Consider the following 261,166-nt stretch of genomic DNA (forward strand, 5'->3'; position numbering starts at 1 on the left):
CCAACTATCTCGATGCGGTACCAGAGTTGGGATCGAGACGTTGATCAACCTTGCATTTGATACTATCTTTATCAATTTTTGTATTCCAGAAACCACACTATCGATACTTCGGAATACGCGTCATGTACGATTCTTACCATGCTGCGTTAATGGTGTCTCACTGTTACACTACAGTACATGAGTAACCATGACTGCGTCTTGGAGAAATCCCGCTCACCTCGTGTGCAACCAGCAGCCGGGCTACCTGGTTGACCAATGCGTTAGAGTTGAAAAGTCACTCACTCACTCATTCTTCTGCCAAGGCTACCAGGGCCCCTGTACAGTATACTGAAGCGTCCTCTGTGAAGCTCCGAGTCGATGGCAAATCTTAATTCAACATTCTTGGTGGGCCGAGCCGCAGACTGATCTCTTCACGTCGAAACAAAAGTCGTTTGTTGCCGCCGGAGCCTGCATGTGGCTGGGAATACACCCCAGCTCATCACAGCTTATGACAAGCTGATTGGACACATTCAAGTGAAGACCAGAAGCGCTTGCAGAAACATAGCCTATCAAAGCGGCAGATCAACGGCCAGGGTCCAAAGAGCGGCAGTACAATCCAGCCAATGGGATAACAAGGACGCCCTCTCTCCACGATCCACGCTTCAACTCCCAGCAGGCTTAACCGCCGGGCGACTTTTACTACCCAGTGATATCGCTCAATATGAGAAACGGACATGATGGACCTGTCAGGGTAACATGCAGAAATTGTCCCGGATGATTCCAGCCGGACATGGTCCCTTTTGGCTCACGAGTGCCACGCGAGCACTGAATACTACTGTACTGTACATACTCTACCTCTACAGTAACACTTCACATAACACCGCAGCCCTCCCAAATTCCTCTGTGAACCCCCTCTCTTTTGCAACTCAACTTGTCTATTCGTGATCACCTCTCTGAGGTTCAAAGATCTTCTAGCTACCTATCTCTGGTGTCACAATCCTCCAATACGGGACACAAAAGTTATCTGTTCATCCGCCTAGGTTGTGATCAAACCAAACCAGGCCAGCGGAGCTTGACCTACCATCCCATCAACCACTTGGGCGTCTAATTCCAAGGCGAGTCACTCAACGGGCGGTTGGCATCTACCTATCACAGGTGTTTCTGTATATCCGCCCATCTTTCTGGTAAGGCCATCTTGTGTTTCTATTTGCGGCACGCCCCTCACTCCAATGTCTTATCCTGTCCTTGGTGTCTTTTGATCTTGTCGAATGAGAGTTCTTGATCCTTCTGTTGCCGCCATCCTCAAAACTCGTTGCTTCCCACTCGAGTCCGTCTGGCCGGACCTCTCTCCCAATCTTTCGATAGCTGGTCTCTGTTATTCTGCAACTTCTCTTATTCTATTACGGGTGTGAGCTTGGACTGCGTCGAAGCTCTTATACCTGCTTCATCAACATCTTTGAGTTCTACTTCTCATTTAGCTGTTGATATTTTTGTTCACTTTCACATTTACTCGTTCTAAGAATGGCTGGTCCAGGTCCGTCTCCAAGGGAGCAAGCTTGTCATAGTAGAAAGGACTGTTTACTGACTGACTATCTTATAGAAGATAAGAGAAGGCCTGCCGCGCTCAACCTCGCTGCAGCTCGACCTGGAACCTCCGAATCATCATCCTCAGACGGCTCATTGAAGCCTCGAACTCCTCGATTCGCCGAAGCAACTTCAGTTCACTCACCCGTTGAGGCTCGATCACCATTTGCCGACCCCGACAAGTCTCACGTTGCTCAACCTCAGCCTGCTGACGTTGGCTTTGGCTACATCGCCCAGCGAGAATCAATTCCCGTCCCAATGACTCCCAAGACACCACTGAAGAGCGCCATGAAGGTGCCAGGAACACCTGCTCATCTCAAAAATCCTCTCAGCCCAACCTTTCGAGAAGAGGATATTCTTGAGAAGCAGGAACTGTCTACCGAAAAGGAGCAGGCTCGCGATGTGGTATGTATACCTAGCTCATGAGCCTTATTATGTGATCATCTCGACTTACACATCGCCAGAAAATCAAAGCCCGTGTTCGCCTGGCCAAATTCGCTCTCAGAGGTGTCAGCTTCAGTTGCTCTCTTATCATTCTTGCAATGCTTTCAGCCTCTTTTTCTATCTTCAACGCTACTCGAGCCCTCCCAAGTCAGAGCAAGATGCCCCCATGGGCCAAGAACACTAACCCATGGCAACAGAAGCTTGTTCTTGCTATGGCTTGTATTTCTCTTATTGCTAGTGTTTTTGTCTTCATTGCCTACTGCCGAGGCGGCCACCGACGTGCCGAGAAAGTAGGAGCCTACTACACCATATTCGCCATTAGTTGGGTAAGTCGAACATCTGGACACCTAATTCGTGAGTGGGACTGACTTGATATAGTTCATCTTCGCCCTCATCCTTTGGGTCATCACTGCTGCTCTCTTCCAAAGCTCAAGGAACAACGGCGACAATAAGGACATGTGGGGTTGGTCGTGTGTGAACAACCATCGAGCCGACCTCTTCAGCGACAAAGTTTCCTATTCACTCGTTTGCCGTCTGCAAAACTGGGCCATGATTTGCATGATCATCGAAATCGTTGTTGGAGTCCTCGCCATTCTCCTCTACAGCGTCGTCTTCTACCGCTACTACACTAAGCAGCGACTTTTCAAGTCCATGGACATGCGAGACCGCGCCCGCTCTGATCTTTACCTTGCTCAACTTCGCAGCCAGTCTGCTCCCAACACTCCTGGCTTCGGACCCAAGTCTCCCGCCCTCAGCGCTTACGCCATGTCACCCCGTCACCCTCCCGCTGCCTACCGAAACTTGTCCGACATCAGCGAGAACCCTAACCCCTTCACGCCTGGTACACAGTTCGCCGAGCCCAAGTCCCAGTTCGTTCCTCAAGACACTGGCTTCAAACTTCAGGCTCCCCCTATCAAGGCTCCTTCTGCTACCCCGAAGCTGAACCAGTCAGCTTTCACGCCTACTGAGACTTCAGCCCCATCGCTTCCTACCGTTCACGTTTCCGACCACGGTGCTGTGGACTCTCAAGAGCCCACGTATGAGGCTGTTCCCATTCCCGGTGCTTATACTGGACAATTCATCAAGAGCCCGCCACCCGCGCAGACATCTTTTGGCCAAAGCCACTACTAGAAGGTGTTGATGTTAAAAAGGGCGCAGCTTGTGTTTGAATTGGTTCTGCGGGTTTATCTTCTTGGTGGCTACTGAAGTCATATTTATCACGGGGCGGCGATACCACATATGGCGTTATAAGGACGGGTCCAAGACTTGACTCGACTGCATTTTTATCTTTGATTTCATTTGTTCTCAATCTCCTCACAGATATCAGGAGTAGTATATAGTGTAGCGTAATTTGGAAATGATTGTACAGTTAGCAATGTGCAGAGGATGATGAAGAGACGGATCAACGAGCTATACACAGCACTTTCATTTATACGAGAGCCTTGATGGACTATCTCTATATGACTTCTCATTCAATTGTGACATTGAACTCTTTTTCTCTTCCTCTTTTAACTTCAAACCCAAGGCTAAACTTCTCGAATGTTATAACTTATAAGCAATTATAACCTCTTCCAGTGAAGTCGAGTCTCAGTAAGTGAGATGTACAAATTGCATTAGCTACTGAATTCTAATGATAATGAACACGTATTAACAGCTGAGAAGCTGTACGCAAGGTGGACGTTTCCTTCAACTTTCAGCCAACCTGACAGACATTGGTGTCTATCGTTTTACTTTGCCGTGGATGAGAAGAGCCTCGACATTCACTCTATTACATAGTAAGAATAGACCGTTGTGGGTATATGCAGTTACATCGGTTTGATACTACGGGATGAGATTTTACAGCAGTAGTGGCAGGATAAATGATAACGGGATACCCCTTACCCATCTCCGGTGTATCTCCTTGAGCCCTCGGCTGTGCACATCCCGCACCTCTAACTGCCTAGCTAATCAGAAGCCTAATAGATGAAAACAGGTACGAGATTCCTCAAGATTTTGCTAAGAAGTCTAAGATTTATGATTACATGACGATAGAGGTGCGGGATGTACACAGCCGGGGGCTCAAGGAGATAACCCATTGAGTCGGCATAACAAAATCATTTCTTTACCAAGTGAGAGTTTCGAACGATCACGTTCACGTAATTGCAAGGATAAAAAAAGGTTTTTGAAAGATAAAAAAGAAAGCATTCATCATGATAACGACACCCTAAATAACAGAGACAAAAAGCAGGTCGAAAGAACCATTGCATTACTTTTTGGTAGCCCCCTATGCACCTCCCAAAGGTATTAAGGCGCAGAGGAATACCCCGAAGCCTTTTCTCATGTGGCCAAGTCAGATTGGGACCTCTTCTCCACATGTCGCCTTCCGGACTGGCGGCAGCGCAGCATGGTATGAAAGGCGTGCCGCCCTTCCAGGCGATACTCTAGAAACGAGATCTATCAACAACTGCCGCAAGAAATTTCTCCGTATAACCCTCCCAAAGATGCCAGGCTGCCCTGTGTCGTCTGGTCGTAAAAAGCTGGCGATGCAGCCAAAGAAACGGATTTTGGACGATCCGTGTTGCTTTTTTCACTATTTTTTTCTGGTTTGAGCTTAGATGAGGTCGGCAACGTTCATAGGCATCTCCTCGATCTGTGTAGAGTAGAACTGCTCGATCTCGCGCATCATTCTCACCTAGTAAGAGAGTTAGCACAGTTGTCTGACTTAGAATGCGATTGTAACTTACGTCGTCAGCAGTAACGAAGTTGATGGCGACACCCTTTCGGCCGAAACGACCACCACGACCAATTCGGTGGATGTAGTTCTCACGGTTGGCGGGGAGATCGTAGTTGATGACCAGGGAAACCTGCTGGACATCGATACCACGGGCCAGAAGGTCAGTGGCGATCAGGACACGAGAAGAGCCGGATCGGAACTCCTTCATGATCAGGTCACGCTGAGCCTGGTCCATGTCACCGTGCATGGCGGAGACGGTGAAGTCACGGGCAGTGAGCTTGTCGGTGAGCCAGTCGACCTTTCTGCGGGTGTTGCAGAAGATGACGGCCTGAGTGATGGTGACGGTCTCGTACAAGTCGGAAAGAGTGTCGAGCTTCCACTCCTCCTTCTCAACGGCAATGTAGAACTGCTTAATACCCTCAAGGGTAAGCTCGTCCTTCTTGACCAGAATGCGGACGGGGTCACGCATGAACTTGGTGGTGACCTCAAGAACGTCCTGGGGCATGGTGGCGGAGAGGAGGACGACCTGGGTGGACTGAGGAAGGAGCTGGAAGATGTCGTAGATCTGCTCGGTGAAACCGCGCTAAAAGGAAAGTTAGCGTCATGAATAGTAAAGTCAAGAACAAAGTCTTCTTACAGAAAGCATCTCATCAGCCTCGTCGAGGACGAACATCTTCATGCTGTCGGTCTTGAGGAAACGGCGCTGCATCATATCGTGGACACGGCCGGGGGTACCGACGACAACGTGGGGACCGTCCTGGAGGGCCTTCATGTCCTCACGGACGCTGGTACCACCAATGCAGGCGTGGCACTCAATGTTCATGAAGTCGCCAATAGCGACGACAACCTTCTGAATCTGCTGAGCAAGCTCACGGGTGGGGGCGAGGATGAGAGCCTGGCACTGCTTGACGCTGGTGTCGATCTTCTGGAGGACAGAGATGGAGAAGGTAGCGGTCTTTCCAGTACCGGACTGGGCCTGAGCAATGACATCGTGGCCCTTGATGACGGGCATGATAGCACGCTGCTGGATAGCAGAGGGGCGCTCGAAACCGTAGGCGTAAACTGAGCGATATTGTGAGCGACTTGTGGGATATATAGGGTACGGTGCGCAAGACACTTACCACCTCGGAGGAGCTCAGACTTGAGGCTCATGTCATCGAAAGAGTCGATCGTCTCATCGTAGTTAGACTCGATTTGTGCTGGTTTTGATTAGCATGATTGTTGACAGCTTGTAGTGCAGCTGGTTTGTGAGGTCTGTTGATGTCTTTCACCAAGCACCCGACGACACTCATTCTTATATTGAGTCGTGCGGGCAGAAAGGTAAAATAGACCAAGGCGTCGCAAACCAGAAGCAGAGCAAGAATGCTAAACTCACTCTCAGGGACATCCTCAAGACCCTTGTCAGCCATGATTGCGGTTGAGGCTTTTGAAAGTCTAGATCAAGCACAGCTCGACCTAGAAATGATAAATCGCGGGGTGACGGAAGCGAAGAAAATGGGCAGAACTTCTACTCGAGAAGACTGCGCCTGGTGATCGTTGGTTTGAAAAGAAAGCTGGTATCAACTAGATTCGAGATTCTCAAACAAAGAGAATCGACAAAGATCTAGGATGGAGTTTGCTATTTGTGTTGTTCCTGTTGGATGGAGTATGAAGGAGAAGAGGAAAAAAAGTCGAGTGAGGGGCGGTCCTGGAGGCAGTATTTTTTTTCATCGCTGCCCACCCGCTTACCTCAAGTCGGGCACTGACCAATGAGACAAGGTTTTAGCGGGGCAGCAATCGGATTAGGGTACATTTGGCCGACCTGTGGTGCTTCTTGATTTGCCTTTTGGCTCCAGTTGGCTTCCAAGTTTGAAGTCACAGGGCATTTACTCGCTCACAGTTTTTTTTCTGCCGCTGTGAGAAAGTTTTTTTTTCTCCCGGGTTTCCTACGTTTCTCCCCTCCACAGGCAACCATCCCACTTTGCCCCGCCATGAAGAAAAAAATGTGCCCCTCCATCCACTCACGGATCACCACCCGCCACCCACGACACTGGTTTGTTTGGTGTTTTAGTGACTGGCTCTGATTATGACTCTTGTTGTCGACATGATGTTACTTTCTATGAGAACTTACTGTTCTCTAGCCTTGTTAATTCTATAGTCCCACCAATGCTATGATACATATGACAGACTCAGTACTGATTTAAGTCATTCAGAAATAACGACAAACAGTAAGAGAAACTATATACAAACATGTAAAACTCTAAGCACTCATACAAGCACCGCTTTATGCAACATAGAGATTGAATACCAATTTCAGAAAGGAGATAACTATTAGGGACATGTCTACGCAGTCTCCCACTCAAGGAAAGAATTATCCTGTAGTGTAACTCTAGTCTCATCTTTGTCTTGTTACCGAACCCATTCCTCAGCCGATTTTTCTTCCGCCCTACGCACTAAAAACTCTACTTACAACAGTTGAAAGTGCATATCCATCTGACTGATCCATCTCAATATCTACTGTGAGGCTGTACTTGGCTTGCATCGTACCATTCCTACGATACAATACAGCTCATTTCTCCACATCCAGCCTTGTTTTTGCCTATACTGTCTTCCTGTCCTTTTTTTAAGTCTTCTCTTTCTCATATACAGTGGCCCTAGCTTCAACCACCAAAAATGCCCTCGGCCATTGCTGATAATAGCACTCGCCAACACAGTTCGCTGTGCGATAGGACGAATGACATGTCTGAGTCAACACTTCACAGTGACTCAATCCCTTCGCATCCTCTAGGACTCAAGCCTCTAGGCAACCAGTACCTCTTTACAGGCCGTAATGCCAGGCGGTCAATCGGAGCATGGAGACTTCTCCCAGACGAAGTCGTCTCCCTTGTTCTTGAACAGTTTGATGCCGAAACTCTGTTGAAGCTTAGTCATACTTGCAAGTTTTTCTATGCCTTTTGCCACTCCGATGAATTTTGGAAGCCAATATTCTTGCAGTAAGTTCACTTGACTCATGAAGTCAGATATGTATATCCTGAGGTGTCAATGAAACAGTAGCTAAACTCAATCAAGGTCACCACCAAAAGACAGCAAGGATATTCGATGGCGAGGTACATGGAGGTCGACCGTCCTAGGTTTCCCAAATGACTATCAACCCAAGATTGACTGCAGCAACGTCTTCTCAGATGTCCTCCATCGGCCATTCGCCTGCAGTCATGTCTTTCTTTCTCAGTTCACCTCAAAGATTCCCAAGGCAAACCAAATCCGCCGCCTTGAGAATATGACCTACGATCAATATGCTGAAAAATGGACTGAGCAGCCATTCATTCTTACCAAATGCATCCAGGAATGGCCAGTCTTTAACGAATGGACCATCGACACCTTACTGGAGAAGTATGCCCAGGTCGACTTTCGCGCCGAAGCTGTGGACTGGCCGTACGAAACTTACTATAGTTACATGAAGAACAACAAGGATGAAAGCCCTCTGTATTTGTTTGATCGTAAGTTTGCGGAGAAGATGGGCATCACACTGGCCGAGAAGGGGAATTCAGCATATTGGAAGCCTGAGTGCTTTGGGCCTGACCTGTTCGAGGTGCTTGGGGATGAACGACCCGCCCATCGTTGGCTAATTGTTGGTCCCGAGCGAAGTGGTTCAACCTTCCATAAGGACCCCAATGCAACAAGTGCATGGAATGCTGTGATTCAAGGAAGCAAGTATTGGATCATGTTCCCTCCTGCGACACAAGTGCCCGGAGTCTACGTCTCCGACGACAGCAGCGAGGTGACCAGTCCCCTCAGTATTGCTGAATGGCTCCTCACTTTCCATGAAGAGGCACGGCAACTTCCCGACTGCATTGAAGGCATATGCGAAGCGGGTGAGATCTTGCACGTTCCAAGCGGATGGTGGCATCTAGTGGTCAACCTTGAGAGCGGCATCGCTCTCACGCAAAACTTCGTGCCACAAAGCTTGAACCTGCTGTCAGAGGTCGTCTCCTTCCTGCGGGATAAGGCTGATCAAGTCAGTGGATTCGATGACAATGTCAAGGACCCATATGGACTCTTTATGGAGAGGATGCAAAGCAGCTATACGGAAGTCTTCGAGAAGGCGGTGGCTCTTGCGGATAAGAAGAGCGGAAAGAAGCGCAAATGGGATGCTGCTGTTGGCGCAGCAGACGATGAGCAGCAGGGCGGAGGCGGTTTCAGCTTCGGTTTTGGAGGCGACGACCTCGATGAGATACCCTAGACAAGAGATGCCCCTTTTCCGGCTTCATTGCTTTGGCTGCGGGTTACCAGCCAGTAGATAATTTGTACTTTTAGCGATATATAGACGAAGAGGCGAAATTGAAGAGAACATGCATCGGGACAGTAAGGTGCAACCGCGGTGATCCGACTACCACTACTCATCCCCATCGACTTGCCAAGACTAATACACATGGAACTTGATTTGAGACGTGTCAATCAGTCGAGTTTTAACAGACCATTCTTGATTGACATTGAACAATCGGACGAAGAAGCACCGAGTGCCATCTGGTAGCTGTCACGGGTTCCCGCTCTTCAGATAGCATACACCGTAGAGCACCTAGTCGGCAGATATCGTTGCACGCTTAGAGGAGTAAAGCTGAAGTATGAAAAGTTCTCGACAAACCATCAGCAACAAAAACGATGGTGTTGAACGTGCTGATTTCATTCGACATAGGGGTACATCCAATCAAAGCTCACTGAAGGAGGCAACCTAGGATTGGACTGTTGATTGCTTCGAAAACTGGCGACTAAATTTAGGTTTCTCTGTAAACAAGGCATTGGATTAGATTCATACATGGATACGATACATTAAGAATGTGTCACCTATTCGATGACGCTACTACATACGCCCAGGAGCTGAATCTCTTTTGCCTTTGTTGATGCGATTGGGCTCTAATTCAGCCAAGTCATTCGACTAGGGTTTTTGTGATACTCTTTGCTTTTCATCCCAAAAACCCTCATCCACTCCTAATAACGGATGTGAGTTTGTGGATATTCACTCAAAGTGCTTTGATTGTAATAAACAAGTCTTACGTACGCCAGTTGAGGGTTCTTTTTTGCTTGTCGGTGAATCACATCCATGTCACCTGGTTGTCATATACGCATATAAAGGCTGGGTGGGCTTACTTGGCTGAACTACAGTAGTTCCCAGCGCCACTGTAATGAATGAAAACATGCTAGACAGGAAGCTGGGTATGTTGAAGGTGACACCCACGTTCGAACGAATGTTAGCATCCGTACAGAGTACATAGTCCCTTAGAGACAGGGAGACGTTTGTGTCCAAAGTCAATGTTAGAATGTCACCGGGCCTTACTTTCAACCCGCTTTCAGCCCATGGACAATGATACAAAGTAAATGGATTATGCATGCAAGACCTAATAATTGCTATGTATGTACCGGCAAAGCTATCCGCTCCGTAGGTAGTCTCTGAATTTATGTAATTATGTAGGTATCTAAAAACAAAAACCAGACCATCTCTTGTTGTAACTCCGAAACACGTTTTGATTCAGTCCGCCCCTAATTAACGGATCAAGCTCAGCTAAGTTACCTGTCATCAGGACGCCTACGCCCCTAGACCTCCCCTGGACCAACCACTGCATCTGATTCACAACCTTCTAGAGCTTAGCACGTCCTCTCCCTGAACGAGCTGGAAGTCTCCCCGGGGCCCGTGTTGGTTGATCCCCACTCCGCTTCCCGTCCGGGCCCTCCACCTTTCCATTAATGGACCTGGGACTGCATCATCTCCCATCCACCTCCTCCTCCTTTTCACCGTCCGTTGTACTGTAATCTTTTTTGCTTGAATGCGCTTGCGCTTCACTTCTCTTTGCTTTCACTTTTGTTACCTCGACTCTGTCATTCTTGTTTTCCCATTATTCTTCTCCTTGGTTTCGCTTCTGTTGTCATATCTTTTAATCTGTAAGTACAAAGACTCCTTTGTCCGGGCTCTTTGTCCCATCCCCGTCTCTTCCTCCACTCTACCTATTACTACACCTACCTATCTGTCCCTTCTCCAGCTCCTCCACCTTACTTGTTATCACGTACCCGATTTGGGCTAACAGAAGACGATACAGCCTCTCGCCTTCTTGTTCTTCTTTTGCCAACATACAACTATACTCCCTCGAACCCCCAAACGAACAACGTTGCTCCTCGCATCAGATCCACACGAGCTTAGACCCCTGTTGCGCTATTGCGAGCCTCGTCTTCCTCCGCCTTAAGCTATCCCTAGCTTCACCTTCTCCGGCTCGAAACCTAGTACGATAACTCTGTAATCATGGTTTCCGACGAGCACTTCGAGATGTGCTTGCCTGTTTTGCAGGATGCCACATTAGAAGACGAGGATAAGACGGACAGGCTTGAGGATCTCTTCCGCAAGGAGACGAATCTCACAGGCACTTCCCTCGACAATGCAATATTGGACGCCCTCTGGCGCTATCGTGACGGCGGAGGCTCATCAGCCTCGCCGCCTCCAATAAGGCCGGCAATTCTACGACGTCCCTCTCCAGCCTCCTGGCGCGGTTCGCCAACGCCTATGTCGGGTTCCCCGAGGCTCGCCGTGAGCCCCCTCGCTCCACCAGGCTTTGTTCCATCGACCTTCGGCAGAACCATATCCTCGACAGTATCGCCCTTCTCTTCGCCTCGCGCTTCGCCTCGCATGGCTCTTGCGACACCCGTTATTCCTCATAGTCCAAACTTGAATGCCTACGAATTTGCCAGTGATCCAACTCCGGCTGCCGAAATCCTAGGAGAATACCAGACCGAAAATGTCGAGTGGCTAGTTAGTGATGATGCTGTCAGCGTAACCTCATCTGTCAGCACCCCAAGCGCCTTAAATGCTGCCGCCCCGGAATTCTCGTCCATGACTGCTCAGTCAGCTGATATGTCGCCGTACGACATGCTGCGTTCCATCCTCGGACAAACCAAGACTGACGATGAGATCGAGGCCGCTCTGGCACAGAACGGGTACGATCTCAGTGCAACTATTGTCTCCTTCATGGAAAGCCAGGCCATCGACAATCAACCCGGCGGCGTTTCTTTGGAGGAGCCCAAGAATGTCTTGATAGGAAAGTCGGTGGATCGTCCCTCTACACCCCTTGGTCAGCAGAAGTCTGGGGTCATCTGCAAGTTCTACATGTCAACTGGTCAATGCTTGCGTGCCGACTGCAGATTTAGCCACGACCTCAGCAATCACCTGTGCAAGTAAGTTACTATACGCTATTTCTATTTTAAAGACGATACTAACAAGTTATCCAAGATACTGGGTGATGGGGAATTGCTTGGCCGGAGAGACATGCATCTTTTCGCACGACCCTACCAAACTTATGAACAAGCTCGCACTTGATGGCGCCAGTACGCCACCATCGAAGCAGGGAGGTTTACAGCTAGGGGATCTTAACTCGTTCCCCTCACTCCGACCTGGCACCCCTGATCATCTGAGTGGTTTTGCTGGAAGCAACAGCTTCCCCGGTGTAGGCATAACACCACCGCCAGGCTTGAAACATCTCCAAGGAAGTTCCAGTCCTCGTGCTCGATCTCGTCCTGGTAGTCGTCATCAGACTAGAGAACCTGATATTTCGGCGCCTGCTTTGGATGACAACGATGCATTCCCTTCACTTGGCTCCGCTTCCATGAAACAGGGTAAGAAGCATCATGGCAAGCGCGGCGGCCACGGCCACGGCCATAAGGAGAACATGGCCCCCAATTCGCTAGCCGATATCGTCAAGATGTCACCCTCTCCCAGTCCTGCTCGTCCTGACCTCAAGAAACTGGGACGCAACGGGAGCTCAATAGCTACACGAAATGGAGAGAACAGTCCTGCTGCTCAAGCGATCCCTAGCCCCAAGCACATTCCTTGGTTGGAGACTGGTGAGCGTGCCAACAAGGCATATCTGAAGGCTCGCCAAGAAGCTCTCAAGCATGGCGGCCTTCGTAACAAGTTTCTGCAAAGGTATATTTTCTTGATGTGTGATACTGTTATGATATGGGAGCTGACATACAATTCTAGTGCTGCGCAGGCATGGAATCGAAACGATGCTAGGGCTGCCAAAGCTCTCAGTCTTCGAGGACAAAGCGAGAACGATCTTATGCGCAAAGCCCACCGCGAAGCTGCAAGGGAGTTGTATGAGGAACGTAACCAGGGTGGTTCCAACGGCCTTGAGCTATACGTCGACCTTCACGGTCTTCACCCTGAGGAGGCTGTCGAGTATCTCGAAAAGGTCCTGATGGAGAACGGCCGAGAATCGCAACCCATTTATGCCATCACAGGTTCTGGGCACCATAGTAAGAACGGCAAGGACAAAGTTGGCAGAGCGGTCCGTAACTTCCTCAACGAGTGGAGGTATGCGTATCGTGAGTTTTCGGTCCCTGGAGACCGCAACAATATGGGAGGTATCCTCGGAATCGACGCCCGCAGCTGGGACAAGTCTCTCGCAAAGGATGGAGAAGGCGATGATGATAAGGAAGAGGTAGACATTCTAAGTCAAGGTGTCGAAATCGGCGACGGCAAGGTCAGGCTCTTGGTGCGTGATCCGCCCAAGGGTCCTAGCGGTCGTCGATGACGATGCGAGACTAAAATAGAAGAAAGAAGTAAAATAAGACTCCGTTCTATAATAAGCTGCATAATTTCATGTGAACGTTTTCGAGTAGGAACGCTGTGGTATCACAAAAGTACGGCGAGTCTGACCACGGGCATGACGCTCACCGCCAGTCTTGACGACTCTGAAGAGGATAATTAAACTTGGCATTTTATGTTCAGTATCAATTGCTCTATCTCGGTTAAATTGATTGCGCAAACTCATCGAAGACCGGACAATCATTCGTTACTAGAAGGATATCAAAGTTGAGAGGTCTGTAATGCACTCTCTCTGTACTAAACAAAACAGGCATAGTGACATGCTCAGTGGGGCCGCTCCCGCATGGGATTGCTGACACTAGCAACGTCATGTAACCTCGAGTGCGACTCCAAAGACGACAGGTACAGCTTTAAACGACCCTCATAGTCAAAGAATCTCTCGTGGTATCATCGAATGCGATAAAAATCATTACCAAAGCCACATCCTGAGCTTCACGATCTGATCAACGTTACGACACCCACCATACGCCGTCTTTGCGCCCCTCAATCGGAGCGCTATAGCCTCATTTCCATCCGCGCGTTCCGAGTCTCACGTACACCAGAGCCAGAATCCAGACATGGCCGCATAGTTTATACCACCACAACATAACGTAACTATCGACGAACCCTCATTCTTATAGCAAATATGCCTGCGGATTACAACTCGGCCGCCCAGGCCCTTGCTCTCTCTCCAAACGGCAGCTCCTCTCCCTCGCCGACCCGGCCTCCCTGGTCTGCCACATCGTCCAGCCGCCGTCTATCGAATCCGCTCATCGGCCGTCGTCGCGCAAGCAGTAGCTATGCTGGCGGCGGGAAAGCTAGCTTTGTGCGTCGCATTTGGAGCTCGGTCAATTTGCTTGGTGAGCAAGTTCTGAAGGTGTATTTGCGCTTGTCGCCCCTCCAGAGAGTCCTTGCTCTTGCAGGTGTCGTAGCTGTGGGAATACTCGGCATTCTGGCGATAATATACTCGCATGTCTTCTTCAAGTGGCTCGAGCCAAAGGCTGAAGCATGGCGTGCCCTCCCGGGCGGTTGGATTTTAGCCTTCCTTCTCGTCTTTGTCACTTCTTTCCCGCCTATTGTTGGGTACTCGACTGCCAGCACCATTGCAGGCTTCGTGTATGGATTTCCCCTGGGCTGGCCCATTGTGGCATCGGGATGCACGGCTGGTGCTCTTTGTGCGTTCCTTGCTAGCAGGACTGTTCTGAGCGGCTATGTTGATCGCATGGTTGGTCAAGATCACCGTTTTGTTGCTTTGGGCCAAGTCTTGCGCCAGGAGGGACTTTGGTATCTTACCGGTATTCGTTTCTGTCCACTGCCATTCAGTCTGAGCAATGGTTTTCTCGCTACGATCCCTAGCATCACGCCGCTAGCGTTTACTATCTCTACAGCTCTGTCAAGGTACGTACATTAAGCGGAATTATGGTCCTTCATATTAACCAATCTATAGCCCCAAGTTGCTCGTTCACGTCTTTATTGGTAGCCGTCTCGCTCTCCTCGCCGAGAAAGGCGATAAGATGTCTGCCGGCAGCAAAGCTATCAACTACCTGAGCATGATACTTGGTGGCGCCGTTGGTCTTATTGTAGGCCTTGTTATTTACAGGCGCACTATGGCCAGAGCTGAAGAGCTTGCTCGACAAGAAGGTCTAGACCCTGCCGGCGCATCTGCGGAAGAAGGTGAAGCTGGCTACGCTGATTCTGACAACTCGCCTCTCATGGACCCTGAAGATGCAGCTGTTCTTATGTCGGATGACGACATCTCGCTGTGGGAGAGAGATGATACAGAGGGCAGGTATCATGACGAAGATGATGAAGATGAAGGTACAAATAAGAGAGGGAACCAAAGGGCTTAAGCTGGTATACTTGGGAAGGGACTTTACGCAGATCCATCAATGATGAGAAACATTGGGATACAGTTAGTTATCATGCGTTAGACGGCGTTCTGGATTTCAATACACGGATTCAAATCAATGATACAGTTGATGATGATAGTATAAAGCAATTGTTCGTGCTATAAGAGCCAAATTTGGATATCATGTCGCTATACTAGAATCAAAGTTTGCAATCAATCGTTACTTGCAACTCTTATGGCTGCTCAATACCATTCAAATTCAGGGGTGTCTACATCTGAGAACACCCATAACCCTATCGCTAAGTCCCAGTAAATCAAATACACCAACTCCGTCGCTTATGCTTGTAACAATGCGAAAATTGAAAATAGAAATAGTACTAAGGTCATTGGTAGAATCATTGATTCCCTCTGTATTGATTCATAAATTGGATGGCCTGGTCCATTGGATATCCAATGAAGACAGGTCCCGTGAAAATCATCTGGGGTCCGTTGTTGACCCCCTTTGTCATATCGGGGTTGATAAAAGCAGGTTGGGGTGGTGCCGCATGTTGACGGGGAGGCGGTGGTGGAGGGGGTCCGTTGTCTTCCTTGGTAGGCGAGAAAGATCGTGGATGTTCTGGTCCTTCGTGTGTTAGGTGTACCGATGATGCATCATGCTTGAAAGGTGCAGACATGCCCATGGCAGCCAACTTTGTGTGGTCGAATGGACACTTGCCAGGCGTCTTTTTGGTGGACTCTTGAGCGCTAGGTGCAGTTCGAGCCGAGACAGGCATACAGACTGGCGCCGGTGGTGGTGAAAGAGGTTGGTCGTCGCCCTGTCCCGAAAGCTCGTAGACCGGAATCGATATCCCCCATGGTCTACTGGGAGATTCTCCTACTCGCACTTCCTTGAGTGGCCGATCGAAGTGACTTTGCCGGTCTCCGTCCTCTTGAGTTGGCACCTGAGTATCGTCGGGGTCCGAGTTTACACTAACAGCCTGTGCCCAGTTCTCGACTCTTTCATTGGAAGGCTGGGCGACATCACTTGGTCGATTCGGATCATCCTCCGCTTCGGGCAACATAGGGGCATGAAGCTGACCCAGGCCCTCTATCATGCTCACAATGTCGCCGTATTTAGAATCTATCTTTTTGATCTGGTCTTCGTCACGCTGATATCGACGGAGGCAAACTTCATGGCTGCGAGGGAGTTCATGCTTATGCGTTTCAACATAGTGGGCAATCTCCTCTGCGGAATGTTTATCCATGTAGCGAATGGGACACTTGATAGCGGAGGAGACGTTTGTGCGAGCCTGCTGAGACGTAGATTCTTCGTACATGGCTGCGCAGATGGGGTCCGCCGAGTGGTGCGGAGTGAGATCCTGCGCATCATCGTCACGGGCCCCAGAGCCGCTGGCCGTGGCGGGTTTGGAGAACGGGCATTGAAGATGGCCCTTCTTTCCTTGGACCGTGAAGTCTTGTTCTAGCGCGGTCGACATGGAGGTGGCTACGTGGGAAGGTTGCGACTCAGTCTCTCGGCTAGAGGCAGTTGTTTTACTCGCTTCACCCAGCGAGGCAAGCTGATTAGCTACTCGGCGTCCGTCACGGATGACGAGGGCAAGCTGATGTTGGGAGCCGGAGCTGTACGTGCGTGGTAAAGGCAGAGGAACAGGTATTGAATTATCAAGAGGTGTATTTGGAGGTATCTGGAGCTTAGCCAGGGTATCGGCTATTTCTGGCGCTGCCGGAGCATATTTGTCAGCCAAATACTGGAACTGTTTTTGGTTTCGAGTTAGCGACGAATCCATGATGAGGTTTTCTTTCAGTGGGGAATGAAAAGAAGAAAGTTGTCAGGTATCAGAAAATAAAGGTTGTCAATCTCGGCATTCAGGTTCATTCAGCCTGATGCTCTTGATCTAGAGCTAATGATAATCATCATACTGACTTGGGGGAGAGGGCATTCTAGACAGCTCCGCTCCGGTATCGCCGAAGCGATGTTTGGAGCTTGCGCAGCCAGGGTAGGAGAGAAACAGGGAAAAGCCGGGTTGTGCTGTAGCATCGAAGGGCCACTAAGAAAATATGCAGTGTTGTTTCTTACCTGTTCATGAGCAAAGCGCAACTTGTGCTCCAAGACAGTCTTTCGATCTGTCAAGGTCTGAACTTCATCAGCAAGGGCGTTGAAAGCATCTGCCAACGTATGGGCAAGATGAAGATATGCCATGCCCTTGGCTGTGAGTTGTTAGTAAAAAAGAAAGAAGAAAGGAAAGAGAAAGTAAATAGAAAGAGGAAGGGGAAGCCAATATTTATTGGATGGGTGAAGAAAAGGAAGAGATTTGCGAGATCCAGAAGGGAAAGCTGTTGCTAGAGCGAGGCGAGATCAAAGTGGGGGCAAGACAGCGAGTGGTTGAGTATGATTGGTTCAATCGAGACTGGTCTGCTATGATGGATGCTTTAGTGGGTATGTTAGGTGGATATGCAACTAAAAGTTAGGGTCCGTTCAGAACCTAGAGACGGCGCTGCCCTGGTTTGGACGACCAGCCAGAGCCCGTCGACTGTTAGCTCCAAATCCTTGGACCTCAACTGAATAAAGCTTGTCAGTTGTACATGATTATGCAGCTCTGATACTGTTTCTTTACTATCCTGCAGTGCAGAGCTTGCATTCCGTTCTGACACATGCAGCTCCATCATGAGTCCAATGTCTCACAATTCATCATTGAAGGTTTGTTTTGCTGGGTTAGCGGTCGGATTGTGGAGTTGTTGTGGTGAGACCAAGCCGAGGCATGAGCTTACCCTGTAACATTGTTCTTGATTAACCGTAAAATATATGACCAAACGCCATGTCTTGAAGTCCATGGTGGTAAACACGAAGCTAGGATGAGGAGAAATTCAGTGTCTGTTCAATCATTGTTGTCTTTCAGTCAGCGATGGTTGTTCAGGAAGGGCATTAGGATGGTGTCATCTCAAACTGCTCAGTACTGAGGTGCTGGACTATGGACTGCCCAACCTCATTTTCGTCAGTTTCAAGTCTGTATATATTCGTATAAAAAAGAACCAGAAGTACCATTAAGAGACGATGATTCAATTATACTCAAGTTACGTATCAAAATTGTCCCACCTAAGTACCTACCTATGTTTGTTGGTCGCAACTGATAAGAATATTACCTACCTGCCTACCTAGTAGGTATATCGAAATCTCACTGTCAACCCCGCCATCACCAAGAGCCACTTCTGCCATCAACATCAACATCATATTCAGCGATCCAAAACTAATATCATGTCTACCCCCGAAATTCTGTCCATCCCACCCGCGGAGATCACAAGCAGCAAATCTCATATTCTGCCCGGGCAATTGCATGTTACAGAGTTCTTCTTCAACGTCCCTCTCGACTACAACAACATCGATGGCAGTTTAAGCATCAAGCTGTTTGCCCGTCGAGTCAAGAAACATGAGGTTCCTATCTTCCCTCCCGAAGATGATGAGAACAAGAACAATGCAAATTACAAATTTGAAGAGGCTCCCAAACCATACATGGTCTATCTCGAGGGCGGCCCTGGTTTTGGCAATCGTGAGCCGCAAGATCATCCCCTTACCCACCACGCTCTAGCAAGGGGATATCAGCTTCTTCTGCTCGATCACCGCGGCGTTGGACTGAGCTCACCAGTCAGCCATGAAGTTCTCAGCCAGTGCTCCGACAACGTTCAATACCGTGCTTCCTACCTCGGCCTCATGCGTCAAGACAACACAGTTCGTGACTGTGAGGCTGTCCGCAAGTGCCTTACCGCCTCATGGCCCGCCTCTAAGCAGACATGGTCTCTCTTCGGACAATCGTACGGAGGTTTTGTTTCTCTGTCCTACCTTTCTATGCACCCAGAGGGCTTACGAGAAGTCTTTCTCACTGGCGGTCTGGCCCCTGTGGGTAAGAAACCCGACACAGTGTACGAAGCTACTTTCCGCAGAGTCATGGAACGCAACGAGCAATATTACGAGAAGTTCCCCGAAGATGTGGAAAACGTCCGTCAAATTGCTAGTTACATCGAGAGTAAACAAGGCAAAATCCCTTTACCGTCGGGAGGCTTTCTCACAGTTCCCCGCCTCTTGACTATGGGCATCTCCTTTGGAGGTCACGGAGGCTTCGCTTCGGTCCACGCGGCCGTCTTGACTCTGAAAACATCTCTTGACATGTTCGGGTTCCTCACTAGAGCATCTCTAGTGCCACTCGAAGGCTGGACTCCATTTGACACTAATATCATCTACGCCATCCTCCACGAAGCAATCTATTGTGATGGTCCCGGCGTGCCATCTTGCTGGTCAGCAAACCGTGTGGGCAGATCTCTCAAGCCTTTTGCTTGGCTCAATAGCGACTTCTCCACGGCTACAACCAGTGGACCGCTCTACTTTTCAGGTGAAATGATCTTCCCTTTCCATTTCGAGACGCACCCAGAGCTCCAGATGCTTCGTGAGGAGGCTGAAATCTTAGCCAACCGCGATGACTGGCCTGCGTTATACGACCAAGACAAGCTTCGCAACAACAAAGTTCCTGTATATGCTGCATCATACGTCGAGGACATGTATGTTGATTACGACTTTGCCAGAGACACAGCCAAGCTAGTCAAGGGCACCAAAACCTTTGAAACGAACGTGATGTATCACTCAGCTTTGAGGGCAAAGTCAGAGGAGGTTCTACATCAGCTGTTTAGTCTGAGAGATGATGTTATTGATTAAATCCGGGGTGTTGTGTATGGCACATAGCTAGCGAGAGAATATTCCCAGGATGGATGAATCACGACTTGATAGACGCAGAACTTTTCCCTGTAAAAAAGCGTGGCCTCGATGTGCCCCCAATCATTATCCTTTAATCTCTGAAGACACCGCCCAGAACAGTTGAACCAAAAGCAGTGGTACCACTTTAAGACCTAGGGTTGCAACTTTGGTATATACCTGGCAGACTGACCAACAAGGACCTGACCAAAAGCTCATTCGACTTTGAAGTCCAAACGTATCTCCCCTAGTCGTAACGATTGGGTCGAATACGTACAGGTGGACGCCGCCCCAGATGCTGCCACTCATCGTCGTAGGCTGAAGTATGCGCAGCCTCCATAGGCGGTAGGTCTGCCGTTGGCTGAGAATGCCTCATAACCGTCTCTCTTAAGATAGTAGCTGCCAGCTCTGGATTACTCACCAGAAACTCACTGGTTTCCTCAGGATAGCGTTTCCATAGCAGTGGTTGTAGGAAGCCTATACGCGCCAGCACCATTTTGAGCAACTCATCTACCTCTGGAACGCTGCGATAAAGCTTTCTGCATAGATGCATCATTTCTGGCTGTGCGGCGTCCCAGCCTGCCGTTTCGAGCATGTCGACGCATGAGCGCATCACTGTGCCTTTAAAATCATCCATGAGAAAGCGGTTCGCACAGATGTAAACATCGAGGTTGAGTTCATATGCTAAAAACCATGTCCGTAAATCCTCGCCCGTGATGCGTTCGGGGAGTTCCGGCAGGGAAGGCATCGGAATTCCCGCAGTGGGAGGAAAGATGGCCCCTGGAGGTCGTACACCTCGCCTGGGCCCCCCTCGACCATATATTAAAGGTACGTGGGTGTTGACATCGCGAGACCGATTGGCACCACACTGCCAACACCTTTTGAAATCACGCCTTGCAAGGCAACGAGGGCAAGGGCATCCCGGGCGGTGATGGCCAGGCTGCTTTTCCTGACTCTCTTCAGTCTCGGCGGGTCTAGTTTGTCGAGCTCGACGACGTCGCCACGAGGAATTTGATGTTCCAGAGATGGATGTATCTGATGAGCTCGAATCCGAGGTTTCTGCTGGTTCTGGGTCGACTTCAATAGCTTTGCCTTTGTCGATTTCGGGCTCTACCGATGAATGAGCACCCAAACCTGCAAGTGAGGAAAGGAGTGCTTAACTCACCTAGCACACTCGCTGCTGGCCTGATAGGCTCGAAGCTACCTTCGTACAAAAAGGCAACTAGAAAATGGAAGATAGCGGGATCCTCCTCCGGCAAGTCAATAACTTGTTCGCTAGCTTCTCTGAAATTACCGCAAAGAGCTTTCTGAAACCACTCAGCCTGAAGAAGAATATCTCTATGAACCTAGACGAGTGTCAGCTCTGCGGCTCTTGACCTAGGTGTTTTCACCTACGTAGAAGGTTTGAATATTGTTTATGGGACCGACCCGTAATGGTACAGGTGGGCACGAATACCGTCCATCTGCCGAACTAACCCAGAGATCCTCCGTTGTGCTGGGAATCTTTTCTTCTGTTTCTTCTTGGTAGTGTGTCTGTATCACGATAGGTGGAGGGACACCCATAGCATCAGCCGGAACATGTGCTGTGACGGTCGAACCAGCAGGCTCGGCATCTTCTGCCATAACAACTTTATTGAAGTATCCGATCTATTGTCAGACAATGAGTGATTGCAAGTAGAATTAGAGGGATTGCGTGAGAGCGCGTGGGAAGCGCGAAACGAGGCTTTGGAAATGTTCCATCATTCGAATTGTAGTCGGAGCAGGAAACAGGCAGGCAGGTAGGCATAGCAGGGACTACACCACGCAGACCATCCATCCTATCTTGGCTAGAAACAGCCAACGGCATGTCAAACATGTGGGTGGACGATGGCTGCCAATTGCGAGCTGCAGCCACCCCAACCTTTTGGCTCCCTTCCGTGCAGAATAAGTAAGGCGCAGACCACCTGCAGCGGTACAAGCGCTTGGGTAGGATAAGACTGGCCACCTGGAAACCAACGATTGCTAATTTGATGTCTTCATCGAGCTTTTCGAACTTCAACGAGGTTTGATCGTACGGATTGTCCGATTGAGCGCTTTCTGAACAGTCCAAGGCCAGGATCATATACTGGTTAATCTCACGTAACACTCTGGGATGGAGGTGGCATATGCACTCGCCTTGTCAACGAGGCGGCCATGCAGGGATGTTGATCTGATTCTTGACCTCGACCTGTTCCCAAGCCCACAATTCATGTTTAGGCTAGCAGAACCTCAACTGGAAATGGTAATTGCAGCTAGATCTCGAACTTGAGATCAGCCCGTGGTATCTTGGCATCAGACATAGTAATGCTGATTTTAAGCTGTTGTCGATTCCCATCCCGACTTTAAAGGCACACGCCGTTTATTCCGATACTGAATCCCAGCTCATTCGCCATGCTCTATGCAGCCATCTGTCACACGCCTGCATTGGACCGGCTCAACCCATCGCCCCAGGCTTATTTTCTCAAGGTTGTATTCCATGTCAGAAGATCGCAAATGAACAGCTTCATTGTAGTCCAACTGTGCACTCTCCCGACTGAGGCTACTCCTCCTCCATTTCGGCCTGCATCTGCAGTTCTTTGAGGGCAAACGTTAGTTTCACCGAGCGATGAGGATAGATGGTTGACTCACTCCAAATCTTGCTCGCAGCGTCGGATATGACCTTTGCCTTGACGAGTAGTTTCTCTTCATACTTTTCATTATCCTTACCCTTCAGACGAATTTTGTTTGGTTGTGCCTGGGCGGATTAGCACCATTAAGCAGAGCAAAGTCGGAGACGTAGTAATTTTGAGATACTAACCTGCATCAGTACGGGGAGAAGCTCTGTCGGATCTGCATTTGCGATTGTCGCTACCGTACGAAAGCCATTCTCCCAAAAAACACGCCTGTGATATGTCAGCAGTATGTCTGTTACTGAAGCCAAGGTACACTTACGCCGTACGACTTTTGATGAATGGAATCTTTGCCAAAGCCAGCAGGTCAGCTCGTGCACCAGCCACCAGTCTATCAGAGAAATGGTCAAGGGCTGCAGCCATTACACTGTGGTCAAGTTAGTCACGCAACTCAAGAAACCGACGGCGACATACCCCCAACTCATTTGCTCACAAAACTTGATCATTCCAGCAGCGAAACCTTGACAAGTTTGTGATAGGTTCTGAACCATTCCACGGGGCACATCGTATTTACGTGCCACTATGTGAATGGGCACCTCGTTGCATAAGTCCCGTAACTGGAGGGCAAGATAGAAGCGTCGATGAATGCGAGCTATCTGCTTCTCCTCTTGGGTGGTCTCTCGAAGCGTGGCGCCTTGAGCTCTTTCCGATCGTTAGTATATATGCAGCTGATGTGAGGCAAACTTACAGCTTGAGGATTGTAGTAGGTTTGATACCTAAAAGGCGCAGGACCCGTAAACCACTCTCATCTAAACCCTCCATTTCATTTCGAAATACCTGCCAGTTCACCATGACGCCCGATTCCTGGACCGGTGTAAAGGCATACAATACGTGCATTTCGCCGTCCATGACAAAGGCCTGAAGAGCTCGACTAAGTTCATCGTGGACGAACACACCGTCATCCGGGTCGATGGCCGAGGCCACAATTGCTTTCCCTAACTGTGTCGCCGTGAACATCGACAGAGAGTCACGAGTAATAAAACCCAGAGATTCTATTTCTTCCAGGCTCGATGTAATGGATTTGTCAACAAAGGCAGCATCGTGAGTATGACTTAGTAGTGATTTCGAGAAGTAATCCGATATTGACTCATGGCTTGTCGCTAGCCGTATAGATATGACCTCGAGAAGTGCACTGTATTATGTTAGTTCAAGATAGAATACTAGTCTGGATGAGAACTCGCCGTTGGATACGTCGGTTCTCGGTGTTCAAACAACTCGCGACAGGAGGCAGTTCGGCATTCATGAGCTCTACAACCTGCTCGAGATCATTCTCTCGGCAGCAGAGGTATGTTTCGCCAATAGGTGCCTTGCCTTTCCTTCCTGCACGTCCTCGCATCTGCCTCAGCATACTGGGACCAACAAAGTCCCGACCCATGCGGCAGTTATGCAGAATCACTCTTCTTGCTGGCCTATTCCTGTTAGTAAGATCTCTATACTCGAACAGCCGTACCCACAGATTGATACCAGCCGCCAGACTACACGTGGCGACACAAACGAGCAATGTTCCAGCATCGTACGCCGCTGCGATGAGATCTCTCTCTTCGGTTGTTAAGCCCGCCTATATTGTCAGGATGGTTTACGAGTTCTATTGTTCGAGACAACTTACATCTATTGCAATTAGCATTGGGCTTCCGCAAGTAGAGAACTGTTCCACTTACGATGAAATGCAACGCCATAAAGTACAGTCTCTTCCAACACTGGATCAACTCCAGTGTTTAGACTCCGGAGTTCTCCCAGCAGATCCATTCTTCTGTCCACGGTATCAATCTTCAGGTCGTGCGGTCCGGGCATTGCTCGACTGATCCATCGTGCATCTGACTCGCACATACCACGGCTCCCAGCAAAGACAAGGGCCCCGAAGCCTGCAATAGCAGTTTCGCAAGCCAGTGTCACTACTGCGTTTAGTACAGGATCGCGAAGTTCCTTATGGGCGGAAGGCTCAATCCGTCGAATCGGTTTTACCTGTGCCTGTGTTTGTGTACTTCGACTATTTAGTTGTGCTGCTGTCTTGATAAGACTGCTTGTAGAGCCTGCGGGATAAATGTTCCCGTCATGCACGAGATGCTCCTCAATGGGAACCGGTCGATACCGAGTTTCGTAACAATGACCATCAAGCCACTTAGCCATCAAGTCCATGTTCTATTTTCATGTCAGAGAATGCAAAAAGGCTGACAAAGGCAAGGACAACATACTGGAAGAGTAGCACTCATACCGACGATTTGCACAGGTTGCTCAAGGCTGAGCAACTTGGTCGCCATAAGTTCCAGTAGATATCCTCGATGGTCATCATCAACCATGTGGAGCTCATCGAGCACAACTGCGCGGAGTTTGGAGATAGAACAGTCGTCGATGGCTGTATTAACGAGCGCATTTGCCTTGGATTTGTTAACGATGCACCCAAGGCGGTCATTTGCATGTCGAGAACTGACCTTTTCCAATGTACAAACACCAATATCAAAGTCAGCCCAAGTCGCTCGAACCTTACCGCCTCCAAAGAAACCCACAACGCGGACTGTATTTTCATCAGCCCGCCGACGCCAGATGCGCTTGTCATCGTCGATAGTTGTATCGGGAGCGAAGCGTAGGCCCTGTATCACACTACGAAGCCAGCGAACCTTTTCTTGCACCAATGCAACATATGGTAACACAAGGAGGGCCTTTGTCCCCTTTTCTTGCAAGATTCTCTTGAGCATAAGCACTGGAGGTGTCAGTCAAGCCCACATACTACTAATTTCACTCTCACCATCAGCCACAAGAGATTTGCCACCGCCAGTCGGCGCACAATACACAAGGTTTTTCTCGCCTGTCAAAAGGCCGGGTCCTTTCAGACACGACTTTTGCCATGGATATATCTGTTTTATACCGAGTGCAGCAAAATTATCAACCAGCTGCTGCGGCAGTTCATAGGTGGGATGGCTCAAATCAAGCTCAGGATCACTAGTGGACGTAGGAGTTGCAGCTATAGCCGCTCTTTGGGAATACTCGGAGGGTCCGACTCGCTCATCTAGACGAACAATGCGGCTCGCCGAAATCCTAGGAGGGGCCGAGGGAAGACTGACAGCTCGTTGAAACTGAACTGTGGTCCGAGATGCAGATGGACTCGGTCTATGTTCCTCTCCTGTAATAGACAAGCTCCTTTTTTGGCCAGTAAAAGAAGTCGTAGCGAATGTGGTCTTGTTCTCATTAGTTGTCTGTACACTAGTCGTGTGCATCAGACCTCGCATACTCTTCATGATCAAAAAGAGAGCCCGAATATGAAAGAAGGAAGCGAATGGTATCCGTACAAAAAAAAAAAAATTAACAAGAAAGACCACAAGAAGCCACCAAGTCCAACATTCTTTGTTGATTAAAGGTCATCATAAATTTAACGTGACTCGCGTGTCTTAACGTGTCGGAAAACCCTGGGGGACAGGCAGCAAACGCGATGTCACGTGTCACTTAGACGGTGATGTGGGGGGCTGAGGGTGTTCCTGACGATATGTGCCCCGCGACAAGATGAAGAATCGTGATTGGCTGCTGAACCCTGCACTGTTTCCCATCAACCGCCTATGGCAGGTGGCATAAACCTGACCTGCCAGCCTGTCTAGTTGGTGGCATCCGTAGTGGTAGGTGCTGTTGAGTACCTGCCCTGCTGGGCTTGCCTCTTCCGTCCACTAGCCACCCATTCAATGTTCCTACGTTAGTGCCCCTGTTTCCATTGATTGAGGGTTTTGGTCGCATGGCCCTTTAAATTATCTTCACGTAATTGGTTATTGCTTTCCAGTGTTTCCGTCGGCAATAGAAAGAGTCGGTTTCTCCTTCTCTTTTCTCCTATTTAAAAGACTCGACTCTGTTTCGAACAACGTGGTTTTATACACCGTAGACGCAGATTACAGCATGTATGGCAATTGCAGATGCAGTGTACATTTCCAGCCGGTCTACGACCTTGCATCCCATGTGCGCCACTCCCTCTTTTGGCAGACGTCGATTACCTACTAGGTATAGGGATATATCTACGTGTTCCAGCACTGTCTCCCTTATCTAGCGGCAAGCAGACCGAAGGTTTTGAGGAAGAAGGAAGAAAGAATCAATTTGTTACATTTCTATAATTGATTATATCGACCAAGAATATTCGCCTGTTATTTTTGTCTTACGTTCTTGTCAATAGGTTATCGTCCTGTTTCCGTGTCGCCTGCACCAAGTCTCAAGTGTCGTTGACCGTTCCCCTGCGGCCGGGTCGGGTGTTTAGCCCCACGACCCTTTAGCACCTGGCTAAAGCATGTACGGTAGGGTAGGTACGTTCTTTTTTTTTATTGAGGGGCCAGTTATTTGGCTTGGGGGGTGTGCCTCCTCCGATCCGTCCATGGAATCTTGATTCGACGACCACTTGACAACACCGTGCAGCAGCAGTCGAGAGAACATCATTCTCGCAGCCCCGGAGCCTTGGCAACCAAAACTCACTCGACTGTCATCTACTTCTTTCTTCTTTCTTTTGTTCTTTAATCTAACCAATCTGCACGATTAACACTCAACGTCTTTTCTGGCTTCCTCTCCGATAGCCAGATCGGCTCATTTCGCGCGACAGGTTGTGATTCAGACCAAACCATCGCCGAGACATGTCTGCCGTTTCAATTTCGGCGTGGCTGTTATTTGATTATGGGTCAAAGTCGTGATGGGCCTCCTAAGGCCATGCTGAAAGCATAGACTACCTAGGCTGCTACAGCGCAGCATTTCTTGGTCATTTTGTTCAAGACGCACATGAGAGCCTCACCCAGAATAAAATACGTACCTCAACTTGTGGCATACTTAGGTTTCGGTGAAACAAACAGCCACATATTTAGACGATCGGACAACCACTGGCATGTGTGGCCAAGACTAAATCTGATAAAAAGGTCACAGACTCAAGGTGACAGGTTCTATTTGAGATTGCTGTAATGATGCCAGCACTTGGGTAAATTGTAGCAACGAGGGAGTTGAGACATTCACGTCCGATATGGTAAGCTACTAAGCAAAATCGACATGGGCCAGACGGGAAAAAAAGCCAGTCGAGTCCCAAACAAGGGGGGTCTAGGTAAGCCCACCACCATCCATCATTGAAATCATTAATGTAATTAATCTGTTCTGGAGGGCAAACCAGGCCGTGCCTGAGAGAGAACTCGAACATCAGGATAGCAAAGAGCCAAAGACACAAGCACCTGTCTCTGAATCTGTCGTTCCAACCTAGAGCCAAATCCTGGTCAGAGATGCAGTACGTACCACGATGGATCCGCTGCAGGGCATCATCTCTGGGCAAGCAACCTTCTGTCCATCCAACCGGAGCCCCGGCCACGTTTGGTGGAGCTGAGAAGGTTCACTACACCAGCTCAATCTTTAGCCCTATTGCCGACTCCCTCTCGTCAGCTCCCCCCCGACCCCGAGGATCTCAACATCATCACCGCACATTCGTTTTTTTTTTCTCGCGCGAAATTGACGGGCCTAGATCTTGCTGGGATTGCCGATGGGTGAATTGTCTATTTGTACTAACTAGTAGTGTTACTCTACTCGCCAGGCTCCGCAGCAACTGATTGGACTCATTTTGTCGGCAGTGGACGGCATCAGCTTCGTCGTAACATTGACCAACTACTGTAGTACAGTACTGTACGGATACAGTCTTGACAATTCGGTTTGTCAGTGCACGCTGTTGATTGCCGCTGGTACGTTTGATCAAGACGTCATGGTGGTGGAGAGATAGGAAAAGAGCTAGTGATCTGAGTGAAGCAAGAAATTGTGGTGATTTCGGCCAAGGGGTTAACTACCTAGTGACGGTTTCCTTCGAGTTTTAATGTCTGCGTGCCAGAAGTGACGCGACACGGGCTACCCACCGTCTATTATGTGGCCGTTGAAGCTTATGGTGACCTGACGATAGACCTTGCGGCAGAGGTAAACCGTAGTCAGTGTATGGATGTCACATCTTGACGATTGGTACTAGTAGTTTTTACGCTAAATATTTACCACGTCCATTGCTTTTGGGGATGGTAATATGAGCACTCTCTCTGCAGCGCAAAACAGGCATGAGCATAGCATACCTGCGGTTATATCATCGTGAACCCTCAAGCAAGAACGCGAGGCCTTAATACCGGGCGACAAGTCTGTAAACATTCATTCGATGGGTTGAGAAGACGGGAGGGAGGGTACAAGGGTGTGGGAGATGCAACGGGAAATGCGATGACTTGGCGCCCCATGCTCTGCTCTAAGCTCCATGCTCTTCCCAAACTCACATTCATTTTTGCAACAAGCCTTCCATCCATTAAACATCGTCACTTTATGCTAATACGGTACAGAAATCGAAGCATACCTAACCTTCACACAACATCGACTCAGCCGACGCGTGTGCAGATATGTGAGTTTCTACAGTGGTACAGTGTAGTGTGGCTTTCGAGTCGTGGCAATGTACATACAAAGTCATTGTGAAGGTCGATCCGGTCCGTGGTGCATGACGGACCAGGCTGGGCATGGGATGACATTATATGGGAGAGTGAAAAGGGTTGCCAAGTCGAAATGAGATGTATAGTGAGAGAGGGCTATGGATTGCTTCGTTCCTATGTAGAAAATTTCTCGAAAAGCCTGCACCTTTATCTCCGGCGACTTGAAGGCAACGCGATAGATGGCACAGGCAAAGGACAGGTAAAAATGAGACAAGACAAGGTTCCATCATCCATTCATTCGTGCATATCCCATCTGGATCAATTTGCCGACTATTTAGCTACCAACCTGCCTGGTTTGCCTGCCTGTTTAATTTTCGATGCTTCCATCTTACACCGGTTCACGCTTGGCAAGGGGATATCGTGAAGGATGTCAGTACGTGGGTGGACTTGGTACGAAGATTCGTTTCATTGATATTTGCTTCTACAGTATTGTTCTTATTTCCAGTTCCAGTTTCAGTTCCACGTAGTCAGTCCTACTTTGCCGATTCCAGTTCCAACAGTCTCGCAGAACCCTAAGCTACTAAGGTATTATAGGTAGGTTGATTTTCCCACCAAAAGGTGACTTGACGTCTTGACCAAACCAAACCAATGCAATGCAATCGGTGGTGACCCTCGCTCCAGGTCCCCCCCAAGGCATGGTCTGCTCTTCTCATTGTGGGAGGACCCGTGGACCCATGGGACACGCCTCAGAGTTGGGTTGAGATCCGTCGGCTCGTCAGTGCTGCGAGACCCAGATGGACCCCCGTGGAGACTTGAGGTAACGCTGATGACCAGGATGCTGAAAGTAGAAATTGTGTCAACGTTTATCGTGCCTGGAGGTCTAAATGCATTTCCCTGGGCGCTCATCAGCCGCCACCTGATTAGTGGCTACCTGCTCGCTACCTGCTTCGCTCTAAACCAACCCCTGCCGTGCACTGTAATCAGAGTGGATGCATCGACCAGGCCAGGGCCGCCGCCTCGGGGTGCCAGTGCCAGGACGTTTCTTCTCCCGGCGCCTGGGAATCATGCCTCTTCCTCCTTCTTAACCTTACTCACTCCATCTTTCAGAGCAAATACTATCTATTTCGAGCTTCTAGCTCTGCCGACTTGCTTCTCACTCACCATATTGACACATTCGATCAACTTTCATCCCATCTCATCTTATCCATATTACACTGCACAGCAAAGCACAGCTAACAGCTAAACTTGCCTTATTTCATCCTCGCAGCTTCCGCCATCAAACCATCACCTCCGGGCATGCCTTCATACGCGATTCACCTCATCTCGTTCTTGCGCAAGTGATTCTCTGCTGGATGTCATGGCACAACAAAATGTGAGTCAAATTATTAATTCCTCTTACACAAACCTTCACTCGCTTTCTTCCCAGTATACTTTTTTTTTCTGTTTATACGACCTTGTCTTATCCCTCTCATTTCACCTGCAACTTGTGTGGTCTTGAGCGCGGTTGTCCCTGATTTCTAACACATCACTCAGGACTCCAAAGCCTCAGACCCGGATGCTCAATCTGTTTCCGACCCAATGATCGCTCAATCAGGTCTGGACAACGCGGCCAAGGATGCCAGCGTAGATGCAGCTGCTGGGTATGGCACTCGTTCCCGTAATAGGAACGGCACATCGCGTGTCAACTACGCTGAGGATAGAGATATTGATACCGACGTCTATGATTATTACCAGGACAAAAAAGACGGGGACTCCAAAAAGACGTCTCGTCAGTCCAGCGCTGCTGTGAACAGCGATGCGCCTCGTGCCAGTGCCAGCTCGCGTAAGGCTGGTACCGACGAGTCCAAAGCTACGCAATCTGCAAATGCTTCCAAGGAGCAACAATCAGGTGGCTCAAACAGTGCTTCCACGACGACGCAGTCGGCGGCTGTTTCGCAGCCTACACGGAAGCGCAAGGTCGCAGGCAACTCGGCTGGTTCCACTAACCAAGCGACATCGACTACAACCAGCAGTACGACAAAAAAAGCAACAAACCTTGGAACAGCGGCGGGCATTTCCTGGCCCGACACCAACATGTTGACTTTTGAAAAGTGCAAAGGACGTCCCGTTAATGGCCAGATGGTAGCCGACGATGGCACGGTCTTGGGGCCGAATGGTAACCTCCCTCTAAAAAAAAAAAGTCCAACAGAAATTCAGATCAAATGTGGCTAACCTGGCGATGCAGATCATGTGTACCTTGTCTGTGAGCCACCTGGAGAGCCCTATTATTTGGGCCGGATCATGGAATTTCTTCATGTCCAGAATGACAACAGCAGACCTGTGGAAGCAATCCGCATAAATTGGTACTACCGACCAAAAGATATTGGCCGAAAGTCCACAGACACACGCATGGTCTTTGCGACTATGCACTCAGACACCAGCCCATTGACAGCGCTTCGCGGTAAATGTCAGATTCATCACAAAGCCGAGATTCAGAACATGGACGTTTATCGCAAGACACCCGACAGCTTCTGGTACGATAAGCTGTATGATCGGTACATTCAGAAGAACTACGACCTAATTCCGACGCGTTCTATTGTCAACGTTCCAGCCAACGTGAAAAAGGTCCTTGACGAGCGCTGGAAGTACGTGCTAGTCGAACAGGGGCGTGGCAAGGAGCTCACTAGCGCCGTTAAGCTCTGCAAGAGATGCACAGGCTATTGCGCAAGGTACGTACCACACCCGACCACTTTGACTTACACTGCCCCACGTCCCCGTCCCTGTCCCACCCACGTTCAGTGGCTGACTTGATTGGCGCACTGCAGCAACGACTCAGTTGACTGCGCCGTATGCCAAAACACATATCATATGAATTGTGTGAATCCGCCTCTACTGAAAAAGCCTTCGAGAGGTTTCGCATGGTCATGTGCTGCTTGCAGTCGTGCGCAGGAGCGAAAGTTGGAGGCCCGCAACACTCCTAATGTGAATGATCCAACCCACGATGCTGACGATGACGATCCAATGGACGAAGAGGATGAGGAGATGCAGGGTGTTGATACTACCCGCACGAGTCCGGAAGAAGAGGACCATGCTCCTCATGAAGGCACCGCAGAGCAGATTTACCAGGCATCGCTCTGGCCTTACCGCTATTTGGGAATGCACTGCAAGCCTGAGGATGCACTTGATTACGACGATAGAATCCATCCTCGCGCGGCTACAAGGATTGGACCCAGGAACCAAGCGACAGTCTTGCCGTGGCCAGGACAGCCGGTAGAGTATGTTAAGCCACTCGAAATCAAGAAAAGTGGCAAGAAAGACACCAAGTCAAAGGAAGCTTTGGCCGCGATTGAAGCTGAGAAGATCTCGCGAGGCAAGCGACCGAAGTGGGTTCAGGATATGCCTCCTGGTTACACGGTTCGGGGCGAGGATTATGATGAAGACGATCCCAACTGTACTGCGAAGCCCATGTGGATACCCCCCTCAGAGGACGTCATCAAAGAGAAGGACATCAACGAATACATGGAGAAGGCTAAGGGAATGGCCCGGGATCTTGGACTACCAGAACGCTCGACAAACCTCCAGGATGTTGCTGCCGATACATTATACCATACTGGATTCGACACTAAACGCGCCCTCAAGGCTCTTACCCAGAAGGACAAGGCGGAATTCAAAGATCCCCAACTAACACCAGCAGAACAAAAGAAGTTTGAGGAAGCTGTCATAAAATATGGCTCTGAACTCTTCCTTGTGAAAAAACATGTGAAGTCCATGCACTACGGCATGGTGACTCGCTACTACTATGCCTGGAAAAAGTCAGAACGCGGTTTACAAGTTCTGGAGAACACGGCGGGTCGAAAAGGAAAGAAAGAGGCCAAACGCGCGGAAGCCGCCGCTAACAAGCTTGCTGACGACGTCGCGGACAACGAAGACGATTCCGCCTTCGATACTGAAAAGGCGAATCAGAAGAAACGAGGATTCGTGTGCCAGTTCTGCTCGACAACCTCATCACGGCAGTGGAGACGGGCCCCGAACCCCATACCCGGTGTCGTCAACGATAGTGGCTCCAAGAATTCGAACAAGGACAAAGGCCAAGACCGGGTTGTTGCGTTATGCCGCCGATGTGCCGAACTATGGCGACGGTATGCTATTCGATGGGAGGATATGGAAGAAGTGGCCAAGAAGGTGGCCCAGTCAGGTGGCCGAGCCTGGAAGCGCAAGCAAGATGAGGAACTTCTTAAAGAACTGCAGGCCGCCAAGGAAATGGGAATGATGACCCCAGAACGTGCGTCAACTCCTTCAGCAACGCCGGCAGCTGCAACTAGCACACAGGAACCGCCACGAAAGAAGCTTAAGGGTACGCCTCTAGATAAGGATGCCGACAATGGCCATTCCGATACCGCTAGCGCCGCCGGTTCTACCACGTCTAAGAAGAAGGACAAGAGCGTGGAAAGCGTTACAGTTCCCGAAATGCCAAAGCCTCGAGTCCTGCCTTGTGCCGTCTGTGGTGAACTAGAACCCCAAGGGGATCAGCACCTGTCATGTCGAGAGTGTCGCCTAACAGTACACCGCAACTGCTATGGTGTCATGGATCATCGGAATTCTGGGAAATGGACGTGCGATATGTGCGTCAACGACAAGAACCCCCAAGTCTCGATCCGTTACAAATGTGTTCTCTGTCCTCATGAGCATACGGAACATGATTTCGTGGAACAACCAAAATTGACACACCACAAAAAGAAGATGTCAGAAAAAGACCGCGAAAGGGAGCGCTTGGAAGTCCAACAAGCTCGAAGAGCTGCAGATTTTTACCGCAAAAAGCAAGAGGAAATGAACCGACCAGTCAACCCTCGAGAGCCACTCAAGAGAACCGCCGATAACAACTGGGTCCATGTTACTTGCGCTGTCTGGACTCCAGAAGTGAAGTTTGGCAACGCCAAGGCATTACAACCGTCAGAGGGCATCCCCTCAATTCCCAGAACCCGATACAACGAGGCCTGCCAAGTCTGCAACAAGACTGAAGGCGCATGTGTATCCTGTCACCAGTGTCGCACCCCCCGTAAGTTTATGTGGCAAAACGACGTGATTTATATATGCTGACTCGAATTTTAGTACATGTAGAATGTGCACGGCAACAGGGACATATTCTTGGGTTCGAAATTGCCCCTGTGAAGAGTTCTCGGAGAGACCAGGTCAATATTGTGACCGTCAATGGAGAGAGTGGTACCATGTCGGCAACCGTATGGTGCAAGGAGCATGCTCCCACCAAGACTACTGTTCATCATATGCACGACACTGTGGATGACTCGGGACTCAACGCATTGCAACTCTACGTACAGAACTTCAAACAAGCGGACCTCACCCTGACAGGCACCGCTCGCAAGGCCAACCTCATGGCAAACGCAGCGAAATTAACTAGTACTGCGACCCAGCCTGGCGGACGTAGATCTTCTACAACCACTCTTCCTACGAGCCAGCAGCGTAATGGCGAGACAGGAGAAACCGCCTCAGATCCCAGACAGCCAGGTGGGAAGGTTTGCATTACTTGTGGCATTGACGTCAGCCCGAGGTGGTACCCGATCGACAACTCACAAGAACGTGAACTTACCAATGGCCATTACGGCACTCTCGGAAGCGAGGCGCAGAAGTTCGTTGAACAGCGGCGATTTCAATGTCACAAATGCCGCAAAGCCCAGCCTGCTGCGAAGGCACATCCGCCACGACGCTCACCTGTTGTGACCGAGGCTCCAGTACCTCTCGCTCCCGAGGCAGTCATGCCAGCCACTGCGGCACCCCCTCTACGCAGCCCGCCACAGATGATTGCTCATCGTGAATCGCATCCTCCCTCTTATGCATGGCATACTCATGGTCATACCCAGCCGGGACCTCCACCTATGCAAGCGCCTGCGCTTGTCGCAGATCATGCCCTTGGAGCCCGGCCGCCAGCTCCTCACGCCTATGCGGCTCCGCCCCCTCATCGACCAGCATACAGCGATTGGGGACGGCCCGCAAGTCAGCAGGGCTCGCCCCCTCGCCATATAAATGGAGGACCTCCCCCTCCCCCTATGCATAACGCACCGCCGATGTCGAACTTGTCTTCCTTGCGGCCACCACCTGTTGTTGGACCTCCACCGCCTGCACCACCACCTGCAAACCATCACGGCGGTCATCCTCCACCCCCGTACACTAATGGGTTGCCTCCATCTCCCCGGCAACTCAACGGACCAGCACCTCCATCTAGATACGCTCACCCGTACCAACATCATGGGCGCCCTGGGCCCCCAGCACATCTACCTCCACCAACCTTGACCAACGGGGCACCACCGCCTCCTCCACCACCTAGAGGAGATGGTTATCCTCGCGAAATGCACTCGCAAAGACCTCCGTACACCGCTCCTCAAACGAGTCCGCCAAGCTCTCGAAATGGGCTTCCACCACCACAGAACCGCCCGGCGAGCGGAGCAAGTGCCAGCCCTTCACTGCGAAACCTCTTGTCGTAGATGAACGCACAAGGCAATATCAAGATCTGCCTATAACCGAGTTAGGTGAGGGTGGGGAATTGATAAGACAGGCACAAGGTCAATGGTTGAACATGGTTTTGCTTGGTTCAACGACCTGATCCGCGCAACCTATTCTAGTTATATACAACCCTGAGAGGGAATAGTTGTTTTTTCTTCTTTTCTTTTGGAAGTCGAGTGTGATGGGGGTTCATTGATTGTTGGGAGGCTCGATTGCATCTTCGGGCAGGGTTAGCGACTTGGGTATTTTCATGGGAAGTTACAGGTATACAGACAGAAGTGGTTTTGTTCGAGTATTGTTACAAAAAGGCACCGGAAGTATAGCGTTGAACCTTTAACTTATTATACCTAGATGAATCAAGAAACGCCAGATATGATGATTATATCCCTTTTTATTATTCATTTTTGTACATACTAGGCACTATGTGATCCTGTTCTCTGATCTTGGTTGTTGACTTTGATATTGCAGTCAAGAAAGGCAATTATCCACCTTTCAACGAGATATAGTTTCAGCCAATCAGAAGTAAGACCCACTCCATCCGAACGGTAGCGAGTCGAACTACCTGGAGCTAGACTAGTGGCTTCATTGACTCCACCAAGAACTTCAGTATCGACCTCTGAGTTTATCCTCTAACGATAATAAATTATGTTCCAAGTTAATAGTGAGTGTGTCATTGGCTAACGCTCTATCAGATGAACGTGTGATTTATCGAGGAGTAGTAAAGGTTTGTTTTGTACGAGGAAACAGAGTTCCAAGATCAAGACTACTTTGTACGATCATGAATGGTAGTGGAGGCAGCCTGCCCGCTGGTACCTTAGTAGCTAAATCAAGGCAGGTACGTACAGCAGTAAGTCGTGGCGTTCGTTTCAGGGCTAAGGTGGCTCAGACTCTGGGACCTCTCACCTCACCTCAGTTCAATCAACATCAGCTAGCACAATCTCGGCATTCCATCTTTCACCTCCCTTCTTTGACACTGTATCGTTCTTTACAAGCTACCCGCAGATTTGCTTTACCACATTGTGAAGGATACAGGACAATCCGATACCGCTACCACCACCAGTGTCGTCATCTAGCCAATTACGACCGCGATACCAACCAACGTCTCTAACCACACTTGTCCCTGCCGATCCATATCTTGACTACGGCACGAAACTCTTTCCCCATTCTTTCGCATACCGTTCTTTGATAGTTTGAAGAACTTGTTTCGCAGCCGGAAGGCGATCGAATACGATCCGAGGAGACCTTTAGTTCCACGAGCTATCACATCTGCCACTATTCATCATGGCGCAAGTCCTCCTTGACCTGTTTTACTCCTTCGGGAACTGCCTCAACTGCTTCCCTGGAAACCCAAATCTCAAGATCAATAATAGAAGCTTCAAGATCCTAAGGCTTCTCGGAGAGGTAACTTTATAACCCTTGGTCTTCCGAGTAATCCATTGCTGACGTGTGCCAGGGTGGTTTCTCTTACGTTTACCTAGTCGAAGACACCTCTACCCACGAACTCTTCGCCCTCAAGAAGATCCGATGTCCCTTTGGTGCCGAATCAGTCCAGCAGGCCATGCGCGAAGTCGACGCCTACCGCCTCTTCTCCCACGTTCCGACCATCATTTCTGCCATTGACCATTCTGTTGCGACTGAACGTGGTGCCGACGAGTCTACGAAAACAGTTTATGTGCTTCTACCGTACTACAAGCGCGGCAATCTCCAGGACATGATCAATGCGAACTTGGTCAACCACGATCGCTTCCCTGAGCGCCGCCTCATGCTACTTTTCCTCGGTGTGTGCAAGGCTCTTCGTGCCATGCACGACTACAAGCCTGCCGTGGAGCGCATGAATATGGGTCGAGAAGAAGACGAGCTGAACAATGGCGAGAGAAATAATACAAGAGGCAAGCGGACTGAGGAGGAGGAAGAAGGCGAACAAGAACGAGGTCTGCTGGAAGGCGAAAACCAAGTTAACGGTGGCAGGTCAATTCAGCACTATTCCCACCGAGATATCAAGCCAGGTAAGCTGATCATAATGTTTGATTATCGTTTCACATACTAACGCATTGCTAAAGGTAACATTATGATTGATGATTCTGGCTCAACTCCAATTCTTATGGATCTTGGTTCCGTCGCACCCTCACCCATACCTGTAACATCACAATCTCTTGCCCTTCAGATCCAAGACACGGCTGCTGAGCATTCAACAATGCCTTATCGTGCGCCTGAACTCTTCGATGTCCAGACTGGCATGGTGATCGACACAAAAGTTGACATCTGGTCATTGGGGTGCACACTCTACGCTTGCCTCGTTGGCAAGTCGCCCTTCGAGATGCGCTCTGATGAGACCGGTGGTACTCTGTCCCTGTGCGTCCTGGGTGGCGACTGGCGTTTCCCTGATGAGGGCCCTGCCGGTGTCAAGCGATCCAACAGCATGCGTCCACAGCAAGGACAGCAGCAACAACAAGCACCAACCGTCGAGATTAGTGAGCCTATTCGCGAAGTCGTGAGGAAGTGTCTGTGCGTCGAGCCTGCGGAGCGGCCTGACATTAACGAGCTTATCCAAATGGTCCAGACAGTTATTGAGGAGCTGCCTGATGATTCTCATTAGGTAGCACATGTGTGCGTGTGTGATTTCAAGGTTACTGTGCTACAGAGCGAAGAGTTATGGATACCAGGAAAGACATCTCCTTGCGGATCTTGTGGTGGTCGAGGATGTAATCATCTTGGCTTGAATATTTACTAGTATCAATTCACGTTGAGGAAGTGGCGTTTCAGGAAGTGCCATGATAGAGCCATTTATTGATAATCGACTAACGTCAAGTCCTTGTTTCGAATCATGCTATTCTCAGCTCCTTTGCCAACCGTGCCACTACCGATGCCCTTTTCGCATGGAATGTTCCGATTACCGCCCAAATCTCATTCTGTCAAGTAACGAAACGGACCGAAACTAACTGGTTCATTGGTCTTTCAAACAATAACCCAACGTGCGGGTTCTGGGTTTGTACAAACGCAGTCCTCCAACTCTGCGTCGCTCTACAGCTGGAGTTTGAAGGTAGCAACTTCAAAAGGTCGCAGCGTGATAGGGATTTTGCCATCTTCCATCTCGATCTTTTCCAGGTCGTCCTCTAGGATGTTTGTCTTGGTGACATGTTTGACGTCAAAGATTGTTTCGATGGTGCCACGGCTACGTCCACCCAAGGATTCGTACACACGGAGAATAATGCTTTGGCCCTTGTTCACGCGAAGACCCTCATTTCTGGTTACGTCTTCATCATCTTGACCTCGCTTGATGGTGTCGAGCACGAGGGATTGGGATTCATCAGTGTTAACAAGCTTGATCGGCGCACTCGAAACGCTTTCGAGGGCGGCCTTGGAAGCAGTCACAGGCTTCAAGGGGTTGTTGAAAGCATACGCAGCCTTGACCGTGGCTGAGGATAGGCTGCCTTTGTGGGGAAGGATCGCCCATCGAATCGTGTGACGTCCCATATCTGCATTGGCATCAGGGGCCTTTGGCGATCGAAGAAGTGACAGTCGCATCATCTTGCCTGCGGTCGCGAAGCCATATTTGCAGTCATTCAGGATGGAGACGCCGTAGTTATTCTCTGAGAGATCAGCGAATTTGTGGCAGCACACCTCGAATTTAGCCATATCCCAACTTGTGTTGTAGTGAGTTGGCCGCTTCGTAATGCTGAAAGCAGTTTCGTAAGAGGCCTCGGTGTTGACAACGTTGACAGGGAATTCAACCTTGAGGAACTTGGAATCCTCATGCCAGTTGACGTCAGCTCTGACATCAATTTGAGAAGGTTGGCCTTTGAGAGCTGCTGAGAGGGTGGTGTATGACTTGATCGAACTGTTCTCGCTGATCTTGATCTCGGTAACAAGGGTAACTCGATGAGCTTTCTGTTCGAAGATCTTGGTCTTGCCATATTCGACCTTTCTGCGTGCATCGAGATGGTATACTTCAACATCCCATGCCTGCCAGTAAAGCGGAATATCGTCAAATATGACAAACTTGTTGGCTTCCCCGCCCTTCTCAATAACTTCACGGTCGTTATCAACGTCGTAAATTGATGTGATGACACCGTTTTCGACGACAACACGAAGCTGATCGTTTTGCAAAACATAAACGTCCGTTGATTGCTCCATTACGGTCACGGCAGGCTTCTCTTCCTGTACCTTAAACGTACGGAGAGCCAGCAGTTGGCCATCGCCACAAGCGACACCTACTTCACTATCAGAAAGCTCTACAAGCTCCTTCCGGTGCCAGGGCAGAGTGTTGATGGCGACCGCTTCGTTGAGACAGGACGAAAACTGGCTAGCAACATTGAGTGAGTCGTACAACTCGTTCATAAGACGTTTGCCGGTTTCGAAAACTTCAGCGTAGACCTAAAACACGGTTAATCAGGTTCCTGGGTGGTTATGCAGATACAAACCTTATCAGAGTCATCGTAGCACATCTCGATGCTACTTCCTGGTAGACAGTCATGGAATTGGCAGAGGAGGACGGCTTCCCACATATCATCTAGGTCCTTGGTTGGGTACTTATACTTCTTGTTCTTGATCGACGCGAAGGTAGCTAATTGCTCGATGTCTCGTAGCATCACCTCGGCCTTTCGGTTGTAGTACTTGTTGTTGGCCTGTGTGGTGTACGTTCCTCTGTGAAGTTCGAAGTACAGTTCACCATACCAGGTAGGAAACTCGGTGGCCTTCTGGTTGAGGCGATCAAAATAGTCATCGACAGTCAAGCCCATCTTGACCTTTGGAATACCACCGATAGTGTTGCTGATTCCAGCACATCGACGGAGCTTTTCGAAGTGTTGCCAGGTTGGGCCACCGCCACCGTCACCCTTTCCAAAGACAAGGAGAGACGTGCTGTCAACTCGCATTGTCTTGTGCTTTTCAATGCTTCTCTTTAGGTCACCAAAGTCGGCATTCGCTGTGTATGTCTCGGAAGGAGGCATGTGGCAAATCACCTGGCTTCCATCTGGACTCACCCACATGAATGTCGTGTGAGGAAAGTTATTGATATTGTTCCAGCTCAGCTTCTGGGTTAGGAAACGATCCATGTCGGCCAGCCGGCATAGCTGAGGGAGTTGGCTCGAATAACCAAAAGTGTCAGGAAGCCAGAATGTGCGGCATCGAGAACCGAACTCGGTCTCAAAGAACCGCTGGCCATAGAAGAACTGTCGCACAAGCGATTCACCACTGGGCAGATTTGTGTCATGTTCAACCCAGCTGCCACCAATAGGATGGAATTGACCCTCCTTTACCTTCTGCTTGACACGCTTGTACGCAGCGGGATAGTATGTCTTGAGCCATTTATACTGTTGAGCTTGGGAGCAAGCAAAGTTGGCTTCCGGGTAGCGATCCATGAGGTCACACTGGTTCGTCCAAGATCGGACAACCTTGCGCTTTGTCTCAGCCCAGGGCCAGAGCCAGCAACTGTCAATGTGACAATGACCAATTCCGAATACGACAGGGTCCTTTCCTACTTCATACACCTTATGAGAGTCAACATCGGGACCGAGAATTTCACGAGCAATCTCTCGACACTTGAGGATGGAATCCTGGTTATCGACCTCGAAAGTGTTGATGATCTTCATAGCCACAGCTAGAGCATGGTTCTGCTCGGCGGAATTTTCAGGAAGCTCTCGGGCAGCATCGCCAATCTCCCAGATATCTATGTGAAGCTTGCGAGCTGGCACATTGACAGCCACGATATCGGCCTTGCTGAGGTTGAAACGTCTGTTAGGATCCGGTGGGGCAATGGTAGTCGTGCCATTGGGGGCGTTTCCGAACATGCCATTGCACGCCATTTCGATATAAATGGTATGTTCTTCACCATCGCGGAATGAGTCGGGGATAATCCATTCAATGCGCTCCCCACTACCAGTGAGGCCTTGAATAGGGACGCCATCCTCAGTCCAGATAGTGCCCTCATTGCTGGCATCCCAGTGTAGCTCGATGAGCTCCTCGTCCTTGATATTCTTGGGAATGCGCAGGACAACCTTGAACCAATGAGTGGACCAGGAAGGACCAAAAGAAGTTCCTGTATGAGTTTCTCTGAATTCGTGGCTGACAGCCTCTTCAAATGTCGGACGTGAAAGATCTGGTGCGTCCCAGACGAAGAGCTGCACATGAGGTTTGCCTGAGTATCTTGCATTGTACATGTTCCTTATAACAATTAGCAATAGCTTCACGTTCGAAGGACGGAGTGTCATACGCCTGCAGATTGACCTTATAGTACTGTCCTGACTTATAGAACGGTTCAATGCGACCCTTCAGAATGCTCGTTTTGGGAACGCCGACGGGCCGCTCGGCGAAAAGAGGGTAGGAAGAGTCATTTCCCTTTGGTTCGCTACCGCCACCCATAGTGAAGACGTCAGGATGTCCTGGGGCAGGAGGGGCTGATCGATTCGAGATACGTCGCAGCTTTCCGGATCGTGGGACTCGAAGCTGGTCTTCTGGAGAGGGAGAATGACGAGGACAAGCTGCAGAAGTCGACGACACGCGGTCGAACGTATTGTTGATACTACTGAAGTATAGTGAGCAGACGCTTGACAATAAAAGATGACGTCAAGCGGAGAGAAAACGATGATAGATGAAGATGGAGCACGTCACGGAAAGAAGAGGAGAATCAATTGTTATTGTATTGCTGAGTTCGCTGTTGATGGATGTAGTACGGCACGTATGTATGTGTGTGAAACGTAGGCGCGGAAAGCAAGCTCTGTGTTAAGCTCTGTGCTAGGTCAAGTGAGCTCGGACAAGCTCCAAAGAGTGGATGCTGTGACTGCCGATCGGAATGTTGATATTAATAAATGTGCACTGCGCTGCGTTGATGATGGGGAAGCCTTTCTGTCGAGGTGGATCAAGCGCCAAGCCAATGTGGAAGCGGGGGACTGCTACAAGGAGAAGCTCCATTCTCGTCGAGTCCCTTTACAGGGATTGACACACTTGCGGCACGGCAACCGGGGTAGAGGCCCGCTAGACTCGGAACGACCAATCCTCTAAGCCAAGCAAAGGATGGAATGGGCCCAGGTGATTCACTGATCGGGTATTGGGGTGCTTTTGTATGCGGGGGAGATGGAGCCGGCTTTCAAGAGGTTGAACATGTTGTTTCACAAATAATTCTAAGGTCACGTACCTCATCGTGCCAATATTTCGATTCCCGGCCGACAATATGCAGAAAGATCTCGATAGTGGTTTTGGACAAAGCAACGACCCAAAAAATGATCGGCAAGGCGATTGCGGATGGACATAAACAGACTGAGAGCGAGGATGGAATGTTAATGAAAGGTTGTTTGTTAGGTAGCGAAAACGAGAGGTATGGTCAGGTAGAAGAATGTCAAGGTTAAGGTACGAAGCATCAGAGACCTACCAGCTTCTGATGTAATAGATGAACACTTGCCTGCCTAGGTACCTACCTTGTTGGAAGCCACGGTTGACCTTGGTTGAAGACTGCTTTGATGGAAAGACCAAGCTCTTGCCATCTTATCGAAGCTCTGAGTTATGCAATGATGCCAGGCACGAGCCGTGAAAACCGGCCGAATCAAGAACAGGCAAGAATACCATTCTACCTTCCTACGATAAAAATATCCCATACTACCTAGGACAGTCTCGTGGCGAGGGGGATTTGGATTGATACTATTGTCAGTTTCCTTGACGACGGCTAATCGAGAGCCCAACTTTTATGTTACCCATGACTGCGAATTACCAGAGGTTTCATGACTTGAGTCCAAGTTACTAGAAGCAAACGGTCTGGTCAATAACGTATTGGGTTGGAATGTCAAGACAAATTAGGTGCTATTAGAGTTGTTTCACTAGCGAGTAATCAAGGTATTGGACTTCGGTGAAGAGACTGACGTACATATGTTCGGCCTTCAGAAGTTTACCAGAACATCATGCGAATAAATCGAAATTATTACAGATACTATAAGAAAGTCGAGCCGTGAAGTAAAAGCGAGACACTTGGACTAATGGCATTGTCACGAGGTAAAGAAGACCGTAGCCGGAGTAAGAGTTAATACTTAGGCAGTGAATGTTTTTCAGCCCCTACTAATGCTACAAATCCATGAAATAGAAGCCACCATAGCCGAAGAGAGCTGCGGAATCTCTCTCATGAGACTTCCCCGTCCTATCATTCGTCTGCAGCAAGGGCCTGGGTGTTCTGCTGGCATCAAGCCTCTCACCGGTTGACTCAGCATTTGCATCCCATCCAATGCCTAGCATCCAGTACCCAGCAGTCAGCCCTAAATAGCAAGTATCGAACCATTTCTCACCCATCATGACCTGTTCCGCTTCCGGCTACTCCGTACAGTACGCACAAGCGCCGTCCCAAGCAGTACGGCACAACGAAATGCTACGATAATTGCCTTTTACCATTCGATTTTTTCACCTGTTTGGTATCTCCCCCTCCTTTAGTTATCACCGCTTGCTCTGGACACTGTACCGTCTGTCTGTAAGGGCACTTGCGTTGCTAGGACCGTTCTCACGACCTGGTATAGCCCAAAGACTTTGTGCTTTTCACTCCAGATTGGATATCGCAAAAGTGTGGATAAACCGGCAGCTAAAAATAATAATCATATTTGCATTCACAAGGTCAAGGAGCGATTGAAAAAGCCAGTTGTGAATATCTTCGTTTATGTTGATCAGAATATTTACATACACCCACAACGTACGTTGTCCACCAAATTCACCGCCAGGTACACCTATAAAGTTGTGCGAGAAATATATCAATAAACCTAAATATCCCATGCCAGTAAAAGGTATCATCCAGGTGTAAATGCCGTAAAGTAATAAGAATGTGAGATGCCCTTAACTCCAGTGAAACTTGATGTGTGGACCGTTGTCCGCCTGCAGATTGCGCCGCTGCCTAAAGCAAAACCCGGTCCTGAACGTTTCCACCATTGTGGGTAATTTGCTGGCAATAGGTTGATGCTTTGTCTTTGTCTTTGTCGTTGTCATTAATGAGATGTCCCACCCGCCCCTCTGAGAGGGGGCTCGTTGTTGGGTCGTTGAGAGTAAGGCGGCTGGCTTATCATGAGGATTCACTGAGATTGTTGTTTCGGCTGCCTGAGCCAGTACCTGTGCCGTGATGAACAACCTCTGAGGCGCCATCTCCTGTATACTCAATTTCGTCCTCGTCGTCATATAGTTCGTCATCTTCCACTTCGTAATATTCGTCATCCTCGGCGGGGTCTTCTGCTTCATCCATTTCCTCGTACTGCTCTGGCTCGTCCAGGTCGCTCTCGCTTTCATTGTCGCTCTCATCAAAGTTGAGCACACCCATTATGGGTACTTCTATCTTCTTGTATTGGCTCTTTATAAGATTATCGGCCATCTCAAACAGCTTGGTGTCTTTATCTGGGTGTGTCTCGCGATCCATTGAGAACTCGGCTTCTTCTCGGTCGGCAAGCTGGGTGTCAATGGGGTTGTTGGGTGATTCTGGTCCATCGGGAATCTGCTTGACCCAGCGACGGACAACCTCAGTTCGAGCGATCTTATTCTGATCTGTCCTGCGTCTCAATCCAGACCGAAATTGGCGCTTCTCCCTTCTCCGCCTGCGCTGGATGCGATCTCTCACATACCAAGCCACCACTAGCATAGATGCCTGCATCATATCTTGACACTTCTGCCTATGCATGTTGGCCCAAGCCTGACATCGCTGTTGCTGGTAGTTTGCTACTGCCTGGCATCTTTGTTGATAATAGGCGGCAATACGAGAGACCATGGCGAGGTATTTGGGGTCGAGGTTTGCACCGGGGATGTTGGGAATCTCGGGTGTCGTCGCCTCGCTAGACTGGGGAGTGCTGCTAGAGCTTGGCCCTGAGCTAAGGCTTGGTGACGCGGACATCTTAGGTTGCGAAGTCGGGGGAGGAGGAGGTGCCATCATCGTGGGCGTGTTGAGACCTGCCAGGCCGCTGAAAGGGTCTTGTGAAGAGGCTTTGCGCTTGAGGTTGTTCTGTAACGGCCTTTGGGCAGGAAGTTTAGGAAAAGAGTGGCTCTCCGGCGGGGGGGTCACCGGTGTGAAGGGGTTGACAGACGACATCATAGCCGCCATAAGGCGTAGTTGTTTGGGTTGGGGCTTTGAGTATATATGTAGATAGTGTGCGATTTATCCAGGGCACTGTTCCGATGAGAAACCGTGTGCCAGGGTCGTTGGTTATTGAATGTAATCTGTAAAGGCAATGATGAAGTTGCTCTTTTTATCTTTGGAGCCAATTCGGAGATTTGAATCGCGTTGTTTGGCGGTTTGATCGTGCGGTTGATATCAGAGTAGTTGTAGATTTCGGTAGACACGGGCGTGTAAGTGAATAAGCGGGGGCTTGTATCAGAGCGGTTGTGCTTGTGCAAGTCACAGAACGAATAAATTGAGACTGAACTCGTTGGATATAATATAGTTAACACAGTAAAGTTGCGTGAAAGGTAGGGGCGTCTTTTTGGTCAGCAAAAGCGCACAAAGGGGATATATAGCTAGGTCACAATCGACAGATGTGGCCGAGGGTTTGGGCAGGGGGTCTGGCGACGTCGTGTGGCAGCGGATCCAAAATGGGCTGAGGCTCTCTCGAGAATCGGCCCACGCCGACCCCGCGAAGAAATATGCTTATGCCATCGTGTTGTTAGCAGTACAGACTGTACTGCGCCTGGCTCCGCTCACTCGCTGGGTATTCGGTATCTTCTTGTTAGCTGGAGACAAGCTGTCTCTGCTTCTGCATTGGCTATGGCTGGACTGGATTTCGAGTAATGCTGTCGCACCATGGAATGGGGAGCACAGCACAGTGCAGTACTGAACAGCTCAATTAAGTGCTGGCTGATGCAGCAAATTCTAGTTCAAGGTAGACTTCTAGGTCAACCTCAACCTCAGACAGCAAAAACTATGCTTTGACCCAGTTGGCCATCTCCGAGGCCGTCAAGGATGCTCCCTGGCATGGAGACAGCCGTTGGATCTGATGCTGACTCTGGATCTCATGCGTTGTCTTGTGTATGTACATAGTATGTTGTTGCTATGTGTGCGCTGTTTTGAGGTGTGTCGTGATGTATCTCGCATTAATGGTGTTGTTTTCACTCTGGTCGTTTCTTTTCCTGCTTTGATTCCATGCCATATCCCTTTGACCCTGTCTGGTATGATTGCTTAAACTGGAAGTGGTGCTGTCCTTTTGTGACAAAACTGGTATTTCGATGGCTCTTCTTGATCCCTTCCATGGTCGCCTTGCCTTTTCTGTGCCAGATGGAACCCTGGGAACATGGGAAGCGAGGATAGCGGACGATTCCATGCTACGTTGGCGATACTCGGTCATCTTTGGAGTCCATCAATGGCCCATGCTTTACCGCCTGCCCACCGATCAAATTGAGACACATGCATAATTGCGGTCGGTACATGCACAGGCTTCTCAGACTGACTGGAGTGTTTGAGATGTCTTCTCCAGCAGCTTGGGCAGATTTGCAGGGCCCATCTGGTGTTGAGGGATGATGATGACGCTAACATGGGACCACGAGCTGTGGTTTCCACCTGGAAGTGGAGGGGCGCTAACCCGCACTGTACCATCTATTGCTCCTGCTGCACCTAAAAGTTCCGTCCGTTAACACTCACTAGCCGCATCTTCATCTCCCGTCATGGTCCAGGAATGGACATGATAATGATGTTGCTTTAATGGCACCACAAGACACAAGCTTGACAAGCTCTCTCTCTATAGACGAGAACTCTATTTCTTACAATCGGGGCCGATGCTTTCAGAAGGCATCGGGACCTGTAGATCTCGAAAATGCTGTCCATCGATATTAATTGGCTCCTGTCATTCGAGACGGTTGATACCTGGGCTGTTTACTCACACGTTGTTCGCGAAGTCCCGGGACCAGCGCCTCCATGGGCAGATTTCTTCTTCATGTGCTGTCTTGTTAGTGGGCATTGGCGCTTTCCATCTCCGTGAAATCTCTGGAGTACCTGGCAACTATCCATCCTTCAGGATCGGGATCCGAGCACAGGGTCCCTACTATTACCGAGCCGAACGTTCTTTTTCCATATTTGTGAAGTCGGAGATGGAAGGGTCTTGCCTGACTGGGTAGACCTAGACTAAGACAGGTGTGGAGGTTAGGTACTACCTATATTTAATGGCTTGTAAACAGCCTCAAACTTGGTACCTACCTCGTATGTTTATGCTGACATATGCTACAATGTTGGTGATTGAATACCAAAATCTCTTTCGCAGAGTCTTCTATATCTGTAAATGTAGATCCAGATGCAATAGCTCCAGTATCAGATGAGACCGCTGCAACAGTAGAGTAGCTGCATAAACTCCACATCCCCTACTCAGACGAGTCTTTTCTTTTTTCTTCCTTCACCGATCGATACCCCATAACGCTCATATCCGTTTTTCTCCACAAGAAGCCACAAAGGACCAGAGAGGAGATCAGTTTGTCTTGTTGCAGAGACATGCTGTAACTCACCGAAAGTGTTATCATCAGATCTCTGCAAATCAACTACTAGGGGGGAGTTTCTATAAATTGCTGTGCTGTATCATGGAGCAAGCCCTTCTGAGTTTGAAGGGCTCAGCTGTGGGCCATGATCGATCAATCTTTTTTTGTTCTCGCCTAATCATATGTTCTTCACCACATCTCATTTAGTGACACCATATTAACGCACGCCAGATCTTGGTCCTGCTGTAAATGTAAAGAACTTACAGCATTGCATTGCATTAATTAATAAACCGACCTGACTTGATTTGGCTGGCGGTTAGTCAATTCGCCCGCTGTCCGAGCCTGTCGCTGTACTAAATTAGGAAGTCTCGAATCAGCACGCACCATCTTTCCTTGAAACACCAAACATGTTATCACCACCATCGCCACTATAGCATAACAGCCCATCTCAGATCCATGCTCCGACCGCATGGTGCCCCCAGTAATCGGCATCCGCCATCTGCGGCCCCTGGCATCATCATCTACCTCAACCTCGACAGCAGCCTCTAGGCCTGTTTCCACTTCTGCTTCGGTTGCTGCCCTGCATACTTCGCATCCATTGGCCAAAGCTGAGGATGCAGCTGAAGCTCAGGCCCAAGCTTTAGCTATAACTCATACAGCTATTGCTACTACCACTGCCTCAATTCCCCAAACACACCGTCATATTGGTCACCCACTACGTTATGGCTTCTCAATCCGTCCATTCCTACCGGTGCCATCTCCCCATCGTCCCCTCCAAACTAGGGGCAAAAAGACCACCACCACCTTTCAGCTGTCTGAATTGCCCCAGGGTCTAATTCAGCCGAAGCCCTTATCACCTCTTCCAACGTCATCAAAGGTTTCGTCTCCCCACGATGAGACCACAGAGCCTATGCCGCAGCCGCTCCCGCTGCCGTCTTTGCCCCAGGATCCTCCCGCCTACCCTACCGTGGTCCTTCAAGCCCGTCAGAACATGCTCAAGTTTGATAACTGTGTGTTACTAACAAGGGTGGGAGGTTTCTATGAGCTTTACTTCGAGCATGCGGAAGAATATGGGCCCTTGCTCAATATCAAGGTTGCTAGCAAGAAAACAAATGCCGGCTTGGTTTCCATGGTAAGTTCATTGCTACCCGCCATGCTATCGCTGTCATGGCTTGACATCTCACCATCATCGTCCGTCTTGTAGGCCGGATTTCCCTTCTTTCAACTCGATCGGTTTCTCAAAATTCTTGTCCAAGATCTCAACCGTCATGTTGCCATCGCTGAAGAGTTTCCAAACTCCCCTACGGCAAAAGTCAAGTCCGGTGGGCTGATGCATGATCGTCAAGTCACACGTATTGTTACTCCAGGCACTCTGATAGACGAGAACTTCATGGATCCATACGCAAATAACTATGTGATGGCGGTCCATATTGATCAAAGACTTGGAGCTACAGAAACAAATAATAACATCGGCCGAGTGCCGGCTCTTGATGCAGGGCCTGTGGACCACAAATCCGTATCCGAACCCGGATCAGCCCATACAGTACCGTCAGCTGTTGGTGTTGGCCGAGATGTCGGGCAGCCTCAGGGGTCTCAAGACGCCATGCCACTCGGCCTGGCATGGCTCGATCTTTCAACCGGCCATTTCTGTACCCAACAAGCCAATCTTGCATCCTTACCTGCGATCTTATCCCGACTATCTCCGCGCGAGCTTCTCTTGGACCAGGACTTGCAAGCGTTCCCAGATCACAACATATTTGCTCCTCTCGCTGAGGAACGTGGAATTATTTCCTACGCACCGCAGCTCCATGACTCTCCCTTACTAGACCCAATCAACTGGGCGCCCATGCTCGAGTCTGCCCTGTCAGAGAGTGAAGTGATTGCTTTCTCTTCTGCTGAGGTACACGCTGCCAGCTTCCTTCTGGGTTATGTCAAGGATCAGCTGCTAGGCATGAGTATAAAATTGCAACCCCCACAGAGAAATGAAAACGTGCAGGTCATGGCCATCGACAAGAACAGCCTACGTGGCCTTGAGATAAAGCAAACCATTCGTGATGGTGTGTTTCGGGGCAGTCTACTGCATGCCATTCGTCGTACCGTCACAAAGAGTGGTGCTCGCCTTCTCAATGAATGGTTGAGTGCGCCCTCGGCTTCCCTCGAGATTATCACTGGTAGACAAGACCTCGTCGCTCTGTTTATCGACGATGCAAACGTTTGTGACTCTGTAATTATATTGTTGCGGAGGAGTTATGACTCCCAGCGCCTTGTTCAGAAGTTCACTCTTGGTCGTGGTGACGCCGACGACCTTTTGGGCCTGGCCAGTACCATTGACGCAACTAGGGAGATTGTGGACCTGCTGAAGAAGGCCAATACACCATCTCGCAAAGTCAAGTCCCCTTGCTTGACTTCATTGCTCTCCCGAATCAGTATGACCAAGTCGTTGAAGCTTGCTCAACGTATCAGGGATGCTATTGACGAAGATGGAATTGAGTTGCAGCATGAAGTAGAGGACTCTGAAACCAGCCAGATGCTAGCTCTTGCCGAAGATGTCGTCAGTAATGAGGGATCACTGGATGATGCAGCTTCTCTTCCCAAAGGCAAGCGAAAACGGCCCGCCAGTATCCGCGACTATTACGCCGAAGACAACGAAGCTTGGATCATGAAACCTGCTGCTAGTCCGACATTGAAACGGCTTCATGCTGACCTAGCAACTCTAATAGAGGAAAAGATAGCCCTCAACGAAAGTCTGCGCGAATCCCTCAACGCCCCAAGTCTGTCCCTCAGATGGACACCCGGACTCGGTCATATTGCTCACATCAAGGGTAAAGATGCTCGGAATCTTGTTGATGTGCAAGCTCTTTCGTCTAGTCGTTCCACACGATCTTTCCACATCACTGCGTGGACGCATCTAGGGCAGCGACTGGATCAGGTTCGTGCACAGATTCGTGCCGAGGAACAGGCCGTTTTCCACTCTCTTCGAGAGCATGTCGTTAAGAACATTGTTAACTTACGCCGCAATGCCGCCGTCCTCGACGAACTCGATATCGCGACGTCCTTCGCCAAGCTCGCTCAAGAACAAAGCCTCGTGCGGCCCGTTATGAACAACACGACTAGTCACACCATCATGGGAGGGCGGCATCCCACTGTCGAAGGTGGTCTTTTCGAGCAGGGAAGAGGGTTTGTACGCAATGATTGTTTGGTTGGGTCGCCTAAAGATGGCCGTATTTGGCTTATCACAGGCCCCAACATGGCAGGTAAAAGCACGTTCCTACGCCAAAACGCTCTCATCACGATCTTGGCTCAGATCGGTTGCTACGTGCCTGCATCGTACGCAGAGCTGGGTATAGTAGACGCCATATTTAGCCGTGTGGGCTCGGCCGACAATTTGTATCAAGATCAGAGCACCTTCATGGTGGAGATGCTGGAGACGGCAGCTATTCTCAAGCAGGCAACATCCCGATCATTCGTCATCATGGATGAGATCGGTCGAGGTACGACGCCCGAGGATGGTACAGCCGTCGCCTTCGCATGTCTTCATCACTTGGCGACTGTCAATCAATGCCGCACTTTGTTCGCAACACACTTCCATTCTGTGGCAGACTTGGCCGCAGCCGAGGGATTGTGTTCAACAGAGGCGGGCATCGTTCAGACATATTGCACCGACGTAGTAGAGGATGGGCAAGGGAGTTTCTTCTACAATCACAAACTACAGAAAGGCATTAACAGACAAAGCCACGCATTGAAAGTTGCGAAACTGGCTGGACTGCCAGACAAAGCTATTGACATAGCAAGACAGGTATTACACAATGACGTTCCTGAGCCAAACGGATCAGGTGAAGCCAGAGCAGGTCAGGATTAGATGGTTTGGAAAGAGACACAACACAAGGCGAAAAATACAACATCTAGGATTAAGATATCTTAAAAAGTTCATAGAAACCTATAATCAATGGCTGTTAGCTTGATGATCGGAGAACAGCTTGCCAAAACATGTGATTGAAGATACATCCGTCATAGGGTGATAATGTGTGTGTCAACAGAAAATTCAGGGTTAAAAAGCTCTTGAACAGTTTATATAATCTTCCGGAAAGAATAGAGAGAAAAAGAGTTTAGCTTGACTAACCTTTTCAGATTGATAATTCGACGAGTAGAATTGTATTAGTCGTTCCGTTGATTTTTGTCACAGGCATGATGAGGCGTTCAGATATTTGTAACCGTCGCGACAGATTCAATTGTCCAGCAGACGATCTATGTACCCCATTTCTAAGATCCATAAGTCGTAAACCCAACCAAAGTCCTGGAAGGCGGTCGTACATCGTTAGGAAGTGGCTACATTTAGTCGCTGCATAATTGTTAGTTTTGTCAAGATCGCAGTGGAGTGGGTTCACATACAAAAGACCGCCGAAGCCCTCATCATCCTCCTCCTCCTCGGACTCATCCTTCTTCTCCTCCTCAGCAGGGGCAGCAGCACCGCCGGAAGCGGCAGCGGCGGGAGCAGCAGAGGCGTAAGCATCGGGGTTGGCGATGCGGTCCTTGAGCTGCTCAATCTCGGGCCAGCTGACCTCGGTCATGATGGCAACAGCAAGAACCTTCTTGTAGCTGTTGACAACAGAGTGGAGGACGGAAGGCAGGGTAGGGAAGTTGAGGGCCAGAGAGATAGTGGCAATGGTGGCGATAGCCTGAGACAGGGTCTTGAGGAGCTGGTCCTCACCAACGTCGAGAACGCTGGGGGGGAAGGTCTGGCCCTGGTCGTAGACCTGAGAGATACCCATACCGTAGGTGAAGGGAGAGATGTTGAGCATGTTGAGCAGGGTAGCCTCGGAGGGACCGACCTTGGAGCCGGCCTCAACGAGCTTGAGATCAGTGGTGATTTCAATGGTACCACGGGCAATCTTGGTGGGGACACCGAGAGCCTGGAAGAAAGAGGTCTTTCCGGGCTCCATGCCGGTGTTTCCAGCAGGGACCCAGACGTCGGCGGGAGCGAGAGCACCAGCACGAGCAGGAGCAGCGACCTTGTTGGCGAGGATAACGTCACGAACCTCCTTGAGGTCCTCGTTGGTGAAAACGAAACCGACGTTGCCCTTGACGTGGGGAAGGAGACGCTCGTACTCGGGGGAGTCGGCGACGAAGGTCTTCAGAGCACGGCGAACCTGAATTTCATCATGTTAGCAATTTTCCTATCAAGTTGGATCCTTTCTTAGAGGGGTCGAGAACACAGCAGAAGGACACAGATGGGAATCAGTAACATCTGGTGTAAACCATTCCGTTGTCTTCCTCGGCCTCGAGTGGCACGTACCATGGTGTTCTTGCCCATCAGGACAACACCCTTGCTGCGGAGAGCATGTCGGATCTCGTGCATCTGCTGAGAGCTGACATTGTCGATCTCAACGATGAAGATGGAGCTGTACTCCTCGAGCAAGCCCTTGAGCTTGTCGAAGTAAAGCGACTTGTTGGTCTTGGCCCCCATATCTTCTTATTGGAGTGAAGGCAGGTTGTTTAAGGCCAAGGGGTATCGTTATGGAATTTGGGGTAATGAAGTTGTTGATGGAAGCAAAAGCTCGATTTTGCGGGCAACTTTTGAGAAAATGTGTGCTTCCTGCCTTTTTCGCTTAGGGCTCTGTTGAACTAAGCCTGATTTGGATAGATGTGGGGTATATCTTATCGATAGGAAGATACATTGTAGATGTACCTTTTTTTCAAGGCGCATCGCATCAAGTGGAACTTAAAGAGTCTGTTGGAGATACGATTTGACATCATATCTTATACGTCTTGTTGGCAGACACTCAATTCGCTGACAGTGTGATCGCCTACCATGAAGATCCCATATAATGTTGTTCACGTCAGTGGGGACGTTCTTTATGCTGCTCGAGGCGGCAAGATTCACTCATTCAGCCTCCAAGACGGATCTCACCTTTCAACATGGAAGCATCCCGACGTCGACAAAGTAGATGCTGCAGTGAAGGCTATCTCAGGTGAAGTCTCAAGCGAGAAACTTGCGAGTCAAGATCCTGTTGATGCGGAGGGTGATGACAATGATGATGGTCCACCAGCCAAGCGACAGAAGACTGAAGAGCCAAAGGATGAGACAACGCCTGCCGATCCAAATGTTCAAGAGGATAAGAAAAACGCCGAGGAGGTGAAGGCTGAAGGCAAGAAGAAAGGGGGAAAGAAGAGCAAGGATAGGCGCAATCAGCAGCGACCGAAAGAGCACAATATCTCACGAGTTCCCGACCGCCCAGTCGTCACTCATCTGACCAGTACCCCTGATGGCTCTCATGTTCTAGCTATCACTGGACATGACAAGGCGATCTGGGTCTTTGAGTGTGATGAGAGGGGTTCTCTCAAGGAACTCAGCAAACGGTAAGCTCCTTTGAAGGAAAGCATGTCTCTTATACTGACCCTCGTTCAGAACCCTGCCAAAGCGTCCTAGTGATGTAGTCATCGGTCCAGATTCGCAAATCGTAGTTGCCGACAAATTTGGAGATGTCTACTCTCTCCCTCTGCTCTACGATCCTACCGCTGAGAATGTTATTCGATCTTCGACCGCCGCGCTAGCTAAGCCTGCGTATAAGCCATCTGCTAATACCACAACTGTTCACTCGAAGCGCAACTTGCGAGCTCTTCAAGAACAGCAACGCCATATGGAGCTTGCTACACGGGCCAAAAATGAGAACAGTTCCAAATCCGATGGCTCAGACTTCGAGATTACCCTTCTGCTTGGTCACGTCTCCATGCTCACTGCCGTTGCGATTGGTGAGAGCGAGGGGCGACATTATATCTTGACCGCTGACCGTGACGAGCATATTCGAGTGTCTAGATACATTCCCCAAGCTTATGTCATCGAGGGTTTCTGCTTTGGTCACACGGAGTTCATCAGCGCCATGACCATTCCCTCATCGCGTGGTAATGTCCTTGTGTCAGGCGGTGGTGATGAGGACGTGTTTGTCTGGGATTGGAAAGCGAATAAGCTTTTGTCACAGACCAGCATCTTGTCCTTGGCTCAAAAGATCTTGCCAGACACCACCAAGGTGGCTATCACTGGTCTCTACAACTTGGTGTACCCCCATGAAGGCTCTGATCTTATCTACATCCTCGCCATATGCCAAGAGTAAGTTTTGCGGTTTCGTCCATAAGAAATATACTAACTTCGCCCAGTATCCCGGCTATCTTCTCCTGGCAACTCACGGAGGATAACACCCTCCACCGTCCCGCCATCATTCAACTTCCTGGCAAGCCCCTTGGCATCTCTGTTAAACCAGCTGCCGGTGATGAGTCTCCTAAGATCATTACTGCTCTCGACCCCGATGATCCCACCCAAGCAAAGAGCTTGGCAATCTACTCACTCACTATGACTGACGAGAAGCTCGCCACAAGTACAACAGCTTTGGTAAACGACGACGAAATCGAGAATGCCGAGCTCGATGTCGATGAGAAGGTTGTGAGGAGTCTCCTGTACAACACTGAGAGTCTACGAAAACAACCGACAGAACGTGAAGAGGAAAGGGGCGAAGAGCAGGTGCCTGAAGATCAAGTGATGGGGGAGTCGGAGGTTGTTGAGGGGCAGTAAAACATATCAAAATCAAAGGCTAGGACAAAAAGTCGACGTGTAATGCATAAATACGCATCAACAAAAGCTATAATAAACATTGTTAAACAACCTTGCAGCAGACTTCATTTAAATCACAGGAAACACAAGCTCTTAGGGCCTTTTGGCACCACATACAGCGTAATACTAATATCGTACAATGTTTACTATCCCAACGCCAACTAGGTAGCTTCTGTCTGAAATACGTCAAGCAACTTGTGCAAGTTATCTACCATCACAGAAGTAATACGCGATTCGGAAGTAAAAGTAACAAACAAATCATCATGTTCATGGTCTACGTACGTCTGCTACTACCAAATTCATTTGAATCGTCTAATGACCTCGAAACGCCTCCCAATCCAGATCGAATGCTCCGTCACTGATTTCGACGTGTTTCATCAGTGTCTAGATGCCCACTCAACTGCACCTCTTCCTCTTGCACCACGCTTACAACTGCCAACAGAAAACCATATCCTCCGCTAATTTTGGTATCATTAAATGATTAGACGACTTTGCCGGCACCGGCGTACGTCTAGCCTCAGCTGCACATGCCCAGTCAGATCCGTAGACCTTGAGGATATCTAAACATACACGCAGCTGACGCCGTCATGGCATTGTATATTCTTCGTTGCACCCATGATGGGATCCCTCCACCGCTGGACGTTTACTGCGAAGCGCACTGCACGCGCTCACCGCCAGGGTGACCATCCTCATCATCCTCGTCCATCATACCATCAGAGCCACCGAAGACTCTGCTTTGGGCTGAGTTGTCCAGATCCTCGAGGCTAGCGGGCTCGGACATGGCATCTCCAGGAGGAATGTTCTGGACGGCAGGGGCGGGAAGGACCTTTCGGAGGGTCTCGAAAACCTCGGGATCTTCGGTCCAATTCTTCTCGGGGAACTTAATGTTGAACTTGATATACATGTTGCCGAAATCGTGGTGCCTGGGGGAGGGCATACCCTGGCCGCGAACCATCTTGACAGCGTCTGGAACAAGTCAGTCAGTGTAAAGTTGAATTATGCATGAGAGATACATACCTTGAGAAATAGCCTCACCAGGGAGGATGTCAATGGCGAGCCATCGGTCGTCGAGGTGCTCGATGTAGATGGTGCCACCAGCCAAAGCTGTCACAAGCTCAATATCGCAGTTGTAAAGGAGATCATCCTCTCGGCGGGTGAAGCGAGGATGGGGCTTCTGCTCGATTTCGAAAACGACGTCGCCGGCCTGAACACCAGGTGCTTGGTCACCCTCGCCTCGGAACTCGACCTTGGTGCCACTGCGGACACCCTTATCAACGTGGACGTGGAGGACCTTGCGGTCAACGGTGGTCTTCTTTCCGTTGCACTGCTTGCAGCGATCCTTCTCCTTGATGCTCTCACCCTCTCCGTTACAGTCGGGGCAGACAGTCTGGAAGCGCTGGATCATGGGGCCCATCTGGCGCATCATGGTCTTCATACCATGGCCATCACAGCCAGCGCATCGCTTGACAGCACCCTCCTTTCCACCGAGACCGTCGCACTTCGGGCAGATGATTGACCGTTGAAGAGCAAGCTTAGAGATCTTACCACGGTAGATGTCTTCAAGGGATACTTTGTGGGTGTGGTGAATGGTTCGGGCCTTAGGAGGGCCGCGGTTCATACCGCCGCCGCCAAACATACCTCCCATTCCACCGAAGCCACCACCTCCGAAGAATTGAGCAAACAAGTCCTCGGCGGCCATGCCACCACCACCAGCACCTCCCTCGAGACCGGCCTCACCATACTGATCGTAAACCTGTCGCTTCTGGGAGTCGGAGAGGATTTCGTAGGCATGAGAGATCTCCTTGAACTTTTCCTCGGCATCGGGGTTGTGTGCGTTCTTGTCTGCGTCGTGTTAGATACGGGAAAGCGAGGATAGATCATCGAGGCTGGGGAATAGGAACATACCAGGGTGGTACTTGAGGGCTCCAACCTTGTAAGCCTTCTTCAGCTCCTGCTCGGTAGCAGTAGGAGAGACCTGGATAAGTTGTTTAGCAAAATTCGAAAGATGCGACAGTCGGGAGGACATACACCTAGTGTGTCGTAGTACTTGGTTTCCTTGACCATTTTGGCGGTTTTTGGGTTGTTTTTCTATAATGTGATGTAGAAGATAAGGTGGGAGGTGAGGACTCTGTTTGGAGTATTAGTAAACCTTGGACAAAGCAAATAAGATGCAAATTTATTCGCGCGCGCACGGGTACAACGGCTGGATGAAAAGTATGCGATGATATATGACAACCTCGTATACCATATGAACCAGCGAAGGAGGAGAAGGATATTTTATATTCGTACCTTGTCCTGAAAAGCGTATCTCGAGTATCCGACGGCGGGGCTACGCTGCGGCGAATGCTCTCTAAAAATCGAATAAGTGGAGGGGATAAGGTCGCTCGGGGGGTTTTCGCAGACGGGAGAGAAGGAGGAAAAGAGTGTTCCCACACGATAAGAGGCGAAGAAGATTGAGAAGAAAAAATGTCTTAGAAACAAACAACTTCAAGTCAAGTCGAGTTTAGGCGTAGGGTATTTGTTTTTGAACAGACGGGTTTTTGAGAGAGAAAGGGAGGCTGCAGCACAAAGCCGAGTTAGTTGCGCCTCATGGAATTGTGTGGAAGAATGTCGATTCTGTGGCGGTGCTGATAATGCACGACCTGGCGTTTTAGTGCATGGGATTTGGTGCATGGGAGGAGTCAGGCTTCAGTTGAAAAGCCTGTGACGCAGCATGGGACCGGTTGAAACGGTCGGGAATTGTCTCTTCTTTTCCCTGTTTCTTTCTTTTCCACTGCTTCTCGACTCATTTAGCCTTTTCCAGGTGTTTCTACTCACATCACAGCTTATTCCAGAGCCTCAGTAAGCCCAACCGCTTACACCAAAGGCGTCATGACGAGGCTATGCATGTACCTCACTAACAGACTGAGGCCACTCCCTGTAAGGCAGCCGCAACACCCCCCGAAACGGGACCCCGAATAAATCCATCCCCCCCTCCAAATGGTCCCTGCGGCTGCGACAGTGGCCAAGGTCCGAGTGCCACCCTAGGCCTTCGATTTTTTTCTTCTCTCCAGCCGCAGGGTCCGATTTAGGACCCAATAAAACCCGATGCCGCTGCCCGGGTTTGTCTTTAACTGATTCGTTCACTTTTCGCCTCCTCAAAAAGATTGTCCCTTGTCCCCCATCAACCACTCAGAGCTGGCAGGTGGGTGACATAAGAATTGTCTTGTCTTCTAAGGCTTAGGCTACAATAATAAAGTAGCCTAAGTGCTGGTCTAAGATAGCATAAGGTGACTAGATTATTTCGTCTCTTAGGATTTCGGGGTCAATTCTTCTGATACACTGAGGGCTGGATATGACTCGAGTTGGTTACTGTACGTATTTTCAGTAATGAGATTATACTCTCTACCGAGTAACAGAAACGTTTCAAAACTCAAAGTGCCAAAAACAAAGTGTCTATAGTCCCAACTCGTCGTTCCACCAAGTTGATATCTCGCTAGGTCAACAAGATCTAGGGTATTCATTCTAACGGCTATCTTCAAGTTTCTAGTTAGGTACGACAACATGAAGACGGACGGGCAGTAAATGTGATAGCTGCTTCATATTCAGTCTTGGTTAAATTCACTCTCAAAATTGAAGACTCATTATATGCGTTCAGTGCTTAGCTCTTGTAGTTGATGACAATTTACGGTTCTTCGTATCTACTGTATCCTGGCTTACACTGAACCGATGAGAATCATCAGAACGTGATTGATCTGATTGGCTTAGAAACCAAAGTTCCTTGATTGCGGCGCAGTCTACAACAAACAACTGGGAGCTGGTTTGTCCAGTACACACAATCCTGGGAGCAATTGTTGAGAGATACCTCTATTCATCCACAATATCAAGATGATTTGTTAGCTCAAATACCCTTACTTTTACATTCTGCTTAAACTCTATTATCTCACGTAAAATAAACTCACTCTCTTTATGCCATCATTGGTCTGAATACACGCTTACATACCCTACCTATCTCATCTCCATGTCCAACCATACACCTGCTCATCATGAGTGAGATTGCCAAGATTAAGAAAGGGAAAGCGTCAGCCAAACGCAATAGCGAGGCACGTCGTGAACAAAATCGTCTCGCAAGCCGGAATTACCGTGTGTATATCTTTGCTGCTTTGCTTATGGTTGGTTGATGACCTTGATTGATTTTGCTGACGCCATCATGTTTCGGCTTATAGGAGAGAAGCGGAAGCAGAAATTAGCTCTATTGAATGAATTGCTTGAACCAAGCAATGTTGCTGCTGATATTACCGATGATGCTGAGACGAATCCCTTACAGGGACTGAACGGACCGAGTGAGTTGTATGCTACTCAGCTGCAAGAACAATCGTTATCAGGAGCATCTTTCCCTGGATCAACGTCTGTAAGCCAAGACGTGAGTGCCTTTGGAAGCGCTGGGCCATATTTGTGGGAGGACTCATCCCAAGCAACGATATCGACGACCTTCCTCCCACCTGTGCTTTCTAACACTCTTCCATTGGCCAACCTGGATGATGCTTTCAGTCTTACAAATCAGGATCCATGGGGAGACAGCATGTTCGGCTTATCAATAAATTCTCAGGATACACCAAAAATGGCTTACGTAGTAGACCCAAGGTCAATAGAAGAGGTTTTTGAAAGCAGTCCAGAGTCAGGACTCGGCTCCTTGGAAACAACATCCAGCAACGATGGCAACGATGGCAACGATGAGGCCCTCAACGATGTCTTGAGTGGTGTAGAGAATCTCACTTTAGAACAAAAACGTTGTCTTCTTCGACGACTACAACAAGACACCCAGCCTTCAACTCCAAAGCCTCATGTTCCTTGGCACCAGACAAACCCTCCAACTGCAGGTCAACTACGAGCCATTGAGTTTGCAAAAGCGTTGTACAAAACTGCCCATGCTAGACCAACGCTTCTGCCCACACAATACACGATGGAGACAGGTATCTTTGGGGCAATATTTGCCAATTGTTATGCGCTTGGCATGGCGGGTGTGGACGAGATTCTCGGTGAAGAGGGATGTAGTGTCTTCTCTGTTACGCAAGATGAAGGACATCATATGTCTCAATTGCCTCTTGTCAAATCCAAGTTTCGAGCCTTGTCTCCCGATCTGAGACCGATTGATAAACAACTAACTTTTGGACACCATCCTTATGTTGTAAGTTTGCATAGTGCTAATATATACCTGCTTACAATACTAACATACTTAGGATGTCATCCCATTCAAGAGTTTCCGGGAGAATCTCATCAAAGCCTTAGAAAATGGACCCTCTGTGATTGATGAAGGTATTCTGTGCCATGATATACTTGCCGGCGGCTTCACCTGCTGGGGCTCAGGGCGAAATCCACATGGCATGGGTGCAGGTGTACCTTGGGATTCGCGGAGCTGGGAACCTAGTGTCTGGTTTCTGATGAAGTATCGACAGCTAGCCGGTGACTGGGACGGAGAGCTGTGGACAAGTGCGAGGTGGTGGCATAACGCTCGCGGGGAGAGGATACAGACAGCAAAAGTCACAGAGATTGCAAACCCACTCGATGGGACAGCTAGACGATAGGAATATAGCATCACAAGCACTTTCATAAACGCCAGTCGAATCTTGTAATATACGAGTAAGGATTTGGTATCACTAAGAATGCCTAGCCAAACAACGCCCGGCATCCAAAAGAAGAACCTGACTGCCGGGCCAGCTCTGAAAAAAAATAGATTACAAGAAGACAAGGCACACACAACAGGGCGGTTTTCATCACGCCCGTTCTACACCAAGCATAGTTTCCTCTTTTGTCGTTCGTCAAGCTCAATGAAAAGGCCGTGTCGATGCTCGCTTCGCTTTCTCCAACAGGCTATGCATAATGAAAACAAATAATGCGCACGCATTCTAAATAGGACCCCTTAGAAGGCGTCCTCGAAAGGACAGTCGACGCTGTCGTGGCCGTCGCGTTCGCAAAGGGCACACCACTTCTCAGGGTCCATGACGCCGCTTTCCTTGCCAGCAACAGGGCCTGACTCCATAGGATTGGGAAGAATCTTGACGGCTGGTGAAGGAGGATCATCTTTCTTGATTCCCAAGGGTGCAAGAGGCGCAGGGGCATCATCGCCAGTTGGGGGCATGTAAGGCTTGAACCCATTGTTGATGTCCTTGATTGCTTTGCTCTCGCTGTTGCTCTTAGCGCCGTCAGGACCAAACATGTTGGTGCAGGTCAGGATATCATGACCGTTAGTCTCACAAATCTCACACCAGAGAGTGCTAGTCTCAGTAGCGTTGGAGTAATCGTCGCTTTCCGGCATGGTATCAAGAGTGCTGACTCGCTTGTGTGTGGGTGCACTAGATCGCTTGATGTTCTCAACCGGACGATTTTCAAATGCATGTGCCATGACAACAGTATCCCGCGAGTCTCTGAAAGATGATCTGTTGGCTGTTCCACCATTCTGACGGAAGGAGTCGAGCTCCTTCTCGAGCTCTTCTTCGCGGTTGTTCTTCTTATCGAGAATAGACTGAAGCTCAGCCACTTGTCGCTCAAGGTTATCGCGCGCAATCTTGTTGGCCACGACGTCTTCAGCGATCATGGAGCCAGGTCTCTGCTGTGGGGGCTTGGGCTCTCCAGGAATAGAGTCACGGCTTAGGGAATGAATAATAGCTTTGAGACCTCTAATCTCATCATCCTTCTGCTCGAGCTCCTTGGAGGAAACTGTGCTGTCGCCATTTGCAGGGGGGGTTGAAGCTTTCTCGCGCTCACGGCGCAGTTCCGTCCTTGTTCGTTCAACCTCTCCACGAAGGAACTCGACTTCGCCTCTGGCCTCTGCCTCGCCCCGGCGAGCATCCTCCAATCCTTCCTCGAGCTCCTGAACCAGCTCCTCTAGTTGCTTAAGCTGAGTGGCCACTGAGTCAACGTCCAGGTTGCGCGACTCAAGCTCTCGAACGTCGGCCATCAGCTCCTCTATCCTCTTCTCATATACTCGCTCCGTCTCGGTGCTGGCGAGCTCCAAGGTGTCAATAGTGCTCCGGAAGTCGGCCCGATGAGCGTCAAATTCTGCTGTGAGCATGGCGATCTTGTCGTTCTTCTCCCTCAGCAGCTGGCGCAACTGCGCCGTATCTTTGTTATCCCAACTGTTGCGCTGTGCTGCTGGCATATCTGCCGATTCCATAAGACTCTGTAGTTCTACCAAGCTGCTCTCCATATCGGCCAGGGCGGCGGACTGCTCCTTGAGTTGTCGGTCCCGATCCTCGATTTGCGATTTCAGATGTTCAATTTCCTCGTCGTTCATGTTGATACGTGACGCTGGTCGGACCTTCATGGCAAATGATGATACGGAGCCAGCGCTACCATTAGTGCCGGTACGCTGCAGTCCCATCGGCGGCACATCCTCATCTATTCCCGAGATCGAGCCCAAAGCTGAGGCGCTGCGTGGTGCAAGACTTGGCTTACGGTCCAGTCGATTGGGCCGCTTGCTTGGGTCCCCTGAGGTGCCGCGAACGCTTTGAGCGAAGCGCGACTGTGTCGGGCTTCCAAATCTGGAAGGGGTCCTGGCTGGTGTTGTCATGGAGGGCCGCGGTCCGGGTGTCATTTGCATACGACGGACAGGAGACTCGGGCCGCGGAAGAGAAGCTCTGGTTGCACGTTTGCCTTGCGGACTGGGAGCGCGGGCGCCAGGTCCAACAGAAGCGCTGAATTTGGGAAGACCTGGGGTCGGAGGAGTGTAGTTGAGTGAGTTCTGGTTGCCGGCTCTGAGACCACCGTATGTGCTTGCACTTGGTGTAATGGGAAAGGATGGGATCGGTTCGCCGCTACGGGGCAGAGCCTTGGCTGCAGGCAAGAAAATGCCAGCACCGGGGATGTCGGTAGCAAAGTATGATACACTTTCATGGTGTTAGTCCTGTAGATATGCTTAAACAACATTGAGTTCTTACCCGTCAACGTCGCCGTCGTTTTTTCCCCGACTGGCAAATTCCTCGTCGAGTTCAACGCCAGCAAAAACACCTTTCTTGCCTTGGACAGGGCCGACAAATCGCACAACGCCATGCATTCCACCTGGAACATCAACAATGTCACCGAGCGCAACATTAACGGCCTGCGAACGGCCAGGGGTCGTAGGAGGCATCATGTCTTCAGTTGGGTCGCTCAGGACAGTTTCAACGGCGTAACTCTCAGAAACATCGGGTATGCTGGCGAGAGAGCTCTGGGTGAGCTGAGCAAAGGAAGCTTTGCGCGGCAGAGGCGGTAGAGGCGGCGCTGCGCGCGAATGTGTAGCGTATGCGTTTTTGAGATTAGGAGTCGAGACGATGTTGTGGGATCTCCGTAGAGCGTGGGACGAGCTCTTGGGACGTAATTTTGGAGTGGTTGACCTGGAAGGAAAGGTAGATGTTGTTGTTGATGTAGCAGAAGGCATCTTGGGAGGCGGCGAAGCCCAGTCGGGGCCCTTATTTCGCTGTACTGGGGTTGGTAGCCAAAGTGGGCGTGTCAGGTCTCATTTGTTTACATGGACCCCACGCCGCATATGGTAAGGGGGCAACCGACCTAACCTTTTGTTCCCGGGGGAGCAACAAGGCACTGAACCTCAAGGTCGGGCAGTTAGTTACCGGCTTTTATTTTTTGCTGGGTTCTTTTTTAGTTCCCGCCCGTTCATGTGCCGTTGACTTTTTGTCTTTTTGGCTTTTGCTTTGGCCTTTTTGTTTTAGCGGCCTCAAAGCACGGTTATTGGGTAGGTATGGTATGGTATTGATCAAATGATGATCTGTCGTTCAGGGTGTAATACCCAATATCGATGAGGCGGGCGAGACCTGGAGGGCCTTTATCGGAGAAATTTGGTGACGGAAGAAATGAGATTGACGTTATGTCGGGTCGGGTCTTGTCGCAGGTTGCAGAGGGAGACTCCCGTTAGAATGAGGAGAGGAGACTGTGGGGATGAAAAGAGATGAGAGGGAGTTAACGAAAGGAAGAGACTAAGATGATGAATGAAAGAAGAGATGAGGAAGAAAGGGGAGTTGCTATGAATAGATGGAAGTGGATGAGCGTATATAAATCAAGTGCCGTACGTATCGTATCGTATCGTATGTAAACAATCGAAAACAGCTCGGCTATGCAGACTATGCAGCTCAGAGTGGAGTGAAGCTATTGATGCAGCTCCTTGCTTGCTTGCTTGTTATTCTGCAAGAGAGGATAGTGATGGTGATAAACTTGGTGATTTGTCCAACCTAGGAATAGAGTAAAGAGAAGTAAGACAAGTTCAAACAGAAGAGCAGCAATCGTTCTTTTTTCTTTCTTTCTTTTTATTTGTTTGACCCCCTTCTATAGCTGTTCAGTCCCAGTTTTGGTTCGTTGTCACCGCTTCGATGCACCTCTCTCCTCTCTAGACTGGTCTGAGGGGCTTGGCCAGGGAACGACGCAGGGGATGATATGATGACAGGGCAGGGCGACAGGAAACCGGGGAAGTATGAGCGCAACAAGGATTGATGTCTGGATTCTTCTGTGATTGTCATGAAACCTGATAATATGCCGTGTGATGAATGAGATGTGACAAGATTATCACTGCTGACTACCTAGGTAGAAAAAGACAAAGAAACATGAGCCATTGCAGAGGCCTAAGATAGTAGAAGAATGAGGAGTGAAAAGAAAAAGATCAGTTGAAAGAAATAAGCCCAAGGCAAAGAAAGTCAATTCTCTTCTTAAACGCAAGCCTCAACCCAAACACTATCATGACTTGCCACACGAGTCATCCCCTAATATTCAGATACAAAAAAGGCGTGGTCAACTCGGCACATATTAGTTTAGTTCTTTGCAGCTTTATTTCGCGCATCACCTTTCAGCTTTGCAAGCTCTACCTATCCTCATATTCCTACTCGGCCTTTTGACCTATTGTCATGATATCATTTGTTTACATGCAACCAAATCCTCTGTAACCACGGCATCGTCCCGCTACCATGCATAGGTTCGCGCTGCATCAAGCGTTGGCCTCTTTCTCACCGCCAATGGCAGACCATAAACCTGCGATACCATCTGCAGTATCCGCAATGGCAGGCGTCTTTAGCCCTCATGAGGCGTCCCATTCGCTCCCGCATGCAGCCATCACAGCCCAACCCCGCATGGGATTTCCTTATGGGATTGGATTATTTTGATATTGGGTTCTTATGTTGTCATGGACAATTGGAGTTTGAGATCAGCCATTCATTACTGTAGCCGCCCTCTCTCGAACCATATGAAGGGTCCTATTACTACCCGTCAGCCATTGTACAAATCGATATCGGTACATGTCCTGACTTTCCTCTTGCTCGGTATTCCTCGGTGGCCCTCTTGCACTCCACTGACATCCATGATGGCTTGCGGTTCTAGCCGCTTTCATATCCACACTCGTCTACCAAGCATGATATCGCAGAGATCTTGTTTCTTATTGCCTGTCGCAATTGATATACAAGCAGAGGATCGATATGTCACCATCTTTGCTGTACCGCCAGTTACGTAAAATAAGTGTCTTGGTTGGGTGTATTTTGATGAGAGGAGAGCGATATCCAAGATATAAGGCATACATAAATTGCACCCTCAAGTCCATCCGACATTAAAGTACATGCTTCAAGTATCCCTAGCGCACATAGAGAAAAAGCTTATATCCATGGAAGTCAACCACAATTTGTCCAAACCATGGGCCTTGGAGGAATGATCCATCTGAAAGGCTACGGCAAACCTCAAACAAGGAAAGCCGCAGCATATCCCCCAAAAATGTCACAAAATAAGAACATTGCAGATATCCCCATAGCCACGGGTTTCCTATAGCAGGTTTAATTAATCAACAGGAAAGCGCAAGATGCAAATTGCGACAATGCGGATGTGCTTCAACACCAGTAAGACATGCAAAGTTCTCCAATCAAGGACGCAAGTCCTCCTTCGTTCTTCGTCGTTCCCATATACCAGTAATAATAATTATAACAAAAAATGATGTGACGTATTTAATACAGTTCCTTCTCTTCCTCCCTCTCAACGACTGGTTCTGATGAGTCTGTAGAATCGATCCTACTGGGTTCCGTTCACCGGCACGTTGTCGGAGGGGCTAGGTGGCGCAGGCTGCTTTCGGAGTGTCAGGGGGAAAGGGTACTCGTCAGGGTCCTCCTCCTCACTGCAAATGTTGTTAGCAAGGTCCATATATAGATGTCACCCAGTTTTACTTACGGGAGCTTCCAGGCAACATAGTCCTCCGTGCTCAAACCCTCACGGCCTTCTTGCAGACTGGCAAAGTCGCCGGGTGTCATCATACCAGTGCGATCTCTTGGCGAGCCAGGAACAGAGAATGGTCGAGAAATCTTCTGCTCAACGCCAGGGATGAAATCCTCCTCTTCCTCGTCACCAACGAAAGAGTTGGGGTAAGCACGGCGAAGAGCCAGCTGGCGAGCCTTGACATACTCCATACCCATTCGCTTCCAGTCGAGGAGATCACTAAGACGCTCGGTTCGGTTTCGCTGGTTGATGCGCTGGCGGCGGCTCTTTCCACAAAAGTCGTACATGAACGAAGTGAGCTGGTTGACTGAGTCGTCAACACCCTTGGTTCGTCGATCCACAATGTAGATACCATAGTCGCTCGAGTTCTCAATAAGCTCCTCCATGTAGCATCCGAAACCAGAAAGGTTGGTGGTAATGCTGGGAACACCCATAACGGTGCACTCGGCGGGGGTATAACCCCAGGGCTCATAGTATGAAGAGAAGACTCCAAGATGACAACCTCGGACGAAGTCGTCGTAGTCGAGAGGAAGAACGGGGTTGGCTGAGTTGAGGAACTCGGGGTGGAAGATGACCTTGACGCGATCGGTGGGGTGGTTGAAGAGCTGCACACGGCGGATCTGATTCAGGACGGGGTCCTCGTGATCGTTGAGCATGTTATGGGTGACAATTGGGGGCAGTCCGTGGCGCTTCATGGCAAACAGGCGACGACGAAGCAGAACTCGGTCCTGGGCAGAGATAAGCTCCTTCTCATCAGGAAGAGGGTCACCCTCGTGCCACTTGAGGGAGCGCTCAAAGAGACGACGACCAATGCTCTGCTCAATAACGTGTGTGGTGTCTCGTAGAGACTTGATAACTGCCTGTCCCTTCAGCGCCTCAACAGTGAGCGAGGTGGTCTGAGCAGGCATGATGATAAATGCGACAACTGTGATCTTGCTGCCGGCAGCCTTGAGGCGATGGTTCAGTCGTGCCAAAGACTCGATGAACATGTCAACACCCTTGTTTCTGAACTCGTAACGGCCAGCAGTGAATAGATACAGTGTGTTATCCACATCGAAGTCGTAGTGGCCATAGAAATGTCCGCGAACAAAGTCGTGGATCTTCTCCTTTGCCTGCTGGTGCAGGTTCTGGAACTCGTGAACAGCAGAGAATTTTGTGACGTTGAGACCGTTGGGAAGGACACCATCGGGCTTTCGCTTCAGCAGATGCTCGGACTCGAACGCCGTGATGTGGGAAACGGTGGTGAAGACATCACAGGCATGTGCGGCAGCTCGCTCGATACAGTATCTGTGGTAAATACCACGCTTGCCAGCCTCGGCATCAACATCAAACCACTGCAGGTTGTTGTAAAAGTCTACGGAGCCGGCGCAAAGGTATCGGCCGAGAAGAGTGGCGTGTGTGGTAAAGATCGTCGTAACATCGATGCGGCGCTTCTTGCAGAGGGGCAGGGCAACGCCAGCAAGCCACTCGTGGAAGTGAGCAATAACAGCCCGCTTCTTCTCGTGGCAGACAAACTACGGAATTAAAGTTAGCAGATCTGATACGTAAGTGGAAAAGTCAAGGGGTTCTTACCTCGCCCAGGAACCAGGCAACAAGATAACCAAAAACGATGGCTTCGTTGGTCTCATCGTCGCCAGGTGGTGAGGGAATGCTGGCGGCTTCCCACAAATCGGACTTCCACTCATCCAAACGGCCATAGGCGGTCTTGGTGTCGATGAGAATAACTCTAGGAGCTCCCTCAATCAACCAGCGTCCATACACAATGTGGATTCCGCGGTCTCTCATAGACTGTAAAGTAGCAGCGATCTCTGGGCTAGTGGGCTCCATCTCTTCAACCTCGACAGCGGCCTACTGCGGTCAGCATATTCAAGTCACGGCAATTTGAGACCACGAGCGTACCGATTGGTGGTTGAGAGGACCGATCAGCGTATAGCGGTCGCCATATTCAGCTGTTGTCACAGGAGCTTTGGATTTGATGACAGAGTAGATACCACCGACTACATCGTGTTCAGGTCAGCATGTGAAGATTGGTACTGGACTGCGCAGCGACATTCGTCGCCAATTGACTGACCTCGATGAGCTACTTCAGTAGCAATCTCAAAGAGAAGGTGATTCTTGATGTCGCGAGTCTGCTCGCCTCCGGAACTCATCTTGACGTGAATGCCTCCAAAAAGAGGAGGACTTGACTGTTGAGGGGGGTTTCGGTGGGCGCGATGATCTGATGAGCGTCGACCAGGGGCTGGTCGCGTAGTAGACGAGAAGATCTAGCGCAGGTCTCAAGAGGACAGGAACTGGAGAGAGAAGCAGCAGCAGAGAGAAGTGGTATGGAGAAGAAAGAAGAAGCTGTAGCAATGGCCCGCGAAACCAATTGAGAAGTTTTCTCGGGAGTAGCGAGACGTGGCTGGGAGGGATCGGTAGAAGCGAAACGGATGGGATTAAATCGAGATGGTGGTGGTCTCGATGTTGCGTCACTGTGCCGCTGTTGAGCACGAACCTAACCTAAGAGATGGATCTACAGGCAATAGGTGAGCAGGGGGTCTTGCACAGGGAGGGAGGGCTCCATTCGGAGATGGATGGATACGCATGTACGTGCTATGTGCCCATGGGGAGCGGAGTAAAGCACTAACCTAGTAATGATAGCACGATGAATGGATCTCAGGTCCTGGCGGTGGTGATTTGCTAGGTTGGTGTTTTGAAGCGTTACACCGAGTGAAGGGGAGAGGATTGAGAGAAGGAGAAGGAGAAAAAGTAAAAATGGGTTCGAGAGGGAAAAGGTCTCAAGAAGAGGATGGGAAGAAGGCGACCAATGTTGAAGAGAAAATTGTGCACCAAGACGTTGAGTTAAAGGAAGATGGTGTATTGATGTACTCGGCAGGTACCTTGAGCACTGTCGGCCGTGATATGATCCAGTATTGATGCCCGCTGCGGTACAGCTTCAGCTCGTACTTTGGCGCACTAGCGACCCAAGCTTGGGTGGAGTCGGGGGGATGTCGGGGCCCCAAGCTCCTAGCAACGGCGCCTAAACAAAGCCAACCTAAAGGCCCGCCCGTGGGATCCATTACCAAGCCCAAACACCTGAGGAATCCAGGGCAATTCGCCCATCGGTTTTCTTGGCTTTTAGGACAGGGGACCAGGGTCAACGTTTTTAGAGAGACAACCTAGGTTAATGCTTGAAGCTACCGATTAAGTAGAGGATCAGTGCTCAACAACAAGTCCAACCTTGGGACGATGAACAAAGCGAAGATTCACGATATGACTGGTCAATTCGAACGAGTCCAGGTTGGTGAAAACTTTTACATCCCGTCCTGTTGAACCTCAAGCCGTTGGTCCCTCTCCGACTCCGACTCCAGCTGTCAGCATATCCTAAACTCAATCAAGATTAACCACGCAGAAACGGACCAGGCCACACGCCACGAACTTGAGATCAAAAGGAATAGCTCCTTGCAAACCAACGCCACTCCGGTCAAAGAGCCGAGGCCGGCCCATGATCAAGGTGTTTCACTGCCATTTCCAGGTCTCGATGTTACGCCATTATGAGATGGTATCGCTTTGTTGAGGAGCTTGGGGGTCTTTGGTCTTTTCTCCTTTCTCTTGACCTATCCCATTGTTTAGTTTAGTCTCTACGCCTCGACGTTTCTTCTCAACGGCATGCACAATCTCCCACCCACTGAGACTGGGCTAGACCATCAGCATGGCACAAACTTTTCACTACTGTAGGACCAAAAAGAGACATTCTCATCCTAAAAGTTGGCCTGCATTGTGTTTGGCCAGACGCAGGTCTGGCACTTCTTGGGGGTGTCGGGATGAGGTCATGGAATGCGGGGAAATGCCAGTGATCAACATCTTAATGAGCTTTTTGTACTTCTCCAAGCCCGGTTTCAACTCCTTTTACTGCTAATCTTATTGGAAAAAGGACATCATGTTGACATCGGTGCTTACTACTGTACTGATTCTTGTGTTGTAACCTGTTTCTCCATGTCAATGGCCCACAATGGCAAACTTTGGTCCTCATGTCCTCAAGTTCCCTGTGCCCTGCAGTTCGATACCCGGGTAAAGGGGCACTGCTTCGAATCTATCTACCTGTTTCCATGAAAGAATATTGACTCGACCACGAATTAGATGGGTGGCGGTGCCTAAAAGCCTGCGGCATATGTTCTACCGAGACCCCGAGCTGTGATATCAGTGTTTGGGCAACTCCCTTCATCATGTTGTCTCTCCTTCAAAAACAACAAGATGAGCTTCCACGTCTACGGAATTGCCAAGAATGCATTTTCTCCGCCAACACGCCTCCCCCAACTTCCTTCGAGACATCTGGGGTGGAAGCCTTATTACTCCAAGTTTCCAATGCATCAAATGCCATGGCAACATAAAGAGGATTGTCATTTCTGCCGAGCAACAAATTTCTGTAACACAATATATTGAGCTTCAAACAACAATAAGTTGAAAGCCTAGCGTCACCTATGTTTTTAACAAAGAAACAAGACACGGGACAGTTCCTTGATTTCTCTGGGTAATGAGACTGGATTCTAACTAACCGCACGGAAGCTATCTTTGGAATGACTTCGCTTCTGCAAACGAGATCCTGCCCCGATTTAGCTCCACCAGGGAGATCTTTGAGGGCGATCTTGACGGGGACTAATTACGACCTTTCTAGGGGTGCTCAGCTGGCACGTGTTTTGAGGATTTACTGAGATAACAGAATCGTCTACTATCTAATCACTAGGTAAGGTTTGACTAATAAGATATCTAACTATTATGTACTTTGTCTCCGTACCTACCTACCTAGGTAGTCTATTCCTTTAAGATCAGACCAGGGGACTGTAGGCGTTGCTCTCTCATTCTAGATTAAACTATCTACCGCAAATCAATCGTGGCTTGTATCAGAACTGAGGACTGAGCACTGCTCAAGAACGAGATCTACTATGTAAGCAGTTCTCATGGCCAAACAGTGCCAGACACCTGCACAGAGCCGAGCTACGGGTTACAGCCGAAAACCAAGGGGTGATTGCCAACAACAACAGTTACAAGCCCGGCTGGCGTAATGGCTAACGCGTCTGGCTGTAAGTTCTCTCGAACATGAGGTTCGAATCCATCTCAATGATCTTTAACTAACTCGTGATTCAGTCTAACCAGAAGATTGCCGGTTGTATGTACATCAAGCAACATCTCAATGATTCTGAAACTAACCAAATTTAGCGATCCCGGCGTCGGGCTTACACAAGCAAATACATCTTTTTTTGCTCTTTATTGTATTTCAATTGTTGTTTGTTATATATAGTCTTGATTTCCTCTGGTGTTGATGCTTTTGATATTGATGTTTGCGAGGTGTTGACCATTTCGCGATAAGTGGGTCTTTAGGCCCACAATCTCATGTCCAATAAGGTTAAGGTTAACAACTTCCTTCCTTTACAGTTGGTGAGTTTCTTCCTTCTTCTTACCATCACCATCAACAGAAGAAGAACAAGAAACAGCAGTAAAATAGCAAAGTGCCTGTCAAGAAGACAGCATTATCAGAAGATCACTATCAAGTATCAACAACGTCAACGAGTCTGATAGCAGCAGTAGCAACAAAAATAGTAAAATACTCTCAAGAAGGCTGAACTTTTTGTCCGCTGTTTGTCTATGGAGGAGGCTCAAAAGAGCTATCGGAGTCTATGAGAGAATCCACAGATGCATCTACTGAGCATGCTTAGGATAAGGAGAAGTGTAAGAAACAACAGAATAGCATGTAGAAAGGGTTGCCATTGACTTCCTGATTGTGCGCACAAGCATCATACTTGTAGCACAGCTTAGAGTATACAGTGTATATTTGATTAACTTCAAAACGGTATGTTTCGGGCAGAGTCGCATCATGGTAAAGTATACAATTGCTTGTCGTTATAGTTCCAGAGCCTCGCCCGCTTCCATTGGGTCTTCTGAACATCCGCTTCCCGCAGTGGGGCCGCTCCGATGCAAGGCTGCGAAAATTTCCAAAATTTTCTAGATTTCGCTAACAACTTTGCGCATCACTTCACTACTGACAAATTTACACTGTAAATCTAGTAGGATCTCCAAGGCTCAATCGGCCTCAAACTAGCAGTGGTTAATTGCCCCTGTCTTGTCACTTCTCCATTACCTACAAAACCAACAGGTATACCCTAACAGCTACGCAAATATGGGGGACGTCGCACAGGTCAAGGTGGTCTTCACCACCACCGAGCAAGACTTGGTGCTTCCAGAGTCCAAGCAACAACTGCTCGTTCCCGCAGGTTAGTCAAGCTTGATGAAGAAAAATACGGCGCAGGGACTGACATACTGACTTTCTGCAGACATTAAGCGATATGGCCTCTCCCGCATTCTCAACTCCGAGTCTATGCTCGACACATCCTCTCCCGTTCCCCTCGACTTCCTCGCCAATGGCACATTCCTTCGCACCTCTATCGAAGAGTACCTCGCTACCAACGGTCTTTCTTCTGAATCTACTCTGACTCTGCAGTACGTCCGAAGTCTGCTACCCCCAGTCTACGAGGCGAGCTTCGAGCACGACGACTGGGTCAGCGGCGTTGATGTTCTGTCGGCAACTTCAAGGGCAGGTCTTCTGGCTGGTGGCGCAAACATCCCTGAGCGAGTGGCTAGTGCTTCATACGATGGCCTGGTGAGAGTTTGGAACCCTTCTGGAGACGCAATCGCTGTGTCTCCAGCTGGTCGTGCTGGTGGTCACACTCAGCGAGCCAATTCTGTCAAGTGGATTTCGCAAAAGCAGCTTGCTTCGGCTGGTTTGGATCGCAAGGTTATCGTCTGGAACTACAGCGAGTCTGAGGATGGATTCTCTGGTAGTCTCAAGCCCAGTATGGAGCTCTGGGGCCACGAGAAGGATATCAACAGTCTTGACGTGAACGGCGCTACCAAGCGCATTCTTACAGCCTCTTCTGATGGCAAGATCGGTCTCTGGACATCATCAAAAAACACAGCTCCCCAGGCCGATCCCGAGAGTCTCCCCTCTGCGCATAGCACCAAGCGAGCCAAGTTGGCGACTGCTGCCAACACTGCCCAACGTGGTCCTCTTGCGATGATCCCAGTTCACGACGAGCCTGTTACTGCTGCCGTATTCCATCCCAACGATGCGACAGTCGCCTACTCTGCATCAAAAGACCACACTGTTCGAACCATCGATTTAACAACGCAGCGCGAAGTTAGCCGTCTCACAACAATGCACCCGCTCCTTTGCGCGACGGCACTTCCGGGATCGTCGCTCATCGCCGCTGGTTCGTCGGCCCGACATATCACTCTCCTCGACCCTCGCGAGTCAGCCACTACTACCTCGGCCATGACTTTGCGTGGTCACGTCAACATGGTTGTCTCCCTGTCCGCTTCGCCCGAGAACGACTACTCGCTTGTCTCCGGCTCACACGACAGCACTTGCCGTGTTTGGGATCTACGAAGCGTGAGGATGGGTACCTCAGAAGAGGGTGGCGGCAGTGTCAGCGAACCTGTGTACACCATCGGCAGAGAGTGGCTCAAGGGCAAGAAGCTCCCTCTCGCGGGTGATGGAGCCAAGGTTCTCAGTGTAGCCTGGGATAAGACTTGGGGTATTGTTAGCGGTGGCGAGGACAAGAAGGTCCAGATCAACCGTGGAAGGGACCTGTTCGGCTCAGGATCATAACGTATTGGGTAATATAGATGGGGATATTAAAAAGCGATTATTGATCTTATATTGAGAAATCATTGGTGCTGATCTTGACTGTAAGTGAATGCTTCGATCTTCATTCAACTACACAGTCACTCTTTGCTATATCAGCATAGAAGACGGAGGACAAGACCTTGGTAAATCCTTCAACTTGAATCCTCAACACAAGTCCTAATATAAAATCTCAATCAAAGCAGATACATTAAATTGCAACAATAAAGGTATCGAACACCTGGTCCCCAAGGTAGTAAAAAGCTCATCCACTAAAAGATTTGGAGGCGGAATAATTCGATCAGTTCTACATCTGATTGACAAACATTGGATTCATTTCTGCGTCCTAAGGTAGATATTCATCTTCTAAAATGCCCCGAGAGGGGGGTAAGGTTCTTCATTAAATTCGTTTCCAGTTCCAGCATCTAGGCGAACCATCAGTATTTGCCCGTATACAACCATGTATCCATAAGATCTAGACAGTCTATAGCTCTTCTTCCGACTCTTGGGCATCTTCTACTAGTGCTCGATACCTAACTCCTGACAGTGCCTGGGGAGCAAGGTGTGCCAGCACCTCATTCCTAAGCCTTGTCTTCTGGTATGGCAGCTTCTCGGCGATGATAACCTCAAGAATATAGCTCACAACCGTATTGGTCTTCAAAGGAGGGGTTCGCAGAAGAGCTGCGATAGACTCCGGTGTGAGACCTTCGTTGTTGTACCAGAGGAAATAAGTCCGCAGAGAACTGGTAGGAGCCCTCAAAACATGGACCTTGTTGCGGTATTGGGCCGTTTGGCTTTCAGCTGCGATAATACGAGGGTCTCTTGTGTCTTCGACTTTCTTTTCGGGGGGTTCTACTTCTGTAGTTCTTGATGCTGTAGGAGGTTGTGGAAGTTCATCATTTGACCCATCCAATTCGGCTTCAAAGTCAGAAATCACCTCGGAATCTCCAGACTCCGAACTAGCGTCACTTTCATCAACATCATCAGCCGTTAAAAACTTGATAGGCAAGTTCTTCTCGACAAACTCAGGCCGAGGTGGAGTTGGCTGCAGTTTCAAACGCTCCTGCTCCAGGACGTGGTATAGTTGTAGACCAACATAAGCATCCGAAGCAGAATCTGGATAGGGAGGTCAGCCGCTGCATATACCAGGCATCAAATTCGACTTACATGCTACTTGGCGTTCCGATAGACGCAGCATCCAGTTGCCAGAGCGTACATCGTCTCCTTTGAAAAGCGGGAGGCCTAGAACTTCTTGCGTTTGCGCAGCAAGATTCACCATGACCTTGTTGATTCGGTTTAGCTCCCCAGACTTTGAGTATTTGACAAGCTTGAAGAGATGAGAAAGCTCGAGAACTCCCTTGCTCTCGATGCCAAGATTATTTCTTAACCGTGTGCAGTCACCCTTGATCGAAACGCCCACCTTGGTCACGTTCTCATCTTCCATGATTTTTTTGAAGGTAGGAGCAACGAAGTCGTCCTTCGGGAAAAGAGCAATATGGAACAATCCAATGCGACTAGGGCTGGCGATTTGAATAAGGGAGACGTTTATCCGGGGATTATTGTTCTTTGGCCTGATCAACCATTCTAGATCGAAGCCGATGACCTTTTCGTCTGCAAAGTATCGCTGACAAACCCATTCCATAGTATGCTTGGAGGTGCAATAATGAACCCTGACTTTTTGCTCCTCCCCGTTTTCTTGGATATGGCGATACATCCTGTAAGACCAGAAGGACTCTTGGGAACCAGCTTGGCTCTTTCGAGCGGCTTCCCAATGGTCGACATCAATGGTGTAATCCAGGCTGGTCAAAGGAGGAGCAACAGTCTCTGTAGTGACAGTCTTGGTCGTAACAGTCTCTGTCGTAATGGTTTCTGTTGTAACAGACTCCTGCTTTGAAGGGTCGATTAAGTTTCCGTCTGTGTCTGTCGCAACTTGTGTCCCTTCAGAAATGGTTTCGGCAACTGGTAGCTCCAGTTGATCCTGCTGATCGAACCATTCCGTTGCGTGACGTTCAAACTCCTCATCGTCACTGAACTCATCAATCTCGACCGCTTCATTCCGCGCAGCCTCGGAGCTGGAGGCAGGCGTGTGAACAAAGCGAGTAATATCGAGGAAAGGATATGAAGGCTGATGTTCAGCTTTTGGGGAGAACCTGATACCGAATGCCGGATTCCAGAGACGGTTCTTGATAGTTGGAGACATATTGGAAATAAAATGAGTTCTTCATACGAGACCCTCTTGTTAGGGACATTCTTTAAATAAGAGACGATAGACATCTGACCTACCTAATACAGAGCAAGCGACGCGTTATTGTGATAGAAGGTCTTGATACACAGCGAGCTATAGATATAGACCCCTGTGAGGACAGTCTCATTGGAAGGTGAATTGATTGAAATCTAGCCAGCGTCGGAGAGCCATTGCGGCAAACGCCCATGACCCTGATACACTCACGCACGCTATGGAGACTTTGTTAGGCAACGGCGTTAATAAAGCGATCATTGATTATGGGCGTTTAGCGGGTGGCTTGGTGATGGATGGCCTGGTGGAGATGCGTGGGCAGCCTCTCAGCTCGAGCTCAAGTGCTGACTCACCTGCTCACCAAACGCGAGAGCACGTGGGGACGTACCACTTAGTGGAGCCTCTATATTCACACCTTAAGTTACCTTACCCTGGCACCGCCATAAATCCATCCCACTTTGCGATCAACTTGACGACTTCAGCCTAACTCCAGGAGAAGAGCTTGACTATTGGCTACCTCTATTTGGCATCATTTCTAAGTGTGTTTGAGTGACGGCCTTGGCAGACAGTGATTCTTTAACATCGGACTCTATCACATAAATCTTCACAATGGCTTCCCAACTGCTACCCCTCGGTGAGTACCATACAGCGAAAAACAGTTTATACTGTTTTCATGGACTGACATTATGCCATAGAGCTTATCGATAAGTGTGTCGGTTCCAGAATCTGGGTCATCATGAAGGGTGATAAGGGTGAGATGAGTGTTTGCTGTCAAAGGATGTTGTACTGATGAGCTGGCAGAATTCAGTGGAACACTTGTTGGCTTCGATGACTACGTCAGTGAGTATTTTCTACCAAATGTTGTTTAATTGGTACTGATATCTGTATAGACATGGTTCTGGAGGACGTAACTGAGTTGTACGAGCAATCCCTCAACTATCGCAATTCGAGCATTAACTAACTCAACAGTGACTACTCCGGCAACCACACCAAGCTCCCCAAGATTCTGCTGAACGGTAACAACATCTGCATGGTACGTCCTCTATAGCTGTTATCCAGGCTGAATGCTAATGTTTGTCAAGTTGATTCCCGGTGGTGAGGGCCCAGAAGGTGCTGCTTGAAGTTGTTGAAAAAGTCAAAGAAACACCGCATATATACTCAATCAACACTCACCGTGAGTATGATTCTCTGAACGGGGACCAAATTCGGCGCCGTCTACCTTGATATTGGTGCTGCAACATTGGCATCAAGAGGAAATTAGGACCGCAGTGTGCGGCTTAGGGGAATCTTAAAATATTGAGCTTATTCCAGTTTACGTCTGGCACAAAAGTAGTAATCTACAGCCCCCAAACGCCGACCGTCCATGATACCTGTTCGTTTTGATAGGCCTTAAAATATGACCGTGATGTTCAGAGACGGAACTTAGTGGCCGTTCTGCATGTTGCCCTGCTCGCCCGCTGTTGTGATTCGCCTCAGCTCCCACTCTCGTGTGAACTCCTGGTGCAACATCTCGAGTTGGTTAATAAGCTTCTCACATACTGAAGTGAAGACATCACGAGGGGTGATTGTCCCGTCCGTCTGCACCCGGATAAAAAGTTCCGGGACGTTAGGATGAGCAACTGTGATGCGGGTTAGCCAAATGTCGGACTGACAGAAATGAGGAACACGTACTCTTGTAGCCAGCCATGTAGACATTAGGGTGCATCTTGAGGTGCTCGGAGAGGAGGTTTCCGAGAGTGTGGTCTTCCTTCATGAGAACAAAGTCCGAGGTGTTGGACATGCCTGTGAGAAAATGTGAGCTTGCGAACTCCACGACCTTGCTGGAGAAACTAACCAGAGAACACCTTCTCCTCGATCTTCTTCTCACCCTCTCCGAGGAGGAAGAGCTCGAAACTATTAAGGATGTTAGCTGATGCGCACGTCGAGCAGCTCGAAATAACGTAACGGGTCGTCTTGGAGGTTAAAGTGCTTGGGGTTATTACCAGCCATAGTGAACTGTACAAACAGGAAAGGCGATGTTATTTTTGAAGGAGTGAAGGAAATGCATTGGGCTTGATGAGATATTGTTTGGGCACATCGTGTTGCTTTAGGGAGAACTGTCTGTCACTGCCACTGCCACTGGCACGGCAGTCGCAAAGGCAACAGCGACAAACCACGATGGGACTGGCATCTTATCAGACTACTGGCTAGTCTCCAGCTTTCAAGGTATGTCATGATGTGCAAATATAGACATAGACCTGAGCTTCAAATACCATTTGATAGACTGTATACAGCATAGCCCAAGTAAAGACAGGGGCTGGGCCATCAAAGACCCGGGAGTCCTTGTTTTTATATCGAATTTCGCACAAATAAGAAGTCACAGAAATCCATGAAACAAAAGCGAGAGGGACAACAAGGAAAAAGGTATAGTCTCACCGATCAGGGGCGTTCATCTTGGGTTGTTGTTCTTGATGTTAGGTAATTCGATATTTGGCGGTAAAGTGGCGATCCCAGCAAAAGGCCAAAATCGTGGACAGTCTGTCTTCTATATCAAAGATGTCGCAAGTTGAGGAGAGGAGGGAATAGCGAATATCCAAAGAGTACCGAGTTCCAAAATATTCAAAAACAGTGAAAAGTTGAATGACAACAATTTGAGAACAATGGAAACAGCGTGAAGCAGAGTTGTAACCTCCAGAGGCTCAAGCTTCAGAACGCGGAAAAGGCTAATACTCGGTTAAAGTCGCGGGCATTTACAGGGCTGATATCACTGTAGGCAGGTACCTGGTAGGTAAGCAGGCAGCCTAACAGTGAACCACCTCTCATCCGATCTCATTCATTTTCATTTTCATTTTCATTTTCTTTCTCCTCTTCCACTTCATGTCAACTGCATTCAAACTCAAAGTTGCAGGCTCAACGATGAATTTCTGTTCCAATGCCGCGCATTCAGCCGTCTTTGTTGCGGCGTGCTAATCGCCTCTCGCCGCACCTTGCAAGCCTCCTCCCGGCTTGCCGAGACCTAGCATCAGCCCAGAATGAACTACGGTGGATAAAGAGTCATGTAGATGAGACATGGTCACAGCGAAAACTGTGGCATTTGAATAATCTTTGTCGAAAAAGACGGCGCGGCGTGCCTCTTCAGTATATTCTGGGTTCTCAGCCATTTGGCGCACTCGACATCAAATGTAAACCGGGTGTTTTGATACCAAGACCAGAAACCGAAGCATATACTTTTCATCTGGCAAGCCTTGTCAAATCGGGAGAACTGCTAGGTCAACACGTAAGGAAAAGCAGACATGGAGTTAACTTGATCGACTTCTGCACAGGAACTGGCTGTATTCCTATTGGCTTCTTCTCGTCCCTTCAGCATTCAGTCGAGAACATGACTGTGAGAGGCGTCGACATCTCGCCTGTTGCTCTTCGACTCGCGCAGGAAAATATTGCACGAAATATCGAGCTTCAAACTTTGATCAAACCAACCAGAAATAAGAGGCTTGACATCACAACGGCCAATGTCTTCAGTGATAGCGACATGCAACAGCTCGCAGTGACACACTGGGACATCCTCGTATCTAACCCTCCGTATGTCTCAGAAGATGTCTGGCATCACGGACGTGGACAACTCGGATATTCAGTGCGAAAATATGAACCACGTCTCGCATTGGTACCAACTAAGGGCCTTCCTTGTCCAAGCGGATGCAACCAAGCGGATGTCTTTTATGCTCGGCTTTTGAACATCTCGGAACTCTTAAAGCCGAAGGTGGTACTGCTCGAAATTGGCGATGAGAGTCAGGCTCGTCGTGTACTGCAGCTGTACTTTGCTCATCCCATTTCACAAAGCTCGAGAGTTGAAGTTTGGCGTGACTGGCCTGATGTAGAAGGGACAGAGGATTCAGAACTGAGTGTTGAGGTTGGAGAGTCCAAGAGTGAGAGATGCCGAGTTCCAGTGAAAGGTGACGGTCGTATACGGTCTGTTTTAATTCGCCGATTGGACGAGGTTTGAGGGCAACTGCAGTCAAGACTATTTTCTGTTATTCTACTAGCTTGGGCGCCAGACATGAGTTCTATGATACATGCATTTCTTTCAGAGTCTGAACAGCATGAGGTCATGATACATCCAGTGCAAGTTGCCACAATGACTGAATTGTTTGAAAGCAATAGATATGTCCCATTTCTTATCTTACAAAGCTCAAGAAGGAAGATCAGAGAAATGGATTTTGCTATCATACAGGGTTTTGACGGAGTACCTATGAGTCGAACTCAATGGACCTCAACAGTACCCCTCCATTGACTCTACATAGATAGAATGAGACGGATGAGAAGTGTTGAATCTCAACTTGTAATATCAAACCCTCCAAGGTTTTATGATTCCCGGTAAAAACTCGATTGAATACTGGTTTACTAATATCAGATATCCAGAGGTACTGTAGGTGATAGATCCGAAAGGACCTAAGTACAGTAGGCACCCGTTCATGACGTGCCTGACTATCGTCCCTGAGGCGATTTAGCCCCGCCAGCCAATCCCCTCCCCTCATCATGTCCAGTGGACCCCGAAGTCTTGCTAACACGTGATCCTTCTTTTTTCGAGCTAAGCAACGCCTATAGACTCATCACCAGAAGCTTCCACTTGGTGGTGTCATCCAATATATCCAATTCCTTACATTGGCGCTGGACCCTTGAGTTCTCGCCGCATACGAGTGCATTTCAGTTCCAGAGTTTATTCGACAGCCTGAATTGGCTTGAGTCGTGCTACCTTATGAGATAGTACGGCGCTTCAACTACAAATATCTATTACACAACCCCGGCGGTTCCGCACTTGCGCCAGTCCTCATTACCCATCATGTCGAGACTTTTACGGCAATCGAGCCAGTTCGCACGAGTGACGAGATTGTCATCACAGCCTGCACTACGGTTATGCGCACGACCATCACTTATCACCCGATCGAATCCCGCAAAGACATCCGCCGCATTCGCCATCCGAGCCAGGACATATTCCTCGCAACCCCCACCTTCCGGCCAAGACCCCCGGTCAAATCCTGATAGAGACAACGAACATGGAAGCAAACCCCTAAATCAAAAGACAGGAAAGGATGGGATCGAGGAAGGCAAATCCGAGGCACCGAAGCCACCACCTCTGCCAGAGGGCTGGATTCACTTGAGCAAGGAGGAAATTGCCCATCTTGAAGAATTTACGGCTAGACTCCCAGAGGCTCAAAGGCCGGTGGCGAAGGACATTCTCCAGAAGCTTCAGATTGTTGGTGCTCCTACCGAAACCCGCGACCTCCTCCAAAAGCTGCGACAGAACGGCAATCTCTCAATTCTCGACAAGGGTCGATTGATGCGCTGTGTGTACCAGGTCACTGAACGCATTATTGACCTGGAGCAAAACCAAGGTCAGGATGGGCAATTCTCGTCTTTCCGTATGGATCAGGAACCCAAATCCCAGGATGGAAAGGACGGAGCCGACAAGTCAAAGCAGCAGCAGAAGGGTGGCAAGCCACCTAAGAATGAGCGCAGCGGCTGGCTCGAAGCTGTCCAGACTGGTATTGCCATTGGTGTCACTGTATGGATCGCGGAACTTTTCGCCAATCCATTCTCTGAGAAGGAGATTACTTGGCAGGAGTTCCGAAAGGCTTTCTTAGACAAGGGTTTGGTCCAGAAGCTGGTGGTCATCAATGGCTCTCAAGTCCGTGTTGAGCTTCACCCCTCTGCGACAGGAACTACTGGCGAGAACGGACAGCCTGCGAGAAAGAGCTATGTCTTTTCCATCGGATCTGTCGATTCCTTTGAGCGAAAGTTGGAGGGGGCTCAAGACCAGCTAGGTATCCCAACCTCTGAGAGAATACCTGTAAGCTACGAGGCTGGCGGCAGCACCTTCGGCAACCTCCTACTCGCTTTCGGTCCTACTCTCCTCTTCATTGGTCTGATCCTGTGGACTCAACGATCAATGGGAGGACGAGGGGGTGCTGGTGGAGGCATGTTCAACTTTGGCAAGAGCAAGGCAAAGAAATTCAACGCTGAGAGCGCCGTCAAGGTCAAGTTCGCAGACGTAGCTGGTCTCGAGGAGGCAAAGACCGAGATTATGGAGTTTGTAAGCTTCTTGAAGCAGCCCGAGAAATTTGAGAAGCTAGGTGCCAAGATTCCACGAGGCGCGATCTTGGCCGGACCTCCTGGTACTGGTAAAACGCTGCTTGCCAAGGCCACGGCTGGTGAGTCTGGAGTACCTTTCTTCAGCGTCAGCGGTTCCGAATTTGTTGAGATGTTCGTTGGTGTTGGACCTTCGCGTGTCCGAGATCTTTTCGCCGAGGGTCGCAAGAACGCTCCCTGCATCATCTTCATCGACGAGATTGATGCTATTGGCCGCGCGCGACAAGAGAGTGGAAAAGGCTTCGGTGGTAACGACGAGCGAGAAGCGACCCTAAACCAGATCCTTACTGAAATGGATGGATTCAACACTCGTGAGCAAGTGGTTGTTCTCGCCGGTACTAACCGAGCGGACATGCTCGACAAGGCCTTGATGCGACCTGGACGATTTGATCGACACATCTTCATTGATCGACCTACGATGAAGGGTCGTCAGGAAATCTTCAAGGTTTACTTGAAGAAGATTGTGACGAACGAAGACCATGAATACCTCGTCGGTCGTCTTGCAACTCTCACCCCTGGTTTCTCCGGTGCCGACATTGCCAACGTTGTCAATGAGGCTGCTCTTATTGGTAGGTTCCACAGGCTGTTTCTGATATTTCTTTTCTAACATATCCCAGCTGCCCGAGGCAATGCCGACGAGGTCAAGATGGACCATTTCGAGCGAGCTATTGAGCGAGTGATTGGAGGTCTGGAGCGCAAGTCTCTGGTACTCAAGCCCGAGGAGAAGAAGACTGTCGCTTACCACGAGGCCGGACACGCAATCTGTGGATGGTACTTGGAGCACGCTGACCCACTGCTTAAGGTGTCGATTATCCCTCGTGGACAAGGTGCTTTGGGTTATGCCCAATACTTGCCTCAAGATGCCTATCTAATGAACACTAACCAGCTCATGGACCGAATGGCCATGACAATGGGTGGTCGTGTGTCTGAAGAGCTTCACTTCCCCACTGTGACAACAGGCGCCAGTGATGACTTCAAAAAGGTCTCCCAGATGGCACGGAACATGGTAACCCAATGGGGTATGTCTGAGAAGGTGGGCCCTGTGCACTTCGAGAACGACCCCAACCGCATGCAGAAGCCTTTTGCCGAGTCCACAGCTCAGCAGATCGATTTGGAGGTTTCTCGAATCGTGGAGGAGGCCTATAAGCGCTGCAAGGACCTTTTGACAGCGAAGAAGGAGGAGGTTGGCCTCATTGCGCAGGAGCTGCTTAAGAAGGAGGTCCTCGTCCGAGACGACATGGTTCGCATCTTGGGCAAGCGACCGTTTGGTGATAACGAGGATTTCGAGAAGTACTTTGGTGGCTCTAAGCCAGAAAGCACGCCTCCCCCATTCCCTGAGGAGACCGACTCCCCCAAGGAGCCCCCTACCCCATCTCCGGCTTTCAAGAAGGTCGAGTAAGGTTGAGATAAAGCTATTCGGGCGCGCCATTGGAGAGAGCCGTTTGCGCAGCATGACCAGCAAGGGTTGGGTTTACATGTTGATGCCGGGGCTTGAAAGGAGAAGGAATGAATATCCGGGTACTTTGTGGCAGAGCGAGATTGGCCGTGGTTAGCAAAGCGACGCATTCGGATGATGCCTGGTCGCGGAAACCAGGATATTGGCTACGAAACAGTACGATAATCCGTGGAGACGGAAGGCAAGGAGAACGACGATACAGGCTCGAAGCAGCCACAGCGATGCGCGAAGAAAAAGCGGCACTCAACTCTACCAGACACTTGATCACTTCCTTTGGATTTGTTTTTTAATGTATTGTCAGCAAAAACCGTCACAACACATCTATCCGCATGAGACATCCACCCATCATTATTATCCTCATTATGTTGGTGGCCTGGAGGATAGAGGCTTGACCAACTGTGTAACATTGTACTTTAGGTGATAGAACTGTAAAAATACTTGATGACTGAATTGACGAAAACGCATTCTTTTTACTGAAAGTGATGTTTATTGATTGAAACTGGAAAAGCAAATAGAAAGGAAGGAGTGACAACCTCAAGTTGGATGCGTATGGTACAGTATGCTACTGCACTGTACTTGGGTTACCTCGCAGCTGCCAACTGTGATGATTAATGAACTGCTATTCTATTCTGCTGTGTTGATGTTGATGCTGATGCTGTAGAGATCTCGGGGAGCCGGGCTGGAGGTTGAAATCTCAACCGCTGATTGGTTTAGAAAGTTCCCAAATACGGGCCCAGAAAATTCGGGAACTTTGCTCCTGGAAATGCAGCGCAACACAACATGGTAGAAGTTACAGCAGAAAAGGGTAATAAGCTCTGTCCTTAAACAAGGATAGAAGGGCATGGACAGGGTCTAGGTCGATTGTCAAGTCCGATACCCCTGTCTACAGAGATCCGAGTCATGTTTAAACTTGCGGTCTTGATGAGATATCTGATGTTACTTGGTTACAGTGTAGTATTACTTTTACCGTTGAGTGGTGTTGTTCAATACTCTCTGTACTGTACTGCACCTAGTTACTAGACCCTGCAAACCCCCAGATTAACCAACTCTTTTATCTACTATTTGCTTTTTTATATACGATATGGTATCCGTGTACCCGGATATAAATATATCCATCGTCTGTGTATGCACATCATTTACTTGCTCATCTTTTGATTGGCCACTAGAGTGTCGGGATTGCATCACTTGGCTATGATAGGAAAACAAGAGGCTTGGAAGGGTCCTGCCGTTACATCACCCAAAGGGAAAGAAGGAAAGAAAAAAAAAGTACCTGACCTAAAGGAAAGAGCTACCTATAACAACAAAGTTACGAAGGAACGACTCGTATTCTAGCCTCTATTTTATCTCCTGGTAGAGGAATTTCTCGGGTACATACAAGCGGTATCTTTTCTTTCCTTCTTTCTTCTTCTTTGTACCTTGCGCGGAAAGATCAATGGAACTTTTTGTTTCTCTTATCAATCTTCAAAAAAAAAAAAAATCTTCTTTTCTTTTCTTCTGTGTAACACTCCTAATGCGTCTTCAATTACTCTTTATCGGCTCCTTTCAACACTGTACTGCAGTAGCAGTCACTCAATCTACAGATTGCTTCACGAATATTGGCTAAAGCAGTCGTTGACAGGGATATTGAGGTACTACAGTAGGTACAGTGCAGTACTGAATAGAGTGGAGTACAGTATCCTCCTCTCTGTGCTTTCTCCGGACCAACAAGCAGACTAAGAAAGAGACCCTTGCACCGCATCTCATCTCATCTCATCTGATTGCATCGCATCGGTGACGGTCTTGACCGATTTTATTTTATTCTGCCCTACTCTTCTTGTATACCTAACCTTGCCTTCTTTTGCCTTCTTTTCACTAAAACGCCGGCGACCCATATTAGTCCATCTCGAGTATAAGTCCCTAGACTAATTATCTAGTCTTATCAACCAACTTGTTTCAATATTTTTGTGACAAGCTATCATGGCTTCTGCCTCAGAAGGGCACGACAGAGACCGTCATCATGATATGGCTTCGTCTCAGCCAAAGAAAGGCTCTTGGTGGAAGATTCATCTCTTCCGAGGCATGATCAAAGATGTCCGCCGAAGACTACCTTACTACGTGAGTGACTGGACTGATGCCTGGGATTATCGAGTTGTCCCTGCTACTATCTACATGTACTTTGCCAAGTGAGTATCCCCATCAACCCTTCTTCCTCCTAGGGATTCCTAATATCAACGACGCATACATGACGTTTCCATGATCGCATAAACTGACCCGTCAATTCAAAGCATCTTGCCTGCGTTGGCATTCTCTCTCGACATGTTTCAAAAAACAGGCTCAAACTATGGCGTCAACGAAGTTCTTCTATCGTCTGTACTGGGGGCGGTTGTCTTTTCCCTATTTGCTGCCCAGCCGCTGGTTATTGTGGGTGTGACGGGTAATTTGACCTCTGTCCAACTGCAAAGGATCGACTGTCTAACTGCTCTATCACAGGCCCTATCACTGTCTTCAATTAGTAAGACCATCATATATACAAGAGTATGCTAAAAGGAAACTAACATGTTGTTTAAAGTACCGTCTATGATATCATGAAACCTACAGGTGTGAACTACATCGGTTTCATGTGCTGGATTGGCATGTAAGCAACTTATACACTGACTTGTTCTTCGCAATTAAGACTATATACTGACTCTATCAGATGGTCCCTCATCCTTCACTGGATCCTCGCCATAACAAACTCTTGTAACTGGCTTCGATGGGTTACGCGTTTCCCCTGCGACATCTTCGGTTTCTACGTCGCCTTCATTTACCTCCAGAAGGGAATACAAGTTCTCGAACACCTCGGTAGAGGCCAAGAGTTCTACCTTTCTATCGTCGCAGCTCTTCTTGTCTTCATGGTCGCATATATCTGTGGCGAACTAGGCGGCAGCAGCCTTTTTCGACATCCCCTACGCATCTTTTTGAAGGACTATGGCACACCGTTGACCATCATTTTCTTCACCGGTTTTGTTCATATCGGCCGTATGCAGGAGGTCGATCTTGAGGTTTTGCCAACTGGTATCGCTTTTGAGCCGACGAGTGGTCGAGATTGGCTTGTCAACTTCTGGGATCTAAGCGTAGGCGATATCTTCCTAGCGTTGCCTTTTGCAGTCCTCCTAACCATTCTCTTCTGGTTTGACCATAACGGTATGTTTAGCAACATCAACTTACTTACGATCACAGCTAACAAAAACAGTTTCTTCACTTATCGCCCAGGGTAGCGAATTTCCCTTACGCAAACCTGCTGGTTTTCACTGGGATGTTTTCCTTCTTGGATTGACAACCGGTGTTGCTGGCATTCTCGGTCTGCCATTTCCCAATGGTCTTATCCCTCAAGCTCCCTTCCACACTGAATCCCTCTGCGTCACTAAAGCCGTCAAGGAGGATGATTCAGACGGCAGCCCAGGAGATGGTGGCTACTCTTTTGAAGCTACACATGTCGTTGAGCAACGTGTTTCCAACATTGCTCAAGGTTTGTTAACACTAGGCACTATGACCGGTCCTCTTCTTGTGGTTCTTCACCTCATCCCTCACGGTGTGCTTGCAGGCTTGTTCTTTATCATGGGTGTCCAAGCTCTCGAGGGCAACGGTATAACCGCCAAGCTCGTTTTCCTCGCTAAAGACCGCGCCCTTACGCCTGCATCTAGCCCTTTGCTGCGGGTCCGTCGACGTGCAGCTATCTGGTACTTCGTCCTCATAGAGCTCATTAGCTTCGGCGCCACTTTCGCCATCACACAGACTGTTGCCGCTGTGGGCTTCCCAGTCTTTATCTTCGCTCTTATCCCGATACGTGCTCTTGTTCTCCCTAGAATCTTCTCTGCTGAAGAGCTCTCTCTTCTCGATGAGCCTACGGCCTCCGACTTCATCATGGAGGGTATCGGCGGTTCTTGGGGTGGCAAAGACGAGGAGAAACCCGTGTCGCAACAGGGAGTTCCTCATGGGCGATCCGAGAACCACGATAGTGTCCTCGCGCGTTCTGGAGCACAGAGCAAGAGCCAGGAGGATCTTGCGGAGCTGGGACAAGTGCAATCTGGACGAAGTACAGGAACCAGAAGAAGGAGCTTAGACAGGCGACCACAACGACACTCGGACGTATAGATTATCTTACGAACTTTCACGTATATAAAAGGCGAGTTAGCTGCATAAAAGTCGGAGAGAGCATAATAATGGATTTTCAATCGCACAAGCTGGGTAGCATCATACATTAGCGAGTAGCCAGACATCAGACAGAGATAGCATATTTGTTTACAATACTATTCTGATAGTCACGATAAGATCGCCTTGTTCTGTTAGTCTATTGATCTCTAGGAAAGTCCGATGGTATCGTTCATTAATCTATATAAACACATTCAATGCCGCATATGTTTTATCTGTAACACAAGCCACTCAAACGCCATTATCCTCTTATATGCTAACCACTATTCATCATCGCTATCCACGACAAATCCACCCCGGACTCGAGGTCTTCGGGTGACCACAGGTATTTCTTCATCCTCGTCATCTTGCCCCTTATTGTCCGTTCCACCCATTTCCTTATCTTCACCAGGTTGCGCTTTCTCCTCGCTGAGACGTCTTCTCTTTCGACTTTCTCCATCACTACCGTCTGGCAATGCATCGTCCATCTCTTCATCCTCCTCTTCCGGGAGAGTACCGTTCATTGCCCTGCGAATGAAGGATGTGGAATCGTCGTCATCGTCTGTACTAGCAGCTTCGTCTTCTTCATCACTTGATGAGCTGTCTGTGACTGTAGCTGCACGCTTTTTAGTAGTCTTTTTGGTGGTCTTTTTGGTAGCCTTTTTTGCTGCAGGCTCCTTGTCCGCAGCAAGACTTTCGGCAAGCAATCTGACCGGGGCACGTTTTGCTTGCTCACGCTCTCGAGCGAAAAAGGCTGCCTCGGCCTCGGAGTCACTTTCATCGTCTGACTTCGTGATATGTGCCCTTGATTTGGCTGCCCGGTTTTTCTTCTCTATGTGCGCTTTGCGCCTCCGTTCCCGCTTCTCTTCCTTTTCTTCTTCAGTAAGCTCTTTGCCGGGTTTCCTCTTCTTACTCGACTTCTTGGGTCCCTCATTGTCGTCGATAACTTTGCGCGCTGTAGGGCCGCTCATTGTGTAATCTCCGTGATCAGCAACATCATCCTCGTCGTCGTCGTCAAAGGCTGCTCTCTGGCGTGGAGCAGTTTTGCGCTTTAGCTGGTGCTCAGCGAGAACCCCCTCCTCGAATGTCGGTGGGTTGAACTCGGCTTGATTGATATAGTGGATGCCGTCTTTGAGAACGTCGGCCGATACCTCTGCAGGTATGGTCCAAAGAGATTCAGGGGTCTCATCTGAAGATGTGCCTAGAAGCTTGATACCTACAAGGTTCATTAGAAGTCGCATATGGGAGTTCTTGAACATGGCAGTCTGGCGGTCCTTGTCATCCGGACGAACAACTGAGATTTGTTAGTAAATGAAGCATCATGGGCTGTTCAGGTAGCTTACAGAAGGTAGGGGGCAACTTCGGACCAGACTCCGCCGGCTGTTCTTCTGAATCATCTTGCGGAGGTTCGATTGAGGCCCTTGCCTCCTCAGCTGCTGCAAAGGCTCGACGTTCAGTCTCGGCCTCAGCAAGAATCTTCTTGATCCAAGAAATATGATCTGCCTGGTTCTTGTCTAGCATCGCGCCCACCACGATGGCAATTTGACGATCCAACTCTTCAGTATTCTTAAATGTCAACTCAGGCGCAGGCTTGGTTCTGCTGGCTGCAGTGACCGTTTGTCTTTCAAAACCGTACTCGAGGAAGAAAGCAGTGCTTCCCGTCTTGCTGAAAAGCATCTCCACGAGAAGCTCGGGGCGCTGTTCAAGCTTTTTGAAGCATTTTCGGAGAATTTGCTTCACTAGCTCCTCCCACTCCTTGAACATGCTTGAGGATTTGTCAAGCGCAGACTGGCCCTTGATCATGTTGTAGAAAAGGTGAATGATGTCCACACGGAACAACATTACACTAGCTTCTGACTTGAAAGCTATACGATAGAAGTATCGGTGAGCACGCTTCAGTTGTGCATCGGTCAGATCCTGGTAGTATTTCGTAAAAGTAACGAATGTGTCAACTACAGGCTGAGGCGCGAAACGGTTGGCAAACCGACTGAAATCGAATTTGCGTTCTTTGTTGGTCTTCTCAGCAGATGCAGCATCGTCATCCGACCCGTCATTCTCGTCGTTATCATTTTCTACACCTGCAGCATTCTGCGCTGCCTTTTTCTTCCGCCGGGTACGCTGCTTCGAACGAATTTGCATGTCGATATTCTGTTTGGAGTAGGCTTCGAGGATACGAAGAAAGTGATGAACGAGTTCTGTTGCGGCGTCAAGATAGTCGAAGCCTTGGTCCTTGTAGTCCCTAATGATTTTGGCAATTGCGTCGTGAGTTTCTTCTTCGTAGAACAGACGGCTGAGCACGTTCTCGGCAATCTCTTCGTCGTCTTCATTACCCGACTGAGACATCTCCTGGACTGTGAGAAGGATCTGGGTGAAACAGCGCATGACGGCTGTTAATTCGTACCAGTCCTTCATCCCAATTGACTCATGCAGGGCTTTGGTAAGAGTAATGAACATTTCCTGGTTAAGAACGCCTGCGATAAGATTGAAACTGCTGACCTCCTCGCTCGTGTTCTTTCCTGACTGTTTCTTTGCCTTTCGTCTCATACGCTCAGCTTCTAGGAACCATGATACAAGGTAGAAGAACTGGCGGCGGTGAAATGGCATCACATGTGGCGCTTCTCTGTCGATTGTCTTGCGGACGTGTTGGAACAGGGGGTTGAAACCCGCGTCGAGAAATTCTTCCACAAATGTTCGCAGCTGATCATAGGCACGAGAATTGAGCTTGGCTGGTAATCCAAGATCTTTGTCGTCTTTGGCAGCTTTGCGTGGGCGGCGAGGAGGTCGATAGGTCTTTGAACTGTCCATCTTCTGATTTCGCAACGACGCATCGGCCAAAGCATCTTGCCCTGATAACGACGACATTTTACCATCGTCTCGCTTCACCCAGATCATGGTGCCAAATCGGTTATGACGAGTCGGCCCCTTGCGGTTGTATGCGTTCAGCATAGATTGTTCCTTGTTCATCATACTGGCTAGCTCTCCAGCCTTGGCCTTGCTCAGCTGATTCTCGTTCATGAAGAGCTTTTCCGAGTCCACTTGCTTTACAAGGTGGTATATAATCTCCATGACGGTCGTATCTTCGGTTCGGAAATCCTCTCCCATGTTGGAAGCCAGGGTCAAGAGCACGAGGAAGATATCTTGGTATGAGAAGGCGTCGATAGTAGCGGATCGCGATATTTGGGACTCGTCTCCTTCGTATTTGACATCGGGCGGAGGCTCTATCATGGCAACGTTACGGAGGAAGAACAAAACAAGCTTGATGATGCCTTGATCACGTTGTGTTCGATCGCCAATTGGGATTGCCATGGAAGGGAGTGCCACTCGTACAGCTGTATGAAGTATACGAGCTCCATCGTAGTTGATGATATCTCTCTTGTATCGGACCTGCGCCAACTGCAAGACGGGCATATGACGATGGTGGTTTACCGTCATGCGCTCCCTGTCTTTTTCCATGGGCCATGTAAGAGGGACCATCAGTTCGAAGCAAGCAAGAGCTATTCGAGCCTTGAATTTGCTGTCTGTAGCGTTCTCGGGCCATGTCGCAAGAATGGGGAGCAAGTCACCCTCGATCAGATTCGCTTCGTAGATGCATCGGGCAACATCCATGCGGTTCGTCTTTTCATCGTAGAATCGAATCCATCGTTTAAGATCACGCAGAACCTCGAGAGCGTCGTCTCCGAGTTGGTAGCGGCCATCGTCGTCGGCACTGACACCTCCAAGCTGTAATTGAGTGTAAGAAGGTTGACTTTCCAGACGTGGGACTTTAGGGGGAGACTTACAGCAGAGACAAGACTGGTGATGTGCGCTCGCACTTCAGGGTGCACAATATCTGTTGAGCCGTCTGCCAACTCCATAATTGCGTTTCGGTAACAGCAACAGACTAGGAATTGTCTGTCTCTATTCACATGTCATGTCGTGGGGTTGTGCTGCCTCGACAACAGAGAAAACACCAGTCCCACCATTACTTTACGACGCGCTTAGACGCGTCTCGTCGAGCGTGTTCAATTAACGCGGGTATGCGATAAGGGGTGATAAGATACGATAAGATAAGATCTATCTGTCGGTAATTGATGTTCGGGGCCGAGGTTACCCGCAATATGATGGCATGAGCCGTTCGGCGTCGGCGTCGGCGTATTCACTAACGTCCCCATGGGGAACTTATTAGAAGTAGCATCGATCGAATTCTGTTAACTCTAGATTCACAAATTCTTCCAAAAAGAAAAGGAGAAAATGGCTGCCTCAATTCTTCGAATGCGCTCCTTAGCAGCTTCGCGCCAAGTGCGCTGCTTCAGCTCTACACCTCGTCAATATGCTGCTACAGAGGTCAAGAAGCTTGGTGTCATCGGCGCTGGTCAGATGGTAAGTTGCATGTGAAAGACGTTGACCAAAGAAATTTAATTAACAAACCTCACAATAGGGTCTGGGTATTGCTCTCGTTGCCGCTCAAAGGGCGCAGGTTCCTGTCACCTTGATCGATACCACAGACAAGGCTTTGGAAAAGGGCATTGCATTTGCCGAGAAGCTCCTAGCAAAGGATGTCTCCAAGTCAAGAATCACTCAGGAGCAGGCTGATAAGGCACGCTCTCTCCTTACTACCAGCACCAAGATGGAGGATCTGTCTTCTGCGGACATTGTTATCGAGGCTGTTCCTGAGCTGCCCAACCTCAAGTTCGACATCTTCAGCAAGCTAGCTCAGATCTGCCCCAAGCATGCCGTTCTTGCTACAAACACTTCTTCCATCTCCATCACTCGTATTGCCGCTGCAACAACTACGGATCCTACCGACACTTCCGCCTCATCCCGTGTTGTATCTACTCACTTCATGAACCCTGTCCCTGTGCAAAAGGGTGTTGAGATTATCAGTGGTCTGCAGACCAGCCAGGACACTCTCGACACTGCCATTGAGTTCTGCAAGCGCATGGGCAAGATCACTTCCGTATCCGCCGACTCTCCTGGCTTCCTCGCCAACCGTATCCTTATGCCTTACATCAACGAGGCTGTCATCTGTCTGGAGACTGGCGTTGGAGACCGTGACTCGATCGATGCTATTATGAAGAATGGCACAAATGTTCCCATGGGTCCTCTTCAGCTTGCTGATTTTATTGGCCTGGACACATGTCTTTCCATCATGAAGGTTCTGTACGAGGAGACAGCTGATTCCAAGTACAGACCGAGTGTACTTTTGAAGAACATGGTCAACGCTGGATGGTATGGAAAGAAGAGTGGCAAAGGCTTCTACGACTATTAGATCCGGCATGTATGTATGTTCTATCGATACTGAGCAGTCGATTTGGTTATAAAATCGATATCAGAACTGATATACCCTACCCTACATAAAAGTCCAAGAAATCTAAAAATAAAAAACAATTCAGCAAACATTTAATCTAGCCGAAATGAAACTTTATTAGAAGCAATCTTGAAATTTAATAACTACGTGATTATTGTCGAAAGCTTATCGCGCGTCTTGGATTAAGTGATACTGTCGTAGATGATCCAAGGCTCTGGTTTCTTCACTGATGCCCACATCAATTTTATCACCACTCAGTCTAGCATCGGGCTCTAAAACATACTCAACTCTGAGTTAAGCCTTGAGGCGTGTTCGTTTATCTTCACCGCTTGTATTAGTTCCGTGGAACCCATGGCCCTTGCTGGAGAAGATACCTCGATCGACCAAGCTTTCCATGAAACTCGCACCAACAAGATGTTGCATCATCTGACCATCAATTGAAATGTCCGACACTGGATATAGATGGGAAATAATGCAAGGAGTATCTCTATTCCCTGTTGCTATGCAATCTAACCATGAACCTATGGTTCAAGAACTGTGAACTCCATCTAGAGAAGACTCAACGCACAATTCAGGTGCAGGTGCAGGTGCAGGTGAAGCTGAACGTACAATTCAGGTACAGGTGAATAGAATTATAGTAAAGCAAAGTAGTCTATGGTGTGAGAATACGACGGGAATAGCTTAGTACCAACCCGGTTCTTCTTTGCAGTCACCAGTGAGTCACCCTATCTTTGTTGGGACTAGATGTCATCCTTTACTTTCCTTGATGACAATAAGACCGACCTACTTTCTTCATCATAATCCTCACTATGCTGAAACGAGTAAAACAATCGCTGTGATGTGGAGGAAACAATCCAGGCTCCTGTTTTAGTATCAAATATTATTAGTTAGTTAATTAATTAACTACCCACAAGGAGAGGAGGCTAAAAGATCAAAGCTCGAAACAAGCACAACCAAAGTCCGAGTCACATCATTCAACCGCACCGACATTTTTCTTTAAGTCTGAAACCGTCCGTTCGTTTGTGCCCGGCTGATATTTCCACTCCTCACTCTGGATCGTTCCTGTTGTTTTGTTTCGTGTTGTATTTCTGTATATTGGCGGCTTCGTGACTGGACTGTGCGAAGCTAGGAGACTCTTAGTACCATCATATATCTTCGGATCGACCGAGAAGCGCAGACATTTCTTGTATTGGATGAAGCTATTTACTGATAGGGTTAGCAAATCGTCTAGAGCAAGGAGGAGGGTGGAAGAAGGAAGGATGTTTAGCAATATAGTATCCCCACAAGGCCAGAGGACGAGATGGGGGTTTTGGGTCGACAAGCCTGAGCCTCTTCCTTGACTCTATGTACTGTCTGTATGATAACCCAACCCTCAGCTCCAGGAACTCTCAAGTAATTCTGTTGATCTTTATGAGGTAAGAGGTAGTGTAACCAGGCTCAGTCGTCTGTTACCGAAGCGCCTACACAAGGAAAGCTTGCGAGTTGCGAAAAAAATTTGCAGCTCCAGATATTCATATCGATCCAATGAGGACATCTCTGTGTTAGTAGCAAAAGCAAGTTATGAGACAGAGGAGGTCCATATCGCCGTTGAGCTAATGGGCTACCGTATGTGTGTAGGAAGTTAGTCCCAAGATAGCTCCAGCAAGGACAGGCCCGATATGCATGTATATGTCGTTTTTTTTTCTTTTTCTTTCCGTTGTGGACGAGTTGACTTGCAGCAGCAGAAGGCTGATACAATGGCGTGTGGAGCGCTTGTTATGTTTTCTTTTTATTGCCTGCCGAGGCTCGGCTCTCATTGTGTGGCCATCATCGTGGATGAGGAATGCTCCATTGATTGTGGATGACTAGGCTTGAGAAGATGCACTGACTTGGTTCGAAAGAACGTGGTTGTGATCGATTGATTGCTGTGCTTTCTCGGGCTGGTAAGAGTAATCAATGGAAGCTTCGAACCTGTGTATAGTATAGAGGGCCATAAGAAACTCCATACATACCCAGTTCGCTTTGTTCTCAGAGGGATAGATATAGACGCATCTGATCCGGTTTGTATCTGCCAAAGCTCAGAATATCAGATCCTTTTGATTAGGTAGAGGGTGCATAGGAATTGTAGTATATGCTAGGAGAAACCAGGCCCGACGGACCGGACGGGCGGTTCTTGCAACCACGATGGCGACCGTTGTTCTGTTCCTCCCTGAGAGGGAGCGGTCAAATAGGAGTTGTGATGAAATGTGAATTCGTGTTTTCCATACTGGGCAGTCTCGATCTGTATACCAGCTCAAGGTTCATTCTTTTAAGTTTCATATCATGTCCCGTAGTCTGATAGTGCAGGGCAGGGATCACGGAATGCCCGTTGGCTAGATGTCACTGTACGATTCTTACAGAGTCTTGCTCCATATTAAACAGGCCACTATAGAGGCCCTGGTCAGTCAGATTCGCAACCTCAACATATCAAAAGCAAAACACATTTACATCCCCAAGCCTCGCAGCCTCGGTTGATAGCAACTCAGGTATATAGATCTGCTAATCGGATCCTGCTCCAATCTTGGAAGCAAAAACTGTCTATGGATACAGCCAGGCAATACCGCTCCTATCCTTCTTTTTTCTTGAAGAACTGACGTAGATATCTCATTGTTAGGGGTATGCTAGATATTGCGCATACAGGGCCCGGATAATAAGCAGAGAATTCAATAAGCTTCGGTAGTTTGATTGGGTTATATGGCCTCTTAATCTTAGCAACGGTAGCCGTAACTTTAATTTCTCCGCGAAGACTGCCGTCGTGTGACGAGGCTCGTGACAAAGTTGAGAGTTTACTGAATGGTGTTGCAACGTAATCGAGAAACTGTCAACTCAGCAATGAATGCGACTGGTTAAGAGAACGTCCAGGGTCTTGCATTGTCTGGGTTGCAGGATACGAGGGCGGCGACAAGATCCAGCATGGAGAAATAAGTATGATAATATCCCGTCTGCCAGGCTGTCACACGATACGGGAACCATGGCTAGTGGGCGATCGATATGGGGCGGTTAGTGGGCCAGAGTAACATTCTCAAATATGAGCTTTCGCGTATATGCCAGCTTTTCAGATCTGGTTAATATGGCGAGGTCGAACAACCAGGAATCGCGTCGATCTTGAAAACTGCCGAGTGCACAGAGATGCTAAAAAGATCAGAGATGTTTATGTGCTTCTCCAACCCTGCACCTTACTTAGATGCAGATGACTGCGGTCATATTCATGACGCCCGTGATGTTCTGAAATCTGCATGTGCTGCAAGAGTAATGAATGCACTGCAACTCAAGTGCGTACGTGAAAGATCCGATTCTTCCGGACAGAGTTGAGGAAACATAAGGCACCCCCTGACGGCTATTTGATTTGCAGGCTGCTTTGCTAAAGTGACCTTCAACAAGAAGGAGCTGTCAAATCTTAATACCAGAATAGGGAATTCAAACGAATAAGAACAAGGGCGCAAAACTATAACTGGGATAAAGTTCTGGAAGAAAAAGAATGTTTGGGCCCTGATTGATACACCAGTGAGACCCATGGCGAACGCGATGTGACAGGAACCCTATGACTGTTGATCGAACCAAGGTTTTGATGTTTGGCAATGCATCTGCGCCTTAACAGTTAGCTGGGGATCGAATCAAGGAAGAAACGCTCTGCTTATTATGGCTGTTAGTTGCAGCATTGTTTGCTATGGCATCAGTTAAGCAGTGGTGTTCCTGCTCTTCACCACTCTCGGCTTCAGCTTCAGCTGTACATGTATGAGGAGCTCCAAAGCTCGGCTTATCGAGGAAGACAAAACAGTGCTCACGATTGTTCATATCCTGCCAGATCGTGGATCCTCCATTCATCAAATTCTCAGACGATCGTCCTGGATTTCGAGAGTAGTCATCGACTGGAACCAGGAACCCGTGTTGGAGGGCCCCATTCGCTAGAAAGGCGGAGACAACAGTCCTGAAATCTGGGGACAGGAGGGGCGTGTTTGTAACAAGCATATCCTTGCATGCAGTACAGTACGTAGCTGTATGAATTGCCGATTCGAGATTGCAATCAGATCTGGGCTGACGTGAATACATACGAAAGAAAAGGACTGCAGACTACCGATCAGTATAGTGAACTTTTACAGTGAATCCTTCAAGCTATGACTCCTCCACTCCGAGATGATACTGCCCCTGTGAAACGGGATCTTCATAGCTTTGGAAGCCCACACTATGAACGCCTCTTACAAGCACATGTCTGACAGAGGGTTTATTGACGAGCCCGTTTCTTTAAACATGGTTTGACATACATGCAAGAAGCTGCATCGAACCGACTGGATACCGTGCGAGCGGGAATGACATTCGGACAAGACGATGCTTATTCGATGCCGAGCAACAGAAAAGGTCTTCAGCATTTGTGCTCGCCACTCAACCGTGATCATTCGCTGTTGACCAAGGTTGTATGTACTCTAGTTCGGTTACTGGCAGCCCACTGTGCCATTATGCGATCGAAATAGTGAGGTTGCAGGTATCATCCTCAGCAAGATCCCGTCGTATTGCGAGATGATAGTTTGTGTCATGGTTCCCCTGTCGGTTGGCTCGACAAGCGGCGTGACAATTCGGCATTCTCAATTCAAGAACGAAGGTTCATCACGTAGCTTCGTATGACGTATAGGCCGTACGTGAATTCGAATCCGGCTACTTTTTCTTGAGCTCACAACCGTGACTTTGAGCATATGCGCCTGTAATTGAAACCCGCTGCTCTATCAAAGGCTCCCGACTCCTAGCTCAAGATTGTTTTAGTCCAAAGATGAGACATATGACAGCATTGTGGGTTTTCCCGTGAATGTAGAGGGCGGCAGCTTGGGGTTGGGAGGGGCACATCCAATTAGATTAACCCAGTCGATCGAGTTGACGCTCAACAAGCATGTTTGAGTTGCAGTCTGAAGAGATCGAATCTTAGCAGTAATTGCAGTACCTAGTACCAGGCAAGAAAGGTGGATGCTGGAAACACCTCGGTCTCGAAGTATTCAGATTTTACGGTTGGCAGCGCCAAGGGGTCCGTCCCAGTCTCCTATCACCGCTTGTTTGCAATTGAAAAACTCGGTGTCCTCTGCTCTGAGACAATTAGCCATGAGAAGTCGAATTGATTTGAAGCTGCCTCGATGTCAGGGTGTCAGAAGAATTACCCACCGAAACCACAAGAGATGGAATAAGTTGGTCATCTTATGCTAGCTTAGAGTAGCACTTAGACTACTTTATTTTGGTAACCTAAGCCTTAGAGGACATTTCTTCTGTCACTCAACTGCTCGATCAAGCAGGCAAAAGCGCCAATTCATGATGGATCGATATGCTGAAGCTCGAGCCCAGTTGAAGGATGAAACGTCTAGAGTCGGGTTTACCAGGTTATGGTCAGGCCCTGGTCCTGGCTAGTACCGCCACCCGTTAGCAGTTTCGCATGAGATGAGGTACTATGGAGGAGAGCCCGTTATTCTGCGTGTTGTACTTTATGTGAGAACAGTTTGAAAAGAAGATGCAGTTGCTAGTTGGTGAACCGGATGCATACGGCGGCTACCTACTCAACATGAGGCTCTGCTGCAACTTCCAAAACAGAAATGAACGGTCTTCGTAAGGCAGGTAGTCTACACTTCAACCTGCTAAACTTAGATCGGGAAGGGGCGTTGGCTAACTTAACAGGTAGCGGGCAGGAACAGAACAGCCCGATGATCGGCAGTTGGCCGTTGCGACTTCCCCTTTCTAGGCAGGTAGAAAATCATGCTGGGCGGGCAGACGGGCAGCCCGCAGTAGGTGGGTAGGTGCCCGGTAGTAGGCTACTAAGCTACCTAAAGCTACCTACTAACCTAGGTATCCGTAGTACGGATACTTAGGTCCTGTTCCTGCAGAGCTGAACCTGCGCCACCAAATCTTCAACTGAGCACTGTCCACTAAAGATTCATCAATGCATCTCAACAAGCAACCAACTCCACGACAAAAAGGCACGAATCAACGCCATATGTTGATAATCTGAAACGCCACTCATTCTTTTTATAGAGATCGTCAATATGTAGATCCGGACAATTTTCAAGCTCTCGGCTTTTGATTGTAGGCTCAAGTCAGATGATATCGGCTTCATGTACTGATATCAAAGTAGGGGCTTAATCTATCCGATCTGTCACGAAACATTTCTCTCAACTAGCCAACTGCGCTACGCTGTTCCATGGACGGAGAATTAAGGCTGAAGCATCGCCGAAGTGGGAGTTGGTCACTCGCTTGTTCCGTCGTGCATTGACTTTTAACAGCAAGCACAGATGATCGTCTGTGACAGCCACAGCCACGACAAAACAACATGCCGGGTTTTGCTTCCGAGCCTCGGATGATCCCAAGGATTCCCTCATCGCCATCCTCCAGAAATAGAACTGGCTGTGAGCCTCTCGACAGGTATCCCATGGCTCAAAAAAGGTTGAGGTCTTAACCCGAGGCATCTCATGTCGTCCAGCTTAAAACACTTGACACACATTGGCAGCCCCCATTGATGCGTACTCTGTAGACTATCGGACTATGCAAATAATCTCTTTCCAGTGATCGGGCTGCCCCAAGTGCCGTTCAACAGGACCTATGTTGAATCCCAGTGTCTCCACAGTCTCGACCTTCACCTTGGAACAAGAATACAAGGGGTCAGACTTGGTCAAAAGGAGTCCGCACATGTCGGACCGGCCACCATTTATGACAGCCTCTAGCTGACTTCCGCATCATCTTGCGAATGCCCTCCTGCACGAAAAAATATGTCACGTTTAACAATGTCTTGTTCTGAGCTTCACCCAGTCTCTCTGGTTACCAGATAAGTACAGTATGTGTGGGTTTGATACGCTGTCTCGCCTCACATCGCTTCACACCACCCAAGGCCACCGAGCAGCCTTGTTACATATCTCACAGGGAAGAGGACGATCATCCCTACGATCTCCCCATACTCGTCCACTTTGTCAGTGTGCTGTACGATACGTACGTTACAAGCCTTCTGGGCCATCCCCTCATCTCGTCTTGACCATCTCCCCTTCCCGACCATTCATCAGATATCCCTGCATTTTACCCAAATATGCTTTCACCACGAGACCCTTACAATCTTGTAGGCCCAGTTAGATCCCCGACCAGATTTCACGCCCTGTTCACAGCGTTGCAGCACACCCCCTAATCCTTGCAAGAATCTTATTGGTTGTCCCCGCCCAAGCCGCGACAACGGTTATGCGCAACATGCGCTAAACCGCAACGTCGACACAAGTTCAAGATGACGAAGGATCAATGCAGTTTTTCACAGAGAAACAGGCCCGCGCTGTGCCCTTGGTTGATACTCTGTGGCTTTGTTGTCCTTTCTGATCTATCTAGTGTACTCATACTCAGCCTTGTTGATGGTGAGCAAAACCCTGTATTTAGTCTGACTCGTACATCTCTGGCTCTTCACTGTCCCACAGTACCTACTAGCAGGAAACAACAGCCATACCAAACAGGTGCCATCATCCATCTCTGAATGTTGATCAAGAGATGGATTGATAATTAGAAGCGTTATGAATCCGGTATCCCACTCTGTTCAGGATCACCACGGCACGGACATCTGACGGGGACCCTATTCGCTACCGACGTACGTACAGTAGTATGAGGAAATTGATGGATCAGCCCACAAGGATTCTTAGTGATTCTCTGTCTATACTGTAAAGTATACATAGACGCGTAGAAAAAGCATATAGTGGGTAAAGAATCTCCCATATGGGGCCTTTTGAAGCACCAACAAGCATAGACACGCAACGCTTCGCTCAGTTGTCCGCCAGGTTAGATATCCGCCCCCACCACTTGTTAGTCGTTGCGGTTTCCACTCCTTGTACAGGCCCCAGGGTGCGCCTGCACGAAGCAAGCACCTCTTTTTTACTTTGTTTTCCTACACCTTACAGGGCAGGGAAATACCTCCCAACATGACCTTGTTCAGGCCCCTGGGCAAGGATATGGCAGCTACGGCTTTTCGTTGACCCAAACCCCACCATGAGGCGTGTCCTTGCTTGTCATCTTGGACTCATATATTCATCCCAAGCCCGGCTTCAAAGTGAATGATTATGACTTGGATAGCATTCCTTCTGTCCTACGACATATCAACTGCATTTCTTGAGCTACATTTTATGTGCTTATCCCTTCATTTCAACATCCAGTCCATTCGTTCCAGAGATTCTTACGAACCATCGTTGCCATCTTAAACTCCAACCGATCTTTACCTCTCATGCTTGTTTATTAAGAGACCAGGCCTCACTCACATTCCTTTCCGCCTAATTTCCTAACATTGTATTCTGCTACCCGCTCATTACCACGCCCTTGCTCTTTACTCCGTTATCATCTCGGGAGCGGTTTCAAGCGTCCTGCAACATACCGACCCGTCCGTGAAAGCAGGGCAGAAACATTGGAACTACACTGTGTTGGTTGTACTTGCTCAGCTTACACTGGCTGGTCTCACTGCCATCTCTTCTTACTTAAACCTGCCTACTGCTATTCGATCTACGCCTCGTCCAAATGCTCGTTACAAGGCAATACGATACTGAACATAGCCGTTGGCCATTCAGCAGATACGACCCATCTCGTAACTCGACGAGCCCTCGCATGTCGAACCCTTACGATGTCAATGTCGAGCTGCCGGCACCTTCGAGCTGGCAAGGGCACAACTCCAGTTCTACCCAAGGAAGCAATGGGTTCTCCCAATCTTACACTCCACGAAATGGACCCTCGCAGCTTTCTCAGATGCACCAGCCAGCGGAAGAGAAAGGCAATTCTCTGGGAATTCATATGAGGTCCGGAACAACACCGCTATACTCGTCTCAACTCCAAACCGCAGATCACAGTGGGATCCTTTCAGCACCGAAGCACTCCATCTCGCACAATGATGTCTATGGGATGAAGCCCGGCAATTCAGTAGCGGATAATTCTGGCAGTATCTCCCAAGCCGCAGCAGCTGGTACCTTCGTGCCCCTTGGTCGTTCAGGATCTGAGGTTTCAACCGCCCAATCCAGCCATGGGGGAAGAGTCAACTCACCACCGGATGAAGAGGATGACGACCTTGATGAGGAAGACTCACTCGATGGCGACGAGAACTCGACTCAAACCCCTGCGGAACGGGCAGCTGCTCGCCGTAAGATGAAGCGGTTCAGGTTAGTACCCCTATGTCAAAAGCCGCAGACAATAGCTCACCATGTTAGACTTACCCATCAACAAACCCGATTCCTCATGAGTGAGTTTGCAAAGCAACCTCACCCCGATGCCGCGCACCGTGAGCGATTGTCCAGGGAAATCCCCGGGCTGAGCTCCCGCCAGGTCCAGGTCTGGTTCCAGAACAGGTACTTAACCCTTATAGACGATTGTACTGGCATAGCTAACCAAGAGCCAGACGCGCTAAGATCAAGAGACTTAATGCCGACGACCGCGATCGTATGATAAAGATGAGAGCAGTCCCCGAGGGTTTCGACAATGTCCAGGCACTCCACTCTCCTTATGGTGCAGTCCACGGCATGAACGCTCCTATGCACTCTCCGGGGCAGTTCAACACTCAGTCATACGCCCAACACATGATGAGACCCCTGATTGTCGATGCTCGAAGGAATGATGCCCACGAGCATTCTTCACCCACCAGTCTGACCCCGGGATTCGGTGGAATGACATACAGCCCTGCTGGTAGCATGACCAGCTCCAGCCTAGCATCACCACTTTCCCCAGCCCCAAGTGATCGCTACCCGTATGGTGGCCACTTCTCTGCTCCTCTCACAGGTAGTCCGAGAACATCGCACCCATTTGGGCAGCAGCACGGCCTTGGTAACCCTATTGAGATCCATCGCTCAAGCCCCCATCCTATCCCGCCGCCACTGCTTCGTGACTCCCTATCTCGAGCCAGGTCAGAGTCCTCGCAGTCGCCGCTACGACCCAGCATGTCATGGAAAGGGGATGTCGTTGAATACACATACCGAGCTGCGAGCAGCACGAGCCCGAACCTCCCTGACCGACAGCCACCCCTGTATCAGCCAACACCTATAAGCCACCCTTCTGGTGGCATTAACAGCTATGGCACAAACTCCATCCCCAACACGACGACACCGCCAGGCATCCCAGCTTCGAGAGCGGACATCTGAATGGTGTAGATCTTTCCACCCAATCGTTGCCGTGTCCCCGCCCAGGACTCATCGCCTACGTGGAGCTGGCTCTTTTCAACAGCCCAGTTCAAAGTACCATTAGGAGTGCATGAAGTCGCTTGAGGTCTTGGGTGTTACCCAGGTATACAGTACTTGTCACACCAGGACATGTTGGCATGATGCACTTCTCACTGCTCCCGCAAGACCTGGAAAGAGTCTTGTCAACTGCATTGTTGGGCTCGCCTCTACTTTCTCTTTGGCGAACACCGTGCTGCTGCCACCTTTGGTTATATTCTTTCTCTTGTCTTGGGGTCATGCTGTCGATTTCGGACCAGGCGCGCTGGGGAGGGTTGGACTGGGTATTTTGATAATGATCACGACCCTTTCTTTTGTTGTTTATGGGGGCAAGGTAATTATCATGATGATGAACATCTAAAGCTGGCATTTAGTGAGAAAAAACATACGGGGGGTTCAATGGGGTCAACAGGCGTAAATGTTCTTTCGGGGTTCTATTGCTGGGTTTGTTTTACGGGACGGACTGGTTCTTCCCTTCTTTATCCAAGTTGGACATTTTCGATTGGGGATATCAGAATACCAGTCGAGGTATGTAGTCTGCTAGATAGGCTCTGGCCCTGGTGGCAGCTTGCACACAGTTAGTATGACAATGAATGATATTAAGAAAAACCTCAAGTTCCAGATTAAAGTAGAAGTTGCAGTGATACTGATTGCTAGAAAGTGTGACTGGAGAATGTGATTTGAAACGAATGTAGATTTGATGATACTAGTTTGGAATATGGATCTTTGAACCCCTGAGCTCAAGATATTTCAGATACAGCTTTATCACGAGAAGCCTCCGTATTGTATTCGGTGATATATTATATATCATCCTATCTTTTTTATCAAGACGGGTCGGTCTGTGAACTGCTCGGAAGTATAGTCTATGTAACCAACGATTAGTGATTAGTCTTTGACCCTAACATCAAAGTTGATATCTGGGGCACATGCAAGCTCTTTGTAGTCAGACAAGCCAGTTCTCCTTCCGGCAGCCAAGCGGTTATCAGTGATGGAAAACATCAGGCCGAAAACACAGACCAGGCTGCTAGGCTTACCAGATGTTGGGTGTCATCACGATACAGTGCTAAGAGCATGGGCCAGACGAAGAGCTAAAGACTTACCATCTAACAATTTTCTTATTTCATGCAAGGCAATGGCTGGCTATACAGAAGCGATTCACGTCACGATACGACGCCCGAACGGGTTTTATGTCCTTTACGTCTCTTTTCCTCCCTCATCAGATCCAGGACAAAGAGCCCAAAAGGGTGAAGAAATGTCACTTGCATCAGGTCATCACCGCATCATGGTAGCCGCACGAGGGGCCCTCGTGATGATGGTTTTAGGCAAGGTTACTGAAGTGTGCTCTCGACCACAAATCCCGAAATGTTACAGCAGCGTAGGGTCGAGCAAGCTGACAATGGTTGAGGGATAGTGGTGGTCTTGTTTGTATGAGAAAAGAGAGGAATTTTTTTGGCGAGATATTTGCGATCTTATCAAAAAAGGAAAGGTCATGTGACACACTAGAGCCTCCACTTGCTGGGCGGGCTGCTAGGCGACGAACGACCCAGAGTGGGTTTTATGGTGCCTCAGGTGCTTAAAGGACGGAGTTGCCTTATTACTATTAGCCTCACATTGGATGGAACCTACAAACTGAACCCATGGGTCATCAGACAGACGCGTCAAAATTGCTGTTTCGGATATTACAAAGATGAAAAGAAAGATGCTTTTGTTATCAACACGCGACTACCATGTAGTGGTTTCTTTGTAACTTTACACAGGTACCTAGGGCTTGGGACAATGAGCTTTAATTTGGTTAATCTTCCAGCACAGTTCATCACTTGAGACGTGATTCGGTGATACCGTCTGCATTGAATTATGGGGCCGACAGCTCACTGCAACTGCGACTGCGGAGGGCGGGCTGATTAAAGGAATATGTACCTAAAAGAGAGCCCTTTGTTCTCCTGTTAAAAAAAAGACCAGCCACTCAGATTCACGGAACATGTTCCCGAAAACTGGTCAGTGAGCCGAAGGGCACTGAAAGAACCTCTGTTCTGCCAGTGAAAGGCCTGGAAATAACGGCTTGTCCGTGCTGGAACGTTCCTGGCTCCGAGCCATTGACTGGTTTCACAGACCACCCCATCTGAAATTGCCTCGCCTCTCAGGCTCAAACTCTGGCAAAAGATCAAAAGCTAATACCAATACGGATGATGCCAAGGCCCCATCCAAGTATCTTTCAGCGTAGCCAACACGCAAAAGTGACTTTCTTGTCGGATCAGGTAGACTTGGCGCCAGATTATGTAACAAAATACGTACCGCGTCTCTGCCTCTGCCTCTCCCTCATTCCAAACACTACGCTCAACTCCACACCTTTTGCCCCCGATTCAACCTCTGACAACCAAACCAACCATCGCCTTATTCGACGTCAACCCTCGCTCTACGCCAGCGACATTCGCCCATTTCCCTCGGATCCGTCGATTTTAGATACCCCGATCCTTCAGTAACACAGCAGCCGACTTTAAATTCGTCTGCGCCGCGCCCGCTCATCTCACCGAGTCCCGAGAAAAACCCAGTGCCAGTGCATGACGTTTGGCTGAAGAGAGAAGCGGAGCGCAGCGACTTTCGGTCGACGACCGGCGCGACTCTCGCACAACCCTCCCTCGCGGAGTCGTCCACGATGTCGTTCCATCCTCAGACTCCCCAGAGCCCATCGCAATTCTCCTCCGGGACCTCGGAGCCCGTGTTGAGCGTGGCCACCTCCATGACCACTACGACTACGCCAACAACTTTGCCGACTCCTGCCCACAGCGTCACCGGAAGCGCACATCACGACCTTGCAATGGCCGACGACTCACCTCAGAAGCGGAAACGCTCCATGGACGACAGCGGTGACCGCGAGCAGAAGAAGGTCCATGTCGAGGAAAGCAAACTGGGGATTGAGGACCTGCATCTTGATGTGGGGAAGAAATACCTGCTTTGCCAAACTCGTAAGACTCCCTTCACAGCCCTTTTCCCGCTCCCTGCAGCGCTCGGATTCTGGCTCTGAATGAGAGCTTTTTGCGGGCATTATATCATATCATTATGTGATTCCCGCCAGAGAATTGTTTGTTAACATCACTCTTTTCTAGCCCATCCCGAAACTTTGCCGCGCGTCTCGGAAGACTTGTATGATTTGTTCAACCTCAATGCACTCGCCGCCGAAGTAGCCCGAGAGAAACCCAACGGAGAAAAGAACGCACTACGTTCATCCTATACTGGCCATATGAAGCGCTTAGGTGTCGCTGGCCACTGGAAAGTGCAAAGGACGGATAAAGATTCCAACGAGAAACCCGACTTCTTTGACATCCTTCACATGCCCGATGAAGATTGGGACAACACGATTGTCAAGGGACAAAATATCAAACATGGACTATCACAAGCAAGTCTATCCGCTCTTGGACGAGCAGTCTCTATGGCTAAAGGTCCACTGAGCAAGAAAGACTGGGACACATCAGTATTGGGACTTCAGTCACCCGGCGGAGACTCGAAGCTACCATCATCGGCAAGGCCTACCGCTCCCAACACTCCCCTGAACGTTCCTGGTGCAGTAGGACGGCTAAAGGCTCAAGGGGCCTCAGCAAATGATCCGAACCGACCAAAGCGTAACGTCAAGAAGAGGACATATGGTGACAGCAGCTTCGAGGGTTATGGCGAAGGCTACCCCGATGATGACACAGCCATGGAAGGAGGGTATTCCACAGGAGAGGGAGAGGGTGGCCAAAAGCGACGCAAAAAGGTAAATGAATCTTGGTCATCTACCTCTAGGCTTGCCAACTGACTCAAGCTCGTATAGAACCCGGGCAGCGCTTCACCGTACCCAAGCGCGATGCGCCAGCAAAGCTACGGTCCTGGCATGGTTGGCGCTTGAGGCATTCCACGAATGTATCTCACTCTGGCTTGATCAGCCATCAAACATTCTCCTCTTGGAGTCAACTTCTCTCGAACCAATTATCAAACCTTACCGAAAGGAGGTTTGCAGTTTGATTGAGAGTAATCTCGTCACAGCACGAGGACGCTACCTGCCAAATCGCGTCCAAGTTTCACAAAAAAGACTTTTTATCAACTTTTTACGTTTTGTATACACGTCATGCTACGATTCCGCCAAAGGCAACGCCCTCCCGAAATGGAGATCACGCGAAACCAGAAGATGCGATCGTCCTAGGATTCGTATCGGCGACCAAAAAATCACAGTGCAATTTGCTTTGACAGCCCTGCGGGCTTTTATTTAATCTTGGTTTTTGACTTTCTTGCATTCTGAAGGGGCGGGCACACAACTTCGCCGTCCCAACGAGCACGGCGTTCGGACACTGGGGAGAGGGGACTTATGGTAACGGCCGGCCGGTATGTTAATGCGGTCACGAGGGGGTTTAGGATGGGCATCCGGGGGAGGTCAGAAGTCATAGTTCGGTCGCCGTAACTATACTATGATACAAAACTAGCGCTAAAATGCTCAAAACAAATAAAATCTAAATACTTGAAAAGGAGCCACTCTGTTTTCTCTTCTCTCTGAGTCCTGTATATCGTAGCGCATATCTCATTACATCCGCCCGCCCTTCTCTAAACCTCCAAAGCATGCTGTCAAACAACTTGTCAGACTAAATCGTCGTCCCTAAGGTTGATATTATACTTGATCCCCACCAAAATTACCATTCTCGACCGTTGGGTACGCGCCGGTGGTCATCTCAGCCCAGCTCCAATCCAATGTCATGGGCAAGGAGAAGAGATCTTGTGGGAGGAGTGGCTGTTGGAATGCTGATACCGGCATTTGCGGAGAGTTCATACTGCCTTCACCATAGTTCATCGTTGAATCAAAGTCGTTGGGTTGCGGTACCGGGAACTCTTGCGGCCAACCAGCTGACATTGCTGACGGAGAAGGATCATTCATCGGTGTGCTTATAGGAAATGATCCCATCGAATCACCGTTTGAGGGTGGTGACAGCTGGGCTTGGGAAGATCTTCTAGGCGTAGTGGAAGACACAGAAGCAGACCTTACCGACTCTTTTGCGGCATGTTGCCGGACACCGGCGTTGGTAGATGCTTTGCTTGCAGAGTCCTGGTTCTTACGCTTGCGCCTAGAAGACTGCTCCTTTTCAGCCTTGTCGATAACGGCCTTGGCTATACGTTCGAATTCGGCACAAATACCGAGCATTCGGTGCACACCACCCTGTTCAGCTTCTTGTCCGAGCATGGAGAGGAAGGTGACGACAATATTCATAAGTCGAGTATCTGACTTGGCGCGCGGGTCCAGAGGATTTTGGAGAATATTTCCAAACAATGTTACGAGTGCAGAGACAGGGAAGTAAAGAATCATCCTAATCATTTACGTTAGTAGTCTGTGGGGATGATCCCGACTCGAAAACTTACCAGACACAAGCAAAATCGCCCTGGGGCACATACTTCAGCAGCGAGACAGATGCTCGCGCTGCGGCCGTGCAAAGTGCTGCCGATGAAAAGACACGTGGGTTAAGAGGTCGAGCGTTTAGACCCTGAATAGCATAATTGGCCAGTCGGCTTGTCCAGTAACCGTGATGAACAGACATACGATGAATGGTCGTGAGGCAGTTGTAGTATGTGAGGTGCAACATGACAACATGGAGAATCAGAGGAGTGTGCGAGGCATTGATGTCATGCTCAGGGCGATAATCAATGGGAATGCTGTCCTTCCACTCTTCCAGCTTCTGGTCTAGCTCGCCAATGGTGTTGAGAAGTTCGCCATCGGATTGTTTGGTAGCCTGAACAGAGTATAACCTCTTGTAGACCTCGCTTTCAATAGTAGCGAATTCACACATAACACGGAAGAGGTTCATTTTGCCCTTGCCATCAGCTAGTGGAATGTTACCGATGTTGTCTGCTGGATCAGCATCTGGAAGCTCGACATTCATATCATCATCATCCTGAGCCGGTGGGCGGCCAGCGCGGAGACAGAGGTCTTTGTCGAGCATGTAAGCGATCCAAAAGACTCTCTTGCGTTGCTCGATTTCGATAGGATTGAGGTTAAATCCGGTACCGCGCTTATGAAGACCAATGCTCTGTGCGAGACGCATCGCAGCTGAAACCAGCAGAAACGTGGGCTGAGGGTTGGGTGTCCCTTGCAAAAACAGGGCCATACCGAGGAGAGCCTGGACACTTAACAAGTCGGTGTTTCGCATAGTCAGCTCTGGGAAAACACCGATGGCGTTCTTCAGATAGCCCCAGGCCTTCTCATCCTCATCTTGTGGGACGAGATTACTCATGACGCGCAGGCGGTGGGCGATAGCGAGCGCACAGTTGAGACTTGCCCACCATCCAGATCCCTGGTATGGCTCAGCCGAATACTGCATCTGTACCAGGTGCATGAAGGTTGGCTGATGAAACAGGGGGAAAATACAATTAAAGTTGTCGAAGTAATCCTGGAGCAGAGATAGAGCCTCGGGCTTGGGAGGCAGTGGGCGGAAGACAGGTCGCTGGAAGAGATCGCCAAAGACTTCAGGTTTCCAGTTAGTCCACTTGTGGTCGTCGACAGAAATGTCCGATATAGTTCGTTGGAAAGAGTCATCGCCAGTCTTTGAGTTCACCCACGATACTCCCTTGGGCGAGAAAATAGAGAAACCAGAAGATGAGCCTGTCACAGGTTAGTAAAGGGCAACTGATATGTTGCAGGTTGGTAGCTTACCAATATATCTAGTCTCTCCATAATTATTCGTTACTAGAGAGCACATCATCTCTGACAAAGCCTCGACTTCTTCCGGCTCTTCAGGCTGTGCTTCGTCTCCATTTGCATTTGGTGCTGGCGCTGTTGATGGGGCGGTCGAAGGAGCTGGTGTGGCTGACTTGCGCTTTTCATCCTTGGCAATAGAGTTGGGCGATGTCAATGAGCTCTGAGGGGTCATTACAGCGCCGTCTGCGGCCGAAGGAACAGATATAGAGTGAGATGGTGAGTTTGGTCCAGATCCAACGGCCATTGACGCTTGTCTCGACTTTTCCTGTCGTTCCATTAACCTCTTCTCCAAAGCGCCAAGGTCATCGTCATCCTCGTCGAGGAGGCCTGCATGGCATGTCAGTTTTCATTACAAATCAAGAGCTGTGTGAGTGCCTCACGTACCAGAGAGCCTCAAAAGGTGTTCCATGCGATTCAATCGGTTCTCAAGACCCTCAATATACTTTGCACTTTGAATTTGTAAGCAATGGCTATGGCAGCTTGGTAGACGTGAGTAGCATACCCTTTTGGAGGAGCGCGCTTTTTCTCGACTTGAGTAAAGACACACTCGGTCTTGTAATTGATGCAGTGCGTACAAGAAGGCATCTTGCCGTCACACTTGATTTTCTTCTTGCGACACATATCGCATGCCTGTGAAATTTCCCAATCAGCACTCTGAATCTTGAGCCTGCGTCCGTTTTCAAGGTTCATTCATACTCTGGCAATTCTCCTTCTCTTTGGATCGTTGGCATCTTCGAGCATCATAGCCGAGTCGTTGAACATTTGAGCAGCGATTTCAGGGGGCAATTGCGGTATGCCATCGTAACTACCAAAGACCTGCGGCGGCTGATTCATGATGGGAGGGGCCATGCCCGGGACCTGAAAGGCCATATGATCCATCTTGTTGGAGGTGACAGCGGAAGGAGTCGCTGATTAGAGTATAATAGAGTATGTTAGAGTCGAGTCGAGTAAAGTGGTTGTCGATCGAGGTTCGCAAAGCGGCGCGAGCGGCGTGCTCGTGGATCAATCTCCGGCAAGAAAGCGTCCGTCCGTCGACTTGCGACACGAGAGTATACAGGCGCTCGAGGCTCGAGGATTTGGTGTGAATTAATTATTTATAAGCAGATCATGAAGAGTGTGTATTTAAAGCGATGCGCAAAGAAAGTTTGTAGCTTTGTAGCTGTGCCGTGCTGTGCTGTGTGGAGAGAGCAGGCGAAGGAAGGTCGAGTTTGGGGTAAATCGCAGATCGGAGTCGACGGGATCGCTTAAAGTTATGATACAATACTGACTGTACAAGCGGCTGCGCTGCCGAGGACTAACCTGACGGTTAGGTTAGCTAAACGAACCGAGCCAGACAAGGAGACAAGGGCGACAGGAGACAGTAGTCTAGGATCAGGACCAGGCAGGCCAAGGACCAGGCGACTAATAAATGGCCTAGACTGGACCGCGATTCTATGACAGCCACTCAAGTTTCTTCACTCACTGTCAGACTCGGGGGCTCTTCTCTTCTCTTGACGGAGAATTGGGTGGGGTGGCGGAGTTTTGCTTTGGTGTGACAAGAGGGCTTCTTGGCGGACAAGTAGAGAGAGTACTAATAAGTACCGTTCGTTCTGCAGGCTTGTGCTCAGGTAGCGTTTACCTAGCGTAGTAGTGGAGCGTACTAGGTATAGGTGAGTATTTTATAGCGTGAGTACTGTATTAAAGAAAGTCGAAGATCAATGAAAGTGAGAAAGAAGGAAGGGAAAAAAAGGTCGCGATGTGCCGTCTTGGTGTTGAAGAAGAGAAAACAGATAAAGATTATTAGAAATCTTTCAAACAGAAAAAGGCATAAACCGGCAAGTCTTGTATCCGTCCGTACAAGTCTCTCTGCCAGGTAACAAACTCAGTCTCATGGTACCTTGCTTACCTCACTTTGGATCGGTGAGACGAGACAAGTCGCAGGGAAGCCCAGGACTTAATGCGCGGGTATTTGTTTCGAATCAGGGAAAGGCCAGAGAGAGAAAGTGAGTGCATCCCCTTAGAGGCAAGTGCCCGGCAGTCCAGTCTGGTCTAGGTACCTGCCTTAGGTACCTTGTGTTTATACCCGTAGGTATGGAGGTAAGGAAGGAATGCTTGGATACCTACCTGCCCAAGGCACCTAATCTTAAACGACATCAATATGTGTCAAACCTAGCAGCTAACTTTATCTTCTAGACATCAACCAATCGCAACATCTAGCGAACCGGACATCACTCATCAAGATATCCTCTTCAGCTGGTACTGTACCCTTATCGTGACTCGAAGCGACGGACGTTCAAACAAGGTCCAAATGTGAAATACATACGGACAGATGATCGTCAAAGGACCCCTGAATACCGGCATCCAGCCTGCATCATCCATCCTTATATACTACAGTACAAGGTCAAAACCCGGTATGTGCAGTAGGGGATGCCTCTAAACGTGCTTATCAAATTCTCCAACCCTGGTATGTACGCAGTACTGACTCGATCACTTCAGGGCGAAGATAGATCATCTTTTGTCAGTCATTATGTTAATACTCCACATCCTGTTACAAGATGATTTTTTTTTTCCTCACTGGCAGGGAGGATGCTGCAGGTTCTACGCATATTTCGAGTTCTGCAAGGACACATCCGTCACTAAATTAGCCCTTTCTTCAAATGGCCGCAAAGAGCATAGACTAGCCTCTGCCAGCGTGTGTATCCGAGGCTAAGGAGGCTGGGTCGACATGGCAGAGGAGAGCTTCCTGTTATATCCGTAGGCTTTCTCTTCAAGTCCGAGACCAGGTCTAGCCTCACCAATTCAACACAGGTCATCCATCACACAGACATTGACCACGTTGCGCGTCCCTGCAAGGCAAGACAAAAGATGTACAACTTCAAAGTCTGGAAAGAGAAAAGAATCATCATTTCCCCTGATGACGTGTCTCAGACTTAAAACACACAGACATTGACAAACCGTTGGAACCTCACTACTGGGAAAATTTAGTACCCGCAGCCAGCCGATCGACAAACCAACCAACCAACCAACCGTTCTGGCTTTCAATCTCTCTAAACGCCCAATGAAAGCCTTCTCTTCCGTAGCTAGGTACATACAGTACAATACTTGGCAGCCCCCGTCCCGAATACGTCGCTTCATCCGAACCTGAGGGGAGGGGGCTGTGCATCCTGAGACACTCAACACATGGCATCAAGCTGAGTGTAACTTGACCAACAGAACCAACAATACATAATTAACTAGTGCTGAAGAAAGTAAACGCCGCGGGGATGGATCCTGTAAGATCAGCAGCCGCCTGATTCTATTCTGGAGCTTCTTCTCAGCGTTCTAAACTCTGTCAGATTTATACCAAGTTTAGCGTGGTAATTAATCACTGCCCGTGGTCTAAAAAGAATAGGGGACTCAACCTGGCCTAAACTCTACAACTTTTATAACCTTATTCCTGTCCATATATCGAGCACAGATGGGGTTGAATAAGCAATTACCATCATATCCGCAGCGTTATAACAAATGGGATCCATAGAAATCGTAATTGCCGTGTTTCCTCCCTCATCTGTAGACTCTCGCTTATTCTTATTCTTTTTCAGGGTCCCTTGTTCCTTGTCTCTTGTTGTTTCGGATCCGCCTCGTGTAGTGTTTGATGGTCTTGTACCCGATCGCGCACCGAAAGCCTAATAAGACTCAAACATCTATATCAACTGATACGTCACAGGGAGGTTTCCGGGGTCATCATATTCAAAAGAACCTTCTAGGTCTTGGTATCTTGTTTGTTCTCGCTCCTGCACAAGCCGTGCGTGTGTGGCGAGCTTGCTATAATATGTACAGTAAACCAGACCTCTCATCCCCTGACTTGCTGCCTGCAAATCTCATCGAAAGGGCTGCCACCTTACCAGTCCTTAGGTAGCAAAAGACTTGGCCATCAGGAGTACAACGAACGAAAGCTCAGTCAGTCAATCGTAGTCGTGACTAGATATATCTTCCTAATCTTGCATCCCAACTATGAGACCAAGTCCCTCCGCTACCCCTTCCCCAGTATAGGTCGTAAAGTCGGAAGTGAATAATGTAAGAAGAAATAAACGCGCGTCTTTAATGATAGTCAAGAAGGGAATGGATCGTCAAGCGTCGCAGAGAAAAGTATGTGTTTCGAATCAATTAGCCCGGCTTCCTCCTTTTTGTGATAATAACCTCCCATCTTTATCCTTTTCACACCAATTCTAATGTCCCATATCTTCAGGTTTTTGTGCTTCCCAAGAGATCCCCCCAGTGATCTGATGACCACATTTGAACGCCGAACAAAATGCTTCTCGCGTCACTCCTATATGTGACGATCGAGAGAAATGAAAAGAAATGCAATGACCAACAGCAGTCATATATATAGCTGGTGAGTATAGCACCAGTGGCGGTACTACAAGAGCATGGTGAAATGGTCGTGACGAAACAATGAACAGAACGCTCAGGTATCTAGTAATGACAAAGCAAATCGAAAAAGCACGCGGGATCGATCAGATCCTTTCCTGGAATCTAGATGGAGAGCCAAATGACCCATCACGAGAAGCGACGGATCCTCCTCCCGTTGAACCTCCAAGGCCATCCCCATCGGGTTTCGGCCTTGGAGGATCAGTGAAGGGATTTGACTCTGTGACCGGTGTACGTGCCGGACCCGATCGGATGACGGGCACGCCACTTATAGGCCGCATCGGTGTTCCAAGAGCGAGGTGATGTGACTCTTGCTGGTTGGGATCCCATGCCATGGAGCCTCTCCAGTAGTCAGAGGTGCCGCTCATGACGCTTTCTCGATTTGCTCGACTGCTAGCGGGAGGAGGTCCAGTCCGAGGATCAGAGTAACCATCTCCGCCCACTTGAAGGACGGAGGGCAGCTTCTTTCCTGAAACGCGGTAGAATCCTCGCTCACTAACGGGTTCAGGTTCGGGTGTTTGTTGTTGCTTTCTGCCTATCAGCCCCGCAAGTACGGTGGACACAGCAGCAGATGCGCTGGAGCGCTCTGCCATTGATCCGCCGTCAGGACCAGACATGGGACCAGCGATTGATCGAGACCCAGATTGGTTTCCTCCGAGTATACCACCTCCAGGATGCTTCTTCTTGTACCTGAGAGCAAACAGGACAAAGAACGCCAAGAACGCCACACCCGCGACGCTGCCCACAACGCCACCAATCACTTGCTTTTGCTGAGGCGAAAGGGTGCCAGTATCGGTGTCGTTGGCACTCGACGAGTTCGTTGGTGCCGGGGGTTGGCCGTCCGCTGTTGCGCCGCCAGCTCCTCCAACTCCTCCTTCACTGTCGTCTTCTCCCCAGTACCCTGAGGACCAGGTTTCTTCTGCCGATATGCTCGAATAAACGGAATCCGAGTAGGTCTGTGTTGAGAGCGTGGGGTTGACGGAAGATGTGACAAAGGTGGATGATATCACTATGACAGTGGAAGAACTGCGAGCTCGTGTAGCTGTGTTTGTTGTAGTCGGTATTGTTGTGGTGGTTGGAGGATTGGATTCAGACTGGGTCGCATCCGTGGTGGCTTCAGCAGTTGCATCTGAAGTCTCTTCGGTGACCTGTGTGGCTTCCGATGTGAAGTCGGATGTGGTCTCTATTTGAGTAGGTTCATCGGTAGTCGTGGCGCTTAGGTCATCTAACATAAAGATGTCAGTCAGCACATGGTTACGAACTCAAACTATAAATAGGAGGGGCAAATATTCGTACCGGTGGTTACGAGAGTTTCTGACCCACTAACATCCGAAGCCGTTGTGTCGACAGCGGTAGTGGGCGCAGCTGGTGACGTTGTTTCTTGACTCGCAACGTCAGGGTCTGTAGTGGTCACGGGGTTGGTTGGGGGGACCGGGTCGGATGGCAGGTCGGCAGTCGGAAGCAACGTCGTGTCGTTGACAGGTTCTGGCACTGAATCGGAAACGGTTGCATCTGGAATTTGCACGGAGGGTAATGGATTGGTCAACCCGGGTGTTTCCACGGCGGTCGGAGCGGCAGCAGGAGGTGACGGGGCATTATAGCTTGCAGCTGGAGCTGGATCCGACGCCGCGGCCGCCACGGAAATCTTGGGTTCCGGGTCAGAAATGGCGGCGACGGTGACGCCCGTGGCAGAATCCACGACGACGGTAGCAGGTGGTGCGTAGTGGGTTTGGACTTCGATGGGTGAGCCGGCTGCGTCAACAACCTGAACAACCGACACAGTCTGGACAACCTGGGTGAAAAGGTCCTGCTCAGCGCGAGGTTTTAGGTCATTAGGATCGGCGTGCGAGTGAGCGTTGTCGGGCTGGGCAGCGCGCTGACGGAGGTTGGATGGCGAGAGGCTTCGGTGCAGACGCTGGTGCGAGTGATGGGAATGGTGGCCGGTCTTGTGGAGCTGGGAATGACTGTGGTCGGCTGGTTCGTCGCTGGTTTTTTCATCAACGGTTCCCAATCGATGCAAGTGAAGATGAGCACGATGAAGAATATTGTGAGTGATGGATTTTTCAGATTTGGTGGAACGAGAGTGGTGGTTGTGGTTATGATGATGCGAAGCTGAGCGAGAGTGATGACTTGATTGCAGCTCGGACAGATCCGAGGAGGAAAAGGAAGGTGAATTTGAGGGAGCCAGGGTTGATGTTGATGGCAATTGATCGACATGGACATCCCTATTTCTGTTGGATGAGGAGGAATCCTTATCCTGATCGATATCCAATGCCATATCCATATCCAGGGCCTGAACGAGTGAAGACCCGCTGGATGAGTAAGTCATTAATAGGATGCGTCGTGGCCTGGGCGGACGTGGCCCGTTTGGTCGGGATTGGGGATTGGGAATTGGGGGATGTGGCGATGATGGACTGATTTGCTCAACTATTGAGTGCTGTATTTTTAGTGGATGCTGCCCTGAAAGGCTTGCGTCAAGGTGGACGTTGCAGTACAGCCTAGCCAACTAACGCAAGGGACGTGCACCAGCCGGTTTCAGAAACGGGTACCCTAAAATAACAACACGAAGTGCACTGAGTGGTCCCCAGGTGTTGGTGTTCCTTCTCTGGGACAAGGAGAAAAGAGAAGATCCCGATGCGGCGATCGAGTTTGCTAGTGCAAGTGTTGGGTTGTTTTTTCGAGAAGAATGTCTTTGCCAATTGTGTGGATGTGTGCTAGTCTGTTCGTATTCTCGCTCCACTCCACTGCCTTTTGAGATGGATGTTTTCCAGAATGACGAGCACAGCAAGGGAAGAGAAAGGACTGTAATGATCAAGTTGGATGTCAATTGCTGCTGCTGTTGATTCAACAAAAGCACATGATCCATCAGATCCCAGGATAGAGAAAAATAGACTCAACGAAGAGGACAAAAAAAGCACTGATAACTGACCAACACTCACAAAACAGACAAAGAAATGGACTGCTGTGAGCGGAGACAGATAACAAAGGATGGATGGAACGGTGTCCAAAAATGGGTGTTTTTCGAGGATATTTCGCCCCTTGCACTTCTTTTCGGTCGTCTGTTCTTTGTTCAGTCCTGCAGGTCCTTTGGGATTGAGTTATTTCGCACGGCGGCAAAAGACAATTGTTTCCAATATCGGTTTGTCGACGTCAATCTCGGTTGGTTGATTGGTTTTGTTGCAAAGTCCAGGAATTAACGAGCGACAGGGCTATTGTGGTTGATGATTGCTGTATGTATTGCGTGGTGTTTCCTTGCATTCGTCCTCTTGTCCACTCTCTAATTTTCTGTTTGGTTCCTCGATTTGTTTCCTTCTCTTCTCTTCTTTTTCCTTTTCAGCTTTCCGTAATTACAATTATCGACGATAACACAAATAGGGAGCGCTAATTGATGTTTGTTGCTGTTTTTGCTGTTGTCGTCGTCAAAGTCGTGTAATTCTGTTCGTCCAAGGTCGTCTCAAAAAGGAAGGGAATGACAGAGAAACAAAAAGAAAATTGAAGCCGACAGAAAGTAAAGAGAGAATGAGTGATTAGAAGCAAAAGAATGAAATAAACAATCAAGTAAATGAGAGTATTAGGGTTGGTCTGGTCACGAACAGCACAGTAAAGAGAGGGAAAAGGCCAAGAAGCGGACGGAGCAAAAAGAAAGACAAGAGGCAGGAAACGAGAGACAAAGCGGGAGGCGCCTATACTATACCTGCTAAATGAACGTCTCTCCCCTATGCCTATAGTGGTGATGGTGACCCTTTCAGAGGTCGTGCATCCATACCTGGGTAGTAGGAGGTACCTATCTCCTGCTGTAATACCTGCTGTGCTGTAAGTTACTGGTTGCGCATGGATCAGCAAGGGTCCTGGTCTTGTCGTTCCTGAAGCTATGCCTATTCCTCACGAGCGTTTCCCTCTCTGTTCGGCGATCATGCCTGGGTTAAACTAGGTAGGTAGACGATGCGCGGTTATGGGATGGGACTAACGGTGATGGATCAGAGGGCCCGAGATGGAGATAATCTCGCTTGAGATGAGGTTTAATCAAGAGGCCAATCATAAGTGAACAAACGTACGACATAAGGACATGGGGGGTATCCATTCATTTCTTGGCCAGTCTCCACGGAATACGACAAGAAACATGATTCGGAGAGTATTAGTTGAGGCTGCTGCTGAAGACAGGTGTAGTGCAGTGCTGTTGAGCTATTCCGACCTCTGGTTGGTGTAATCCTAAATCTGTCCCTGACCAACGATCTCTCTCAGATCGATCATCCCTCTAGAGGGTTCTACAACTGTCGTGCTACGTAGGACCAGACTTGACTTGATTTGATTTGCTTTGTCTGTCAAAGTCGCGCTTAAACAACTGTCCTCTAAAAAAGCAATGCGCATCGTTACCAGGAAACATTCACCAAGCTATACGATACACACAGCACAGTACTTTTTCGTCCCACATGAGCCACAACTGCACATAAAGACCAGGGTCAGTGTACCTTGCAGCCTGCAGCTGCAGCTGCAACTGCCCATTTTCTTCCCCTCTCTTGATGATGGATCTTTTTTTTTTTTGCTTTTTCCATTCTCTTTTGGTCATGGTCGGCTGCGAACTCAAGGGCACAGCTCAGATCACGAGACTAACAGCCGCCCAAATATCTGTAATGTCCCCCCTTTCTAGCTGAGCTAGTCCTCAACACTATCATTATATTCATCCAATAGTCGATTACAACAAACAGAACAAAGGAATAAGCACTGGTAAAAGAATCCCCCATGTTCTCGGTCCTTTCACTTATAGTATAGTCTTAGTTGCTATTCTAATAAGCTGCCCTTTACGTGCTGCTATGACCGAAATAGCCGCTCACTAGTAGGGGAAAACGGTGGTCCATGCCAGCTCCAGTTCTAGCTATTACAGTACAGGTGAGGCTCCAGGGGTCATCCTTTTCGTATAGCATCCATTCATTCCCGTTGCCATTGTTACTGTGTACAGGAAAGTGGGTGAAGCAACGCAATCGGGGGAAATTACGCGCGTGTCACGGAAGACAGACAAGTCTTGACGACGAATCGGGGCTAATGTTTGAGATTCGATTCAAAGCTTGGCATTGCTTTCTTTACCTTAGTACTCTGCTATTATGTTGATGATAGTTCCCCTGATTATAGAGGTCACAATCACAATATGGAGTTTGCCGCCATGTCACAGTTGGACAGTAAAGGGGTCACGTACACTATGTATCTGTTCCTGATGGTCGTCTTCTCTTCAACAGCTGTCAATCTTGCATCAGTTGGATTTCAAGTCATTGATCAGCATCGATACTCTCCATGCCTGGTTAGACAGATCGTCATTAAAATACCCGACAATCAAACTCAAAGTAACATCAAAAACTTGCTGCCAGGCACAGAAAATGTTTTGGATTCGGAGAGCCTCATCTCACTCATTCTCTTTTTTGTCTCTCCTTTTCTTGGTTGTGCAGCATGTCACTGTGTCCAATTAAAGATGATCCAATTTCCAAGACAGCCCAGCCATTGAGAAAAGATGCCAAAAATACACATGAACTGAAGAGTCCAGGTCCCGGCCTAATCCTGGGCCTGGGTCTGGGCCTACTCGCTCCATAGGTAGGCATTCATTCCGTACCATGCCATGACATGACATGCCTGGTCCGTGACGACCTGAGCGCCCTGCGACAGCGGGTCATTGCTTATGCTTGTTCTCTTCCTTTATAACTACTCTGTACTCTTTATACCTGGAGCACACATAACCGACTACTCGGTTATCCATCGGGGCTATACATACGTATGTATGGGTACAGGTTAAGCTGCCGCTAACATCAAATCACGTACAGAGTACAGACTATTGCTTGTTAGTCAGTTTACTATAGACTTACCCATCTCGTTGAATGGGTAAGTGAGCTCCGTTTGCTTGTCGCAGATACAGATACAGCTACAGCCTGCGACGATGCACTCCCACATTCCGTTTCATGCCTTTGCAGGATGTCTCTAGACCTTGATCCAGAACATGGTTTTCAAGGTTCCCCCTCATGAGTGCAACTCGTCTGTGCCATTTGAAAGAATAGGGTCCTCTTTGCTATAAACATACACAATATCTGGAACACTGGCGATCCCTTGTCAATTAGCCTAACCTGTAGTGCTCCTAATGGATACCTGTTGGTTTTTGTCCAGGTTTGTCTACGATTGAGTTGTGACAAACATGTGAAACAGGCATTGGCAACACTTGTCTAGCTGATATAAATCGTAGGTAGAGAGGCAGAGAGGTTGCTCAAACACTTAGATAATCGAAGGCGCATTTTGGTAGTTATACTATACGCGTATAGATCAACATCCCACTTCAGATGCAGAAGAAAAAAAAGTTGGTACATCACAGCTAAAGTTGGCAGTACTAAAACAGAAAGGTGCCTGCTTCTATCAGATTACACGTTTCAGATACTCACTAATAAAAAATCCCATTTCTACCCAGTAAAATCAGTCGCAAGTTTCCAACCTAACAACGTAGAGGCACAGCCTCTCTTCAGGGTCCAAGAAGCTACCCCACGTTTTGTTCCTCACTATCACTCGCTATCAGATATCAGGCCTCCACTGCATCTTGTCACCTCATTCTACGTCAACGTCAACGTCAACATCAACATCAACATCAACATCAACATCACCATCAACGACTACATTCATTCGTTCATTCACTGACTGGCGTTTATTTTATCTCATCATTCTCTCCACCAGCCGCAGTCAGCCATGGGCTCATCACCTCCTTCGTCACCCCCGCCAGCCTACTCAGAAAGGCCTCCAATACCACCACGGAAGCCAATCAACTCTTCTGTTCCAGCTACATATCAATCCCCTCCTCAACCTTCACTCCCATCATCTTCTTCCTCTGGACCTTATATGCAAAGACCATCAGCTTCAGGACCATGGCTGGGCCCAGATCCAAGGTCTTCCTCTACTCAATCTCTTCTCCCAGATGACTCTCTAGACAACCACTACACACCCAATGGTGATTTTCTGGGTCGTCGAAAACTGCTTATCATTTATATTCATGGATTCCTGGGTAACGACCAGTCATTTCGATCATTCCCTGCCCATGTCCATGCCCTCCTGGCCAATCTTCTTGCCGACTCCCATGTCATTCATTCCAAGATTTATCCACGCTACAAGACTTATCGTTCTGTAGACGTTGCTCGAGATAACTTCAGTGAGTGGCTTCGTCCTCATGAGTCACCCACCACGGACGTCATTCTCGTTGGGCACTCTATGGGCGGTATATTAGCTGCCGATGTTGTCCTCATGGTATTAACATATTCAACTCGTTCTACATGAATTTTGCTAAATCTCAACAACAGCCCAACCCAGACCCGCAGGGCACTTATCCTTTAAAGCACAGAATCATTGGCCATGTATCTCTGGACTGCCCATTTATTGGCCTCCATCCAGGCATTGTTGTGTCTGGCATATCCAGCTTGTTCAAGCCAGCACCTACACCACCCCAAGATGACAGCCAAGAGAGTGCCAGTGGTGCTCCTCCTTATAGCCCCGAGACCTCGAGCCTGGCAGACCCCAGTGTCTCTTCTCTACAACTGACCAATTCTCAGAGCTCTGGTCTTGGGTCATCAACCAGCCTTCCCTCAGTAGCATCCTCATCTCGGCCTCCACGAGATCCTCTCCAAAACCAGCCCTTCTTCAACCAACCGTTCTTCAATGATTCGGGCCTGCAAGAACGTCCTTTCGTTCAAAGGATGGTCCATTTCGCCAACAAGTATCGTAACGAAAATCTCATCCAAGCTGCTGCCAGACATATCTTCTCATACCTTGAGTTTGGCAGTTGTCTTGCTGATCCTGCAGGACTTGAAGCCCGATACCGCAATATTCGTGCTCTTGAGGACATTGATGATCTTCAGTCAGGAGACATAAAACCAGCATCGTCGCGACGCATGGCCAGGGTACGATTTGTCAACTATTACACTCTATGTACAGGGCGCCCCAAAACACCAAAAGGAACCCCGAAGGTGGGCAGCCCTTCAGTCGAAAAAGAGAACACAAATTCTCTTGAAGAAAGCCTTGATCGGCCGCAAAGCTCGGCATCCTCCTCGTCTGTGGAGTTAGAATTTTCGCCAAACAAGGTGAGCCCCAGGCACGACAGCCCAATGCCGAGCATCACTTTAGAACATCGTGATACGATGGGCAACTCGAGAGATCATAAAACGTTACTTGATGCAGATGCTCAGACTTTGAACGCTCGGGCATCAGATACTACAATCAAGGGCAATTCGTTTGGCGAAGACGAATCAGTTGCCTCTGACATGAATCGACTGTCAATGCACAGCATAGAGCCAACCCCTATCGAGGAGGACGTCGCTTCCCCCCCACCTCAAGAAACTGACTCTACAACGCCAGAGCAAAATCCTATTGCTTCAGTGGAATCAAATAATGCAGAACCCCAGAAAGTAGATGCCGACCTTCCTCCTCTTCCTGATCCCCCCACAGCCCCTGAACTCCCCGATCCGAGTGTATATACCGACAAGGATGAGCGCAAGCAAGTCGAGCGCGAGGTTAAGCGTCTCCGTCGCGCCCACGAGAACGCCGTTAAAGACCACGCCAAAGCCGTGAAGGAACGTGAGAAGCTTGTCGAGAAGCGGCAGAAGCGTATCCAGAAGGAGTCAGAAAAGGCAATCAAGGAAGCTGCTCGGCAAGAGAAGGAAGCATTGAAGGAGTCTCAGCGGAAAGAGAAAGAGGCTGAGAAGGAGCAGCAGCGCCGGGCTTCTGAGCGCGAAAAGCAGGCTCAGAAGGAGCTAGAAGACGATGAAGAATATCAGCAGTTCAAAGCAGAGGAAGAAGAAAGCCAACGAACAGCAGAAGCCGAAGCTGTCGCGGAGGCCCGCAATAACAAGCCGCGAAAGCTGCGCAAGTTCTGCAACTTGCCTACCAAAGGCGGCAGGGTTGAGGACCCCACATGGGTCGATATATACATGGCCGACGTGGATGAGGTTGGTGCACATTGCGGCCTGTTCTTCTCAGGGCCGCATTACGAGACGTTGGTTGGCGATGTCGGTAACCGGATCGTGGGTTGGGTGCAGGATGATCTGACGAAGAGGGCGATTCAGGATATGGGCGTGTGAGCGTCTCAAGGCATACTACAAACACGATGAGAATATAGATACCCAGTCTTGAAGCAATGAAGAAAAAATAGATCTCAGTATCAATCTATGACAAGCCTTTATAGCAATAAGAGTTGTTCCAAATAAAATAGAATATTAATCATGAATAATTGCTATGCTTTATCCTCCTAGTACACATGCGATGGTATCTTGATAAACAGGCATCCAACAAACACCCCTTTCCGACCGTGCAACCATTCATACATTTGTCTATTTTCTTTTTTTCCTTTCCCGTATTGTTCAAGACCGTTATTATATATATATGATATCATGCCGTCTCTGTGCCTTTGCAACTAACCCAAAATGCCGTTTCAAATAAAATTGCCATGAAATGAACGACATAATATTCAATGTCAGGTATAGATTGAGGTATTAGTATATATCAAGCTCTTTCAACTGCACATCCAACCGCCTATCGTTGTTCATCGCCCCCTTAACGACAGCTGTGTCTTCATCGACGCCCAAGAGGCCACCAGTGCCAAGTTCGAGCGTACCCAGGCGGACAAGCACATCATCAGCGTCCCAGTTTCGACGACCACATATCAGGACGTTCGCAGACTCGTAGGACTCATCTATCTTCCAGTCGCGTCCAGAAATGAAGCAACCGATGAGTTGATGCTCGCCAGGTGGGGGTTGTGAAGTTGATTCGGAAGAATCTGGAGAGGGCTGTGCAGCACGGAGGAGAAGAGCTGCAATAGAAGGGTGGATATCGTCGAGGAGGTCGGGCGACGTGAGTGTTATTCTCGGAGTATCGAAAGATGTGGAGGTTGGGGTGTCGGGTGGAGGAGGTGGCACGGTAAGGTGAATTTCGAAACAGTATGTCGTGAGACGCAGAAAGGAGATGGGTGTCGAGCGGGCGTCGATCTCTTCACCCTGTGTTTCCCAGTCGAGAACCTTTTCATCCTTGTAGCCCAGGGAGATGGTCATATTAGGTACAGATGAGACGTTATCAATAAGGGGTGTCTCTTCGCCAAGTTGGTAAAAGTTTAGGTTAGGACCATAGCCAGTATACTCTGGACGAAGCTTCCAACCAAGCCAGGTCCATGAGGGGAACGGGCCTTGACGCTGCATAGGGTGTGTCGATATATTAGCATCGCCTGGAGGGTCGTAGTACCAACCGAGACCAACGGCAAGGCGGTCTGTCCGATTGGGGTTCGGTAGGTTTTTGAAGTCCTTGGTATGATACAGAGGAAGACCAAGAACGCTGTCAAGGGGATCATCTAACTGAGAATAATGGTCCGCGATGCCTCTGAAAGCGTCCAAACGATCTTCTGGAATGGTGAAATCACGGCTGAAATAGCCGCTAGCGATATTCTTGTAAGTGCTCGAACGGCCAATAGCATCGTTCGCAAAGACCCGACCGAGGTTGAGGGTTGGGTTTGTCTTGAGGGGGAAAGAGATCGATTCATGGCAATGGAAGGTTTGGCACTGGAAGTAGATCTGCGATGGGGTGAAGACCAGGCGACGACGTGCCATGAGACCCTCTTGATATGTCCAACCACGAGATGCCCATTTTGAGTTGGCGACTTCTACGTCTGGTCTTGTAAGCGATGTCGTGAAACAGCCAGCTTCCGTCTGCAGGGATAGTTGCTCCTCACGAGACACACTGATGCCAGGAATACCATCTTGTACGCCCTGGCCAGCTGCAACAATGATAGTAAGCGCGGAGCGTGCATAAATTTCTCCCATCTTTTCCAACTGTCGTCGTCTTTCAGCTGCACTGAACTGAGGGAAGCAGAAGCGGTCGATCCAAAGGTAATGGAATCCAAGAGACTTGGTCACAGCTATAGCATCCGTGAGTAGCGGAGGTAGCACTTCGGGCAGTCCTTTGTGATCCCATTCGTCATCTGTTGGGGTGCCTCGCACATAGCTTAGTGTGACATACTCGATTGTCTCCGCATTGAGATCGTCCACAAACACCACCTGGTTATTTCGGCAGTCCACAAGCTTAAGACCTCGAATCGGTGACCCTCGCGAAGCGCATGCTGTCTTTTTGTGATTCGTCATACAATGGTCGATCCAAATCCGAGGTAACGCAGTATCGAGTTTGGGAGGTATCACGCGACCTCGAATCATCGGCGTAGCCTCCTTGTATCCAGCCATGTCATCCTCGCCCTCGACCAGTCGTACAATATAGCCCCACGGTAGCACTTTACTCTTAGTAGTAACCTCGAATAATACAGCACCACCAAGCTCGTGCTTCTCCCTAACTCCGAGGCGCTCAAATGCTTGGCGAATCCGTAGATAGGGTGTGAACTTGCGCGTTGTGTCCGGTTCGGCGCCAACCAATGCCTGGAAGAAAATACAGTATGGACAAGCAGACAATTCAGCTAGTGTGTGAGCCAGAGGAATCCAAGGTCGCGGTTGGCCGGGACGCCAATTGAGCAGGGCAGGAAAGTCGATTGTTGCACAAATAGCGCAGGCCTGGTTTTCTTGGTCGGCGACAAGGCGACTAAGACCGTTCCTCGCAGGCTTCCTCGGTTCTGGTCCTGCGCCGCGGCGCCGTCGAGATGTAAGTTGGTGAACATCGGGCGAGCTTTCTCTCGTGGAGGCAGGATCTTCGGTTTGTATATGCCCATGGGGGCTTTCTGGACGGCCGCGACCAAGTCGTGTAAAGGCAAAAAGCCTAGATATCTTCTTTATTCCTGCGCGGGCGGTTGCATTTTGACCCGCGGGGGGTTTGGCTGCCGCCGTGCTGCCATTCTGGCTCATTGGGCTATTCGAGCGTATGCGAGATTCCTTTGCATGGGGTGACGCGACAGTAACGGCGGTTTGCGACATGCGAAGTCGCCTGTGTTGACTATGAATAATAGGAGAATTCGAGGCGAAGGCTTGGTGGTTTAGTTTAGGCGGTTTAGTTGATTCGCTTTTGGGTGCCTTAGTACACTACACACGCGGGGCTGCTGGGATGAGCAACGGCGTCCACCGAAAGGGGTCGAGTAGTGGGGGAATAGGGAGACGGGGGGAGAACGGCCGCATGTGTGATTGACGTTTGTTCCCCTTTATCCTGATTCCATTGTAGTGAATGAAAGTGGTTGTCGAGTCGAGAAGATGTAAACAAAGTTGAGTGAGTGCAGTAGGTAGGTAGTGAGAAATGGCCCTAGAGAGACTTAAGAGAAGGGGTACGCCTACTTCCGACTATGGTGGTGTGGTTGTTCTTGGCATTGGATCGGATCCAACCCACCATCCATGTCCGAGGACCCCGAGATACAGAAGGAGCAGTCTACCAAGTGCCTGCCATACTATAGTCTACTAGGTACCTAGGGATCCTCGGCCCAGAGAGCATGAGTAATGAAATTATTAATTCAATTTATTAGATCTTTGCTTGTTTGTTTGAGGCCCTCAGTTTGGGCGTCAAGTTCTCTACTATGTACCTAATAACCTAACGGCAATGGATTAATAACTGTACAAAGACGGACAATGGCAAGTGGAAGTCTTGCCAGGTAGTTAGTAGCTGCTGACCATATATCGAGCTCGCTAAAAGAATCAGACGATCCCCTATATCAGAGTCTGAATATGTCCTCTCCTCAAATATCGCCTTTCTTGGATCTGGATATCAGGTGTCACTAATTCTGCCAAAAGCGCCAGCCGGGCGCCATTTCAACCGGCAGCCAACACATTGGCAGCAGCGTAAGAGAAGTAGAAGAAAAAAAGCTTGGATGTCGTCAATGGACCCTTAAGATTAGCTGCATCAAAACTAGTCAAGTCTGGACTCTTGATGGAGATATCGGCTCCGTTGTTTCCCCCCTTTTTTAGTTTTGTCCCGGTAGATGCTAATATTGTTAGTTTAAGCAATTCTAACTATGCACGGGATTGTTTATATTTTCTTTCATCTTATGAAATTTTTATTCTTTAGTATTAGCATTGGCATTTATCCGGCTCTTTCTCTGCAGACCCTTAAGCAGAACCAAACTAACCAAGCCCGGGAATAACCAATCGAGTGTCTCCATCTCACATCCCGGTTCCGAATTAGGGATGAAGGATGCAGGGGTCAGGGGTCTATCTACAGGGGCATTTTACTTTTGACAATGGACGGGGCGACTATGACTATGCATCTGGTATTGCTTCTTTCTTCTTCCTCTTCTTCTTCTTTTTTTCAGTAGAAACATGCTATACTCTTTTGACTCAGTCAGGAAAGCTTATTTGCGGGAAAATTCAAGAGATCTATCAATATAATGACCGTTAGCTCGTACTATACTGGAGAATTGATTAATTAACGTAGCATCGTCCTCAATCTTAACGCTAAAAACTGTGTTCGGTGCAACCATCTCGGCCGATTCCACGTGGAACTTCTGCATCCGAGACCTCCTCCACTCGGAATGTTTAGTTACAGACGGTTTCTGTTTCTGTTTCTCCTACATAAGTACCTAAGGTTTTTTGCTAGGACTAAGAGACCCCATTGTCTCGAGGCAATGTCCAAAGGAGCCTGAACTCCATTTAGACCATGATTTTTTTAGTCTCGTGCACTCATTTTGACATGATTAATGGGTATACGATGAGCGGAAACATTATGATCTGCTCCTCTTGCTACGGTGCAGCTGTTATTTCAGCCCAAGTCCGTGCTATTCGACGTCATCATTGGAGAGGACGAGGACCCTTGATTCGTCAACCAAGATCTGGCCCATGAAATACGTTCTGGTGGTATAGGGTAATATCTGTCCAATTTCTACAACTGGTCGTGTGACCTTGGTTCAGTTTTACTGGAGACCGAAATTGAACGGCATGAGAGTGCAATGAGTTACAATCCTCTACCAACGGAGACAAGTGTCAGTACTGTTAGTTACTCGCCCGAGAAGGGAACAAATACCTTATCGAGGCCGATAATTTCCTGAAAGTCGCACTAAAGGAATAAATCTGTTGCTTGCTTCACTGCATATAAAAAAGCACGAAGAATTGCTACTGTATGCTGTAATGTTGGGTTACTGGATATCTACAAGTTGAGGGAGGCGTGCCAAATGAAATAACCCTGAACCCTTGATAACTTGACTTTTGTTACCAACATATCCATGGATATCTATTTACCTTCCCCAGCCCATTGTATCCTCCACCAGCCGCCCCAGTCAGTACTGAGAAACCCTCATTTAAGCATAAGCTAGAGTGTTATCATGTCGAATCTTTCCGGCAACGCCAACGTTGACCTCTCCTCCCGCAACACTAGGTCCTTTGACCACAATCTGCATAATATTAGTGCATCGTCTCAAATGAATGAACCAGTGTTCTGGAAAATTACTTACCTGACCCTCAATCTTGTCATCGGTAGTCTTGTGGACACCACTGTCCTTCAGGAAAACCTCCACGCTGGTTAGTGGAGGTCCAAAGTGCGTCTTGGCATCGGTGGGAAGTCGGTAGTCGTAGAAAGCAGTCTGGCTAATGGCACCGGCAACCTTGGCCGCTGTTAGAGCGTACACAACCCTTGCACCCGTGAATATGCGCAGGTCAGACAGAACGTTCGCAGACAGGAGAGGAGTGTCAGCACCAGCACGCTCGGCCACCAACACTAGGCGGAGCTTGCCTGGAGTCGTGCCAAGCGACGGGGACGCGCCAGAGAAACCAGAGAGGAGATTGGATGCAGAGTGAACACCTTCCAGAGCCAGAGATCGAGTAGACATAACATGTGAGACGTTGGCCAAGGCGGAGCCAAGTCTAGAGGTTGACTCTCGGTGAGTCTTGAGGAGTGTCTCGGGGCTGGCTACCAGAACTGTGGGAGCAACACCTTGAGTTGCGAGAACCAAGTCTGGTGACTTCCCGGCAACTGAGTTCAGAGCGATAGAAGCATTCGAGTAGAGAGCGCCCAATGTGTGCACAAGAGTGTAAACGTTGGCGAGAGAATCAGCTGGCAGAAATAGATCGGACGGGTTAATGCGCTCTTTGGTTGGGATAGCTGCGAGCTGAGCTGAAATAGCCGAGACAAGGTTGGCCTGACTGAAGCGCACCATCTCTTCGACCTCACCGGCATCAGTCTGCCAAAAAGTAACGACATCGGAGGGAGTCTTCTCGGGATCAATAGCAGGGAGCTCGCTGCCGGCATGCGCGGGAGATTCTCGGAGAATATCCTGCCAAGTAGCAACATTGATCTTACCACCAGTGCCCTCAGGAACCTCGTTCCAGTCCATGTGGTTGCTTCCTTCGTCTGTAACCCAGATGAGCTGTCGAAGAGATGGGTAGGCCTGAACAACAGCATCAAAAGGAAATGCGCCAGGAGCAGTAACCATTGTATTGGCAGCAGAGCGGCGAAGCATAGAGACCAGCTCTTCGTTTGAGACATCAAAAGGGATCAGGACTGTCGTTAGGTTTGGATAGAAGCTGCAGGCGAAAAGCGTTACAAGGAGTTCAATGGAGTTTGGCAAGTAGATGGCGACTCTGATACCGCCAGCCTCAGCAATGTGCTGACCGATCAGGTTGATCTGGCGGGTAATGTCATCTAAGTACGTTAGTGACGCTGGATTATAGAACATACGGGTACCATACCGAGTTTATGGTCTACGACGTTCTGCGAACCGAGAACAGTCAGGACCCGTCCTTTGGCGCCATTCTCACCACCCTCCGCGGCCTTCCTCCAGACATCTCTCAAGTCACCATTGCGACCACGAGACCACTTAGAAGCGCCAGGGTCCTTCACGTTGAGACCTGTATTGAGCGGCATGCCGTGGGGGGCAGCCTGGGATCGGTATACGGGACTTTCTCCTTCATTTCGAACTGACGACGGAACAGCTTGGCGAGCAAGAAGCATTGGGTGCACGTCGGGATCGCGGCTTGAAACGATACGGTATGTGACAACAACAAGCAGCAGAGTCACCAGACCGGTCGAGTAGCCATTCCACTGACCAAACATGCTGGTGATGCCAGCATCGAGGCTGTCGAAGACACCCATTGTCGCTAGCCTTTGACTGTCGTTTATTCAAATTTCGGTCGGCGGATGGTTCGGAATCGAGATGATTGAGACCTATGCAACAAAACCCATATAGATGCAAGTTCTGCGCCGGGCAGAGTTGAAGTTGATATAGAGATTACACAATATCTCAAGTTGAAAGAAATAAAGAAGGATGCTCAGGCGAAACTTGAGGTGGAATGAATGTGGGGAAAGCTCCAGATGGGCTGCGCTGAGCTTCACGTCACAGCAAAGCGGGCTGCCTCTTCCTACGGCATCATGACTGCCTACTGCCCTCAGCAGGAAATATCAACAGCCTAAGAGAAGGTGTATAGTATGTAAACGGCTATTCATTTTAAGAACCCAGAGTATGTCAGTGATCTCTTCCTTTTCTCTAATTTTTCGACTGAATTCTGTGTCTTTGTCTACTGGTTTCGTTTATGTTAGATATGGCCAAGAAGCCGGGCTCTGACCCAGTCTCCGGACGGTTCGACCCGACACTACTTCCCGCCCACGGTTGCCACGTTCATGTTCAAGAATGGAAGATCGTACATTCTTGCCAGTAATTGTCAAGCTCCAAGGGCATGTAACATCACAAATGCATCAAGAAAACAACATAAATCAAGGCGTTTTTTTATTTAGGACTCCTCAGTCCAGTCAGGTTATCTGTTCTACTACGGGAAGCATCATGGCCCCGTCTTCAGAAGCCTCATGACCCAGTCATTATTCCATGAGTCAAAGCCTTCATCGTGTCCATGTTCCTCCTAACTTGCAAAGAGCAAGAGCTTTTATGTTCCTTTCCATGCCGTGCCGCCCAAACCAAATTCCATAACCTATGGGCGTCGCGCGGCAACGCTCGTGCTCTCCGATCTGCTAATAAACAGACGTAACCGTCCTGTTGACCATTATCCTTTGTTCCCTCCGGGTGCGCTCATCGCTCTCCCTCCAGTCCCCGTTCCCAACAGGGACCAGCGAGCGATTCGTCACCAGAGAACCGAGAAATCCACTTTTGTCTATGTGAACGGCGATAACATGACCCTCTATCGTGAATGCGTGAAAAATGCCTTGGAGTGGAGAAAACTCCAGGTAGACGACGGAAACATAAACTTCGTAATGCTGTGTCAGATCTTTTGGCTCATATCGGAGCCTAGATCCATGCGCATCACAGCGTGCTGTCAACGTCTTCCAGCTCCCCACATCTCGGTCTAAGGGTATCAAACGAGGAGTATGCCGAAATCAAAGAAACGCAATCTATCAGATGCTTCGTTAAGCCCTGGGACCGAACATTGCCTGTTGCCAGTAGCAAAGAGGCATTCGTCCGTCTTCGCAGGTCATGGTGCCGCCGTGTCGTTCAAATGCAAAGCATGCAACCAGATAACAGTAAGAAAAAAACAAAACAGAAAAATCGCAAATGTGAAATGCTGCAGAGCCAAGTGTCTGCCAGCATCGTGTCGCACCTGAGGAGTGCGAAAATCTCAGCGGTTTGAGGTGTTTACCACCAAGACGATTGAGCGCCAGGGCCGCTGGGGTTACCATAGCCCCCACCGCCGTAGCCAGCTCCTCCGCCGTAACCACCGCCTCCGTAGCCGCCAGAGCCGCTGAAGCCACCGCCGCCGGCAGCAGCACCGTAGCCGGCACCTTGGGATCCAGCGTTGAAGCCGCCGCCGCCGCCGTTGTTACCGCCGAAACCACCACCGCCAAACTTTCGGAAATCGCGGTTGGCACTACCTCCTCGGCCACCACCGCCACGAGAGCGGCCACCTCGGCCACCACCACCGAAGGAAGACTCACGGGCGATGGTCTCGAGGAACGAAGGAACCTCCTGGTTAGCCTCCTTCAAGAGATCCATAAGCTCTCGAACGATTCCGCGGTTGCCACGGTTGAAGAAAGCAGTAGCGATACCAGTGTTTCCAGCACGACCGGTACGACCAATACGGTGGACGTAGTCGTCAACATCGGTAGGAAGATCGTAGTTGACAACGTGGGTGACGTGAGGGATATCGAGACCTCGGGCGGCAACAGCGGTAGCGACCAGAATGGGGCATCGTCCGTTACGGAAGAACTCGAGAGCACGCTCACGTTCGCGCTGAGTACGGTCACCGTGAATGGAAGTTGCGGGGAAGTTCTGGTTGATGAGGAAGTCGGAAAGCGAATCGGCCATACGCTTGGTCTCAACGAAGATCAGAGTGAGACCGTTGGCATGTGAGTGGAGAATGTCAAGAAGAACGGAGCGCTTGTCGACATCCTCAACGTACTCAACCTTCTGAGTAATGTTCTCAGAAGTAGAACCAACACGACCGACAGAGAGGAAGATGTAGTCCTTGAGGAAATCACGGGCAAGCATCTGAATGTCGCGGGGGAAAGTGGCTGAAAACATCAGAGTCTGACGGTCCTGAACCGAGGGCATGTCCTCGCCTTCGACAATGCGGCGAATCTGGGGCTCGAAACCCATGTCCAGCATGCGATCAGCCTCATCAAGGACAAGGTACTTGATGTTCTGGAGAGAGATGCGACCTCGCTCTATGAGATCGACCAATCGACCGGGAGTAGCAACAAGCAAATCGCAACCACGCTCAATTTGGCGGAGCTGAGAACCAATGTCGGCACCACCGTAAACGACACAAGGTCGAACCCAAGAACGGTAGGCAAACTTGCGGGACTCATCAAAGATCTGAGAGACAAGCTCACGAGTGGGAGCGAGAATCAAAGAGGTGGGGTAAGCCTTGCGCTGACGACCAAACTGACCGGCGGCATTAGCAGGCACGGGAGAAGGACCGTTGAGGAAAGCCTGAGAGAGAATAGGGAACAAGAAACCACCAGTCTTTCCGGAACCGGTCTGGGCACAAGCCATCAGATCACGACCGTTGCTAACGATGGGGATCGAGTATTTCTGGACAGGTGTGGGGACCTTGTAGTGAGCGAGCTCGATGTTGCGGCACAGATGCTCATCCAGGGGAGGAGTGGTGAACTGGTGAACGGGCTCAGGAACATCTTGACCAGAAGCCTCAACGGGAATGTCGTCGTACTTCTCGAAGTTGATACCGGTGTGCTGCTTGGAAGGATCGTCGGCAGTGGTGCCGAAAAGCTCGCGCTCGACACGGGGGTTAGCCGGGCCGGGAATGTGCTTTCCATCGCGCCACTGTCCATCGCCAGATCCGCGGGCAGCAGGAGCGCCACCACCAGAGTGGCCGTCGTTGCCGCCACCGCTGTAACCACCTCGACCACCCCAGCCGCCTCGGCGGTTGTTGTTCTGGTAGGTAGGGACATCGTTACTCCAGTTGGACTGGCGAGCACCGTAGTTCTGGCTATAGACAGAGGTTAGCAAATGTTTAATCCCGAGGGATGAAGACGCAGGTAGATAGAGCACTTACTTAGCCCAAGCACTGTTGCCGATGCCGTTGGGTCCGGGGGCGGCAGGAGGAGGACCGCCGTTCATAGCGGGAGGGCCACCTTGAGGACCGGCAGGAGGAGGACCACCACGGCCACGCATGTGAGGGGGGATGTAGGATCGGGCACCCTGAGGAGGGCCCTGCTGAGCGCCGTCGTTGATGGAGAGACCACCCATGTTGATCTGATCGGCCATGTTGACAGTCGTTTTCGGGTCAAGTGAGTTGTAAAAAGATAGTCGGGTCGTAAAGACGCGTGAAATCCGAAATAGGTAGATAAACCCTCTCAAATATCAACGAGAGTGGTTGTGTGTTTGGTGAAATTCCCGTCGAAGGAAAAAGACAGGAAAGACGAGAGAAAGAAACGGAAGACCAACGCTTCCAATAAATTTCCCAGATAGACGAAACTTTTAGGCACAGGCAATCGTTAGTGCTGTGCAAATATCCCTCGAAGAACACGCAGAATCTTCAAAGGAAGGACGAAGGAAAGACAAAGTCTTGAGAAAATAACACGGATGGAGGGGGGGATGAAGGAGGATTGTGAGATGAAGGGTTTGTTGTGGGAAGAAGAGGGAAGAAAAGGGACAGAGTTAAGAGGCGAAAGAAGAGTGGGAGGGAAAAAAAATTGGTTGGAGTTTCAGCCAATTGGGCTTAGCGCGGGCATTAACATCGGGTCAAGGATTTGGAGGGGGTTACTCTGCGGTGAAGGCGGGTGGGAGGATTTTAGAGTGAGAGTGGGTCAGGAAAGGCCGTGAGTGGGCGACATCAGCTTCCAAGTACTCCAAAAGTACTTTTTGGCCACCGCTCACCTCAGATGCAGCCAGTGAGATCCAAGGAATATGCAGGAATGCCTGTCAAAGACTTGCTGTGGCTGGGCAGAAAAGTTGAAAAAGGGACCGACCTGGTACTTATGACGATGAGGGCACTAGATGATTTTGATTATTTTTTAACTGGATGAAAGAATCGTCCTGAATCGTCCTGAATCGTTGCCGGTTGTAGATACGTCAGAGTCAGAATCTTTCTGCTTTGGACCCCATACTGTATCTTAACAATCTAGACAATGGACGCCTCGTGCAAAATCTAATCTAAGAGGCGAACGCTAGTCGACTGTAAGAGATCCAGTCCCTAGCAATCTGGAAGCTTGTGAAAGTTGAAGTCTGAGCGCTGACCAGGAGCAAGGGAGTGAAGAGAGCAAGGTACAGGTTACTACTTAGATACAGCGTTCATCGGTTAAAGATTTGATGTTCTGATAGTACCTATAGTACTGTCTTCGAGACTTCAGTCTCTACGGTCACATGAATGCATCTTACCCCTTACAGAGTTCAAATTTTTAATGATGGTGCTCTGCACGATGAAGCAATGTCTCAGTGTGGGGGTTAGGGAAGGGCGGAGAATCCTGGTGGAAGGTCGCGTTTTGAGTGAGGATTAGCAAGGGGGCGACTCTTAAAAAGCGACGAAGCTTAGGAGGTACTTTAGCGGTACCTCAACAGTCTGGCTCAGGTTCTGAACCAGCCCAGCCCAGATTCCGGGGCGGCTGACGGGGCCGGGGTGGTTCGGTGGGTAGGGACTCCTAGCAACCACCCGGACTATTGATTATGACGATTGTTGTCTGGCCATGGACTTGTTATCGAATGTTGAGATAACTCTTGAAGCATTATTGAAAGAAAACCAAGCCGACATATAAACAAGATTACATTATTACAACTCTGCATAGGTGAACAGCGAATCATAAGCAAACTCCATTGTGACTGCTTCCAGAATCGGTAGCTGGTAGAATAATGCAGCAAAAATATTTCAAGACATTTTTGATCCATGTTCTGCTGGACGGGAGGCGGAATATGACACAAAATGCTTGCACTCGGCAAACCTTAACAATATTGTATCGCATCAAAGCAATGATGCAAAACAATTGCGGACACAGCAAATGCGTCAGTTTGCTTTACTACTCCTATCGTAGCCCTGGGGCTGCAACGGCCGCAAGCATCATGTACAGGGATATAGGACCCTGAGCTTGCCCAGCCAGCCAGCCAAGTTGGGCGCGTTGTAGCAGCTAACAACCTGATGGATCCGTAACACGGGAAATCTCCGATAAGCGGGATACGGGCGATCTGAGAATTATCTAGGTGAGTATCCGTGCTAAGGAATGTATATAGGTCAGTAGGTAAAACAAGAAATGGGTTGACCATGTGTATGCCTAGACAATAATCAATGTCTGCAACTTGGTAAGAAGTGAATGATGATTTTCATCTATCCATGATAATTCACGTGCCTTGCTGCCTCGAGTACCGAGTTTGTACATATGATATTTTCCTGTGGACTAGCACCTTTCCGGATCCCAGACATGACTCTCTCGATCGAGCCCTGTTTCCCTCTCTGTACCTAGGTATACGACCATCACCCGCATGTATCGTGTAAATCTAGAACTGCTGATCAATTCTAGCACCCTTCACGAATATTCGAGTCATAAAAATCGAAACGTGACTGACGTATCTCTTTACTGTGCCTAACATATACTTCAGCCTCGTGGCCAACTATAACCGTATTTCCGATGACTGGCCTCCTGTGACGCAAATATGCTGTTTATGGGATTGTACAAGTCTTAATTTGGCGGTCTTTCTCTTGATGATTGCATATACGATGCCCTTTCATCTGGGCGATTGTTCGTTCGCCATCTTTGTTTTGACATGTGATGCCAGGCAAGTAGGCGTACCGAATGAAATCAAGCTTGTTGTAGGCTGTGGTCTAGGATCGAGATATCCTAGATTGAAAGTCATTACAAGGCTATAAACGATTCAGTTCAGTTGAGCGACTGTAGACTTGATAGTACGACCAAGTCGCTAAGTCTGGTCACATTTAAAAGTAGATACTGCTTCAGCTCCTGTATCGCGGTAGTTTGAGTAACTAATGGACCCGACAGCTCCTCGGTGCAGTCACATAGATGTGTATCTACGCACGACTACTTCCAAGATCATATACCCATCATCGGTTGCTGTCTTGATATCCAATATATTGTAGACATGGTCCGGTCTTCTGAGGTTTACATGGCGCCTGATGGGTCGAGGTGGGCATGATTTATAAAATGCTTCAGCAAGGAAAGTGATTCTTCTTGTCACTAAATTAATGTAAGGAAAAGCTCCCCAGACACCCCTGTTGAATGAGTACCATACCACTCAGAGGAATTCATAATGAGAATAACGCTGAAACTGCAAAGTTGTGCTCGCCGGACGTGCATGAGCTGCATATAGCGTGGGTTGCGGTTTATGGACATAACGTATCGTAGATTTAAATATGCCAGCTGGGGTCTCAGTATCACCTAGCCCCGTATCACCATCTTGTGGGTGACCAGTTGGAGGCAACCATCTTGATGTAAGCATTAGCCTCCAAGACCCATCTAGTAATACAAATTCATGTTTCCTTTCTATCTGCCGCTCGTTTCTTAAGCACACTTGACCACCTTGTCGTCGTCAAACTCTATGTCGACAATTCCGTCCGCCTTGACCGCCTTCACCACCATACCCTTGAAGTCAATCGGTAATCGGCGCTTCAGCTCGTCAGTGCACATTGTCAGAATCTTGATGCCCTGGTGGAGGGTAATATCGGGGTGGTGATGCTTGTCGAGGATAGAAAGGCAGTAGTATCTGTGGTAGTATATATCAGCACCTGCCCGGACCCATTGGTTCATGGTACGTGTCTCTTGAGTACACGTTTCGAGGAAACATACTGTGCGTATCCATGCGCCGCATAAGGGACATCTGCTAGCGACGCTAGGTAGTCAAGCCAGTAAAGAGATGGCTTGCCAGTGATGGGGTCAACGCCACCCATAAGGAGGTTGACATTGTAAGGCTTTCGAGATCGCAGGCTGGTGGCTAGCTCTCCTCGGACAAAGTGGGCGAGACCAGAGGGAGATAAATCGGACTCGTTTCGCATCGAGTAGAGCTGGGCATTTCGTTGAATGTATTCGGCGAATTGCACTGGGTAGCTATGGTTAGCTGTCGTCATCGCGGGGCTGGTCGACAGGCCATTGCCATTGCCGTCGGTAGGAAGCTGGATCAAGTACCTGTGTCACCGGCCTCTCCAGAGAATGCGAGCAGGGTGTGCTTGTTGAGAGCTCTGGTCTTGTCATCAGATGCCTTGAGGATAGTGGCGCCTCGCATCGCAGCCTTGGATGCTGCGATGATGGTGAAGTCCTTTCCAGTGATTCCCAAAAGTATCTCCCTGTCATGAAGTGTTAGTATATTCTGAAGCCTTAGCTGTAGCTTGGTTATAGCTTACATGTTGGCGATGGTGTGTTTTGTGGTTGGGGAAGTATCGTATGTGTTGTTGTGGAGGTTATTCAAGGTAGTTGTTCAGCCTTCTTCGAAGGTCCGGTCCAGCAGCAACCAAGCAAGCAAGCTCTCCCGTTAGGCTGTAGCGCTGCGCGTCAACGCTCACCCGGGAGCTTCCCACGCCTGGCTCGATTATGCCAAACTCCACCGCTCAGAGGCCGGAAAAACATGGCCCCATTCGCGGGCCTCTGATTCGCTAGCGCAACTTACAAGCACCTAATGGATTTTCCGTGGTCCACTGTCGCTCAACTTTTTTTTTCTGAGAGCCTAGAAATTTATCTTCAAGGTGGGTGTGAAAGTCGTGAACAGCCAGCCAAGTTCGCGACATCGCCAATATGTCGTCTTTTTTCACAGTACCGGGCGCTCAGAAGAAGCGCAAGCGCCCAGAGGCTTCAGAGCAACCAAAAAAGAGAGTTGCTGCTTCAAAATCTGCTGCAAAGGCACCATCGAAGAATGCCGGCCCCACCAAAAAGCGAGTCGAGCGAGACGACGAGTCGATCTCTGGTAGCGATTCTGACGATGACGAGAGCCTCGACAGCGCATCAGTCGCAAGTGACGTTGAAATGGGGGACAATGAGTCGGATGAGGAGGAGGGTGAGACAGCTGCTGAGAGGAGAATGCGACTGGCGGAGCGATATCTCGAGAACATCAAGGAGACTGTGGACGAAGCTGGTTTCGACGCCGCCGACATTGACCGCGATCTGATTGCTGAGCGACTTCAGGAGGATGTCGCAGAGGGAAAGGGCAGAGTTTACCGCCAATTGGCCTCAGAACTGGCCTTTGACAACGCCTCGCGCACATTCTTCCGAAGCAACACCAACGCTGTAACCGCCATCGCAGTATGCGACCCATACATCTACACCACGACCAAAGACCTATACCTACAAAAATGGAAGGCGCAAGACCTTCCTCAATACCAATACCCACAGACAACAAGACGAAAGCCCAAGAAGCCCCCAGCGCCTCCGAAGAAGCAGCCGTCCCTTGAAGCCTGGTTGAAGGGTGATACGAGAAAGTCAAAGGACAAGAATTACCAGCGTCACACTGATCGCATCCTGGCCGTCGCAGCCTCTCCTGACGGCAAATATGTAGCTACCGGTGGTGCAGACCATAGGCTCATCATTTACAGCGCCCATGACCTCAAGCCCATCAAGGTCTGGACACATCATCGAGACGCTGTCACTGGACTAGTCTTTCGTCGAGGAACAAATCAGCTCTATTCTTGCTCCAAAGATCGAACGGTTAAGGTTTGGAGTCTGGATGAGATGGCCTACGTTGAGTCATTGTTCGGTCATCAAGATGAAATTCTCGATGTCGATGCTCTTGCGCAAGAACGTTGTGTTAGTGTTGGCGCTCGAGACCGCACTGCGCGCTTGTGGAAAGTCGCTGAAGAGACACAACTTGTATTCCGCGGTGGTGCTGTAGACAAGAAGTCTCGTCCAAGTGGTGTCCACCCGCGATCCCTACTCCATGAAGGCAGCATGGACCGCGTCGCCATGATAGACGATGACCTGTTTGTCACGGGCAGTGACAATGGTGCACTCGCCTTGTGGAGTGTTCAAAAGAAGAAGCCTGTGTATATCGAGCCCATCGCGCATGGTATTGACCCAGCCCTCGATCCCCAGCAGGCATCGGCCGAGCAGAACCCCGACCCTCAAATTGTACCCCCTCCTACCCCCCGTTGGATCACCGCTATTCGAACCATCCCTTACTCCGATGTTATCCTCACTGGCAGTTGGGACGGTCACATCCGGGTTTGGCAACTTAGTGAGGACAAGCGCAAGATTGAGTTCCGTGGAGTTCTCTCCAAGCCTGAAGACCAAGGAAACGAGTCACCTGAGGAGAATACTCTGGGCCCCATCAACGGCATTGTCAACGATATTGACATCTTTGAGCGTGGAGACAGAGGCAAAGATGGTCTCTGTGTCGTCGTGGCTGTAGGAAAAGAACACCGGCTAGGCAGGTGGAATCCACCAGCAAAGGTCGGACGCAATGGAGGCTTCGTTTTTGAGATTCCGCGGATACAACGGCAAATGGTGAATGGCACGGACGAGAGCTCAGACGCCGAGCAAGATGAATGAAAAGCGTAATAGATTCTTGATACAACCACAATAGACGTGGCGGAGACTGCAACTCACACCATTTGTTATATATCATTAGCATGACAGGATTCGGTCTAGCATCCGTTGGTGATCCTTTAGGAGTCGGGTGTTGAATGGAAGATATTTGTGATGGGTATAGACTTTAATAATCTTTTTACTCGAGATGTCCTCTACTGTACACATTGCGACCATTCTTTCTGCAGTGTCTAACTACATAACTCATCTGCATTGCCATCTTTGCCATGTACACTCTGAAACCCTCTATCCGTGAACCCCTTTTCTTCCTAGTCCACCCAACATATTGTCATCTGATGAGACCGGCAAGATCATCCCGTCAAGTCAATCGTTCGCTCAACACCCTCATACTGAGGTCCTTTGGGAGAGGGTTTATCGTCCTCAATGCTCTTCATAACCCTTGATTGACCAAGACCACCCTGATTACGCTGAGCCGGCAGTGGCACCTTTTGCCTTGTGGCCAAACTCAGTGATGGTGAACTATTTTTCTTGACAGTGGAAGAGGTGGCTACTGGGCCTGCCTCGTCCGACGATTGCGATAATCTCTGGATAAAATTGGGCGTCGAGGGCTGCTTCGGTCCTCTTCTTTCGCTACGTGGGGTATGTCCTTCAGCGGCTAAATCAGGAAGGACTTGTTGCGCAGTATCGACTGGTGATGAACGTGCTGAATGAAATACTTCTCCTGAGCTAGAGGCCTTAGACTCGTTGCTCGAGTCCTCTCTTAAAGGCTGGACGAAGGGTGGATCTTCATTCCTAATGGGAGTTTGTGGTTGAACTGGTTTCTCCGGTGAAGCAAGCGCAAAGTACGATGAGGTAGTCCCTGTTTTATGACGTTCTTCACTTGGGGCACGACCAGTGCTATTTGCCAATTCGCTCTTGGGATCACCTTTAGGCTGTGGTGTCTCCGGATCTTTCTGGGGGACTTGAGGTGAGGATGGGGCTACCTGTGGCGATGATACAGGCCCCTTTGACGCCCTTCGTTGTCTCTTCAACTCCTTTTCTTTCACTAAGCGCAAATGTTGCTCTTTCTGAAATTCGAAGAGGAGGTCTCTCACTTTGGCGCGGATTTCTTGAGGTTTGACAACCCATCCACTAGGTTCTTTATGAAGGAGCCTCCGAACAGCTTCATCCGGATCTCTCAGAAAATTCTCCATGTAACCCAGGACGTATACACCGCAATCGCAATAATTGTCCTGTTCAGGTATGCCCCGCGCAGTCATGCCTCCAGGCGTTTCCGTGATGCTAAGACCTTTTTTGTCCTTTGCTTCCTCGATGAGATAGTCCCGTAAAACCTTGCAGGTTGGTGCGTGCGAGGCGCCCAAAGAGTCAAGAGTGATGATCCTGGGCTCGTCGGTACTGTACTTCTGATTCCCTCCTGTCGACTTTCGTTTGTTCTTTTTTGTGGGAGCTTCAGCATTGCTAACAGTCTCATCGTCCAATAGCACAACCCCGTCGCCATTCACTGCCTGGGTTCTTGTTGATCTAGGAGCTTCTAAGTTCAAGGCCGGGACAGGTGTTTGCTCGACGGAAGTATCTTCTGCAGTGCTCACTGCTGGGCCGTCATCCTCAACAACGATTGCCTCCTGGGTGTTCGGAGATACGTCCTTTTTGGGTGTCTCTGCTTTTGCCTCTCTAGGTAAGAGGCGAGGGGCATTATATATGATTGCTAAGTACCAATGTGCGTTCTCGTTGACTGGTACAACAATGTAGTCATAAGAAAGAAGATCAACCCTAGCAGTCCAGGCTTTGACGCCGGAGTAATTGACCTTGGTGCGATTCGACCTCAGCTTCTCGAAAAAGAAGGTGTTGAAGATATATACCCTTTTCAAGATTTCTGGCCTCTCTTTCTCGAGTTGGGCCTGCAAGTAGCAGAGATAGAAACTAATAAGGTTGTCGTTAAGGAACTCTCCCTCGTTCAGCCGCAGAATATCCTCTTTGTCGACACTTGCACGGTTCCTTCCAATTGGGGGGTATACCAAGGTCTTGTGCCAGTCCTTGTCCCAACCTGGGTTCTGAGCCGTCCATGTTACGGGACTCCTTTCACGGCGTGGTTCTAGGGAGGATTTTCTTGTTTGCCGGGTCTCAGGCCTGGGCCTCTGATTTAACTCCACGAATGGATCTTCGACATCCTCTGATTTCATCTGCGCATCCTCCTTTGGTAAAGGCAAACCCTGCATCCTGTCCTTAAGTTTTGGTCGCCGAGGTGATATGGGTTCTCCCTTGAAAGGGTCTCGTGGCGAAGATCGGGATAGTGATCTACTGGGTGTATGCGCTGTCAAAGAGATTTTTGGTGAGATCGGGCCTGGGGAATCCTTCGAATTGGCTGCAAATGTCTTGGCATCTTCCATCGCCTTCGAGAACATGGCTTCTAGCGAGTCCCTACAACTTGTTAGTTTTCTTTTTCCCAACACTGACACCATCGCCAGAAACACGTACTTTGTGATTTGTTCCAGACCTGGGCTCCCTTGTAGCCAATGGATAAAGTGAGAGGCGTCTTTAATGGTATTGAATTTCAACACAAGTCTGCCCCCAACTTGACCAGTGGCTGAGCGATGGACAACGACAATGGGGCTTTGGGAGTTGCTGTGTTTTATTCTGAAAATCGACTGTCTTGAAACTTCAAGCCATGAGAGATCTTGTTCTTGATGAGATAGAATGGATGGGCGAGCTACATCGGAATCAAGACGTAGGTTGACGCACGCATCAGCGCTCTTAGTGGAGTATACGCATTTTCCACAGGTAGCAGCTTTCACAGCAAGTTGTTCTTCCTTCGGGCCACGCAGCGTCGAACTTTGGAGCTCCGTGGTGGTTTCTGTCGCTGATTCAAAATTGGTCGGTTTGATATCCCCTCTTTGAGTTCGTAACGGAGGAGGCTGCAATGCTGATCTTCCACTGGTGGCGGACTTTTCAGCAGCCTCTCTACCGGAAACAGTGCCAGGCCTTGACAGCTCGTCCTCGGAACCAGTGTTATGCACTTTGTATCTCTTTGCTGCACTCTGAGCATACTCTGCCGCGAACCGCTTCGATTGAAGGGGAACATCCGATGTAATGTCAGTGGGCGGGGGATCATTGCCGTTGTCGATGCTCATAGATAAACAGTCCGGGCTCATGGGTGCATGCGATAATTGAGGAGGGAGGTTTCGGTGCGCAACGACACTCGCATCGTCGTCAATCTCGAGAGGCGATGAACGGGTATTGTGAGCCCCTTGCCGTCTGCGCCCAGACCGTCTCCCACCATGGCGCCTACCACTTTGCACGTTGCGGTATTCTTGTACGCTGGTGCTCGTTGCTGGAACCCTGCTGTTGCTGGTGACACTAGAGCCGTCAACAGTGTCTGCCTGAGATCCTTCTCGACTGAAGCGATGTTGCATCAGTGACAACTTGCGCTTAAAACTCGTCCCTTCCTCGTCTTCGATTCCTTCCAAGGATGATGGACGTGTATTTGTGACAAAGCGGGGTGCAATGGCGCATGACGATTCGAGACCTGATTTCTTTATACGTTTGCTCGATCGTTCGTCTCGAGATTTGTCGTCCTGACTCGCAGTCTGAGTAGATAGCCCAGAGCCCATGGAGCTTCGCGGTTTCCGGTCATTGATCGCTCTCTATATAGAAATAAGTATCAAGCCATAGAGCTGTAGAACCCAACAATGGATTAACTGACCAGCCGTGAGTTCATTATGTTCGCCTCGTCACCCGGAGCGCTCCAGGGTGTGTCAGCAGGAACGTCCTATCCTATTGCTCGAGTGGGCAGGAAGCATACCCATAGTCCGGGAAAGAATTGGCGTTGGAGTGATAGCGTGCGAGAGGACTAAATCGCAGGTATCGATTAGAGCAAAGCTCGGCGAAACAAAGTGCAGAGAGAAGTTAGGAAGTTAGGAAGAAGGAAAGAGCAGTGCGCACTCCCATCGAGCCCGTTTCCTCCTCTGGTCCTCTGTGGAGGAAGACTGCGCGTGGGCCTCCAGTTTTTCACCTTTGACAGTTCACGATGCGTTAGGCTAGAAGGCGGTGATCTTCTCTGCCCTCCACTGTCAGTTTGTTGTAGCTGAGCCGAGAGTCAATAATGCTTTAAGCTACCGGCGGGGCACTGAAATTCTGAGTAAAGGGAATGACAACAGGCGAGAATATCAAAGTCCCAACAAAGAAATCGACAAACAATAATTTTCGCCAGACAGAAATTTGTTAGGTGGAAGCCCGCCCCGAACATCCTTGGCGAGACCGTTACGTTCAGAGGCTCGGCTCTAGTGGGGATGCGCGACGAAATTTAGGTAGTACGACTTCGGCAGATTTGGGTGTTAGTGCCCGGAGATGGAGGTCATTAAGTGACTGCTTCTCTATATTGACTATTGGTAACAAATAAATTGTTCTTCAACTTATGACGCTATAATGAAGTAACTACTAAACTTATATAAAGGAACCAAAGCATTTCATCTTTTGTGCTCTTGCTGGCTAACTTTTCTGATGCTCCGATGATTGGATGCGGAGGTCAGCCTTGCACGGTTATGCGTGCTTCTATTCAAGCACCAAGAAATGGAACCTAAACAGAAAATTGAAACCCAGCAGACATCACTACAATTGCTCGGGTTATAGTTGGCATCGCAAGGCAACATCTTCTGAGATGCCTCTGTAGTACCTAGCCCAGGTAGTTGAGCTCCCTTGATCTGGCATATTTAGCAATTTAGATACCGTCTTCTTACTTACAAATAGAGAGTATTTAAAGAATTAACTTTGACAGAAGAATTATCACCCAAAGCAAGAGGCGAGATAAAGTAGCCTAATTGCTTGTGGAAGGTGATATAAAGCGACCAAATTATTCTCATGCTCTCGCTTCTTCTGATACTGACGCCCCACAGTCCAATCACAAGGCTGAAACGACACCTACAGCTCCAGCGCTGACCAGCCTAGCTCTTCAGCTCCTAGTCTAGGTAGTCTAAAACGTGGCCAGTATTAATTATAGGTTGTCTTCAACACCACGACGCGACATCACCAACGTCCGTCTTTCACAACACTTCCCAAGGGCAATAGCTGCACAGGCAGCTAAGATATTCGCCCGTCATGTACAACTCCCTCACTCGTATCCAGAATACTTTCGGCTTCTTCACCACCGTCGCTTTCGTCGTTGCAGCCTTCATCGCCGCCTCGGATTTTATAGCCCCTCGCACCCCCGACGCAGGTATCTTCAAGGTTTCAAACTCCCAAGTGTACGGTTCAAATCAATTCTTCCAAATCTATGCTCCATTGGCTAATTCTCTTCGTTTCTTAGCGTCAAGGGCCGACCGCACTACTACAGTACCAAGAAGGAGGAATATGCCATTATTCGATTCAATCTGGATGCCGATCTGAAGACTCTCTTTACATGGAACACCAAGCAAGTCTTTGTCTATGTCACTGCCGAGTGGCCCGGCCCCAACAACTCGACAAACGAGGCTGTCATCTGGGACAAGATCATTACAAGCCCCAGTGCCGATCATCTCCAGAACATTGGACCTGTTGCTATGAAGAAGCTCAAGCGCAGCGCTGAAGGAAAGACCATTGACCCCGATCGGTAAGTCGATATATACATTCGAACCGCAGTTGCATAATCTCACACCTTTCTCAGTGGCTCCATTGCTCTCAAGAACCAGAAACCAAAGTATCAAATTACCCATCCCAGTGGCAGGGTAGCGGAGACGGAGGATGTGAAGCTGAAGCTGCACTACAATGTCCAGCCCTGGGTTGGATTTCTTACTTGGGACCAGACACGAGATCTGGGCCACTGGAAGGCTCTAGGTAGTGGCGAGTCACCCAAGTTCAATCTCCCTGCTCTCAAGAGTAAGAAGAAGGATGCGCCAAAGAAGAGCTATTAGATAGGTCAGCTGTCAGTTTTTAGCATGTGTTCTAAGTGAAAACCGGCGTTCATTGTGCTGTGTAGTTTGATCACGCAACAAAGGGTTCTGATATTTCATGCAGCAGAGACGTTCATCCTCGTGACTTCGTGATAAAGGTATCTAGGTAGCTTTTATCTATAATACATTCTTCACATCTACAACTTTCATCTTAACGCTGCCCAATATCTCAACGCTGGTTGATGAATACAATGCAAGAATCTCAACGACATGTTGTAAGACATGATATCACGACTAAAATGCCAATCAGAATCGCCAATATGCAACAAAACTGCTGGACATCTAGCCCTGGCTTCCATTACCACCGGCTCCTGCACCACCTCGTCCACGATTAGGTCCACCGCGACCTCTTCCTCCGCGTCCTCGGCCTCGACCTCTACCTCGTGGTTGATCAAGACTGGCGGGTGGCGGGACGTTACCATACATCTGTTCCTGACCTGCTCCATGACCGCCGTCAGGAGCTGGTGAACCATGATGGCTACCACGGCCGCGGCCACGACCTCCTCTGCCTCTAGTACCGTTGCCGTTGACATCTTGACCCTGGGCCGCACCGTTTGGAGGACCATTTCGATAAACCAAGGTGCTGTGCATGAGGTTGGGAGCACCTCCGCGAGCACCGTTACCGCGGCCGCGTCCGGGAGAGTTGTTGCCGTTCAGCGCTCCACTCCACCCACCGCGAAGGGGGCCAGGTGCCGGTGCATCTCTGTATTGAGTGACCCCGACGTTCGCATATCCGCCCTGTGCAGCAATGACTGGTCTTCGCTGCTGCTGCGATTTGGTGGTGGTAGAAATGATTTGTTTGTTGGTGGTGTTCAAGACCGAGGATGATGCCACGGTCTGGCCACGGAACATAGGAGCTCTTTCGTTGAGCGTTGTGCCGCTCATAAAGGATGTGTCCCACACAACGTCCAGAAGCAGGGCAGTAGCGGTACGGCTGATACCAACAACGGTACCGCGGGTGGCGATGGGAACCTTGCCAGCAGCAGAAACATAAGTAACTCGGTCTCCGAGTGTAAAGTTCTGGCTGCCAAGCACCATTTCAGCATCAGATGGCTTGAGAAGCGCTGAACGAGGAACGCCACGCAGCTTCTTAATATCAATATCTTGAGAGGCAGCATGCACCTGTTCTCCGGCATGGGCCAAGGCCGTGACTACCTCTGAATCAAGTTGTTCGGCCTCCAAAGGAACCCGCTCAAACTTGCTGGTCTCCTGCTTCTTGAGCCAAGCCACAACCTCCTTGACTCTTTGGGAAGCAACGCTGGGGTCCTTCCAGAGATCTGTTTCATGAACCTCGCTCTTCTGTGGCTCTCTCTGAATAGCAGCAAAGAAGTCAGGGAAGGCAACCATATAGTCAGCAATCAATTTGATAGCCATGCCACTGAATTCCCAGCCTGTATGCGACTTCCTCGAGTAGCCCAAAACCTTGAGCTTTCGGCCCTCGAACTTCAAGTTCAATCCCAAGTTCAATCGAAGTCCAGCAGAGTTAATGATCTGGTAAGAAGAAGTGATCTTACTCAGAACAAGAGGATGGATACCCAGCTGCTTAGCGACGGCAAATGATGGGGTATAGGGATTGGACCGTTCGGCTTGGTGAATGATCTGCTTTGCGAATTCCTGTTCCTTGTTTTTGAGCATCGAGACAACAATCTCTGTCTTATTGTTTGCGTGGGAAGCGACTTCCAGGGGACGGCCGTAAGCGTACTCGCCAAGGAAGAACGCGCGGGTGCCTCGAGGGAATTCTTCCTCTATGGGCAACGCTTCCTTCTCAATAAACCGTTCGTCCTCATTGACGACTTCATCAACAATGGTTTGCGCGGCATATGTACTCCTCAGACTGGGGTTTTCAGCATACTCCTTGATCAGGGCACCCTCCTCCGTACGAAGGAGGCCCTTGAGCATATGGACGTATACTAAACATTCGACTTGCCCAATAACGATTGCAAGGCGCTTAGCGTGCCAGTTTTCGAGGTAATCAGCTTCCCTGGCCCAGTCAGCAGCCTCCCGGTTGTTGTGGTCCCTAGTGACAATGTCTTTCCCATTGTCGGCCAGTTCATAGCTGAAAAGTTCATCCTGCACTTTGATAACCTTGGCTTCCTGAAGGAATGGGTATCCCACGAAGCATCGCTGTCCGAGTTTCGCTTTCCAAGTTTCTATCTTGGTACGGTTCTCCGTCTCGGTCAAAGTGACACAAACACTTGGATTTCTACTATCCGTTTGGAATACGTTGACGCCGTAACCCTCCACAAGCTGCGCCGTGTAAGGAAGAGTATGGAGAGTAGGGAAGCCTGCCAAAGCATCGACGTTCAGTAAAGCACCAGTAGTCAATCCTGACAAGTATTCAAGGCCTTCCACATCTGGAAGGTCAAATATGTTCTCGATGCAGCGGCAGTTCTGAATCTCGGGAAAGACACCAGGCAATGGGGAAGGGTAGACGAAGTCGACGTCGGGTGAGTATGTGAACTTGAGAGGAACACCAAATCCGTTTCGTGCCTTCTCGTCAGGTTCCAACAAATCGTTCTTGGGTCCCATGGCGTCCAAGAGACGTTTCTCATCAATGAATGGAATCTTGATGACTGCCTCCCAGTCCATCTTCTTTCCATTCATATCCAGCTCAAAATCGCGGGGATAGAAATCAACAATTGGAGAATCCGGGTTCGTCATCAGGTCATGGTAAACCTTGGGAACAATCTTTTTACTTCGGTCAGGCAACACACCCATAAGCTGTTCATAGGGTAAGAAAGGCTGGCCCTTCTTGAAGTTCAAATCCGCGCCGACGCCCTTGACGACATCTGTGTCGTGTTAGCTAAATGTCTAAATGTCTAAATGTGTACAATGAGATAATAAACTTACCTGAAATAAGAGGCGCATAGTGGTATCCATAGAACCAAGGCCACGAAGCGATTCCGCGGTAGTAGTAGTACAATACCCATTGTAAACCTTGCACGTAGTTTTCACACAAGGCTGTGAGCTCCTTGTCGTAGTTGTCGGGAGCCCACTCCTCGAATTTCTGAAGGTAGTACTTCGTCTTCCAGCCCTGGTACTTGTCTTGGTAGAGTTTCTCGTAGTTTTTCTGTGCATCTTCGGCTGTCAAATCGATTACCAAAGCCTTGTCGTAGGTCGTCATGACTCGGTAAGCTGCAAGGTTACCTTCCTCTTCCTCGTCGTCATCATCGTCGTCGTCGCCGTTATCCTTAGGGGGGAATGAAACGATCAGATGCCGGTGGCCCTCGTCATCTTCTTTGGTGGACCATTGCAGATGCATTGAATCCGCCAAATCCTGAACGAATTTGCGATCAGCAGCCTTCAGGTTAGTGCCGAGGTCTAAAGGCTCATTCGAGCGCTTGGAGATGTATGGCCGAATCTTTTGTTTCCACAGGTCGCGTTGCGCCGGGGTAAGTACAAGCTGACCTCCTTTAGACGGCTTTGTCTCGGCATTCTTGTTCTCGAGCTTCTTTTCCATCTGCTTAGAAGCAAACCATTTCTCGTCTGACATGTCGTTCTCGAATGCGCCAATTTCAGTGTTGGACAATTCGCCCAGAAGGCGCTGTAGTCGTTCCATGTTAATGACTCCATTCTCGTTGATATATCCATCGCATTTAGGAAGAATTGATTTGTAGATCCTGAACATGTTCGCCAGCGCACCTTCGTTAATGTGCAAGCTTGGCAAGTTCGGTAAGAAATCATTTCCAACAAAGAACGCCATCAAAATAAAGTCGTCGATGACTCTTTCAAGATCAAACGGGAAGCTGAGAGTTCCTTCTTCTTGAAGCTCTTGAAACTCCATCTCAAGATACTCTCTTACAATGCAAAGATGAAGAAGATAGAAATTCTGATGTTCGAGCTCTTTGGATTTGGTCTTGGAAGCCCGCCCAAACGTTACCTCTTCTCGTAGAAGACAGAAATGGGGGTCATGGCTGAGGAGACCAAGCATGATTAGATCGGCATCAAGACCATAGAGACAATGTCGCACGTTGTGGTTGTAGTTAGGCTGGGCCTTGGCGTTTCGAATGTATTCCATGATCTTGTGTTCTCCCTCACCAGGGACTTCGTGGCCAGATAGGACGATCTCGCATCCTTGCCAATCAGTATCCTCAGACACCTTCTTGTTGACAAAGTATCGCAACTGCTGGGATAGCTTCGCCATAAACTCGGTACCTGTTAGATGTAAGTATCACAATCTACCATTGATCAGTCTTAATGCAGTGAACGTACCTGGGGTAATGCAGTTGCTGTCGAATGGTTCCTCTTTGGGAAGCTCAACGCCATCTTTGATGGCCTTATCACGGGCCTTCTCGGCGTCGAGGGCTGTCCGGAAACGTCGAGAGCGCTGCTGGTTCATCTTGGCTCGAGGCGCAACACCATCGATAGCCATGAAGAATAGCTGTTTGGGCTTGATTTTTCCAAACAAATGTTCGATGTAATTAAATATACGAATAAACATCTCCTCTTCGCTAAGGCGGAAGGATACATCTTCGCCTGCATCCTTGTGGGTACAGTTATGAATGATACCATTCATGTCGAGCTGGGTAACAGTCAGCGTATGAAAGCAGCGGATAGCTCAGGAGCGACGTACGTAAAGGCAATCGAACTCGGGTATTCGGTTTTCTGCGATGAGTTGAGAGATGGCAGGATATCGCTCGGAGAGCCATCTGAAGAATTTGGGAACACTGCAACGGCCAGGGTTAGCTTCTGAAGTTATGAAGAGCAGGAAGATCGTACCCCATCTTGAAGGATGATGGACAATTTTCAGTCCACGAGAAGATTCAACAATGCTGGAATTGAGGTAGAACAGGAGAAAGACTCCAAGTCGCCCCTGAAAATTGGGCGCAAAACGTAGAAAATCCTGTGGCAACAGGATCGAAAGACAGGACGATGACTCGACGTGGCGCCAACAAACCGGAGACAATAATGCTGCAAGGTATTGCAAGACGGATTCAAACCAGCTGCGCCCTACAATATCAATAAGAAATGAAGGGTTTCGCAGGAAAGCGTCGTGATCTGTAGGTTTAGGAGGCGGGAAGGGTGGAAGTATGCGATGGATCGTGTATCGTGAGGATTGGAGTCCAACAGTCATGGAAGCTGGGTCAGAAGAGGTAGTGGAGGTGGGGCTGAACACCTCTAGTCGCACATCAACCAGGACGCAGCTCGATTCATGGAGGGGTTTGTTGGTCTACATGTTAGGTACATCTTCGATCGCCACATTGTGGGTATTGGAAATGTATTTACGAGGTAAACATAGATTGTTCCACCTGAGTCAATTCCATGTGGGGTAGTGGCAGCTAAGCCACACCTTCTACCTTCTCCCACTTCCCTGTGGCGCATACTCGTTGCTAGGTTGATGTTTCGCAGCTGTTGTCGGGCACTTTACGCGCGACGCGCACCTTTACTTTTCAGCCTTCTATCCTGAACCTCACTCTCAGCCGTGCAGATTCACTTTTGTTCCACCAACAATCTGTTGTCGACATCATCAGCCTCGCCCACAAACCACCACTTATTTGTTTTTTACTTTCTACGAAACTTTCTACGAAACTTCCTGTATTAAGCAACTAGACGATACAACGTTCATCATGGCACCTGCTCTATCTGCTGAGCGCGATATGGATGGTATGTTTGCGCGCAAGCTCGCATGAGAATCAATACGACAAACTTGGTGGGATTTTACTTACGCAAACATAGTGGAAATGATTCACGATGAAGAGGATGATCAAGGAGAGCGCCTCATTAATGAAGGTATGAGAAGACCACTAGAAACGGAAATATTATTCAACATGCTAATGTTCAACAGAATACAAGACGTGGAAGAAGAACAGCCCTTTCCTGTATGACATGATTCTAGGGCAAGTTGCAACCTCTCGCCGTCACAGATAGCTCAATCTAACACTCGTCTACAGTACAGCCCTCACATGGCCTACCCTTACAGTCCAGTGGTTCCCCGATGTCAAGGAGCCTGAGGGCAAGAACTACAGAATTCACCGCCTGCTGCTCGGCACTCACACCTCAGATGAGAGTCCAAACTATCTTCAGATCGCCGATGTTCAGATCCCCAAAGCAGTGGCGCCCAACCCCGACGATTATGATGAGGAGCGAGGCGAGATCGGCGGCTATGGCAAGTCTGGTGATGTCGCTGCCATCAAGTGCGACATTGTTCAGAGAATTGAGCACCCTGGTGAAGTGAACAAGGCTCGATATCAACCTCAGAACCCCGACATCCTTGCGACACTTTGCGTCGATGGCAAAATCCTCATCTTTGATCGAACGAAGCATCCTCTGGACCCTACCTCGACAGGAAAGGTCAATGCTCAAATTGAATTGATCGGGCATAAGGCTGAGGGTTTCGGTCTGAACTGGAACCCTCACGAGGCGGGCTGTTTGGCGTCAGGTAGCGAGGACACTACCATGTGCCTTTGGTAGGTGCTTGTAGCGGATGCTCAGAATACGAGACTAACAGTTCTTAGGGATTTGAAGACCTTGACAGCTGACTCGAGAATCCTCCACCCTTCTCGCAGGTATACTCACCATACCCAGATTGTCAACGACGTTCAGTACCACCCTATCTCCAAGAACTTCATAGGTTCCGTATCCGACGATCAAACTCTTCAAATTGTAGACGTACGACACAGCGAGACCGCCAAGGCCGCAGTTGTCGCTGAGCGCGGCCATCTTGACGCGATCAATGCTCTGGCTTTCAACCCCAACTCTGAGGTTCTCGTGGCCACAGCTTCAGCGGACAAGACAATCGGCATTTGGGATCTCAGAAATGTTAAGGAGAAGGTGCACACTCTAGAGGGCCACAATGATGCAGTCACATCTCTGGCATGGCACCCTACTGAAGCTGGCATCTTGGGAAGTGCCAGCTATGACCGGAGAATCATTTTCTGGGACCTTTCCCGGGTCGGCGAGGAGCAATTGCCCGACGACCAGGACGATGGCCCCCCTGAACTGTACGTTTAACTACCCAAGCAGCGTTTATGATGTTGAAACTGACACTTGACAGGCTTTTTATGCACGGCGGCCACACAAACCATCTTGCTGACTTCAGTTGGAACCCCAACGAGCCTTGGCTCGTGGCAAGTGCTGCGGAAGACAATCTGCTGCAGATCTGGAAGGTCGCCGAGTCCATTGTGGGCAAGGACGACGGCGAATTGCCTGTCGATGAGCTCGACCGATAGGTGAGGTGGAAGTTCGTGCTGAAGTTCCGGTCTTCATAGGATGAGGAGACGCAGCAGCTCTGGAAGCGGTGGCAAGAAGAGAACAATGCCACCAGCGATGAGAAGCGATATATCCTAGTGTAAGATTTACATGTACTGAAGGAGTTTGAGACTTATAAAAAGACGTACATTAATACATGTTCCCCAATCTTAATTAACAATGTTTGCCATTTCCATGTTCTACTTCGAAACGGGAGAGTGCTGTTCCCTAACATCAAACATTTTACCAGTGCGGGCCACTGACAAACAACTGGCAAGCACCGTCCTCTACTGATGAAGTTTGAGATGATTAGGTGACCCCTCAACTAGATAGGTACCTACTCTCTGTTTGATTCCGGCGTTTGTGCCTTTTTATTCCCTTCACTTCGTTTGATGCGGCTGCTTGGCTATTGCTGATTTCCATCTAGCAGCCCAACAAGCCTTTTCTCTTCAACACCATCGTCATTCCGTACATGCATGCTTCAGTCCTCGCAGGGATCTGGAATATTCCGACACTTCTCCCCAGAACACCGTCTGGTTGAAGCTTTCCACGACACACGCCATGTCTTCCAATCCACCCCCTCATGATGGCCTCCCATCTTCGACAAATAACGTACCCCCTGGAGCCTCAAACCCGCAGTCGACCGCTAGTAACTCTGTTGGACCATCTGCTAGTCTCCAGTCTGCTCATTCTGGCGTGCTTCTCAATACTCCGGAGCGAGAATTCGATATCCTGACAGACGGCATGCGCCAGCGTTTGGAAGAAGCCATCGAACGACAAGCTCGCACAGATGAGGATCTCGAGAACATGGGTATTGATCCCCAAGAGTATGATGAAGACGAGATCATGAACGGTGTTCCCGATGTCACAGTCGAGGAGTATGAAGACCTTTCGGGTCCGAACAAGAGACTCAAATTCTCTCGTGCTTTTATCCATGGTTTCTTCGATGGTATTGATCCCTACGAAGCCGATAAAAAGCCAGACGAAATAAACGAGCTTACTCTCAGCCTCAAGCATGCTAGTCTGGATCTCATTACTGCTATTTGTTCCAATCTTGAGTTGGCTATTGAGATTGGCAAACACCTCCGACCCCAAGACATCGTCAATCTCTACATCGCCAGTCGTTCATTCCGCAAGGCAATCAACGGCCATATGCTATCATGTATCCGAATGTGGATTGACACCAAAGCACCAGAGGCTGGAAAAGTTTTCCATTGGAAGCTTTATGGCAGAATGTTGATCAGAGACCCAGTCGAGCGCAAGTCTGAGGTAGATGACGCACGATTTCTCGAGAACCGTTGGAAACCCGCGAAAACAAACCCCAAGAACATCCGTCTTATTCCTGGTTTCAAGTATCTCAAGATGGTCATGTCTCGTGATCGATGCTGTCGAGAGATCCTCGCCATGATGGCCCGCATGGGCTTTCTCATGCCAAAGTCTATGTACAGCACCTTGTTGCGACTCTGGGTGCTCATGGAGATTTCTACTACTCGTCAGAGGCAACTCTTTCTCAGAAATGAAAAGTACTGGACAGATCAGCACATCTACAACGTGCAGTTCTTTCTCGTCAAACTCACCATGGCGTTCACACATCCCTTCTTTCATCCTGTTACCACCGACATGGTCAAGCTCATGATGGGACAGAAGGGTTTACATCCGCTGTGGCAGTTGCTTATGCGACAGAGGTACACCAACCTCCCAGAGCTCATGGAGCTCAAGACACGCTATGACATGCGCTTCCCTCGAGACGTCTGGGCCAACATCCAACTGCACAATCATCCAACGGCATACAATGTCCCTCTCAACATGGTCGGTCTCGGCCATATGGAAGGTTGGGGCAAGGGACTCCGTCATCTTGCACGCCCGGATGAGCTTCTTCCTATCGAATCAGTCTACCGTGGACTCTATCTCGACGAACACATTTCTCAGATGGCAATCTGGGGCTACATCGATTTTGAGACAGGAGAAAACCTTGTTCCCACAGAGGACGAAATGTACATCTCAGACGAAGAAGAGAAGTTGGGCAGTGTTGATACCTCTTATCTTTGGCAACGGAAGCACGCTTTGAAGAAGCGTTGGGACAAGCTCACGCCTGAGATGCAAGAGGAGATTAAAGAAGACGACAATGACGAGCGGTTGCGAGGCATGGCATGGTCCTCAATCGACCAGTGGAACCAACGAGGAGAATGGGAGAGCGAGTCGGAATCCGAATCTGGCCCTGAAGACGAGTACGATATGAACGCCGAGATTGAGCGTGGCTATCGTTTGCCCTCTCTATTCGGGAAGCATCCCAAAAAGAAGGACAAAGCCAATGAAACCGAAATGGCGGACCCTCTATTCACTTTTGGGGAGGATCCTACGACCTGGAACATTACTTTCAGTGAACTTCACATCAACTCAAACCCCCAAGTGACCTTGGAGCAGTTCCAGGAGGCCAGGGGTTGGCAGAGGTACATGGATGCTGGAAACACCGGTGATCATCCAGTTGGTCCTCCCACTAACACTCAGACCATGTTTGCACAGAATCAGCTTGCTATTCTAGTTGATCAGGAAGTTGACGACGAAGCAGATGACGAGGATGAGGGTGACTACGACGAGGAAGAAGAGTACTTTGAAGGCGAAGGAGATGAGGGTAGTTTTGACAGCATTGGCCAATGAATCTGGAATTTGTCAGACAAGACGCATCGTTTTGATTCACAGGCTGACAGGATGAGATAGATAGATGCCAACCATAGTAGTGATATTGCGTTGCTGCTATACGATCTCATGGTCGCATCCCAATGGTGCCCGAAATCGATACACGTCACGAGCATATGTGCATCCGCAAGATTGAGAAACAAAGCACTTTTGAGCATGCCACCATACAAGATATAGTGACAAGCAGGTACAATCCATGTCTAAAGTTACCTATCGATCATGAAAGTTGATAAATTCAAGGAGAGAAAAAGAAATACAATATGCAGAAATGAAATATGATAACCTCCAGCAGCCCAACCGTCCAGCCTATACCGTCTAGTCCCTTATACTGACTGCCCTTTGATCCTCATTGCGCAGGTCATGGCGGTGGTTCCTAATAGAACCTTTGTGAAAGGAGGCCCGAAAAGAAGATGGACTTGGTACTAGCCATACCATCAATTTCGAGCAACAAACAAAGATGCAGCTTTGGCCAATCCTTGAGGCATAATGCCCCTTTTGACACCCCGACTCCTCCCAACCGTGGCACAAAGATGTATTGACCACTCCGTCCAGGCACCCCAGCTCCTGCGCGTCCCAAACAAAACCAAGATGAGGGTAAAGACATGCAGAGATTATCAAAACAAGTAAACAATTTGAGAAGGACAATGACAAACTCGTACAGTATATAAAGAACGAACGACAGCAACATAAACAAAGACAGAGGCAGAGATGAGAGACAGATAAGTAATAGAGAAAAGCAGTTAGTTGTTGCCGGGTTCAGTATTGAGCCGACACAGGCGAACTGGATATTTGAGTCACAAAGGCCAAGCAAAATATACCCTTACACACTCCCCTTCGCTATGCACCCAACCCCGTAACCGATTTCCCAGTAATACCGCTACCGTCCCATGAAGCCCAGAGACGACAGCATCGATGACTCCTTATGTCCTCCTCTGCCGTCATGTCGAGATGAACGACAAGTTGAATCAGAGACCTTGCCGCCCCCGGGCTTGTGAAATATAAAACAGACAGCGGCCCCAGCAAACAAAAGTCCATACCATATAGACTCGTCCGTCAACACCAGAGAAAGCAAGCCCTTGACATTGTCGAGTAATCAAGTCACTTTTGTCTTCCAACCCTTGAGATTTTGTAACATATTCCGCCTTAGAATCAAGCATCCATCACTCCGACCTGATCTTCCGAAACCAATACACGCACCGTTGAGGCTTCCTTTGAGAAAAGCCAAACTCACTAATGTTTGCCAACAATAGATCTTCTATGTGCATCATTCAAAGTCATTTTCGCGCAAAACTTGTGACACGAACAGCCGCGTCCTTATATGCGGTGCTAAAGTTTCAGCTTCGTATACACACAGCGACTCGGCTGTAGAAATTTTGACTCTGCTTAAGCAGGAGACTTGTTGGGAGGGGCAGAACCGCCGTTCTGGCGCCCGTCTCCTCCGCTAACCGACAGACCACCAATACCGCTTGAGAGGAAAGCAAAAGGGTCGTTCTCACTGTTGCCACCGTTGTTGTTGGCATTGTTGTTGTAGAAGTTGTTGGAGGGTCCACCAGATGCAGGTCCGTTGGTGGCGGACTGGAAAGCGGCCTCAGCAGCTCGGCTGTCGAAAGGACCAGCAGAGTGAGATGCCGGACCAGATCCAAAGCTTCCGTGTGTGTTCAAGGAGCTGGGGTAGGCCGCAGCACCACCTCCAAGACCAGAGGGAAGGTAGTGGCTGGGAGGACCACCAAAGTGCTGCTGGTTGTAACCACCGCCAGAGCCACCAAAAGAGCTGCCAGAGCCAAAGGGTCCTGGTCCGGGGCCACCTCCCATGGATCCCTGGTTCATCCCATACTGGGAGGCATTATCCATAGGTGAAGGATAGCCGGAATCAGCAACAACCGCAGCGCCTGCGCGGCTGGCACCGCAACGAAGACAGCACACATTTTTAGCGAAGTTGTGGTAGCCACAAACTTCGTTACCACATTTCCAGTCACCAGCACGGAACGGCACCACGCCACTGCCACCCATGCGTCCACCGCCGTGTCCCATAGGGCCGTGGTGACCACCATGGGGAGGAGGGGGCATCATGGCAGGGGGTCCATAGCCATATCCACCTCCATAGTTGTTGTTGCCGCCTCCCATATCGTTCGAGGGGCCGGCACCGACGGCGGGGAATGAGCATCGGAAGCAGGCAGTTCGGCGCTGGAAGTTGGAGAAGCCGCAAGAAGGGCAGGTCCAGTCACCGGGTCGAGGACGGTTCTTGCTGGGAGGGAAAGGTGTCAGGATATCCTGGGCGCGGTCGAGCACACGACTAGAGGAGGGCGAGACCTCAATGGCCTTCTCATTAAGGGCACGGCCATTCATACAAAGGCTCTCGGCAGCCTATCTAATGTCAGTATTGAACATAATGCAGGCTTGCGCAAATATCGCAGGAGGGCTGGTTCAGGAAGAGTGCTGAGGGAAATTTCAAACTCACCTCCTCATGGGAAGAGAATACGGCGAATCCAGTGCCGGTGGGCTTGTGCTGTTCCGGAGTTCGAAGAGTCCAGAAGGCAATGGGTCGGCCGCCAAACTGGGTGAACCAGCTCTCAAGTTCGGACTGGGTTGTATCGTGGGGAAGCCCAGACATGTGGAGAACCTTGCTCCTCTCGGAAAGGAAGGCTCGAACATCGGCTCGAGCATCCATAGGTCGGGTCAAAACATCCGGGTGCTCCTGGGGAGGCTGGGACTTTCGGATCAAACCACGGAGAACTCGGGCAAGGGTAATGGCCTCTTCCATCGCACGTCGTGGCGAAGCAGGGGCAAGGGCCTGCAGGTGAAACGGCAGGTTGTGCTTGATGGGTGCACTCGACTGAACGGGCTCAACTTCGAGAGCGGCGCAAATATTGGAGAGCATCGAGGGTCCGAATGGCAGAGACTCGGGGTGGTGCTGCTGCCAGCGCTGGTACTCGGTGCGGAGGTCAAAAGTGCGCGAGTGCTGTAAGTAAGGAGGAAGGACAACAGCCTTATCGCGAGCTTCACGAGGAAGCTGAACACGGAGGTCCCACGCATCGAGAGTAACGAAGACGAAGTCAAGGTTCTTGGAGGTCAAGTGCTCGGTAGCGAATGCATCGAATCGGGTGATAGCGTCTCTAAAGGTACCAGCGTTTCGAACATGTTCCCAAGTCAAAGTTGTCAGGCTCGCTAGAAAGATATTGCGTTAGTCAAAATGTCTGATTCGACAAGAAAAAGCAAACAGCGACAAGAAAAAAATTATTCCTCGAGCGGCGCGTGGTTGGCGGATTCAAACAGCGTGGAGCAAAAGCAGATGGAGATGTTCTGGGTTTGTAGTAGCGTCAGAAAACTTACTGCACAGAGGAGTAATCGGAGTGTTGACGGGCTTGACAAGGACGCTCTCGTGGGTAATCTAGTGATTGAAGAGTTGATTAGCAATCCAGTAGTCATAGAAAGAGCATCAAGACCCTTCAGGAGATTCGTGGACCCTGAAAAGTGTGGTCGTAAAGTGGAATGGAGAGGGGAGGCTCACCTCCTCAAGGGTGTTTGCGTCCATCAAGATCCAGCCAAGCTCAATAACCTCCGCCGAGTCCTTTGTCACATAAACGCCGTGCTCATCGCAGGTGGTCGCAACATGAATCACAACATAGCGATCGATGTTAAGCTGAGGCAGCTGTTGTGAAGCCATATTGTGGTGGAATCGAAATAGAGAGGAGAAAGAAAGTTGGGCTAGGTTTGTTGGCAACGCAGACTCGGTAGCAGCGGCGAATAGCGGACGGATCTCGAAAGAAGGTTTCAGGTCGTCGCAGTGATGAACACTCGAGAGACGTTAAGAATATTAAGTGCAACTAGCCTGTGGCCCGGCCAAGTCGCGATATGTAGAAAAAGAGTATCCGTACGTGAGGTCGGGTTATGTGACAGGAAGCGGAATGGATGTGAATGTGGCCAGTGAGTGGAAGCTTCAGGGGAGACGGGATGGTATGGTGCCAAATACGAAAAGGACTGGACCTCCTCAGGCGCTTTTCTTAGAGGTGCAGGCCATCAAGTAAATGGGCCCGTGGTCCAGGTAGAGTACAGTGGGGAAAGCCGCCGGTCGGGTGTCAGCAAGCACACGCTTGACTTGACACGCTACAGTATCAGGTTATTTAAAAGGAACAGATAAATTGGATGCAGGGGAGCAATTTCACATGTTGTAGATGATATCTGAGATGTCTGTCTTTGAGGTTTTTACACGATTGATTCGTTTAATCTCAATTGGCCATGGAGCTCACGACGTTGGAAAGTGTAATTTGTAATAGCCAAAAAGCTAAGGCAAATATCCAACGTCTCGTCTCTTCTGACTCTGTCGCTCCAATTCAGTTCTACGGAAACTCGTTCGTTCCATTCTCAGCACCCTCCAGTCTCATCCCGTCCCCTGAGCTGATGCGGCCTTACAGCGGTCACAGCGGCTTGCAGGGGTGGGATAGCTTCTGCGAATTGGATGAAGGCCCGGCTCCGACTGGTAGCGAGTTCTGGAGGCAACCGTTAGTGACGACGGGCGGGCAACTTCCCGCCCGCTCTCTAGGTACCTATCTCCAGGGCTACCTAAGCCTTGCATCAATCAACTACATCAACAGATCAAACTCCATGGCTCTTGATTTTGATGCAAACCCCCAGAAAGCCCATTGGCAACCAGTCAGCCTGTATAGAACACGCAAGGAGTGGTATTAAAATGCCCGAACCCCAGGCGAGCAATCATCAATAAACTAGGTATGCCTAGTACTGGGTACAGAAAGTACATATGGTGCTAGTTCATGATGGCACCTCCCCGCCTCAACGAGGGAGAAACACGAAAGGAAGCTTCTACTTTACTTCCCGAACCTGCCATAATTAAACTTTCTATCCAGGCATCCAATGTTGATAATCATCTAGAACTACCAATCTTTTTACTTTCCGATAGCTCCGAATCCTACGTTTTTCACGAATCCTTGATGGCATGAACTTGCAATTCTCTCGACAGGCTCGTCATTCAGAGATTGCTTTTGCCAAGAATACATCTAACCCTACCGCCTGTACTCCACGTTTTTTGACAGCTCCTAATTCGTCCTCATAACCCTCAACCCTTCTACAATTAACGGCACGGCAGCCTCTCGCCCAATCCGTTGATATGATGGTCTCACAACAAATACTGGCCACCGTCATCCGGTATACAAGCAGTTATGCACAGTCAAAATGTCGAACAAGGTCTCTCGAGAGAAGAGATTGGTGATCGGTGCTGGGCTTCGAGTTGAGGTTCGTCGCCGGGAGATTACCATGCTATTCAACTATAGTAACCCCGTTTATCGCCAAGGTTGTGTTCTATCAGAGTCGAATTCAACAAGGAGACATGACGAGGCAGTAAGAGACATGAGCCGGTCGCAGCCTTGTCGTTGAAGTTCGCTTGAAGGTTATGTGCACTACCAGCTCGATCTTGCTACTTTGATATAAGAAACGATACGCGTACGGTCTCCTTTACGTATACTGACTCACCAGACGAGACCATCACAGAAGGGTCTATAGATGATGATGAGACAATATGACCTTGCATATGCACATACAAGTCCCGCAGATGCGGGAACAGAATTACCGCCATGTTTGAGGCGTCATCAATCTCGCTCCAACAATATCAGTCCACAATGATGTCGGTCCCCTCATCTTCCCCTTCACCTTGTTCCTATTATATACGAGTAGATTAGAATGAGCCTCGCCGAATAATTTGGACTGCCTTATGGGCTGTGCGATGGTGATTCGACATGGGAATCTCTATCTCATATCACAGATGCCTATTAATATCAACCTTGCGGGGCCTCCTTGGCTGGCTGCCTCTTTTGGCTGATTGATGAGAAAGTTCGACCGGGTAAAAGACATTGAGGACATTTGCAGGGGTCTCTTTCTCATTTTGAATCTCTGGGCGAGAACCAACGGCTGAAGATGCCCATCATTCTATCGAGATGGTTACGATACTCGGTGCAGACATTCAACGCAAACGTCTGCGTCTTGGAAGTAGTTGGATGCAGGCTGCAGTGCTTTTGAAGACGCAAATTGAATGCAGAGGCCGACAAGGACTAAACTGATCACAATAGGTTGGTACCTGGGCAAAGCCGTGACATTTCCTGCCTGGAGCAACTTTTTGTTTCTCTTAGAAACACGAAGTTTCTCCCACGAAACTGGTATCGACTGGCACACTATCAGTTACTGTCCCATTTGACCACCCACTCAGGTGGGTAACAGAAGAATTGACCCCTAAGGCTTAAACTGCTATAATAAAGTAGCCTAAATGCTTATCTAAACTGGCATAAAGTGACCAAATTATTTCGTCTCTTATGCTTTTGGGGACCAATTCTTCTGACACTGTAAGGACAACGCTTTTGACCTTTCCAGCACAAACATATTGACACTGTATGCCGTATAAGACAATGGTCGGGTTGCCACGCTGCCAGTGTCTTAACTGCTACTGTACTGATAGACTGGCCCAGGAAGCAGAAGCAACATTGTAGATCCGAACTGCATAAATATGAGACATACTTTACTCCAGTTTGAATAGGGTAGCAAGCTGACTCGATAAACATCCATCTATGCTGTCTCTACCAACAACACAAGCAGTGAATCAAGGTAGGATCTCCATATTAATCAATGGTAGTAAGTCGCAATGTATTACCCAGTCTTTGAGAAGCTGTTTTGTAATCCGTCCTCTCAGCTTTAAACCCACTTGACCTGAGTGCTATATATTCTATGCTAAAGGCTAGCTCTGGATACGGCTCGTCACATGCTCTCGCATCAATGCACTTGAGGCATCTGCCGTTTGTGATTAGAGACATTATGCCGTTACAAACATTAATTGCACAGAAAAGAGGTATATCACAGAACTGATACATAGCAGGGTTACAACGCAGAGCGCCGCATTAGAACATTATCGCTCACATACGGGAACTGCTGTGACATGAACAGCGCGACACAGATGGCCCCAATACGCACGGCTTAGCGCAAATACAACACATTAAGATGGTGCATGGCAGGATGGATGACCAAGTGACAAGACCCTGTGCTGATTGATATATCTGATAGGCTGAGGCAGGTCGGTACATATCCCAGACTGGCGCGCGGTTCTCAGGTACAAGAATGGACACAGGTCGATTGCGTGCATACAGAGTTTTTTCTTGCGATGCATCATCTGTCCATGTTTCTGGTCAATTGATTAATTTCCGTTAGTTTCCAAGGCGTTTCCCGGGTTGGGGCTTGGAAAAAGTCATGATTGTTCTTGGAGTTTTCACGGCACACTCTAAGCCGACGTGGCCTACGTCATATCCTATCAACGTCACGTCTAAGGCAGAAATCTTCAAGGAAAGCCTCACGTTACTTGTTTTTAGCACTGATTGGTTACGCGGCTCGCAAGCCTTTAATTATTGTCGTTTGTCGCAACTTTTTTCCTCTACTTCACTTCTTTATAGTTTACTCTATAGCTATACAATCCAATAATTGTTGACCACAACAACACCTCACCCGATATCGCACGCTGCCTATATTGCTCACGAAATCGACCTCAGCACTTACACAACTATCTCTACCAAGTCTCTTCACGACAAACCGCAATCATGGGTGGCATCTCAGCAGTTCTTCTCATTCTCATCACCCTCTTCTGTATGTAACCAGCGTCTCGCGATCGCCAGTGCTGCAGCAGAAACTAATGCGATCACAGTTCCTCCCATCGGTGTATGGGCTATCTCGGGATGCGGAATGGGTAAGCCGGCCTTTATCATCCGGTTCGCTTGGGGACAATACTGACATTTCCCAGATCTGTTCATTAACATTTGCTTAACCCTCCTGGGTTACATTCCCGGCCACATCCACGCCTTTTACCTCGAGTACATCTACTTCGACCGCAAAGAGCAGGCGCGCGAGGGCCGTCTCGCTACCGGACCCGCGCCTGGCGTGTACTCTGATAACGTTCAGACTGGAGGTCAGGGATATGGAACTATTGGACGCACTGGTTAAGGGGGTCTGAAAAAGAAGTGGAAGGATATGCGTGGGAGATCAGCGGGTTTTGGCGTAAGACACTCCGCTGTTTTTATCTCGGGTACTGGTTGAACGGATATATCCTATGTAAGGGAGTTGACACTAGGCTTGGACTTGGGGCTGAACCATGAGGTGATTCGCATCCTTTGAAGTAGCCGGGCTACCGACATCGGAGAGAGCGATCTGGTGGGGGTAATTGCGATGCTTCTTTAGAATAAGAATTAATGATACATGGGTTACACGTATGGTGTGCTGTCTGGTTCATCCCACCCTGCAGAGGCGGATATGCTCTATCAAGCTCAGTTGTCTGAGCATTGTAGGAACAGTTCTACTGAGTATACGCCTGGCTCAACGATCATCGTGCTGATCTGAGATGATGCATGAAATGCATGAGAATATGGACTTATGATGGTGTCTTAATGATTGCTTAGTATAGATTCACCGTTGGCATAAAAGAAGGGATGAAAGCTCCAATCATTGGGGAATTGACAACGCAGCACATGTCAATGACCCCGCGTTGGCAACGGGCAAATGCATATCAGCATGGGGAAGGTTCCCTGTATTTGGTGTAACTGAGGATGAGTTGTCACCTTGGCTATTTCATGAGCTGCATATGTAGGTATGTAGTGTGTACTTTGACGATGGACTCAGCAATTGTATAGGCCGTTCCCTGATTGATCCATTAAATCTGACGCAGTGCAAAATGCAGTTACAGAACAAGCCAATTGACTATATTGCGTCTATAATAGTTAATTGCCAGAATGACCGAAACACTCGTTTCATGGGGAAACGAGAAGGACCATAGATATCCAATGTGATCGACATTTTATCAGGCGGTTGTTCAGGGTAGACATGCAGAAGAAAGCAGTCAAATGTCCACCCACCAATGAGGGGAAATGCGGGGATGTTGACCGAGACCGTGTCGACCCTTTTAACAGCAGCCACGACACTCATGCATGACGTTCAAGTCAGTTTGACCCGATTGGTTTCTTTTTGGTTGTTATCAGCTTCAAATATTAAACTCAGCTAATTAACGAAATAACAAACAATGAGAAGAGAAAGAGCAACAGAGCTTCCCCTCTCCTTTCTGTTCTTTTTTTCTCCATCACCAGACACCTACCTACCTCTAGGTACTCTTTGGCCCCCTTGCTCTTGCCGTTGGTGTCTTGACTCTTCAACACCTTACTTAGTTTCCTTCAAGGCAAGACCAGTCTTACGGCCCGGTACGGCATACCCACCTGCCGCCCACTATCTTCTCTTCTCCCCTCCTCTTTCCCTCTTTGTGATTAACTTTATCATCTATCAACTCTCAAGATTCAACCCATACAAACCTTGCCTTACTGTGCCGTACACAGTACAGTACAGTACAGTATCGTACCTGTAGCCGAAACAAAGCCAACGCAACCGACTGCTATATCTGCTCTACTACTGGCAGTCCATTAGCTACAGTACCTACCCACAGTGCAGTCTGCTGCATATCGACCCCACTGCGTCGTGGCGACGCATCGTTCTGCATCAACCGCTACCTTGGACCGACTGTCAGCCAAGACAAGACGAGACAAAACAGAACGAGACAAGACAAGGCCCAGGACCTTTGCATTGCCTTGCTGTGTTCGCTCCCCAGTCGTCGTCAATCTCCTTAACTGGCCTGCTTGTCATCGCCATGTCTTCCTAACTGCCGGATTTACACGCCAACTTGCACGCCGTATGCGTACATACTACGCACTACCTACTACCTAACCTACGCTACCACCTGCCGCTGGCTCCTTTACCGCTGTCCTCTGCAGCATTTCCGGGATACCTTGTATGTCCTAGACCGACTGCCAACAACCACGATAATTATTATCCCAACGATTTTACCCTTCTCACCGTCCGCTTGCCACCCTTGAACCTACATGTCTGTACATAGGCAGACTAACCACAGATCGACCTGCAAAGCTATCGTGCTGTACTGTACATACCTACCTAGTCTTGCGTCGGAGCTTCCAATGCCCGCTCCCATTGATGCACACCTGGGGTGACATTTGCACTTGACCACAATTGACAACTCGCTATTTCGCCTCAACACACCATTGAAGACGAGCACAACACACACACGTCTATTATATAAACACGGAGCCCAGGTTCCGACTCTTGATCATGGTGTCTTCTGCCGCTCAGGAGTCCTCACAACCGACCAAGACCCATTCTCACAAACCGTCTCGACATCACGCCGCCGCATCCACGGCGTCAGCCCCGGTTCTCAGCAAACCTCGCCGGCACTCCCTCCAATTCTCTTTTCCGCCTCTGTTCCAGTCCAATACATCGTCAACAAGTCTTGTACCTTCAACTGCTGAGGGAAAGCCTATACCTGTGGACAATTCCACAGCTGAACATCGAACTTCAGCTTTGCGTGAGCTTAGTTCCAATTTTCCGACTCGTCACCGATACACACAATCTACCGGCGCACAGAGCAGTACTTACTCACAGCCTGTGATCGTTCGAAGCTACTACGCCCCCGTACCGTCACAACCAGCTGACAGAGGTGTCATCGTTGTCAACGGCCGAAGACATCGTCCAGCACTGTCTGAGAGTAGTGGCCCATCGGCTCTTGTAAGGCGTGTTCTTCCATTTGGCTCGGGTACAGCACCGTCCAGGAATGGAATGCTAGGAACAATGGCGCGAAATCGTACGAAGAAACGACTGGAGAACGAACCGGAGGAGCCAAAGCTTCCGTCAGTTGATGCTTTCCGTTTTAAGAGTTTCATGGCCAACTTGGAAGAACAAAGTGGCAGCACAGATATCAATGCTGACCTGGACCGAATCGCTGAGATTTGTGCTAAGTCGCGGTATTCTCTCAGCAATCAGTATGAGGTTCATTATGCTCCTCATGGCTCAGGCTCGGCATTTTTGTCTGGAGGTGTTGAAAGTCAAGAAGCTCAAGGCCCCACACTTCAAGCGGTGTCATCAGATGATGAGAGGAACATCAAACGATCTAGAAAGCGACCAATGGGGGTTAGGAGGAACAGCAGAGCTATGGGGACACTGGAAACTATAATGTCCTCTAGCAGATCGTCAGACGAGGATAAATCCAAAAAGAAGTCTGCTGCAGAGATTGCTGATGAGGTTCGCGGCAGGGCTACCCAGAAAGGATCCAGCAGACACGGATCGTTATCTCCATCTGATGACGGGGCTGTCGAGCATGTGGTTTCACAAGAAGAGTTCACCCAAAGAACTCCTCGACAAAGAAGGTCCGGTTCACTGGCCCTTATTGATGGTACTCGGCTGAGTATGAACTTGAACGATGTGGACATAACCCGAACTTCAGCTGCTGGTCTCGTGAGCGAACCCGCTCTGCCACAGACATCAAGCAGCCAACTCGAAATCCGGACAGCTCCAGAGACGACAAACAAAGAACAGGCCCCCACAGTTCCCAAGAAGAAACCCGCGATTACCGAAGGACTCGACCGACCAGTCGCCCTTGGTTCCATGTCTTCTGCTGAAGCTCCCCACACAAAGGGCAACTTTATATCCACGCTCAGTGGATGGATGAGCTGGCGTACCTCTAATTCTTCGCCAATAGCTCAAGGCCGCGCAGAGGGCAGCCTTCGTGAACTCCTTAAGAGTAGAGATATCAAAGGAAAAGGCATCGAATCAGCAGCGTACCAGTGAGGGGCAAAAAAAAAAAAAAAAAAAGGCTACGAGAACGACATGAGAGGAACACAGCACTCTCACTTAAAGCATATTTCAGCACCCTCGAACAGTTATATGCCTTCAAAGGTATTTGAACTAAAACTCAACGACTGGCAATGATATTATGAATTATTTACGATTTCACGAAGGCAACAGAGATATGTGATTAGGGGCTGGAGAGTCACAGAGACGTCAAAAGTTTGTGATCAAATTATCTATTATTCAAAGTACGACATCAATAAAGAAAGGTATGTATGAGATTATAAAAGAATGGACAAGACAAGGGGTCGATTGTATTGTACTCAACGTTTGCTTCACACAAAATGTCTGCAATGATTAAATAGATTGGTCTTATGGAACGACCACAGAATCGAGCCATAGTCATTGCTTTCTCCGTCAAAATCACGTTATACGCCCATGGGCTATCAGGCCTCATTAATGTGTATTCTTTCTATGACAGATAACCGCCTCCGTTATCTATGAATCAATATATCTAGCTGCATCTTCAGCATTGAAGAAAATTGCACCCGAGCACCACTGCTCATCTCATGCCAGGATAGAAGAAAACAATACTAGACCTAGGCGCCGATCAGATAAACAAACGTAAATACCTACTAGCATGTTGCAACAATGTTCCCATCGCGAAACTGAAGCGCCTGGATCCCAGCTGAATGGTTGCATGGAATATAATATATATATATAATAGAGAAAAACGCCAGGTTCTTGGTTACAACAGCCCAGGAGTAATAAAAAAAACTGGTCTTTTCAGACGACCCGCATAAGCGACATAACGCCTTCTATTGAACCGATATTGGAGTTGTTGAACCGATGGTTTCAGGCGACGTGCGAGTCAAACTTTGACCGATACTATGCCTCGGTGGGCTTTAATGAGGTCGTCGCTGGTGCGGGTCTGTTCCCACCATTCTTCTCAAACTGTGGCCGCTTTGCGTCTGGTTGTTCGATCCCTTCGTTGCCCCGTTTCTTATCCTTTTCCGTGTCCTTATCCCGGCCAGCACCTTCTTTGGCCAACTTTCTGGCTTCCCTCTCACGCCGGTCGTTTTCTTTTCTGAGGGCTTTGGACTCAAACTCATGCCAGTCGTTGTGAGTAGAGAGCCTGTAAGATGATTAGCTGTGGAACTCTTTGTCAATGGCTGATAGTAACTTACTCTGTGGCTTGCCGAGCTGGTGGCTCCTCCTCTGTGAAGTAGATGTGCTGAAGGACTTCGGCAGCGCTAGGTCTTCTGGCTGGGTCGTAATGGAGCATGGCTGACAGCAGGTTGAAAGCAGCCGGTGACATTTTCTCGCGATACTTCTCCGCAAAGATGCTCTTCTTCTTAACAGTCGGGCGCATAAGCTCGAACCAGGGCATCTCGACTAAGCCTGGCCATTCCTTCAAACTGGGGGTACCCATAACATTATAAACCTTCTCTAGTTGATTGAGCTCGGTACCGTCACCAGGAAAGATGGCGTTGCGATCGAAAATCTCGACCATGACACATGCTGCGCTCCAGACATCGACAGCAGCAGTATACTTGGTTTCGCCCAGCAGAAGCTCGGGTGAGCGATACCAGATGGTGATGACTCGGTTGGTGTAGTCTAGCTGATGGCGCTTGGCGTAGAAACGTGCAAGGCCAAAATCAGCAATCTTGAGTACTCCCTCGTTGCTCACGAGAATGTTTGCCGCTTTAATATCGCGATGGAGGACCCCCCTTGTATGCAGATAATCTAACCCTTCAAACATCTGCTTGGCAAGGTCTTTCTTCTGGGCAGCCTCTAACTTGAAGGTCGGGTGATTCAGGAGTCCAGTGAGATCATGCGATAAGTATTCGAATACCATAAAGCAATCGTTCTTCTCAACCATAACTTCCTGAAGATTCACAATGTTGACATGCCTGAGAGACTGAAGGAGCTTGATTTCTCGTACAGCCGTAACAGGAAAACCATCGCGTTCACCTTCCATGCGAATTTTCTTGAGAGCAACCATCCCTTTGGTGTAGACATTCAGACCTTTGAAAACCTTGCCGTAAGTGCCAGAACCAACGACAGATTCGTTGCCCGGCTTCCTGAAAAAGACAGATTCCGAATCCACTAGGTCGGCCGGGAGAGTCGGTCTTGGCTTTGGCCGCTTCATAATCTTCTTGACTTTGCGCATTCGAGGCACCACTCTTGGCCCTTCAGGAGGATGGCGGCGATCATTTCGCGGTCGTGACGATGCTGGTTCTGTAGGCGCACTTCGTGGGGGCTCTCGGTCACGGTCACGGTCACGGTCCCTGCCCCGTTCTCTTTCGCGTTCTCTTTCGCGTTCTCTTTCGCGTTCTCTTTCGCGGTCCCTATCCCTATCTCTGTCTCTGTCCCGATCCCGGTCTCGATCGTGGTCACGACCCCGGTTATCATCCCGATTTTCTTTTTGAGCGTCTCGTTTCGGAGCGGCATTAAGTTTCTGAGATATCTCAGGTTTCGGTGCGGCGACCGCTGGTTTTGAGGAAGGCTTGAAAGCAAAACTGAATTTGCTACCAGATCCGCCTGACTGTGACTGTGAGCCTGGACCTGACGGAGGTGGCCTGTTAGGAGTAGTCAGAAGATCTGCTCCTTCCTCAATATTTCGGTCATGATTTTGAAAAGATCCATCCTCATCCATGCGATCGATGTCCATAGCGTTAGAGTCGTCCACGTTACCGAACCGTCCATTACCCAAGTCATCGGGATGCCCTCGCTGTGGAGGGCCTTGGTTCCAGTGAGAATTTTTAAAACCGCCTCTCCCACGATTGCCAAAAGAACTGCCTCGGAAACCGCCACCTCGATAGCCCCCACGGTAACTACCTCCCTGGGGATACTGCTGCATTGGGCCGGTAGGAGCAGCATGTGGAGGAGATCGTGTAGGATTGGAGTGATATTGACTGGAAGGACCACTTGGTGGACCGTAACCACTTCCCTGGGGATGTTGCGAATAGGACCTGAGTAACGTCAGTTGATGCACCATGGGCTGGATTTGGAAGTAACTCACTGCTGGCCGTTCCTACCACCACGCGATGATCCGTAAGGTGACCGGGACGGTGAGTTGTGATATGAGTTCTGAGGCGACTGTGCATATGGATCATTGCCTATATGTGATTTTTGTGGATACATTGGATTGTAGCCTCCTCGAGGGTTGGATCGGGATGTCATATCTTCGTCTATGTCAGATCTTGAAGAATGACGCCAGCCAGGCGACGCTTCTCTGGATCGTCGTTCTTTACTGGCGCGAGGTGACCTTGGTGGAGGCTGTCTCCGAGAAGACGGTTGGTCCATATCTGACGCACGCTGACCTTCGATAGATAATGGCTGACCTCGTCGAGACGAAGATGGTCGATGCTCTGATACAGGCGATCGACTCCGCGACGGTTGCCTGGCCACCCCTTCTCTTCCTGCTCGACGAGAGCCTGATTCCGATTCTACCGGGGATCTAAGACGCGATCGCACCGGAGAAATTGGAGACCGTACGTGATGACGAGGAGATGTTTGACGTCGCCCGCGTGATGTGTGTCTGGCGTGCTTCCTCGAAGTAGATTCGAGACTGTAGTCCCTTGTTCTTGGCCGAGGACTTCTATCTCTCTTGGACTTCTTTCGGCTTGAGCCGGTCAAGGATGGACTGCGACTTTGATGCCGCTTAGACGCTGATGGAGAAGCCCTTATTGTTGGATCGCGACTTCTGCTTCGACTGTGGCTCCTACGGCGTGACTTATCATCAACTTCGCGGTGACGTTCCCTGTAACGAGGAATTAGGTCTTCGGCTTCTGGAACTCGGCGTGAGGGTTCGGGTGATTGACGACCAGCGCGATCACGACTACGATCGCGTGAATGGCGGCGACGGCGGGATGAACGAGGGTCTGGTCTAGTGGATGGACGGTCGCGGCGAGGCTCAGAAGCGCGGCGGGGGTCACGCATTTGACGGGAGGGTTTTGGTCTTTGTGAGAATTTCACGCTTTGCTCATCGAGAGCCCGGTCTCCTTGATCATCACGTTCCTGGTCGTCTCTCATGGCAGCATATCGAGGTCGACGTGGAGGCTTGGGTGAGTGCTCCATGGCTGCAACTGGCGTCGAGTTTTCAGTGGTTGATCGTAAAATCGCCGCCCGTACCTTAGCCGACGGGAATGACTAGCTAAGAGTGAAAGGTAAGGTACAGGGAGACCCGCTATCAGTGAGCGCCCCGTGCATGGGAACTGCGGGGAAGACCACCTGTAGTAGGTAACTTTGAGCAAATGCAGGTCGGAAGATTTTCTGTCAGCGCAAAATCAGTGTAACAGAGAAAATAAGAGGAAGAAATTGACTAGGCACGAGTTAAAGTCTGATGGACCCAATTCCTGTGCCCAATTCTCCCTCTCTGTGATGGTTGGCAGTTCAGCTGTAGGTATGGATGTCCATATGTTGGTGATAGGCGCGTAAAAAGCTGAAATAAGCAAGAACTTGGAATAAGCCTGGCAAGAGAGTTTGTGCATGCACTTGCAGGCAGTTCTTTCTGCAGGCTCCCTCCGTCTCGCCCATGCACTGCTTCTTGTGCTTCCTCCAGTCGAGAGATGTTGGCAGAGATGAAGCGCATTGGCTCTGGCTGGTGCTGGATCGCTTGGGTTAACCCCCAAAGGTTCCACCAAGTGAAAACCAGCACGATATCATCGCAGCTCTCTCAAGAACAAAATACTATATACGGATCCATGTGGATAATTTACGACCGGTCACAGTCAATACCGTGACTTCCTCCTGAATTGCGAATACCTCCCGTCGAGACCATTCCACACAATGACCAGAGGGCGGTACATGATGGTGACGCAAGATCCAACCTCTGTGCATAAGACAAGCATCTCTGCAGAGTACGCATATTGAGTCCTGCCGCAACTCCCCGTCTGGTTGGAGTTTTGCGGCCATAATTTAGTGGCCTTTCCAAAGCCAACTTGAAGGTGGCTATTCGTAGGAACAGTACCAGCATCCCAGGGTCCGATCCGCGTATCTGCCCACGAAAGCCTCCACGATGCGTAAACGGGATGGTTCCCATACTAATCTGTTGTATAGACGAAATGGCATCAACGGGGACCACGGAGCAGTTCCCCATGCCTCCATAGCAGACGATAGATCCGTGGTAAAAAGATGTCTAATAAAACACCACAGCCCGAAGGGCGGATTGTAGCACCTCTGCACTGGAAGAACGCAAAGGTCGTAGACGCTTTATTCCTCCAATACCAGATACGACGGGATCAAACTTGTGAGTGACTGTAACCCGCACACGCAGCAGCGCGATTTTTGCTGCGGTTGGATATTACCATGATGGTGCCCCGCCGCAGGAATTAGGTCTTCCATATTTTCATTCCTTGACCAAGATACATGGCTGTTTGGATGTTAGAGGAGCACGCGATGTGGTCGAGGTCGACTGTCGTGCTTATGGCGGATCGGATCGTCGGTGATGGGCTGGGTGCATGCTGCCCGCTCTTCAGAAATTAACGAGCTTCATTTCGTTCAAAAGAAAGTCCGTCATCGCTCGACATTGTATCAGGGGCAGTTTCTAGAACTGGCGCTGTGATATATTATTGAGGCGTCGACAAAGCACGTTGAAGCCATTTTCTGACAGGTTGTGGCTCGATGTAGGACGTCGTTGAATCCTTGTTGTGCGAATCCAACCTTGGGAGCTGGGGAATTGCAAGCGTGAAAGTCACGTGCTACAGTATGTAATCTGGTGTGCCTAATCCTATTCTCACCAATGAGAGACTGAGTATCTCTGTAAAAGAATAAAAGTTTTGCAGTGAGAGTTTTATTGATATCGATGTTGCTTCAGATAATAGAATCAACGGGTGACTGCAAGAAACCATTGAGGCCTTCTGTCTGATCACCAATGTTGTTCAGACAGAGTATCTGAGTATTTCGTCGCCACAGCCAGTTTTTATGTAGACTAGAAATATTGTAAGAAGCTGTGGCTTGAAGACTTGAAGACTTGAAGACTTATGGAATGCTCCTAACCACTGCCTATTAAAGTGTCAGATGCCCATGGTCTTGTCACCTGGCTATGAAGCCGTCTTTTCAATGGCATGCAGAAATGGATGTCGGCCAACAAACATGCCTCGGTTCCTCGCAAGCCTCACCCCACTTACCGAACGCCAAGGTTAACTTAATGCCAATTAACATCAGACGGGGAGTTTAAAAAGTGCAGGCCTCGGACAAGACTAACTGGCCGGACGGTCCGTTCAAGATGCAGAAACGACTCGACTCAACTCGAGCCAACAAATTTTATTCTTTTTGTATTCGAATAACTTGACTGAAAAGAGGAATACATGCCGAGCTGAGACCTTTCCTGGGAAGCAGAATAATCATGAAACTTGTAGCACAATGGACTTGAACAAACTGTATCACACAAAGTTGCTCCTATCCAACGTCGTATCCGTAGTCTAGATAAATGTCGGACATCGGAAGGAGTGGACCCCGTACCTACCTAGGCCCGTCCTTTTTAACCAACATCCAATGTAGGTATGTAACCCCCGTTCCGTCTTTTCGGGGGGCGATTTGCGATTTGCTGGCTGAATGTTGGAAATCTATTAATACCGTCTAATCTCTTGAATCGGGGGTTTTTGACACTTCTCTTCACTTTTGTCTGTTCGACCATTAAAGTGCCCTACCACATCTAACGTTGTCTCAGACCCTGCACCGCCTGCATTTTTCCATCATGGAGTGGCTTGGACGTGCAACAATCGACTTCACTCATGCGCCTACACCGCGCAAGGTGAAGGAAAAGGATGGCAATGAGACTGATCTCTTGTCCATCACCGAAAAAGCGACGCCGCCATGCAATTTGAACCCTCTGCTCTTCAATGGCCACCTGCAGACAATGTGGACTGCTACCAAGCCTGTTGGACCTAAAATCTACTACAAGCGCAAGATTTTTGATGCCGACCACAAGATTTACCGTGGAACGTTTGCGGTGGATTTCGCTGTTGAGCCCTTTGAGGCCCCTAATGATCCTACCTTGTCGCGACGAACAGCGTATTTCACCGAGCAAGAGTTTGAGAACATTGGATCCGACGACAACAAACCCATGCTTGTCATCTTGCATGGTCTTTCTGGTGGCTCTCACGAGATTTATCTGCGACACACTATTGCTCCTTTGATTGGTGAGGGCGGCTGGGAGGCTTGTGTTGTCAATTCGAGAGGTTGTGCCAGATCCAAAATCACCAGCGGTGTCTTGTACAACGCGCGAGCGACGTGGGATATCCGTCAGGTAAGAACGTCAGTACTTGAAAACCAAGAATCCTGCTAAAATAGGTCCCAGACAGTGAAGTGGCTTCAAGAGAAATTTCCTAACCGACCTTTGTTTGGTCTGGGATTTTCACTCGGCGCAAACATGCTCACCAACTACTGCGGTGAGGAGGGTCCCAACTGTGTTCTTAAGGGAGCCGTCGTTTGCTCCAATCCCTTCAACCTTGATGTTTCCAGCAAGATCCTCCAAAACAGCTACATTGGCAAGGAGGTCTACCTCCGGGTCATGGGAAGTGAGTCGCTTGTCAATACCATTCCGCGTTGGAATGCTTGCTAATGCGTTCAGGTGCCCTGAAGGAACTTGCCGCCACACACAGAGAAGAGCTGGAGAAGTACAGCAAGATTGACGTTGATGCTGTTATGAAGATCACTTATCTATATGAGTTTGATCGCTTGATCCAGTAAGCTAGCCGCCACGCCTCTCTTTGGAACGAAATACTGACTTTTGCAGGTGCCCTTCTTGGGGATATCCCACCGAGACTGCATACTACCGAGATGCCTCCTCTGTTGACTCAATCCTGTCTATCGAGATTCCGTTCTTGGCTGTTCACTCAACCGATGATCCTGTAAGTTTCATTCCTCAAAACTGTTTCCACAAACTGTTCTGATCATACAAAGATTGCCGTCAAGGAAGCTATTCCTTATGAGGAGTTCAAGCAGAACCCCAATACTGTCCTTCTCACATCCAGTCTCGGAGGACATTTGTGCTGGTTTGAATCTGGCGGTTCCCGTTGGTTTACAAAGCCTGTAAGTCTTAACAATCCTTATATGAGAAATTAAAGTTAACATTTTTAGGTTACCAATTTCTTGAACCACTTGGCCTTCAAGACCGATCTTGACAGCCTGAAGCCTCAAGCAAACCCCAACAGCAGCGACTTCACTGAGGGACACGGATACAGTCCCATGAGGCGCAAGCTGGTGATTGTCGAGGACTAAAAGCGTAGCTGAGTATGCTGTCCCTAACTGGTAATCATGATAGACTGTATATTACTTAGATCCACACACATAGACGTATGCGTACCTAGAGAAAAAATAGACCTGTCACGTAATGATAAAAGCTCTGGATATATTCGATCGCTTCTGCCGATTAACCGCATCTGCTCCTACGGGAGCAACCATGATTCAATAACTATGTTGTGCTTTTGTACCGTCGACTCTCCAGGGATAACCAGAGAGGGCCTAGCCTCAGCCTATCGACCAAACTCCATGCGCCAAACAATGCAGCAACTCCGAAAGATTTCCCACTGTTTCCCGTCAGGTTTGGGTTTAGGCGAACGACACTCGCTTCTTGCCCTTGGCCTTGGCCGCCTTAGTGCCCGCTGTAGAGAACTCCTTGACGTTGGCCTCCTCGTCACCGGTACTCTTGCGCTTCCTTGACTTTCGGAGAGAGTTCTTGGTGTCTTCAAGCTTAGACTTCTTCTCTTGTTCCTTCTTCTCGGCCTCGACCTTGCGCGCTTCGCGAATCTCCTCCATCTGACGCTGCTTGATCATCTTGGACTCGATTTGGCCGTCCTTCTCGGCTTGGACGAGAGCCAGGATAGTGCTCATACTCTCCTGGAAGACATGAGATGTTAGAATTGCCCATACACAGTCAGGAATGGTAGTCTTACCTGGTCATCAGCGAAAACCTTGCCCTTCTTCTTGCCTCTAGGCTTTACCACGCCCACAGGGGTAACAGTGTTGAGAGCCGGGATTCCAAGTTGCTCGTCTGTGTACTTCTTCTTCTTAGGGTTCTTGAACTTCTGAAGAAGCGCCTCGCGACCCTTGTCCTTGACCTGCTTGGACGGCGGGGTGCCCTTTGGCTTCTTGGACTTGGTAACGCCCTCGGTAGCGGATCGCTTGGAAGACTTTGCGCCGCCTGCAGGGCCAGCATGCTTGTTCTTGACAGTTTTTGTTCGTGTGACACCCATTGCGACGGTTGTGGAGGGATGCGCGTAAGATGTCTCGTAGGTCCCTGAACTTTTGAGTGCAAGTGTTGAAGCTCTGCCCAATTTTTTTCTGAAAGATAAGAGTTGCGATAACTTTAAAGTGGAGCCGCGCGACCTGTGGCTGGTTGAGAGACACGACACAAGAGCAGCCAGTAGTAGGAGAGCAAGCTTAAGAGTGGTCGCGTGGGATGAATACCTCTATGCCTTGAAGAAACCAGTATGAACCTAAACTACTAACCTATGTATATAAAAGGCGAAAGGGACCTGTTTCATTCCTCCTCATATAATAGAAAAACTAATCCTTTTGTTACTTTCAGTCTCTTACACTGAGAGTTCACACCAGTAGATAGGTATGGAAGCCACTGTCTTAAGGCTTGTGGCGCAGTTTTCTTTTTTCCTCTTCCTTTCCTGCAAGCGCGTTCCTGCTTTGGAGTTGCAATAGGTAATTTGATCAATTGAACCAACTTCAAGAGGATCAATGCAGGTGAGGTTGGTTGTTCATATCATGGATGGTACAAAAGATAGAGAACAGGTGACTAATGTCTTGCATTGTGCATGCTGTAGATGGTTGGAGAAACTTATGATAATAGCAGTCATGATCATCCGTTTCTTCATGAGGCAGGGGTTTCACACTGGGGCTGACAGGTCTCACATCTCGGAGCCGAGCGTCAAGACCAAGTTTGCAATGAGTATGAATGTGAGGTGGCATTTAATGTACTGTATGGGGCCGGGCGATATTAACTAATCATTGCTATCGAAGTGAGGATGAAGGGCGGACCAGTTTCCTACCAACTTGTAGGTAGGCCTGCTTGAGTTATCATGATCACATTGAAAATACACGGTTTGTTTTGTTGTAAACGTCAGTGACGACGATATGAATCATGGGGATTGATTACTTGCATGATGTATACTGTACATACATACATGTTGTGTTCAGCTGTATCATCCCAATTCCTGGCCATTTAATTAGGTAGCTCGGTACTTTCATCTTTTTCTTAAAGTAAGTGGTGTGCCTCAGGGAGTTTTTATTTCTCTCAAGGTATGAATTACTATTTTTCTTTGCCGATCTCATGAGAATGGGATACAAGACAGTACAGATAGGTACGCCGGCACCAAATCCTTCTAGAAGCTTAGGTACACTCAGACCAAAGAATTTGCCGACAGCTTGAACAAGGGGGCACTCTGCCCTGGTGCGTGCTAATTGTGTCACTGTCATTTTCCTCGCCCTTTAGCCTCTGACGCAGGGTCAGTCGCAACAGCCTCTCTCATGGGTCCCTGGACTGACCTGGGGGTTGGGGCTGGATTAGCGCGGGCAGTCTGGATATCTCGTCAGTGGACTGGAGGCTAGGTACTAGGAATGGAGGGTTTTCCAGTGAGCTGGGTGTTAGCCTTCAGGGCTTTCCATCTCCAGAGGTCCAGGTGTGAAATGGCCAGGTGCCTGGAGGTCAGGTACCCCTGGTGTAGAATGTGGCACAGCCTAGCAGCGAAGCTACTCACGAGCTACCTGAGTTTACCTTCCACTTTACAGTGCCTTGTCTTGGATCGCGACTCGTCCCGTCTGGATTTTCTGGTAGGTGGGCTGCTAGGTAGAATTTCTTCCAACACTAGGTCCATCTCCTCTCTCGCAACTCAAATTCCCCAACGTCCAAACAACTTCATCAACTACCCTCCCAAACTCTCAGATATTGCTCTTCGATCCAACCTCAACTCGACGTCTCCAACAATATTCGATACCCCTCATCTCGTCACCATTCATCGTTGCACCATAGTTCCATACACCAAACTTTTGCCGTCAACATACTGATCATCCCCTCATTCGACCTCGAAACCGTGTAACATCTACAGCTAACATCACCAACTTCGACCGCTTTTTTCCAACAAACCGAGACCAAAACTGTCAAATCTGTTCCAAACACTCTCCACGTCGTACATACTCCTCTCGATTCTTGCCTTGAAGCCTCTTCTAAGGCATCTTGGATCAGCCTTCCCCGCCCTACCTTAATTTGCAGACAGACCTGCTACATTCAGTCTTAATGGATACTAGCAACCTCTGGGCCCGCCGCACAAAGTAAGTCACCTGCAATTTTGCCTTTAGAATCAAGGTTTAATCATGACTCCTCAGCCCCGGCAAGCTTTCCCTTGCTACACCAAGTCAAGGGTCCAGTGGTGACACCTTCAGTCGCAATGCTTCTTTCTCTAAGCGTCAAGGCGGCGAAACCCCATCATCGATGAAACCGAACCCTTTCAACACTACACCTGGAGGTCTTGTATCTCCTACTAGTGGCGCCTCCAGTGCATTTGGTCTAGGCTCTGGAGCATTTGCCTCGTTTGGATCGGCTAAGACCCCTAAGACGTCGGGCAATCCTTTCGAGTCGGCCATGGCTTCAGCGGTTCCCAAGTCTGGTATTAAGGACTCCTCCAAGGCCGCCGGAAAGGCTTCTGGTATGGCCGCGATTTCTGAGAACAACCAGTCCGGGGCACCTACGGCACCTCTTTCACATCCTCTGGTACACCCGTGGACCTTCTGGTACCGACCTCCGATCTCAAAGGCACACGGTTACATCGAGTACGAGAAGACACTGCACGAAATTGGTACCGTACGAACAGTGGAGGAGTTTTGGGAGATGTATGCCTACCTGAAGCGTCCTTCCGTACTTCCCGTCGTCTCGGACTTTCATCTGTTCAAGAAGGGCATCCGCCCAATATGGGAGGACGATATCAACAAGAAGGGCGGCAAATGGGTCGTTCGGATGAAGAAGGGCGTGTCCGACCGGTATTGGGAAGACCTTCTTCTCAACCTGATTGGCGACCAGTTTGGTGAGGCGGGTGATGAGGTTTGCGGTGCTGTGTTGAGTGTGCGCAATGGTGAGGACATTCTTAGTATCTGGACCCGAAACGATGGTGGTAGAGTTATTAAGATTCGGTAAGTTGTTCTGCATGGACCAACACGTTGTTGCAATGATAGCTAATTGGCAAAACAGTGAAACCATGAAGCATGTCCTCAACTTCCCATCCAATACTCGCGTTGAATTCAAGAGCCACGATTCCAGCATCCAGCAACGGACAGCGATCGAGGAGCAACGCCGCGAAAAGGCCGGTCAACACCACCACCACGACAAGCGTCACGCTGGCGGAGCTTCAAAGCAGGCAGCCGAGCAGTCTCAATCATAAAGAAGAGAGATGCTGGCCTTCTAGATGTCTAACCCCAGTGCGATCTATGTATTGTATTATAAGACAGTGCTTCACCTTCGAGATGTCGTGTCTGTCACTCTTGGTTGAATCGGTTGTTTATTGTCTCCTCTGTTCCTTTTTCTCACATAACCATCATTGAGTTGGCGGAGTTGAAGAGATCTTCCCGGGAGTGCTGTGATAACGCATTCATGAGAACCGAGGCGGATATCTAAGGAATAACGAGGTCAATGGGGATGGTATTGTCCACGCATAATGTATTACTAGCTGCGTCCTAGCGGGGGTTGGCTTGCCTGATAGCGGATTTCAGCGAGACCTACAATTCAGAACAAGCTTTGGGGGGTTGAGGTTTCTCGCCCCAGAACAAGACATTTCACCATGTAACATTATTGTAATGTGCTATGATGCGTAAAGCCATGCCGACGTGATAGTGCTGTATGAGGAGTCATCAGTCAAAACTCTGGCATAGGGTCAGGATACGGTTTACTAACCCTTTCCTATCCCACCCAAATAGCAAGCCAGCCTTTCGGCCTACTACTTGACAGGGATCCAAGAGGTCTAATTGTTGGAGAGGGTATAATACTCTATTATTCAGCCTTTTCACCCGAGTATACTATTAATAACATCTAAGGTCATGAGGCCTTGCCCTTGCCTTTCCCAGGCTCTCTCCTTCGCTCCCAGATTTGGAGGTACGCTTCGCCAAGATACAGAAGCTCACTCTGCACCTTGTCAACATAGAGGTCCTGGCACACAACCCATTCACCCGTGGCCTTGTTTTTTAGTTGTACCTTCCACGTCTTGCGCTCCTCGCCGCTGTCAACTACATCTTCACGTGTACGCACAGCTTCGTGGATCACGTTTGCAACGAGATCATACCAAATAGGCTCGCCTGGGGGCCACTCCTTGGGATTCGGCTCCACGTAGGGAGACATATCAAGGTTGCGTGCATCGAACGTGACGATTGTGGGGTTACGTTCAGAGACGAACTTGTTCTGTGAGAAGCGCTTCACATGGAATGCAAGATAAGGGGGGAGAGGATGCATAAGTCTGTAGCGCTTGCGCTGAGCATGGTGTTCTTGGGCTTTCTGGCCGTCGTATTTTGTAAGAATGGTGGTAAGTGGGACTTGGGGAATAATGTTCTTCTCGAGCTCGTCCTGGAAAAGCGGCGTTGAAGGAAGGTCAAGCGTCAGAAGAAGGAAGCGCACAATGTCGACCTTGACGTCTGCATCCTCAAAGCGTAGTCGATCGGTCGCGTCGGCGCGAGCTGTGATGGCTTGCGACTCGATCTTCATCTTGCCCTGGAATGTGCGCTGGACCATGGAGCTGCCTGGCTTAGTCTTGCTTCCGCCGAGACCAAGATGGAGGTTGTTGAGAAACCAGGATAAGAAGTCGACAGGGTCCGATTGCGTGGTGAGGTTGAATCGTTTGTTAGAGCGGAGGGAAATCTCCTGGAGGAGTTCGTGAGGCGAGACATGGGCTTTGAATGCCCTTGGGTTCCAGATCTTGCGCACGAGAATGCTGGCCCGCTTGACGAGCTCCGTCTTATTCGAAAAGTCTTCAAGAAGAAGGTAGTTGCGTAACGGGGCCACATGCGCCAAGGCCTGCACAACAACGTTGAAATAGTCGTTCTCCTTGATATTATTCATTCCAACAAATCCAGGGATGTATTCTTTCCCATCAAGGGTCTGACTCGTGCGTCGCGTGCGATCCATCTCGATGACCTCTTTCTTGGTGTATCGCGGATCCGACACATATTTAATGTCGTCGAGCGCGCGGTTCTTGACCTCGTAACCTTCGGGGAGAACATAGACGCGCTGGGTTTCAAGATTGATATAGACGTGGTGGTCCTCGTCGAGAGAGTGGAAGTAAGCGTGCGACTTGGGGCCACGACCTTGGAAGTACTTGCCGCACACTAGACATGCGTAAACGTTGATATTGGAAAGGGATACGGAGCAAAGCTTCTCAAAGTCGAAGTCGAGCACGTTGCGATCAATGGTGTCGAGGTAGAGGTCATCGTAGCCTTCTGTAGGGGCTGACTGTCTTATTGGAGCTACCGCGACTGGCTCTTGGTCGTCGAAGTCATCATCCTCGTCATCTTCTTGCGCGTTTCCGTTGGTATTCGTCTCATTAATAAGTTCTTCTGAACCAGGTTCAGGTGTATCGAAATCCAATCGAGATCTCTTGGAAGCTGGTGAGGCGACGTCTTCGAGTGCCTCTGAGGCCTGTCGCTTGGACATTTTCAAGCCGTATCGATGAGGTCGTTTGCTGTATTGTTGTGTTGCGCAGCTTGGCCGAGACTCGACGTCGTGGATGAAAGATCGAAGTCGTAGGTATGAAGTTATGGGTGGAGTGGAGCCTTCCATTGGAGCTCAGGTACAGGCCCACATTTACTTGAAGGCAGCCTAGCAGCCTCTATTTAAAGTTGCAACAACAACCTTACTGCCTACGAACTTCTTGAAGGATATAACAATTTTCAAGCCAATGCCAATGATCGAATAAATTGACCGATTTCGAGTGATATTTGCTCATATTAATACCAGAGGGCAATGGATGTATACCAAAGACATCGTATCCACAATCTACCTACCTAGTTAGGTAGTCAGTCTGTATTACCGTCACCAAGAGTAACACAAGCACAGCTTTTATCAATCTTTATCTTGAAAAGAAGCAGTCAAATATTTTATCTATAACCTTGATACTCCAAGAAATAATGCGAGTGTGATTATGTGTGGTCAAACAAAAAAAAAAAAAACCATCGACAACCTGTAGTATTGCCCTTTCAACCAGCCATGACAACATCTTCACTGCCGTCCTGTAGCAGAGCTTTCTCATCTTCCAGCATGGGCGCGAGGTCGTCCATCTCCTGCAGGGTATATTCCACCAGATAACTCTCGTCAACCAACTCCTCTGTTCGCTTGTAATGTCTCTCAGTGTACACTCGAAGAGCGTGAAGCACATCCTTCAAGCTCTTTTGCCCCTTGGCTCCCTTGACTGACAAGTTCGAGAACTTGGAAGCAGGATAGCTTCTAATTAAAGTCCACAGAATCCTCTGGGCCACAGGAGCGGTACGCGCGTTTGTGTTCCAGTCACGTAATCTTAGAAGAAGTAAGAAAATCTGCTCGTCAGACAAGCTAGCAAGCACTTCATCCACAGCTCTCAAACCACTGAGGCTACCCTTGTCAGGATTGTTTGTTGTGGTGACTGACGTGAACAAGCTGAGTAGTCTTCCAGGGTGGTTAAGCTGCAGCGCGAGTGTAATAGCCTCACGGAATGAACCGGCATGGATATGGTTCTCAAGCTCCTGCTCCTGCTCAATCACCTTGAGTGCGGCCTGGGACGCTGCAGCTTGAGTTTCAGATGATGTATCTTTCCAGAATGTGACAGTCGAGTCACCACTGCCAGACACAATGGTGTTGTTCTCGGGGTGAACAGCCACAACCCAAACACGATCCTCGTGGTTATCAAGAGTGCACTCAGCTTCTCCCGAGTTGGCGTCCCAAACCTTTACGAGACCATCGCCACCAGCACTAGTGAACAGAACTCGTTGCTTCTTGGACTGTTCTTGGCTGGTAGGCATATTCAACCACGCAACCTTCAAGATACTGTTGGAGTGTCCCTCAAAGGTCCTTATACAAGTGTAGCTAGCAAGGTTCCAGAGTTTGATAGTCTTATCACCACTGCCGGTAAGAACAACACCCTTTCCAGTCACAGGTCCGTCTTCACCCTGAATGGCCGGTATCTGAGCAGGAGAAAACTGCACCGACCAAACACCACGCTTGTGTCCGCGCAAAATACCCTGGACTTCACCCTCCTCTGCAGACCAAATCTTGACCGTCTTGTCTTGCGACGCAGACGCAAAGAGCTGGTTCGAATGATGGATGTTGATGGCATTGATGTCCTTGTCGTGCGCCTTTCGGGTAAAGATAGCACGAGAGCTACTCTTGGTACCTTGTTGTTGAGCTGTGCGAGGGATCTCCCATTTCTTGACCGTTTGATCCTGGGAACCTGTAACAAGGAACGCCGGGGGGTTGTTGAGAGGATCGGTTCTAGCAGGCGAGGATTCTGAAGGAACGCTCTTAGGAAGCGCAACAGCACCCAACGATTCAGCGTGGCCAGAGAAGATAGCCCAACAAGTGTAAGAGTTGTTTGCAGGATCGATACGCCAAAGCCTGGCAGTATTATCTTTCGCTCCTGTTGCTATCCAATGGCCTGACCAGTCGATATCTAGTGAAATAACGATCTCATCGTGGCCCTTCAAGAGAGCAACGTCTTGACCGAAGTAAGGACTAGACTCGGAATCCAAATCGCCTCCGTCGTCCTGGTTCTGTGCCTCTGCAACAGACACGATCCTCACATCCTCGGAGTTTGTGGCCAAGGCGACCATTGAACGGTCAGGGAGTAGGTAACCCAGATCGATAATGTCGTCGTGTGTACCGGATATCCTTCGGAAGGGCTCGGGTGCGGACAAGGAGGAAGCGTCTGCTTTTTGAGGTGGCTTGTAAAGCGCGAGAGTGTGATCGACCTGAACAAGGAGGATAAAAGGCAATCCCGGGCGATAAATGCCAGACACAATACCCTCCTCTTCGCTTTTCGCAGGTTGTTCCGGAGTGACTTCCCTCCCAGTGTCGGTATCCCAAATTCGGAGGGAACCATTAGCACCAGCGGAGTAGGTCAAGCTTCCATCGTCAATAAAGCCAGCTGCCTCCACCAATTCCAAACAAGGCACGACCTTGCGAATCTTCCAGGACTTAGCATCCCACCAAGTGATGGTCTTATCTCTACCAGCGGTGACCAAGGCATGTTGTTCGGGTGAGTAGTCAAGTCCCTGAACATCCGAAACGTGGGAGTCCAGGTTGGCCACACAGTTGCGCTTGTGCAAGTCCCATACACGAACTTTTCCATCTTGTTGACCGCACGCAAGACGGAAGTTGATAGTGGTGGAGTTCTCGTCTTCCTCATCAGACTCCTCCTGGCGCTTGGATTTCTTGCCCTTTCGCGATTGGGTCTCATTTGAACGGGAGGCAGCCTCAAAGAATCGGAGAGATGATACCAAGGCTGAAGATCCACGGAAAGTATGGGTGACATAGCCGCCGACAATGTCCCAGACTTTGACAGCTCCGTCGGTTCCTCCAGTGGCTAGCAATGTGCTGGTTCGATCAACTGCAAGCACACCAACTGGGGTTGAGTGAGCCTTGACTGTTCTTGTGGGAGTAGCCTCAATGGTTCCATCATCCTGAGATCGTTTCAGAGAATAGACTCTCATGGACAAGGAACGGGAGCAGATGATGAGATGGGATCCAGAGGGCGTCACTATATATGTCAGTTTGGTTGCATTTTCCCATAATTTCGAGAGACTAACAGGTTAATGTAGAAATGAGCTCTCCGTCCTATGAGATGTCAGTTGTGACCTAGATTGCGGTTTTTGATATCTCTTACACCCTCAACTTGAGCCAAGTGCTTGCCGTTGGTAGGATCAGTGAGAACTGCATCCTCACCGAGGGCTGTCGCTAGGATGCGGGCGTCATTACTGATGGAAACTGATCCTCCAGTGAATATAGGGCGGATGACGTGTTCTACGTCAAACGTCGTCTTTAACGGTTGCTTATTTGCCATTGTGTAGTGATGTTGTTGGTTTGGCAAATATTCGATGCAAAGAAACTCTCATGGGTCCTCGACTTGAGCTTTCCTAGATTTTTTTTTGGCTGCCGTGGCGGTCTGTAGATGATTGGCCAGAAGGTGCATTAGCGCGACGCTGTCAGCCACATCTCCAGCCACATCTCCACCCATGCGCTTCTCATCATGACTTCCTACCTGGAGCTTCATTTAAGCTGTTATCCCTTAGATCAAGCACAACTCAACTTTATCGCGTGGACAAGAAAACGCATTAACAGTAACGAATTCATCACTAGAGTCATCACAACTTAAACAGTCGCCCTCCGCGGATCTAATTTCCTCAAAATTGTACAAATTGCGCCAAATGGACGTCTGCTATTAATGAGTCGTTGCTCGCATTCATCATGGGAATGCAAGGTCCTTTGACCGCCCAAGCCCTCGTGAGTGATTCTTTCATCTCAAATGAATGGCCTTACGAGTAGATAAACTGACATTCATAGGGGCGGTCACCTTATGATGATGTCGTAGAATGGGATAGTGACCATGACGATTTACAGAATGGCGGCGATTCTACTCAACAGTTCGACCACCGCGGTCGTCCCATAAATTCTGAGACAAAAAGAATCAACAGAGACATCATTAGATCGCATAATGAGGTTATGCTGGTCATTGGTGTTGCTGAGCAGGAGAACCCGACCACAAGTCCTGAGGCTGAATCTGATAAACGGCATGCCCTCTACGAAGACGATGTAGGCACAAACCTTGCCGTTTCAGCTCTTCGCTGCGTGGACGCTGCTGGTGCTTTCGGTTTGGATGGTTTTCGCCAGCGTATACTGGTATGTCTTTGCACATGAGCTGGCTTCTTGTACTAATTCTGGTAGATTTATAAGCGTTACTCGCATATCCCATTCTGGGATTTGTATGCAAATTCTCGAACTATATTCTCCCTCACCAGACATATTCTACCTGGTGCACCAGTTACCCTCTTAAGCAACTACACTGATCGGCAGGTGGCTCTGCTATGGCGAGATCGACCAGACAGATTGTTTGGCCGTCGATTGTAAGTCAAAGGCCTGAGTGATCGTATACCAAAATGGCTCACAAGCTCTTTAGTGTCCATGAAATATGGGCGTACGTGCGTGTCCATCTGGAACTCTTCATAGCTTTGCAAAGACTTGGCTTAGCTTCGAGTACCAATTGGCTCCCAAGTCTTTCATTCTTTGTCCCATTTACTCAAGACTCACCCATCCCGGCTCCCCCGCCACTCACTGGCCTTTCTTTTCAGTCAATGCTTCAATGGGTAGGGGGCCTTTGCATTTCTTCAACGCCTTTTCTTGTCTGGGTAATCACCCAAAGATTAATCCGTGACTGGAGGCCGCAAATATGGGCAAGGATATTCCGACACCTACCGAGCACTGGCTCATCTCCAGGGATGACCACCACTTGGATTCCACCCGACAGACCCCGTGAAAGGCCAGAGCATCGACGCGACCGTAGTTCCATTGATGATGTTTCGCCAATCAGACCTGTTGACGGGCAAATGCCCAGCGATACTGGCCCAGTGGAAGCTGTCCGACGACCTAGCACATTCTCAGCCAGAGGGGACGACTACGCGAGTGACGAAGAGGACAACGAAGGGGTCAGCGCTACCCTGATCAGTTTTGATGTTGAAGCTACCGCCGAAACAAGTGAAGCACCTCCTGGGCTCTGGAGTGCGGAATTGAGACCGAGTGTCGACGCAAGAGGAGCGATCATTCCCACAACAACTTACTGTGATACCATGCTAACGCAGCTCCCTCCTCTCATCGCTTCCCATATATTTGCTGACGCAGTTCTGAGACTGGCAACTGCACCCTGGGAGGCGACAGCACTTCGCTTGATAGCAGGAACTTTTCGTCAACGCCTTGGCCTCTCAACCCATGACATCTGCGGGATCAACCTTTTGGGAGAGATGAATCTCACATTCGCCATCAACTTTCTCGGCAGCCAAGTGTTGCATCTGGCCGTGTGCGGAGAGGTCTGGGCTGCCTTCACAGCCGTTGCCACCGTTTTCCATACAAGCCCTGAGGAATGGCGTGAGGCTGAAGAAGAGGAGCAGGGGAACCGACCAGATTGGCAGGATGAGAGGATCTGAGTTATGGGCTACGGATGGAAGCTTGCTAGCCGTTGGACATGTTGCATGTTCGGCCTGCATTCGACCAATGATTCAACACAAGGACCAGGGTACTACAGATTAACCCGGACATCAGACAGCTGGCTTGGCGGTCTCTTAGGCCCATATACGCCACTTACAAGGGCAAGCTTTATGCTCACAGTCCTGGCTTCTATGTTATCCTGATGCGACTCGACTAATTCCGTCTGCCGTCAAAAGAGAGAACAGTCACTGCATTGTTATTTATGTTACAACCCTTATGGGGTTTCTGACCTTTTCATGGACTGACGCCCGCTGTCAAGCGATCACATAATTGCCTCCCGCAGTTGAAGGAACCCGCCGTGACATTTTGGAGTGCCGTACATCCTCCTAGGCTATCGCCCGCCTGCTGTGGGACGTGATAAATGTGTGGCGTCACATTTAGATGGTCCGAGAGAAGAGAGACGAAAGGGAACGATTATTCGTGTACAGGGAGGGACCGTGGCTTTGAGAGCTATAAGTCACTTTCAATCTTAGCATCAACCAGAGCCAAAGTACTGCGCCAAGGACGCTGATTCCTGTAAAAAGGAAAGCCTTGTTCATGCTAGCCTTCTCTCTGCTGATCTCAAGGTGCTTGTCTCGTTATCGGGCCCAGAAGCCCTGTTCTAAAAACGGCTACCAGGGTCTTCCGAATCTTATGTGCAGCTATTCCCAACCTAGATAGCCATCAGTAAGCCCCCGGCTACGCTTTGACCTAGTTTTAAGGTCTCGACGTAACCGATCAGGGAGCATTGCAACGTCCACATCCTACTGCTCATGGTAATAATGTGCAGGACTGATCGAGGCAGGGGCAGCTACTCACGCCGGAAGCAAGAGAAGAGATTTTAGTACACCTCATTCTAGTTTGTGGCGCCAGGGGTCTTCGAGTAGCTGGCAAAATTCGCCGGGCATGGTCGTTTCTCGAACTACGTTATGAATTGTTTACTGGTCCATGGGGTATTGGGGAATGCCGACAACATTTGTGAAATGAGTTCACTGCAGCCCTGCATGGTATGCCGTAAATATATTGTTAACCCAGAGCCTATTGCTGAGTTTTATCAGGCAATTTACCATACATGCTGGATGCTGGCGGTGAGTTTGTTTATCAGTCGAGCCTCGTACTTAAATACAATTGTGAAGACGTTATACTTGGAGTTAGCCTCGCCCATATTCAAGTCCCATTAGACCATTGATTTATCGGTGTCATTAGGAAAGCTTCCTAGTCCTAATTAACCCCCTTTGACTATTCTAGAGACAACTTATCCCCTGTCGAAGCCGTTTGCCTGTTTGCTTCCCCGCCTAAGCTCACCGACTGACTCGACAACTTGCACATACATGGGCTTATTTTCTGGCCTTAAAGCTATTAAGTAGTCATATATCATTAATGATAACACTGGTTCGGTTTTGACAATGGCCTTCATGCCGGTGGCCAATTGCGTGAACTCGCAGGAAGGGAAGTTGCCTTGATGGGGCATTCATTGCGTTGAAAGCCTCGACTTTGACGCACATGAGCAAGATAATTGCATTAGTTCCTAATAGTTGAGATGTTCGTCTCGGTTCCTTTGCTGCCCATATCCTAAGTAGACCCCGGATATGCTGCTACCCCTTGAGTGTCTATCAAGAGTCTTGGCTTGGGCACCTGCCACTCCTAGCAATGAATTTTGTTGTTCACGTCTCGATTTTCCCTCTTCCCTCTTCTTACCGTGGAGCAAACAATGCAGGGATTAAGCGAAAACAACGCTTGTTCGCCCTGCCATTGTTGTACAGATCTAGAAAGTCTTGTCTTCATGTGGACACACTGAAGCTCGAACTATAAGATGGGTAGGATAGCCTTATGATCTCCTTTACTCCATCTAATCTCTATCTCTTTGCTTTCTACTCTTGCGTCTAAGAATGGATACCATGAGCCAGCAACACCGACTATCACGGCGTAGTATGATCATACCTCATCCGTCACCTTCCCCTCCACCACCACCACCAAATCCTCCTCGTCGTTGTCCTCGCTCCCAAGATGATAACCTCGAAAATCACCAAAGGGACTTACATTACTCCAATAAGGCTTGACTTCGGCTCAGAGCCTTCCGTATCCATATACATGTCCAAGTCCATATACAGTGAGATCCCTGAAGTCCAACCCGTATTAATTTGTTCATGGGCAACGGTAAACTCTAAACTGAAAGTGACTAATTAGTTTGGGGATAGATTGCGTTGACTCTTGAATGGGCCATATTCAAACAAGACGAGTGCATTTGGGGTCATTGCAGCTTTTGAGTTGTTGGACAGCACATCAAAGATTATCTTGCTTCATGTCACGTATTTTGCACGGATTAAACCAGGGGCTAGGCAGTAGCCTGAGACTATGGAGATGGGAGGAGTTCAGTTGAAAGTTAGCTTATCATCTGTATTGAAAATACCGGCTCCCTCTGTCTTGCCAGTATACTGCCACCTATCAGTTGTTTTGTTAGCCACTTGACTTCAACATCGCATGTCGTCAAGTTGTAATCCTTGTAAGCGCGGTAGCCCTGAGATCGGTTATCTTTGGTAGATTTGACGCCGCTAGATTTTGACAGGTGTTTCCGACTGACAAATGAAAGTGATAGATGCTTAGACTTTCGAGGTACAAGATCGCTACCTTTATTGTGGCTGTGTTCTTCTTCACCCCCCGCTACAGGCTGCAAGATCGCAAGGCAATTGGCAGAGCCTCACAGAGTGTGTGGACTACATGGCACTTTTCTGAAGTCATCTCCCAAAGTGCTTTCCATCCTCTTCGGTCTTGTGCAGCTGGTGGACTTTGAGGGCTGTGTATGATCGAGCTGATGTAATGGTGCTGTATTAAATCGAAACGCAAGGTGACGTTCAGGCGCTGGGAATTGTTTCGATAGTAAGAGATAAATAACTGCGTGGCCGACCCTGTTTTCAAATGCCGTTACTCGGTTTTGTTAGCAAGTAACTTCAAAGTACTCTTTACGATGCCCCCTGTCGATACCCCAAGTTTGGCGCATCAGATGTCATATGCCTTGAGTGGCTTGGAGAGCCAAGAAGCACGCGCGGTTGAACAAAGACATACTGAAGCCAGATCATGTAAGTTTGTAAAGTAAGGAAATCAGATCTTGAGAAAATCTAACTCTCTTCAAAGGTACTGATACTCGCGAAACTGGTCAGTATGGTAGGTCGCCCACCAACTGAGGTCTGCAGTTGGCTGCTAATACTTGAGAAGGCAGGGGTAAGCTTTTGGAGCTTGCTGCCGTGAGAGGGGAGGACCCAACACACATCCTCTTCCGTCGTCATGTAGAAAACGGCAGCTTGTGCATAGATCTGGAAGCATACTATCTCGAGAGAGATGCAATCGCACTCAAAAAGATGGTAGAGTCAGAAGACCAAGATCTAGAGGAGAATCATGAGAGATTCATGGCAAGACTTCGTCGTTTTTGTAGGGCATATCATTCTTTCTTCCAGTCTATATCCTGCTAACGCGCATCGAAGATCAGTTTGGATGTCTATTCAGCAAAGTCATGGAGTTCGAGAAACCTAGCGGAGTATTCCTGGATACCTCGCTATGGTTTGCGAGAACAAAATGGGGTGAAGAAAATGGAACACACCTCAGAACAAACGATGATGACTGGGCCTCTATTTACAAAACAGAGAAGTTGGACCAGTGGCTCGTTTTCTTGTTTCATCACCCTTTGTCTCGTCGCATGATGGTGAGCTGTCCTCGACCCTTATAGTATAGTTATCGACACCAGATGCTGACGCGCTGATAGAGGGCTTTGAAGCTCGTGTCGAAAGAAGGTGATATCACAATCACATACATTCCCGGTACATATGCTAAGTTCGCGCTGGTTGGACTATTCAACTGTTTTGTTTGCATCTTTGTATCAGCGCCCGTGGCTATATTAACCCTCAACGTCATGACCCCAGCGGGCACGATTGCAACTTATCTGGGATTTGTGTTAGTCGCTGGCTTCCTGATTCAGTGGCTTATCAAGGGTTTCACCAGACAGCTCTTGGTGTACTTGGCATACGCAAGCGTAATGGCAGCGGTTATGAGGCTGAAAGAATGAGCCGTGGGGAAGTCTCCTTGAAAGGGATGAGATGGTAGAAAGGACCTTCTTTTGGTATAATAAGTACTAATGTTCATTGTGGTTTCGTCGCGTTTGTATATTGGCGTATTATTGGTGAGGAACATGAAGACGTAGGAAGGAGAAACCAAGGCTATTATGGTTATCTGAAGTGCCTATGCTGGAAACGTAATCCTCTGATGTCCAACGTAGCGACGCTTCTTCGTACGGGAATTCGAATACCTAGCACTGAGAGGTCGAACAGTATAGCACGCACCTTCTAATCTGTGTTCCGGAGGACATGTGGAGAGAAGGATGAGATGAATGCAATATCGAAGGCTCGACTTGGAAGAATTCAAGGTACAGTACGATGTAGGGAGAAGATTGGGATCAAGAGGGGCATCTGATGGGGGCAGGAGGCGAGGCTTGTCGAGGAAATTGGCTAGGCAGGAGTGACACGAGTCACAAACTAAACGGTATGCCCTTCCCGATTCACGGTCTTGGTAAGGAAAGTTGGTAGGCACACCCTATAGGTACAGATTGGCATTTATTGCCTCGAAAGACAGGCATACACCTAGGTAGGTACCTAATCCGTGGGACATGTTTAAGAGGCTTACTAGTAGAACTCCGAGTGCCTAAGTGCCAGACAGCTTCATTGAACTATATCACTGCCAATATCAAGAGCGCGCCTACGAGACGGACGTGTTTGGCTTGGTCCTTTTCAGTTGGCAATTGCCTACAGCTACGTGAGTATCAACTCATCCTACATAACACGACTTGCATCGCAAAGCTAGTCCTTTCAAGTTAAATGCTCTCCTGGAAACGACACCTTTGTGACTTGTCTCATACAATTTCAAAGTAAGCAGACTACTAAAGAGGTAGTATTAACGACGAATTCCTTGGAATAGCCCTAAATGGAGACAAGACAAGATAGTCTCTGCCAAAACTGGTGGCTGGGTACTGACCAGACCGAATAGGCACGCAGACAGTCCTAGGGCTTGCCAGGAACAGCCTTGCCATTAGATTGCAGTTGCTCGATCAACGGGTTTGGGGTTATCAGACACTTGCGATGGTAGCACTCCAGTACCCCTGCATGAATTGTTGAGCCGAGCACCCCAAGCCTTGCTTTGATTGCAGTCTCATGAAGTCGAGGATCACTGGGATGGGCACAACTCCAGGCATGATCCGAGACGGGTTGAACGACACTGGTCAGTCCGATATGCTTCAATCGCTTTCGCAACTGGTTTGATAAGCCTGAGGTCTGGTACTCGCCCTCACGGGCCACATTATCTTCTCACTATGGGCTGCTGCCCATACTCTGTTCTCCGCCGCGCCTGTATTTGTTGTATGGGCATGGGTAGCAAATACATACAAACAAAGGGCTTATCCAACATGGGTTGTTACCCTGTCGTGTCTGTCATTGGAGCCGCAGAGCCGCAACAAGGCATCCAAACACGCGTGAGCGAACCACTGTTGGGATTTTAGGTCCAATGGAACCATGTCAATCTTGGACGAACATGGTCGTTGCCTTTGACCGAGTAAAATTGACAGCGGCTCATCCTAGACAATGTGCTTTGTCTCGAATTCGTCGGCCATCAACGTGGAACCTTGGGCCACAATCCTTTTTGTGACAAACCGCAGCCGACAACATCACCAAGTCTTCAAAGTTGTTAGACAGCCTGCTATATACCAAAGTCACAACCTTAGGTCCTAAGGTGGTACCACTGCTTTTGGTTCAACTAAAGTCGCGTATCTCGGCGGTGCGACATCGTGAGCCAACGCGTATGGATGTTCAGTGTTGTTGGAAGCTTGTCAAACACGGCACATTATTCGTTGACGTCGAATATACTCAAGGTTCCGTCAAGCACTTGCCGACGAACCCATGTGTTGATAACTACCCAGGTGCATTAGATTTCTCGACGATAGTAGGATGCCTATTATGGTCACAAAACTCGGAAATGGCCAAAAGATTGCCATTGGTTTGGTTATCGTCCATTGCACTGCTTTTCGAACCGATTTGTTCATCCAGCATGCTTCAGAGAACCCACCCCTTGTCATAGCTCGACCTCTAGTCTCGCCAATTCTCAAGCACGCAACATATCTCAGGAGTCAAGGCTCTTCACCACACTCATTGCTGGCCGTGTTGCCAGTACACCACCCACCATTCATGAGCATTCTCGAATTGCGAACCGATTGACATTCGTTCCTCGTCATTAAAACCGGATATGACGGGAAACGGAGGTTCGCCAGTCTCTTTGAGCAACATGTTCTACCAAACATTCGTTTTTGGATTCGATCTCTGCCTCCAGGGAGCTCCTGAACAAATCCGCTGCGAATCGCTGCCAGAATAAGGTAAATCCAGAATAAGATGAGCGTTGAAACGGGGCAATGCAAAGAACAGATTCTCAGATATGAATTGGTACAATTCGAGAAGCAAAAGCGATCAGAGAACGAGCCACAGTGGATTGGATTGGGCTTGTGCCAGCTGAGCGATATATGTCCAAATCAGGGATTATCCGGCGATAATAGATACGTCTCCACCTCCTTTCCAGTCCATCGCCTATCGTTAACCGACTGAAACCAACCGCTTGGCAATTGCAGACAGAACCGAGCTCTACAAGTCCATTCCACTGGCAGAGTGGTACCTTTGGTTTCAATACGAACCTCTATGCTGTGGGAACTTGGTGCTAATGGCAAAGCTCCTCTCTCCAGTCCTAATGATGAAGCCTTCATATGCTTGTTTGGCATACTCTTGACTATTGCAACTTGGCATTTTTCAAAAAGCTCTAGCCCATCAAATTACGTCGATCACCAGAGGTTCATGGCGCGCACAAATACTACGAAACAGTGGCTTATGAAGGTGGCATCGTGGTAACAGATGGTGGTGTGAACCGCCCAACAACGTGTCTCATCAGTGCCACCTCACGCTGCATCTGTTAGTAGATCCTTGTTGAGTCACGCTCCTGGAAGTGAAATGGAATTTCACTCACAAATAAATACACGGAGCGCAAATCCATGGCCAATTCATGGAGCACATATCCTCCTAGGCTTCAGGTGGTAGCCTTCATCTACTCCCTGAGCCCCTATGACCCGCCAACTACAGCCGACAAGACAAAACAGGAGGTTCGGATGTAGGCCTGGTCAAGTCTATACCACGTGGTATACATAATACTATTCTTTGCTGTCTTCTATCGGCAGGCGCTCGCCCATGCTGGCACACTTGATTAAGCTCAGCGTACTTTGAGGCCAGCCCAGTTGTTGCGTGACGCAACATCCAACGCGGTAATATTGTGCAGCTCTTTTGGGACTTGAAGGAGGCTGCGCTCAATCACAATCAGCGGTCAATCGAGAAGATATTGGGTAAGATCTCAATGTGCTTCGTCGGTCAAGATGTTTAGCTATGATAGGGCTTCGAAGCTTGAGTGTCATCGGTACGGAGTACCAAGGTAGAGGCGAACCTGGAGCCTCATTGCCCAGGCGTGCCAGTCTACACCCTCAAAATGACCACCAGTCTTCTTGTCCAATGGTTGACTGACCGACATCTGCCTCTTGACGAGACAGTCCATTGTATACTTCAAGTCACCGTCTCGTACCGCTCAACAACCACGGTTCTACGCCGGGTCGGCCCGCTGAAGTGACTATATTGGGCTATAATGTCCACCGATGAAGTCATACCAGGTTGGAAGATGCACTTTTAGAACTACAACCCAGAGCTGCCAGACACACCTGATGCACAGCCTTTCAGCTCCGAGAGTTCGCAGGCATCGGGCTGCATGTTGAGCCATCAGGATATCCAAAAGTTGAGCCGCTGATACATCCAGGACGAAAGAATCCGGCCATCTTCTACCAGTTTAGACCGTTTAGTTCCACGTCCTAGAGCTAGGGACAGCTATTCTGCTGCCCAGCAATGTGCCAATTGGGCGGGCTGTCTAGGTGCCATCGGACACGCCGAACGTTGTTGAAGTACGACAATGACCCTGCCATAAACTTGACGCAGGCTGGAGCTTTTGCAACTGGCTATTGGTGGTCAAGACTACCGCTTCAGTCAGAAGCACACGGCGGTTATTTAACTCACTAACGCGCATCCACTCGACTGCATGTCACAGCGTCTACACCATATGACAGATCAGTTTCGACTACGTCCTGGATAGATCTGGATCTGTACTATGCAAGTCATGAGTACAGTAGCTGAAGCGTCTATGTTCGGTGGATAAAGAGTATATCGGCGCTAGCTTGTTTCTTGATTTTATGACGAGAAGCCATTTAGGTTCAAGTAAGAAATAATGGTGGGCGAGTCCGTTTTCCAGACCATCCTGCTGGTGAGACTGCGGCTCAGGTGCTACATTGGCTCCAATTACACAGGCACAATGATACAATATCGTACCGCAAGTACTCTGTTTCTCTAGATTAGCAAATTGATAGTGAGATACCAATATATGAGAAAGCAGAAGGGCTCATCTTGGGCGTTGTTTAGAAGGCCAGACTATACCCCCAATATCGGGCCATATACACTGAGTCTGTCTGTGTCCCTACCTTGGAGAGAACACATGAATGATGGATGATATATGGATCTCTGAGTATGGACGTGAGATAACGGATCGAATACATATCCGTATTCGCAACAAAGTCCAATATTTGCTTTTGCTATAATCCTGTGTTCTAAGTGTTTCATCACCAGCTGTAGAATAAAGTACAGAGCGTTCGTTCATAACAACGCAGGTGCGACGTTGCCTCTGCCCCTCATGATAAAATAAACCCCACCTTGACCATATTAGAAGGCTATGACGTCTCAACTCTCACCTCACTTCTTACACCATCAACTTATACACAATCGGAAACTTCAAACTACCTAATAAATCTCTTACTTGAGATCACAATGTCTAAGCGTACTGTTCTTGTTACAGGTGCCACCGGCCTTCTCGGGCGGGAGGTGTCTGCGGCTTTTGGGCTCAAAAATTGGGAAGTCAAGGGAACAGGTTACTCCCGTGCAGACGGAATCAACACTTTCAAAGTCGATCTAGGGAATGAAAATGAAGTATCAAGTTTTTTGGATGATACCAAGTTTGTGCCCTTCTCCCTCAGTATCGTTTCTATCCTCGAACTAACCTAGACACTCAATGCGCAGACCTCAGGTCATAGTCCACTGTAAGGTGTTGAGTTAGCTATGGGCCAAAACAAATACTGACTATTGTGCTTCCAAGGCGCTGCACAACGTTTCCCGGACAAGGTTGACAAAGATCCCGAGGGGGCTAGGGCACTCAACGTCGCCGCGAGCAAGGCACTCGCCAAATTGGCTGCCGAAAGGAACATCTTTCTCATCTACATCTCCACTGACTACGTCTTCCCTGGTGTGCCCGGAGATGCCCCATACGAGGCTGACGCCGAACCTCGACCGACTAATCTTTATGGCCAGACCAAGCTCGATGGTGAGCGTGCCGTTTTAGAAACCTTCAAGGAAGCTGGCAAGGAAGGTTCGGGCGTTGTGCTCCGAGTTCCTGTCCTCTATGGCAATGCTGAGACACCGTCTGAGAGTGCTGTCAACGTTTTGATGGATGCTCTTTGGAAGGCTCAAACTCAGGGAGCCCAGATTAGCATGGACCACTGGGCTCTTCGTTATCCCACAAACACCGAAGACATTGGTCGAGTCTGTCACGGTATGTCTTACTGCGGTTCGAGCCATAGCCTTCTCCAGATAAGCTGTCACAATTTGTTGAGGGGGCAAGGACAAGAATTGATTTACTGATCACGTATTTCAGATATCTCGGCCAAATATCTCGACACTCCCAGCAGCGAACGAGCATCACTTCCAAGTATTCTTCAATTCTCTTCTGAAGATCGGATGACCAAGTACGAGATAGTAGCCCTGTTTGGCGAGATCATGGGTTTGTCAACGGAAGGGATCAAGCCCAACACCGAAGGGAATGACCCAAATGCCAGTGTGCAGCGACCCTACGACTGCCACTTGAGTACCAAGGCCCTGAAAGACTTGGGTATTGACGTTTCGACGTGCGACTTTAAAGGCTGGTGGAGACGTGAAGTTCGCGCGTTTCGAAAATAAGGGCGCATACATTTCCCTCTGCCGTCAGCAGTTAGTCAAATATGCGTAGGACATGTGTTCTGAGTACAAGTTTCAGATGAGACATGTTCTCTTGGGCGGTCCTTGGTGGTGGAAAAGGGGCTATGTCTTGAACTGTAACCGGGGCTCTATCGAAGCCTACGGCAAAACGAAGTACTGAACCTCGAACTTCATTCATTCACTCAAAACAAGATGTCGGATAGGCTCTGACCATGGTTCTTGAGGTTTCATGATTTCTGGCTACAGAAAATGCCATTACCTGATCTGTAAACGCTGCATGACATGTGGCTCGACATCTTATTGGCGATCATATAAGCTGATGAGATGAGAGTGCTCATATCATACTTACTCTAGTATAGCTAGTTCTATTTGACTTGTGAGCAACAGTCGTGGGGAAGGCCACAGGGTTCTTTTACTGGTATTCGTTCGAGAGGGCATGTCGATCATCGATTGCGATATTTGTCCATTATTACACTATGCGAGTCAAATTTGCCAATCTAGAATGGCATCATGGAAGTAATCGAAATTATTACTGTTGGTACTGGAATGGGCACTCAACGACTTGAAGGGATGAGTTGGGACCTCGGCCCTTCGTATACAGGGTACGTATCTGGCTTCATACCAGAGCCTTTACTATTGCAAGCTGCTGCATACCATTGTTGCTATTGCATCGAATTACATTACATTGCTCACTGATAAGTTGAAGGAGATGGATCCTATCGAGGGAGAGCTATTGTAGCGTCGAGGAGATCTAGATTGGTGCCATGGTGGTTTGTTCATAGGGAAATGACTCCCTTGAATCACACTTTCTTCCTCTTTCTCGTCAACTGCCTCTAACATTCACTAAAACTGCGAGCTGGACACTCTCCTTTCAAACGACTTCACTGATGCAAAGTTATTGTTTTGTCATTGAAAATCGAAACAGTTCACCCGGTGTGAAACGAAATTCACGAAACCTCGTATCGACGTCTTTTTAGAACAAGGCGACAATTGGTTCTTCCAAGACGAATCCCATGTCGCAAGCTTCCCTATCATCAACGTTTAGATGTAAACCGAAACCGAGAAATAGGTGTATCCAGTAATTACGACAATCATCAACCGGAGACCAACCCTGTCGACGATCCCTTCTGATTTACGGATACGACTCGACGGGACCTCTTACAACGGCGGATCGATCCGAAAACCTTGGTGCGTTTCAGGGCCATCGCTGCTCCGATAGGGCTGCATCAGCGCTCCAGGGTCCATCCACCACTGCAGGAACATTCTATTTAGCGGCACCGCCGTTGAAATGGCGTCGTCAGTGGCGGTTGCGGTTACGGCTGCCCCGGTGCAATTCCACGACTATCTATTGTATCCAGTTGATGATGAGAAACCGCCGATACCAGACTTGTCTAAATATCGAACTTCACGTATATCTTCTGCATCTCGTAAAACGTTTGAAGTATACGCCGACACGCCAACGGACGGAACCCACTTGGCTGAGGGAGACTGTTATCCACGACTCGATTCGTCAACCTCATCTATAAAAGCTCTTCGGCATCGATCCAAAAGTGTAACTTCTTTAATCACGTTGAGGCGAGAACGGCGACATATCATCTCGCCGCCGCTCCCAGCATCACCGTCTCCCGCGGTCTCAGTTTCAGTTGGCAACCTTAGCCGTGGAGTAGAGTTCTTCAAGGGTCTAGCAGAGAGTGTGACTGGGGTTATTGGCAGCTTCTCTCCACGAACCGCAGTGGGAACAGTCGACACTGACAATGGAAGCACAAGACGCCGCCAGGACTCATTGTCATCTGGTCCTCCAGTCGTTCGCTCACCGGTTCCGTCAGTGTTGGTGTCACCATGTGCACAAAGCTTTGCCCGCGCATCAAGCAATTTAAATTTAAATTTAGCGTCAGACTCTCAAACTGCGCCGTCGCCCGCTGTCCCGCCCGGCCCCAGCAGCCCCCTGGCCAGTCCCTTATATGTCCTAACGCCTAAAACTACAAACATCCCGCCGTCACTTTCATCCTTAGCTTCTAAACCTCTACCTCTACGATCGCCAACGTTTAATCACGAATACTTCCAAAATCTTACGCAATTGTCTGGTCGCGATCGTAGTCGCAGTCCAAGTCGAAGTCCAAGTCGCAGCCGCAGTCGTCCTCGAGGCCCCGACTTCTTCAAACCCCTTCCACCGACATCTGCGTTCGACCTCCCACCACCAGATTCACCTATACTGCGCACAGTACCGTCTGCCAGTGATATTGCGCGATTCAAGAGTCGTAACCTTCTCGCTTTACGTATAAACACTGAAACTGCCGAGCGCGCTGCAAAACTCGAACGAGAAGAACTTGAGCGGCAAGAACAAGAGGCAGAACGTTTGGCTGACGAAGTTGCCCGTCTTGAGGCTGAGACCGACCGCATTCTCGCCGAACAGAAGAAGCGTGACCTCGCGCGCATACACGCACAGGTCCCAACCCCCTCTCTAAGATTTCCAAGATTATTTGTCCTTGACAAGCTTCCTTTCCTGTACCGCAGCAAGCGATCGAATGCTGTGATAAGCCAAGCCGGCACGCCAAGCCCTGGGGCACCAACTATCTTTTCCCTGGATTTCAGCCGTTCCAACAGTCCCGAGGAATCTTTTTCACCAGACAAGATGAGCTTTATAGAACAGGGTGGTAAAGGCATAGTGCCGGGCACTGATGCGCCAACTTCTGCTATTAATGGAGGCGAAAGGGTGAGTTTCGCATAGCATCTTGACGATTGCGCCAAGTAACTAACATGGCACCTCCTCTAGCGTGTGTGTGTACGATGCCTCTCTTCCGTGATAAATCTCCCCGTCAATGCCGACACCTCTCCCGTAGATATCATCTACTCGACTGCCAACTTGACAAGTCATGATATCGACCCCAAGGCTAGTGTTTTGATCGAATGCTACGTAGAGCTGGGTCTTGAGCGACGGCTCCGCCGTTACGAGCGCATCCGCGACGTTATGAACTCATGGGATCGCGACCAGCAAAACTCACTTTTGGTTGTTACGAACGATATCTCACAGAGTAACGATTCCGATCTTGACTTCAAATCAGTGCCGCGGACTCCAACACCTCCTCCTGGTTTTACTCTGCAGATGTATCATTCATCTAGACCAGGCAAATGGAACAAGCGGTGGATCACCTTGCTGGAATCTGGTCAAATGTTTGCCTCTAAGAAGCCTGATTCAAAGGTTTCGGACAAGGACAGTACAGTTCTGTGCCATCTGTCAGACTTTGATATTTACACGCCAAGGGAGAGCGAGGCTAGGCGTCATTTGAAAGCACCACGACGTTTTTGCTATGCAGTGAAGAGCCAGCAAAAGACCTTCGTTTTCCCCAATGGCGAAAACTTCGTTCACTTTTTCTGTGCCGAAGACGGACAAATTGCTAAGCGGTTCCTGGAGCTTGTGCAGCGCTGGCGAAGTTGGTACCTGGTCAACAAGCAGGTTGACTTCGAAAAAAAGGAGAACAAGACACCTCAAATCTCTATGGGTTTAGACAGTCGAAAATCCCCAAAGGCCATGTCCAGGTCAAAGAGTACGGCTGCCAAAGGACACAGCACTCAAGTTTCTGTCGATGAGACTCCCTACACAATAGGCGCATTTCAGCCGCTCCTTGACATGGACCGGTTTGACAAGCCTCTTGAGGAATTTGGCAAGGATTCGAATCAGCAAAAGAACAAGGATGAGCCCGACTCCGACCCCGAATTCAAGACTGGACTCGTCCGTAAGGCCACTTGTAAACAGCCAAATGTTTTGTCTAAGTCCAAATCAGTGCACCATAAGCATATATCACCAGCGGAAGAAAACCAGTTTTCCCCTGCTGGACTCTTGGGTCAAGGTTACGAGGAGAAGCGCAAGATAGCAGAACGAGCACCTGTGATCAGTCCCGTTACTACAAACGCGGCTTTCACAAAGGGAGCGTCGCTGTTAGGCCAAGGCTACGAGCAAAAGCGCAAGATAACTGAACGAACGCCAGTTAACAACAGTGTGCCTTCAACTAACGCAGCTTTCACCGATGGACCTTCCCTACTGAATGGAGGCGTGCTTTCACCTACAACACCCAGGGAAAACATGACAGACTCTAAATCATGGTTTCCTCTAGGTACAGACCAGTCTGCACGGCCCAGCTATCGCAGTCGATCTGTTCGAGACGCAACCAGACGACCTGTCGCTGACAACGTTCCTGACATGCCACAACCTCTAGTCAACCTGACAAACAGTTTTCCCGAACCGCCTCGATGGCGTGAAAACAAAAACAAGGGCCATGGTGTAAAAGCTCCGACAGGCGGTCCTCTAATTAGCCTTGCCACAGGTGGTCAAAGCAACAATATGTTCGGTACCCGCAGCACTTCTGGTCTTGTCAACCAGTCACGCGTTCCGCCCTCATCTTCGACCATGACCGTGGGCAGTCGTCCTCGGAGCCGGTCTACTGCAGGAATGCAGCAGCCACAGAGCCATGCTCCCCCTGTGCCCCCTGTGCCGATCCGCTCCTTACGCCGGGAGATGACGGCTCCAGTCGATCAGTCTCGCGGTCGTGATCCCCGTCCTCGAGAACCTTTGATCAACCGCGCTGGGACAGTTGGTCACTCGTCAAGGAGTTGAGCTGCGGCGGACTCCAGGTACACACGCTGAATGTTGTTATGATTTTACGCAATTATGCCTATGACATTACAGTCAAAGGATTCTCCTGTCACGAGTTTGCGTTTTTCTTTCTATCATTTTTTTCTCTTCTCCTTATTTAAAAAAGCAGAGTAGACAAAAGATTTTGGGGGACAGATCTGACATGAGGAAATGCCGGGTAGAGGATCTGGTGTTGGGTCTGTCATATAAGACCAGGCTTATTGCCCTTGATCTTACTGATACCTATTTCATTTGTATTTGGGAGTTTTCTCGGGCACTAAAATGTTTCTTTATCTGGAGCTCATGACGAACGACGACCACTGGGCATAGGATGGGCTGGCACTATCCTTTTTATTTTGATTTATGGGCACTGTATCTATTTGATAGGGGCTGAAAATGCTGGAAACATTTTGATTTGTATCAATTCATTAGAGGTATCTCTGGTCTATCTGATAGTGATGTATCTCTAATCAACTTTCACCTTGACCGCTTAGCTCAGGCTTTCATTACACTTTTTAGTTCTGTACTCTATTAAACAACATTCCACCTTACTTGCTGCGCTTGTAGATCTTGCCAAGGAAAGCCTCGAACACGCTCTTCTTGAGGCCACCGCTCTCATCAATGTTAGCAATACGCTCGCGGATCTGACCGACAACCTTCTCCTCGTAGTCGAAGTAGCGCTGCTCCAGCTTCATGTCGTCGTAGAGCTTCTTGATGACCTTCTCCTTGTCATCATCCTTGCGGCCGTAGTTCTCCTCGAGTATTTGGCGCTGCTCAGGGGTAGCAACGGCAAGGGCCTGGTTCACGAGCCAAGAACACTTGTTATCCTTGATATCGGTACCGATCTTGCCAATGTGCTCAGGGTTGCCAAAGTTGTCGAGGTAGTCGTCCTGGATCTGGAAGTACTCTCCAAGGGGGATGAGGATATCCTCAGCTTGCTTCAGGTTGCTGGGAGTAGCAAGGTTGAGCTGATGCAGAGCGAGAGCAACAGGGAGGTAGAAGGAGTAGTAGGCAGTCTTGTAGATAACAATGAAGCTGTACTTCTCAAGGGAGAAGTTGTTGAGGTTGACGCGGTCCTCGGGGGCGGTGAGCAAGTCACACAACTGGCCGAGCTCGGTCTGGAAGGTAGTCTCGTGGAAGAGCTCGATGAGGTCGACGTAGGCAGGGTGAGAGCGGAAGTACTTCTTGAGAAGAGTGTAGATGGCTGCCTCGAGCATGAAGGCGTCGTTAATGGCGATCATGCCAACACCTTCCTGGCGGTACCAGCAGGGCTGGCCGCGACGAGTGATGCTGGAGTCCATAATATCGTCGGAAACGAGGAAGAAGGCCTGTAGAAGCTCTGTCATCCAACCGAGAGTAGCAGCCTGGAAGTACTGCTCCTCAGAAAGAGGCTTCTCGAGGAGGAGGGAGACGGAATCGGGGACGGACATGCCGCGGTTGCATTTTCCGCCGAGAGGGTTGACCTCGAGGGACTTTGAGGTGGCATGTTAGTCAAGTTTCCAGGAGTTGGATATAGCTTCAGATTTGGACTCAGACTTACCCGCTTGTACCAGTCAAGCTGCTCCTGGGGGAGCTTGTAGGAGCGAGCATGCTCGAGGAGAGCCTCCTCAAGCTTGGGGTAGACCGAGTTGAACTCGTCGAGGGTAGTTTGTTGAGCCATTGTTGGTGATTTGTGTGAGTAGAACTAGAGTAGAATACAAGGGACGAAATTAAATGGGCTCGGGTTGGTCTAAATAGACATAAAGGTGACTGGCTAATAGGCAGGTTCCCCAGGAGTAACTCAATTCATTTGTTAGTATGGATTCTCACCGTTGAATCCCCCACTGCGACTAATTTACCAACTCTCACCGCCTACTATCAAGCTGCTGGCTGCCCCTCCACTCCCCTGGTCCCCTAAGGGGGAAAGAAAACACCGAACTACAGATCTGCGATTTCGGTGCATTTTGGTGTTGGAAGGTTCGCTGTATTTCTTTCCCCCAGAGGGACCCTTTAAAGCCTGAGTACTGTCATCGGACAGGGGACTTGCCATGTTTGTCCTCACCGAGCAAATCAAGTCCGAGTGGCTAGCCCCTCCTCCTCCAATTCGCGAATTGAATAAGGAAAGAGGGGCAACAGGCGGGGAGCCCCTCCTTGCTCCTTCCTTGTCGCTAACTAGAGAATGTCCGGTAATTATCGTGCATGTTCCGGCCCTCAGTGAATGACTTCCGATAGGTTTCTTTGTCTCTTTTATTCTGCTTCCTGCCCTTTGGTCAGGTACTTACCACCTGTTAGGGCATATTCATTGACAAGTCTTACTCCCCCTATTTGCTGGATATTGGTTCTCTCATATCGAGCCTCTCTATTATTGGACAGTCAACTCAAAGTTGTTAGTAGATACCTGTCAAGTGATTGGTTTCTGATTCCTAACTATCTGCCTATGTGAACTATTAGCCAAGTTACTACCAACTACTTGTCTGTTACCTACTCTGTATATACGTCAACTGCTTAGCTTTGGCTTCTTCTTCCTTGTACCAACCGATCCCTTGTGGGACAACATACTTGATCCTATCATACCACTCAGTGTCGTTCTCTTGAACCACGCATAATGCTTCACGCAGAGACTTCTCTGATGCGCCGTCCTTCATCATCTCAACGATACACGCTGCATTGAGTCCTGCATTGCGAAACCCTTCAACAAAGTGCTCCACATCGTACATATGCGCAAATCGAGTATGCGTTGGCGTACTATCCATGTCTTTGCGGTTCTGGATTGGCGAGTCTTGTCAATAACGTCTCATCAATGACGGCTACTCACAGGGAAATATATGCACACGCATGTACATACCGTGCAGTCCAGGCACTTTGCTCCCAGGGAGTCGACATATTCGTTACACTTCCTACTACCCCAGTAATGATTACAGGGCCAGCACATGATCTTGTGTGTGTTCTGCTCCCTTTGTATCTCGTTGAGGAGTGTTGGTATCGACATATCGCTCACAAAATTACTGATTTCTCTAGGTAGGTATGCTTAGCCAAAATTCGGGCTCCTTTTTCCATGACATGTCTTGTGCGCTCGCTCTTATACTACGTCTCGTTCGGTGACGCTGATGGTGACGGGTCTTAACACTGCGATGATTCGCTTCGCACGTGCTGCAGCTGATTGTACAATGTTGTAACTTATGCTCATTCTGTGGGACGTTGCTGGTATTCACAAGCGTTCGATTGCTGTGATACATGGTGTTTGGCCGGGCGATCCATCACGTTTCGTTAGTCAGAGACTACTGGGTGCAGAATCTGTGAAGCTTGCCCAGGACGATATTTTGGAAGATGCAGCTTGAAGAGGACCTGCGTTGCCTATAAATCAGGATGCCAACTATAGCAACTCAGAGAGCTATTCAGCGACTGACTCTGTCGTTATGGCACTGCCGTCACCAGCCACCGAACAAAGTCTATGCAGAAAAGACTGATGGTACGGTCGTGTTGTGATTCAGTAAGACGTGGACTTTGACAATCCTAACTTCCCTTTCACTCCTGCTTCGTCTAATAACATCCATCTTAAAATCCACTCGCGATATCTAACCCAAGCGCCTACAAGTTTCCCTACCTTATTCACCTAGGAACCCCATAATTGACCCTACTCAGTTCCAATTAACGTTCATCCAAATGTCTCCCCTTTTGATCCCATTCTTGTTCTGCTCTCACCCTCTCCAGCCTTTCAACCAAGTTATCTGGCGTCCATTGCATAGGACCCTTATCTCGTGCAATCTCAACGGCATCACAAACTGCATGATAGAGTTCGCTGAAGTTACGAAAGATATAGTCCAATGCCACTGTGAGAAGGTTGTCCACGTTGACTTCCTTGGCGCTCTTAATGTACGTATTAATCCTTTCGTAGGTGATACCATCCCTCTCGGAGTACTTATCCAGAAGGTATCGTACAAAAGCTTCATGGACATGTGATGCAATCTGCTCGTTCTCTCCATACTGCCTGCGCATTCTCTAAAGAATATGGTCAGATTGTGAAACTCAATTGGGGGAGTAGTAGATAGATGGGTATGTTTTACCTCGCAATCAACGCATATGCTTCGCTTGAGGAACACGTAGCTGGGACACTTGACTTCTGGTGTCCAGCACATCAAGCATGGGAAGATTCTCACTGCTCTATTTGGGTACATTGTGTTGTACTTGACCTACTGAGGAGAGAGGGTCCTTGATGAAATTGGCTGTATTTTCCGACAGTAGTAAAATGCATCTCCTGGAATAGAATCTTCGGAAATACTATATCAACTATTAAAGAAACCTAGAGCAAAATAGACCTACCATCAAGCATAACTTGTGGCGATCATGCTCGACTTTATTCGACGACTTGATATCCCTGTCTTCTTCATTTGCGACACTCAAGTGAATCAGCAACAATGTTCATAAAACTCTGTATCCATAAAGAAAAACGATCAAATATCCGTTGTTTCACTAAACTTTCGGAGTATTGGCCGAACTGAGTTTCTACTGGAGCCGTTGTGGTACAACATCTAACGTTGGGAAATGAGTGTAAGTGAATCAAAGTTGAGTGGCTGCAATATTGGTTTGACGGTGCAGTAAAGATAGAATCATGTTATATCACCAGCAGCATATATCTCCTTATTCAACATCCAATTTTGAAATTACTGTGTTACTGATGACGAAGACCAAGTTCAACGGTTTTGGTTCACATTAATATTCCTCTTGTGCTACCTTCACTATTAATACAGTGCTTCAATACAGTGTCTAGAGCTTAAAGCACGGACCTGTGATGCGCGCCTAAGCTGTTGACATGATGATTGTCATTTGTCAAGCACTAGGCGGTCATGCTCATGACACCTCCAAACTCCATACTACGGCCCTCAATAACGCCCAATTTTTGTCTCTCGAATACCGTCAGACTTCTACTAGTCTCTTGATTGACTGATAGATTTTTTTTGGAAGTATAGCGCGTCTGCGCTCTCATGTTCGAGCTCTTGTTCCTTCACAGAAGCTACCCACGCCATAGGAAGCGTAACTCAATCTCTCCCTACCACTACTTATACATATTCGACGTGCAGGTCATTGCTTGAAGCCCTCAAGAAACGGGCTTCATCCAGTCATATCCGGTACGACGTTTAGACTTGCGGTTCGAGCACTCCAGGTGCGATCTATTTCCCCAAGACGACCCCACCAACCTTCAAAACAACAAATAAATCATGGCTCTCAGCGCACACGAAATATCACAATTACGCGCTGCACTTCAAGATGCCGTAGTCAAATGTTCAGAAAGATGCCTGTATCAATCCTCGAAGTGGTATAGCAACTTATCAACTAGTCCCTCCAGCGCATAAACTAATAGAATCAGGGCCGCCGAGCTATTGAATGCGCTTCCCGAACCCGACGATGACGAAGAAAATATCAATCCAGCAGATCCCAGTCACGTCTCTCCCATATTCGCCGCGAATAGCGACCCAGAAGAAGCATTGCTCGAGGCTAAAGAACTGAGCAAGTATCTCTTAGCCAAATCTCTATTCGACTGCCGAGAATACGATCGCTGCGCCGCCGTTTTTCTTCCAGACTCGCTCCTCTCCAGTGTCCTTGCCTCGCGAGTGGACAATGCTTCCGCATCTTCTGCGGGCGGAAGGGGGAAAGGAAAGTCATCTGAGGCATCGACCGCAATACCCCTCCCCAAGCTCAGCCAGAAGAGTTTGTTCTTAGCACTCTACGCCAAGTTCATGTCAGGGGAGAAGCGCAGGAACGAAGATTCTGAGATGGTTATGGGCCCTCAAGATCTTGGAACAGTGTCCAATAAGCAGTTGCTCGTTATAGGCCATTTTCTGGCAACTTGGTTCGAAGAGAGAACGACTGAAGACGATGAAGTATTGGGCAGTCAGGGGTGGCTTGAATATTTGTGAGTAATGAAATTATTGTTTCTATATTTACTCGACTAATCTCCATTTGGTAGATATGGAATGGTTCTTGCCAAGGAAAAGAACGACGATAAAGCATTGGAATACTTCATCCGAAGTGTGCACAAGTACACCATGAACTGGGGATGCTGGCTGGAAATGACGTCGTTAATATCTCGAGTCGAGGATGTAAGTCATACATGTGACTGTCTAACGGGCTTTGAGTTACTAACCTCCTCGCAGTTGAACCGAATATCCAGGCATTGTCCTCAAAACATTGTCTCTTATATGTTCCACTTGCACACCTCTCTCGAGCTCTACCAGCAAGGCCCTGGTCTCGCCAACTCTCTTGAACAACTTCTCTCAATATTCCCTACGTCCTCTTTCCTCCTCACTTGTAATGCATTGCTAGCTTATCACGCCAAGGACTTGATGGCTGCTGAACAGCATTTTACTCGACTGCTGGCACTCCACCCCCATAGGCTGGATTCTCTAGACCACTACTCCAATATTCTCTATGTCCTCAACCTTCGACCAAAGTTGGCATTTCTGGCACATCTTTGCTCCAGCGTCGACAAGTTTAGACCCGAGTCTTGTGTGGTTATTGGAAATTACTATTCTCTGCTCTCGATGCATGAGAAAGCTGTCCAGTATTTCAGACGTGCTCTGACACTTGATCGCTCATGTCTCTCGGCATGGACCCTCATGGGCCATGAGTATGTTGAACTCAAAAATACTCACGCAGCAATTGAGTCGTACCGCCGGGCTGTTGACGTGAACCGACGAGACTACCGGGCCTGGTACGGCTTAGGCCAGACATATGAGATGCTTGAAATGCATACGTACTCATTATGGTATTACAAGAAAGCCGCTGGCCTTCGGCCATGGGATGGTAAAATGTGGATGGCTGTAGGCTCGTGTCTGCAGAAGATGGGCCGAGAACGCGATGGTATCAAAGCACTAAAACGAGCATTGCTCGCTGATGCATATTATGATGTGGGCAGCAGTTTTGGTAGCGGAGATCTGCTCGGTAGTCGCAGTGCCACGGGTCATATGGATCCCGACATCCTCCTACAGATTGCGGTCATGTATGATCAACTGGGCGAAGAGGAGGAGGCCAGATCCTACATGGAATTGTGCGTGGCTCAGGAAGATGGTGGTGGAGCTGCAGAAGCCGACCCAGCAGAGTCGATTGCTATTCACAACGACTCTCCGGCAGGCTCTGACAATGGCGCCGAGAACGACGAGAATTCAGGCAACGAAGGAACAGGAGTCACAGCAGCCACGAGCAAGGCGCGCATGTGGCTTGCGAAGTTCTCGATGCGCACGGGAGATTACATGACAGCATCTCGTCTTGCAGGCGAATTGTGTCAGGACGGTGTCGAAGTAGAGGAGGCAAAGGCCCTTGTGCGAGAGGTCCGATCACGCATGGAGGCAACTGGGATGCTTGACCCGCTGAGCTAGGAGTATCGGCAAAGACGAGTAAATGCCTTATCGTAATGCCAATAAGCACCTGATGAGAGGCATATTCGACTTACGAGAAAATGTATTACGCAACTAATGAACTGTATTGGTCAGTGCGGCTCAAGGGTGGCTGTTTGTATAGTTTTGTGGATGGAAGCATCGCTCAAATCATCACACCAAGCGGTTCGGCCAGCGGGTATAACCTGGGGCTAACTAAATCACCTAGTCTATTTGACAGGTAAGAGCAGGAGCAGAGCCTCTGAAACTCGTCAATTCCAGCATCGGATAAGATCGACAGGCGACTCTTCCGGATCTACTGCTGATCGCATCATGGATCATCCATTCTGATGCCTGCGAGCGGTGCTTCTGACAGGAAAGATGGAGTTCGCCTGAAGATCAAAGCTTGAACTGACATCATTTACACTGGCGATATTGTTCAAAGGTGTACAGAATAGTTTATACCCAACAATGTAAAAAGAAATGAAGCAATGTTTGTCACCGGTCACCCGCTGACCCCGTCAGTAAACTAAATTTAAATCCAGAACCAGTGTTTCAATTGCAGTATCACTAATGACACGTGCCAGTGTTCTACCTCGTTGCATACACGTATTTTGATAGAGTTCCTTCATCAATAGCCAACAGACTCAGCTCTGCTGTCAAGCCTTGGTTCCCATGCGTAGCAATATTTAAAGCGCATGCTCACCATATTCCTACATCGTTCAGAGTGCCAGGGCAACAGCTCCTGCCATGACAAGAGCTCCTAGGCTCCAGGTAGCCTTGTTACCAGCCGCAACCGGCACGGCAGGAGGTCCAACTGGGGTCTCTGAGGGTTCAGAAGGAGGAGGAGGAACGATAGGTTCCTCGGGCGTGGTGGAAGGAGCTGTTTCCTCAGGGGCAGGAGGAGATGACTCTCCGCCAGAAGGAGGAGGAGGAGATTCCCCGCCAGAAGGAGGAGGAGGTGACTCTCCACCAGAAGGAGGAGGGGGAGATTCTCCTCCAGCGGGAGGGGGAGGAGTAGGACCCCCAGGAGGAGGGGCTACTGGGCACTCTGTCATACCCAAGTGTCAGCATGGGACATCACCAAATGGAATAAGTACTAATATGCAGCAGACATATCCGGTAGATCCGATTCACTTACCAGTAACAGTAATGTAAACTGGCTCTGTGACTGTGACGGGCACCTAGGACGGGCTAAGTCAGAATGGTTTCAAGTAGGATAGTTGTTTTTAACTCACAGCTGGAGGGCAGTTGGCACCCATACCACCGCCCATACCGCCCATGGCAGTAGAAGGAGGTGATTTGGCAGGGGCGGACATTCCTTCGCCCTTCATGCCGGGCATAGATGGAAACTCCTCACCAGCGATGACTCCCGAGAGCATCATGGCTAAGGGAAGGGTCTGGGTGGTCTTCATCTTGATTTATAACGAGTGAATAATTCTGTAGGCTGACCTTAGCTCGTAGAGGAAAATTTGTCAGGTTGATTGTAAGATATCAAAGCTCACTGCGGGTGAAACGACATCTTTTATAGTTGATGAGAGCTTCATAAATTGTCTCGGAGAAGACATGACGCCTGAGACAAGCCATGGCGGTAGAGCTTCTATGGTCAGTATAAACATCGCGGAGGAAGCCGTATGGTTGGCATATGTTTGTTCAAGCCATGAAAGTTACAATGCAGAAGTACGAGCTTTGAAGCGCCAACCAGGTCGACTCTTGTCGTCATGAAGCACTTCTGAGCACAGCACGGGATTGTGGTAGAATTCTGCAAGGAATCATAAACTTCTATTGGGTAGTCGGTTTCAATATGCTTAAAATTAAGCTCAGGGGAGACAGGTACCCGGATATTGGTGTCATATGATAGGTCGATAAGCAGGAGGTTGGTGATGGGGACGCCGATTGAAGATTGCGGGCAGATGCGATGGCTTTCTGGCTCGTGATTCTGATATGTAAAACTCTGTTGTTTCTTCCTGGTGAATTGGAGCCCAGTTTGACATGTGCTAAATAGAAATCATCCTATCTCTTGGTGCAGACCATCGTTGTTTCTTGATGATATGAATTGCTAAGAGGATCCGATTTGGGGTCATGTCACTTCATTCCGTTTCATATTTCCTATGTAATTGGGTAGTAGAAATAAACTCAAGTAATCATCGTTACTCGATAGAATCATATGATAGAGCGATGGGATCCAAGAAGGTTGTAGTTGAATGCACAATGGTTGGTGTATGCCACGCACTTCAAACTCAGTTTCTACACATGGCTGATATGTCGTTTAGATAAATCTGTCTGTAGAAGATTGAGAACCATCGATGTCTTCATGTCCATCGTTATAACTCCTTTCCCACTTGTTCAGTGGTGGCGCTTGACGATGTAGAATCGATATGTAGAATCAACCGCTTGACAGCAATAGGGTAGATATTTGAACAGTAAAAGCACAATGCCACCTTTCACTTCGAAATTCATACAATGAATTGTTATAGACACTTTCCAATACTCTCTCGGCGGATCTTGTATTATTTTCCACGTCAGCGGTCTTGAAAAGCTATTAGTGTTAAATTTGTGTCGGCCCGTTGAGTGAGTGGTGACTACGTTCCGGCCTTTATCATTCAAATTTGGGAGTCAAGCCCCCTTTAGAGTAAAAAAAAAAGCAAACAAAAAGATGCTGTAGAAAATACCTAGAGGGAAAGGGAAGGGGTTCATCATTTCTGATTGGCAAGCAAAAGCAATAATATCAGGGATGCACATTCCTAAACAAAGTATACAATAAAGATGTCTGTGTATACCTAAGGAAGTCGCAACCTGACCGGTTGTACGGTCACGTGAGAAGAAAGTACTGTAGATTGGAAGGAGTCATGATCACGCGGCACTCGCCCCTCAGCGCAAGGGATTTGCATTTCTTTTGACCGTGACCTCAATGTTTTCCAAAACTACCTAGACTCTCCCAAGCACGCTGCGCTGTTTGACAAGAGGACTCCTCGTTATCTCTTTATGTCCTTTCCAGGCCCAACACGTCAAGTCTTGAATCAGAAAGACGCTGCCACGATGTTTCGGCATACCCATATCTTTTGCTCAAGCATCAGTCACATCTACCGAGTCACCTAACACTCGGTCTCTACTTTTTTTCCCACCTTGAAAAACCACCCTGTGCACTACCGGATTGCATACAAAACGTGAACGTCAAGTGACGAAGTCTGAATCAGCTGGTGGAAGAACGACCGCCTTCTTCAGGCTTCCGCCCGATCATGAACACACCATCTCTATCTGGTTGCAGTAACCTAGCGTTGGATGCAACGTCCGTACAAAGTAGACTTTCTGGTGATTGACGTTGATACAGGAAGCCCGTTCTTAGACTCTGCCATTCAGCCATTTATCCGGACATGATAAAACTTACTGCATTCTTGATATCTTACCCCAACCAGCCAAGTACCATTGCACTACGGTACGACATTTGAAGCCGACTCCCCTGGTGCTAGAGCTAGCACATCAACCCGACTCGAGATGACAGATTACGGTTTATACAGTCCGAATTCTTCTACCATGGAAGAGCCAAGCTGGCGTACCTCTCTCCCATCACGCTTTGGACCCGAGAGCTGTGCATTCCTGCGCCATCGATATGTTCTTGGCCACGCCGTATGAATTTTTCATCCCACTCGCCCTACTTTCTTGACCACGAACCTTGTCCACAAGTCTGAGCGATACGTTATTGCATCACAACGGAGGGGCTATTCTTGCCCGAAGTGTGCCGGCAACTTGACCCCGAGCGGGGCTGTTCTCTTCGGTGACGGATCAGACCCAGCTCTCGGCCACACGTCAGAACCGCCGGATGGCCGGTCGGTCTCTGAAGCTGTGGATCCTTCCCATTACTGCCTACTCTTGGATCACAGCCACTGGCACGCTCTGCGCACAACTTCAGGCAAAAGTAGCGCACCACATAAAACTAGAGTATCTGATCAGCTAGGTCTTCAATTGTGGAACTTGCTGGATAACCTCTCAATCGCTCTCTACCAGTCACATACGATTCATTGGCGACCTGGAATCCGAACTTGGTTAAGAGAAGAAAACTTTGCTCTGCATTTCCCGCCACGATAGCCTAAGCAAATTGGACGACAAGACCTAGACTCTGATAACATGCACGTTCCGGTATGGTACTACATCGAGGGAACCGTCGACACCAGTCTTAGAACATGTTGGACAGTAGCAACGCTGAGTCTAGCCCTTCTCTTCATGCGGGCGAGTTCTGAAATCGCTCACCTTCTGGCAACCGCGATGACTCGCAACGACTCACCTTTTGACGGATATCACTGGCGAGGAACTAAAAAAGACTTGGTTCGTGTTTGGCGGACGTGCCATCAACTGCACAATCAGCTGCAGTATGAGGTAAGATGCAATCGATCGTGCCTGATTGAACAAGCAAATTCGGTGCAAGCTCAACACAGATCGAGGAAGCTTTAGCACAATCCTTGTTCAAAGACAATGATCGACATATCAACAACAAGGCAGTTCGTGATATGAACGTCAGACTTTGCAAACGACTTCGACAGAACCTATGGCAACCAATTGCCCTAAGGAATAATACTGGATAATAGCAACGGACTAATAATCAGCGCACACACACACTCAAACAAGCACACTTGGTGCTTGGCTGCAGAACGTGCAGAACGGAACACTCTCCGGGCTGGGCCGACGATTCGAGAAGGATACTAAAGCCGCGCGGCGCTCGCACCGTTCATGACAGTTTCATACTGTGCCCGACGGCCTCGACGACCAAGATGGAAGAAAGTCCGCAACGTTTTTAACGCACCAAGAAATCGTTTTTTCTTCTGTTCCCACTCCGTTTATACGAATCCGTTAGTTCCTTGCCTTAGTGTTGACGCCTCAGGCAAACATCTCGGCCCATCTTGCCTTGTCTCCTCGGCCAACGCAATTAGCAAGGCGTAATTGTCAACAAAACAGCACTTCACGGAAGCCCGAGCAATAAGAACGCCAATATGATTATTTGCGGACCAATCGCCCCCTTACCATTCTCGTACCTTATCTCCAATGTTTCTGCAGCTACTTCGCTTGGATATGTTGATGAATCAACGACCCAGCATCGATTGCAGGGATGTGAGCTTTTTTAGCAGCTGCCTTAGCTGATGATTGGTGACGCGGCAGCTTTACCCTGGTTCCCGACGAGATGCTTAGTTTTTCTCTCAAGAAGCGTGGCATTTGGAGACAATTGATCGCCAGGTACAGTCAACGGTCTGGAAAACCCGTCCGACTATGCTTAACTGGCACCGCAACGTGTCAGCATACGTATAGACCGAGTCGGGTCACTCTCGCCATGGGTGGTCAATTATTAAGGTCTGAATCATTTACTTAGGGTCTTGGCCCTTGGAAGTGGCTGTCGCGTGCTGTGCCCAAATTTGAGTTTCGAAAGGACGAGCTTATTAACGACGGCATTGCAACGGAGCCACAGTCAGGAATGTTCGACTGTTAGTGCCCGTAAAAATGAAAAGTCTGTTTTGATTTTTCAGATTCAGAAAAGACGCAATAGCTCCAATTCATTGATTCAGTATCCACGTGTCGCTGACAGAAGAGAAAGCCACACTGTCGTCAGTGGTTATCCGTGACCGGCTATTCAGAGTTTTCACCAAGTCTCAGGTTGTTGGTAATGCCAGCAAGCATTGCACACTACGTAGTAAGTGCTTGCTTGGGACCAGACTATTCCCGGCACGAGTAGCGAAGTGGGAGAAAAGTCCTACGTTATTATTGCTGACGTGCACCTCGAGCTTGCAGTCAACCCTGTTCACTGTTTCTGGGCCTGCGCGTCCCCTACCATTCTCACACCCATTCGGCGCTGAGCAGTCTTCGAAACAAGCCTTCCACAGTCCGACCACATGGACGCTGTCAGGTACCAGGCACTGGTGGCAAACGGACAGCCAATAAGACGGCAGAAGTGGCTGAGGGAACCAAGTCAATATGCAGCTAGAAGAAAAATTAGAGCGTTTTTGTGGGTTCCCTTGCGGTAGTCGCCCGCTTGGCCACACCCTTGCAGCTTACTCTACCGGTACTGTACCCAGCCGCGGAACTGGGAGCGGCTACGCTGAATCGCTGACAGACGCCTTTTTTCTACCGGTTTGTTGGCCTAGGCTGACAGGGGAAGCGTTGCCCTGGTTCCATCCGAAGAGGGCCTGAGAAGCTTGTATCTCGCAGAGTTGGATCCCTTTACTCTGGGCTCCCGTTCTGGGTTCATACTGTACAGGTAGTATTGCTGTTCCACCCTTCACATTTTGTTGTCGCGCGCTTATTATAGACCAGTGTCCAGGGTGCGAAGTCATGTCTGAAATGAGGCTCTAGATGGACAAATTGTTTCATTTCGAGACGACCAATAAGCGCAACAAACCGAGTATTTCACAAAGAACAGACAAGATGAACGAAACCTTGAAAGGGACATTGAAACAACGGCCTGACCTCCCTTTGTTCGTAAAGCTTATAGAACCGGCCCGCAGTCAACAGGCATCTCACGGGCCACTCAGGAACAGCCAAAATGAGCCCACACCACCACCACCACCAGCAACAGCATAGGTACCGCGGTGTATGTACTGTACACGCTGCATACGTATAGTAGTCAACACTGCAGCACGCCATGGAAAGGACTTGCCGCCTTGGATAATGGGGAAGCGTTGGGAATAACACAGTGACTGCTCATGCGGGGGATGGAGCAGAGCCACCGGTATCACCAAGCCTGCAGATTTTGAGTGCACTGTACAGTGTTGCCGTACATATGTACTTGGCCGATGAAGTGGTTCTCATCACATCTGTGCCTACCACCCCACAACACCACCGGGAAGTCTTTTTGTAGGGTCCGTCGGGTCAAGACACTAGGACACCCTCCTCGTGTCTTGTCTCCACTGAGGCGCCGAGCGTTTTCCTTGACAAATCTGATCTCGAGTACCTGGCTCTCAAGCAAAGAGGTGAGGTGCCAGGTATCTGGGTGCAGCTGCTCGCGTTCAGATCTCGTTTATAAAACGGGCCTCTTTCCCCCTTCTCCAGATGTTTGTTCTGATCAACACACCACAGTCCTTCCGTTTCAGATTACCTTTTTGTCTCCGGACGATCATTCCTTTGATTCAACGCTTCTCATTCCTTTTGAAGTCGAATCTACACAATCCCTGAACAATTCCACGAGCTAGTTCTCGATCATCACCAAGTTACTCTATCATTCTGAGTAACATTGACTATCACGTCCTGATTCAGTCTTTCATCAGACACTGCACAACATCAACACTCTTGTCTTGACGACAATCGAGAAAACTCCACAACCCCATTCTCAGTCCAATCCACAAAAACCGCCAAAATGAAGTTCGCTACCGCTTTCGTTGGCCTCATCGCCTCTGCTACCTACGCTGCTGCTGCCTCCGTCACCTTTGTTACCCTTGATGACAAGGAGCGCACCATCATCTTCACCCCTGACCCTGGCTTTGAGGGCCCCGAGTCCGTCACTGTCAGCAGTGCTAAGGAGGTTACCGTCGATTTCCCTGACAAGTACATCGGTAACTTCTACGCTGTCCAGAAGGGCCACGCGGACAAGCCTGGCATGCTCGGTGAGGTCACCTTCGGTGGCTGGAACGGCAAGACCTACTTCGACGTCTCTGCCATTGTCGACCCCAACGACAAGAACAACGTCAAGCAGATGTGGCCCAAGACTGGCGCCTCTCCCATGTCGGGCTGCGAGCAGTTCCCTTGCGACAACGCCTACTGGCTCCCCGATGATGTCCAGACCAAGGTTACTGAGGAGGTTGACCTCATCACTACTCTTGGTTCTGGCTCCAGCCCTTATAAGGCCAAGCGTGCTTAAGCGTCTCTACTGCCATTGCCCGGACGGCTCTTGATTTTCACTTCTTCACCTACCCCCTTCTTCACCTTTTCACGCCGCGGCGTTGAACACCGCATTGACGATGTCATGAATCCCTTTCTTCACTACACGATTCTCGTTTTACATACCCTGAAAGATACCCCTCGTTTGTTGCAAAACCGAGGCCTTTCTTATAGACCTTTGGGCTGGAGCAGTTGGCGCTTATGGATGGATGGATTCCCCAGACAAGACAAGGACAAAACAGGACTTGAGTTCCATTTCCTGGAACTCTCCAAACAATGCAGAGCGGCGTCACTCCCTTTCGCGCTCTTGCATCATCACAGGCTTGATGCCTCTTGTATTAGCAAGAGGGTTGAGGCTGGCACTCGTTCTACATTCTACACACATTCTTACATTCGTTGGATCCTAGACAATGTCTAGAAAGACTTTTACATAAAATTCTTTGTACATACTTGACTTGGAGCGCAAAAGCTCCTTTACAAAAAGATGATATTATCCCTTTTTGGACATGACCTTTAGACTTTAGACCTGGACATAGAAAACTGAACATAGACGATTGATCTTGACTCATTCGATGCCCTGAAAGAAACTTGACCAGTGAAGACCTTAGTGAAAACCATCAGACAAATTGAGTTGACTCGTGTGGTGTCACTAGGTGACAAAGTACAAGCCACATGCACGCTTGAAACAAACCCCTCCCCCTGAGCGTTTCTTTTGCTAGCACACCTTCAACTGCGTTGTTTTCTCCTTTCTGAGTAAACAAAGCACTGTTAGTTACAGTGCATTACCAGCCTCCTGCTTACCTCGTACTCGGCCAACTGTCGAATCAAATCATTGCTTCTACTCCTCGATCCTGACCGAGTTGAGGGAGACACGTCAGATCAGCATCACGGCCTGATGTCGTGTCTGCAGGTACAAGGTTGATCCCCTGGCCGGGATGTAACGTCACCAGTACGTCTCTGCTATAAATTTAGTACTTAGGTGTAGATAGTACAAAGTGCAGAAAATTATGATGCTACTGTATTTGTTGAATAAATCCTCACAGGACGACCACTGTTGAATTGCAGGGTTTGTTGGTACTGCACTATGAAGTCTCCCTGGATATGGGCAGGATATGCCAAGATGTTCTAAGAATAAACCCCTCTGAGTTACAACAGATCGATAAATTGATTGATCAACACGATTGCAGATCACTACCTCATTGTCTCTCATCCCAACTTGTTTAAGGTTTACCCGTCAAAGACTTCCCCTTGGCATGATACAGCACAGTACATACGTAGTTTCTTTCTTTGTACGACGGAGAAGCACATGTGATATCAAGATGAGAAACATGGCCTCTCGACGCGGGATTGTCAATGTTTCCGTGCCCCTAGTCTGTACAACTTCGGAACGATTCTATCAACGTATGAATTTCACAGGAACTGCCTCATCCTCAGCTCCTTGGCCCGTGCTTTTGGGAATGATCTCCAAGACCGCACTCGACTAAAGCGACAAGATTCACGTATAGGCTGAATAGATGATCGAAATCGAAGTTCGATTGCGGGAATTGATTATATCGTTTCAGTATGATTTGAAAATGATGAACTATAAAAAGCAAAAAAGTCATCGTCAATGACAGAAACGCCGTTGCCGGAAGGCGCAGCGCCAGAAGACCCTGTCGAGCTCTCGGAACCCGACCAAGCGGTTCCCGCCAAGATGAGACGGTTTCTTTCCGTGTACACATTCGAGTTTCCCAAGATGGCTTCAGCTGGTTGGAAACAGGCGTCCGGTTGAGGCTTGAGACTGGAATGCTGTGTGCTCTGGAATGCGGGTTGCGGGAAAAATACGATAAGCTTGACGCCAGCCGCCGTGTTTAGCGTACAGTAGTATAACTCTGAACTGTGGGAATAAACCCGTACAGTACCTAGTGTACTCATCAAATTCTGCGCAACATACAAGTTCGAGCCTATGACAGGAGTGGAAGCCGGAAGCAGTTGCCAGTAATTTGCTAAGTTGGGTAAAGCAGCAACATAAGGCGCACTTTGCATAAGTGTGGTATAATTCTTGGCCTGGCCATCTTGGCCCAACAGTGGCATGATTATTCAAGTCATCGCCATAACTAACTCTATTCCTTCTTCTCGGCAGGCTCTGTAGACTCTGCAGCCTCTGCCGAAGGAGCTGTTTCGTTCTCTTTAGGTTCATCATCCTTCTTTTCTGGTGTGGGTTCGGTGGCTGGTTCCACCGTCTTGACCTGCTTTGACTTGACGATCTTCTGAAGATATTCTCCCGTGTCTCCGAACCCATCCAATTTGCCAAGTTTCGTTGTCAGAAACTCAATATCGTTATTCATACTAAGAGAGCGATTAGTGGATAGCCCAGTGGTGGACTGCATATTACGTACCTCTTAAGGCTAGCTTCGGTCTTGGGATCTGCATCCCTGAGGCTTGACCCAAGCTGATCTCTATAGCTGGAAAACACAGGAAGCATAATCATCTGGATCGATGTCTCAGGAAGGTGCTTAGTCAAAACACGATGAAGAGTCGTCGTTTCCTTAGCCAATGTTTCCATGTATGCATGGACGCCCTTGCCTCCATCTGCTTCCCAATCGATTGTTTTCATCGTGCGCGAATGGATGGCTGCTCGACCGCTCATAATCTCAACAAGCTTCTGGTAGATACTGTCTTGATGCTCTTGCAACAGCCGCCTGATTTTGTCAAATTCACCCATGACATTCGACACGTTCGCTCCTGATCCAGCATGCCTTCGCACAAATTCTCTAACATGTGGAATGAGGGTAGCCGTGAAGGAGAGCGCTTGGGAGGCCAAAGCTAGATGTTTGGTTGTGATGTTCTTTAGGCCAGCTGATCGAGTCGCTCCAGCACCCAGAATAAGTTGCGTGCATCTCGAGTTGAAAAGCTGAAGGTACGCAATCAAAGACGTTGCAATATCAAGGGTCATTGATGGAATTCCATTGGTGAGGTGAGAGAATTTGGCAATGCCTTCCAAGCACAGAATGGCCGATTTCGGCAGCATAAAGCTTTCCGAATCGATTGTGGCGGTTCTGGTCTTCTCTTTGCCGGTGCCATTCGTCTCGATAGTCTCTTCATTATGATGTTCCAACTCGGAATTGGGGATCCAAATCTTGGTGCTGTCGGTCCACTCTTGGGGGTCGTGAGTACTACTTCCCAGAATGGTATTCAGCAACTCCGTGTTCTTCTCATCGAAGTCTTTGGCGTTCCACTGGTCCGATTCCATGCCTTGAGCCAGTTTCTGCATCTCAGCGTCGCGATTCCTTTGCACGAAGTCTTTGATGTGTCCATTAACCACATTTTTCAGAGACGTGCCGCTTCGGCCAGATATCGACTCGCATTCGTTGGCAAAATAGAGATTGAGCGTGAAGTAACGCAGGAAAAGAGTCAGTGGCAGTTGCGCAGTCTGCTCTGCCCGAACCTTCAACACCTTGACAATCTTTTCAATCGCCACATCCACTGCTTGGCCAAGAAGGTTGGTAATATCCAAGCTCTTGTGCAGCTCCTCTTGAACTTCAAACACTGCGTTGTTCATCGGATTGCTTGAGAATCTGTCTGGTCTCGGGCTAGAAATAGGCGACCTCACTGTAGGGGATTTTAGAGTGTCACCCTGTGCACTTTCGGTGAGGGAACTTGTGATCTCCAACAAGACCTTGACCTGAGTTGTAAGTCTCCTGAGTGTCTCCGTGACTCCGATATAGATCTTGACTAGAAGGTCTTCGCCATCTTCTGGGTCTAAAGCCCGCAGATTCCGTGCTAGAATAGACGACTTTTCTTGATTTGACAGATGGCGACCGCCGCTTGCAGTAGAGACCGACATCATTGACTCATTGTCATCATCCGTGGAGCTGGGCAAAGGTCGTCTAATCAAGTTCCGAATTTCACGTAAGACAGCCTCTCGGTAAGCGACGGTTGCAGCCGCAATATGCTTCGCTCGGTGCAACCCAACCATGTTAGGCAATAGTTCAGCTTTTAATTCATCGGTATTCGTCAGATAGGTTGGGAAAACTGAGGGAGACCTGATATGGCCAGCCTTGGATCGATTTGCCGAAGCATCCCATCTAAGAAGAATCTCTTGAGATGACACTGATTCGACATGTCGACGCAAATCGCGGATTAAAATATCCTGGAAGTTGGTCTCGTACGCTTTTCCAATGCGCGAACGCAAAAGAGCCAAATCATCATTGACGCCTTGCAGAGCTGAAGCTGATCGCAGGTCCAGCAATTGGATTTTCGGTTGGTCGTCGGAAGTAGGGTCCCTTTCACCAGCAATAAGCTTTTCGAGCGAGTCGATGCTCGCAAGGGCCTTGTCGATTTCTCCTTCATTCACAAGCGACTCACAGCCTGCAACACCGTCCGCAATTTGCTTGAGCTGAAGCACGGCGTCGTTGAGCTGGCGCAAGTTCTCTTGCCGTCTTCGCTGGTGAACGATCTGCAAACCCTTGGTCGCAATCTCCTCGTCGAGCGCTTCGAGCTCTTTTCTGAGCGTCTTGATCCTCTCAACAGATTCCGCAGCTTCTGAGTGGAGCTCCTTCAAGGATCCTAGTGCTGTGAAGAATGTTGTTGAAGCGGTCGAGATAGAATTGATTAGATGAACCTCAATAGTGTCCATGTACCACGACAGCTTTTCTTGTAGGATTGCGTTGGTTGCGAGAGCCTTCCGCGGCGCCGCGGCGCTTCCGTTGAGCGCACCCTTTCCATCTTCGGCATTGGCAGGTCGGATAACCTCGGATCGTTCGCTCACAATGTCGAATGTACGAGGATTTTCAAGATGGAACTCGTCGTCAAAGTATACAGTTGGAATGGTTGATAGCGGAGGTGGCCCTTGCGTAGATCTTCGAATAAAGCCAGCGCTTGGTCTTCGGACTGGACTTTGGCCATCATTTGAATTCATCGACGAAAGCGATGCAGTCGAGCCCTTACGAGTTGGGCGAGGCTTTGGACCCGGTCGCAAATATCCATCACCACTCGATTCAGTTGGAGTATCTTGCTGATCAGAGCGCTGCTCTTTGTTGGCCTCTTCGTCGCTCTCTTTCAATCGTTGCAGCTGGTCGTATAGCGCTCCAACCTTGGATAAGTATGGGCTAAACTCTTGAATGTTGACTCTTGTGATATTTGTTAAGGTGACCGGAGGAATATCTCGAGCTGTCGGAGGCTTATGCGCAGTCGAAGCTGGTGCGGAGGTGTGAGGCTGAAGACCAGTTCGAACAATCGGGGGCTGAAGCAGGGTCGAGATAGCTTCCAGCGGTTAGCCATTGCGATGGAGGGTTCCAAGAACAAGACAAACCATTCTGACTTGATTCATAAACCGAGGCTGCCAAACTGCTAGGAGCGCTGTCAAGCACGCCTCCTACTGAATGAATGGAGCTCGCTGTAGAGCCACGTCGCGCTGACGGGTGGGGATGCATTTGAGGATGTCTATGGTTGCTACTGCATCACATGTCAGATTCATACACAGAAGGGCAGCTTGAAAGCAGAAGTATTTATGACTACCTATGAAATGGAAGCTCGCCATGACCTATAGGTGATAAGGCCGTGAGGTTATCGGCAGACTTGGCTGCGTTGGGAGAGCTGGAAAACATGATGGGCGAAGCTCTAGATGGAGTGAGGCACAAGCCCGGGTGACGGATGAAGTTGGTAGATTATTAGGGTATCATCGCTGGAAAGAACCGAACAGAAATACGTCAGTCAGTAGGTAGATATTTAGACAAGATGGAAATGACAATTAAGTGAAGACAAGAGAGGGACTGAAGAAAGAATCAAGAATGCGCCGTCATCACCAAAAAGGGTCTCGAGTACTGTACCTGGGGTAGGTACCTTGTCCATCTAGACACCTTGTAAGTCGCAGCTTCCCCCCTAGAACGATGATTGCTGTCACGTGATTGAGACCGTTTGAAGTTACGTACCCTGCAATTCTACGGATACGCGTCGCGCTTTTCAGGTCGTTAATTGATTTAGCTAAGGTTGCCCCTTGCGACTAGACCAAGCCCCTCATATCTCCCCTGTCTGAAAGTCAATTTCGGGCTTCACAACGATCAAGCAGAGGAGAAGAAGACAGAAGCAGAAGGGATACCTTATTATTCACAACCACAAACAACAAGATGGATCGCGGATCAGTTTACTCGACTCACGTCTATGAGCCGTCTTTCGGTGAAAACGGAGATACGCGACTTCAACGTCAGACCCAGCTTGAAACCTTCATCCTCGACTTCCGTCTTGACAACAATTTCGTTTACAGGTTTGTGCTGCCCTGAGCATCATTCGTGCATACATAAGACGGTTACATGTACTGACAATATATATCATAGAGACCAACTACGAGAGAATGCGCTACTCAAGAGGTACTTCTGCGACGTCAACATTAACGATTTGATCAGCTTCAACGAAGATCTGGCACATCAATTGACCTCTGAGCCTGCCGAGATCATCCCTCTAGTAAGGAGCAAACCACAGCACACACAACATATGTCTGACCAATACTAGTTCGAGAATGCGCTAAAGAAATGCACACACCGCATTGTCTTCCCCCACGAACCCAAGGTCGAGCTTCCTGAGCACCAGCTTCTTCTTCACTCAAACGCCGACGATGTATCAATTCGAAACCTCGATTCCGAAACCATCTCACGACTGGTACGTGTGCCAGGTATCGTCATCGGTGCCTCTGTCATGTCATCGAAGGCAACAGAGCTTCATATCCAATGTCGCAACTGTGGGCATACTCAGAACATTCCTGTCTTTGGTGGCTTCACAGGTGTCACTCTTCCCCGACAATGCAGTCGAAGCCGAGTTCCCAACGACCCAACGCCAAAATGTCCTATGGACCCCTACTTTGTTGCCCATGAGAAGTCTCGTTTCGTCGACCAACAAATTATCAAGCTTCAGGAAGCTCCTGATCAAGTTCCCGTAGGAGAACTGCCTAGACACGTTCTTATCTCAGCCGACAGATACTTGACAAATAGAGTTGTTCCAGGCTCAAGGTGTACTGTCACGGGCATCTTCTCCATCTACCAAAATAAGGCCTCCAAGAACTCCTCCACCGGCGGCGCTGTGGCTATTCGCACCCCTTATTTGAGGGCGGTTGGAATCCAGTCAGATATCGATCAAGCAGCCAAGGGAAATGCAACTTTCACGGAAGAAGAAGAGCAAGAATTCTTGGAAATGAGCAGACGCCCGGACCTTTACGACGTTATGACTGACTGCATCGCCCCCTCTATCTACGGAAACCGTGATATCAAGAAGTCAATCCTCTGCTTGCTATTAGGTGGCTCAAAGAAGATTCTGCCTGACGGAATGAAGCTAAGAGGAGACATCAACGTATTACTTCTTGGTGACCCTGGTACAGCCAAATCTCAGCTGCTGAAGTTTGTCGAAAAGGCAGCTCCGATCTCCATCTATACCTCCGGAAAGGGCTCATCTGCTGCAGGTCTGACAGCGTCTGTCCAGCGTGACCAGTCCACTCGTGAATTCTACCTCGAAGGTGGTGCGATGGTCTTGGCTGATGGTGGAGTGGTGTGTATCGATGAGTTCGATAAGATGAGGGATGAGGACCGAGTAGCAATCCACGAAGCTATGGAACAGCAGACCATTTCTATCGCCAAAGCTGGTATCACTACCATTCTTAATGCGCGAACATCAGTTTTGGCCGCTGCCAACCCCATCTTCGGTCGGTATGATGATATGAAGACTCCTGGAGAGAACATCGACTTCCAGACTACCATCCTTTCACGTTTCGATATGATTTACATCGTCAAGGATGAACATAGCCGTGAAAAGGACGAAACAATGGCTAAGCACGTTCTTGGTATTCAGATGAACGGTCGAGGCGCCGACGACATGACCGAGTCTGAAATCCCGATTGACAAGATGCGAAGATACATCACCTACTGCAAGACGTAAGCTATTACCTCCTCTGTTCCCTCTGCCTATACTAACCCTTAATAGTCGATGTGCCCCTCGACTTAGTACCGAGGCTGCCGAGAAGCTTTCTTCTCACTTTGTTTCCATCCGTCGCCAGGTCCATGCCGCTGAGATGGAGGCTAACACTCGCTCTTCTATCCCTATCACTGTCCGTCAGCTCGAAGCTATCGTTCGTATCACCGAGTCTCTTGCTAAGCTCACCCTCTCTCCCATCGCCACCGAATCGCACGTGGACGAAGCCATCCGTTTGTTCTTGTGCTCTACCATGGATGCTGTCAATCAGGGCAGCAACCAGGGCAGTCGCGAGTTGAACGATGAGGTCAACCGCCTTGAGGCAGAGTTGAAGCGTCGTCTTCCAATTGGATGGAGTACCAGTCTGGCCACACTCCGCAGGGAGATGGTCGAGGGTAAGGGATACAGTGAGCAGGGACTCAACCGAGCACTGATGGTTTTGCAAAGGAGAGACACAATCATGTTCAGAAATCAGGGAGCGCAAGTTTACAGGAATGGAGCTTAACGTGGAAACGATGTCGGTGTAATATTGTAAGGGTTCGTTTGCTATTTTTTCAGTAAAGGTCTTGGTGATAGACGGTGTTTACGAGTAATGAGGCGAAACCACGACCATTGTGGATGGGCAAAATTTCAAAGATACCAACTCTTATCTGCATTATATATCTGCTCAAGTTTTAACGATTGCCTCCTTTTCTATCTCCTATGTTAATATTGCTATGCCATAACTTCCCGGTGGTTGTCTTCCCAATCGTCCTATAATCGTAAAAATGGCTACAGCTGTTAATGCCACATTCCATGGCATTTTGTCCACCCTAGATTCAAATCATGGGAAACAAACACCAAAGTCATTGAGGTTGAAGAAAAGATCCTACATAGAAACCCAATGTTGTTATATCCCACTGTCATCCGCAGAACGCCATAAACTCCTCTATTTCGATGAGGTCACTCAACTGATAGATCAATTCGTGTGCGACTTAGTCAAGCTCCGTCGGAGAGCGTTACTTGCTCGGCGCTCTAACTCGGCCTCGTGTGCCTCTTCAGCGGCCTGGTCTTCGGTGATAACCTCATGTTTAGTGCGCATCCGCTCCAAGACATTGGCCGCTTCCGATGCAAACTCGCATCTCATCCTGATATTTTCGCCATATTTGTAGAATAGAAACGGAAAGGGGACGCAGGCGACGGCTAGAAATGCGGGAATGGAACTGGCCCAGTGAATGCCGAGATCGTCGTACATGTACGTTGTGAAGAGCGGGAAGGCAGCGCCAAAGAGCGAGCGAAGGACCGAATTCGCGGCCAATACGGAGGCGGCGAAGATGACATCTAAAGAGATTAGGTCGGGTCTTGACATCTTGGATATACACGAGAGAACTTACATGAGTCGACGAGATAGTTTAACAATGAAAGGAAAACCAAAACGAGGCCAGTCGCAAAGAAGACCGACCCGATGATGGACACGATCCAGTGGACATCAGGCCCGTTGGTCCAGGCAAACCAGAACAGTCCTACTGGGATAAGTATCGACCCAACCAGAGTAGGCGGAAGTCTGGCTTCGGGAGGTGCAGCACCGCCATTGGCTTCGACAACACGCATATATCGCTTCTGGTCCAGTATTGTACCGGCAACTGCAAACATCATACCTACAGCAATGCCAATAAAGGCAAGTCCTCCGACTCCTGGGCTCCAACCTCGGCCCTGTTGGAACACGATCGGGAAAGCCGCAAAGCAAAGGTACAGTGTACCATAGATAATGGCCATATAGATCGAGGTGAGCAGAACGATAGGTTCTTTGAACAGTAAAACCCATGGGCGTAGCAACGCGATTTTAAACTGTTCCGTGACAGTATGGCGAGGTCTCCCGGCGTCGACTTTGGAGATATAGACCTTTCCAGTTTTCTTAGAAAGGGCAGCTGCTCGACGCCGTAATAAGTAGGGGGCGTAGGTCTCAGGGATCACTAATGAGTTGATTATCCAGACAATGCCTGTGAAAATAGCCATCATGCCCTCAACCCAGCGCCAGCCTTCATTCTCTCCTAGAAACCCACCCGCGATGGGGCCTATCCGAGGTGGTTAACAACATCCCCTGAGCTCTCTGTGATCAAGAGAACGATGGAAGAATCAGTGCAGTGGCCGACATACCAATAGTAGGGCCTAGGAAGGGAGCCATAGCGAAGAGAGCAGTGGCAAGGCCGCGCTCACGAGCTTCGAACATGTCGGCAATGACACCGCCAGCGTTAGTTAAAGGCGAAGACCCGAAGGAACCGGCAAAAAAGCGAAGTACAATCAGTGCTGCCATCGTGGGTGCTCCTGCAGCTCCAGCGTTGAACGCGGTCAAGGCCAGGTAGGAGAAGAAGAATGGGATCTGGCGACCATAGAGCTCGGATAGAGGTGCCCAGAACAAAGGTCCAATGGCAAACCCGAGCACGAACATCGAGATACCCAGAATGACAACCTCAGTTGATACATGGAATTCCATGATGATAGAGGCGAGACCTCCTGAGTAGGCTGTACTGGCGAACGCAACAGCGAGTGTAGCTATGGCCTGGAGGATAGTGATAATCCATTTCTTTGACCGGGGAAAGTTCAACGCATTTCGTGCATCATTTGGGAGAAACTCGACAAGGTACGGCGACTCTTGCGTTCCATTTCCAGCGTAGTTGTAGTTCAGTACGGCCTCTGTGATGCCTGATTGATCGAGTATAAGACTGAAGTGAGAAGCTTTCGTCTCGGTCCGTTGGGATTCGATGTCTGCTCTGTTGGCGGTTGTTGATGAGGCTGAAGACTCTGGGGGCGGTATTTGAGTAGCAGCAGTCATATTGAAGATGTGCAATGCATTCGTAGAGTGTCGGTATTTTGTAGAAACTTGGGCTAGGATTTCGAGCAGCAGTGAACGGGCAAATAGGTCTACACTATGTTCCCTGACCTTCCTGATCCAACAGGTTGGCATAGAAGGAACTCAGGACGGCGGTCACTAAGGAATTATATAACTCTGCGATATCAGCTGCCAGGGTTTATACCCGACAGGAAAGATTAACGGCCCGTTATGACAACACAACATCCGAGGTCAGAACTTGTGTGGGTGTGTGTAAGATATTGGACGATGTGACGCGGACCAGCACATCTGTCAATCCTCCGTGGACCTAGAGTGCCTCACAACTTCCAGAGAACTCTGTCGTCATCACCGCCTCCACGGGAGATTCAATTCCGTTTGAGTCCATGTCTGCCCCATTACTGTGGCCGTCGTACTCGCTCATACTGCATCCAGTCTACTACATGAGGCAGCCTTGTAAAGTAAAACGTGGAGGCTCCAGCAGCTGTGTATGGCGATGCGGCTCGGTGCTTCTTATCGCTTACAGACGAGCGGGCAGATGGGACGGATACTTCTACTCGGGACATTTTCCTCTCTTAGAGAAAGGACAGCACAATGTACGCGACACTGTTGCCCTGAAGGTACCTCAACGCAAATTGAGAATAAAAGAGTGTGTGAATTGGCCCGAAGCTCCCGTTAACATATTGTATTATTAAAAGCTTAAAGTATTGTCTGGACGGCGATCGGTATCACCAACCCCGACATCTTTCGATCGTTGGTCCGGTTCGGATCCGAACCTCCGGGTCTTTGCAAAACGTCTTGTTGCGCATCAACACCCAAACGCCAACAAGATCCCAAGCTCGACTTCGATAGGGCTCTTTGATTAATACTGTTGTCTAGTCTTGCCACGGGTAAGCAAGTCAGATATGAGTCAATGTCTTCATTGGCCCGGATTGGATCAGTGCCAGATCATCCGCATCTTCCACTTGCGGTAAAAGATGCAATGATGCCATCTTACCCAACCCGTATCTTATGATACAGTATGGGATGGAAATTACGGGGTTCGGTCCCATTAAATCAGCCGGCTACCGATCAGTCAGATAGTAGTCCGGCTCCGCCGTTGCATCGATCACGTACTTTGCATAAAATCACCTGATACCGCACGATCTTGATTCCCAACGTGCTGGACCCCCCGGTCCATAGTGAGGCTCCAAATTGTCGGAATTGTTCCGTCGTCCTGTATTCGGCCTTTTGTTAACTTTCGGCATGGTGTTTCTATTCATCGACAATGGTGTTCTCGGCTCTGGCTGGCATGTTGAATTAATCTTCGAAACCATCCCATTCGCCCTCGTCACTGCTCTCATCCTCACTTGCAGATTCGTCCTCTTCGCTGCTTTCCTTCTCTTCCTTCTTGGTATCTCTCTTGTCCTCTCTTGGAGATAAGGTAACAGGCTCGCCAGTTGACTTCAGAACAGGCATGCCAATCATATCACGAACGATAGCACCACTATCGTCTCGCACGTAAGGACCTTCATCATCGGCAGCAGCTTCGTCTTGTTCACCAGACCTCACGAAACCGGCGACAAAGAATCCCATGACGCCTTGTCCATCATCCTTGTAAGAGCGAATGCAGGCTTCTGCTATATCTTCATCACCTTCACATGCTTCAGGCAATCCACGAACAGGCCATTCTCTCATGCCGGAAACCTGATCTTGTCGTAAAAGAGCGCGCCAACCTCTTCGCTTGGCAACGTCGGACTGAAGAGCTTTCATAACAACACTCTCGTTTTCTTGCTTGTGAATAGAACAAGTTGAGTATGTGATCTTCTTCGCTGAAGGGAATCGGAAAGCATGCAAAAGAAGAATCAGTTGGAAGGATGACAACGCCTCAAGGCGTGCTTCTAGGTCCTTTTCCGATTTGATCGCTGTTTCGTTACCATCGTCATCTATCATGACATTCTCGGGAGCGGGCTCGACCTTCTCATGTTTCCTCTTGCGATTGTTTGGTTTTGTTGACGGCGTTTTCCCGTTACCGCTGTAGGGTTCCGGTAAATGAAGATCGGGCATCGAGTCCAGTCCGACAATACCACTTCCTGAACAACTAGGATCCAAGAGCAACGCTCCGACTGACTTATATTTACCATCCGCAGGGTTCACCTGTAGGAAGTCTTGACCAAATCCAATCTGTGTCATAGGTTGAGAGCCTGCTATCTTGACCATCTTGTGAAGAACCTGGGCTCGTCTGGAATCTTTTTCGAATGCATAGATAGTTTGCTTTGGTGAATCGAATTCGGGCGTGTGTTCCTTGACAATGGCTGCTAGGTGTGTTGTTTTGTTGCCGGGAGCGGCGCATGCGTCGATCAAATCGCCGTCTTCTGACCTCGGATCCAAAAGGTAGGCGGGGAAGCAAGACGCTTTATCCTGAAGAATGATTTTGCCAGAGGTATAGGCTTCTGTTTTAGTGAGATTGATCCCTGGAGTGATCGCAACAAGGTTTGGCACGTGAGGATCGATATAGATGTTTCTCCCAGCATTGGTGACGATCTCCTTGATGGATCCAGCTCTGGTGTATTTGGAGAAAGTGGTTTCAAGCTGTTCTTCCAGAGTACTCAGAACAGCATTGACGCGAACCCATCGAGGATAGTTTGCCTCCTCGCCTGCACATTGCCTCTCGACTTCCTCCGTGAGAGCTTCCAGAGTCGGCATCTTTCTGCGAAGTCGCGCAAGCTTAAATTCTGAGCTGATGCGTGCTTTGTGCCTTTCAATGGATGCACGCAGCCCATGGCTTTGTGCAAGCGCAATACCTTTCTTGGCCAGTAGAAGGTCATGAACAAGAAGTAATGCCAATGTCGGAGTAAGCTTGACTCATAGGTTAGTATATGGAGCTCAATAACTATTGTCGGAAATGGACACTCACCTTTCGCTCGAATTTGAGAAGTTCTGATTTCTCAATCACTTCTTTTAGAATGGGACTCCATTTGCAACTTTCCAATACTAAGGCGTAGACCTGGTTTGGAGGAGATTTGAGGCCCTTCTTTTTAAAAACGCGGGATTTGAGACTTCCTCCTTCGGACGAAGATCCTGTCAGAATCTCAGCCGCCTCATGATAAAGAGACATAATTGAGATGATTTGTAAGGTTGTGGTTGACCAAGTCGTTGTTGGCGAGGAAGAAAATTAAAGTATGAAGTACTGGTGGAATAGTTTAGCCGGGACTTAGCCGACAATATGATCGTGTAAGTCGGCAGGTCGGTCACGGTCTGCGACTTCCTCGGAAACGCTTGTTGGTCGCATTCGAAAGTTGCTAATAAAATGTCTCTGGCATAAGATATAATTACTCGGTTTAATGAATGAGGTTTTAGCTTATATTGAGTGACACTCTGGTAGAGAAATCGAAGTACGTACGTTCTGTTGACCCATAACTTCAGCAGCTCATATTTAACAAACAGCGCCGTCACTTCAGGGCACAGACACAACACATGGCTGGTATAGAACAAATCACCATTTCAAAGATGACAGTTTTCGGTCACTTGCATATGTTCTCGTTGATCGCATGACATGAAATGGGTATATGCCCTTGATTCATAATGGGCGAAAGAAGTTGCGCCTAGCGCAATTGGATCCTCGTCAAGCAAGGTATGTCCTCCATAAATATACATGTAAAGAATCGAATCGAATTGAACCATCCAACATATTTTTCTCCCCTTTAACTTGCCAAATTCCATTGCACCACGCAAACTTTGATTGAAAAAGAAAATTGCCTTGCCGTCAAATCGCCATCCTTATATTCTCCAGTCCAAAGCAAAAAGGGGGTTAGTTGAAACACCCCTTTCATATAAGATGCTTTTTAACGATGCACCGTTGCGTACTCTAGCAAGAACGCTTAGTTTAGTGACGGTGGCTGCGGCGGCGGAGATGGCTGTATCCGCCATGCTGGTGAGCATGTCGTCGGACGGGATCTCTCTTGTAAGCAGGAGCAGCAGCGTCCTCAGTCTGGGCGGGAAGGCTGGCTGTCTGGGTGACAGTGACAGTGTTCCAGACAGTGTGGACTCTGGTGGACTTGCACTTCTTGGCCGTCTCAGGCTTGCCGAAGATGTCAGTTGGCTTGGGGGCGTTGGTGAGAACGTCAGTGGCACCAGCAGCAGCCTCGGATACAACTTCAGGGACGGAAGGCAGAGTAGGCTTGGGGGCGGCAGTGGACTCTTCAGGCTTGTCGGCGGGCTTAGTGTACTTGGGTGCCTCGGCAGCGGTGGACTTCTCGGAAGCTGGCTTGGTAGCAGAGGGCTTCTCGGAAGGCTTCTCGGAAGGCTTGCTGGGCTTGTCGTCGTTGCCGGAAGAAGGCATCTCAGGAGCATCGTTGCCGTAGGAGAAACCACTGAGAGGGTTGTTTCCGGGCAGCTTATCCAAGGTACCAGTGACCTTCTCATCGACCTCAGGTTCGATAGTGCAGTCGTCCTTGTTGAGACCGTAGAAGAGACCGGGGCAGTTATCCATACCAGCGGTACCAGCGTTGCAAGTGTCGATGATGTGCTTGAGGAGCTTCTCGTCCCAGCCAGCCATGAAGTCAGCGTGGCTGCTGTAGCCGGTAACATCACCGTTGGAGAAGACAAAAGGCTGCTCGCCCTGTCCCTCAGTCCAGCGGCCCTGGAATTTGGCAGTGTTCCAGTAGGCCTCGTAGAAGAGATGAGGAACGTGGATCCAGCCCTTGGGGCAGTCGAGGTAGCCGTCGTTGTCCTCAGGGTAGGCCATGTTGTTCTTGAAGTCGGTAAGGCCAGCCTTGGGGTTGTAACAAGATGGGAAGTGAACATCAGCTCGGAGAGGAGAGTAGGTACCGTCACAGGTTCGGTCAGGGAATCCAACGCCCTCGTTCTTGGTGATAGGGTCACCGACACCAGCTGTGGTACCGTCAGACTTGGCATCCCAAGAGGGGACAGTGTAATCGTTGTTGGCGCGAGGGCAGGTCATTCTCGCGGGGTTGACGGGGCCCTTGGAAGGGTCGAGGTTGGGCTTGGCACCAGCCTTGGGCATGGTGCGGGTCATGGCGTCACCAGCAACAATCTGAAGGCCGGCAGGGAAAGGCTTGATCTCATCGTGAGTCTTCTCGAAGCTGTTGGATGTATTAGTGACATGGACAAAACGGTCATGGAGGTGAAGTGAGACATGGGGGAGGGGTTTGTCGCAGATTGACGAGGAAATAAGGAAATTACACTTACAAGTAGTAGGCGTTGAAGTAATCGAACTCAACGTCCTCAAACTTTCCAGACTTGGGGTCATGGAAGTAGACAGTGGGAAACCAGTAGGCGCTGTTGTCACCCTTGATCATGGCGTTGCTGCACTTTGACTCCATGAGATCCTTTCCAGTGGCGCTCTTGCTGAAACCGCTTCCACCCATGATGTTGTGAACGTGAGTGGAAGTCTCGCCAGGGAAGAGAATGGGATCCACGCGACCTCTGGTAAGCTGCTTGTTGGTGAAGCGCAAGACAGCGAAAGTACCCTCCTCCTTGGCGGCGGAAGCAGCACCGGCGAGAAGCGCGGCGGCGGCAACGAAAGTAGACTTCATGTTGATGATGTTGAAAATTGATGAACGATATTCAAGTTTTTCGAGTTGAAGAGATGTTTGAAAAAGCTGGCGTAAAAAGAAGTCTCTAGGACTCTGAGCACTGGGAACAGAAACTTGCTAATCCTTCAAGAAGAAGCAGAGGAGAGAAGAGCCAGTGTAAGGCGGGGGGGAAACACGCAGGTGATACCGGAACACCTGTGAGAACCTAGAATGAATGTTTCGTTTCGCAGCCGTCTAGACTCGTTCAATCACTGCCGTTGAAAGGTACGTGAATCAGAGAGCGAGAGGTTGAAGCCGAAAAAATGAGGGTAAGAAGCAGTTCAGGGAAAAGAATGTGCCTGAAACTGCTCTGCAGATACAGAATGAGTGAGTGAGTGGTATAAAGAATGAAAGAGAGGACGTGCCCAGCAGTTCAGTAGCAGTGTACGAGAGAAGGAGTGGGAAAGTAAGAAAAATAAAAGGAGCGTGTGGAGGGGAAGGGATTCAAGAAGAAGAAGTATGTTGGACGAGGGTTAGAGGTGAAGGGCCTTTGTGCGAACTGGGGTGACCTTGACCGAATCCTTGGAGTATCCGCTACTCCAGCGCAACACAGCAAAAGCCATAGAACAGCACTGCTAAAGCGCCCAGGCCTGCCTGACAGCTGGCCAACACTGCAAGGCCACTGTAAAACACCTAAAATCAGTAACTGCCTAGTCTAATGCCTGGCCAATCCAATACGCGAAATGCCCTCAAGTGCACGTTCATTCTTAGAATCATCAATTTGATCAAAGGATATTGGCGATGGAGCCTCTAGCGCTCCACCGTTGAAGGCTTGGCCTGGCTTGGCTCTATTCAGGGGCTGTCCAATCCCAACCCGCCAGCCCAGGGCGTTTTTTCGAACTTTCTACAGAATAGCTCTGGAACTATGAAAGAGGATTGGCTACAGTTCTGGCGCCACATCTCACCCCGAGGCTGAAGGGGGGGACGACCAACCCTTAGCCTTTGTCCTGGTTATGACAGATGACAGAGAGGAAGAGCAATAAGATGGATATGAAACGAACGACAACAATGAGCGGTAAAAATCAATGACACTATTGGCCGTGCATGGTTTCTTCTTTCTTCCAGGCCTGGAAGCGTACCTGCATACGAAAAACTGGGTTGCCTCATCCTCGGCCTTAGCCGCTACAGTTACCGCCCAAGCTACCAGAAGAAAGGGTGGAAATTGACAGGGGGTCCCTGGTCCTGGAGGGGGACCTAGGGCTCAAGGAGAAAAGGGATCCCCCGTCATGTTGAGGCTATTCGTGGTAACAACACGGATAACAGCTGACATCAATTTGCAGCGCCTAGAGTTAAGAGAGAGTACAGCAGAAAAGAGAAGCCAGGCGATGCGCTGGCAGTCACACCGGCTACATACCGCCAGTGATTGAATTTCTCTGCATAAGGCGGGAGACCTTGTGAGTTAAAGCCGCAGTCCGTCCCCGCCTTATCTCTGGTACCACAACGATCGTTGATAGTATATTGGACCTTACAATGAGTTTCTGCAGTACTGTACCGTATTGTACTCTGTTGCACCGTGATGGTTGCTTGTATTGCACAAAGAGGATAAGGCAAGAAAGAAAGAACAAACCCAAAGGAACAAAAAATGGAACGTTGAGAGCCAGAGTCTTCCCGTAACAGATAGAAATTACAGGGTCGCCTTGTAGAGTAAAGTGCCTGCAGATCGTGACATGGCCTGAAACAACAGGGGTCTTGTTGGTGTAGCAGGGGTCGGGTCGGGGACTAAGGTGCAGTAAGCCCAGGAGTCACTCAGCTAGTCATGGGCTTAATCTGGACGATCGAGATGGTTTTCCTAAGAGATCAACAAGAGATCTGATCTAACCCAGGTCTAGTCTATCGTTTAGTCTAGTTGTTTAAGTCAGTTTTCGAATTATCGATTCTGGTTTGAGATATGTAGTCAACTTTATAGTATTTCTAGTCTGTCTGATATTGGATCTCTCTCACACAATAGCATGATCATAATCATAGCACAGGTCACATTAAAAACGTCAGACTCTGATCCTTGTCCTTGTACCCTCTTGAACGGACCGGGTGTTTCCAACCCTTGCAACTCAAAAGAAACAAACAAGACATTTTTCCTTCTACAACGGTTCAACAAGTAATCACTCATCAAGCCAATGGAGATGTTTTCACAGTGACTACTTTCTCTAATACTGATTAGATTAATCAGGAGAAGAGGACGTTGTAATTAGAAATAAAATCACGTGGCATTTACCTTTTCTTTGGACTTGACTACCTCGGCAGGTACCTGATTTCCACTGCAGTGGTTCTGAAACGCGCTAACAAGCAACCCCTTGATTAGGTAACTCCACCTGTCAACGGACGGTCCGTTAGGTACCTCTGCTCTGCTCTGACAAAGGACATCCTCAGCTTCAGCTTTGTTCAATTATTATTAGTATCAACAGCACGGATATCTTCGCCGTTCATGTCCAAGCTGTCAACACTCTTTGTTCTTGTCTTTGTTAGATATTCGGCTCAAAAGAACCATCGATAATCTTTATGAGTGACCAGTAGGTGTTGATACCCATGATATAATACCAGCAACTATATCATCTTTCCTACCACCATTAAATCTTGGGATGAACCCAATGCTCGCTTCTGTGTAGTTTCAGATTCAAATCTTAAGCGACGTCATAAAACCACTATTTGTCCAATTAAGCTTTCCGGTGTTTCCGTTTCCATTGTTCCTTGTCGTTGTAACATCTCATCTCGATCAGCTGTATCATACCTAGACAACTACAGCAGACATCTTCTTCCATCACCTATGTCCGGATAGCGTTCCCGAGAACTTGCCTCCCTGTACCTGAACCCGTCAGTTATTGTATTTACGATGATGGGATAAATAGACGTGCATTGGCCTGATGTCTGGTGAGTCTGCATCGTCTTCTCTTAAATGCTTAACGTACTCTGCTCTCACCGTAGCAGCTAATACACTTAACCCGATTCACATTCATCTAGTTAGTAGTGTCACTGTTTAATTCTAAGGCTCAAGCATATAAACACGCTCTTCAAATAGAATGAACAAGAGTTCCTGACCAGGTAATGCATGTTACACATACCATATTCGCCAGCAACTTCCAATATACCGTCAAGCCATTCGTATATACGGCTATGCAAGGTAATTCAACCTCAGTCAGTCCTGTTCCGGGATCAGTGCGTCACGATACGCATCGCCCTCATCCCTGAGCGACGAGGTCTTCGATGAAGCACTCACCCGCTTCTATGTCATCGGCATGCCGCATCTCCCTCCGATTGATTACTACGACAGCTCAGCTACGCTGCCAGAACCCGTATGTATCTATTTTCATCCGTCCATTCGGCCAGATACGATCGATCCAATACACATAGGGCAACTCTAGCCGTGAACTCACCGTTATGGTGTACGAGACTCGAGTTATACAAGAATAACACGTGCCAGTTGGTTGCATGCAAGTAGCCGTGGTCCAATTCATACACTTCTTTAAAGAATGCCGTGTTTTCAATGTTGGTACTCAACATCGTCTTATTGGCTATAGGGTATGCAGTTGACATTGGGTCACTGAGTATTGCATATTCTGGTATTTGATTCAACTTACACAAATTGAGTGAAGATACACCTGGTGACTGTAATTGATTGAGTTGACTTGTAGTTCTCTGTATGTAATAAATTGGGCATGTTGGTTTGTTATGTAGGTTATTGATGCCCAAGTCCCTACAGTTCATTGATGGCTCGATGTTCAAACAGTCACTTCGCAATTTGACGTCGAATTGACACATACAAGAACGAGGCACCATCACAGAGATAAAAGCTACTGTATCTTTATACATTAGTCGAGAGAGAGCATGTTACATGGAGTCTCAATACATGAAAGGGTCTCCAATGCATGGCTCGTGTCCTCGTATAAGATCGATGGGATCTCATGAAATAGGATGACAGCTATTCTGAACTCAAGCATAATAGTCATGGATGAACACAGGATACACCCAGATCTTCTTGCCTTGCGTTGTAGGAATAGTAATGCCTGAAAACATGAAAGTTGACAGAGTGCACCAGCTACATCCAGAGAAAAGCATCGCATCAGTAGCCACACAGCACCACGTTTACAGCTCGCGCACTCCCATACACTACGATAACTAAAGACTGTACTTGTTAATTGTCACGTGGTTCATTCTGATTACATCCTAGTTCAACATGATGCTTGTGAATGAGATCTAGTATCATAGAGCACTCCATTGCTGAGCTATCACTATACTTATGTCATATCCTGGGAGGAGAAAAGGCTCAAGTAGAGATGGCAACAGCACATACTCTCTACCATGTGAAAGAGCCTCAGTATGTTATGTTATTAACCTGCTTCACAGTGGTACATAGGTAGGGTTCTCTTAACCTATAACACCCCACAAAGCGAGGTAGACAAGCCGGCATATCTTGAACACGGATTGGCATCACTTGTTTCCTTCGTGCGGGAAAAGAGGCTTAACATAGATTCGTATGCTGCTTCTATTTCTTCCTCACCAGTATAGGCACGTTACTGGAATGAGAAAACATGAGTAAGAACACCACCCGCATATATCACGAGAATCAGTATCTACGCAATTAACTAAGTGATGACCCCAGCCTATTATGTGTTATTGACGAGTTGCAGGAGCACCAAAAGATATCCACTCTACAAGTTTAGGCTTTTAAAAGCATAGATAGAGCAGTGAGAGTTACTACCACTGCAGTATACGTAGCATCTGGAGCATGCAAGTGCAAATAGCTCACCAAGAAGTGATGTCGGGAGCGATGATTGAACTCAGCTGCTCTGGATACACTGTATTCCCTACAACGTAATTCTTTTTGTAAAAGATCACATTCAACATGTCTTCCATTTACCCGGCATATCCCCAACCGAAGCTTGGCTGGGGTGACTGTTTGTCTCGATGCCCTCGTACTGATCCTTGCAGAAACTATCCGGTGAATAGCAGAGCCCGGAGCGATACACCGTTAGCGAAGTAGTTCTGCCGCATTCTTAATTCTAGCGTCATCTTACATAAAATCCTTGGTGATTGTCAGATCCTACTTTATGACCGCCGGCTGGGCAAGCGACATCAAGGACGCCACCAACAGGCCAAGACTATACCGCCGTTCTAGAGTAGTATCCTAGGCACTGATGCATATGTACTGTACCAATAAAGATACATGATTCAGCCACTAACAGGTCATTGGGAAGTTTCATGCATGTGCGTGTCAATTAATGCGCATATGGCCACATCCAGCCTCTTGTTACTGTACCCGGCATATTGCCCCACGATTCAAGCTGCACGGGGGAAAGCCTCTTATGGATACTCATGCAGGCATGATCTGATGGGAGTAGATCTTTCCAGTTTCGAAAACACTCCCTCAGCTCTTGTCTCGGAAAGAGACCCTTGTTTTTTCCGTATGCGAAGGTGGGAGATCGACATGCTTCGGCAACACAACCAATACTCGTATACGACTCATAGACACATCCTGTCTAAGTATAGAACAAGAATGTTCCCTAATAAGATAAGGTGCCTATAAGCCAAGAAGTAAATACAAGATGCTGAACAGTGCGCTAAGATGATTATTGCGAAAGAGAGCAACACACGATAAGGCAGGGTCGTTATCAGATCTGCTCTGCTCCTCTCGAAAGGCGTACAATGCATATAAACTTTACCATCCGGCCATATGGAGAAGTGGCTTTCCATTACCAGGCGAGCGCCACTTTCGGTACTCTAGGTATGTACATGGGGCTTAACCAGTAACCTTGCACGGGACTCATTTCCGTAATCAAGAGGAACCAACACTTCTTCTCGACCCGTGATCCAATAGTAAAGAAACTAAGTTGCATGCCTTGATTGACAACTCATCTCTAAAGTGAAACAGGGCTGGAAAGAAAACGGTTCTGCAAGTGTGATTGAGTGCCTAGATGCATTCACAGCTAGACGTGACTGAGCAGCTTAGACAACCAGCCGATATGTCATCGGATTCCGAGTGTCCATGTTGCGTGAGAATGATGCCATCTGGAAGTCGGCGGTCCTGCATCGGGGCGCCTCAACGGCATAAAAGGTCCTTCAGCACCAGAATGTCTCAGAACACTTCAACTTTCTCCGGTCTTTGTTTGGCATGGCCAACAACGAGTGCAGCCAGTGCAATTCAAGCTTGACAAGGAACTATGCCAGCTCAGTCGCTCCCTTGTATCTGGATGTCGCTTCTTTATCAACATAGGTTGACTGGTCCTGCTGGTCTAGGTTGTATTGGAATGTTGCAGCATGGCATGATTTTTGGTATCCTGGCCTTGGCTGTTCCCCGGAACCGACCGAGGGCTAACATCTAAATCAAGAACAATCACCTCGCAAGAAGCGCCTTCTTTTGGCAGTTAACGGGTCGGATCGCCACCAGGGAAGAGCCTGTCGCTTGATCTGGTATAATCCGCGGATCTCGGAGATCGACAATTCAAAAGCGACGCCATCAACCACGCCAACTTATTGATTTCCTTTCTAATGGCCTGGAAATTGAATTTCGAGCAAGATTCAAGACACCCATCGGAGTTTTCATCCTCCTTTAATATGTACCTCTGCCTGCATCTGTCGACGTCAGTTAATAAGACTCGTAAGTGTTGGTTCAGGATACCGTCAAGCATTACTGTATCCAGCTATTGTGAGTTAGAATAGAATAACTCAGCTGTCTTTCCAATTGATTTGGGCAGTAGATTGGTATTGCAGAAACATGCGTCATGTATGCACATTAATACTGTTACTGTACCGGCGGACGTCCGAATAACGTTGACTCGGCGCCTTGTCATGTCTTGTAGAGGGGACCCTTGCTTCTCTGACCGCTGACTTACTTACCTTTCCCCTGGGGAGAAACCATCCCATCTCAGCGCTAAGTTAGTTGCCGATCAACTCGAGGTAGGGTAGCATTGAGGTGCCGGCCACCAGGATATCCTCCCTACCTCTCTAGTCTTATTTGATGGGTAACATCAATGAGATTCAGAAACGTTGGAGAAATGGCCTTTGTGGACTTACAGAAGCCACCCTTGCCACCAGATCTGCCTCTGCCATTAGCTATGAGTCAGTAGACTCGACATGTCATATCCAGCAAGTTTTGATGCATTTCGTCATGTGTCCCAGATACAGTCTATTCGTGCATGTACGAGAAAGTCGACTCTATGGGTGTTCTGTAGCAGCACCCAGCTGGAATGCAACTCTAATTTGTAACCACATATACCATGGGCCTCGACCTTTGCTTCTGCATCACCAAACCCATGCTTGCCTTCCGCCGCTTCATATTAGACACCTGCGGAGGACCCAGTCCGGTGAAGGGATAATGGCGCCTGGATTTGGAGTAAGCTGCAGATGTCTCACCAACGGTATAATTCTACGAGTATCTTCTGTGTTGGCCGTTGCTTCGCAGTCCGTATACGATATGCCGATCTCTTGTTGTGGCTAGCTGCCCCGCAGGCTCTCCAGACTCAGTATTTGTTTGAATATTGACATACTAGACATGACAGTCAAAATGTGAGCCGAGCAAAGTTGGCACCGATTCCCATCCAATAGCCCAGGGTCCACCTATGGCACCTGCATGCATGCATACAGCATGTACAAATACTTGGAGAAATGATGAATACCCCCGCATTCTCCCTGTGGATGTACAAGACATGGATCGTATGCTCCGAGCAGCTCGTTCCATGAGGTCGCTGAGAGTGTCAATTGACAAAACCCTCGATAAAGTAACACGTAGATTCTGTTGGTCGTGGACCGAACACAACAAACCTCGTCAACCGCTTGCCTTGTATCGAGCCTTGCTGGTGTTGAAACGCCCTGTGGGGGTTAGATTAAAATAATGCAGAAAAGCCATCCCTGTACGTTTAAAAAGGTATTCAGGGGCTAAACGGAGGAGAATTCAGGAGAGAGGTTGCCAGTGTAATCGTCTTTTTCTTCATTCGAAGCCGTGAGATGACCACGGTCCTTCCCAGCATATAAAATAACATTATTTTATCAGAGAAGTGCCTTGCTGGTACAAAGTGATCCCGTGGTATGGTGAGCGCACCGGTTTCATTACATTTCTGGAACGAAACGCAGAAATATCAGGGCCGCATCCTTAACCCAATAACGCCATATTTCCCCAACCTTGGTCGTATATTTCCCGTATGTGCTTGCCTATAATATCGAAAAACGCCATGTGTATCCTCGTGTACTTATTGTTGTGTTGAACGTCGCCGTCTCTTGCCTTGCGCGGCGGCGTCTCCATCGTCCTGATCTCCGTCACTTGAATCGTCATGACCCCTAGCATTCTTGGACCGATCATTCCCTTTCTTGATGGATATGATACAGCCTTGCTCTTTGAGCCGTTTAGTCAATTTCGTGCTTGCTTGCATTCCCGGAAAGTCCTTCGCTGTATAAACTGTGAAAACTGCACTTCGCGCTTCAGCAAGATCCGGAAAACGCTTCAGTTCCTTCGCACGAGTAGGATCGAGTTTGACCATGCTGAATTTGAGCCGAAAAGATCCTGGTGTTCTGCAGGATAAGTCCGGAAAACAGAAGAATGAGCCTTCTTCACCATGCTCGTCTTTCCCAACAAAGGGAGCGCTGACTAGCGATCCCATGAGTCGGCGCTGTTGCCGATACTCCTCAGGCATGAATGAAGCATCGCGGGCTCCTGTCTCGTCGACGATGGAACAACTCATAACATAATGGCTATAACGTAGATGCTTGGCGACTTCTTCTTTGGTAAGATTTGGGCCCTCGATAATAAGCTGGACAATTGGCGGGGGATCAATTACTCTCCGGTCCCTTTCTCCAAAGCCGCACGATCTAGCTGCAATCGGTTGTTGCCGTATCTTCAGGCTATATCTGATACCATCTGGTTGCGTGCTGGACATATGGCCATTGCTCTGGCTAGAAGTGACAAGGTCTGAAATTCTCATGGGATCGGGTCGTTGCTCGGTTGGGGACACCATAGGACTGGCTGATTCATGCGGTGGATTGGTAGTTGTCGTAGTCCTCGGGTTGAGGTGATACCCCGGGAAACGCGGAGTGCGCATATCCGTTGATGGCCCAGGCTGTGAGTTTGTCAACGAAGGCGGTTGCTCTTCTGATACTGAGTGCAGTTGTGAAGGGTGTGTCATGCGGCGACCTTGTCCGTTGTCTACTCGTTCGTGATAACCTGCCACATGACCAGCAGCATAATGATGGTGTAGCCCAGGTGGAGGTGGGGGGTGTGGATGATGCGGAACAGAGCTCGACATATCGGCTAGTTGGTAGACATGGCCAGTCCTTGGGTCTTGTATGGACTGTGGTTGTGAGGGGCGGCGGTTTTCAGGTGTCGCACTGTAATAACCTGCTGGAGTACGCACTTGATGTTCATACTGAGGAAGCGATTGAGAATGTGCTGGGCCCCGAGCGCCGTGATATGCATCTGGGGTCCAGCTCGGGGCAGTCGTCGCATATGGGAGAGGCATGGCTTCCGACATATTCTGTAAGATTGTGGTGGGTGAGTGAAGTGAGATCTAGGCGACAATCACAAACTAAAAAACGAATAGATGTCGTGGAAGTCGAAGAGGAACACCATGAAATTGCATGTATGTCAAGGAAGAGCGCTGGCCGTCGAACTTATTAGCTTCGTGGAGGGTCAGTGGCGGCTCAGATCGGTTGCGTCGATAATGAACTTACATAGACCAGGTACCCCGTACAAGCCCTTCCGTAACGCCCAATAAGGGAGTAGGACTGTCCAAGCTAGACAGAACAAAAAGACGGGAGCGACCCAGTAGCCCACCACTTCCAGGGAGCCGGCTGTAAGACGGAATGCGGATGGTTCCACTGCGTGAGTAATGGAGGGGAGGGTAGGTAAACTAGTACCACAGCCAGAAAGAAATATAAGGTGTATATAATAAGAAAATATCCCGGAGGCTGATTTGCTCGAATAGTCGCTATCAACAGACGAGAGAGAACAAAGTCTTTGTGTAAGACAGACACATCAGCTAGAGACTGGGGGCAATGTGAACAATGATAAGCCCAACGGGCAAAATAAAAAGAAAGAAGGAGAGACGAGAGGATACACGCTACGGTGCAGTAAGCGCCTGATGGGAATAGTGATGTAGGATTGAGATGCCGTAGGCAACCGGTCCTTTGCGGTGTATGATATGGAGAGAAAACGAAGAAAGTGGGCGAGTCGTGGCCACACACACCCACAGAGAGCCGGATTTGGTCTATGCCGAGCCTGAGCCTGCAGCGGAGATATGATAGCCCAGAATAGCTCCTCTGCAAAAGGATGTCCTGTATCGATAAATCCAACAGGGACAAGAGATTTGCAGCAAACGCGAATGCGTGAAAACTGATGAAACAAGATTACTCAACGGCTCCTGAAGATCAAGACGCGGTGAGATGGCCGGTGAGATGATGTCAAGATTGTAGTCGCGAACGAGATGGGTTGAAGCAGAGAGTTTGAGACGGCTGAGGCGGACACCACACGAGAGCAAGTGAACCTTAAATATAATCGATACTGTCTCGTCGGATTAAACCAATGGTGGAGCTGTGCTTGTCGAGCTTTGTTGATGAAGGGTATAAGGGTAAGGAAGAGCTGAGATGGAGCCAAGAATGCCCGGGTATCATCTGTAAGTTCGATTTCAAGATATGATTCGAGATGTGGATTGAAGGGCAAGAGTTTATTGTATTCTGTCAAAAAATGATGTTAATTGAGAACCGTACCTTGGAGGAAGGAACAACGACAGGGAAGAAAAACTCGAGATTGACAGTCGTAGGGAGAGTGGGATTATTAAACAATTTCCATGACCCAACCAGCCTGGGGAGAGAGGCTTGCACTGGGGCATAAAGCGTACCACTTGCTTCGTCTTAGCTTGCTTCACCTCGCATCGCAACCAATGTCAGGGACTGGCAGGCAATAGGACATACCTGTGTACGTCGCTAGGGAAGGCAATAAAACAGGTGAGTCGCTGAATAGAGTAAAGCAGGATATGTAAGTCAAGCACCCAGGCCATGACACTGACTGAACCACAAAGTACCGTACCTATGATAGATGCGCTAAGACTGCAGCAACTGGCTGGGTCGTCGTAGTCTAGCTTGCAGCTCGCCCAGGATCTTTCACCTCCTGGACAGAAGCGGCGCAAATGCAAGGCGAGTGCTGTAAGGATGGGTATCTGTGGACCCTGGCGGGTCGATCATCGAAAAGTAACTACGTACCTAGGCTAGGGCATCTCGACATTCAGAGACACAACAGGGTTGGGACCATGATGAGAAGTTTATCGTGGTTGTAGATTAATCAAAGAACCCACAGATCTGAACCTGTTGATTCGGATGGGAAAAGTGAAAAATGAGATGAGATGAGAGAAGCACAAGCAGATGCGTATCCGTACCTTCCCCTTCTTCTTACCTGTCTGAGTCTGGAGGAATTGGTTGAGGTCTGTGCTTTCCTGAGTGCTCATCAAGACCTAGGTACCTAAGGTAAGAAGGTAGGTAGGTACTAAGGTAGCTGTACCTGCCTTCATGGTTCACGGGCAGGCAATCACTAGTGTGATATTCCTTCCATTCTTAGACCTACCAGGTAATCGAGAAGGGAAGATCTCATCACCTCTTACTTTAGTGAGATCGATAACGTGCATCTTTCATCGAAGCTACTGTACTCCGGTACAGAAAGCACCTGCCAATCTGTTATAGTATCAACTCAATCTGGCAGTAGCTTCTTCCCATGTGTCCCGTCTGTACCCTACCTAATTAAGGTCAGAAGGCTATCGCCCTCATCTTCTGTACAGTGCTGGCCTAGGTCAACTTACATAATTCTTCCGTCGTCTAAACTTAGCCATAGACAGAAACTAAGTTCACTAAGACGACGGGAGCTGTCAACTGTCATCTGTCACGCGTCCACACCATCAGACCCGAGTTTGACTTTGATATTGGTCTCAGATCTGCATTGAACACGGATCGTTTTCTCCAGCTTCACCGAGGCAAGGCACTGCAGGGTTCCAGTACTGTACTCAGCGCTAACACTCACCCCTTCTAGCCCAACCGACAGCGTATAGTCTAGTCTGCTGTACTGTACCGAAATGGACAGTACAACTCTTGTCTTATCTAGTCGCGTTCTGCCACGATCCCACTGTACTGTATGCACATTCTCGCATCGAAAGTTTAGTCTAGGGACTCCTTGGCTGTCGGGTGCCCGGAACTGGCGCCAACGCCACCGCGTTTCTTTGCCATGAGATTCAGATACACGCACTCGCTATAACTGCGTTCAATCCTGGTTACTCTACTTTGTTTTGCGTTCCGTGCCGTTTCCTCAACGGGAGAAACGCTGATTGGCAGATTTAGATACGGGAGGTTCCCGGTTGACCTTGATTCGCTGATGTACCTGCAAATGCCTACTTTTTCTGGCATGCGCCAATTGGACATGAGGGATGCTAACATCTGTCTGACCGTGACAGACCGTAAATTCCAAGACAGAAACGGCATTGCGTATGTCAACGTTACAGTACAGTACAACCTCAGGATCTGGAGCAGAATCTCCTTGCACATGTGTCCAACATTTGATCATAATTACAGACACATAACGTCCTTCCAAGTCATCTTAAACACTTCAATATAAGTCTGCACCATTCACCCCTCCAATATTGCTCTGGGTACAGCTGCAGTGCCACAACTTTTAACTCAGACACCATCTTCAGCCCTTTGCAATTAGTCCCGGGTTTAAGTCGTTACAAGTCTACCCGCCTCAAGAGACTTGTCACTTGTCAGCCTTTTTAGCCCAGACACCACTGAAGCCTGACTTTGAGTAAGTACTCTACATACATGGGTGGGATGCAGTGGTGTAGTGATGCTCACTCGATTCAGAAAGATGGTCCCCATGGACCCGGAGCGTGGGTGAACAATCAAGCTAGTATATATCGAGTAATTCGTCAATCATCCCCTTTCAGTCCTCGATTCATTATTCAAACAATCTGCGATGTAATTTGCTCAGATACGGGAGCCAAGGCCCCGTTCCATACGCTCTATCATCGCCGACAAACGACTCGGGCTCAAGCTATTTAGTATGACACCCATGATGGAGTTTTACGCCCGGACAATGACAACCCAGATGCAAGTGATAAAACAAGGAGTTTGCCTGCAAGGCCCAATTGGTCTGGTCACATATACTTTGTCTGTTACCGCTCGCCCTGAGTTATACTCCATGATGTGGCATGACGATATGCCAGCTGGCCAGGCATTACTTCTGCATGTATCAGGTAAGCAGGATCTTACTGCTTGTATAGTCGGTGGCACTGTATTCTTTTCAAGACTGGTCATTTAATGCCGCCATACCTCTGGTGAAGACAATTCCTGGACAATGGAGTGAGCGCAAATCCATGTGCTACAGATCTGAAGTCAGGTCGATACACAGTGTATTGCCATTTTACCTGCATTATCAGCCAAGAAGCCGCATCAGCCATTGGGTTCCGACGACTCTCCCTGCATGAATGCGCCATCCAGTTCCATGGCCTTGGATCAGTTGTACTGGGCGTCGGCGCTATGTGGTTTCTGCGGCTCTCTCTGAGCCTTGGCTACGTTCCACGACAGGTCGGGATGCCGCTTTGACCCAATCTGCTGGCATATGCTATTACATGTGCATGTTGGCGGCTTGCGCAACAACCAACGAACAAGCCGAAGTCTTTGATCGCAACAAACTTACGGCCGCTAGTTCTAGCGGCGATTGCTTTACAAGCTTGACCAGAGGTCTACCAACTGATAGATGAAGCCAATACTCGATAGCTCCTGGAGCTTTGGTCCCTGAGACGGCGTTGTGCTATTTTTATTTCTGACTGGCACAAACTCTAAAACTTAATTCTGAGCTCTGATCACTCTGTTGTACAGTAAGAGTGGAAGAGCTTTGATGCTGATTTCCCCGGACTGAATGCTGCTCGTCAGAGTATCAGACGATTTGGCCGCGGAGAATCCAAGGGACGAAATAAATTGTGCTACTATATGCCAATCTTGGCTTGCACTTGGGCTGCTTTGTTTTGGCGCTTCAAGTCTGAGAGAACGAACGACTTTTCCGCTACTCGCATAGTGACTGCTTCATATCATCTCGGAGTCTGGGGTGATCCCATCGTTATAATAGATGCAGGAACTGCCTTATCAAATCTTTTGATATCGTTGTTCTACATCATCTGGCTATGCTCTATTGGAATGCTTTCTCTGAGCATCATGCGTGCGATGGATCATGCTTGCTGTACAGACAATCGGTCACTGATGCACTCAGTCGTCACCCTTTGCCCTCTCCTCAAAGAGAAAACCTGATCCTGCTCTATCCCACCAACTCCCAGTTGGTGCCTCTGCCACGCATCTAATGCTCCCAGTCTATCTATCCATCATGTCCCAACCACACCGGCCGCCCAAAAACCCGCTATAACCAACCAATGCCGCTGTGAAGAAACTCCGGGCTGTGCTCGCTTTTATTTTTCTAAAATCAAAACCAATCCTTTCTAGAACCCCGTGAAAGAAGGTGCCAAGTCGACTATGGCAGGAAAAAAGGGGAGTGAAAGGCGAATATCCAACTCCCGTAAACTGTTATTATAGTTGCGTTATCGCAGAACGCGTCTGCTTCTGTGGTCTATGGCTTAATAGCTTGAGCCATGTCGGCGAAAAAGAATAAAATTAAAAGAGTCGAGGGTATCAAGTCATAAAATATGCCAAGTTGCGATCGTGAGAAGAAGGCACAAATTCTAGGCATGTAGAATTCGTAGTCGTAACGTATTAAAACAAAATTGGACGAAAATCGGCCGAAAAGAATAGATGTGGTTAAAATGTCGTTGCACAGGACCGTTGCTCTATAACACGGCATTGAACAACGCAACACTGGCGAGCGTGAAAACCAAGCCGACCCAAGATGGAGCAAACGCATGTGCGACGTTGGTTTCCTCTGGAGGCAGTGTGCTGTTAACGAAATCGGGACCGCAAAGAGTGTTAACTTGTCGAGCTGCAGACTCGTAAGTGAGAGCAATAGGTTGTGAACGGTCTTCGGAGGCGGCGTGGTAGATGTTCATGGTCTCTTGTGTACAGAAGCCGCATGAAGGGTTGGTACTGCCAGGCAGGGTGAGATTGTATGGGAGATAATAGAAGTAGGCGTTGGCGGCGGTTGAGGTGTTGGTGACCGCGTTGGCGTAGCAGTACATGTCGTCCTTGGGAGTTTGAAGGCAAGTAGCCTTGTACATAACCTCGTATGTCTTCAAGCCCTTCATAAACTGCTTGACGATGTTGTTGCCCGAATCCAGCTCGCTCTTGCAGTTCTCAGATGTTGTGAGGTTGCGCGCTGCGGAAGAGAAGAAGTCGGTACAATACGTCACGTTGGCACTGCAGGTCGCGTCAAGAACTCGCACGATGCTAAGAAGTTGTCTTTGAGCTTCAAAGAAGCCTCGGGATGTCTATGGGGGCTTGTCAGAACTCATGGATTCCTAAACTTCAACCAGCTATAAACTTACCTGGAGCATCATGGAGAGAGGGTAGCAAGTTTCGTAAGAAGGGTCACGGAGGATGCCGTTGAGAAATGCGGGACAGTTGCTGTCCGCCGAGGTTGAAAGTTCAGCAGCCAAGTTGCCGTCGAAAGCTTGGGGTAAAGGTGTGGAAGTTGATGCGGCGGTTTTGGCGGTTCGCTGGACGGTAACGGTGGTAGGCTTGGAACCGCTCGCCGTCCTGGTAGGGATTATCGACTGGATAATCTCGACTTCTTCATCCTCATCTTTGCTTGATTCCTTGCGGCGGTGCAATTCATATCGGTTGGTCGGAGGTATACGATGTCGGTGTCGGAGTGAGAATGACGATGTCTCAGTACTCGCTAGGACTGTGGAGGTAAGACATGCCAGCAATAACAGAAATGACCAGGTTATCGGTAAGCGAGGCGCGCGGGATTGTGAGGATCTTGGTCGATTTTGGGCCACAGAGGCAGGTCGAGATGTCGAGGCCATTATAACGAACGAAGAGGCGGCGTCCGCCAAGAACGAGTCTGGATGGAATTCGTTTATGTACAAAAACTGCGTCTGGGGTTCTGGTGACGAGGCTGTACAAGGTTCAAGTGAATTGGCAGCACAGACAATAACAAGATTGAATGTGTTTCACTTGGATGGGACCCGGAAAGACAAAACAAGGAAGCGAGGCGTCAGACCAGAATTCGATGATGAAGCACAAACTGTAGCGGGTGCAACAATCGACGGTGACAGCGACAGTGACAGTATTAAGTAAGTTGAATAGAATAGAGCAGAGTAACGTAGCGAGCGACTTGGTTGGTTGATATTTGTTTTATTAGTGGTGTTGTTGCATAGCGAATCCGGTGAGGTAGTAGCAAAGTCGAGCCGATTGGCAACCAAGATTAATGGGTAAATAAGAATCTTGCGGGGATTTCTGCAGGGTCGAAAAGGTCGAGAACGAGCGTGATGCAGTGCGTGATATAGCGACTGCGAGATTGGATTGGTGTGGCCAGGGGGGTTGAGGTGAGATGAGATGGCCAAAGAGTTGGTTTGCTATTAGGTAGTGTAGTAGTCTAGATGACCAAGGCTTGCACGTATTGGATAGCGTACGGCGAAGTTGGCTGTGACCTCGGTAAAAAAGGACAAGTCTTGGTGCCAAGAGGAGATTATCGATTGATTGATTGATTGATGCAGGTAAAAGTATAAGAGAAACGAACGAGTGACTGTTGATTGTTGGCAAGAAAAAGAGATCGTCGCGAGAGTAGATCAAAAAAGGAGTGTAGGTTGGTTAAGGTTGACAATGGCTGTAACGGTAGGCGGGTCTAGAAACGAGTGATCGACGCAACCTGAGGCTCAATTGTAACCGGAACTCTCTCAGCTCGAAGGGCAAAAAAGGAAGGAAAGGGAAGGGAAAGAAGAAAGAGAGGAAGCAAACAGAGGGCGATCCCACCAGTTGATGAGAGATTGAATTGAGTGGGTAGATACAGGGAAAAAGACAGGGGATGAACGATAATGACTCCCCCATAAGGTTAAGTTGGAGGGGGGAACGACGGCCGATTCCAGGCCTGAGCTTCCCTGTAAAAGATTCAATCATGGATGGTTGATGCTGCAATGCACCTGAGAGAAGAAGAAAAAACAATGGAATCCATCCATGGCATAGACAAGGATTAATTAAACCCTCCTCCGAGGCTTGCAGTAGTGGCTATTTAGCGTGACGGTTTATTGATCGAATGGATCCTAGTATGGCCTCTCTCGCTCTCAGCCTCTATCCTTGTGTCACGTCGTTAATCTGCAGAGTCTGCAATGGGACGACACTACATTTACTTGATGGATATACTGGTCATGGATGCAATGGGGATTGCGTGTCAATGGCTAGTTTAGGTAGAAACTATTGATTGATCAAGGTTTGGATAGCTGGATGTATACCTCCATCGAGAGAGAGTCTACTGTACGTACATACGCGCATTCACAGTCTACCAGGATCCTCAATGGATGTTTCATGCCGGTCTGTCTACCGGTGTTCTAGAGAGTTCATCCTCCGAACGACACTGCATCGTCACATGCATGCAGATACATACATACATCACAGTTCCCATGCATATTCTCCGGGTTACACGGGCAGCTGTTGAACCTGCTGCGCATGCACATGCAATAATCCGTCTACAACAAATCTCCAGTCAGTCCATGACCCAGCATACCGCTAGCTATAACACCGGTGCTTAAGAACCCGGACCTTGATACGTAGGCGAGCAGTCAAGTCAAAAGAAAAGGGGAGGGGAGCCCTGGTACTTAGCGAAGAGCCAATTTCGCTTCCCCATGCCGGACCAGCCACCATACTACAGGTAGGATAGCATAGCCACAAAAATAGATGCACTATCTGTACAGTCGGTAATGTCATTCACAACTGATCACCTCATTCCAGGTGTCTTTAAACGTATATGGCATGGTCAATTGGTCCAACACGGATGCATGTAACCCAATCCAGAACCTACAATTAACTATTTACGGTATCTAATTAGAAATCCGTCCTCACCGTTTCGTTTCGATCCCTCATGTTTCGTTTCTTTCAACCCCGAACGGTGGTTCTCAGCTTCAGGCCATAGTCTACGGATTAGCAGGTAGTAATGCACTGCCAGTTAACGGTCGTTCAGGTGAGAGACGACTTAATGGCATCACCATCGACTCCCCCACTGGCGGATCCGTTCTTACTTCTCGCGTACCTTGCAGAATTGATGGCTTTCCAGGTAATTTCCTTGTTTCTATCCAATCAGAACACTCTCTCCCCTGCCAAGAGATCCCTGGCTAAGCCTAATTTGAGCTAAACTGAACTAAACTCTGATCCAATGCGATATTTATTCATCGACCGCATCAACCTCTACGAATACATGCGACTCTTATTAGTGACTGAAAACGTCTGGGTTCCAAGTAATTGAGAGACTTTGATCTCTAAAGTCTCTCCATCAAATACCATGTCCCTCCCTTCCTTAGCCGCGTGGCTTCCAGAGACAATGTCTAAAACAATCGGAGGACTCACCCATCGTCTCATCACCAAATCCACCGTTGAACCCCCCCGCTGAACCGTTCAACTAAGAGGCCGCCTGTAACTAGCCCAAATAGTTTCTGCCGCTATCCTACTGTACCCATCATCGTAGATTGTCTAGAACTCCTGAAGTCGCGCTGCTGTGCTATCATTTCCACAACTTTGTCCTACAGCCAAGTCAAGTCAACAAACTCAAACTATCGAATCTCTCAGCTGCCATGGTCGAGACCGCTTCTCCATTCCCTGCTGTGTCGATCAATGCTGCTTATGGCTTCCTCTCCCTGGCTTTTGCCATGTGTCTTGCACATTAGGTTTTGTTCCACGCGGTTGCCATGTGGCGTTCTAGAGATTATTGGAAAACTCAACCTCCAAGTATTAAAGTACAGAAACAAAATATCTCCAGAATTGGTCTAAATTGACATGGACTGACTCACTAATTTCGTCTCGGAGTCAAATTCTCAATCCTCCGAAGACTTGGCACCAATCATCATTCAATCACAGCATAGCAGTCGCATATTTATAGTATTACAATGTTGAAGAGAGTTGATTGATCAGATGATACCCATCAAGTATTATAAACAATAATAGCCAAGTAAATATCCCTTATTCTTCATCAAGGGAGGGTGGAGGGGCATGTCCTCTTTTGACATCAAGTCGCCATAACGCCAGTACAATGCAACGAAAATTCCCGCCAAATAATCACATGTCTTCAATCGGTCTCTCTACCTCTGCTTTTCGAGGCTTTGCAAGTTGACCAACTCTGCATAACGCCCATTCTTCTTCATCAGCTCCGTATGCGTTCCCTGCTCAACGATGCGACCCTGGTCGAATACGTAAATGATATCAGCCTTCTGAATCGTGCTGAGACGATGGGCGACAGCAATCGTGGTTCGGCCCTTAGCCGCCTTGTCCAACGCTGCTTGTACCACATGCTCAGACTCAGAATCCAGGGCTGATGTCGCTTCGTCGAGGAGCAGGATCTTGGGATCACGGATCAGAGCCCGTGCGATAGCAATTCGCTGCTTCTGACCACCAGACAGCAGCGCACCCTTGCTACCAACAATAGTGTTAAACCCATCAGGAAGTGATACAATGAAATCGTAGATGTTGGCCTCCCTGCATGCATGCTCGATGTCAATGTCTGGGACATCCTCACGTGGGGTACCCAGAAGAATGTTCTCTTTGATGGTTCCTTGGTAAAGTGTGGGTTCCTGGCTGACAAGGGCAATGTGTGATCGGTAGTCGTTGATGTTGAGCTGACTGATTTCACGGTTGTCAACATAGATGCCACCGGAAAGCGGGTCGTAGAAACGCTCCAGGAGTGCGATTGTAGTACTCTTTCCGCAACCTGAGGCTCCTACAAGGGCGATGTACTGTCCAGGTCGTACAGTAAGGTTGAGGCCACGGAGGACAGGCTGCTCGGGCCTTGTTGGGTAACGGAAGTGCACATCACGGAACTCGAGAGTACCTCCGACTTGAGGTAAGCGCTCGCCCTTGTCCGACCATGTGTCTACGACAGGTTGTCTGTCAAATAGCTTCTTGAGTTCGCCGGCAGAGTGGTGGGCTTTGCCCATATCAGGAGCAAAACTGAAAATTGTACCTGGAGACACAACATTAGTATTATGGAAAACCGGAACACGCAAAGTTTCCACTTACCGGCTGACTGGGCTCCAAAGATAATACTCATAAAGCAGAGGAAGAACTGGAACATCGAGTATTCGAGCTTTCCGATCAGGGTACCGCCATACCAGAAGCCAAGGGCGAAGCAGGCGAACAGCAATGACTGGGAGGCGGCGTACAACGCCGATGACTTCAGAACAGAAAACAAACTCTTTCTTTGCTGAATGGCAAGAGAGTCCTTGTATTGTTGCAGAACATCTTGCTCTCGTGTCAGGGCGGCGACAGTTCTGATAGCGGAAATAGCCTCCGAAGCATAACTGGCCGAAGAATCGTACGCAGCCTTCGAGCGACGCTGGAAATGGGCAAGCATATAAAATCGGAAGAAACCACACCCCAAAAGCACCGGAATAGTTGAAATGCACACAAGCGATAGTTTCCAGCCGATAGCTAGAGACAGCGCCATGGCAGCAACCAGTGTGGTGATGACCATCAGCAACGTTCCCAGAGTCACGCCGCTCAATCCAGCAACATGAGTCGTCTCGGTCGACAAGAATGAAGTCAGCGCACCAGCGGTGTTTTCATCCCGGTCAAAGAAGGCAACATCCTGGCGAAGCATGGTTCTGAAAGCTCGGTCACGAACTCGATGCACCAATCGCTCAGAACACCTAGCGAATAGAACACCTTGGATAACGAACGCGAAGAACTGGACGAACGCAAGCATGAGATACATGGCACTCCAAAAGTCGGAATCTTTCTTGACTTGGTTGCGGTTCGAGTCGGTAATGGGTTGGGACAAAGTCACAATCTGCTTGGCAAAGAAGACTGAATCGAGGTTAGTTATCATGAAGCATTCAGCGGAACATAAATCATTAGCTTACCAGCTTGTGTAGGGTTACCTCCACCACAAACAGCAGAAAAGACGAGACCAATAACCATGAACTTCCACTCGGGTGTGTTGAAAGAAGCAACAAGCCTGATCAAAGTCCACAATCCGTATTCTCGTTCGTCTTCGGGCTTGCGACCTTGGAGAGCCAGGCTTGAAGCTGATTTCGAGGTAGTAGTGCGGTTCAGCTTTGCAGCGATGTCATCGTTAGGGTCGTCGATGACTGCAGCGGCCTTCTCACTAGTCATCTTGCGCATGAGCTCAACTTCTTCCTCGTCAATAGCAGCTTGCTCCTCGGCAGACATTTCTTCGGCGGCGGCAATGTTCTGAGCTGAGACGAGCTTGTAGTAAGCACTCTTCTTCTCGAGAAGTTCGTTGTGTGTTCCTTGTTCAATGATACGGCCGTCGGACATGACAACGATGTTGTGGGCATCTCGGATAGTTGACAGACGGTGGGCGATGGTGATGGTAGTACGGCCTTCAGCGGCGTTTTCCAGAGCAGCTTGAACCACACCCTCGGATTTGGTGTCGAGAGCGGAAGTGGCCTCGTCAAGAAGCAGAACTAGAATCAGGTTAGTTGATGCTCAAAGCAATAAAATTGGTAACTTACTCTTAGGATCGGAGACAACAGCACGAGCAATAGCGATTCGCTGCTTTTGGCCACCAGAAAGGAGAAATCCTCGTTCGCCTACATTGGTTTCATAACCTTCAGGAAGTGCGGAGACAAAGTCGTGGGCGTTGGCCTTCTTGGCTGCCTCGATAACCAGTTCACGTTGCTTCTCTTCGCTTGCACCCTGGTGAATAGTACCAATCAAACCGTGGCGAATGTTGTTGAAGATAGTAGTACCAAAGAGTGTGGGCTCTTGACTGACGAGAGCCATTTGCTGGCGCAACCATCGGAGGTTGAGTTTCGAAATGTCGTGTCCGTCCAAGTAGACAGATCCCTGAACAGGGTCGTAGAAGCGCTCAACCAGTCCGACAATGGTACTTTTACCAGAACCAGATGCACCAACCAGGGCAGTAACCTTGCCAGCGGGAATCTCGAGACTCACATCATTCATGACAGTAACTTCGGGTCGGGAAGGATAGATATGCTTGATATTAGACAAGCGGATGGAGCCCTGAATGTTCTCGATCTTCTCACCCTTGTCGCTTGAAGAATCGAGTGGGGAAACACGGTCGATGGTGTTGAAGATCTTGGCGGCGGCGGCAATGGCGTTTGTAAATGCCTGAACGTTCGGCGCAACGTTTCCGAGGTTGAATGCTCCAATCATTGTCGCCATCAAGATTGTAAGGATGTTGGAGAGACCGGTTTCGTTATCGACAATCATCTTGCTGCCCTGCCAGAAAGCCAGGCCATAGTTGAGGTACAGAACCAGCATCATGCCGGCGATCATGCAGGCAACGGCAGATTTGACACGGAAACCATAGTACTCGGCATTCTTGAGATGATTGTCGTATTGTCGGGCCAGACGTTCCTGGGTGCCAAAAGCAACGGCGTTACGAATGGAGCTGATTACCTCATCCGCAAGATTACCTCCATGGGCGTAAGCTTCCAGACTCTGCTTGTTGTACTTGAGAATAAAAGTAGAGCCACCACCCATGTTGATCAGAAGAGCAATGACGGTTGAGAAGAGGATCAGAGTCAACTTCCAGTACTTGACGAAACCGATAACAAAGGCTGAGACGAAGGTGGCGACGGCGGCGAGAGTCAGAGAGACCTTCTCCGAGATACCATCTTGGATTAGGTTGGTGTCGGAGGTGATTCGAGTAGTCACTTCACCAGCGCCAATCTTGTCGAAGAAGCCAATGTTCTGTCGCAAACAACTCTCGAGATAATGCTCGCGAATCTTGGCAGAGATATGCTCTCCGCTGTAGATGAAACCACAGGTCGAGATGTACACCACGACAAACTCGCCGATACCGAGGTATACAAAGTACAGGACGAATTCGACCAACTTGTCGTTGAACGCACTTGAACTCAGACTTCGGTTCACAAAATAGTCCTGGAAGACACCTTGGAGGTTACCGAAGACAACGGTCATAAGAGGAAGCGCAGCGCCACCGGCGATAGCGCAGATACTAGAGATTATGATGATGATAATGTCATTACGGGAGGCATATCGGTACAGAACAGCGATACCCTGCTTGACCTCTGGACTCACGACTTGGCGTCGCAAAACCTCGGCTTCGTCTGGTGGCAAGTGTCGATATTGATCTTCGAGGGAGTCGGCTTTGGGAGGAACGATGACAGCTGAATCTGCCTTCTTTAGGTCCAACTTCTCGTTTTCGGGGTCGCTCGAGTTGGGTTTGTCTTGACGGACTGCATCTCGTTCGGTTGAGCCACTGCGGCTTGATGACGATGGTCGAGAAGGGTTGCTGCTACTTGTCGCAGCAGCAGTCTTTTCCGAAAATTCGGCCATGGTGATGGAGATGTTCTGGTTCTCAGACCAGGGCGATTATGTGAAGGATGCCGACTTTTGATGGGGTGAAGAACACCCTAGGAGTGAGTAGGTGACACCAGAAGGTGCAGAGACAGACCGAGGTCAATGTCGATGTCGATTCAATGTCGTAAAATACTAGCGGATCATGTGTATCGTTTTGCTTGGGTAGAGCTTGGCTGGTTGGAAATGGATGGATATCAAGAATGGACCCTGAAGATTAGGTAGGAAGGGATTTTGTTTATGTAGCATTCATTATCCAGAACAAGACGAGACGAGACGAGACAATTAGCAGCAGAGCAGAGTAAAGCAAAGCAAATCCGTGTTTGGAGTCAAGAGCACGAACAATTTATTTAAATAACTTGGACCAACACAAGACTAAGACTTGCCTTAGCACCAAGACCAAGACCCCTCGAGTCGGACTACCTTAGTGTACCTTGCTGTCGGACGGAATACAAAAAGAGTACCGGGAATACCTTAGCTTGGCTGCCTGTAAATTGTACTGTAATTGATCCTGGTCTTCCCCCCCACCACAGTACCAGGCAGATGCCCGCTGCAGATACGCTTGACGCTTTCCCTATTCTTCAGGTTGTAAGCGACTGGCTGTTTGGTCTTTCAAGCCCCAGATTTATGGAGCTTTCGTTCATCATCAACTCCTATTTACTCTGTACTCTCATGCGGACTAGGAACAGGACCAGACAAAGGTCCTGGACCTTCAATCTAATCCCCGTACGCCGGAGCGGACTTAGGATCTATCATTTTGTCTTGGCCGTCCGCAGATCGATCTGTTTCCCGGTGAATGTTATGCTGTAAACGACCCAATTACTGACTGTACAGTAGTGGCCGATTGAGTCATCTAACCACGTACATTTGTCTCTTGACTCTCCGTTTGTCTTGAATAGTTGGGTCTCGTTCCTCTCGGACTCGTGCAGCACTCCGACAGCCCGTAGATCACAGGTACCTCTCATCTAAGCCATTGGATCCATTGTTTAGGGACGGTCCCTACCTAACTTGCTTGCTGTATGGGGGAACGGAGCGTCGGAGAGTCGGAGGCAAATAGAAGGCTCTGCTTTGTGCTTACTTCTTTCTCCACTTGGATTCGAATCTCCTGCCTTTTCCTGCCTGCAGCTAATGCTGATCCTGGTCCATCGCATTTTGAGGCGTCGAAACGGTTGCTGCTTTTGGAAGAGAGCCCCGGATTTCTCGCGATTGGCTCCTCGCTTTCGCTTCCATCATTGACATTTACTCGCTAACAGCGGCGCAGAATGATACGGCTGTTCGGCAATTTTATAAGCCACCTTTTGATTAATCGGATCCATGTTTAGCAGACTGTCATGTCGATGGATTCATCAATTAAATTACAAGAGTCACTTCTGTTCTCCAAGCGATAACAACTATTAGACACTATGAATTCCTAATTCGCTCCCACTTTCCTGAGATCCATGTTAAAGTATGTCTTCAGTAACGCTGTATGACAGGGGCTAGTATCTCAACACACAAGTCGTTGTGTAGCGTCTTCATGTCACCTCGATGAGGTTCGAGTATCGAGCTGTTGTTGTACAGCTTTGGTCACAGTCACAATCACAGTCACAGATCGAGTACATTTAGACAAATTGTCTCTCCGCGATTTGATTACAGAATGAGGAGACGAATAAATGACATGTCTAATCTCGTTTCAATGGCTAATTCTGTCCAAACAAACTCCGATCGATCTCGAACTCGGAGGTCGGATGCTATTAGATCCCGATCTCCGACTGTCAGCATGTTATTTTTTAAGTGCTGTCAGCCACTGAGCCTCAGCGGTCGGGCGAACTCCAACCCGAATTCCGGGCGTTGAACCCTTCTGTATTTTCGTATTGAGCCTTTTGAGGTGCATCCATATCACGCCGCTGTCATGAATGCTGACCACCACTTCATCCATTGACTGCTATGAGTCTACGTTTATTGCTCATACAGAATACAGATTAGTCACACTTCACACAACAAAGTGCTGTTATACAAATGGTGGAAAGCTACATGTGATACTCCTCTGACTCTCATCAGGGATCACAAGCTCCAGTTCTTCATAATCCTTCGAGACAACTAAACGGTCGGTCTGCAAAATCAGCCCTAACCTCTTCGACGATCATCTTGTAAGCTGTGTGCTGTCACAGGTAGATTTTTGTGGATAACAGTCAACATCACCGACAATTCCTTGAGCATCCTGCAGGTCAAAGGATCATGGCTGAGTGCCCAGAAGTCTTAAGTGAATTTCAGGGACATGTTGCCCAGTAGAACCCTTGTACAACTCGCGCAATGCTGTTACTTTTTACATGAATCTTTATGCGTATTCAATGGATCCTTTTACGTGTTGGTAGTTGAGTTGATACGCTACTACGCCCAACAGCATCAACAAGGGCTTCAAAAAGAGAGCATTTATACGAAACAAAGGATCTGACAACATGGGCCGTATCAAAGCCGGTCTCATGCTGATGACACCTGTACAACTTGACCGTCAAGACACAGAGCTTGTCGTTTCGCACAAGATCCTGTTTCAAGTATATGAACAACGATCGAGGATGTTCCTTGCGACCGAGAAGCAATACCTTGGCAGGGAACCATCAAAATAGCTACTGCATTGTGCTTGCCGGTAGGAATATGCATGTTCTCGAAGGGTAAGCGAAGCTGTGACTGTTCTCTGGACCGTTTGAGTATCAGTTGAGACACGAGCCAAGGTATGATCGACAAGTTATAATTCAGGCAGGGTTTAATCAACTTGATGCCGGCAATAATATACTAGATCTTGGCGTTCGTACAATCGTGACCAACCAACAACTATGCAGTGCTTAAGTGCTAGATGGGTCAGAGAAAAGCTAAGACTTAGTTAAGGGTGCCATAAATATTAGGATGGTCCATTCGAGGTTTAGTGCCTGGTTATGTCTGAATTATTTTGAAAATAGATTTCTATATCCTAATTATTTTTCGGACCGTCTGAGTGCCTACTGAGTGTTGTTGTTAGCATGGCTGCAGTGCGACGGACAAAGACTCTATGTGCAGCAACTGGATAGCATGTGAGTTGAGCAAGCCACGATTGTTGTATCAGCATGGGCATTTCAACAAAGGTTATTTTGAT

General features: G+C 49.0%; 73 protein-coding genes across 73 annotated transcripts; 34 read left to right on the forward strand and 39 right to left on the reverse strand.

The window, feature by feature from the left end:
- Positions 1 to 1,500: 1,500 nt before the first annotated feature.
- B0J16DRAFT_382799 (uncharacterized protein) lies at positions 1,501 to 3,138 on the forward strand (the record flags this gene model as incomplete). The annotated part of the gene is made up of 4 exons (XM_046131272.1): positions 1,501 to 1,513; positions 1,580 to 1,968; positions 2,028 to 2,333; positions 2,386 to 3,138. The coding sequence occupies 4 exons, from the start codon at positions 1,501 to 1,503 to the stop codon at positions 3,136 to 3,138; spliced, it is 1,461 nt and encodes a 486-aa protein (XP_045984839.1).
- Positions 3,139 to 4,479: 1,341 nt separating this feature from the next.
- On the reverse strand, positions 4,480 to 6,289 carry B0J16DRAFT_104319 (P-loop containing nucleoside triphosphate hydrolase protein). The gene is made up of 5 exons (XM_046121319.1): positions 6,096 to 6,289; positions 5,842 to 5,919; positions 5,358 to 5,782; positions 4,731 to 5,303; positions 4,480 to 4,678 (listed from the first exon to the last, which is right to left on the reverse strand). Exons 1-5 carry the CDS (start codon positions 6,127 to 6,129, stop codon positions 4,598 to 4,600), a joined length of 1,191 nt encoding a protein of 396 aa, XP_045984840.1. The 5' UTR covers positions 6,130 to 6,289; the 3' UTR covers positions 4,480 to 4,597.
- A 1,083-nt stretch (positions 6,290 to 7,372) lies between these two features.
- Positions 7,373 to 8,939, forward strand: B0J16DRAFT_382801 (uncharacterized protein; the record flags this gene model as incomplete). The annotated part of the gene is made up of 2 exons (XM_046131273.1): positions 7,373 to 7,692; positions 7,769 to 8,939. The coding sequence occupies 2 exons, from the start codon at positions 7,373 to 7,375 to the stop codon at positions 8,937 to 8,939; spliced, it is 1,491 nt and encodes a 496-aa protein (XP_045984841.1).
- Positions 8,940 to 10,988: 2,049 nt separating this feature from the next.
- Positions 10,989 to 13,272, forward strand: B0J16DRAFT_382802 (uncharacterized protein; the record flags this gene model as incomplete). The annotated part of the gene is made up of 3 exons (XM_046131274.1): positions 10,989 to 11,914; positions 11,970 to 12,662; positions 12,720 to 13,272. The coding sequence occupies 3 exons, from the start codon at positions 10,989 to 10,991 to the stop codon at positions 13,270 to 13,272; spliced, it is 2,172 nt and encodes a 723-aa protein (XP_045984842.1).
- A 235-nt stretch (positions 13,273 to 13,507) lies between these two features.
- On the forward strand, positions 13,508 to 15,301 carry B0J16DRAFT_413349 (uncharacterized protein). Its single transcript, XM_046133370.1, has 2 exons — positions 13,508 to 14,723; positions 14,773 to 15,301. The coding sequence occupies exons 1-2, from the start codon at positions 13,972 to 13,974 to the stop codon at positions 15,173 to 15,175; spliced, it is 1,155 nt and encodes a 384-aa protein (XP_045984843.1). The 5' UTR covers positions 13,508 to 13,971; the 3' UTR covers positions 15,176 to 15,301.
- B0J16DRAFT_338384 (uncharacterized protein) lies at positions 15,302 to 17,617 on the reverse strand. The gene is made up of 2 exons (XM_046127444.1): positions 17,249 to 17,617; positions 15,302 to 16,925 (listed from the first exon to the last, which is right to left on the reverse strand). Exons 1-2 carry the CDS (start codon positions 17,369 to 17,371, stop codon positions 15,570 to 15,572), a joined length of 1,479 nt encoding a protein of 492 aa, XP_045984844.1. The 5' UTR covers positions 17,372 to 17,617; the 3' UTR covers positions 15,302 to 15,569.
- A 641-nt stretch (positions 17,618 to 18,258) lies between these two features.
- On the forward strand, positions 18,259 to 20,015 carry B0J16DRAFT_104486 (Alpha/Beta hydrolase protein). Its single transcript, XM_046121321.1, has one exon. It carries the CDS (start codon positions 18,425 to 18,427, stop codon positions 19,871 to 19,873), a length of 1,449 nt encoding a protein of 482 aa, XP_045984845.1. The 5' UTR covers positions 18,259 to 18,424; the 3' UTR covers positions 19,874 to 20,015.
- On the reverse strand, positions 20,015 to 21,999 carry B0J16DRAFT_104482 (uncharacterized protein). Its single transcript, XM_046121320.1, has 3 exons — positions 21,305 to 21,999; positions 21,075 to 21,255; positions 20,015 to 21,019 (listed from the first exon to the last, which is right to left on the reverse strand). Exons 1-3 carry the CDS (start codon positions 21,530 to 21,532, stop codon positions 20,157 to 20,159), a joined length of 1,272 nt encoding a protein of 423 aa, XP_045984846.1. The 5' UTR covers positions 21,533 to 21,999; the 3' UTR covers positions 20,015 to 20,156.
- A 269-nt stretch (positions 22,000 to 22,268) lies between these two features.
- B0J16DRAFT_396973 (P-loop containing nucleoside triphosphate hydrolase protein) lies at positions 22,269 to 25,829 on the reverse strand (the record flags this gene model as incomplete). Its single annotated transcript, XM_046132296.1, has 12 exons — positions 22,269 to 22,501; positions 22,556 to 22,661; positions 22,725 to 22,809; positions 22,859 to 22,963; positions 23,011 to 23,238; positions 23,285 to 23,715; positions 23,774 to 24,005; positions 24,051 to 24,154; positions 24,280 to 24,735; positions 24,789 to 24,971; positions 25,026 to 25,294; positions 25,340 to 25,829. The coding sequence occupies 12 exons, from the start codon at positions 25,827 to 25,829 to the stop codon at positions 22,467 to 22,469; spliced, it is 2,724 nt and encodes a 907-aa protein (XP_045984847.1). The 3' UTR covers positions 22,269 to 22,466.
- Positions 25,830 to 30,079: 4,250 nt separating this feature from the next.
- B0J16DRAFT_302564 (uncharacterized protein) lies at positions 30,080 to 35,882 on the forward strand. Its single transcript, XM_046124637.1, has 5 exons — positions 30,080 to 30,351; positions 30,513 to 31,134; positions 31,204 to 31,687; positions 31,784 to 34,014; positions 34,068 to 35,882. The coding sequence occupies exons 1-5, from the start codon at positions 30,337 to 30,339 to the stop codon at positions 35,453 to 35,455; spliced, it is 4,740 nt and encodes a 1,579-aa protein (XP_045984848.1). The 5' UTR covers positions 30,080 to 30,336; the 3' UTR covers positions 35,456 to 35,882.
- Positions 35,883 to 36,669: 787 nt separating this feature from the next.
- On the forward strand, positions 36,670 to 38,158 carry B0J16DRAFT_104613 (kinase-like domain-containing protein). The gene is made up of 3 exons (XM_046121324.1): positions 36,670 to 36,875; positions 36,928 to 37,480; positions 37,535 to 38,158. Exons 1-3 carry the CDS (start codon positions 36,756 to 36,758, stop codon positions 38,068 to 38,070), a joined length of 1,209 nt encoding a protein of 402 aa, XP_045984849.1. The 5' UTR covers positions 36,670 to 36,755; the 3' UTR covers positions 38,071 to 38,158.
- A 296-nt stretch (positions 38,159 to 38,454) lies between these two features.
- Positions 38,455 to 42,064, reverse strand: B0J16DRAFT_104574 (glycosyl hydrolases family 38 N-terminal domain-containing protein). Its single transcript, XM_046121323.1, has 2 exons — positions 39,896 to 42,064; positions 38,455 to 39,848 (listed from the first exon to the last, which is right to left on the reverse strand). Exons 1-2 carry the CDS (start codon positions 41,681 to 41,683, stop codon positions 38,496 to 38,498), a joined length of 3,141 nt encoding a protein of 1,046 aa, XP_045984850.1. The 5' UTR covers positions 41,684 to 42,064; the 3' UTR covers positions 38,455 to 38,495.
- Positions 42,065 to 44,086: 2,022 nt separating this feature from the next.
- On the reverse strand, positions 44,087 to 45,893 carry B0J16DRAFT_338400 (uncharacterized protein). The gene has a single exon (XM_046127445.1). It carries the CDS (start codon positions 45,520 to 45,522, stop codon positions 44,500 to 44,502), a length of 1,023 nt encoding a protein of 340 aa, XP_045984851.1. The 5' UTR covers positions 45,523 to 45,893; the 3' UTR covers positions 44,087 to 44,499.
- A 2,705-nt stretch (positions 45,894 to 48,598) lies between these two features.
- On the forward strand, positions 48,599 to 51,735 carry B0J16DRAFT_264478 (muts domain V-domain-containing protein; the record flags this gene model as incomplete). Its single annotated transcript, XM_046123359.1, has 3 exons — positions 48,599 to 48,643; positions 48,688 to 49,008; positions 49,081 to 51,735. 3 exons carry the CDS (start codon positions 48,599 to 48,601, stop codon positions 51,733 to 51,735), a joined length of 3,021 nt encoding a protein of 1,006 aa, XP_045984852.1.
- Positions 51,736 to 52,208: 473 nt separating this feature from the next.
- Positions 52,209 to 53,340, reverse strand: B0J16DRAFT_318582 (60S acidic ribosomal protein P0; the record flags this gene model as incomplete). The annotated part of the gene is made up of 3 exons (XM_046125463.1): positions 52,209 to 52,215; positions 52,266 to 53,023; positions 53,170 to 53,340. 3 exons carry the CDS (start codon positions 53,338 to 53,340, stop codon positions 52,209 to 52,211), a joined length of 936 nt encoding a protein of 311 aa, XP_045984853.1.
- A 130-nt stretch (positions 53,341 to 53,470) lies between these two features.
- Positions 53,471 to 55,531, forward strand: B0J16DRAFT_338420 (uncharacterized protein). The gene is made up of 3 exons (XM_046127446.1): positions 53,471 to 54,233; positions 54,283 to 54,981; positions 55,029 to 55,531. Exons 1-3 carry the CDS (start codon positions 53,686 to 53,688, stop codon positions 55,438 to 55,440), a joined length of 1,659 nt encoding a protein of 552 aa, XP_045984854.1. The 5' UTR covers positions 53,471 to 53,685; the 3' UTR covers positions 55,441 to 55,531.
- A 591-nt stretch (positions 55,532 to 56,122) lies between these two features.
- B0J16DRAFT_265724 (uncharacterized protein) lies at positions 56,123 to 57,543 on the reverse strand (the record flags this gene model as incomplete). Its single annotated transcript, XM_046123407.1, has 4 exons — positions 56,123 to 56,445; positions 56,497 to 57,321; positions 57,385 to 57,454; positions 57,508 to 57,543. The coding sequence occupies 4 exons, from the start codon at positions 57,541 to 57,543 to the stop codon at positions 56,123 to 56,125; spliced, it is 1,254 nt and encodes a 417-aa protein (XP_045984855.1).
- Positions 57,544 to 59,297: 1,754 nt separating this feature from the next.
- Positions 59,298 to 61,088, forward strand: B0J16DRAFT_338428 (uncharacterized protein). The gene is made up of 3 exons (XM_046127447.1): positions 59,298 to 59,601; positions 59,685 to 60,646; positions 60,699 to 61,088. The coding sequence occupies exons 1-3, from the start codon at positions 59,505 to 59,507 to the stop codon at positions 61,041 to 61,043; spliced, it is 1,404 nt and encodes a 467-aa protein (XP_045984856.1). The 5' UTR covers positions 59,298 to 59,504; the 3' UTR covers positions 61,044 to 61,088.
- A 277-nt stretch (positions 61,089 to 61,365) lies between these two features.
- On the reverse strand, positions 61,366 to 64,227 carry B0J16DRAFT_104853 (uncharacterized protein). The gene is made up of 2 exons (XM_046121328.1): positions 63,396 to 64,227; positions 61,366 to 63,344 (listed from the first exon to the last, which is right to left on the reverse strand). The coding sequence occupies exons 1-2, from the start codon at positions 63,872 to 63,874 to the stop codon at positions 61,379 to 61,381; spliced, it is 2,445 nt and encodes an 814-aa protein (XP_045984857.1). The 5' UTR covers positions 63,875 to 64,227; the 3' UTR covers positions 61,366 to 61,378.
- A 1,989-nt stretch (positions 64,228 to 66,216) lies between these two features.
- B0J16DRAFT_104859 (glycogen synthase) lies at positions 66,217 to 69,014 on the reverse strand. The gene is made up of 5 exons (XM_046121329.1): positions 68,762 to 69,014; positions 68,590 to 68,687; positions 68,263 to 68,538; positions 66,646 to 68,204; positions 66,217 to 66,592 (listed from the first exon to the last, which is right to left on the reverse strand). The coding sequence occupies exons 1-5, from the start codon at positions 68,838 to 68,840 to the stop codon at positions 66,490 to 66,492; spliced, it is 2,115 nt and encodes a 704-aa protein (XP_045984858.1). The 5' UTR covers positions 68,841 to 69,014; the 3' UTR covers positions 66,217 to 66,489.
- A 3,684-nt stretch (positions 69,015 to 72,698) lies between these two features.
- B0J16DRAFT_302582 (WD40-repeat-containing domain protein) lies at positions 72,699 to 74,569 on the forward strand. The gene is made up of 2 exons (XM_046124638.1): positions 72,699 to 72,938; positions 72,999 to 74,569. Exons 1-2 carry the CDS (start codon positions 72,845 to 72,847, stop codon positions 74,330 to 74,332), a joined length of 1,428 nt encoding a protein of 475 aa, XP_045984859.1. The 5' UTR covers positions 72,699 to 72,844; the 3' UTR covers positions 74,333 to 74,569.
- A 262-nt stretch (positions 74,570 to 74,831) lies between these two features.
- On the reverse strand, positions 74,832 to 76,547 carry B0J16DRAFT_382820 (ribonuclease H-like domain-containing protein; the record flags this gene model as incomplete). The annotated part of the gene is made up of 2 exons (XM_046131275.1): positions 74,832 to 75,463; positions 75,515 to 76,547. The coding sequence occupies 2 exons, from the start codon at positions 76,545 to 76,547 to the stop codon at positions 74,832 to 74,834; spliced, it is 1,665 nt and encodes a 554-aa protein (XP_045984860.1).
- A 451-nt stretch (positions 76,548 to 76,998) lies between these two features.
- Positions 76,999 to 77,927, forward strand: B0J16DRAFT_338438 (uncharacterized protein). The gene is made up of 6 exons (XM_046127448.1): positions 76,999 to 77,217; positions 77,279 to 77,335; positions 77,385 to 77,423; positions 77,474 to 77,501; positions 77,553 to 77,616; positions 77,666 to 77,927. Exons 1-6 carry the CDS (start codon positions 77,193 to 77,195, stop codon positions 77,702 to 77,704), a joined length of 252 nt encoding a protein of 83 aa, XP_045984861.1. The 5' UTR covers positions 76,999 to 77,192; the 3' UTR covers positions 77,705 to 77,927.
- A 78-nt stretch (positions 77,928 to 78,005) lies between these two features.
- Positions 78,006 to 78,572, reverse strand: B0J16DRAFT_318590 (DNA-directed RNA polymerase; the record flags this gene model as incomplete). Its single annotated transcript, XM_046125464.1, has 4 exons — positions 78,006 to 78,202; positions 78,255 to 78,365; positions 78,418 to 78,469; positions 78,504 to 78,572. The coding sequence occupies 4 exons, from the start codon at positions 78,570 to 78,572 to the stop codon at positions 78,006 to 78,008; spliced, it is 429 nt and encodes a 142-aa protein (XP_045984862.1).
- Positions 78,573 to 79,369: 797 nt separating this feature from the next.
- B0J16DRAFT_104934 (S-adenosyl-L-methionine-dependent methyltransferase) lies at positions 79,370 to 80,684 on the forward strand. The gene has a single exon (XM_046121330.1). It carries the CDS (start codon positions 79,495 to 79,497, stop codon positions 80,560 to 80,562), a length of 1,068 nt encoding a protein of 355 aa, XP_045984863.1. The 5' UTR covers positions 79,370 to 79,494; the 3' UTR covers positions 80,563 to 80,684.
- Positions 80,685 to 81,248: 564 nt separating this feature from the next.
- Positions 81,249 to 84,207, forward strand: B0J16DRAFT_104936 (peptidase family M41-domain-containing protein). The gene is made up of 2 exons (XM_046121331.1): positions 81,249 to 83,275; positions 83,324 to 84,207. Exons 1-2 carry the CDS (start codon positions 81,400 to 81,402, stop codon positions 84,103 to 84,105), a joined length of 2,658 nt encoding a protein of 885 aa, XP_045984864.1. The 5' UTR covers positions 81,249 to 81,399; the 3' UTR covers positions 84,106 to 84,207.
- A 1,418-nt stretch (positions 84,208 to 85,625) lies between these two features.
- B0J16DRAFT_104957 (uncharacterized protein) lies at positions 85,626 to 86,009 on the reverse strand. Its single transcript, XM_046121332.1, has one exon. It carries the CDS (start codon positions 85,898 to 85,900, stop codon positions 85,685 to 85,687), a length of 216 nt encoding a protein of 71 aa, XP_045984865.1. The 5' UTR covers positions 85,901 to 86,009; the 3' UTR covers positions 85,626 to 85,684.
- On the forward strand, positions 85,649 to 88,447 carry B0J16DRAFT_302590 (HCO3 transporter family-domain-containing protein). The gene is made up of 6 exons (XM_046124639.1): positions 85,649 to 86,324; positions 86,427 to 86,575; positions 86,632 to 86,653; positions 86,711 to 86,776; positions 86,837 to 87,324; positions 87,374 to 88,447. The coding sequence occupies exons 1-6, from the start codon at positions 86,119 to 86,121 to the stop codon at positions 88,273 to 88,275; spliced, it is 1,833 nt and encodes a 610-aa protein (XP_045984866.1). The 5' UTR covers positions 85,649 to 86,118; the 3' UTR covers positions 88,276 to 88,447.
- B0J16DRAFT_302593 (timeless protein-domain-containing protein) lies at positions 88,448 to 92,266 on the reverse strand. Its single transcript, XM_046124640.1, has 3 exons — positions 92,091 to 92,266; positions 89,655 to 92,031; positions 88,448 to 89,605 (listed from the first exon to the last, which is right to left on the reverse strand). Exons 1-3 carry the CDS (start codon positions 92,163 to 92,165, stop codon positions 88,596 to 88,598), a joined length of 3,462 nt encoding a protein of 1,153 aa, XP_045984867.1. The 5' UTR covers positions 92,166 to 92,266; the 3' UTR covers positions 88,448 to 88,595.
- Positions 92,267 to 92,447: 181 nt separating this feature from the next.
- Positions 92,448 to 93,755, forward strand: B0J16DRAFT_413372 (3-hydroxyacyl-CoA dehydrogenase). Its single transcript, XM_046133371.1, has 2 exons — positions 92,448 to 92,670; positions 92,729 to 93,755. Exons 1-2 carry the CDS (start codon positions 92,542 to 92,544, stop codon positions 93,557 to 93,559), a joined length of 960 nt encoding a protein of 319 aa, XP_045984868.1. The 5' UTR covers positions 92,448 to 92,541; the 3' UTR covers positions 93,560 to 93,755.
- An 8,103-nt stretch (positions 93,756 to 101,858) lies between these two features.
- On the forward strand, positions 101,859 to 103,763 carry B0J16DRAFT_105027 (uncharacterized protein). Its single transcript, XM_046121333.1, has 3 exons — positions 101,859 to 102,747; positions 102,796 to 102,933; positions 102,984 to 103,763. Exons 1-3 carry the CDS (start codon positions 102,116 to 102,118, stop codon positions 103,717 to 103,719), a joined length of 1,506 nt encoding a protein of 501 aa, XP_045984869.1. The 5' UTR covers positions 101,859 to 102,115; the 3' UTR covers positions 103,720 to 103,763.
- Positions 103,764 to 106,447: 2,684 nt separating this feature from the next.
- B0J16DRAFT_382829 (Rox3 mediator complex subunit-domain-containing protein) lies at positions 106,448 to 107,677 on the forward strand (the record flags this gene model as incomplete). The annotated part of the gene is made up of 3 exons (XM_046131276.1): positions 106,448 to 106,757; positions 106,899 to 107,545; positions 107,603 to 107,677. 3 exons carry the CDS (start codon positions 106,448 to 106,450, stop codon positions 107,675 to 107,677), a joined length of 1,032 nt encoding a protein of 343 aa, XP_045984870.1.
- A 753-nt stretch (positions 107,678 to 108,430) lies between these two features.
- B0J16DRAFT_354893 (fungal-specific transcription factor domain-containing protein) lies at positions 108,431 to 111,385 on the reverse strand (the record flags this gene model as incomplete). The annotated part of the gene is made up of 6 exons (XM_046129397.1): positions 108,431 to 109,121; positions 109,174 to 110,410; positions 110,462 to 110,833; positions 110,891 to 110,955; positions 111,009 to 111,136; positions 111,203 to 111,385. The coding sequence occupies 6 exons, from the start codon at positions 111,383 to 111,385 to the stop codon at positions 108,431 to 108,433; spliced, it is 2,676 nt and encodes an 891-aa protein (XP_045984871.1).
- Positions 111,386 to 114,682: 3,297 nt separating this feature from the next.
- On the reverse strand, positions 114,683 to 117,312 carry B0J16DRAFT_105074 (uncharacterized protein). The gene is made up of 2 exons (XM_046121334.1): positions 116,192 to 117,312; positions 114,683 to 116,120 (listed from the first exon to the last, which is right to left on the reverse strand). Exons 1-2 carry the CDS (start codon positions 117,222 to 117,224, stop codon positions 114,982 to 114,984), a joined length of 2,172 nt encoding a protein of 723 aa, XP_045984872.1. The 5' UTR covers positions 117,225 to 117,312; the 3' UTR covers positions 114,683 to 114,981.
- A 4,178-nt stretch (positions 117,313 to 121,490) lies between these two features.
- B0J16DRAFT_338478 (uncharacterized protein) lies at positions 121,491 to 124,108 on the forward strand. Its single transcript, XM_046127449.1, has 2 exons — positions 121,491 to 122,158; positions 122,212 to 124,108. Exons 1-2 carry the CDS (start codon positions 121,607 to 121,609, stop codon positions 123,982 to 123,984), a joined length of 2,325 nt encoding a protein of 774 aa, XP_045984873.1. The 5' UTR covers positions 121,491 to 121,606; the 3' UTR covers positions 123,985 to 124,108.
- B0J16DRAFT_338479 (heterokaryon incompatibility protein-domain-containing protein) lies at positions 124,100 to 127,086 on the reverse strand. The gene has a single exon (XM_046127450.1). The coding sequence runs from the start codon at positions 126,802 to 126,804 to the stop codon at positions 124,396 to 124,398; it is 2,409 nt and encodes an 802-aa protein (XP_045984874.1). The 5' UTR covers positions 126,805 to 127,086; the 3' UTR covers positions 124,100 to 124,395.
- Positions 127,087 to 128,979: 1,893 nt separating this feature from the next.
- B0J16DRAFT_105312 (uncharacterized protein) lies at positions 128,980 to 131,101 on the reverse strand. Its single transcript, XM_046121336.1, has 3 exons — positions 130,492 to 131,101; positions 129,258 to 130,444; positions 128,980 to 129,197 (listed from the first exon to the last, which is right to left on the reverse strand). The coding sequence occupies exons 1-3, from the start codon at positions 130,892 to 130,894 to the stop codon at positions 129,105 to 129,107; spliced, it is 1,683 nt and encodes a 560-aa protein (XP_045984875.1). The 5' UTR covers positions 130,895 to 131,101; the 3' UTR covers positions 128,980 to 129,104.
- A 1,282-nt stretch (positions 131,102 to 132,383) lies between these two features.
- On the reverse strand, positions 132,384 to 134,474 carry B0J16DRAFT_382835 (ATP-dependent RNA helicase DED1; the record flags this gene model as incomplete). Its single annotated transcript, XM_046131277.1, has 2 exons — positions 132,384 to 134,196; positions 134,263 to 134,474. 2 exons carry the CDS (start codon positions 134,472 to 134,474, stop codon positions 132,384 to 132,386), a joined length of 2,025 nt encoding a protein of 674 aa, XP_045984876.1.
- A 2,851-nt stretch (positions 134,475 to 137,325) lies between these two features.
- On the reverse strand, positions 137,326 to 138,666 carry B0J16DRAFT_338486 (nucleophile aminohydrolase). Its single transcript, XM_046127451.1, has 4 exons — positions 138,550 to 138,666; positions 138,335 to 138,492; positions 137,999 to 138,248; positions 137,326 to 137,915 (listed from the first exon to the last, which is right to left on the reverse strand). Coding segments are annotated over exons 1-4 (612 nt in total). The 5' UTR covers positions 138,552 to 138,666; the 3' UTR covers positions 137,326 to 137,713.
- A 205-nt stretch (positions 138,667 to 138,871) lies between these two features.
- B0J16DRAFT_338487 (WD40-repeat-containing domain protein) lies at positions 138,872 to 140,839 on the forward strand. The gene has a single exon (XM_046127452.1). It carries the CDS (start codon positions 138,938 to 138,940, stop codon positions 140,681 to 140,683), a length of 1,746 nt encoding a protein of 581 aa, XP_045984878.1. The 5' UTR covers positions 138,872 to 138,937; the 3' UTR covers positions 140,684 to 140,839.
- B0J16DRAFT_338488 (uncharacterized protein) lies at positions 140,840 to 144,882 on the reverse strand. The gene is made up of 4 exons (XM_046127453.1): positions 144,480 to 144,882; positions 144,381 to 144,420; positions 143,156 to 144,321; positions 140,840 to 143,098 (listed from the first exon to the last, which is right to left on the reverse strand). Exons 2-4 carry the CDS (start codon positions 144,393 to 144,395, stop codon positions 141,031 to 141,033), a joined length of 3,249 nt encoding a protein of 1,082 aa, XP_045984879.1. The 5' UTR covers positions 144,396 to 144,420; positions 144,480 to 144,882; the 3' UTR covers positions 140,840 to 141,030.
- Positions 144,883 to 145,596: 714 nt separating this feature from the next.
- B0J16DRAFT_413384 (signal peptidase subunit-domain-containing protein) lies at positions 145,597 to 146,700 on the forward strand. The gene is made up of 3 exons (XM_046133372.1): positions 145,597 to 145,917; positions 145,980 to 146,261; positions 146,316 to 146,700. Exons 1-3 carry the CDS (start codon positions 145,772 to 145,774, stop codon positions 146,560 to 146,562), a joined length of 675 nt encoding a protein of 224 aa, XP_045984880.1. The 5' UTR covers positions 145,597 to 145,771; the 3' UTR covers positions 146,563 to 146,700.
- A 183-nt stretch (positions 146,701 to 146,883) lies between these two features.
- Positions 146,884 to 151,117, reverse strand: B0J16DRAFT_264810 (XRN 5'-3' exonuclease N-terminus-domain-containing protein; the record flags this gene model as incomplete). Its single annotated transcript, XM_046123374.1, has 3 exons — positions 146,884 to 149,390; positions 149,452 to 150,756; positions 150,814 to 151,117. 3 exons carry the CDS (start codon positions 151,115 to 151,117, stop codon positions 146,884 to 146,886), a joined length of 4,116 nt encoding a protein of 1,371 aa, XP_045984881.1.
- Positions 151,118 to 151,977: 860 nt separating this feature from the next.
- B0J16DRAFT_338493 (WD40-repeat-containing domain protein) lies at positions 151,978 to 153,955 on the forward strand. Its single transcript, XM_046127454.1, has 6 exons — positions 151,978 to 152,205; positions 152,278 to 152,331; positions 152,387 to 152,438; positions 152,493 to 153,008; positions 153,057 to 153,542; positions 153,596 to 153,955. Exons 1-6 carry the CDS (start codon positions 152,169 to 152,171, stop codon positions 153,768 to 153,770), a joined length of 1,320 nt encoding a protein of 439 aa, XP_045984882.1. The 5' UTR covers positions 151,978 to 152,168; the 3' UTR covers positions 153,771 to 153,955.
- Positions 153,956 to 154,350: 395 nt separating this feature from the next.
- On the forward strand, positions 154,351 to 156,543 carry B0J16DRAFT_397000 (uncharacterized protein; the record flags this gene model as incomplete). The annotated part of the gene is made up of 3 exons (XM_046132298.1): positions 154,351 to 155,154; positions 155,185 to 155,256; positions 155,287 to 156,543. The coding sequence occupies 3 exons, from the start codon at positions 154,351 to 154,353 to the stop codon at positions 156,445 to 156,447; spliced, it is 2,037 nt and encodes a 678-aa protein (XP_045984883.1). The 3' UTR covers positions 156,448 to 156,543.
- Positions 156,544 to 157,695: 1,152 nt separating this feature from the next.
- On the reverse strand, positions 157,696 to 160,539 carry B0J16DRAFT_105425 (uncharacterized protein). Its single transcript, XM_046121337.1, has 4 exons — positions 159,995 to 160,539; positions 159,817 to 159,874; positions 158,945 to 159,651; positions 157,696 to 158,850 (listed from the first exon to the last, which is right to left on the reverse strand). Exons 1-4 carry the CDS (start codon positions 160,148 to 160,150, stop codon positions 157,870 to 157,872), a joined length of 1,902 nt encoding a protein of 633 aa, XP_045984884.1. The 5' UTR covers positions 160,151 to 160,539; the 3' UTR covers positions 157,696 to 157,869.
- Positions 160,540 to 163,862: 3,323 nt separating this feature from the next.
- On the forward strand, positions 163,863 to 164,632 carry B0J16DRAFT_105456 (uncharacterized protein). Its single transcript, XM_046121338.1, has 3 exons — positions 163,863 to 164,118; positions 164,177 to 164,218; positions 164,273 to 164,632. The coding sequence occupies exons 1-3, from the start codon at positions 164,073 to 164,075 to the stop codon at positions 164,470 to 164,472; spliced, it is 288 nt and encodes a 95-aa protein (XP_045984885.1). The 5' UTR covers positions 163,863 to 164,072; the 3' UTR covers positions 164,473 to 164,632.
- A 1,622-nt stretch (positions 164,633 to 166,254) lies between these two features.
- On the forward strand, positions 166,255 to 168,272 carry B0J16DRAFT_105492 (uncharacterized protein). Its single transcript, XM_046121340.1, has one exon. It carries the CDS (start codon positions 166,633 to 166,635, stop codon positions 168,142 to 168,144), a length of 1,512 nt encoding a protein of 503 aa, XP_045984886.1. The 5' UTR covers positions 166,255 to 166,632; the 3' UTR covers positions 168,145 to 168,272.
- A 544-nt stretch (positions 168,273 to 168,816) lies between these two features.
- On the reverse strand, positions 168,817 to 172,331 carry B0J16DRAFT_105490 (uncharacterized protein). The gene is made up of 3 exons (XM_046121339.1): positions 171,170 to 172,331; positions 169,332 to 171,119; positions 168,817 to 169,279 (listed from the first exon to the last, which is right to left on the reverse strand). The coding sequence occupies exons 1-3, from the start codon at positions 172,225 to 172,227 to the stop codon at positions 169,033 to 169,035; spliced, it is 3,093 nt and encodes a 1,030-aa protein (XP_045984887.1). The 5' UTR covers positions 172,228 to 172,331; the 3' UTR covers positions 168,817 to 169,032.
- A 2,293-nt stretch (positions 172,332 to 174,624) lies between these two features.
- B0J16DRAFT_105535 (Alpha/Beta hydrolase protein) lies at positions 174,625 to 176,486 on the forward strand. Its single transcript, XM_046121341.1, has 6 exons — positions 174,625 to 175,399; positions 175,451 to 175,670; positions 175,724 to 175,838; positions 175,889 to 176,003; positions 176,056 to 176,184; positions 176,233 to 176,486. Exons 1-6 carry the CDS (start codon positions 174,848 to 174,850, stop codon positions 176,371 to 176,373), a joined length of 1,272 nt encoding a protein of 423 aa, XP_045984888.1. The 5' UTR covers positions 174,625 to 174,847; the 3' UTR covers positions 176,374 to 176,486.
- Positions 176,487 to 176,498: 12 nt separating this feature from the next.
- On the reverse strand, positions 176,499 to 177,483 carry B0J16DRAFT_338514 (uncharacterized protein). The gene is made up of 2 exons (XM_046127455.1): positions 177,048 to 177,483; positions 176,499 to 176,991 (listed from the first exon to the last, which is right to left on the reverse strand). The coding sequence occupies exons 1-2, from the start codon at positions 177,345 to 177,347 to the stop codon at positions 176,704 to 176,706; spliced, it is 588 nt and encodes a 195-aa protein (XP_045984889.1). The 5' UTR covers positions 177,348 to 177,483; the 3' UTR covers positions 176,499 to 176,703.
- Positions 177,484 to 179,284: 1,801 nt separating this feature from the next.
- Positions 179,285 to 180,861, forward strand: B0J16DRAFT_105548 (translation initiation factor eIF 4e-like domain-containing protein). The gene is made up of 3 exons (XM_046121342.1): positions 179,285 to 179,433; positions 179,488 to 180,288; positions 180,347 to 180,861. The coding sequence occupies exons 1-3, from the start codon at positions 179,399 to 179,401 to the stop codon at positions 180,534 to 180,536; spliced, it is 1,026 nt and encodes a 341-aa protein (XP_045984890.1). The 5' UTR covers positions 179,285 to 179,398; the 3' UTR covers positions 180,537 to 180,861.
- A 239-nt stretch (positions 180,862 to 181,100) lies between these two features.
- B0J16DRAFT_338517 (uncharacterized protein) lies at positions 181,101 to 182,884 on the reverse strand. Its single transcript, XM_046127456.1, has one exon. It carries the CDS (start codon positions 182,789 to 182,791, stop codon positions 181,187 to 181,189), a length of 1,605 nt encoding a protein of 534 aa, XP_045984891.1. The 5' UTR covers positions 182,792 to 182,884; the 3' UTR covers positions 181,101 to 181,186.
- A 375-nt stretch (positions 182,885 to 183,259) lies between these two features.
- B0J16DRAFT_302627 (WD40-repeat-containing domain protein) lies at positions 183,260 to 186,201 on the reverse strand. The gene is made up of 3 exons (XM_046124642.1): positions 185,991 to 186,201; positions 185,914 to 185,941; positions 183,260 to 185,864 (listed from the first exon to the last, which is right to left on the reverse strand). The coding sequence occupies exons 1-3, from the start codon at positions 186,165 to 186,167 to the stop codon at positions 183,334 to 183,336; spliced, it is 2,736 nt and encodes a 911-aa protein (XP_045984892.1). The 5' UTR covers positions 186,168 to 186,201; the 3' UTR covers positions 183,260 to 183,333.
- Positions 186,202 to 186,380: 179 nt separating this feature from the next.
- On the forward strand, positions 186,381 to 188,520 carry B0J16DRAFT_105567 (uncharacterized protein). The gene is made up of 4 exons (XM_046121343.1): positions 186,381 to 186,607; positions 186,668 to 187,003; positions 187,049 to 187,227; positions 187,281 to 188,520. The coding sequence occupies exons 1-4, from the start codon at positions 186,572 to 186,574 to the stop codon at positions 188,299 to 188,301; spliced, it is 1,572 nt and encodes a 523-aa protein (XP_045984893.1). The 5' UTR covers positions 186,381 to 186,571; the 3' UTR covers positions 188,302 to 188,520.
- A 2,831-nt stretch (positions 188,521 to 191,351) lies between these two features.
- Positions 191,352 to 192,834, forward strand: B0J16DRAFT_338523 (uncharacterized protein). The gene is made up of 3 exons (XM_046127457.1): positions 191,352 to 191,767; positions 191,821 to 192,038; positions 192,099 to 192,834. The coding sequence occupies exons 1-3, from the start codon at positions 191,698 to 191,700 to the stop codon at positions 192,396 to 192,398; spliced, it is 588 nt and encodes a 195-aa protein (XP_045984894.1). The 5' UTR covers positions 191,352 to 191,697; the 3' UTR covers positions 192,399 to 192,834.
- A 4,437-nt stretch (positions 192,835 to 197,271) lies between these two features.
- On the forward strand, positions 197,272 to 198,453 carry B0J16DRAFT_382855 (uncharacterized protein; the record flags this gene model as incomplete). The annotated part of the gene is made up of 4 exons (XM_046131278.1): positions 197,272 to 197,456; positions 197,521 to 197,540; positions 197,597 to 198,049; positions 198,152 to 198,453. 4 exons carry the CDS (start codon positions 197,272 to 197,274, stop codon positions 198,451 to 198,453), a joined length of 960 nt encoding a protein of 319 aa, XP_045984895.1.
- A 1,498-nt stretch (positions 198,454 to 199,951) lies between these two features.
- Positions 199,952 to 203,494, forward strand: B0J16DRAFT_302630 (uncharacterized protein). Its single transcript, XM_046124643.1, has 3 exons — positions 199,952 to 200,298; positions 200,361 to 201,184; positions 201,245 to 203,494. Exons 1-3 carry the CDS (start codon positions 200,226 to 200,228, stop codon positions 203,081 to 203,083), a joined length of 2,736 nt encoding a protein of 911 aa, XP_045984896.1. The 5' UTR covers positions 199,952 to 200,225; the 3' UTR covers positions 203,084 to 203,494.
- Positions 203,495 to 203,498: 4 nt separating this feature from the next.
- On the reverse strand, positions 203,499 to 205,068 carry B0J16DRAFT_338539 (isoprenoid synthase domain-containing protein). The gene is made up of 2 exons (XM_046127458.1): positions 204,642 to 205,068; positions 203,499 to 204,573 (listed from the first exon to the last, which is right to left on the reverse strand). Exons 1-2 carry the CDS (start codon positions 204,759 to 204,761, stop codon positions 203,650 to 203,652), a joined length of 1,044 nt encoding a protein of 347 aa, XP_045984897.1. The 5' UTR covers positions 204,762 to 205,068; the 3' UTR covers positions 203,499 to 203,649.
- Positions 205,069 to 205,364: 296 nt separating this feature from the next.
- On the reverse strand, positions 205,365 to 206,196 carry B0J16DRAFT_338540 (uncharacterized protein; the record flags this gene model as incomplete). Its single annotated transcript, XM_046127459.1, has 2 exons — positions 205,532 to 206,196; positions 205,365 to 205,466 (listed from the first exon to the last, which is right to left on the reverse strand). A coding segment is annotated over exon 1 (272 nt), but the record flags the coding sequence as incomplete, so codon positions are not given.
- A 468-nt stretch (positions 206,197 to 206,664) lies between these two features.
- On the reverse strand, positions 206,665 to 207,255 carry B0J16DRAFT_397022 (uncharacterized protein; the record flags this gene model as incomplete). Its single annotated transcript, XM_046132299.1, has 2 exons — positions 206,665 to 207,079; positions 207,145 to 207,255. 2 exons carry the CDS (start codon positions 207,253 to 207,255, stop codon positions 206,729 to 206,731), a joined length of 462 nt encoding a protein of 153 aa, XP_045984899.1. The 3' UTR covers positions 206,665 to 206,728.
- A 925-nt stretch (positions 207,256 to 208,180) lies between these two features.
- On the forward strand, positions 208,181 to 210,621 carry B0J16DRAFT_105662 (anaphase promoting complex subunit 8). The gene is made up of 4 exons (XM_046121344.1): positions 208,181 to 208,394; positions 208,446 to 208,991; positions 209,046 to 209,178; positions 209,233 to 210,621. The coding sequence occupies exons 1-4, from the start codon at positions 208,297 to 208,299 to the stop codon at positions 210,451 to 210,453; spliced, it is 1,998 nt and encodes a 665-aa protein (XP_045984900.1). The 5' UTR covers positions 208,181 to 208,296; the 3' UTR covers positions 210,454 to 210,621.
- Positions 210,622 to 211,115: 494 nt separating this feature from the next.
- B0J16DRAFT_397024 (uncharacterized protein) lies at positions 211,116 to 211,865 on the reverse strand (the record flags this gene model as incomplete). The annotated part of the gene is made up of 3 exons (XM_046132300.1): positions 211,116 to 211,501; positions 211,592 to 211,634; positions 211,689 to 211,865. 3 exons carry the CDS (start codon positions 211,863 to 211,865, stop codon positions 211,173 to 211,175), a joined length of 549 nt encoding a protein of 182 aa, XP_045984901.1. The 3' UTR covers positions 211,116 to 211,172.
- Positions 211,866 to 217,668: 5,803 nt separating this feature from the next.
- B0J16DRAFT_105716 (uncharacterized protein) lies at positions 217,669 to 218,481 on the forward strand. The gene has a single exon (XM_046121345.1). It carries the CDS (start codon positions 217,787 to 217,789, stop codon positions 218,285 to 218,287), a length of 501 nt encoding a protein of 166 aa, XP_045984902.1. The 5' UTR covers positions 217,669 to 217,786; the 3' UTR covers positions 218,288 to 218,481.
- Positions 218,482 to 220,218: 1,737 nt separating this feature from the next.
- Positions 220,219 to 224,117, reverse strand: B0J16DRAFT_105724 (Vps54-like protein-domain-containing protein). Its single transcript, XM_046121346.1, has 4 exons — positions 223,807 to 224,117; positions 223,601 to 223,743; positions 220,686 to 223,551; positions 220,219 to 220,635 (listed from the first exon to the last, which is right to left on the reverse strand). Exons 1-4 carry the CDS (start codon positions 223,893 to 223,895, stop codon positions 220,410 to 220,412), a joined length of 3,324 nt encoding a protein of 1,107 aa, XP_045984903.1. The 5' UTR covers positions 223,896 to 224,117; the 3' UTR covers positions 220,219 to 220,409.
- Positions 224,118 to 224,169: 52 nt separating this feature from the next.
- On the forward strand, positions 224,170 to 226,974 carry B0J16DRAFT_105743 (MCM2/3/5 family-domain-containing protein). Its single transcript, XM_046121347.1, has 4 exons — positions 224,170 to 224,551; positions 224,622 to 224,748; positions 224,797 to 226,205; positions 226,255 to 226,974. Exons 1-4 carry the CDS (start codon positions 224,415 to 224,417, stop codon positions 226,745 to 226,747), a joined length of 2,166 nt encoding a protein of 721 aa, XP_045984904.1. The 5' UTR covers positions 224,170 to 224,414; the 3' UTR covers positions 226,748 to 226,974.
- A 226-nt stretch (positions 226,975 to 227,200) lies between these two features.
- On the reverse strand, positions 227,201 to 229,054 carry B0J16DRAFT_266234 (major facilitator superfamily domain-containing protein; the record flags this gene model as incomplete). Its single annotated transcript, XM_046123416.1, has 3 exons — positions 227,201 to 227,562; positions 227,616 to 228,296; positions 228,379 to 229,054. The coding sequence occupies 3 exons, from the start codon at positions 229,052 to 229,054 to the stop codon at positions 227,201 to 227,203; spliced, it is 1,719 nt and encodes a 572-aa protein (XP_045984905.1).
- Positions 229,055 to 230,368: 1,314 nt separating this feature from the next.
- Positions 230,369 to 232,166, reverse strand: B0J16DRAFT_382865 (S-adenosyl-L-methionine-dependent methyltransferase; the record flags this gene model as incomplete). The annotated part of the gene is made up of 2 exons (XM_046131279.1): positions 230,369 to 231,907; positions 231,966 to 232,166. The coding sequence occupies 2 exons, from the start codon at positions 232,164 to 232,166 to the stop codon at positions 230,369 to 230,371; spliced, it is 1,740 nt and encodes a 579-aa protein (XP_045984906.1).
- Positions 232,167 to 232,852: 686 nt separating this feature from the next.
- On the reverse strand, positions 232,853 to 234,742 carry B0J16DRAFT_105761 (uncharacterized protein). Its single transcript, XM_046121348.1, has 2 exons — positions 234,260 to 234,742; positions 232,853 to 234,153 (listed from the first exon to the last, which is right to left on the reverse strand). The coding sequence occupies exons 1-2, from the start codon at positions 234,604 to 234,606 to the stop codon at positions 232,935 to 232,937; spliced, it is 1,566 nt and encodes a 521-aa protein (XP_045984907.1). The 5' UTR covers positions 234,607 to 234,742; the 3' UTR covers positions 232,853 to 232,934.
- Positions 234,743 to 242,822: 8,080 nt separating this feature from the next.
- On the reverse strand, positions 242,823 to 244,097 carry B0J16DRAFT_318635 (velvet factor-domain-containing protein; the record flags this gene model as incomplete). Its single annotated transcript, XM_046125465.1, has 1 exon — positions 242,823 to 244,097. One exon carries the CDS (start codon positions 244,095 to 244,097, stop codon positions 242,823 to 242,825), a length of 1,275 nt encoding a protein of 424 aa, XP_045984908.1.
- A 2,543-nt stretch (positions 244,098 to 246,640) lies between these two features.
- B0J16DRAFT_338564 (uncharacterized protein) lies at positions 246,641 to 247,455 on the reverse strand (the record flags this gene model as incomplete). Its single annotated transcript, XM_046127460.1, has 1 exon — positions 246,641 to 247,455. A coding segment is annotated over exon 1 (379 nt), but the record flags the coding sequence as incomplete, so codon positions are not given.
- Positions 247,456 to 249,172: 1,717 nt separating this feature from the next.
- B0J16DRAFT_105837 (uncharacterized protein) lies at positions 249,173 to 250,964 on the reverse strand. Its single transcript, XM_046121349.1, has 2 exons — positions 250,089 to 250,964; positions 249,173 to 250,031 (listed from the first exon to the last, which is right to left on the reverse strand). The coding sequence occupies exons 1-2, from the start codon at positions 250,569 to 250,571 to the stop codon at positions 249,438 to 249,440; spliced, it is 1,077 nt and encodes a 358-aa protein (XP_045984910.1). The 5' UTR covers positions 250,572 to 250,964; the 3' UTR covers positions 249,173 to 249,437.
- Positions 250,965 to 253,739: 2,775 nt separating this feature from the next.
- On the reverse strand, positions 253,740 to 258,318 carry B0J16DRAFT_105850 (P-loop containing nucleoside triphosphate hydrolase protein). Its single transcript, XM_046121350.1, has 4 exons — positions 256,224 to 258,318; positions 255,609 to 256,175; positions 254,767 to 255,552; positions 253,740 to 254,710 (listed from the first exon to the last, which is right to left on the reverse strand). The coding sequence occupies exons 1-4, from the start codon at positions 258,034 to 258,036 to the stop codon at positions 253,833 to 253,835; spliced, it is 4,044 nt and encodes a 1,347-aa protein (XP_045984911.1). The 5' UTR covers positions 258,037 to 258,318; the 3' UTR covers positions 253,740 to 253,832.
- Positions 258,319 to 261,166: the final 2,848 nt, after the last annotated feature.

This window comes from Fusarium flagelliforme, assembly GCF_020744385.1.
Source record: "Fusarium flagelliforme strain FIESC 12 MPI-CAGE-AA-0113 chromosome Unknown B0J16scaffold_3, whole genome shotgun sequence".
NCBI lineage: Eukaryota > Fungi > Ascomycota > Sordariomycetes > Hypocreales > Nectriaceae > Fusarium > Fusarium flagelliforme.

Coding starts and splice junctions, on each gene's coding strand:
- B0J16DRAFT_104486 (XM_046121321.1), top strand. CDS start 18,425: ATGTCTACCCCCGAAATTCTGTCCATCCCACCCGCGGAGATCACAAGC.
- B0J16DRAFT_105837 (XM_046121349.1), bottom strand. CDS start 250,571: ATGGCCTCGACATCTCGACCTGCCTCTGTGGCCCAAAATCGACCAAGA. Junction 250,032..250,088: donor CTCTCTCCATGATGCTCCAG/GTAAGTTTATAG, acceptor AAGCCCCCATAG/ACATCCCGAGGCTTCTTTGA.
- B0J16DRAFT_338539 (XM_046127458.1), bottom strand. CDS start 204,761: ATGGCTCAACAAACTACCCTCGACGAGTTCAACTCGGTCTACCCCAAG. Junction 204,574..204,641: donor AGCTTGACTGGTACAAGCGG/GTAAGTCTGAGT, acceptor GCCACCTCAAAG/TCCCTCGAGGTCAACCCTCT.
- B0J16DRAFT_105548 (XM_046121342.1), top strand. CDS start 179,399: ATGGATACTAGCAACCTCTGGGCCCGCCGCACAAA. Junction 179,434..179,487: donor CTCTGGGCCCGCCGCACAAA/GTAAGTCACCTG, acceptor ATGACTCCTCAG/CCCCGGCAAGCTTTCCCTTG. Junction 180,289..180,346: donor GGTAGAGTTATTAAGATTCG/GTAAGTTGTTCT, acceptor TTGGCAAAACAG/TGAAACCATGAAGCATGTCC.
- B0J16DRAFT_302627 (XM_046124642.1), bottom strand. CDS start 186,167: ATGGCAAATAAGCAACCGTTAAAGACGACGTTTGACGTAGAACACGTC. Junction 185,942..185,990: donor ACTTGGCTCAAGTTGAGGGT/GTAAGAGATATC, acceptor GACATCTCATAG/GACGGAGAGCTCATTTCTAC. Junction 185,865..185,913: donor GCTCATTTCTACATTAACCT/GTTAGTCTCTCG, acceptor TGACATATATAG/TGACGCCCTCTGGATCCCAT.
- B0J16DRAFT_105743 (XM_046121347.1), top strand. CDS start 224,415: ATGGATCGCGGATCAGTTTACTCGACTCACGTCTATGAGCCGTCTTTC. Junction 224,749..224,796: donor CTGCCGAGATCATCCCTCTA/GTAAGGAGCAAA, acceptor GACCAATACTAG/TTCGAGAATGCGCTAAAGAA. Junction 226,206..226,254: donor TACATCACCTACTGCAAGAC/GTAAGCTATTAC, acceptor AACCCTTAATAG/TCGATGTGCCCCTCGACTTA.
- B0J16DRAFT_104853 (XM_046121328.1), bottom strand. CDS start 63,874: ATGCCTTCTGCTACATCAACAACAACATCTACCTTTCCTTCCAGGTCA. Junction 63,345..63,395: donor AACGACGGCGACGTTGACGG/GTAAGAACTCAA, acceptor ACACCATGAAAG/TGTATCATACTTTGCTACCG.
- B0J16DRAFT_302630 (XM_046124643.1), top strand. CDS start 200,226: ATGGAAGCACAAGACGCCGCCAGGACTCATTGTCATCTGGTCCTCCAG. Junction 200,299..200,360: donor CGCTCACCGGTTCCGTCAGT/GTTGGTGTCACC, acceptor ATTTAAATTTAG/CGTCAGACTCTCAAACTGCG. Junction 201,185..201,244: donor CTATTAATGGAGGCGAAAGG/GTGAGTTTCGCA, acceptor CACCTCCTCTAG/CGTGTGTGTGTACGATGCCT.
- B0J16DRAFT_104574 (XM_046121323.1), bottom strand. CDS start 41,683: ATGACACTCCGTCCTTCGAACGTGAAGCTATTGCTAATTGTTATAAGG. Junction 39,849..39,895: donor GCTACGATGACTCTGATAAG/GTTTGTATCTGC, acceptor ACCGTGTTTTAG/GTCTACGCTGAAGTTTTCGA.
- B0J16DRAFT_338420 (XM_046127446.1), top strand. CDS start 53,686: ATGAAGATCCCATATAATGTTGTTCACGTCAGTGGGGACGTTCTTTAT. Junction 54,234..54,282: donor CTCAAGGAACTCAGCAAACG/GTAAGCTCCTTT, acceptor ACCCTCGTTCAG/AACCCTGCCAAAGCGTCCTA. Junction 54,982..55,028: donor ATCCTCGCCATATGCCAAGA/GTAAGTTTTGCG, acceptor AACTTCGCCCAG/TATCCCGGCTATCTTCTCCT.
- B0J16DRAFT_105850 (XM_046121350.1), bottom strand. CDS start 258,036: ATGGCCGAATTTTCGGAAAAGACTGCTGCTGCGACAAGTAGCAGCAAC. Junction 256,176..256,223: donor TGTTGTCTCCGATCCTAAGA/GTAAGTTACCAA, acceptor ACCTGATTCTAG/TTCTGCTTCTTGACGAGGCC. Junction 254,711..254,766: donor CTTTGGAGCCCAGTCAGCCG/GTAAGTGGAAAC, acceptor TTGTGTCTCCAG/GTACAATTTTCAGTTTTGCT.
- B0J16DRAFT_105535 (XM_046121341.1), top strand. CDS start 174,848: ATGGAGTGGCTTGGACGTGCAACAATCGACTTCACTCATGCGCCTACA. Junction 175,400..175,450: donor CGACGTGGGATATCCGTCAG/GTAAGAACGTCA, acceptor AATAGGTCCCAG/ACAGTGAAGTGGCTTCAAGA. Junction 176,185..176,232: donor CCCGTTGGTTTACAAAGCCT/GTAAGTCTTAAC, acceptor TAACATTTTTAG/GTTACCAATTTCTTGAACCA.
- B0J16DRAFT_338514 (XM_046127455.1), bottom strand. CDS start 177,347: ATGGGTGTCACACGAACAAAAACTGTCAAGAACAAGCATGCTGGCCCT. Junction 176,992..177,047: donor AGGTTTTCGCTGATGACCAG/GTAAGACTACCA, acceptor CATGTCTTCCAG/GAGAGTATGAGCACTATCCT.
- B0J16DRAFT_413372 (XM_046133371.1), top strand. CDS start 92,542: ATGGCTGCCTCAATTCTTCGAATGCGCTCCTTAGCAGCTTCGCGCCAA. Junction 92,671..92,728: donor TCATCGGCGCTGGTCAGATG/GTAAGTTGCATG, acceptor ACCTCACAATAG/GGTCTGGGTATTGCTCTCGT.
- B0J16DRAFT_413384 (XM_046133372.1), top strand. CDS start 145,772: ATGTACAACTCCCTCACTCGTATCCAGAATACTTTCGGCTTCTTCACC. Junction 145,918..145,979: donor AAGGTTTCAAACTCCCAAGT/GTACGGTTCAAA, acceptor TTCGTTTCTTAG/CGTCAAGGGCCGACCGCACT. Junction 146,262..146,315: donor AAGACCATTGACCCCGATCG/GTAAGTCGATAT, acceptor CACCTTTCTCAG/TGGCTCCATTGCTCTCAAGA.
- B0J16DRAFT_338493 (XM_046127454.1), top strand. CDS start 152,169: ATGGCACCTGCTCTATCTGCTGAGCGCGATATGGATG. Junction 152,439..152,492: donor CTGTATGACATGATTCTAGG/GCAAGTTGCAAC, acceptor ACTCGTCTACAG/TACAGCCCTCACATGGCCTA. Junction 153,543..153,595: donor GACGATGGCCCCCCTGAACT/GTACGTTTAACT, acceptor GACACTTGACAG/GCTTTTTATGCACGGCGGCC.
- B0J16DRAFT_413349 (XM_046133370.1), top strand. CDS start 13,972: ATGCCTGCGGATTACAACTCGGCCGCCCAGGCCCTTGCTCTCTCTCCA. Junction 14,724..14,772: donor ATCTCTACAGCTCTGTCAAG/GTACGTACATTA, acceptor ACCAATCTATAG/CCCCAAGTTGCTCGTTCACG.
- B0J16DRAFT_302582 (XM_046124638.1), top strand. CDS start 72,845: ATGGGGGACGTCGCACAGGTCAAGGTGGTCTTCACCACCACCGAGCAA. Junction 72,939..72,998: donor ACAACTGCTCGTTCCCGCAG/GTTAGTCAAGCT, acceptor GACTTTCTGCAG/ACATTAAGCGATATGGCCTC.
- B0J16DRAFT_338384 (XM_046127444.1), bottom strand. CDS start 17,371: ATGGCATATCTTCATCTTGCCCATACGTTGGCAGATGCTTTCAACGCC. Junction 16,926..17,248: donor TGCGCTTTGCTCATGAACAG/GTAAGAAACAAC, acceptor AACCAAAAACAG/TTCCAGTATTTGGCTGACAA.
- B0J16DRAFT_338517 (XM_046127456.1), bottom strand. CDS start 182,791: ATGTCCAAGCGACAGGCCTCAGAGGCACTCGAAGACGTCGCCTCACCA.
- B0J16DRAFT_105312 (XM_046121336.1), bottom strand. CDS start 130,894: ATGGGTGTCTTCGACAGCCTCGATGCTGGCATCACCAGCATGTTTGGT. Junction 130,445..130,491: donor CGTCGTAGACCATAAACTCG/GTATGGTACCCG, acceptor TAACGTACTTAG/ATGACATTACCCGCCAGATC. Junction 129,198..129,257: donor ATGACAAGATTGAGGGTCAG/GTAAGTAATTTT, acceptor AATATTATGCAG/ATTGTGGTCAAAGGACCTAG.
- B0J16DRAFT_338488 (XM_046127453.1), bottom strand. Junction 143,099..143,155: donor GGTCTGGAACAAATCACAAA/GTACGTGTTTCT, acceptor AACAAGTTGTAG/GGACTCGCTAGAAGCCATGT.
- B0J16DRAFT_338428 (XM_046127447.1), top strand. CDS start 59,505: ATGAGTGAGATTGCCAAGATTAAGAAAGGGAAAGCGTCAGCCAAACGC. Junction 59,602..59,684: donor TCTCGCAAGCCGGAATTACC/GTGTGTATATCT, acceptor TTCGGCTTATAG/GAGAGAAGCGGAAGCAGAAA. Junction 60,647..60,698: donor TTGGACACCATCCTTATGTT/GTAAGTTTGCAT, acceptor TAACATACTTAG/GATGTCATCCCATTCAAGAG.
- B0J16DRAFT_105724 (XM_046121346.1), bottom strand. CDS start 223,895: ATGTTTTCCAGCTCTCCCAACGCAGCCAAGTCTGCCGATAACCTCACG. Junction 223,744..223,806: donor GGCGAGCTTCCATTTCATAG/GTAGTCATAAAT, acceptor CATGTGATGCAG/TAGCAACCATAGACATCCTC. Junction 220,636..220,685: donor ACCGAAGCTAGCCTTAAGAG/GTACGTAATATG, acceptor TCGCTCTCTTAG/TATGAATAACGATATTGAGT.
- B0J16DRAFT_338479 (XM_046127450.1), bottom strand. CDS start 126,804: ATGTCGCAAACCGCCGTTACTGTCGCGTCACCCCATGCAAAGGAATCT.
- B0J16DRAFT_104957 (XM_046121332.1), bottom strand. CDS start 85,900: ATGCGGTGCAAGGGTCTCTTTCTTAGTCTGCTTGTTGGTCCGGAGAAA.
- B0J16DRAFT_105425 (XM_046121337.1), bottom strand. CDS start 160,150: ATGGCTTCACAACAGCTGCCTCAGCTTAACATCGATCGCTATGTTGTG. Junction 159,875..159,994: donor ACGCAAACACCCTTGAGGAG/GTGAGCCTCCCC, acceptor TTCAATCACTAG/ATTACCCACGAGAGCGTCCT. Junction 158,851..158,944: donor TATTCTCTTCCCATGAGGAG/GTGAGTTTGAAA, acceptor GACATTAGATAG/GCTGCCGAGAGCCTTTGTAT.
- B0J16DRAFT_338400 (XM_046127445.1), bottom strand. CDS start 45,522: ATGGCGGCTATGATGTCGTCTGTCAACCCCTTCACACCGGTGACCCCC.
- B0J16DRAFT_105074 (XM_046121334.1), bottom strand. CDS start 117,224: ATGACTTACTCATCCAGCGGGTCTTCACTCGTTCAGGCCCTGGATATG. Junction 116,121..116,191: donor AGAAACTCTCGTAACCACCG/GTACGAATATTT, acceptor TCTTTATGTTAG/ATGACCTAAGCGCCACGACT.
- B0J16DRAFT_105492 (XM_046121340.1), top strand. CDS start 166,633: ATGGTGTCTTCTGCCGCTCAGGAGTCCTCACAACCGACCAAGACCCAT.
- B0J16DRAFT_105662 (XM_046121344.1), top strand. CDS start 208,297: ATGGCTCTCAGCGCACACGAAATATCACAATTACGCGCTGCACTTCAA. Junction 208,992..209,045: donor CAGGGGTGGCTTGAATATTT/GTGAGTAATGAA, acceptor TCCATTTGGTAG/ATATGGAATGGTTCTTGCCA. Junction 209,179..209,232: donor TAATATCTCGAGTCGAGGAT/GTAAGTCATACA, acceptor ACCTCCTCGCAG/TTGAACCGAATATCCAGGCA.
- B0J16DRAFT_302564 (XM_046124637.1), top strand. Junction 31,135..31,203: donor CACGGTCTTGGGGCCGAATG/GTAACCTCCCTC, acceptor CTGGCGATGCAG/ATCATGTGTACCTTGTCTGT. Junction 34,015..34,067: donor TCACCAGTGTCGCACCCCCC/GTAAGTTTATGT, acceptor CTCGAATTTTAG/TACATGTAGAATGTGCACGG.
- B0J16DRAFT_338438 (XM_046127448.1), top strand. CDS start 77,193: ATGGCTTCCCAACTGCTACCCCTCG. Junction 77,502..77,552: donor CTGGAGGACGTAACTGAGTT/GTACGAGCAATC, acceptor CTAACTCAACAG/TGACTACTCCGGCAACCACA. Junction 77,617..77,665: donor ACGGTAACAACATCTGCATG/GTACGTCCTCTA, acceptor ATGTTTGTCAAG/TTGATTCCCGGTGGTGAGGG.
- B0J16DRAFT_338478 (XM_046127449.1), top strand. CDS start 121,607: ATGGGCTCATCACCTCCTTCGTCACCCCCGCCAGCCTACTCAGAAAGG. Junction 122,159..122,211: donor CTGCCGATGTTGTCCTCATG/GTATTAACATAT, acceptor TCTCAACAACAG/CCCAACCCAGACCCGCAGGG.
- B0J16DRAFT_104934 (XM_046121330.1), top strand. CDS start 79,495: ATGCCGCGCATTCAGCCGTCTTTGTTGCGGCGTGCTAATCGCCTCTCG.
- B0J16DRAFT_302590 (XM_046124639.1), top strand. CDS start 86,119: ATGGCTTCTGCCTCAGAAGGGCACGACAGAGACCGTCATCATGATATG. Junction 86,654..86,710: donor CCTATCACTGTCTTCAATTA/GTAAGACCATCA, acceptor TGTTGTTTAAAG/TACCGTCTATGATATCATGA. Junction 86,777..86,836: donor TTCATGTGCTGGATTGGCAT/GTAAGCAACTTA, acceptor TGACTCTATCAG/ATGGTCCCTCATCCTTCACT.
- B0J16DRAFT_105716 (XM_046121345.1), top strand. CDS start 217,787: ATGAAGTTCGCTACCGCTTTCGTTGGCCTCATCGCCTCTGCTACCTAC.
- B0J16DRAFT_105027 (XM_046121333.1), top strand. CDS start 102,116: ATGCTCGTTACAAGGCAATACGATACTGAACATAGCCGTTGGCCATTC. Junction 102,748..102,795: donor CGTAAGATGAAGCGGTTCAG/GTTAGTACCCCT, acceptor TCACCATGTTAG/ACTTACCCATCAACAAACCC. Junction 102,934..102,983: donor CAGGTCTGGTTCCAGAACAG/GTACTTAACCCT, acceptor ACCAAGAGCCAG/ACGCGCTAAGATCAAGAGAC.
- B0J16DRAFT_105456 (XM_046121338.1), top strand. CDS start 164,073: ATGGGTGGCATCTCAGCAGTTCTTCTCATTCTCATCACCCTCTTCT. Junction 164,119..164,176: donor CATTCTCATCACCCTCTTCT/GTATGTAACCAG, acceptor ATGCGATCACAG/TTCCTCCCATCGGTGTATGG. Junction 164,219..164,272: donor TATCTCGGGATGCGGAATGG/GTAAGCCGGCCT, acceptor GACATTTCCCAG/ATCTGTTCATTAACATTTGC.
- B0J16DRAFT_302593 (XM_046124640.1), bottom strand. CDS start 92,165: ATGGAGTTGGCAGACGGCTCAACAGATATTGTGCACCCTGAAGTGCGA. Junction 92,032..92,090: donor TCACCAGTCTTGTCTCTGCT/GTAAGTCTCCCC, acceptor ACTCAATTACAG/CTTGGAGGTGTCAGTGCCGA. Junction 89,606..89,654: donor GAAGTTGCCCCCTACCTTCT/GTAAGCTACCTG, acceptor AACAAATCTCAG/TTGTTCGTCCGGATGACAAG.
- B0J16DRAFT_105567 (XM_046121343.1), top strand. CDS start 186,572: ATGGGAATGCAAGGTCCTTTGACCGCCCAAGCCCTC. Junction 187,004..187,048: donor GTTTTCGCCAGCGTATACTG/GTATGTCTTTGC, acceptor TAATTCTGGTAG/ATTTATAAGCGTTACTCGCA. Junction 187,228..187,280: donor AGATTGTTTGGCCGTCGATT/GTAAGTCAAAGG, acceptor CAAGCTCTTTAG/TGTCCATGAAATATGGGCGT.
- B0J16DRAFT_105490 (XM_046121339.1), bottom strand. CDS start 172,227: ATGGAGCACTCACCCAAGCCTCCACGTCGACCTCGATATGCTGCCATG. Junction 171,120..171,169: donor GGTGGTAGGAACGGCCAGCA/GTGAGTTACTTC, acceptor GACGTTACTCAG/GTCCTATTCGCAACATCCCC. Junction 169,280..169,331: donor CCAGCTCGGCAAGCCACAGA/GTAAGTTACTAT, acceptor ATCATCTTACAG/GCTCTCTACTCACAACGACT.
- B0J16DRAFT_104613 (XM_046121324.1), top strand. CDS start 36,756: ATGGCGCAAGTCCTCCTTGACCTGTTTTACTCCTTCGGGAACTGCCTC. Junction 36,876..36,927: donor TCCTAAGGCTTCTCGGAGAG/GTAACTTTATAA, acceptor GACGTGTGCCAG/GGTGGTTTCTCTTACGTTTA. Junction 37,481..37,534: donor CCACCGAGATATCAAGCCAG/GTAAGCTGATCA, acceptor GCATTGCTAAAG/GTAACATTATGATTGATGAT.
- B0J16DRAFT_338486 (XM_046127451.1), bottom strand. Junction 138,249..138,334: donor TGGAGAGGCCGGTGACACAG/GTACTTGATCCA, acceptor ATAGCTACCCAG/TGCAATTCGCCGAATACATT. Junction 137,916..137,998: donor GCGGCGCATGGATACGCACA/GTATGTTTCCTC, acceptor ATACTACCACAG/ATACTACTGCCTTTCTATCC.
- B0J16DRAFT_104319 (XM_046121319.1), bottom strand. CDS start 6,129: ATGGCTGACAAGGGTCTTGAGGATGTCCCTGAGA. Junction 5,783..5,841: donor GTCTGAGCTCCTCCGAGGTG/GTAAGTGTCTTG, acceptor AATATCGCTCAG/TTTACGCCTACGGTTTCGAG. Junction 4,679..4,730: donor ACTTCGTTACTGCTGACGAC/GTAAGTTACAAT, acceptor CTCTCTTACTAG/GTGAGAATGATGCGCGAGAT.
- B0J16DRAFT_338523 (XM_046127457.1), top strand. CDS start 191,698: ATGGTAGAGTCAGAAGACCAAGATCTAGAGGAGAATCATGAGAGATTC. Junction 191,768..191,820: donor GGCAAGACTTCGTCGTTTTT/GTAGGGCATATC, acceptor CGCGCATCGAAG/ATCAGTTTGGATGTCTATTC. Junction 192,039..192,098: donor CTTTGTCTCGTCGCATGATG/GTGAGCTGTCCT, acceptor ACGCGCTGATAG/AGGGCTTTGAAGCTCGTGTC.
- B0J16DRAFT_104482 (XM_046121320.1), bottom strand. CDS start 21,532: ATGGCAGAAGATGCCGAGCCTGCTGGTTCGACCGTCACAGCACATGTT. Junction 21,256..21,304: donor ACAATATTCAAACCTTCTAC/GTAGGTGAAAAC, acceptor ACACTCGTCTAG/GTTCATAGAGATATTCTTCT. Junction 21,020..21,074: donor GCCAGCAGCGAGTGTGCTAG/GTGAGTTAAGCA, acceptor ATTCATCGGTAG/AGCCCGAAATCGACAAAGGC.
- B0J16DRAFT_104859 (XM_046121329.1), bottom strand. CDS start 68,840: ATGAGTTCCGGAGGCGAGCAGACTCGCGACATCAAGAATCACCTTCTC. Junction 68,688..68,761: donor TACTGAAGTAGCTCATCGAG/GTCAGTCAATTG, acceptor AACACGATGTAG/TCGGTGGTATCTACTCTGTC. Junction 68,539..68,589: donor GTCCTCTCAACCACCAATCG/GTACGCTCGTGG, acceptor TGACCGCAGTAG/GCCGCTGTCGAGGTTGAAGA.
- B0J16DRAFT_338487 (XM_046127452.1), top strand. CDS start 138,938: ATGTCGTCTTTTTTCACAGTACCGGGCGCTCAGAAGAAGCGCAAGCGC.
- B0J16DRAFT_104936 (XM_046121331.1), top strand. CDS start 81,400: ATGTCGAGACTTTTACGGCAATCGAGCCAGTTCGCACGAGTGACGAGA. Junction 83,276..83,323: donor CAATGAGGCTGCTCTTATTG/GTAGGTTCCACA, acceptor AACATATCCCAG/CTGCCCGAGGCAATGCCGAC.
- B0J16DRAFT_105761 (XM_046121348.1), bottom strand. CDS start 234,606: ATGAAGTCTACTTTCGTTGCCGCCGCCGCGCTTCTCGCCGGTGCTGCT. Junction 234,154..234,259: donor TACTTCAACGCCTACTACTT/GTAAGTGTAATT, acceptor TACATCCAACAG/CTTCGAGAAGACTCACGATG.